The 288,358-nt window shown below is 40.1% G+C and overlaps 3 protein-coding genes and 1 long non-coding RNA gene across 9 annotated transcripts; 1 reads left to right on the top strand and 3 right to left on the bottom strand.

The window, feature by feature from the left end:
- The first annotated feature begins 27,074 nt into the window (after positions 1-27,074).
- On the top strand, positions 27,075-67,471 carry OLFML2B (olfactomedin like 2B). Of its 3 annotated transcripts, none has more exons than XM_003892981.2 (8): positions 27,075-27,742; positions 30,793-31,056; positions 33,031-33,138; positions 44,335-44,511; positions 50,455-50,680; positions 52,430-52,963; positions 65,688-65,864; positions 66,393-67,471. In XM_003892981.2, the coding sequence occupies exons 1-8, from the start codon at positions 27,569-27,571 to the stop codon at positions 66,992-66,994; spliced, it is 2,262 nt and encodes a 753-aa protein (XP_003893030.2). In that variant the 5' UTR covers positions 27,075-27,568; the 3' UTR covers positions 66,995-67,471. The 3 variants fall into 3 exon arrangements, with proteins under 3 accessions (XP_003893030.2, XP_009183950.2, XP_009183940.2); XM_009185686.2 differs by having other exon boundaries at positions 50,452-50,680; XM_009185676.2 differs by having other exon boundaries at positions 50,449-50,680.
- Positions 67,472-86,109: 18,638 nt separating this feature from the next.
- ATF6 (activating transcription factor 6) lies at positions 86,110-286,275 on the bottom strand. Of its 4 annotated transcripts, none has more exons than XM_009185668.4 (16): positions 285,720-285,924; positions 273,624-273,700; positions 269,977-270,064; positions 267,945-268,051; positions 260,241-260,370; positions 259,497-259,700; positions 249,246-249,466; positions 233,528-233,713; positions 232,179-232,270; positions 212,737-212,868; positions 207,613-207,726; positions 206,220-206,319; positions 192,763-192,830; positions 189,438-189,552; positions 139,978-140,062; positions 86,110-91,484 (listed from the first exon to the last, which is right to left on the bottom strand). In XM_009185668.4, exons 3-16 carry the CDS (start codon positions 270,023-270,025, stop codon positions 91,276-91,278), a joined length of 1,812 nt encoding a protein of 603 aa, XP_009183932.1. In that variant the 5' UTR covers positions 270,026-270,064; positions 273,624-273,700; positions 285,720-285,924; the 3' UTR covers positions 86,110-91,275. The 4 variants fall into 4 exon arrangements, with proteins under 4 accessions (XP_009183932.1, XP_021781894.1, XP_017804281.1 ...); XM_021926202.2 differs by lacking the exon at positions 285,720-285,924 and adding an exon at positions 283,360-283,378; XM_003892980.4 differs by lacking the exon at positions 285,720-285,924 and adding an exon at positions 286,084-286,275 and having other exon boundaries at positions 90,868-91,484.
- Positions 158,549-162,814, bottom strand: LOC103877419 (proteasome activator complex subunit 3-like). Its single transcript, XM_017948797.3, has one exon. It carries the CDS (start codon positions 159,192-159,194, stop codon positions 158,634-158,636), a length of 561 nt encoding a protein of 186 aa, XP_017804286.1. The 5' UTR covers positions 159,195-162,814; the 3' UTR covers positions 158,549-158,633.
- On the bottom strand, positions 220,668-224,040 carry LOC110741242. The gene is made up of 2 exons (XR_002517107.2): positions 222,602-224,040; positions 220,668-221,673 (listed from the first exon to the last, which is right to left on the bottom strand). It is a non-coding gene; the product is annotated as an uncharacterized LOC110741242 (long non-coding RNA).
- Positions 286,276-288,358: the final 2,083 nt, after the last annotated feature.

The following is a 288,358-nucleotide window of genomic DNA, read 5'->3' as shown; positions in this document are numbered from 1 at the left end:
CAATTTTACAGAGTGATGAGTTCCTTCTGGAAGCCATCAAGTTCTTGCAACTTGAATAGACAAGAGAAGACCTTTTGCAAAGGCCACTAAACTCCACTATAAAACAAATGTCGTCTGGGGTCACCACCTATCTTGAGGGGAAAAAGTCAAATATGTATTGGGCTGCTCTTAATGTGATTGACCATTTTAGCAGATTTGTTAAATATTCATATGATTCTCTGGTGGGAAAGACATCCTGTATTTACATCAGTGAGTAATTTTTCTTGTTGCTGCAATAGATTATATATGAGAAACAGTCTTACCGATCTTGCAAGTAACTGAGAGCTTATGGAAGAAAGATTAATATTTTACTGAAAAGGATGCAAGCGTTCATTATATGAGAAGCCATGTAACTGATGTATATCATCTCTAACATCAATAATTTACATAATGGAAGGTTCAGTTACTGGAATTTGAAAACATCCATACACTTGCCTTAGTGTACCTTGTATTTTATGTGTCCTAAGATGGATTTTTATGGCACTGTCTATGTTAGCCCTGTCCTATGCAAAAATCTGAGAAAGCAGTTTTGATGTATAATTAATTATATTTTCCAACACACATTTAACTAGAAAACTGTTAAAAATGTTTGCCCACTTATCACTTAAGATTATCAGATATATCACCAGTAGTATGCACATCACCTTGGGAAACACTGATATCATGGAAAAAACACTATAACTGCAGCCAAAATACCTAAATTCAAATTATGATTCTGCTGTTTAGTAGTTATGCCACCTCAAAACATTAGTTCACATTTCTGAGCTTCTGTTTCATTTTTAAAAGGAGGAGCAATAAAAAGCATATTTGGGGATCATCTGGAACACCAACATATAATCAAATATTGCCACATATTTCAAGGTTTGTGTCTGCATTTGCATCTTCATATAAGCCCAGTGGAGTTCAATGAAGTCACAGGGAATAGAGTCTTCTTAGTAGTTCAAACAGAGAAAAATGGGGGCAGAACTGAATCATCCCAAGGCCTCCAATAGCACAGGCGGCTGAATTCAAAATAATCTGCACTTAAGCCATCAACACTATATTCAGGAATTTCCATTCTTAAAAAATTATGAATAATCCATTTATGCCAAGAGAAGACTCAATGATGTTGCAGCATAAATTGTCATTGCAGAAGAAAAGTTTTGTCTTTGAACTATTAAAAGAATTTAACATGACCACGGTAACAGTCATGGGTCAATTGCCATTTTGACATTAGGATATATCAAACTTTATTACCAATACATTAAAAATCAAGCACTGTCACTTAGGGATCACTGGCTGACAATATAATCATAAATGCAAATGTAAATGAACACTTTTAAATCTCACTGAAGTATTCCATATGTTCTAGAACACTTTATATCTGACTTTTAGAATATTTTCAAAATGAAAATATAAGATTAAAAAATTCTGATGGGAAGATTTAAATATCATCAGATTTTTTTTCCTTATTATGACATCAGTACTCTCATAATGTCAGATTTACCCTCATCTTACTCTTATACAATTACCTACATATAAGATGTTTTGTAAGACATTTACATATGAAGATATGTTATTGATACAGTCACTATACCATACAGTTAAGTTGTAGACTAAATCTGTGACCAAGAAAAAGAAAATTAACACAGGCCTGGCACGGTGGCTCTCTGTAATCCCAGCACTTTGGGAGGCTGAGGCAGGTGGATCACGAGGTCAAGAGATCGAGACCATACTGGCCAACATGGTGAAACCCCGTCTCTACTAAAAATACAAAAATTAACCAAGCGTGGTTGTGTGCACCTGTAGTCCCAGCTACTCGGGAGGCTGATGCAGGAGAATCACTTGAACTTGCGAGGCAGAGGTTGCAGTGAGCCGAGATCATGCCACTTCACTCCAGCCTGGCAACAGAGCAAGACTCCATCTCAAATTTAAAAAAGAAAATTAACACAAAAAATTACAACTTACAACTAGATATGAAATCTTTAAGACATCTGTTAAAGGCAGGCAATCTTCATCTTTATGTTGGTAGGAGTTTTCTGGTTCATTCTTGGCCTTCAAAGGATGCATGAGTGTAGTCCTAGAATGGGAAGTATGTCCCATTCATACAGTTGTGATTAATGAAAATTTGGGCGTATTCACCCAGGCCTTGTGTAGACCTACTCCATTGGTTAGAATACTTTTAGCAGCAATAACAGATCATCCTCATTCATTTTGGCTTTCACAAAAAAGGCGTGTATTTTTCCCTATAATAAGATATTTGGAGGTTGAGAATTTCCATGTATCATGCACCAGATCCAGCTCTTCTTCTTTGTGGTTCTCCTGGTAGCAAGATGGCTGCAGCCATTCCAATTCTAAACATGGCACTCAAACACAAAAAATCTCAGAGATAGGAAAGGGATTGCTTCTTCTAGGCATATTTATTATTATTATTATTATTATTATTATTATTATTATTATTTTGAGATGGAGTTTCGCTCTTGCTGCCTAGGCTGGAGTGCAATGGCTTGATCTCAGCTCACTGCAATGTCTGCCTCTCGGGTTCAACAGATTCTCCTGCCTCAGCCCGCTGAGTAGCTGGGATTACAAGCGCCTGCCACCATGTCTGGCTAATTTGTGTGTGCGTGTATTTTTGGTAGAGATGGAGTTTCACCGAGTTGGCCAGGCTGGTCTCGAACTCCTGACCTCGGGTGATCTGCCCACCTCGGCCTCCCAAAGTGCTGGGATTATAGGTGTGAGCCACCACACTGGGCCCCCTAATGTGTATTCCTTAGAGAAAAGAAAAACTTTTCCCAGAAAAATCTCAGTCATGTCCACCACATTTCATTAGCCAATAATTGGCCAAAAATGCTCACCTCTAAATAAGTGACTGGCAAGAAAATGGGACCAACATGAGTAGTTTAAGCTAACTGGGACTTAATTCTGAGCAGGACTTTGGGTTACCATCCAGTGAATCACTTAGACAGAGGTGGATCACTGTGAGCAAGAAAAAAGAAGGAAATGGATAGCAGATGGGCATAAATAAACAAATCATGTCTTCCACTCACCAACTGGGCATTTTAACTAATTAACCAAGTTACAATTGATAGAGATTTAATTATATTGTTTTTCATACCTGAGGAAGTTGTCTACTCTCTAATAATCAACTAATTTATTGAATATTTTTTATGATTCCATGTTTTCTCCACTCTTGGTTAGTTAGCTATATTGGGTTGAATAATGTCCCCTAAAATTCATGTCCACCAGAAGCTCAGAGTGAAACCTTATTTGGAAATAGAGTCTTTGCAGACTCCACTAGTAATTAGTTTAAGATGCAGTCATGCTGAATTCGGATGGATGCTGATCCAATGTCTGGTGTCCTTATAAGAAGTGAAAACAGAGACATAGACACCCAGAAGAATGCCATGTGATGCAGGCAGGAATTGGAGTGAAACATCTACAAATCAAGGAATGTCAAAGGAAGGCCAAAGACTGCTGGCAACCACCAGGAGCTAGAGAGCCAAGAAAGAGCCTTCAATCACTTTGGTTCTGCCGACACCTTGGTTTCAGACTTCTAGGTTTTAGAACAGTGAAAGAATAAATCTCCCTTGTTTCAGGCTGCCCAGTTTATGGTAGTTTGTTATGAAAGACCCAGGAAACTGATACATTAGCTACCTCTTGGCTTTATTTTTTAGGGGATTGCTTAGAGTTTACAATATTTTTAACTCACCACAGTCTACTTTCAAAATATTATACAATTTCAGGTATATTTTAAGAAATGTACAACTGTGTACTTAAAATGTTTCCCTCCCATCTTTTGCACTATTCTTGTATTTTATTTCTACTTGTGTTGTAGACCCCAAAATATATTTTGTTTTTTTAAGCTTTTGCCTTAGCAATTACATTTAAAGAGTTCTTAAAATGAGGGAAAGTCTCATATATTTCCACATATTTACCATTTCTTGATCTCTTAATTCCTTATCTATCTGGCTTTCCATCTGGTATTATTTTCTTCAGTCTGAAGAACTTCCTTTAGCATGTATTTTAATGCAGGTCTGTTGACGACAAATTTTCTCACCTCTGCTTATCTAAAAATGTCTTTATTTTGCCTTCATCTCTGAAGAATATTTTTGCCAGATATAGAATGTTCTGGGTTGATAGGCTCTTTGTTGTTGTTGTTCTTTCAGCACTTTAAATCGGTCATTACATTGTCTCCTGGCTTGCACTGTTTCTGATAATAAGTTCGGGAATTCCGATCATTATATCAATGTATATAATGTGTCTTTTTTTTTCTGGTTACTTTTAAGATTTTCTCTTTACTACTGGTCTTAGTGGCTTAATTATTATGTTCTTTTCTGTGTTTTTTGTGTATGAGTGTGTGTTTATATCACTTAGGGTTCATTTTGCTCCTTAGAGCATTGGATTTGTAGTTTTCATCAAAATTAAAATTTTTTAGTTATCATAGTTTGAAATATTTTTCTTCTCCCACCCTATGACTCCAATTACACATGTTAAGTCCCTTGATATTGCTCCACAGTTCGTGCTGGCACAGTTTGTTATTCTTCTCAGCGTTTTTGTTTTGTTTTGTTTTTTTTTTTTGAAATGGAGTTTTGCTCTTGTCTCCCAGGCTGGAGTGCAATGGTGCGATCTCGGCTCACTGCAACCTCTGCCTCCCGGTTTCAAGCGATTCTCCTGCCTCAGCCTCCTGAGTAGCTGGGGTTACATGCATGTGCCACCATGCCCAGCTAATTTTGTATTTTTAGTAGAAACTGGGTTTCACCATGTTGGCCAGGCTGGTCTCAAACTCCTGATCTCAGGTAATCTGCCTGCCTTGGCCTCCCAAAGTGCTGGGATTACAGACGTGAGCCACCGTGCCTGGCCTACTTTTAATAAAATTAATTTTGCTCTCTGTTGTTCATTTTAAATAATTTCAAAGTTGTCCAGTTTGTTAACCTTTTTTCTTTAGCTTCTATAATAATATGCTGTTCGGTCTATCCAGTGAAATTTTTACTGCAGGTATTGTATTTTTCAGCTCTAGAGATTCCATTTAATTATTTTTTGTCTTTCATTTCTCTTGTCATATTCATATTTTCCATTAAATCTTTTTGAGGCTTGCTTTATTTGTCTATTGTACGGGACAATTTATATTTTTTCCATGAAATATTGCAGAAATTTTACATTGTGGAAAATATTTATAATATCTACTTATGATATTTATATTTATAATATCTATTTTAACATATTGTCTACTAATTCTATCTTGGTTTCTTTCTTTCTTTCTTTTTTTTGAGACAGGGTCTCCCTCTGTTGCCCAGGCTGGACTGGAGTGCAATGGCACAATCATAGCTCACTATGACATCAAACTCCTGGGCTTTAGCAATCCTCCTGCTTCACCCTCCTGAGTAGCTAGGCCCACAGACATTTACTAATATTCCTGGTTAATTTTTTTTTTTTTTTTTTTTTGGTAGAGATGGGGTCTCACTATGTTGCCCAAGCTAGTCCATCTTGGTTTCTTTCTATTGAGTGATTTTTCTTTTGGTGATGAGCCACATTTTTTTTCTTTTATTTTTTATTTTTTTGCTTTTTTATATGTTTAGTTATTTTTTTATCAGATGCTGGACATTTTGAATATTACACTGTTGGTGGTGTTTTAATGTTTTCCTTTAAAGAAAGTTTAATTTTATTTTGAGAGGCAGTTAAGTTACTTGCAGACTAGCTTGATCCTTTTGAGACTTGTTTTAAAGCTTTTCTAGCGTGGACCTTGGGTAGGTTTTACTCAGTGGTATTGAGAGGCTTGTTTCTTCCTGACACCAACCAGTTCTGACACCAATGAGGTGTCCTACAATTCAATTCAATTCTAACACCAACTACCCAGAGTTAGCATCAGACTCCACAGGTTTAAGGGCTCAGTCCACAAGATTGCCCTTACTTCAGATGCTTCCCAATTATTGGGTCCCCAGGTTACCTCTGCTCTGCCCAATTTGAGTGCAAAGTTGGAAGTTCCCACAATCCCTCCCCGTTTCATGTTTGATACTTTTCTAGAATGACTCACAGAACTCAGAAAAGTGCTTTGCTTACTATTACTGATTTATGATAAAGGATACAACTCAGAAACAGCCTATGGAAGAGATGCATAGGGCAGGGCATGAGGGGAGGGGAACTCAGAGCATCCATTCCCTCCCAGTGCCTTGATGTGTTCAACAACCTGGAAGCTCTCCAAACCTTGTCACTGGGGGATTTTTATGGAGGTTCTCTTACTAGGGCATGATTAATTGAATCACTGGCCATTAGTGATTGACTTAATTTCTAGCCCTATTTCTCATCCCCACCCGGACCTTCCACTGCCACACACAACCCCCAGGTTGAGGGGTGGGGTGGAAAATTCCAAGCTTTCTTTCTGATGACCATCCCCCATCCTGAAGTTATCTAGTGGCCTGCCAAGAGTTGCCTTGTTAGAACAAAAGACATTCCTATCACCCTTATCATCCCGAAAATGCCAAGATTTTTAGGAGTGCTGTGTCCCATTGACCAGGGACAATGACTATATATCCTCCTACAATACCTGTGGTATTGTAGCTGATAAGCACTCAACAATCAGCTCTCTGGGGTGGGGGTGGTTGAAACAACTGTAAATTGTAGTATATGCTGATTTACTTGGCGTAAATATTCTATAATAGCTGATTTCCAGCTACCAATGTATGTCACTGAAGTTCAGAGAAGAGATATACATAACTGACTCTCACAAACCAGTGTGAGCCAACTCCAACACACCACTGCCTTTACTCTGGCCTAGTTGAGCCCTAATACTTCATGAAGCATAACCATTTTGGGGTCTCTACTGAGTGCATGACTGTTGAAAGAGGCCTCTCTACTCTGAATGGTCAGAAATTGAACATCTTGTCCATCCTGTGTGAGCTCTGGGAATTGCTTATCGTAGGTCTCTCTGGTAATTTTTCCTCCTCTCATAATTTTATCTGTACACCTGTCATGGAGTTTCATTCTACACATGTACAGCTTAGTGTTCAGTCAAGGATTCAAGACAAAACCTTTTGCCCATTTCTGAACCTATCTCACTCCCTTCTTGCTGGCACTGTACCTTGAATATTCAAGCTGCCTTGGCCTTCCTGAACTCTGATCTCTGTCTCCTTAACTCAGGAAGATGCCACAATCTTCCTGGGTTTCCCATCCCTGCATCACATTCCAGAAAGTTCCTCCAGGCAGAAAACCATGCTAAGTCTTAAGTCTCACCTTGTTTGTTTCCTTTCTCTGAGGGTTCATGGTCCTGGGCTGCCTGTTGTGCAATGTATGAAAATTGTTTAATGTGTTTTGTCTCACTTTCTGGTTGTTTACAGTGGGGTTAAGTCTGCAGGCAGTTACTGCATTGCAGCCAGAAGAGGGAGTCCTCCTTAGTTTCCATTTAAGTAAAGCTGATTCTTTTCTTATAGGAAGATATCCCATTTCTGATTTTATATTTTCCTTTTACAAAGAAGGAACTTACCTTATTTCTGTTTTCATAGAAACCATCAGCTTGCTACTCTTTTACCTACCATGCTACTCCTTCCCTTACTGCTAGTAAATGGATTGCCCACACACCCTGGAAAAAGCCTGGTGGACGCAGCATTCTGAAAGAGCACCGTGCACCCGGCTCACTCTCTCTGAGCAACAGAAGTTTGATTGCTACACTCTGGTGGGGCCCATTGGATCTAGAATGATCCATAACACTATCTGGAGAAGTTTCTCTCCTCAGGAAATTATAAACATGTTATAAGGACTAATTGAAAGTAACTGAATGCACATCAACAAATGAGTCTAAAGTACAATTGGTTATATATAGTTAAGCATAAATAAATACTGAACATTTGATTCTTTTATATTAACTTTAAATCCTCCCTTATAAGGAAAGTGGGAAAAAATCTGTAACTGTGTACGCCTAAGAGGTTGTGTCTGTTCTGGTACAATCTGGATTTCCCTTTTCTTGCATTATTGAGGCTTGGCCGATCCTCTTCTGAATGACCTGTGCTGCTTTTGCTCCATACAGGTCTGTGCTGGAAAGGAGTCATCTATTCATCAGTGACCTTCTTACCTCCCACGTGACCATTTTTTAACCTTTGTCTGAAATCACTTTTATAATTTGAACATCAAGGTCTTTAACAACCAAAATGATAATAAGATTTTTTTCTCTCTTACAATATACTCTGCAAAATGCCTCCTGTCAGTTACTTACTATCAGGGAATGGCTTGTCTTTCTAGTGGTATTATGGTATATTCATTTCTTGTGGCTGCTATAACAAATTACTGCATACTTGGTGGCTTAAAACATCAGAAACTTATTCTCTCACAATCTTGGAGGACAGAAGTGCAAAATCAGTTTCACTGGACCAAAATCAAGGTGTTAATGGGGCTGCAGTCCTTTTAGAGGCTCTAGGGGAAAATCTCTTCCTTGCCTTGGGGACATATTACTCCTGTTTTCAAGGCAAGCATCTTCAAACCTCTCTCTGCTCCTTCTTCACGTTGCTTTCTCTTTTGTATGTATCAAATGTCCCTCTACCTCTCTCCTGTAAGGACATTTGTGATGACAATTAGGGTCCACCTACACAAACCAGAATAAGCTCCTCATTTCAAGATCCTTAATCCCATCTGTAAAAACTCTTTTTCAAAATAAGGTAACATTTACAGGTTCCAGAGATTAGGATTTGGGTGGGGATGGGATGGGGAGGTTGGAGGAAGCAGTCTGCAGCCCACCACATGGGGGTTCTGCTTCATGTCTACGTGCATCTCCTCAACGACTGTTGACTTCTGTGAGACAAGTCTCCTGTTCATGCTGTGGTACTTTGAGGATAGCATCTAAAGAAAGAAAAATCCAGAAAAAATGAACTGGGTAGAAATGTGGGTGGTATGGGGCCCCTGCATAGGCCCCTGTGTAATGCTGTTAAATTACTTACCATTTCTGTCTACAGAAACTTTTCATCCATTTCAGGCCCACTTCAGTCAAGGCGTCCCTATGTCAATAAGAAGCACAGTCACATACTCCAGAGACTGTTCAGACAGCCTTACTATCTCTATTTGTTACCTGATCTTCATTTATTCTAGAACTGTTCTGCACAGTCAGCCTCAAGAGAACCCAGATCAGCAAGGCAGTGCCCACAGCCACCATTAGTCACCTGAGAGTTTCAGTGAGGAGGAAAAAATCGAAAAAGCAAAAAGAGAGATTCTGGGGCACAGACAGATAGTAAGAAATGAAAAAATAATAAAAAAGGAAAAATAAAAGAAATAGCTCCATCTGGAGGGAAACAGTCAACCAATAAATGACTCTACACTTAATGAGCAACTATAATACAATATAATGTACTAGAGCAGAAAGAAAGAAAACAAGTATAAAATCATCCTTGCCATCAGAGAGCCTTTAATGTAGTAAGACAGAAGTATACACATCTAACCATAATACAAGATATATTAATACAAGGATCTTGCAAAAGGGTCAAAATGATGTGGGAACTTATTTTTTTAGAAAGTGGGGTCTTGCTATGTTGCCCAGACTGGACTCAAACTCCTGGGCTCAAGCAGTCCTCCTGCCTCAGCCTCCTGAGTGGCTAGGACAACAGGCATGCACTACCACATCTGGCTGCTGTTGGGAACTTAAAGGAAAGTCCACAACCAGCTTAAGAGATCAGGGAAGGTTTAATAAAGGAGACAGTGTGTGAGTGACACCTAGAATTAGTAGCAGAAGAGACACAAGAACTCACACAACTGTGTGCCTGAGTTCTGTACAAATCCATGGTCTGTAACTTCAGCTGAGCAAGCTTTCAGCACAAGGCATGCTGACTCCAGGTCCTTACAATTCCTCTTTCATTCCCCCAGAGCAACTATTTTAGAATCCCCTCACTCTCCTCAAGCTCTACCCCACCACTTCTTTCTAATTCTCGACAGAAAACTGTTAGCAAGAACATTTTCAACAGCTTTTGTCCATCTGTGAGTCAAACTGCATCATCCACATCCCACCCTACTTCTCCCCTGCTCAGGGAAGAGGTGTTCCTCTTCCCATGTGAGGCGGGTGGATCCCATGCTTGGAATTACTCCTCCTCCCACCTCGTTAGGGACTTTGCTCTGCTTGTCATTCCCTCTTTCTTATACGAAATGGTGAAGAGAGCAGGCTTGAAGTGGAATGGCTTGGTTTCCCATCTTAGTTCTACTTCTCTGTAGCTATTAGACGAATAAATTTTCTCTCTGGGCCTTGGTTTCCCTATCTGTAAAATGGCACCTACTTTGTAAGGTTGTTGAGAGGATCAAATGTGCTATCCGTGTAAAACAGAGTTGCGTCTCTGGCCCATAAAAAGTGTTCAGTGGGTGCCAGTATATATCTTTCACCTCTCATCAGTGGGCCCTTTAATCTCTGCCTCTACTCATGCTCAAATCACATCTGTCTATGGAAATAAAATCCCTCTCTGGATCATCTCCTCTACCATTTGTTCTTCCTCTCCACTTCTCTTTTGGGCTCTTTCTCTCCATTCCTCTTCATAACCAAAACTCTTGAAAGAATGGTCCATGCAGGTGGAAGCTGTAACCTGAGTTTCAAGAAATCCTGGAGCCTGATTGGAGAGCACAGGGATAGCGCAAAGTGGATAGCCCAGGGCCAAGTCATGGGCAAGCTGAGGTGTTGGACTTTATCCAGAAGGCCGTGCGGAGCTGCTGACTTCTGGCAAAGAAGTAGTGTAGTCAGAACTGTACTTTAAGAATATTAACCTGGCAGTAATGTGTAGATAAGAACTCTTAGAAAATAGTTGCACTGGGAAAGATGAACTTAAGAGCTATAAAGTGGTGAAATATATAAAATTAACACGAATCAAGCTGAGAGTCCTTGGCGAGGGATGAGGTATGGGAAAAGAGAGAGAAGAAATCATGATGAGTGTGAGGTTTCCAGCCTGGTGGCTGCCCTCACTCAAACAGGGGAGTAAGAGGGAGGAGGAGAAGCTAGTTTGGGGATGGAAATGATGAGCTCAGATTGGGACTTGCCGAATTTGAAGAATGACACCAGACACCAGGTGTCACCATACTCCCAGTCTGAAAATTGCAAAGCAGCCACTGAGCTACCAAAGAATCTTAAAAAGCTGTGCAGATTGCAGTCTCTTGGCTGGGCTCTTGTCCTGACTTTCTCTCTTCTGCAGGGCTGGCCCAGAAACTCCACATGCATTAGAGACTCTAGGTGTGTTAGAAATCCCACAGTGCTGATGGCTCCCTAGAAGCTCAATGCCCTGAAGAACTACTTCTTCAGGCCTTTAAGGACTTTGACCTTGGGGAAATAAGGTCCTAAGCCAAGAGTCACAAACTCATATACTTTCAGGTAGTTTCCGTAGGTAATATTATCAGGAGAGGGGAAGTCTGTGCAAACTAGAGTGCATGCCCAACCTAAAGACATTCAAATTCACAAATTAAAAACAAACAAATCACTGTGCTGGCCTAACTAAATACATCTGCATCCAACCACTTTGCAATTTATGCCGAACTACTTACTCAAGGAATATGTCGACATCAAAGCCTTAAATGCCTGGGAGATGTAAAAGGAAGGGAGAGATACTAGAAAGAGGATAAATTGAGCCTTGACCAATTAACTCTCCTGAAGACAGTTTGTTTCTCTCCCTGTTTGTATCCCAAATGCCCTAGAGCTAGGACACTGTGCTGGAGGCTCAGGGAGGCCATGGTCCTGCTGTGTCCTGCTGGAACCAGAGAACACTGGAGCATATTATCTGACTCAGTAATCCCCAAACTTTAGGCATTTGTGAATATCCTCACCCTCACCATTTTTGCCTTATCAACTGGACTGACTTTTCTTTAAATAGAGCTTAAATCAATTCCCTTTTATATTTGTGTGCATCCTAAATGTGTGAGTTTGAGTTACATTTTTCTTAACACCTTTTAAAATGAAAAACAGTCATTGAAATTAAAAGTGAATATCTGGACATCACCTAAAATAGTCTCAAGTACCCCCAGAAGTATGCATGTCATATGCTGGAAAGCACTGGTTCAAGTCCCTCACTTCACAGATGAAAAGGTTAAGGGAGCCTGAATATAGTTTGGTGTTCAAAAGCACTGGCCACCAGACTCTGTGGCCTTGTCTAACTGCTTACACTTTATGAGTTTCTGTTTTTTTATCTCTAACATAGAGAAAACTGCACTTGTCTCCCAGCAATGCTTGGAGAATTAGTGAGATTGCATGGAAGGCACTCAAGAAGTGGAGCTGTGGTGAATGTTCTATCACTGCTTAGCTTGTTCCCATCCCAGAGTGAGCCAGGGGCAGGTCTGGAACCAGGACTGTTTCTCCTGCCACCTGGGCCAGGACACGTGCTCCACGGGAAGTGATTCACCACTTCAAACCGGACCAGCCAGATTCTCCTGGCAGTAAGCCCTGGGGCAGCCCTCCTGCTCCCTACTCCTCTCCCACCCACTTTTGAGGTATAGGCTGCCCACAATGGCTATGCAATCACCATGTTATAATTTATGCAAACACAGGATGTATAGGTGTTGAGGAATGTGGCATGAAAAGCACAGAATGTCTATCCTTCTTACACCTCAAATGTTCAACATCTTCTACAGTGACTGATGGCCTTATGAAAACAGACAAAACAGCCATTTTCTGCGGATAGCTACATTTAAGACAGTTGTGTTCTAGAATACACTACAAAGGACCAATAAATCAAGCTGCTTGGCTTTACCCAAGAATTCAGAATTTTAGGGCTAAAAGGGACCACCCTGAAAATCACTCAGTCCAACCAATTGTTTTGGCAAATAGACAGAACTGGGGCTCATGACTTCCTAGAGAGGTCAATTACTTCCCAAGTACACAGAGCTGGTGTGGCAGCTCTGGGACACCTCACTCCGTGACTGCATCTGTGATTGGTTGGTTAAAGCTGTTCGTTCCACTTTGCATGTAAGTGGTTGGAGAGCCTTAAGCATGGAATTCTATAATGAGATAAGGCATGCGGGTGAGGGGCTGAAGTCAGGTTTTAAAAAGGGAAATGTTCCAGGATAGGGTGTGATGGATGGCATGAGCTTGCAATCACACAGACCTGGGACCAAAGCTAGCTTGCTACTTACTAACTGTATATACTTGTCCTTGAGCCAATTAGTCCAGCTGTCTGCTTCCATTTCCTCATCTACAAGCTAAGGGTAAAAACATCTACACTGCAGGATGTTTGTGAGGATGAAATGACATGCTTGTACAGGGCTATACAAGGTACTTGTCTTGGTCCATTTTCTGTTGCTATAACAGAATACCACAGACTATGCAATTTAAAAAGAAAAGGAGTTTATTTGGCTTGCTGTTCTGGAAGTTGGGACATCCAAGAGCATGGCACCGACATCTAGTAATGGTCATCCCATGGTAGAAAGGCAGAAGGTGGAACTCAGTGCAAGAGACAGAGAGAGCGCAGAAAAAGAGAGCCAGAGGAAGCTCACTTTTATAACAGAGCCACTCCTTTGATAATGAACCCACTCCAGCAATAGCTACATTAATCCATTCATGAGGGATTAAGTTTCCACATGAAGTTTTGGGGACTGACATTCGGCCCATAGCAGTGTTCAAATCCTCATTAATCCCAAGGGATACAAATCACATTGTAGGGTTCCCCTAGAGTTATGCAAAAGCCGTGTGGTTCTGGGCATACATTTCTAGGTCAATAAGAAGTGGAACTAAAACATCAAAAAGCTCCCGTGAAGAAATGGAGAGCTTGAATAGCAGGTAGTCTTTCGGGAACCACATATACCACTTCGTGTAACAGAGCCCTAAATTGTTTTTCCTTGAGAGAAGTAAGGAAGAGAGAATAAGAGGAAAGCAGGGTGAAATCAAAGTGTTGAAGGAAGATGAGAGATGAGGGGGGCTCCCAAGATTCATTGGAACACCTTGAGTTGGGTTTTCAAAAGGAAGAAAGTAATTTTTTAGAGAAAGGAGAATAAGAAATGTCAGCAGGAGCTGGAACTGTTGGGCGGCGCCGCCCTCTCTCAATCGTGTTGCTGCTATTTTAGGTGTCTCTTTGGACCGCAGCGTTGGCTCTCAGAGCACATAGCTGGGTTTCCTCCTGTCTAAAGTGAGGTGTCCCTTGGGTCTCTACTCAGAACTCAGCATCAGGCCAGGGATGCCTGTGCCAGCCTCACTCTGCTCACTGCCTTGCGTCAGGCGGTGCTGACTGTCCTCCAGAGAAAGTCCTCCCCACTCTCTGGGTTTCCAGGCAGCAACTCCCTGGGCAGCTGCAGCCACCAGATATGCCTGGCTGCCCTGCCAATAAAAGCAAGGGGCTGGCAGCTGGCTCCACAGACCCATCTCTGAGAACACCTCAGGAATCACTCAGGCTTTAGAAAGTTTTCTGCTTAAAGTTCAGTCCCTGCAACAAAGCAAAATCCCAGAAAGGGTGGGGTGGGAGAAACTCAGCTACTTTAATCATAATCACTAGATGGAAGGAATAGTAAAAATGATAAAGTTTCCTCTTTCAAATAAGGAAACTGAGGTGCAGACAGAGGTCCTAATCAGTTCACCTGGTGAGTCTGAAACAGGCATAATTATAATTATCTCTATCTAATAAATCATTACTATTTTAAAATTCACTCAACATTCAACAGGTATTTGTGAATGGGGCAAGCAATGGGTTGGACATTTTTACATACATCTCTTATCTCCACAACAACCTAGTACTGTTAGAATACTATGGCTTAGAAAAAAACAACTTGCCCAAGATTCCCTACCACATGAGTTGCATCACTGAGATTGGAACCTGGGTCTGTGGTTTGAAGCCCCCACAAAGTTGAGACTAGAATCATCTCTCTTGCTCCCAAGTAAGACTTCACCTTCATAATAGTGTCCAGGTTTCCCCTGGATGCTAAATCTAAGATTTACCCTTTGTTAAGCCTTCTGCGATCTTTACATTCTTTGTTATTTTCAGCCTTCCAATTGAGGGTTGGGGTTTCATTTCTAAAAGGATAAAGAAAGGAACATGTGGTGAACAGTAAGCCCCAGTAAGCAGAGGTGAATATTTTTAGGATCCCCACCTTAGGATTAAGAAACTGAGGCTCACAGAGATGAAATGACTTGCCCAAGAACAGCAGTGGTTATGGCGGAGCCAGGATTCCACAGCCAGTCTGTCTGACCCTACATCCCAGACTCCGCCATGGCTCTAGGCTGCCTGACAAGGCTAAAATTAAGTTATATTCATGTACCCCATAGGATGGAGGGGTGCATGAATGTAATTTAATTTCATATTCAAATATATGAATGTATGGATGAGCAGGTGTGTTGACTAAATATTTTCAGTGATTAATCTACCAAGTGAAATATCTATAGCAAGCTGACGTCTGTGTGTATACAGACCAAGTTAAATTTGCCATTTGGTCTGTTGGCTGTAGGATGATGAGACATCACATCTGGATTAGAACAAGCCAAGCAGCAGTAAGAAAAAATATCACCTGGAGGGACAGGCACACAGAAGACTTGCTTCTGCCATTCCTAGATACTAAGTTGGGCTGTCTCTTATGGGGAGATACTTTTCTTTCCTATAACATGATTAATTTATGTTAAGTACATCTTCAGAAGTAGGAGGAGACAGAGAGCCAGCCAGCAATGGGATAGGAGACAGTGGACATCCATTGATTTGTCTGATGTAGAAGCTCCTCCCTGAAACTGCCCCTCTTTCCACTTTGTTTCTACCAAGTGACCTGTCCGCCTGCCCCCTGCCTTAGTTGATTAGTTCAGGACTGGGCATCTGACTCATATTAGAAAAAGGCATTCCCTGGGCATTTGGAATTGGGTCTGAGAAGGAAAACTAACCACACTCAATATTCAAGTAACTCTGACTGGGCACCTTCAGTCTACTGTGTGGACCACAGATGTCCTAGGTTCAAATGAGCCTCTGATGGCCCCAGGGACATTAGAGCACTTGGGTTTTCTGAGACATTCCTACATCCTTATAATAAAATCTCCTTTACCCCCAACACCTTCTTTCCCTTAATCTATATAAAGTTGCTTGTAACTTACAAGCAGGAATCCTAACTAACATCCTTCCCCTCTCTCACCTCCATATCCAGAAAGTCACTAAGTCCTACTAATTCCACCTCTGTGGTATATCTCATACCCACCCCTTTCTCTTAACCTCCACGGTACTGCCTTTATCAAAGCCTTCCCATCCATGCCTGGATTTCTACAACAGCCTCCAAATAGGTCTCCCTACTTCAGCCTGACCCTCCCGTTCATTCTCTATGCCACTGCCAGGGCCACCTACTAGAGCTCACTCCCTTGCTTACCACAATTCTGGTGTCTCTCTCCTCATAGCCTTTGGCTTGAACTCCAAACTCCACAGCACATACACAAGCCTCATGTGATCTGGCCCTCCACTGTAACTGCTCACTACTTCCCCTCTCTCCCTCTGCTGTGACTCCTGTGTTCCACCTGAGTTTGCATTTCCCAGTAACTCATCACTGTTTTCTAGTCTCTAGACTTCTGCTTGGTACACTCCTCTCCCAGCCTTTCCTCAACCAGCTTCTATTCATCCCTGTTGATCAGGAATAAATGTGAACCCTTAGACCTCAATTCTAAGTCTAAGGGTGGTAATGCATGGGCCAGGTCTTCCTTTTCTCTACTTCTGCCTCTCTGGGGTTGTCCCATAAACATGGCCTTTTAACTTCCCAGTGTCTTCCACTGCTACTTTTCTAGCAAAACCAGCTCTTAGGAAGGGGCCTATTATTTACTCTTTGGTATAGATTTAAGGCAAGGAGTCACCTCTTCCAGGGGTATCTGCATGTGAAGATTCATCACTGAAGGCAGAACTCGTTAGCCCTATTAAAGGGCTATTGGGCTTCTGTGAGAAGGCAGGGAAGGTGTGTGAGTGCCCTGAAAAAGCACACCACACAGACAGCACATCATGTGTAGGAGCTGCCCTGAGCACGGAGGTCTCTTAGAACCAGGAGAGAGGGAGAGAGAGAGAGAGAGATCATGGTGTGTAGAAAGCAATGGGCTCTATGCAATGTTCCTGACCTGTCCCAGGACAGTATTCAGTGGTTGCCAGACATGCCTTGCATGATTCTCAGGGGCCCCATTCACAGGGACTAGGATATGAATGACATCCCCTGGAGTTGTGCCATGTAGCAGCGCTGGAAAATTCTTCGGGAAGGCAAAGAGTCTCTGCCTACCTATCCCTCCCTTAGGCATCACCAATTATAGAGGGCAAGGGAGCTTCCCTTTGAGTCAGAGCAATGACCCACTCAGCACAGGGCTCTGGCTCAGGCAGAGCCATTCCAGGAGGCCAAGTGGTCTGCAGGCAGGGAATTGCAGCCATTGCTCTGCCTTTCTCTCTTCTGTCCACTCTTCACCACCTGAGTCATTCATCTAATCTGCAAGTCCGACAATGGCACTCTCCTGCCCCCAATCCTTCAATGGCCCCTCAGTGCCTGTGAGACATACTCCCAGCTCTCTGGGATGGCACATAAGGGCCTCCACGATTGGGCCTCTCTTTCACCAACCTCATTTCCTCTCACTCTGTCTTGTATTTTACACTCCAGCCTCTACCCACATCACAACGTTCATATCTTGCAATCCCAGTCCTTTTGGTCCCCTTGGCCTGGAATGCCCTTCTCTCCTCCTCCACACCTTCTTTCCCTGACCCCACTTCCCTACTTCCCCTGTCCCTCTGGCACCATTGTCCTTTACTTGGCAAACTCTTGCTCCTTCTGGAAGGTGCCCCAGAGCACCCTGACACCACTCTCCTCCCACAGACAGTTGGATTGGGTGACCACAGACAGTTGGATTGGCCATCCTGTCAGTGGGCCTCCACACTGTCTGGTACTTGTCCATTTATGTGTTTCTCTCAGGAGACTGTGAGATCATTGAAATATTATCTTGAATTGATTATTATTAATGTTTTATTCATTCATGTTTCTTTAGTGTCCAACTCAGGACCTGGCACGTAGATATTATACTCGATACCTGAGTTGATTTCACTTCAATTAGCTTTAACCTTAAATTTTATTATGTAAAGCTTAGTTTAATAAAAAGAAATTACCATGGTTGGTGTATGAGGAAATGCAAATTGTTCTTAAAACTGGGGAAATTCAGAGAAGAGAAAACTTTTTTTCTTTGCTAAAATGTCTTGAGGAAAAACATACTCTTCTGTACCCTTCCCCAGGATCAAACATTTATAATCTTTATAACATGAGCTCCTGAAGGCAAAGGTTTTATCATCTTCATCTTTGTGTATTCAGCAATTCACAGAGTGCCTGGGCTCATAATATATATTCAATAAATGAATTAAACTGAATTAAAGGAGAGAGAGAATGTAGAAGATCAGAGCCAAAATAAGAAGCCAGGAAAACAGCAAAGCAGGGTGACCACGGGAAAAAAGACCCCATTTTCAGTTGTGCTTTCCATCATTCCTTTCCAGCATTTTATGGCAGTTCCCTGGCACAGCTCCCACTCTGCAGCGAGCCAGAGAAAGGAGATGGCAGAATGATGTTGCTCGTGGGACTTTGCCTTGCTCTTTGATTCTGCTGCCGTGGGGCAGGTGCATTTTCTCAATTACACACAAAGGTGGCAGGCCATTTCTAGCCACCTTGGCCCCACCTGGCAAATGAAGTCTTAATTTTCAACAGACAGACATTTCAGAGCAAAGTCAGGAGGCTCCCAGGTAATCGGGAAAACAGATGCTCTTGCCAGATGCAAACTGGCTCATGAGGGATGGTGGTTGTGGTCGCTGAAGGATCCCCAGAATTCAACAACCTGCTAGCCAGCCACAACTGGTGAGGTCCAGGTAGACATCTAAGGTAGACGAGGTGGCACACTTACACCTTTCTGAGACCCAATTCTTGGAACATTTCCACAGTCTGTCCCTCTCTAAACCTGTTTCCTCATTTGTAAGAGGAAATGATACTGACTCAGGGAATTTCTGACCATCAAATGATACCTGGCACATAGGAAGCACTCAGTACAGAGTTGCCATCATACATATCACTGTCTTGGTGCTTCAATGACTTCATCTGTGAAGCAGGGAGAGCAAGACTTATTTTACACCATGATGTGAGGATCCAGTGACGTGGAGTTCATAGGCTCTGAGCAAAAGATGTGGGGATTTTTATGTGAATTTTATGCCAGTTTCCTCTATCCTGTGCTTTACAGCTATGTTTGTTTGTTTGTTTGTTTGTTTGTTTAACACAAGTAAAAACCATTTAACCCAATTTGCTAAAGCCAAACCAAGCTCATTGCAGAATCATGAGATCAGGTTGCCGGACAGGCAGGTAGAAGCAATGCCGTGGACAGTGTATCTTGATTTCCGGAAGACAGTGATAAAAGCTTCTCAAGAAATGCTTGTAGACATGATGAAGACATGTGGACTAGGCACCAACACCCATGACTGCCTGAACAGTCACACAGCAAAACAGTTAACATCAATAAGGAGAGACTTTTCCTATTAAGGAGGCAGAGCTCTAGAATATGGCCCTATCTGAAGGAAGATGGCTTTTTAAAATTAATCATTTGAATTAAGATGGAAACTATGCTTAGTGAATTTGGAAATTATGCAAAACCAGGACAAAAGCAAAAACAACAATATTTCAACAGGATGAAAAAATGGGCCAAAATCATCACACTGTTACAGTAAAAATGTAAACACCTATACTTGGGTTAAAAAAAAAGAACATAGCTGGAAAGCACAGAATGGAGGAAACCAGCAAAAAATTCATATAAAAATAAAGAAAAAACTACACTTAAAAGATAAATCAGTGTGAGTCATTGGTGCAATGTGGCTGCCAAAACTAAGGTGATCTTAGGCTGCATTAATAAAAGAACAGTGCCCAGAAAAAAAAAGAACAAATTGTTTCAATAGGTTCTAATATCTACTCAAACTGGAGTCTTTCTAGAGAGAAAATAACCAAAATAATGAAGAGTTTGGAAGGCCATGTGGTTTGAGAAACAGTTGAATATAATGGAGATAAAGATGAAGAAAGTGGGCTAGTGATGTTGAGAAAGAGGATATTTAGAAGGTACTTAACTTTTTTTTTTTTTTTTTTTTTTTTTGACAGAGTCTTGTGCTGTTGCCCAGGCTGGAGTGCATTGGTGCAATCTCAGCTCACCGCAACCTCTGCCTCCCCAGTTCAAGTGATTCTTCTGCCTTAACTTTCCAAGTAGCTGGAATTACAGGTGTGTGCCACCAGGCCCAATTAATTTTTGTATTTTTAATAGAGACAGGGTTTTGCCATGTTGGCCAGGCTGGTCTTGAACTCCTGACCTCAAGTAATCCACTTGCCTCTGCCTCCCAAAGTGTTGGGATTACAGGCATGAGCCACCATGCCCGGCCAGTACTTAACTATTTATCTTTAAGTGAAAGGAATGAAAAACTCTCTGTGGGAAAGTCTTTAGACATATTCTGTGTAGGACTGTAGGACTGAACATTAAAAGGAGACTTTAAAGGAAATATATTTTATTAGATAAGAGAAAGGACTCATGGTCATAAGATGGCCACAGTTCCTGGTACTTTTGAAACTGCCCCTATAAACTTTATGAAATTAACTAGGGAAGAAGGGAAGGGAAGAAATGAAAATAAACCAAGTTCATAGCACATTCAGCAGTAATCTTGAAGTCTACTTGCTCTCTGACCTGCTTCCTCACAGTTACTCTGTGCCTATTGCCTCAGAATCGCATAGATCCTGTTAAAAGATTATAGTGTCCCCAAAAAACCCTCCAAAAAATCAATGAATCCAGGAGCTGGTTTTTTGAAAAGATCAACAAAATTGATAGACCACTAGTAAGACTAACAAAGAAGAAAATAGAGAAGAATCAAATAGATGCAATAAAAAATGATAAAGGGGATATCACCACCAACCCCACAGAAATACAAACTACCATCAGAGAATACTATAAACACCTCTACGCAAATAAACTAGAAAACCTAGAAGAAATGGATAATTTCCTGGACACTTACACTCTCCCAAGACTAAACCAGGAAGAAGTTGAATCCCTGAATAGACCAATAGCAGGTTCTGAAATTGAGGCAATAATTAATAGCCTGCCAACCAAAAAAAGTCCATGACCAGATGGATTCACAGCCGAATTCTACCAGAGGTACAAGGAGGAGCTGGTACCATTCCTTCTGAAACTATTCCACTCAATAGAAAAAGAGGGAATCCTCCCTAACTCATTTTATGAGGCCAACATCATCCTGATACCAAAGCCTGGCAGAGACACAACAAAAAAAGAGAATTTTAGACCAATATCCCTGATGAACATTGATGCAAAAATCCTCAATAAAATACTGGCAAACCGAATCCAGCAGCACATCAAAAAGCTTATCCATCATGAGCAGGTAGGCTTCATCCCTAGGATGCAAGGCTGGTTCAACATATGCAAATCAATAAACATAATCTAGCATATAAACAGAACCAAAGACAAAAACCATATGATTATCTCAATAGATGCAGAAAATGCCTTTGACAAAACTCAACAGCCCTTCATGCTAAAAACTCTCAATAAATTCGGTATTGATAGAATGTATCTCAAAATAATAAGAGCTATTTATGATAAACCCACAGCCAATATCATACTGAATGGGCAAAAACTGGAAGCATTCCCTTTGAAAACTGGCACAAGACAGGGATGCCCTCTCTCACCACTCCTATTCAACATAGTGTTGGAAGTTCTGGCTAGGGCAATCAGGCAAGAGAAAGAAATCAAGGGTATTCAGTTAGGAAAAGAAGAAGTCAAATTGTCCCTGTTTGCAGATGACATGATTGTATATTTAGAAAACCCCATCATCTTAGCCCAAAATCTCCTTAAGCTGATAAGCAACTTCAGCAAAGTCTCAGGATACAAAATCAATGTGCAAAAATCACAAGCATTCTTATGCACCAGTAACAGACAGAGAGCCAAATCATGAATGAACTCCCATTCACAATAGCTTCAAAGAGAATAAAATACCTAGGAATCCAACTTACAAGGGATGTGAAGGACCTCTTCAAGGAGAACTACAAACCACTGCTCAGTGAAATAAAAGAGGACCCAAACAAATGGAAGAACATACCATGCTCATGGATAGGAAGAATCAATGTTGTGAAAATGGCCATACTGCCCAAGGTAATTTATAGATTCAATGCCATCCCCATTAAACTACCAATGACTTTCTTCACAGAATTGGAAAAACTGCTTTAAAGTTCGTATGGAACCAAAAAAGACCCCACATTGCCAAGACAATCCTTTTTTTTTTTTTTTTTTTTTTTTTGAGACGGAGTCTCGCTCTGCCGCCCAGGCTGGAGTGCAGTGGCCCGATCTCAGCTCACTGCAAGCTCTGCCTCCCGGGTTCACGCCATTCTCCTGCCTCAGCCTCCCAAGTAGTTGGGACTACAGGCGCCCGCCACCGCGCCCGGCTATTTTTTTGTATTTTTTTAGTAGAGACGGGGTTTCACCGTGTTAGCCAGGATGGTCTCGATCTCCTGACCTCGTGATCCACCCATCTCGGCCTCCCAAAGTGCTGGGATTACAGGCTTGAGCCACCGCGCCCGGCCGTGCCAAGACAATCCTAAGCCAAAAGAACAAAGCTGGAGGCATCACGCTACCTGACTTCGAACTATACTACAAGGCTACAGTAACCAAAACAGCATGGTACTGGTACCAAAAGAGAGATGTAGACCAGTGAAACAGAACAGAGCCCTCAGAAATAATACCACACATCTACAGCCATCTGATCTTTGACAAACCTGACAAAAACAAGAAAAGGGGAAAGGATTCCCTATTTAATAAATGGTGCTGAGAAAACTGGCTAGCCATAAGTAGAAAGCTGAAACTGGATTTAATTAAACTAAAGAGCTTCTGTACAGCAAAAGAAACTACCATCAGAGTGAACAGGCAACCTACAGAATGGGAGAAAATTTTTGCAATCTACTCATCTGACAAAGGGCTAATATCCAGAACCTACAAAGAACTCAAACAAATTTATGAGAAAAAAACAACCCCATCAAAAAGTGGGCAAAGGATATGAACAGACACTTCTCAAAAGAAGACATGCATACAGCCAACAGGCACATGAGAAAATGCTCGTCATCACTGACCATCAGAGAAATGCAAATCAAAACCACAGTGAGATACCATCTCACACCAGTTAAAATGGCGATCATTAAAAAGTCAGGAAACAACAGGTGCTGGAGAGGATGTGGAGAAATAGGAACACTTTTACACTGTTGGTGGGATTGTAAACTGGTTCAACCATTGTGGAAAACAGTATGGCGACTCCTCAAGGATCTAGAACTAGAAATACCATATGACCCAGCCATCCCATTACTGGGGATATACCCAAAGGATTATAAATCATGCTGCTATAAAGACACATGCACATGTATGTTTATTGCGGCACTATTCACAATAGCAGAGACTTGGAATCAACCCAAATGTCCATCAGTGACAGACTGGATTAAGAAAATGTGGCACATATACACCATGGAATACTATGCAGCCATAAAAAAGGATGAGTTCATGTCCTTTGTAGGGACATGGATGCAGCTGGAAAGCATCATTCTCAGCAAACTATCGCAAGAACAGAAAACCAAACACCGCATGTTCTCACTCATAGGTGGGAATTGAACAATGAGATCACTTGGACACAGAAAGGGGAACATCACACACCAGGGCCTATTATGGGGAGGGGGGAGGGGGCAGGGATGGCATTGGGAGTTATACCTGATGTAAATGACGAGTTGATGGGTGCTGACAAGTTGATGGGTGCAGCACACCAACATGGCACAAGTATACATATGTAACAAACCTGCACATTGTGCACATGTACCCTAGAACTTAAAGTATATATATAAAAAAAAAGATTATAGTGTCCCTTAACTGTTCTATGGAAAACAATTTGAACATTATGAAACGTTATGTTTTCCCTTTGAGATACTCCTTTGGATCCTGCATGCTGATGAAGCTAATGACTCAGCTGGTTTGAAGGACCCCATGAGATCCTGACTCACCAAAGAAGGCAGTTTCCACATCCTGATGATGGAACTTTGTTCCATCCCCTTGGCCCAACCAATCAATGACCTCAATATTTTAACCCCTCACTCTCCACAATCCCCTTAAAACTCCCAGCCCAGAACTCCCAGAGAGATGGATTCAAGGGTCTCCTCCCATCTTCTGACTTGGTGCCCTGCAATCATCAAATTCTTTCTCTGCTGCAAACCCTGCTGACACAGTGTAAGTGGCCTGTTACTGTGCAGCAGACATAAGAACCTGTTGGTTCTATAACACGTTGACTGTGGTCAAAGACACAATCAAAGACAAGAAGTCGGGGAAGAGTAGCACCAGAAAGGTTCTCTCTTCTATTTGTTTATTTTATGAGGAAGCAAAATATCTTGTCTGGGTGGTTACCCCTAGCTGTAAAGGAGACTGGGAAATTGAATGTCTGGTACAGGAGTAGCTGGAACTTGCTTAAAACAATTATGACTAGGTCAAAAAGCCAATGCTGTAAGAATAATGGAGTGGAAAATGGAAAGGGCTTGGGTCCTCGCTGATATCAATGAGTTGCTGAATTAAATTTTAAACAGCCAACCTTGTCTTCTTAGAGTGGGATAATAAATGTGTATTTGATTGAGACATTCCTAGAAGGATTTTCTATCACTTGCAGTCAAATGCACCCTAATGGATACAGAGATGGTATTTATAAAGGTAACTGAGCCTACACCCAGTTGAACTATTTGTAGTTCCCATTCATTCAACCAATATTTATTTAGTGTCCACTTTGTTCTAGGCACTGGTTAAACTCTGAAGATGTAATGGTGAGCAAAACCAACAAGGTCCTTGCCCTCTCGAATTTATAATCTAGTGGAGAAGACAGGCACCCCCAAAACAACCCACAAAGGAGTATAAATATCCATCTCTCCTGTTTCTATAAAAAAGAGGTATGTGGTATTATGGGAGCATTTAACAGAGAAATTATGCTGGTCGTGGAGTCAAGGAAGGCTGCCCTGAGAAGTGAGCAGCCCTCTGAAATGCGAATATGCACATTCAGGATTATGTCTTTGCCCAGAATGCTCTCTTTCTCTCCCTTGCCACCGACGCCCGACCGCATCATGTTGCCTTATCCACTGCTTTGTTGAAACTTCCCATCATCCCAGTCATCTTCAGTATCATGCTTTCATGAAATCCACACTGACCTTTCCACTAGAAGTGACCTATTCCTTATTTAAACCCCATGAGATATGTTCTTACTCTGCCTCACAATTTCAGTGCTTATTCTGCTTACCTCCTGACTCCCACCCCCACTTTGTAAGACGTGAACTATCTCATCTTCCCATTAAATGTATAGCAACCTAGTTTGTTGTCTTGCACTTGGCCAACATTCAATGTTTACTTTAACTGATTTTTTTTTTTTTTTTTTTGAGACCAAGTATTGCTCTGTAGCCCAGGCTATAGTGCAGTAGCGGATCTCGGCTCACTGTAACCTCTGCTTCCAGGGTTCAAGCGATTCTTCTGCCTCAGCCTCTAGAGTAGCTGGGATTACAGGTGCATGCCACCAGGCTAGGCTAATTTTTGTGTTTTTAGTAGAGATTACAGAGGTGAGCCACCACACTCCGCCCCTTAATTGAATTTTAAAACTACTTTTTATCGGTGGGGCACAGTGGCTCACCCCTGTAATCCCAACACTTTGGGAGGGCAAGGCGGATGGATGGCTTGAGGCCAGGAGTTCGAGACCAGCATGGCGAAACCCCGACTACTAAAAATACAAAAAATTAAGTGGGCATGGTGTCATGCACCTGTAATCCCAGGTACTCTGGAGGCTGAGGCATGAGAATCACTTGAACCCGGGAGGTGGAGGTTGCAGTGAGCCAAGATCATCCCACCACTGCACTCCAGCCTGGGCAGCAGAGCAAGACTCTGTTTCAAACAAACAATCAAATACACTGCATTTTATCAATGTTTATCCCCATATAGCTTCAGAAAAGATTTGATAGCTTACACAGAGGAGAGTGTGCGCATGATGTCCCCACAAACCCAGACACCCAGAGCATTGAATTTTTGTCCATAAGCTGAGTTTTTTAAAGATTAAAATATATTAATAGGGGTTATTATTACACGTACGTCAACTATTACTTATATGCGCTAGTTTCCTTAGTTTGTTACAACCCTTATTCCTCAGCATAAGAAGCAAGGTGCTTGAATTTCCCAAGGGTGCGTAATATCCTTTGAAGGGGCCTGGCTCTGTTCGATATTCCGAGTGACAGTTGTCCAGGATGGTACAGTGCACTTCCTTAAATTCACATATTGCTAATCTTCATTGTAGGTTTATAAAAGGTTGTCCTCAGTAATTGAGGGACATAGTAACATAATTGCACATTATTGAAAGTGGACCCTCTCTCAGAGATAATCTGGTAACAGAGACCAGGAGATTTGTCCCTAACCAGGAAGACAGGAAGAGCTGTTCCCTTTGGTAATCATTTATCAGGCAGCAGCTTTCCCCATGGGGACTCGCGGAGAGTGTCGGAGATGTACAGTCATTCCCCTGACTTTCAATGTTTACACAACTCAGGATACACTCCAGAAAGGAATTCAATGATTCTCCTCTGGGTGGAAGTATTACTAGGTTCTAAAGCCGTGGCAGGCAAGCAGCTACCAACGGCGCTAAGTTCAAAGCTGCCCGAGAACTCGCCCAGAGTTAAGTAAGGGAAAAGAAATGCCTGGGAACAAACGCGCCTTCTTCCTTGCCCCAGGTGTGCAAAAGGAGGATGCCGCAGATCCCCAACTGACTCGGGATTGGATCGAGGGCTGGGTGCCTGCGATGGAAAGTCGCTCTTCTAGGCGAGAATGAGCAAACCCCCAGACTTCAGGGAGGCCGCTCAGGGTAACTTCTCTCCACTCACTTGCGATCAGATGAAAGGAAAGGAAAGCCCTTCCGACGTCACCCCCAGCCGGCGCCCGGCAGCTGAGCCCCAGCGGGGCGGGGTCCGCCGGGTCCCCCTCCGCCCGGGTCCCCCTCCGCCCGGGTCCCCCTCCGCCCGAGTCCCCCTCCGCCCGAGTCCCCCTCCGCCCGAGTCCTGTGCGCTTCCCGGTTCTCCTCCTCCGCGCGGTCACTGGCTGCATCTCCGCCGCCCCGGCACAATAGAGGCTCCGCCCTCCTTCCGCGCGAGCTCTCCGCGGCTCCCTAGCCCAGCAGCCTTCGCAGCCCGCGCCGCCACTGCCTCTGCCCGCCCGGTGCCAGGTCCCTGTGCTCCCCGAGGCTCCCCGCCGACCGTCCCGGCGCGCACCGCGGGCGTCTGTCCGAACGCCTTCCAGCCACCTGAGCCCTCCTGCGGGCGACGCACTCAGCTAGCCCTTGCCCGCCTCCCCTCTTCCCTGCGTCCGACTCTCCACTGGGGCTGCACAGTCGAGGGCTGCTCGCGTCGGGAAGGAGATGCCCAGAGTCTCTGGGGCGCACCCTCCCGTTCCGCTCAGTCGCACCCAGCTTTAGAAGGTGCTCTGAGCAGCCACTTTCGGCCTCTAGCTAGGACACCCTCTCGCAGAAGTCCTTGCCGAGACCCCCCGCCCCAGCCATTCTCTGAAGGGGCTGAGGACCCTCTTATCGCGCCCCTCATGGCCAAGCCTCGGCTGCTAGTTCTCTACTTCGTTCTGATTGTGATTCCGGCCTGGGTGTCCAGCATTGTCCCCACAGGGACTAGCGAGCCCCCAGATGCGCAGACAGTGGCGCCTACGGAGGACGAGACTCTGCAAAACGAGGCGGACAACCAGGAGAACGTTTTATCTCAGGTAGGATGCCGAGTGCCACGACCGCTCTTCTTGCCCTGAATGGTGGTGAGAGCCAGAAGCTGGTCCTTGCTGGAGTGTTTAAGGGCAGCTGTTTTTCCTTCCGTTACTAATGGAAAGGGCATTTGATTTTCATGTATCAGAATATTTTCTTAATGGAAGGATGTAAGTTCTCCTCTCAAAATCATAGGGTCTTTAATCAGGAGAAAGGAGAGATGAAGGAAGGGAAGATGCCGCTCGACTTCTTGAGAAGAAAGAAAAAAAAAGTTGTTTTTGGTTTCAGGGTTGTGAAAAGTTATCTCTTGTCTATGTGGCTGTTTGTCAGAATTGGAATGTGAAAACAGGCGGGTATGTTGACCAGGAGGCAGATGGCATATCCCATAGGGAGATATTTTATGGCAGAGGGTGAGACACCAGGCGGGAGCATGGGGTGAAGTCAGAACAGAAACGTGTGGTGAATGTGAGGTGACCCTCAAACAGAGAGATTGAGAACATGACGGGGTGTATTGGGAGGGGAGGGTGGGAATGCAGATGCAGGCAGCTGGGGCAGACGGTCAGTGGGGGCCCGAGTAACCCATGATAGCAGTGGGCTTTGTAAAGTGTCTGTTTACGAAGTACTTAAACTTGTTTTTTATGACTCAGTCTTCAAAACACCCTAATACCCATCTACAGATAAAGAGATACATGGGTAGGCCGGGAGTGGGTGGCTTACGCCAGTAATCCCAGCACTTTGGGAGGCTGAGGCAGGCGGATCACAAGGTCAGGAGTTCGAGACCAGCCTGGCCAATGTGATGAAACCCTATCTCTACTAAAAATACAAAAATTAGCCAGGCGTGGTGGTGGGCACCTGTAGTCCCAGCTACTTGGGAAGATGAGGCAGGAGAATCGCTTGAACCCGGCGGGAGGCAGAGGTTGCAGTGAGCGGAGATCGGGCCACTGCACTCCAGCCTGAGTGATAGAGTGAGACCCCTCCATATCAAAAAAAAAAAAAAAAGAGATACAAAGGTAGAGCCAGGGCTTCTGACAGTCTTCAGCCCAGATCTCCCAGATCTCTGTAAGGGGTAGTTCTCTCTGGAGTGTTTATTTTGTGCTCTCCAGAGCTGGCATGATGACGTGTGGTGAGTGTCACCAGAATCCTTAGAATGGGGGATGTCTGAGAAAGGATCCTCCAGCGCTGCCTGTACCTTCACTTCCACCAAGCCCTAGGACTGGGCCTTGTCTCCTTCCTGTAGAGAGAATCATCAGCTGCAATTTGGGATTTATCAAACACTAGCCTCTTCACTCTTCCTTTAATAATGATGCTAATATATGCCCTCTGCCCACCTATTACCTCCCACTGACCTCTAAATTGAAAAGACATAAAAATCTCTCACATTGGGGCTCTGGAACACTATCAACAAAAACTTTCCTGAAACCTGAGCCTCCTGAAAGGAAGGAATCCACCCAGGGTTCTCAGAGCAGGGTTATGTAGGAATCTAGGCAGAGTTTCAGAGAGCAGACAGCCACAATTTACTATCAACCCGTAAAGAACAGCGGCTTAAGTCACCCTTAACTACACCACCTTCTTCCACTGATCCATTCTGTATTTGACAACAGCCCTAAAGCAAATATTAGTATTAGAAGAAACTCAACCTTTGCAAGGAAAACATTACAAGTCTTCTTCCCCCCAGACAGCATCCCAAGGAGCATTTCCACTCAAACAAGCTCAATGCTTGCCTACCGGAATCATTAGTCAAATGAAGGGAACCCTTCTGCTTGCCTAGGAAGGGAGCCCTGGCTTTGGAGATGTAGGGCCTTTTGGAGAGGATTGGGAGATAAGAGCCTTTTCCCAGCAAGTGCCCAGGGTTGGGGCTCCAGAAAGCCTACTGCCGCGTGTTTTCCTGCCTGGGGAGGCTGGCAGGGGCATGTGCCCAGAAGGAAATGTTTAGCATTGCAAAAGCAGCAAGTGCTGCCAGTTTGCTCTCCTGGGTTTGGCCTGGGGTTTGGGTTCAGAAGCATAAACTCCTAGACTGAGTAAACCTTACTGACTTCTGGACCTGTCTCTTTCCTCTCAATTCCCTTTCTCCACATCTAACCCATCCTTCAAGGCCCAGATTAAATGCCACTCCTCGAAGAAGTCTTCCCTGGCTTCCAGTTGGAGCCACTCTTAGCTCCCACTGCCCTTTCTCTCTGCCTCCTCAGGGGCACTTATCACTCTCTGTGTGACTGCTATTTATATGCCTCCTGCACTGCAGGCTTCTTGAGAGCAGGTTCTCCGTCTGGCCCATCTCTTTATCCTTCACAGCACCTCAGAGTCCTTAGTAGGCACTCCATAAATGTTGAATAAACGAATGAGAGATGCCAGTAGTCTTCAAACTTGAATACCAACTTTTCAATCTCTCCAATTTCTTCTTTTCCTTTTTACATTTACACCTGGATTCTGACTGGGCACGGTGTCTCATGCCTGTAATCCCAGCACTTTTGGAGGCCAGGGCAGGTGGATCACTTGAGGTCAGGAGTTCAAGACCAGCCTGGCAAACATGGTGAAACTGAAAATACAAAATTAGCTGGGCATGGTAGTATGCGCCTGTAATCCCAGCTACTTGGCAGGCTGAAGTAAGAGAATCACTTGAACCTGGGAGGTGGAGGTTGCAGTGATCTGAGATCACGCCACTGCACTCCAGTCTGGACAACAGAGCGAGGCTCTGTCTCAAAAAAAAAAAAAAAAAAGAAAGGAAAAAAAAGAAAAAGAAAAAAAAGAAAAGAAATAGAAAACAAAGGCTATTGGACAAATGACAGGGCTCATCTGTTTTTTCCTTTAAATAATGAAAAGCTAAGTCCCCATGAGAAAGGCACAGCTTTCCAAGACAAACGAAGAGAGCTGAACTCTGAATGCCTTCAAAGAAATGTCAGTCAGCAAACTGCATCTCGATGACCTATTGGCTCCATGGTTCAGAGTTGTCTGAGGTCTCTGACTAGTGCAGCACGTTTGACTAAGTAAATGGAGAGCCTCCTTCTGGAGGCTGACTGACACCTGTGTTTGCACGCCCCCAACCCATTTTCTGTGTATCTAGTTGCTGGGGGACTATGACAAGGTCAAGGCTATGTCTGAGGGCTCGGACTGTCAGTGCAAGTGTGTGGTGAGACCCCTGGGCCGGGATGCCTGCCAGAGGATCAATGCGGGGGCCTCCAGGAAGGAAGACTTCTACACCGTGGAAACCATCACCTCAGGCTCGTCCTGCAAGTGTGCCTGTGTTGCACCCCCATCTGCCCTCAATCCCTGCGAGGGAGACTTCAGGCTCCAGAAGCTGCGGGAGGTGGACAGCCAGGACTTGAAGGTAGGACCTGGTATGGGGCAATGCCTTGGATGAGAGGGCACTTTTGAGACTCACAAGTCTGACAGGGTCATGGTTGAAGATTGTAAACCCTTTGAAGGTCAGGCCTGGTCCCTAGAGTGCTGTGTGTGGATCAAGGTTGATGTCCTGGCAAACTTGTCCTTTTCAGCTCTGGTGTATAAGGGAGATGCTTCAAGCAAAGTGTGCCTGCCCCTCCTTATGGAGCCAGAGAGGCTGGGCCTGGGAGCAGCTGCCAGGCCCAGCTGGCCAAAAGAACTCAGTGTTCTTCAGGAAAATTGCTGCCACAATTTACTGTCAGCCCAGCACACACCCCAAAGACGCAAAAGAAAAATGCGAGTAAGCCTTTGGTCCTTAGCGCAAGGGCTAGGTTGGCCTAGGGAAGGAGAGGCCTGGGGCCTGCTCTAGATTGGGTCATCAAACTGTGATCCTTTCATGGTCTATAGGGTAGGGAAGCTCAGGCCCCACTTAGGCAGCCCCATGGGTTGGCTGAGGGCTTCTTCTGATCCTGCACCCCCACTTCCCTTGCAGCCTTGGGTAGTGGAACAAGCTGGGTTTTGGAGTCAGACGGATTTGGGTTCAAATCATCACTGTGTGATCCCACTTAAGTTATTTAACGTGTCTGCCCCCAGCTCCTTGAATAACATGTGGGAATAATAACATCTACTTGGTGGGGTTATAAGGATCAATGAGATAACAACTGGGGAGTACTTGGCACAGTACCAGACATTCAGCTAGGCATGACCATGTAAATGAATGAATGGATGACCATGTAAAGTGCTTCTGGCACCTGCGCTCTGCATGCCCTCAGTGCTGCCAGAGCCTCGGCCACCTTCCTCCCAGGGCCTCTGTACTAGCAGGCAGGACGGTATTGATAAAAACTGAGAAGGCTGGGTGTACTATGGCAGCTTGCCATAGAGCAAGAGTCTCAAAGATGAGACACTGAGTCCTCTTTTACCCCAGGGTCAGTTTAGCATTTTGTGCTAAGGAGAACCTGTTGATGTCTTTCAGAGCCTTTAGTAGATAATGAAGTTGAGTGTTTCAGAAGCATATCCTCAAGGTGTTGACATGTAGAGCCACCTTGTTGAGTGTTTATACAATAAAAATACCTGTTATGAGCCAGCTATCTTGGGGAAGCAGAGATGAAGGATACATGGCCACTGCTTGCTTTCTTTTTTTCACTTTTATTTTAGGTTTAGGAGTACACATGCAGGTTTGTTATAGAGGTAAATTCACGTCACGGGAGTTTGTTGTACAGATTATTTTGTCATCCAGCTACTAAGCCTAGTACCTAATAGTTATTTTTTCTGCTCCTCCCCCTCCTCCTACCCTCCACCCTCAAGCAGGCCTTAGTATCTGTTGTTCCCTTCTTTGTGTCTGAGTTCTCATCATTTAGCTCCCACCTATAAGTGAGAACATGTGGTACTTGGTTTTCTGTTCCTGTGTTAGTTTGCTAAGGATAATGGCCTCCAGCTCCATCCATGTTCTCATAAAAGACATAATCTCATGTTTTTCATAGCTGCATATTATTCCATGGTGTATACATACTACATTTTCTTTTTCCAGCCTGTCATTGATGTGCATTTAGGTGGATTCCATGTCTTTGCTATTGAGACACTACTTTTAAGGAGCTCACAGTCTAGTAGGAAAGACAGATGTCAATGCAATTGACAGATTTCGTAAAAGAGGTATAAACAGTTTGTGAAGAGGTCTAGACCTCAGGTTTACTTGTTCTTAGAGGACTCTCCCATTTTCTTACCCAAACATTTCAGAAGGCAGAATGCACATACACCATTGTGCTTGCCTACATCCCTGCCTACACAAATGTGTTTCTCGTGGCAACCTCTCAATTCCTGGCTAGTGACTTTCCTGTCGAGCCCCCAGCATGCAGATCTGAAAGGAAACTGCCCTGTGTCTGTCTGCCCCAGCCCTGCACTAACCCCTTGCCTTGTTTCATAGCTCTCCACAATCATAGACATGTTGGAAGGAGCGTTCTATGGCCTGGATCTCCTGAAGCTACATTCAGTCACCACCAAACTGGTGGGGCGAGTGGATAAACTAGAAGAGGTAAGGAAGATTCTGGTTTCCATATCTTTCTCTTGATCAAGCTCAAAAGTGTACCAAACATCCCACAGTAAATTTTCAGCTAACACATGTGCTGACTAGACTTAACCCATCCTATGCTATGAAAGGGAAAATGCACATAAAAGATTCATCCAAAACTATGCCAAATTGTTGGTGACAAAGAAAATCAGTTAAGTAGAAATGCCAATACTGTACCTTCTTTTTTTCATCTATAAAATCCTCTTAATCATATAATCAATGTCTTTCCATTTTTACCTTGACTTCCAGAGACCTCACAACTCAATGAAATGTAAAGGTACAATAAGTATCTTACCTCCAGTTTTAAGGTGGAGTCATCTCCTTCCTTCGTATATGGTTCCTACTTCTCTAACTGTTCTGGTTCATACTCCTGTATTTATGTGTGTGAATCCATGTGAAATTCATTTTAGAGGAAGAAGACATAAAAATGATTACTAATAAGTAATGTTCCCTACTCAGCATTCAGACTAGTCATGCCCAGGATGAATGGACAAGTCATGCAATTTTCATAGACAAAGACACCATACTATTCTGACTGGGCTCTGGGAGTTGTACAGGTGGTGCTATGGTTTTCATCTAGTGGTGTGTGACATGATGATGGGAGCAGGGAGTTGTTATAGATACTGTATTAATGTTGACAGTCTTTTTGCTGTGATGCCTTAACATACAGATGAGAAATCATTTAGTCACCCAAAAAGTAACTAACGATCATTATTCAATATTACTAGTAAGAAACTTCATGGATACGTTTCATTGACTCGCATCTGGTTCTTGGACTGATACTTGAAACAGTGACTCAAAGAGCTGCTGCTCTGAGTGGAAATCTATTTCTTTAATGTTTACAGCGTTACTGTAAGTGGTAAATTTAATAGCACAATGACTGTAAACATATCAATATTCCTTAAGAAAAAGTGGACCTTTGGGGGAATACCATGAAAGAGCTAAGGTTCTTTGATCTATGATTAGTAGATGTAGTAGTTTGTGGCAGAAAGAGCAGCAGGGTCGGAGTCAGGACAGGATGAGTTCCTTACTCTCTGTTTGAGCTGCCAAGCAGCCATGTCCTACCTTCTCCATCTGGACAGTGAGAATAGTACCCTGCCTACTCCGTATGATTGCTGAGAGGATACAAAGTACACTAATCAGTATGAAAATGCTTTGAAATGGTTAAATTAAACAAGGCTCTGACCAAGGAGAGATTGAGGACAAACATTCCTACATTACTTTGCCAAGAGAGCTGGCAGAAAGATGATGAAACATTGAAGTTACAAGGATCGGTTTCAGCACACTCCTTCCACTCCTAAAAATTTTCCCAGAAAGTGAACACCAGTTCCTTTTCTACCCGCCCTTGGGCTTAGCTCCTCCAATGCTATGATGAGGTGTTTTCTGAATATGGCTGTTGGCTCTGGGAGGGTTGGTAGGTCCTTAATCATATCAGTTATGAGGTCTGATGAGAGGGGTCAGGGTTTTGGATCCTGAAATTTGTAGACAGATCAGGGTGGCAAATAGAACTGCATCAGCCTCCTCCTTGCTGTCTGCCACTCTCTTCAAGGGGTTCTCTCAAAGAACTAGGACCCTGGGCATCTTGAGTATCTCCTTCCTCAATGTTAGCAGCTGGAATGATGACATTGTGGATGGTCAGCACCATCCCACTACCAATGGACTTCATGCAGGCTTCGGACTCTTCCTCCTAGTTAAAACCACTTTCTGGTTCTTTCAGATGCATTCAAAAGGAATTAAACCAAGGTCCCATATTGGGAGGTGCCTGTGTTTTCCTAGGCCCCCAGAACCATCCAAATGTGCAATGCCCCTTTAAGAAAGGGATTGCTCTTCTATAGGGACAGGAGCAACAGCAACCTTTTCTGCTTTCACCTGACCTTGGCAGCCAAACAGTTGCCATTCTGCCTGGAGAACACAGCTTGAGAAAGATAGATTTGGGGGGAGAGTACAGTGCTCTGGAGGCTAAGGTCAGGTGCTCAGTCTCTGAGAAGGCCAGTGGGCTGGGCTTGTCCAAGGATCACAGTCTCATTACAGCCTTGTCCAACAGCTGAGCCCTCCTGCTCAGGAGGGAGTATGGGTGAATTTGATGCAGTACCACTGTCCCAGCAGGGTGGTATCATCTATATAGTCACACAGTGACCTGGTTTTTGCAAAAAACAGTTTTAGTTACATTAGTGAGAGTATCTCCTTGCCAAAACTGTGGTATGTTTAGTAGCAAAGATTGGACCTTAATAATAATAATCCCTTACATTTATATAGCATATTATGTTTTGTAAAGCATTGCATATACATTTAGTCCATTTGTTCCCGGGTAGTGTGAGAATCAAGGAAATTAGATGACTTGGCCAAAATCACAGTGCTAGGAAGTATAGGGCCTTCTGGTTCCTGGTCCAGGGCTCTTTCTAATCAACCCTGTAAGGGTCTTCAAATCATTGCCATCTGCCCTGCAAGCATCAGTTTTTCCTAACAGGAACTTCAAACAATAGCTCTTCCAAGGGAATTTCTAGGCAGAACTGTGACTATATCCCACAGTCCCATTAAACAGGATTAAAGTTGAGTTCGGGAAGGTTTCCCCAACTAGAGAGGCTAAGGTGATAGGGTGCTGAAGTGTGACAGTAGTCTTCAGGTGGATCTGGGCCCCTGTGCCCGAATAGTGGCGCATTGTATTTGCTCGAGTTTGTCTCAAGGCTCATGCCAGCTGACTGTCTGGAGTCTGCAGTAATTGAAAAGGCAGAATGTTGGGTAAATTGAAAAAACACTCCCTCTCCAGCTCGGTTCTGCAGGAGGAATGGAAGTTAAAATCTGCTCCTGGTCCTTGAATATTCTTGAGTCCCAATGAGAGTTCTTTGGAGGTCAGACAAGACAAAAGGGGTCAGATTGGAGAGGCATTTTGCCCAGAGTAAGATCAATGGTTGGCAGTATAAGCAAGCACACATTTATGGGCTACAGCCACAGTTCCACCTTAAGTATATAGGAGGAGGTAGGAATGGAAACTTCATTTGCAGATGAAAGAGGAAGGAAGGAGAGAGAAATGGAATCTGAACTATTTTGAGTTTACCTTTTGGTAAAATCAGCTCTGGGAGCAGCTCTGCTTAGTGGAATGATTTTGGGTAAGCTTTTGCTTTAAACAATGAAAAATGACACATGCATAGAAAAGTGTATAAACAATGAATGTAGTTTAAAAAATTACTGTGAACAAAATGCCTAGTAATCACCAACCAGCTCAAGAAACAGACCAATTTTAACACCCCAAAAGGCCCCCACATGCTCTCTCCTACTCATACCCTTCCCTCAAGGGAACCTTTATCCTTACTTTTAGGTTGAGCATCTTCCTTGTTTTTCTTTATAGTTTCATCATTGAAGGATGCGTCCCTAAATGTAATCATTTTGCCTTTTTTGAATGTTGAATACATAGAATCTTACAGAAGTGTGTGTGTGTGTGTGTGTGTGTGTGTGTTGGGTTTTTTCATTCAATTTTATATTTTTAATATTTATCTATGTTGTTTTTGTGTCTTGTGGTTCATTCATTTTTATTGCTGTGTAGTATTCTATTGTATGAATATACTACAATTTATCTGTTCTCCTGATGATGGATATGTGGATTGTTTCCAGTTTCTGCATTCATAATTGAGAATAGCCCCATGGACATTCCTGTACATGAACATCCCTGTGCATGTACCCTGGTGCATGTGTGCCTGCATTTCTCTGTGGTACATTAGATAAATGGAACTAGAAGGTAAGCATTAGTTATGCTTATCTTCAACTTCACGAGATATTGCCAAACTGTTTTCCAAAGTAGTAGTATAAGTTTACATTCCCTCCAGCAGGGTATAAAAGTTCTATACACACTGGGTGTGGTGGCTCACGCCTGTAATCCCAGCACTTTGGGAGGCTGAGGTGGGTGGATCACGAGTTCAGGAGATGGAGACTATCCTGACTAACACAGTGAAACCCCATCTATACTAAACATACAAAAAATTAGCTGGGCATGGTGGCGGGCACCTGTAGTCCCAACTACTCTGGAGGCTGAGGCAAGAGAATGGCGTGAACCCGGGAGGCAGAGCTTGCAGTGAGCTGAGATCGCACCACTGTACTCCAGCCTGGGCGACAGAGCAAGACTCTGTTTCAAAACAAAAAAAGTTCTACACACATCGTCACCAACACTTGGTATTGTCAGACTTTGCAGATTTTGTCAATTTGGAGGGTATAACTTAGTAGGATCATTTCGCTGTGTTCTAGAAACTTAACTCCAAAAATATCTTTCCAGTTCACTGGGGGAGGTCTGAAACCTCATAAAACAGTTTTAGAACTGCTCCAGGAACAAGAAACACTCAAGGTGGTCAGCAGTCCAGCATAGACCCCAACTGACCTTTCTTTCCTGTGAGTGGCTGGGAAGGGGAAGGGCATGCAGGAAGTGTGGGTATATGTTGGAGTTGAGGGGTGGGTGGGCACAGAACATAAGTATCTGAAGATATAGGAGTTAAAAGTCTATAAAGAAAATCTGTAATTTCCAAAGGCAAAGGCAAGCCCTGTTCATTGCATACAGAGCTGGCAGTGGCACTCACTCAGCTCAAGAAAAGACTTCATCCGAGCTCCGAGTGCACTCAGAGACCCAAAGACTTGTAGGCTGCCCAGGCCTAAAGGTGGATTCTGAAGGCAGCAGGACTAGAGGCATGGTGTTCAACCCCGAGCAGCACATACTGCTTCCAGGGGCAGATTTATTACTAAAGTGGAGAAAAAGACAAACAGAGGGACAGATCATTAAAATAATCTTCAGCATCAAAGCTTTAGTTGGTTTCAGTCATTTCCGTAAAATTTGCAAATTTTATTGAAGAAATGTCCCACCCCCACCTTGCTGCAGGATACCTGTAAGTGTTTATAAGTGCTTGAAATGCTTATGTACACGTGCGCCTTTGTATATGTGTGGGTGCATAGCCCATGCTCTTAAAATAGATGCATGCCTGTAAGCTTTCCATAGTGTGATTTCTGCCTTGTCCCTTCTGGTGTGTGTCTCCTTCCTTTTTCTCCAATCTACCTGCTGGAATTTGCAAACCACACCCATGAGCATAGATGGCACCAGGGAACCTTGTGTCCCAGCTGAAGCCTTTTCTCCTGATAATGTTGCCTCCAAGGAAGATTTAAGTCCACAATGGATTTACCAGACCCAGAGCTGGCCTGTTCCCCAGAATGTACTGGCACAGGCATTGCTGAGGTCTTCTCCCCCACACCTAAAGCACTGGTGGCTTTTGTGTTTCTGGACTGAAAGGCATGATCAAAGAAGCATTCCTGACCCTGGTGGATATATCTTTTCACCGGCTAATAAGAAAACGTAATTTTCATCTGTGCAGACTTGGCTGTGAGTTGGGGGAGCTGTCTCTTTCCAAGCCTCCCCTTTCCTCCCACCCTCCACCCCTGTCGAGACACCCCCAGGGCTCACTCTCTCTCCTGATCAAATCTGCTCTCTCCGAGGGGTTTGCTGTAAGTCATTTCACTCTTCTTCCTCAAGTGAAGGCTGGGAGGGGGGCACTGCTTACCCAGCCTGACTTCAGTGTCCTCATACGTGAAAAGGCAGAGGGTTGAAGTTAATGTTTCTAAGATATATTTCAGCCCTAACGCTATTTAATTCAATTTACATCTTAATATGAGTTAAAGCCAATATATTACCTCTCCTGGGGTTGTATATACTTCAAATCTAATTTGCCATTGTGGGATATAAGGTTTTCTTCTTGGCTAAAGAGACTTACAGTGCGAGTGTCAGCCCTCCATCTGTCTGCCTAGAAACAGTTTAGAGCTGCCAGGATGTGCAGGCGTGCATGGCTCGAGTGGCCCTATTTTAAGGGGTAAGGTTATCCCTAATACAGAAATTCATCACCAGAGGCTTGGGACTTCTTGCTGTTGCCTTGTTTGAATCTCCTGCCAGGCCCTGGACTTCTTAAGGGCAAGTTGGGTCAAGTCATATTTGTTTCCCAGGCCCTGGTCCAGCACCTGATGTAGGACAGATGCTCCACAGCTGTTTGGTTGGATGAGTGTTCAATGGGGCAGCTGGTGGCTCCCTGAACCCAGGCCTGCCTGTCTCTCCCATCAGCTGTGGTCGGAGGGATTAGGCCACGGCCCACCTGTCCTGCCATCAGGAGCGCCGGCTCTTTCCAGCTGTTCTTTTCCCCAGCATTCTTACCAGGGGCTAGGAGACAGCTGTCAGCTGGGGTGGCTGTCCCAGGCCATCTGGTCCTAGCTGTCTCCTGGATGATGCAAAGGGTGAGCATGGTGAGCTGATGGGAACTGCGGGCCCTCCCTCCTTGGGTCCAGTTACCCTCACACTTGCTCAGTTCACTCCCACGAGAAACTATGTCCCATATGCCCTTGGGCTTGCCATCTGGATCTTAGCCCTATGCACATCCAGCTATCTGCCAGGGAATCCTGATGCCCACAGGACCTACCAGGCGGCCTTCTATGCAGCCTCCTTAGATGTGGCTGTGTGCACCTGCTGTGTGACTTGGGGCCAGGGTTTGGCCCACCTGCAGTCTGGCTTCGTCTACTCCCACAGGTGTCTAACGTGTCTCTCTACAGCACACCAGCCTTGGGTACTTACCTTCCTCCCCACGCCAGCCATACCAAACCCTAGCTTCCCTTTCCTTTTCCACCTGCATATCTGCTATGGAGACCCCAAGGGTCCCTTCCACTCCAGCTTCACCCACATGCCTCAAGCCCGATTTCCCAGCACTGTACCACATGCAGCCCCTCATCCATCTCCATGCCAAGCCTGAGTGAGGTAGGTGTTATCATTCCTTCTTTTTCCACCTGGGGCCTAGAGAGGTTTCATCCCTTGCCCTATGTGGTTATATAAGCAGGCCATGACTGTGGTGTGGGTTTACACCTGATCTCCAGAGCCAGACCCTCCCCTACACACACCCCTGTCCCTGGTTCTGGTTGTAAAAGCGAGACCACAGAGAACTGCTAGAGTTCTGCCCCATGGTCATCTTTCCCCTGGTCCCAAGGTTTTGGCTTAAGCCACTACACAGTCTCACCCAGGCACACGCACACGTGTCTAAGAGCTGGACAAGGTCAGGATACAGTCTGTGTCCTTCATACCCATTCCACCAGTCTGCACATCTGGTTGTGCCGGCCCTCCATGGCTTGTCAAAACACCAGCCATACTGACTAGGGCTGACTGATGGCTGCACCCCTAACTCCACCTGCATCCGGTTCCCCTTTGCCAAGGGTCCCTGCCTTGTTTGCACATTCTGTCCCTCTGGTGTGTGTGCATCTGGCTGAAGTCAGCAGTGGACACCTGTTCCATCTGGCAGTGTGGCACCAGTGGACAACTGTTCCCATCAGGCACCCTCCAGTGCCCAACTGCATACCAGTCCTGCACATGGCACTTGTTCTATGAACACCTCTCAGTTCCTTGGCTCTGCCTGGCCCAAGAAATCATGAGGACAGAGTTCCCAAATCTTTCATTGCCACAGTTGGCTGTGTCCAGCTTTCTGTCCCAGCCCTCTATCTATCTGCTCTTTCTCCCTCTTCCCTTCCCTCTTCTTCATTGTGCCAGGATCCTTGGCAGGGGCCATGGGTACACTTGCTTCTGCCAGATAGGTGCAATTCCCGCCTCCTCTGCCACGTTGCCAGCACTGCCCACGAGCCAAGTTGCACACACCATAAATGTCATGGTTGCAGCTGTCCCAGGGGGAAAAGCCTGAGGCATGAGATCATGGGGTTCACCTATCCCCCAGGGCAGAATCGAGGGTACCCTATGCAGGTGGCATCCCCTGCATCTCCTGAGAATTGCCTCACCAAAGGCCTTTGGTGTGAGGAGCGCAGAGTCCCAGGGAGAGGTGGGGAGCTCTTGAGGGTCAGCACCCCCAGGTTAGAGGTGGCTGATTGGGGGTGGCCAAGGAGGGGCAGCTGTGGCTGCTGCCCTGGGGGACACCAGCTGGCTCAGCCCTGCAGGCCAATGGGGTGATGCCACCGCCAGCCTCTTGTTTATTCAGGCGGCTGGCGGGCTTTGCCATTCCCGTGAGGGGAATAAACTGTACTACTCCTCCGGGTTCTCAGGGCAGGCTTGCCTAAAACTCTCCTCTGTGGGAATGCAGAATAACAACTCCTTACTGACACCCGAAAGGGGATGGGAGACTATAAACAAATGTGAAGGGGGGCTCCCTAGGGCCCTAGAAACCCCAAGACCTGGGGGGGCGCCCTTTGCCTCACAGTGAGCGTGCCACACCCACTGATGCACGGTGTTTAGGAATCTAGTGAGATCTTCTGTCAAATAATAAGGATGCTTAGGCCCAGCCAGCCAGTCCACCCAGAGGTATCAGCGCCTTTAGTAGAGTCCTGGGGCCAGTGGTGGGCCGCAGGTGTGGACACTCCTCAGTCCGCTCCTCAGAGAAACCTATCAACCTGACCCAGGAGTCAGTGCCTGCATCTGTCACATCACCCTGGCAGAGTTTCTGCAGAGCACTTTTCACTCGTTGATATTTTCTTGTCTATTTCTTTGTCTATTGCCTATTTACCCCTCGTGGAGGGTGACCTTCACCAGGGCAGGATCCCAGTGGCCTTGCTCACCCTTGAACCATCAGTGCAGCACTGAGCACATGAACGCCTTAATGAAAAGGTAACACATTGAATCCCTGCACTTGCTGGGCTTGGTGATCTGTCTTAGGCTATGAGAGCTACAGGAAAGGCATCCACAGGTGTTGCTCTCAGCAGGTGCTGATGGATTACAGAAATGCTTGAACCCCACTAAGGGGCCAGGAACTTTTCCCATCAGTCCCAGAAGGAACTCAGCTCCTATAAAACAGACCTTCTCACACATTTCTGTCCACTTTTCAAGCAGCTGTGCCCCAAGCTTTCTCCACTTCAGGCGGTGCTTCTCAAACTTTAATGTGTACGCAGAGCGTCTGGGGATCTTGTTAAAATACAGATTCTGATTTGGCAGGTCTGCGCGGGCCTGGGAATCTGCATTTCTGACAAGCTCCTGTGTGATGCTGATGCTGCTGAACTCTGCACCACACTTTGAATAGTGAGGATTTATGAGAGTCCAACATTTCTGTATTTCTCAGCATCTATACATATCCTGTCGTGTATCCTGAACCCAAACTGCAAGTATTCTCTGGCTTTTGGGCATGCTTGGTGCTGCTGAGAGCTGTATGTGTGCCAGGATCCTCTCCTGGTGTTCTTAGTGATCCAACAGGTGAGCTGAAGGAGCAAGGGCTAGGAGACCGGGTGCTGGTTCCACTCTGTCACTTTTTGGTAGTGACCTTGAGCAAGTCACATTCTTGCTCTGGGCCTCAGGTTCCTCTCTGTGAAAGGAAAGGTTAGGCATGAGTTCTTGGGTCCATTCCAGCTGTAACATTCTATGAAAAATAACAGCCACTTAGTCCGGTATGTTTCATGCACATCCATATATATTAACTCACTTAATTCTCCTAACAACCTATAGGAAAAGTGCTAGTACTATCCCCATTTTACAGATGGGAAACTGAAGCAGAGGTGTTTCAGTAATGTGCCTGAGATCTCAGATCTAGCAATAACAGCATGGAGGGGTGAACCGGTTTCCTTCAAAACCCATGCTCTTACCCATTACACTTGACCTCCTGATAGATAACACCTATCAGGAGTGACTGTGCACCCAGGAAGATCACTCATTCTGGGCGTTCTTAAAAAAGACCTCTTTCTCATGGAATTTAGCTCTCACAGTTAATTCTGTGCAATTTAGAGAGGCTGGCTTAGCCTAAGTGCCATGGAACACACTGAGCCCTTCCAGCGCTCGGGATCTGGCATGCAATGAAATGCCATAAGAATGGCATGGCTGATGGTTCGGGAGCCAGGTTCATTTAACAAGCACCTATTGGGCTTCTCTGGGCAGCCCCTGTAGGAGCCCCTGAAGCCGCGGTGTCTGGGTGTCACTGCCTGGATATAGCCACGTCCCCTGGTTCTGCATCACTGGGACTTTCCTCTAGGATGTTAGTAGCATCCCACCAGGCTGCAGAGCTGTGCCTGGCAATGTCAGCTTTTACACTTCTGTGTCTGTTAGGTAAAGAAAGATAGAAAGCAAACACATCCTCTATTTTACGTTGTTGCTTCCTCAACCTCATAAACAGGGGCCCAACGGAGGACATCACATTTAAAAATGTAGCTGCTCATGGAAACTTTAGTATGAGGGCCAAAGTTGGATCTCAATGTAGTCAAATCTCTTTAAAAATAACTAGAGGAGAAGGGACACCTCTAAGGCTGTCGACAACTTTCCTTGATTTAAATCCCATTCAGTGTTCACCTTCTCTAGGAAGCTACCTGGGACGCCTCCACTCTCCTCTTGCTCTGAACTCAGGAACCCTCACATTTGGCATTTACAGAACTTGACATGGTTTGTCCGTCTCTAGTTATAGTTGACATCTCTCCCACCCCACCCAGGTCCAGAACCCCAAGGATACTTAAAGCCTTTCTTTCTGTAGTGCTACACTTAGACACTCAAGAGGTACTCACCAGTGTTGGTTGACTGAAATGTAGCCTTGACCCTCTCTGGTATGAACCAGGTCTGGAGCATGGCTAATTTGCCAAGTGAGGGGTCATTTAGTGAAACTGTTTTTATGGGTAAATAGGAAAGTTTGAAGTGGGCCTATCAAGTTTCTATGTAAGTGATGTTTTTAAAGTACCAGGGAATGGTTTGTGCTCATTAAAAAGGCGGAGTAGTTTTGTTGTTGTTGTTGTTTGTTTGTTTGTTTGGCCACCTCTTCCAAAATTGCTTAGAAAGCCCCTCTTTCATTAACTGAGCTACTGGTTCACATGTATGGGATGCGAGTGAATGGAATTCTTTAATGTTCTTCAACACTGAGTAAAGGTGGACTATATACAAAGGACAGAAAAAGAGCCTGGTGTCCTTGTGGCCCAGAGACTTGGCAATGTTGTTAATAGAAAAGCTATGGGTAGTTTGGGCAGTATTTCCTGCAGTTGGATATCCCAGGGCTGAACTGCCCCGGAAATACTGCCAGGGGACTTGGTACCAGTGCTCAGCCCAAGGCTGGGCACACTCTCTAGCCCCAATCATTTGTTGGATGAATTCTCAGCCTGTCTGTTGTGTCTATGTGCTCTGAGTGAAGATGGCTGCTAGCTGCCTCCTGCTTGTCTTCGGGTGCTTTAATGGATCATCTTTTTTTTCCTTCTCAGGAAGTTTCTAAAAACCTCACCAAGGAAAACGAACAAATCAAAGAGGACATGGAAGAAATTCAAACTGAGATAAATAAGCGAGGCAAAGAAAACTGCTCTGAAAACATCCTAGATAGCATGCCAGACATCCGCTCAGCCCTGCAGAGGGATGCGGCAGCAGCCTACGCCCACCCAGAGGTACAGCCCCAGCCTCCAAGGGCCTCTGATCACAAGCCCTGGAAGCGTGATACCAGCATCTCTCCCTGCATAGAACTTTTCAGGCTTCAGACTTTTAACAGAGATGAGCTCGTTTCATCCATACAATAGTTCTGCAGGTTCTGTAGATTTGATGAGCAGTTGACCCCATTTTACTTCACACTGAAGCCCAGAGAGGTTCAGCAAGTATTGAAGCCAGGACTGAAATCTGAGTCTGAGTCCCAGCCCCTATTTTTTTTCACAATCTTATGTCCCACCTTTGTGAGCATCTCTTGTGTTTGTAAATAGGGAAGATATGCATGCTGGCTTGTCTGGGACCATCCTGGTTTATTCCTGCTGTCATAGCATTTTTTTTTTTTTTTTTTTTTTTTTAGAGACAGGTTCCAGCTCTGTCACCAAGGCTGGAGTGCAGTGTTGTGATCATAGCTCTCTGCAGCCTCAAATTCCTGGGCTCAAGTGATCCTCCTGCCTCAGCCTCCTGATTAGCTAGGACCACAGGCACATGCTACCATGCCTGGTAATAAAAATTCGTTACTTTTTATTTTTTGTAAATATGGGGTCTTGCTATGTAGTTTTTGTAAATATGGCTGGTCTGAAACTCCTGGCCACAAGCAATCCTCCTGCATCAGCCTCCCAAATCACTGCAATGACAGGCGTGAGCCACCGTACCTGGCCCTGGCATGGTTATTAATAGCACCCTCTTTTACTCTCAAAAATGCCCCAGTTTGGAAACAAATTATATTTCCTCCCTCCTCATTTATAGGGGACTTTGTAATTTACTACATATTTTCATCCTTATACCATGTGGCTATCGTCACAGCCCTAGAAAAGCAGGCCGGACAGAGATCAATATCCTCATTTTACAGATAAGGAAACAGATCCAGCTGTGGGCATGGTCTCCCTCTCTCAGTTGGGAAATGGTGGCAAAGGGTCTCAACCCTCTGTTTCTTCTTACCCAGTTGTGTTCCTAGCACAAAGTTACCCATGATTGGAACACTGTCTAATGTGATTTGAGTGATAACGAAAGACCTGCTTGCTTAAAAATGCCTCCCCATTTGGTGCCTGTTTCTTTTGGTTCCAATTACTACTAAGTTATGTTTATGTACTAATGGTTAAATGCTGCCATTTAATGTATTGGGTTATTTACTGAATTGTTGTCCAAGAAATAGGCATTAATTTGGGAGATAGTCCAAAAGGAAGAGGAAACAGGTAAGTTTTGGTGGCAGGACTTGAAGAGTCCTATTAGCAAGGCACACTATTAGCACGATGGGTCTGGATCAGGTATTGTAAAAGGGGTCATTGGGCAGCCAGGGGATGGTAGCATTTAAGAGAGACTTCGCTGATTTTAACTGGTTACTAGGGGTTGATGGTAGATGGCAGAGCTGTGACACACTGGTGTCTGGGGAATGGGTTCCAGGTGGGCCATTGAGGGATCCCCTCAGCTTCGGGGAGTCATTCTGAGTGTGGATTGAGCAGGGCCTGGGACAGCTGGAGCCCCGGAGCTGGTTTCTCTGTATGCTGTGACGTGAAGAACTTTTGGGAAGCATTGCTGTGCAGGACTGTGTTGCCTGGGCCATTAAGGATTTAGATAAGAAAGAAAGGAAGGCTGGGTATGTGGGCTTGAAACTCTTGGGTAGTTCATCAAAGGGTGCCAGGCAGGCAGCAGCTGGGTTTGGGGATCTTAGGCCCACGTGTTCCAAAGGCAGGACTGGAGGCGGATTGGGGCTTTTGAGGCAACAAGCCCTGAAAAGAGTATGGTGCCTCCACCCTCCCCAATATGTAACTCAAAATAAAAATTCCAAACCATAAAATAGATATAAAAAAGGTTGATAATTTTCTAGCTTTGCCTGTGATGACTACTTTGGTGCTTTTTTGGAAATATCATATTTCTTCAAAAATTATTTTGATTCTCATTTTTGGGTGTACCTGACATGCTGGCTACTGAGCAAGTGTTTAGTCTGCTTGGTGGGTCATCTCTGAGTGGGTCTGAGCTCATAAACCAAGGAGCCAGAAAACATTTGGGCTGGAAGGGAACTTGATGGCTCCCACTCATTACAGCTGGGCGCAGTGTCTCTTATCTCAGCCCACCTGGCATCAGCGGCCCAGCTGCCCAACGGAGCCAGACGTCCCTTTCCTGCTCTGGCTTCCAGTTTCCCAGTCGGCTGAGCTTAAGAATGCATCTGTCGTCTTGATGACACATTATGTGGTATGTTCGGGAACTCAGTTCAGAATTCCTGAGGGCAAACAGCAAAAACCAAATCAAACACACCAAACCCTTTTTCTCCTTGCTCAGCAAAGTCCCTTCCCCTCCTCCAGTCCCCATTCATCACGCTGCTGAAGTTAGCACAATCCTTCCCCACAAGGACGGTGGGGCAGAAAGGGGAAGTGGTGCAGGAGGCCCCAAGGCAGGATCTTGCCATCCCTCTGTTTAGTGAACCCCATGCCAAAAAGCGGGTGGAAGGGGCACTGGGTTTGGTTGTTTATTTTTAGGGTTCCTGTAGATTATGTCAGAGCTTTCTTGGAATGGTAAGTGGTAATTTGTTGAGGGCTTCTCTCTAAGATGGTCCTTGCCTGAGGGGTTGGCATGGGGCTCTGGGGGCAGGGTTGGGAATGGAGAGAGCAGGGTGAGAGTGGAGAGAGCAAGGTGGGAGTAGGAACATTCGACTCCAGGAGCTGAAGTCATACAACAGACTCTTGGATTCATAGAGAAAGGAAATCGAAGCTTGGAGGGGGCCGCTGCCACCCAGCGCAGCCTGTCGCCAGTGGATCCGAGGAAATTATATGTTCTCTGGCAAGGGCTGTCCATGGTCTTGCTCCATCTCCTTGGTTGGGAGAAAGCACTGCAGTTCCCACCCTTCCCTGAGAGCCTGGAATTAAAGACAGTTCCTGGGGTTTGTGGCGAAGAAATGACAACCTGCTTTTGCAATGCAGAGGGAGACCAGGGTCCAGTAATTAGATGCCCTTCAGTGTCTGAGTCATGGGCTGTGGCCAGGGTCTCCTGACAGCCTGCCGAGCAGCTCTTCCTAATGGGAAATGAGGGATCTCCCAAGTCTGCTGGGTGGGAGCCAGACCACGACCCAGAGGACTAAGGGAGGCAGGCAAGTTTTTGGATGGCAGGCGAGTTAGTCCTGTGGTCACAGCTGCAGGCAGAGGCTTAATGGAAGGAAGAGGCAGGCTCTGAGGGCAGGCAGCCTGGGGCTGACCTGAGTTGTGTGACTTGAGAACTGCCCTTCTCAGCCACGGAACTGATTGACTTTCAACCAAATTGCTGAACGACTCTGAGCCTCTGTTTCCTCATCTGTAAAATGTGGATGATGGTATCTCCTTTCCCCATTGTTGTAAGGGTTAAAAATAATACAAAGGACATGGCCATAATAAGTATCCATTAAAATATCATCTCCACCAACCAGATACCCGCTACAGCTCAGGTGGAGGTTACATCACCAGCAAGAACAGAGAATTGAGGGAGGGGCAAGGAGCAGGAGTAGGGGCTGCCCCAGGCACAGCCGGGCAAGTTGGCCTGTTTCCTCTGGGCAGACAGGGGAGGCTGGCAGAAGGGTGTCCCCTGCCTTTCAGGAGTCGGTCACCACTGTGTGCTAGGGAGAGAGAGATACACAGCCCCATCGGTTGTGCCATCCAGAACTCTCTTGTCATGAGAAAACAGGCACAGGCTTGGGGGTGTCCTTGGGGGTAATGAGGACTCAGGGCTTTTTCCAGGCCAAATTGTAAAGATCAAAGCAAGAGCTTGGTTTGCTTCTTCCTGTGCAAAAGGAGCACATTGGCCATGGTGGCCGGGTTCCTACAGCCAACACGGAGTGGCTAAAGGCCCTGCCCTGCCTCGGGGCACTGGGCATCTAGGAACACAGGTTTTGTTTCCACATGGGCTCTGCTCTCTGGGTGGCTTCCACCAGGCCTAGAATTACAAGATTAAAGGGAACTCAGTCACCTCCCCCTGGTTGAGAAGGGACCTCATGGTTTAGGGGGCTGCAGGAAGCTGCATCTTCATTATTCAGCCACTGGAGTCCTGGGGAGAGCAGGGCTGGGCCACACTCCTCTCAGGCTTCCACACTTCTCTAATGGAGCCACCAAAGCAGCTGGACCCACCTATGGGGTGGCCCTGACTTTGAGCACAGTCAGTTCACAGGTCGTATGCCCAAGGTCCTTTGCTTTCAAAGGTGGGTGATTATAATCCTGGACAGGGAATCTGACTGGACAGACCGACACAGCACCAGAGATCTTGCCACACTGTGGACACAGGGGCTCCTCCTTGGGCAGCAGCTCTATGGAGGACAGAGTGGTCCATCTACACGATCAGAGCTGTCATGGGGCACTCTCACAGCGCCATCCAGATGCCCAGTCACAGGGCCATGTGAGCATCATTTGTTTTGACAAAATCAAATGCCAAGTAGTTACCAACGTAGACAATTCTTTGGGATTTGTTATGATTCAGAAATTCAATTTAACAAATATTAGGGAGCCTCCATCCAGGGGAATCAAAGATGAACAAGAAATGGTCTTTCTTCTTTCAGATTCCCATAGTCTGCAGAGATAGCAACATCCCTCAATAGTGCCTGTGGAAAGCAGGCTAGGAGAGGCACCACAGCAGAAGCACAGACTTGTATTCTTTAGGACTTGTGTTTGGCTTGGGTAAGAGACCCAAATACAGTGCCTTAAACAATAGAAATATTTGTTGTTCTTTCATGTAAAAGAAACTCTGGAGGCAGGCAGTCCAGGGCTGGCATGATTAGCTCCAAGATGTTGTTAGTGACTTTCATCCTCAAAATCCCCTCATGATCACAAGATGGCTGCTCAGCTCCAGCCATTCTGTCCACATTTCAGTCCAGAGAAATGAGGAAGAGAGCAAAAGACGCCTCCCAGCTGAATCAGCCCCCCTTATACAGAACTTTTCCAAATGCACATCCCATCAACTTCTTCCTATACCCTACTGGCCAGAATTCAGTCCCATGCCCACTCCCATAAAACCAGGTCTTCATTAGTAAGGAACAAGAGGGCAGGGAATTCGGGTAATCAATGAGAAATCTCTGCCATAAAGCACAAAATGAGGCTTGGGGAAGATTGATTAATTCTGAATTAGAAGGTCCAGGAGTATTTCCTTGGGGACCTGAAATTTTAGCTGGGCCTTGAGAAGTAGATATATGGGAGAAGGAGGTATAATGGTTTTCCAGGCAGAGAAAACAGGCTGAACATAGATCCAGTGGCTCAGGAGAGCCAAGAGTTTCAGTAGTCAGCCAAGTGACTGGAGTACCTAAGGCATGGGGTGCAGGGCACGCAACAAGAGAGAAGAATGCTGAGCTAGATCAAGATCAGTTTTACTTTGGACTTTATTCTGTATGCAGGAGGGAGGGTTTGGGGGCTGGGGTGACATGTGTTTTAGGAAGTCCATTCTGATTGCTGTAACAAGCTTCATCCTGACGCAGTGTGCATCCTGGTCCTTGGGCTTCATGTCCCAGCCCAGGCATCCTTCCCCTCACATGGATCTCACCCAAAACAACTTATACCGGATCTAAGTCACCCAGTATCCCTAGGCCAGAGCCAAGAGGAGGACTGAATTCTCTGGGCAGTATGCGTCAAGTATAGAGATGTTGATTCTGGAACCAGACATCCTGGCTTCAATCTGCCTTACCACTTACCTGTTGTGGGACTTTGGGAAATTTATATAACCTCTCTGTGCCTCAGTTTCTTGAAATGTAAATGATCATGATAAAAATAGGTCCTACCTCATGGAACTGATGAGAAGATTAAATTAGTTGACATATGTAAACGTATAAAGCACTTAGAACAGTGCTTGGCTCTTCGGAAGTGTTACTGTTATTAGCACAGCCTTAGCTCCAGCCTTGCCCCCACCTGCCCACTGCCTCTCTGACCAGTGACCTGACCTTCCCTTGTGTCCCCTCTGAGGAGCAGTATGAAGAGCGGTTTCTGCAGGAAGAAACCGTGTCCCAGCAGATCAACTCCATCGAGCTTCTGCAGAAGCAACCCCTGGCTCCGCCTGAGGTGGTGAGGTCACAGCGGCCCCTGCAGAGGCAGGTCCACCTGAGAGGCCGGCCGGCCTCCCAGCCCACCGTCATCCGGGGCATCACCTACTATAAAGCCAAGGTCTCTGAAGAAGAGAATGACATTGAAGAGCAGCGTGAGTTGGGGTCAACAGGGTGGCCCCAGAGGCAGGGCAGGGAGGGAGTCACCATTTGGACCATGGGGGGCTGGACTTCCTGGGAGCCATACGCCCCTCCTGCATTCTGATTATTGCTGTGGCCCTGTTATCCAGCGCTGTCACTGCATTTCCTCACAGCTCGCTGAGTGGCCTTGGGCAAGTCACTTAACTTCTCGGGGCTTGAAGAAGACCATATGGCAGAGCGTGGCTGGGCTGGAAGGGACTTCAATGCCCTCCAGTCCAGTCCTCCCCGTTTGCAGTGAGGAAACTGAGGCTTGGGGGCACTGACTGGCTTAGAGCCACAAGCCACTTTTTCCTCCCTCCGGGGGCCCTGAGGTTCCTGTCTGAGTCTCCAGGACCTCCCCTTCGATCTCTGTCCTTCTTCATTTTTCATGGAAGAGAGACAACCCCTTTTCACATCACCTTTACCTTGGTTCCTTAGGCTTCTTCCTCTTCCTGTGCTCCTCCTCGCCTCTTCCTCCTCCTCTTCTCTTCTTTCTTTTCCTTGCCCAGCACTCCCAGCAGGCCCCAGCTCTTCCCCTCTCCCCTGTGTGTCTGAGCGGGTCCTTCCCCATCAGGGCTGATGCAGCAGCCTCCTGTCTGTCTCCTTGCTTCTGCCTTTGCCTCCACTATGTTTATTCTCCACCCAGTAGCTGGCATCATCATTTTGCCCACGTTTAACTGTGCTTTTTGGTCTTTTTTGTGTGTGTGTTGTTGATTTGTGGGAGTTTTTTACATATTCTGATTACAAGTTCTTTGCCATCATATGTATTGCAAGTATTTTATCCCTACCTATGGCATGCATTTTTAGTTCCTTAATGGTGTTTTTGATGAGCACATGAAGTCTATTTTACCAATTATTTCTTTTGTGGTTAGAGCTCTTTGTGTCCTCTGTAAGAAATGTTTGCCTCTCCATGTTCCATCTCTGTTCAAAATCTTGCAGCCTCCCCCATTTCATTCAGAATAAAAACTGAACTCCACACACAGCCTGTAAGTCATGCATGCCCAGTGCCTGTCCTCGCTCTGACCTCACTTCTGCTTCAGTCACGCTGGCCACCTCGCTGCTCCTGGGCCACTGCACACATGTCCTGCCTCAGGGCCTTTGCTCTGTGGTTAATCACCCCTGGAATCTTTGTGCCTGATGGCTGCTCAACTGACTCCTTCACCTCCTCCAGGCAGCTGCTCATCTCCCTAGCTCAATGAGTCTCATCCTCACCACTTTATTCTTCTCTGCAAGTTTCCCTTCCCTTCTAGCTTTTTTGACCCTCTTTACCCTACTTTTTGTTCCCCATAGCACCTTCAATTGCACAATCCTGTCTATTATTTAGCGTCTCCACCACTAAATAGAAGCTCCATGAGGTCAAGGATCCTTGTTTTGCTCGCTATTGTTATCCATACTCCATAAACATGTGTTGGATGGATGGATTGGATGACTCACTTACTCCCAGCCATTGGGGTTTAGGACCGCGATGCGTCCTGCTAGTGACCCCTGAGTCCTGGGGGGAGCATGGCTGCAGTGAATTCAGAGAAACCTCCTGGAAATTCAACGTCCTTCCACCTGTGCTCCTGTCCACGTTCTTCTGAAATCCCAGCCAGGCCCCCTCTTTAAGTCAGGCCATCGTGTTAAGGAAAGGCACCCTGTAATTCACCTGCCCATTGCCATGTGCTCTTGTCATCTGTAGCTTGTTTCTCTCCCGTGCCACAGTGAACCTTGTGTTTGTTTCACAGAAGATGAGTTTTTCAGTGGTGACAATGGAGTGGATTTGCTGATTGAAGATCAGCTCCTGAGACACAATGACCTGATGACCAGTGCCACCCAGAGGCCCACAGCCACCCCTCAGGGACACAGCACTGCTGTGACAACCGACCTGAATGCTCGGATCGTACCCTGGTCCTCGGCCCTGCCAGAGCCCTCAACCTCAGCTCCTAGCATTGCCAACCGTGCCTCAGTGGAACCACTCTCAGCAACACTCCAAACAACCTCGGTGTCTCCAGATCCCACGAGGGAGTCAGTCCTGCAGCCTTCTCCTCAGGTACCAGCCACCACCGTGGCCCACACAGCCACCCAGCAACCAGCAGCCCCAGCTCCTCCGGCAGCGTCTCCCAGGGAGGCATTGATGGAAGCTGTGCACACAGTCCCAGTGCCTCCCACCACAGTCAGAACAGACTCGCTGGGGAAAGATGCTCCTGCTGGGCAGGGAACAACCCCTGCCAGCCCCACGCTGAGCCCCGAAGAAGAAGATGACATCCGGAATGTCATAGGTAAGTTCATTGTACCTGGCCTTGGTCTCCTGATCAGCTCAGGTAAAAGGCTGAGTCTGGAAATATGTTGAAAGGAGACGGAGGGACCAGATGGTCAAAGTTCTTTATGGCAAATGGAGTGACGCCTTTGACCACCGATTAGCTTTAACATCTAGGGTTTATGTATTGAAACTGCGCCAGTGGCAAGAGTGGGACTCTTTTTCCTAAAATAGATATATAAATTAATGGAGCCAAGATTTGGCTTCAGGAGTCAGTTTTATAAATATTTGTTGAGGGCTTTCCGTACATGAGGCTTTGTGATGGCTATTGGGGTATCCAGTGATTAATAAGTGAATTTTTCTGTGGTAAGTTTACCAAGTCATAAAAGAACAAAGGGTTTTTACTGGGGGAAAAGTCTCAGATTTGTAGCAGAGGGAGAGCCGGGGAATAGCCAGTGCAGTGGGCCTCAGTGCAAAATCATGAACCCCACTCGTGGAGAGCATAGAAACATCATGGCACCATGTGACAAGTGCTGTAGCAGAGGAATGGAGAAACAGAGGAAAGAAAGAAGGAATATTAGCTTGGCCTGGCTGCCAGGAAGGCTGGGGAAACTTATCTAAGGAGGTTTCATTTGAGCTGAGATTCGAAGGATGAATAGGAGTTTTCTTTTTTTTTTGAAACAGAGTCTCGCTCTGTCACCCAGGCTGGAGTACAGTGGTGCGATCTTGGCTCATTGCAAGCTCCGCCTCCTGGGTTCACACCGTTCTCCTGCCTCAGCCTTCTGAGTAGCTGGGACTACAGGCACCTGCCACCATGCCCAGCTAATTTTTTATACTTTTAGTAGAGAAGGGGTTTCACCGTGTTAGCCAGGATGGTCTCGATCTCCTGATCTCATGATCCACCCGCCTCAGCCTCCCAAAGTATTGGGATTATAGGCGTGAGCCACTGCGCCCGGCCTGAAGAGGAGTTTTCTAAGCAGAGAAAGGAAGCCTCCTGACTGTTAGGTCTAAAAGAACAAGGTATGTTCCAGAAGCATGGAGAATGCAGCCCTATTCTGTGCCTGGGAGCTCCATGGCCCAAGAGAACTCAGAGCAGTGAAATAGTAAAGTAGAGAAAAAAGGCAACTACAAAAGGAAAAATGGGAGCTAGTTACAAATGTCTCTTCCAGAAAGAACTAAACCAAACATTCATTAAATCACCACTGATCATGACTGAAAAATAACACTATTGAGTAATAATTTCATCAAATGTTTGTTGAAAAATACACTTGATTTGACAGAGGATATGGCCTGCCTTATACGGATCTTTCCCGTCTCCCATTTTTCTTGCCCTTGCAGTCTCATTCCCAATCCCTCCTCAGCATAAGGTACGAGCTGCTGCCAGAGACAGGGTGGTGAAGGAGCACCTGCCGGGAGTCAGACACTCTGCTCTCTGCCGTTGATTACTGTGTGACTTTGGCCAAGTCTCTGCCTTCTCTGGGTCTCAGTATATGCTATGGTTTTCTGCGGGAAGTTTACCAGGTCATGAAACAGCAATGGATTCTTATTGGGTGGAAGTTTCAGAATAATGGCAGAATGAGAGCAGTGAAATAGCCCATTAAAATGGACCCTGGGAAAAAATCTCATGAACCCTTGCCTGGAGGAAGCTAAGCAAGAAGGCAGTTCTTGGGCCTCAGAGGTGAGGGTGGGAGCAGGAGAGAATGTTTACGTTTCTGAAGCGCGGGTCCTGCTGTATTTCTGCAGACTGCCTTGGGGTCAGAGCAGAGGCTGCCACTTGTGCACCAGCTCTGGACAGCCTGGCCTTTGCGCTCTTGAGAACAGGCCCTGAGCCCAACACTCCATCTCCCCCTCTGCCATAGGAGTGAACTTCCCTGGGCCCCCATACTTCACCATTTCAGCTTCCTGTCACCCTTGAGTGAGTGGGAACATCCCTCCAAATATTTAGAAATCTGGCCCCTGTCACCCGTACCACAGTTTTCCAGAATGCTAACAGTGAAGACAAGCTGCAGGTAGGACCCACACACCTTGCATGCCATCAGGCAATGGTGTTTGCCAACCTGGGAGCCTCTTCCCTCGGTGACTTGCTAGCCAGGAGTGAGGTATCCACTCTCTCCATAACCTACCAAGCTGGGTCCCAGAACCCAGCCTGTCCCCAACTGCCTCCCCAGGGCTTTGCCACCAGCAGGCTTTTCTGCTGTTTTCAGGGACACTTAGAACTCTTTCCCCCTCCAGTAGCTTGACTGAGATGCTGATGCCCAGAGAAGCCCGGTGTCCCAGCAGCCATTTACCTGGTGGTAGGAATGACATTTCCTCTTGTTCAATATTCTGTTTAACTAGAATAGCATCATCATGCTGAGGATGTAAGGTTTGCTTAAAGACTAACCCATGGCATTTTTCGGAGGAGCTGGGGTTCTCACCTCATATGTTGACTGCAGAAGAAATAGACGTGGACACAGATGTAGTGTGTTCTTCAAATGCCAAGGGGTGAGAAGAGGGGGTGGCCCAGAGAAGAAGAAAGGTTTGGCTGTCTAGGCAATGCGGAACTTTGACAAGTTTGTTTCTGGGAATTATTTTCAATAGTTTATCACTGCCAAGTGCCTCCCTCCAGCTGCTGTTGGTGTGGATGGGATTTTCCTACCCTAACATTCTCTGCAGACCCCTGACTTGCCTGTGCCTGGCCAAGGAAGACTGTGATGTGCTGACATCTCCCAGTCATCAGTAAAATAAAAAGCTTTTGGCTGAAATAGACACGGGCCACTGATTTGCTACCTGGGAAAGCTTGTTTGCTGTTTGTTGAATCCAGTAATTTTGATTTTTGAGCTATTTAAGATGTGATTGTAAACAGGGCTAATTTTAAAAGAAAGATTTTATCCCATAGTTTCCAATCCTGATTTTGTGATGTCCTAAAATGTCTACCATTATTCTCAGGATAGTTATAAAATGTTCAAAAAAAATCCAAAAACAAGTAAATCAGAATTTATTTTTGGCTGTGCAAACAAAGCATTTGGCCATAGTATAGCTCTAGGGCAGAGAGAGGAAAAATGTTGTCAGTAATTGGAGCCGGGGTTTGGGTAGAATTGGTACCATCCAAGAAGATGCTTCTGCTCCCGACAGCCCTGGCTTTGGGAATAGCTCAGGCTACTGCAGCGAAATGAAACTGCCACGTGGCCAAGGCTCTGCAGATTCCCAAACTTTTGCAACTACAATTCCTGATGCATTTTGTAGAAGGGGCTGGTTTGGAGTGCGGGGGGTGGCGGTGGGTAGGAGCAGCAGACAAAGAGGACAGTCAGTTTATGACAATACCAGAGAGAGCCTGGCTCCTATTTGAATCTAGGAAATACCATGAACTATGAAGAATGTCTCCCCCACAAAGCAGATGACTGTAACCACCCCAAGGCTTGGCCAGCTGCGCTGACCATGGGGCGTGATGGCCAGTCCTGCCTGTCTCGTGTCAGGGAGGCTGGTCTGGGGTAGCCCAAGGAAGGCGATGCTGACGTGGGCTGGGGCAGCTTCCAGAGCCTCTGCAGAGCCCAGACTCTAAGTCACTAGACAGGCAGCTCCCCCGGCCCCAGCTCCACTGGTCTCAGTCTCTTTGCTGACACTGCTAATCCAACTCCCTCAAACCACTGGGAATCCAGTCATTGTATAACACAGGGGCCTCTGGCCCTAGAAATAAGGATATAAAATGGATAAAATATATCCTTGCAGGTGGTAAAGGATTAAAGTCTAAGCCTCTTGATAAGGATAAAGAGTCAACTAGTATTAATAATCCATCCAGCACTATAGCGTGCTCGGCTGCAAAGATCCAAAGTGAGCAAAAAGTGGTCACTTTCCCAAAGGTTCAGGGAGGCAGCAGTGACTGAAGTGGCTGAGCAGGTGGGAAGTGTGGCCGGCAATGGATGCACGCTGTCCAGGGGCGTCGCATCACTTCTGTGATGGGGCTCCTCTCTGAGGCTGTTCCCCAGCTCACCAGCCTCAGAGGGCAGAGAAGAACTCTCCAGGCAGAGCCAAGAGCATGGGCCGAGGTGGGCAGGGAATGGAAGGCAGCCCAAGTGTGCCAGCACAGATAGGGACACATGAGGGAGAGTGATGGAATTCCAGAGTAGGGAGCCGGGGCCTGATGATGAAGGACGTGAGAAGTAGGGACTCGATGCTAAAAGAGGTAGAGAGGGCTCTAAGCATGGAAACAATACTCGGATTTGGCCCAGTATTAAGTGCTGAGCACTCAGGATGCGTGAGTGCCATGGGTGTCAGGGATGCAAAGACAGATACAGCAGGGGCCCTGTCCTGGAGTTGCACAGCTTGTATGTGAGACTGACACAGACACATGACTTCAACCAGGGTGGTGAGCACTGTAGGGCACAGGCCACAGTGGATCACAGAGGGAGACTGAGGCAGCCCAGGACCCTTTTCCAAAAAGAGGTGCTGGCCTAACTGTCTTGTAGCATGAGGGGAAATTAGCCAGGCAAAGAAGGAAGGGGGCATTGCAATGAGAAGAACCAGAGCCAACAAGAGCACCAGGGCCCAGTGCAAAATGACAACATAGGGCCTGTGTTCAAAAGGCAGGGTAAAAGTGCCATGCAAAGTAGTAAATATAAAGTTCCTCTTCTTCCATTCATTTTGTGTATGTGCCTCTCTCTCTGTCTCTCTCTCTCCTTCGTGGTGTTTTTTATTTGCTATTCCATGCTATTTTAAGTAAAGAAACAGGCGTGCCCCCATCTTATCGTGTTTTGCTTTGTTGTGCTTCACAGAGAGTGCATTTTTTACAGACTGAAGGTTTGTGGCAACCCTGTGTCAAGCCAGTCTACCAGCACCTTTTTCTAACCCTGTGTGCTCACTTTGTGTCTCTGTGTCACATTTTGGTAATTCTCACAATATCTCAAATTTTTTCTTTGTATCTGTTATGATGATCTGTGATCAGTGATCTTTGATATTACTATTGTCGTTGTTTTGGGGCATCACCAACCACACCAATATAAAGCAGTGAACTTAATCCATCAATGTTGTGTGTGTTCTGACTGCTCCCCCAACTGGCATTCCCTGGTTTCTCTCCTGCTTTTTGGAGCTCCCTATTCTGTAATTCCTAATCACAATAATATTGAGATTAGACCAATTAATAACTCTACAATGGTCTCTAGGTGTTTAAGTCAGAGGAAGAATCCCACACTTCTCACTTTAAATCAAAAGCTAGAAATGTCAGAGCTGAGTGAGGATGGCATGTCAAAAGCTGAGATAGGCTGAAAGCCTTCTTGTGCCAAACAGTTAACGAAGTTGTGAATGCAAAGGAAAAGTTCTTGAAGGAAATTAAAAGTGCTACTCCAGTAAACACACGAATGATAAGCAAATGAAACAGGCTTATTGCTGATATGGAGAAAGTTGTAGTGGTCCAGATAGAAAAACAGTACAACCATGACATTCCCTTAAGCAAAAGCTTAATCCAGAGCAAGGCCCTAACTCTTTTCAATTCTGTGGTGGCTGACAGAGGTGAAGAAGCTGCAGAAAAAAGTTTGAAGCTAACAGAGGCTGGTTCATGAGGTTTAGAGAAAGAAGTCATCTCCATAATATAAAAATGCAAGGTGAAAAGCAAGTACTAATGTAGAAGCTGTAGCAAGTTATCTAGAAGATCTAGCTAAGATCATTGATGAAGGTGGCTACACGAAACAACAGATTTTCCGTGTAGGCAGAACAGCCATCCATTGGAAGAAGATGCCATCTAGGACCTTCATAATTAAAGAGGAGAGGTCAGTGCCTGGCTTCAAAGCTTCAAAGGACAAGCTGACTCTTCTGTTAGGGGCTAATGCAGCTGGTGACTTTAAATCAAAGCCAGTGCTCACTTACTATTCTAAAAATCCTAGGGTCTTTAAGAATGATGCTAAATCTACTCTCCCGGTGCTCTATAAATGGAACAACAAAGCTTGGATGATAGCACATCTTTTTACACCATGGTTTACTGAATAATTTAAGCCCTTTGTTGAGACCTACTGCTCAGAAAAAAGAGATTATTATTAATATTATTTGAGATGGAGTCTTGCTGTGTCACTCAGGCTGGAATGCAGTGGCACGATCTCGGCTCACTGCAACCTCTACCTCTTGGGTTCAAGTGATTCTCCTGCCTCAACCTCCTGAGTAGCTGGGATTATAGGCGCATGCCATCATGCCCAGCTAATTTTTTTGTATTTTTAGTAGAGATGGAGTTTCACCACGTTGGCCAGGCTGGTCTCAAACTCCTGACATCACGTGATCTGCCTGCCTCAGCCTCCCAAAGTGCTGGGATTACAGGCGTGAGCCATCACGCCCAGCCAGATTATTTTTAAAATCTGACTGCTCTTTGACAATGCACCTAGTCACCCAAAAGCTCTCATGGAGATGTGCAAGGAGATAAATGCTATCATGCCTGACAACACAGCATTCATTCTGAAGCCCATGAATTAAGGAGTCCTTTTGACTTTCAAGTCTTATTATTTAAGAAATACATTTCATAAGGCTATAGCTGCCATAGATAATGATTCCTCTGATGGATCTGAGCAAAGTAAATTGAAAACCTTCTGGAAAGGATTCATCATTAAGAACATTCATGATTCATGGGAAGAGGTCAAAATATCAACATTAACAGGAGTTTGGAATAAGTTGATTCCAACCCTCATGGATGACCCTGAGGGGTTCAAGTCTTCAGTGGAGGAAGTCACTGCAGATGTGGAAATAGCAAGAGAACTACAATTAGAAGTGGAGCCTGAAGATGGGACTGAATTGCTACAATCCCATGATCAAACTTGAATGAATGAGGAGTTGCTTCTTATTGATGAACAAAGAAAGTGGTTTCTTGATATGGAAACTACTCCTGGTGAAGGCAATGTGATCACTGTTGAAATGGCAACAAATGATTTTGAATATTACATAAACTTAGTTGATAAAGCAGTGGCATGGTTTGAGAGGCTTGACTCCAATTTTGAAAGAAGTTCTACTATGGGGTAAAATGCTATCAAACAGCATCACAAACTACAAAGAAATCTTTCATGAAAGGAAGAGTCAATTGATGCAGCAAACTTCATTGTCTTATTTTAAGAAATTACCACAGCCCCCTAGCCTTCAGCATCCACCCCTCTGATCTGTCAGTAGCCATCAGCATCAAGACCCTCCACCAGCAAAAAGATGATGACTCACTGAAGGCTTCGATGATCATTAGTGTTTTTTAGTAATAAAGTATTTTAAAATTAAAGTATGTACATTTTTTTAGCCATAATGCTATTACACCCTTAATAGACTGCAGTATAGTGTAAACACAACTTTTATACTCACTGGGAAACCAAAAAAGTTATGAAACTCACTTTATTGTGATATTCACGTTATTACAGTGGTCTGGAACCAAACCCACAATATCTTTGAGGCATGCCTGTGTTAAAAATTTAATTTACTAGCATGAATTATACCATTCATCTTTATATTGTGGAATGTCAGTTTTAAATGCAAATATAAGATCTTTCAACTTTTATGCAGAATCCACCAAAATGACTCATTTCGTATTTTGTAGCTCTTACATACATATGGATTTTGTTCTTATTAGAATAGTGGAAACACTGCAGAAAACTAACTCATCTGTTTTTGTTTTACTTGATATATGAACATCTTAACAGCACTCCTTGCCTTCAGCTTATTGAGTGAGGAAGGACTAAAAAGAAAAGGAACTATGAGTTGCCTTATCCTTCCCTCTTCTTCTGTATCAATTTCAGCATAAGTTGTTGCCTAATACAGGGAAATAACACAAGAAAGAATATGATAGGGTTCCTTGACCATTTGTGTTTCTTAGAACACCACTGCCTTCTTTCTGCTTTCGGAGCACAATCTGGTTCAAATGGAAAATGTGGCCTCTGAGGCAACACACCTACCTTGTGCTCACTTTGAATCTCACTGAACTCAGGCATGTAGTGGGTCTACCTGCAATTCTGTGCTCATTAGGCATAGCAAACCCTATATGCAAGTGGGGGACAAAGAAGGTGACCACACATATCTTGCATTCTCCTCTGCTCACATTCAGGCTGCATTGTTAGACTTCACATAAAATACAAGTTCGAGGGTGAAAAAAGATGTTCAAGATGGCGACAGCAGATCATTAAATGAAGGGCAGCCCTTCTGAGCAAGGGTGCTGTGTGATTGCACAGATCATACGCCCATAAGGCCAGCCCTGGGTTTATGGTGAATACCATAGCCCTGGCAACTATGGTGAATACAAGCAGCTAGGTATGGGCAAGAGATCTCAAGCTGACAGCCTGAGGGCCAAATACATCCTAAGATGTGTTTTTATGTTGGGTCTGAATGTCTTCAGGTCAGCTCTTCCAGTTCACCACAGTGTCTTCTGCCACCTTTTGTCTCACACTCAGCCTGACTCATCATTTCAGTTCCTGCCTGACCCGTGTAGGCATCTGAGTTTGAGACCTCTGAATGAAGGCAGATGACAACAAGTAAGAATGGTGATGCAGGAAGGGCTGATGTGCTAGGATGGGGACTCTGGGCTGCACGTGGTGGTTGGAGATGGTGAGTCATTAAGGGTTTAAGAAGATGTGCATCTTGGAAAAGCAGCCAGGGAATACTGGGGAGAATAAGTTAGAAGTGGGCAGAGATGAGCCAGAGAGACCAACTGGAGCAATTGGAGTGATTCAGGCAAGAGGTGATAAGGTCTGAACTATGCCATAGAGGTGGAGGATCAGGGTCAAGATGTTACTCAGTGCTGAGTTGGAGTGTGGGTGAAGGGAAAGGGGATGTCAGGGATGACCTAGGTTTCTGGCTCGGTTGGTGGAAGGCATACCATGGCTTTCTCTGGGACAGTAAATACAGGAGGAGCAAGCCGTGAACTGAAGCAAATGATTTCCATTTTCAGTCCTTTAAGTTTGAGGAGCCAGGAGGACACCCAGAAGGAAAGCGCCTTGTAGGCAGTTGGATGGATTCATGGTGCTCAGAATCAGGACCTGGGCTGAGTTGTCGGCAGGAGCTGAGTCTGCAGGAGGAATGAGGAGAGAGGAGGCTGAAGGTGGAACTCCAGAGGGTGACATTTGAAAGCAGGCAGAAGAGGAAGCACTAGCCAAAGAGCTGGAGAAGGCCAGGCAGGCAGGCGGGACCAGGAGAGAGTGGTAGTGGAAGCCGAGGGAGGAAGGAAACGCCTTCTGAGGTGGGTGGCTGGGTGTCGGCGGGAGCGGAGGGTGGCTACCTCAGTTTCCAAGCAAAAAGCAGAGGCTTGACTAGAATAAGAGGACTGGAGAGCACCCCGAGGGGCAGCAGTCGGGTTGAGGGGCTGAGAGGCATTGCTGACGAGGTTGGTCGGGGAGCAGATGCCCTAAGGACCCTACTGGGGAGGCTTGCCAAGTGAGCACCGGAGCTGAGAGCCGGGGAGGGCCGAGAAGGCTCTTGCTTGCTGATTTATTTCTTTTAGAATGCTGAGATTCGAGGAGGTTTACATGCTGAGGGGAAGGGCCTCTTCTTTTCAGACCCAGGTAACCTTTGAAACAGGGCCAGCTGCCTCCCAGGACTGTTGGTTAAATGACGGAATACATAGAAAGTGCATAGTAAATGTCAGCGTCACCGGCATCCTTGGCAGCCCTACTCTGGGGAAACCTAAGATGCTATGCAGACTGCACTCTCCTCTCTGCAGTTCCTTTGAACTTTCTCCCATCTTTCTGTCATCCCCCTTGAAGAGTTGTCAACATGCAGTGTCTTCTCTCCAAGGCTGACGGTTTACTGCCAAGTGTGGGAGCATCTGAGCTGCCCCAGATTCTCAGAGCACAGTGATGTGTCTGGGTCTCATGGTTTACTGACCTCTTCCCTTGATCCTGTCTTCAGATGCTCTGAAATCGTTTGCATTTGTGCTGTCTGGGCTTGTCCGCAGGGCAGTAGTGTTTACTGTCTCTGAAGGCATGTGAAAATACAGCCTGAGGTTCTAGTACCAGGACAATGAAGCTGCAAGTGGGGACTCCCCTCTTCCTACAGAAATAAGGATGCCCTAACCCAAGAAGCTGACTCCATCTCTATCCATTTCCTATGCCTCCAAATTGCCACAAGCTTAGTAGCTAAAAACAGAAATGAACTCTGTAACAGTTCTGGAGGCCAGAAATTCAAAATGAGTCTTGCAGGGCTAAAATCAAGGTATCAGAAGGGCCGGTTCTTTCCAGAGGCTTGAGGAGAGAATCCGTTTCTTGCCTTTTCCAGCTTCTCGTGGCTGCCAGCATTCTTTGGCTTGTGGCCATATCTCTTCAGTCTTTGCTTTTTTCATCACATTGCTTCCCCTTCTCTTGTGGTCAAATCTCCCTTTGCCTCCATGTTATAAGGATACTTGTGACTGTATTTATTCAATAGGACCACCCAGATACTCCACTATAGTCTCCCCATCTCAGAATTTTTTTATGTAATCAGATTTGCAAAGTCCCCTTTGTTTCCTTTTGTCCCAGTCACAGGCTCCAGGGATTTGTCCCCTCCAGGGGACATTACTCAGCCTACCACATCGCCTTCAGAGGGAACTCTCCATGCACTCTGGTGAAGGAGGCAGGGAATGCATTACAATCATTTTACTTCTGAAGAGATTAAAACTTTTTGACATTATAGTGGCAACACAGACTTCGGAGTTGGTGGCTGGGCCAAAACCAGAGCCAGGCCTCTGGCCCAAGCCTGGGGCACATCTATAGCCCAGCATTGGGGCCCTGCCACTGCAAAGCCTCGGTGTGAGACGGGACCCTGCAGGGATTTTCAGGGCTGCTGGAGCTGCACAGATGAGTCCTGGCTTTCAAGAGTCCATCTGTAATTTCTATGTTTGGTCAGAGAGGTGGTGTGGCCATGGCAATCCCCGGACAGAAAACACCTCACCTCATGTCTATCTGTGGGGCTTAGGGGCATGAGCCAGGGGTGCCTCTGGACAGGGAATTGGTGTCCTTTCTGAGCTTTGCCAGGGCAGAGGATTGCCCGGTGATGGCATGCTAGGGCTCACCTCAGTGCAGAAGGAGCGTGGCGTCCTCACTGGCAGCCAGGGCCCTGCCTAGATCCAGGGAATGAGAGGTTTTCCATCAGATCTCCGCTGCCAGGGCTCAGTCAGAGTTTTCTATTTTATTGTCTTGAACAGATGAGCTCAGCTCTGGGGGATTGAGGCATTGACAGGGAGATTCTTTTGTTTGTCTTATGGAGACTGAATCTCTCCCGCTCCGTCAGATCAGGACCTAATAAACGCCACACTGAGCTGCCTAAACCCTGCCAACTGCACCCAGCTATGGGGCCTGCCTGCAAAACAGTGTTCATGACACTTCCACCCCCAGCTGCCCCAGACCCAGGGCCAAGGACCCAGCTGCTTGCCCCTGTCCTGTCAGCTGCAGGGCTTAGACTCCTTCTTCAGTCCACTTCGTGGGGAGCAGAATAGATGGAACGGATTGGAACAGTTTGGAAATGAGGGTGGCCTAGAATTTAGAGAACTCTGGAATCCAAACTGTAGGGTCTTTGTTACTTTTGTCCCACGCGAGTGTCAAGGACCAATTATTCTCATTACCCATCTGTGTCGTCAGTCTTGATGGCAGGTGGGGCAGGGGTTCTGCTGGCCCCAGCTGCCAGCAGGCGGTAAGGAAGCTGTGTGAGGGTAAGATTCATGTGGCTCTCTCACTGCCCCCTTCCACTGCCCTCTTCCCACCTCCTCCATAATCCACAAGTGTGAAGACAGGAAGAGCACATGCTCTTAGTAGTTACATGTGACTTCACTATCATTCAAGGCTATGTTCAATAATAATACTGCATATGAGCATTGCAGACTGTCAACTTCATCTAGAACCCAGTATAGTTCCAGTGGCCTTTTAGGACCTCTCCTGGGCACCGGGTCCAGAGCCACTCAGAAGGATATTGCTGAGTTCCTGTCCCATCGTGGCCGACTTGATCTCTGAAGGAGGCTTCTATACCCAGAGTCAGCTCCTTATTCAAGAACTTGGTGTCTTGCCCACCAATTCCTCAGCAGGGAGCCCTGGCATCCTGCTCCCAGTAGTGACAAGGGCATAGGCTTGGGGACAGCTCTCTAGGACAGCAGGTGGGCCTCAGGGACATGAATAGCCATTGCTCTGTTAGGGCTGGTCCCACAGCCTGGAGCGGCTCAGCAGCTGGCAGAGCTGAGTTCCTGGTTACACCCAGTAGAGTCCTCTCCTCTGGCCGTACTTCTCATGCTGCATGTTCACCCAGTGATCAGACGTTTGGGTGCCTGCAGCAAGCCAGATACTGTGTTCTGAGCACCAAGAATGTAATAAGGAAAAGCCACATTCCCGCATCCCTTGGTGCCTACACTCCAGTTGGGGGTGGGCGTGGAGGGAGGAGAGAGAAGCACAAGCATTGTGGAGATGCAGGATGACATGCTCTGTAAGAGAGCAGCATTCATGATACCCTGAGAGCTGAATGGAATAAAATAGAATAGGTCCCCAGAGGAGAGGGCATGGTGTCATAAAAGGACTCTGGATCTTAGGTCTTTGAAGGATAGGACTAAGAAGTCAGAACAGGAGCAAAGCATGGTGGTGTGAAGGTGGCCAAAGATGGGCACGGTGAAGGTTCAAGTGTAGGGTCAAGTGTAGGGTGGATCAGGGGAGTAGCAGGAGATGGTATGGAAAAATGTTTGGGGTCAGGTTATACAGAGCTGTTAAATCCTGCCATGGAGTCCAGACTCTAAATAGGAGGAACAGTAAAGGTTTAAGGGGTGAGGCATCACTAGATCAGCCCAAAACCTCCATCTGCCTCTTCTCCACCAGGAAGGTGCAAGGACACTCTCTCCACAATCACGGGGCCAACCACCCAGAACACATACGGGCGGAATGAGGGGGCCTGGATGAAGGACCCCCTGGCCAAGGATGAGCGGATTTACGTAACCAACTATTACTACGGCAACACCCTGGTAGAGTTCCGGAACCTGGAGAACTTCAAACAAGGTGCGTGATAAAGATCCGACCCAGGCGGCTCCTTCCCTTCCCCACGTCCTCTGTTTTTATCACAGCCGGGCCTCTTTGGGTGGTAATGGCAGTTAGGAAGGTGACACTTTCTTCTGATGACTAAAGGACCTTTCCTTGGAGAGCGGTCCCCCTTCCCCACTCCCTCACATTCTCTGCCTCTCAGCTCTTCCCCTCCTCCCGAGCTCCTGGGACATGGAAAACCTGCAGTCCAGGAGACTGCCTCCCTTTCCCATAGCCCTTGACAATTTACGAACCATATTTATGTATATTAGCTTCCTGGATCCTTGAAAGAAAGAGGTAGATGGAAATTGTCACTTCCCTATGACAGATGAGGACGCTGAGGCACAGACAGGTTGAGTGATACGCTACAGGATGCTAGAAAGTGGCAAAGCCAAGACACAAACCTGGGTTTCCAGACCCCTTGTTGATCATCACTCACTTAATCACATGGGCTGCCCACCTTCTGCCATGCCACCCTGAAGCCTCCTGTTTTCTCCCCACCTGCAGGTCGCTGGAGCAATTCCTACAAGCTCCCGTACAGCTGGATCGGCACAGGCCACGTGGTATACAATGGCGCCTTCTACTACAATCGCGCCTTCACCCGCAACATCATCAAGTATGACCTGAAGCAGCGCTACGTGGCTGCCTGGGCCATGCTGCATGATGTGGCCTACGAGGAGGCCACCCCCTGGCGATGGCAGGGACACTCAGACGTGGACTTTGCTGTGGACGAAAATGGCCTATGGCTCATCTACCCGGCCCTGGACGACGAGGGCTTCAGCCAGGAGGTCATTGTCCTGAGTAAGCTCAATGCCGCGGACCTGAGCACACAGAAAGAGACCACATGGCGCACAGGGCTCCGGAGGAATTTCTATGGCAACTGCTTCGTCATCTGCGGGGTGCTGTACGCTGTGGACAGCTACAACCAGCGGAACGCCAACATCTCCTACGCCTTCGACACCCACACCAACACACAGATCGTCCCCAGGCTGCTGTTTGAGAATGAGTATTCCTATACAACCCAGATAGACTACAACCCCAAGGACCGTCTGCTCTATGCCTGGGACAATGGCCACCAGGTCACCTACCACGTCATCTTTGCCTACTGACACCCTTGTCCCCACAAGCAGAAGCACAGAGGGGTCACTAGCACCTTGTGTGTATGTGTGTGTGCGCACGTGTGTGTAGGTGGGTATGTGTTGTTTTAAAAATATATATTATTTTGTATAATATTGCAAATGTAAAATGACAATTTCGGTATATTTTTTTATATGGATTGTAGATCAATCCATACGTGTATGTGCTGGTCTCATCCTCCCCAGTTTATATTTTTGTGCAAGTGAACTTCTCCTTTTGACCAGTAACCACCTTCCTTCAGGCCTTCAGCCCCTCCAGTTCCAAGTCTCAGATCTTGCCCATTGAAAAGGTTTCATCTGGGTCTTGCAGGAGGCAGACAACACTAGGAGCAGAAGTGAAAGAGGCAAGAAAGAAGTGCTGTGTGGCGGGAAAAAAGTTCTAATGTATTGGAGAAGTTTTAAAAACCCAGAAAAATGCTTTTTTTTAAATAAAGAAGAAATTTAAAATCAGCCCCCAGTGCACTTTTGTTTAGCACCGATATGTCTGGCCAGGTGTTGGATCCCGCTCCCGGAAGGAGACGAGGTCTGGTGTTTCTTAGAAATGTTCTCTAACTGAACTGGGCTGCATCCCAGTTCAGTTCCTAAGAGCTCCTCCTCCCCTCCTGATAGGGACTTCCTGGTGGGGGATTTGGAATGAGCTGACCCCCATGTTCTCTTTAATTTTGTGGCATTGATCCCTTCATCTCTCTGTCACACTGGCTTCCTTGCTCTGTTCTGCTACTCCTCTCATCATTTCACCCAAGTTTGGGGAACCTGTTCATTCATTAGCCCTGCTTCTCGAGGGTCGGGTCTTAGGCACTGTTGAAAATACAAAGCTGTGTGAGTGCGACCTTGTTCCCGCACTTCCTTAAGAAGTTCTCAATCAATCCATCTCTCTCCTCCTGTCTCCTTCTCCCCATAACCCTGTCTGCCTTTTCCTGAACTAGCTCATTCAGCCAGGCTTTCTCCTCCCGCCTTCCCTTCCAGGAAAGGGGCCCCTTTCTGAAATGAGTTCCTTGAGGGAAGCGCTTGAGGGATGGGGGAGAACTGCAGCCCCTCCTGGTGCAGGACTGAACCCTGTGCAGTGCCTGCTGTCCGCAAGTGTGATTCTTCCTCCACATTACACAAAACAGGAGATAAAACATCTGAAAAAGCCTCAACAGGCATCTCCTGAGGTTATGAAGGAGGGCAGGACCCAGGGATGCTGCGGGGAGATCAGCACAGCTCTCCTGTTGCAGCTCCCCTCAGCCTCCTCCTGACCCCTCTGTAGGTGGCCTCACTTCCTGACCCCCAGTTAGAGGGTCACACCAGGGAGCACCTCCCTGTGTAGAGAACAAGGTGGGGGGCCACGAGGAACAGCCCTCCAGGGAGGCCGGCTGCAGCTTGTCTGGGTGAATCAATTGGCTTTAGAGCCAAACTGCCCACTCAGGCCAGGTGAGGACACTTCTCAGGTTCCTCCCACATGCCGGAAGGAGGAAGCAGAGGCAGGGGTAACCACAGGCCTGAAGCTGGGTGGTCGGAAATGTTTTCCCTGAGCACAACATCCAGGACTTCTTCAAGCAGCTTTCTTTTGTGGGGTTAAACTTTGGAAATACCAAGACTTAAAACACCAAGATTTAAACAAAGAATGAGTTTCTCCAAAACCTGAAGAGCAGAATCATGACCAGGCTATGCTCCACCTGCTGCCATCTAGGGTGAGACCTGAGACCTGCACCCCGACCCTTCTGGGCCTCTGCCCTCACCTGTAAAATGAGGGGGTATTTCCCAGCCCTCAGACTTGCTGGCTGAGTCTTCAGCTCTGTAACACCTTGTCAAACTTAGAGCATTTTAATTGCTTGATACTGATGGGAAATATATTTATTTTTTTCCTGTTAAAAGACTTCCCAGCAATATATTTCAAAAGTAGAAAAAAAATTCCTAACAATTTATCATTTCATTATTTTTATATTCATTGATTTATATGTACATTTATTCATTCAGTAAATATTTATGGAGCCTTGACTGGGGATGGGAGTAAATAACACAAAGTCCTTGCCCTCATGAAGCTTATATTCTAGAGAGTGAGAGAGAAAAAGAAATACATTATGTGTAATGTGACAGGTGACAATAAAATAAAGCAGGCAAAGATGGGAAGGGAGGGGGTTGAAGTTTGCATGAACAGGTCCGAGAAAGCCATCTGATCAGGTGATATGGAGCAGAAATGGAAGGCAGAGGAGTTGAGCGAATCTCAGACCTGGAGGCTGTGGGCAGGCAGACAGTAGGGAGCTAGAGGCCTGAAGGGGCCCCACAGGCACCCCAAGTGAGGCTGATGGAAGCACCTACAACCAACTGAGCACCCTGGGCAGGAACAAGGTGCATTCTGCTGTCGCTCGGCATCCAACACAGTTGAACACAGTTGGGTGATGGTGCGCAGGCCTTCTTCCTACCTGCCTCCTTCCCCACCGTGGAGATAGGTGTTTGATGGAGAAAACCATCTCCAGGGTCTGGGTCTTAGTCCTGGCTCTCCAACTTGTCTTTTGTGAGACCTTGGATAAGACCTCTCTAAGCCTGTCTGCCATCCGTAAAAAGGACACATTCTGTCTACAAGAAGGGTAGATTCATGAAGATTCAAATAAAGCAAGGCAAGTAAAAGAGTGTAAAACATGCCATTATCACTGTCTAAAGTGAAACTCCTTAACTTGATTTCCCAAACCAGCTCTGCCTTTGGCCTTCTCTGGTAATCTCCCGGTCCCCTGGGATATAAGCTTAGGGGCCCTCTGTTTAATCCCTGCTCCTGGGGTCTCCACAACAACTTAATTACCCAGACCTCAGGTCCTTTCCTCCCACAGAGGCACCGTGGGACACAGTGGCCTCTCATGGCCAAATCCCAGCTCTGCCCAGTCTGGCTTATGATCTTGGACAAGACATCAAACTTCTCTGAGCCTCATTTTCCTCCTCTTTAAAAAGTGAGTAATGAATCTGTTTTACAGGGCTGTTTGGGGACATAATGAAACAACATTATGAAACATGAGGCAAGTAACAGGCATTCAATACTCTTTGTTTTTTAATTGACACGTAATTATATAGCTTTTTATTATGAAAACCTTCAATCATACAAAAAAATAGAGAGGAAAGTGTAATAAACTCCACATTCCTATCACTAAGATATGACAATCATCAAAATTTTATTATATTTGCTTCATCTTTTCTTTCTTTTTTTTTTCTTTTTTTTTTTTTTTTTTTAAGAGACAGTGTCTCACTCTGTTGCCCAGGCTGGAGTGCAGTGGTGCAATCATAGCTCATTGTAGGCTTGAACTTTTGGGCTCAAGTCATCCTCCTGCCTCAGCCTCCTGAGTAGCTAGGACTATAGGCACGTGCCACTAAACACAGCTAACTTTGTTATTGTTTACTTTCTGTAGCAATAGAGGCTCCCTATGTTGCCCAGGCTGGTCTTGAACTCCTGGCCTCAAGTGATCCTACTGCCTTGGCCCTCCCAGTAGCTGAGACTATAGGCATAAACCCCTGTACCCAGCCTTTCATCTTTTACAAATTTTTTTTGTGCAAATATTTTAAATTAAGGACAGCATGACATTTTACCCAAACACTTTAGTAAGTATCTCTTAAGAAAATTTTTAATATAACCTTAACCTAATGAGATTAATTATGATTCCTTAAAATCAATAACATACAACCCAAATTTAATTTCCCCAATGTTCTCAAAAGTGTCTTGTACAGCTGGGACTTTAAACCAGGATCAATCAGTATCCACACATTGAATTATGTTTTTGCATCTGAAATCTCCCTCTATCTCCTCTCCCTTCCTCTCCCCTCCTCTCCTGTAAACTTTTCATTTTGCAATAATTTTAAATTTACAGAAAAGTTGCAAAGTTGGAGAGTTCCTGCACACCCTTCAAGTAGTTCCCCCTAATATTAACATCTTGCATAATCATGGTATTTGTCAAAGCTCAAGAAACCCATGGTAGTGAATTACCGTCAGCTCCAGTTAAGCCTCTTTTCATCTAGAATGGTTCTCCCTGCCCAACCTCTTTCTTTCACGTCACTGATTTGCTGATGAAACTGTGTTGGGTTTTTGGTGACACATCACTTTCTGCATTTATCTGATTACCTCCTTCAGGTGTCACTTAACTTATTCCTCTGTCATGGTCTGAATGTTTGTTCCCCCCACCCCTAAATTCTTATTTTGAAACTTACTCCCCAGTGTGATGGTGTTGGTAGGATTAGGCCAAGTGGGCAGAGCCCTCATGATGGGATTAAAAGAAGCTCCAAGGGCCGGACGTAGTGGCTCATGCCTGTAATCCCAACACTTTGGGAGGCCAAGGCAGGTGGATCACCTGAGGTCAGGAGTTCAAGACTAGCCTAGCCAGCATGGTGAAACTCCATCTCTACCAAAAACACAAAAATTAGCCAGGTGTGATCATGGGCACCTGCAATCCTAGCTACTTGGGAGGCTGAGGCAGGAGAACCGCTTGAACCCAAGAGGTGGAGGTTGCAGAGTGCTGAGATGGCACCACTGCACCCCAGCCTGGGCAACAAGTGAACAAGCGCAAAACTCCGTCTCAAAAAAAAAAAAAAAAAAGAAGCTCCAAGGAGGCCTCTTGCCCCTTCGGCCATGTGAGGGCGCAGCAGCAAGGAATCACGTAGGAAGCAGAGGTGCCCTCATGGGACACTAAACCTGCTGGTGCCTTGATCCTGGAATTCCCAGCCTCCAGAACTGTAAGCTATAAGTTTCTGTTGTTTATAAATTACCCAGTCTGGGGTATTTTTGTTATAGTGATACAGACAGGAGACAGGGAAATACTGGGTAGAAGAGAGCAGTTCCCCAGCAAAGGCCCCACCCTCAAGCCTGAAGACCCACAGCCCTAAATGAGGACAGACATTTCTGTTTTTGAGCCCAAAAAGTTGCCTTTTGGCCCCCCACGCCCGCCCCCCGCATCCTGCCCCCATATAAACCCAACACCTTAGCGGGAACACACAAGCAGCTTGGCCGTTCCCCAGCAGGGGACATTGGGACTAGCAGAGCAGCAATGGCGGACCAATGCGGCAGAGAAAGACAGAAGAGGAGGGACGCCTGGACGCCGAGGGGAGTTCATCCGGGGGCGGTCGGAGAGGAGTCTAGCCACTGGGCAGCCCGACTCCAGGGGAAGACCACCTTCCCACTACATCCCCGACTTCTGGCTCCCCATCCATCTCCCCGAGAGCCACCTCCATCACTCAATAAAACCCTGCACTCATCCTTCGAGTCTGCGTGTGATCCGATTCTTTCGGGACACTGGGCAACAGCTGGGGATACAGAAGGCAGAGGGTCCATTGAGCTGATTAACACACAAGCCGTCTGCAGACAGTAAATCTGAAAGAGCCTTGTGACACACGTCTACTTGGGCTTTGGGAGTCGCAGACACCCGGCCCTAGAAGCTGCTGCGGAACCAGAGCCCAAAAGCGGATGCGCCGGCTTCTGCACGTGTCTCTAGGGGTTTGAGCGGTGGGGCGACTGAGCAGGCGAACCATACCCCTGTCTCGCTTGCTGCGAGGGGAATCAAGGAACTCTCCCTTTTCAGTAGCAGTCTGAAAGTCCTAAGACATCCTCTTTCCAGCTTTTGCCTTAAAGTGGAGGTTAGATCTAAAAGCTTGATTAGATTTAGGAGAGACATTTTTGACAAAAGACTTCATTGTGACGCTGTGAACTTGGTGCTTCCTATTTTCCATATTTGTCCTACTCTTTTCAGTGTCTTTTGTCAGCCTCACCACCCTAGGATGATGCATTGCAAACACCCCATACATGTTCTGCCTGCCTTCTTGGTCCCCTCCCACCCCCACACATCTGTAGTTCCCATGCGGACAGATGGATCTTGCTTTGGTCCTGTCCCTGTAACCACTGTCAGGTTAAACAAGAGTGCCTCCTGGGCAGTAGTCCTCAAGCAGGTTTGGTTTTTCCCTGTCAATATCCCCATGAATGTATTTGGTGGGCTTAGTTCTTTTCCTACTCCTGGATGAAAACTTGGACAGACACCTTGATTTCTCTGGCAACTCTCAGGTAATAAAAAGTCCTGTGGTCACTTTAAATTAAAACAAGAACAACACAGATTCCGCTGGGTAATTGAAACAGCCAGTCCATTTTAATCATCAGAACGTTGAACTTGACTTCAGGATGCTGCTCCCAGCGTTGTCCTTGCTGAGGCCACTGGTGAGGGTTTATCCACTTCCCCCATGGCTAACTTTGGTGTCTGCCCTTTCAGAGTTGAGCAGAAGAAAGAGGGGAGGACAAAGAGGGCAGGAAAGGTGTTACTCTGCTGGTAAAGTCATAGGGTCTAGCACTCCTAAGAGGTGCTTAAAGTCTCCTGAGCACTTTTGTGGGTTCTTTGAAGAACTCCCCCTTTTTGCTAGGGATGCCTTGTCACTTCTCTTCACATGGACTAAAGCTTCTCTGTTCTGGCTGGTTGTCCTCCCCTTCTCCAGCCCTTAGAAATCTAGGGATACCTCTGACTGATTCTACTGGTATCTCTGCCCCTCTAAATGGTCCACTTGGATAGGACTTAAGATGACCCCATACATGGCCACATCTAGTGCACAGAAAATTCCCATACATTATGTATACTGATAAAGCTGGAGTCCAGGTTGGTCCTCAGTTAAGTCATCTTTGCTGAAGAGTAGCTAGCCAGCCCACCTTCTCTCATTAGGTCTCCCAAATAGGAGTGCATCACTGGTCCACTGTTACCCACAAACTGCAAAGAACGTGGACTGAGTGCCCCAAGAAGTCCACTTAAAACTCTCTTCCCTTAGCCTTACGATAAGGGGCAGGCACATCCCACCCCAGAGTGGAAGGGGTGTGATTTCACAAAGCTCTCTCCAGAGGAATCCTCTTCTAACATCCTCTTTTAAAAAGTTTCCAACTCAATTCTTTTACATTCTTAATGTGGTTGAAGAGTTTTAAAGTCTCTAATCGGTTTCTGGACACCTTCTTGGTGAATGTTGCCTGCGGTCTGGCCCATCCTTTGGAATGTGAGATCTGGCATCTCCTGAGGCCTTGGCTGAAAACTCCCACTCTTACACCCCATAATGCTTTGGCAGTTCCCTCCTCCTAGGATGCCTTCTCAGTCACCCTGCCCTTCTTGACACCTTAGACTGTCCTCAAGGTCCAGCTCCAGTAAAGTCTTGTCCGATTCCCTAGCTGGAGCAACAGTAGCCCTTACTACCATGCATGGCACCAACTACATGTGTCTTTTTTTGCATGTATTTGTGAACAAATCTAATCAGTTCAGTGAAGTTTCTCTCTCTGGAAAAGCAGAGGCTGTTCCTTATTCACCCGGGACTCTCCGCAGCACTTAGCACAGAGCCTGACTCACAATACCTGCTCATTAGGGATCTGTTAAATGAATAAATGAATGAACAAGGACTTCATTTTGGCCATACAAAATTCAAGGTCACATCAGTGCCTTCCCAAACAGGAACCTGACCAAAGTCACAGGCCCTCCTGCGGTCTGTATTTGGGGAGCCATTCTCAAACAGTGCTTTTCTCAAGGGTACCTCCCCACAGACTTGTAGTGCAATGCCCACAGACCAGGTGGATCTGCTTCCTGGAACTCAGGAAGTTGAAGCTTGAGAAGTACAGGCCATTCTTAAGATAGAATCACTGCAGAGGCTAACAGTCTCTACGCCATGGTCATCTGTGAGCCCAGGACATGTTCTGTTCATCTTGTATCGCCAAGGTCTCAGTGAGGATAATGGGCTGTTTCCCCACTTGAAAGCAAGAGACACAGAATTATGCCCAGTTTCTCAACCCGTTATACAATTAACAGGAAATATGACCACTTGAGGTTTTTACTGAGCACAGACGAGCAATATTCAGTGTCTGAGGCCTTGATCCTGGGTGGGTTGGTGGGTGACCTCAGCCCTCCTGACCAGGGAGCTTTGTGTGGCTGCCCATGAACCCTCAACAGCCGGGTCGTCTCCCCCCATCCTCCATCAACACTTGACTTTCTCAGTCTGTCCCCAACTGCCATGAAATCACAAATGGGCACCAAGAAAAGGTCTTGGACTATGACTTTCCAAAAAGACAACACAGAAGGAACATTTGCTTTTTGAGAGCATTCTAATATTCCTTATGAACTTATTAGCATCATACCTTTAGGAGTCCTTGGTTGTAAGCAATAGAAATAGAGTTTTTCTAGCTTAGGCAAAGAGGAATTTATTAGAAGGATACTTGGAAGTTCACAGACTCAAAGAAAAACCTGGAAAATCAGGCCATGGGAAGGCAAAGAACTGGGCTGGCTCTGGGCAGCAGGACATTCTATTTGAAGATACCTTCATGGGAGCTTCTGTTTCAGCCATGCATAGCCCCCAGTTGTCTCCATTCAAGACACAAATTTTTAGGAGAGAGTCTGGTTGGTGAGCTTGTGTCCAAAGACCACCTTGTCACCAGGGTTGGATTCTGTGGTTGACAGCTCTGCCCTAATCACACTAAGTCGGGAAGGGCCAGTTCCCCCAGTGAAGGGCTGCTGAGCAGACAGAAACAAACAAAAACCAAAAAACAAAACCAGATGTCCACTAAAAACATTTCCACTAATATATTTGAAATATGACTCAATTTTCCAAAGTTCAGTTTATATACAACTCTTTGTTTAACTGAATTTCTCTTTTCCTCCTACCTGCTGGAAAGTTTAAGGTTCATAGCAAGCATGTAGGATGTCGATGGTGTCCATGTTGCCTTTGCCTCTCTCCTGGTTCTATTTTATGTTTTTTGTTTTGTTTTGTTTTGTTTTAATGTTCCTTTATCTCTAGTTTGCTGCCTTGGTGTATGCTGTGACTTTTCTTTTTTTTTTTTTCTGGAATAAGGCAGAATATAAATGAGCAGATTATCTGTGACTATTCAGAAATGCCTTATGGTGTAAAGCAAGGTTTGTCTGTGCTGCGAGTTTTCCCACTGGAAGGGCTTGCAGTCTGGAAGCCAACAGTGACAAAGATGTCGTCGTGGCACGGAATCCCTGGAGTTCTCTACTTTTAAAGCTTTCCCAGAGTGATTAGATGCAGACAAATTGCATCAAACTTTTACTGCATAGTATTCCTATGGTTAGGGGAATGCAATTTGACCCATGGTAAGACAAGCCAGTTGAGAGAGAGAGAGAGAGAGAGAGAGAGAGAATGAACAAGAACAAAGGGAGGTTGGCTGAGGAAGCCTGGGGCTGGGCCCTGCTCTGGGGTTATTTTCCATGTGACCTCAGCTGAGCTCTCTTTCTGGAGGATCCTGCCTGGTTCTGGAGCACCAAGGAAAATTCGGCAGTGCCTGAGGGAGTTAAAGTGCGGCCAACAGCAGCAGGTGCCAGGAAAGGGCTGGAAAACGCTGGTGAACTTCCCAGAGTCACACAGCAACTTCAGTTATGGTTTGGAGAGGAAAGTCTGGGGTTGGAAAGGAAAGTCTGGGGTTGGAGAGAAAAGCGGGAGGTCTGCCAGCTGCCCTCAGAAGAACCCCAGCTCCACCCACCAACCTCTGTGATAAGCTGGCTTTCCCCCCTGAGCCCAGAGGCTAGGAGACGCCCAAGGGCTGTGCGCTTATCAAGGATGTCTTGGTTGTGGAGATCGGAAACCCACTCAGCCTGGTTCAAAAAGAAGCTAGCTGTAAGAGTGCCCCAGGCAGTCCCACAGATACTCAGTGAGGCTTCACGCTCCTCTCAGGGACTGGGACAGGAAATTCAGGAACCCTGTCAGTCCTCCCAAAGTGCTCAGGGCCCTCAAAGCACTCTCTCACTCCTGCTTAGCAGCAGCACAAGGAGCCTCCCCAAGCTGCCCCAGCTCAAGCATCCACGACTTACTGTCCCCCTCAGACTCCCTGAGGGGCTCAGCTCATCTGTCCATGCTGAGCATGTGGACTGACCATATCCACCCCTCGTCCAGCCAGCTGTGTAGGAGGAACAGGCTGTGTAGACCCCTAGGCTCATAGGAGGGCTCAATACATGTGGATCCCATTGGGAAGTGTCAACGCTGGTTCTTCCTCTAGTTGAAGGGCCACTGAGAGGACCTACAAGAGCTTCAGGGTCCAGATGGACTCCTGTCGAGAGCACGGTGGGAGGGATTCCTGCACCCCAGGGCCACTGGGCTCAAGGACTCTGAGGACACGAGGTGTGTTTTGGTCACTGAAGAAGAGCAATGCTCTATGACTTCCAAAGAAACAGACTCACTTTGCAGGCTGACACCCACGTAGCTCCTCCTAGGGACCTCCTCCAGCATGACTCTCTTGAGACAGAACTAACCAAGTTCAAGGAACCATGTGAGCCCTCAGAGGGTTATTTGACACCGATTTCACATTGAAGTGGTACTTGAACGCAGAAAGTTGTCTACCCACCAGCTTTACTCCCACCGGGGCCCAAGAGGCCTTTGCCAGGAGGCTGCGCTGGCTCCTGTCTCTTCCCTGCCTGTGCTCAAGCTGTTCTCACCCCTGCCATGACTGGACAGGCATCCTTTCCCAGTCACCACCTGATTGACCTCTCCCCCTCCCTTAGGCCTTAACCAAAGCCCACCTCCCGCAGGAAGGCCCCAGTCCCATCCTCTCCTCCCCCTTCTTGTCCCTTGGGCCTCCGCACCTGTGTCTTAGCCTGCTTGACATCTGGCCGCCTCCCAGCTACTCACGCCTGTGTGTGCTTTCCTCCCTAGCCTGGTTGCTGGAGGACATCTCTGTGCCCTGTCACAGCACGGCCAGGAGAGCAGAGGGGCTAAGGGCTGATGTGGGCTGCCACCAGAGAGCTCCACTTCTGGTCACACAGAAGGACTTCTGACCCTTCAACAGCCCCTGGAACCCACCAGGGCCCAGTGGCCCCTAGGTCACCCTGCCCCTCTCTTCCAGCAGTGGAATTCCCCTCCACCCCCGAAAGACCCTGGCCCTGCGCTGACTCCCTCACCTCACAATGGCCACTTCTGTTATGGAGCGGCCATACCCTGCTGTGGCGCATTTTCAGAACAGAAAGGGCCTTCACTGGTACGCCCTTGGGGTTACGGCATTCCTGCAGAACGCACTGGCCTATTCTCCGCAGCTCTGCAGGAGACAGGACCCTGGATACCCAGGGTGAGCCCCGCCCTAACTTCTCTCCTCTCTCTTGAAAGAGAAGGGCCAGTAGCTGGTGCTGACCCCAGGCTCTGTCGCCTTTCTCACTCTGAGGAAGCCAGTCCATATTTTGCTCCTCTGTGAGGCCATGCCATTGGTCAGGATGGACATGAAGCAGCGCAGAGAGAAGGGAGTTCAGTCAGGCAGTGAGGAGCGGAGGCCCCAGGCCGCTCTTCCGCAGGAAACTGCTGTCTGGAGGCATGCAAGGCGGCTCTCTGCTGTGGGGCGCAAAGCATTGTCCTGCGAATCCCCAGAGCACCTGAAACCTAGCTGGCAGGACAGCCTGGGGAGATGACAGTCAGGGAGAGAGGACAGTCTGGGGGGAGAGGACAGTCTGAGGGACAGGACAGTCTGAGGGAGAGGACAGTCCAGGGGAAGAGGACAGTCAAGGAGGAGAGGACAGGATAGTCTGAGGGAGAGGACAGTCTGAGGGAGAGGACAGTCTTGGGGGAGAGGACAGTCCAGTGTAGGAGGACAGTCCAGGGGGAGAGGAAAGTTCATGGGGAGAGGACAGTCTGAGGGACAAGCCCTCTCCCCAACAGGGAAGAAGACAGTCCGGGCGAAGAGGACAGTCTGGAAGGAGAGGACAGGACAGTCTGAGGGAGAGGACAGTCCAGTGTAGGAGGACAGTCCAGGGGGAGAGGAAAGTCCATGGGGAGAGGACAGTCTCGGGGAGAGACTGTCTGACGGAGAGGACGGTCTGAAGGAGAGGACACTCCGGGGTAAGAGGACAATCTGAGGGAGAGGACAGTCCTTGGAGAGAGGACAGTTCAGGGGAAAGGACAGTTTGGGGAGGGAGGGTAGTCATGGGGGGAGGACAGTCCAGGGGGAGAGGGCAGTCCAGGGGAGGGGACAGGACAGTCTGAGGGAGGGGACATTCTGCGTGGGAGGGCAGTCGTGGGGGGAGAGGACAGCCTCAGCCCAGGTGTCGAGGGGCCTGCCATGCCGCAGAAGAGTGAAACTGGCTGGTAGATACACTCAGCATCGTGAAGCACTTGATGTTGACGTTAGCTTTGAGTAAGTCCAAAAGGTTCACCTATCTTGACACTGTCAGGAAAACAGTTCCGCTGGTGGGGAGCACTGATCGCAGGCTGGGCTGGTGAGGGTCTTCATACCTGCTGCACCCTTTGCTGTCCCACTAGCGAAGATGGGACCTGCCTGCCCACTCCCAGGGCACACTGGGAAGCAGAGGGGCCATATCACGGGCTGGTATTTTGACTTTGCTGATGGCTTGTCATAGCAGGTGGGTTATAATCACACCCCCTTGTGAGCCGTCTCCTGATTTTGTACAAAGTTGGAGTCAAATCTTTCCTCTAGGAATTTAAGAACCTGTATAATTTTTCTTGGTTTTGTCTTCAAAGCTTTTTGTGTTCCCTCTGTGACTCAATATTTGGATGTCTCTCCCTGAGAGAAGCCATCAGAGTGAGATCTAAGATTCAGGCTGGTGCCAGCCTTAGAGACGGGGGAGCCGCCTCCACCCCAACAGTCACGGAGCCAGAGGCCTGCAACCACAACTCACCTGCCTGTCCCTGGGGCACTGCCCCTCAGCTGCCATGGCAGCACAAGCCCAACAGGGAGATTTCAAAGAGGGAGGGTCTGGCTTTCCAGCCACAGACCCAGAGCTCCTTTCTCTAGGAACTCTGCAAAGTCTGGAGGGGAGAGAACCTTCAGGACGCAAGGGAATGAACACATAGGCAAACTGCAGTGTCTTTTCCCTTGCCTGGGGGCTGTTGTAAGAAGGGGTGCACTCCGCCTCCCACTGGCCCAAGAGCCTGAAGTGCGGTGGCTTTGGCTGGCCCGCTGTTTGTGTGCTATTCTCTCCCTCCTGATTTACCGTTTCTTCTGTTGCTTCAGGCTTCTGCTGGGTCAGCAGTTATCCTCTTCCCCCATTCCTCACCCAACCCAAACCTTCTCTCCTTTCCTTTGCAGTTCTTTTCACGTCTTTCTGTCTCTGTTTTTGTTTTTCCAGTTCCCTGAGGTCTGGGAGCAGACTCTCCCTCTTGTTCTCTCTGCGCCAGGGCCTCCCCCCACCACTCCTCTCCTCTCTCTCTCTTCTCCTTCTCCCCCTCTGTCCCTCTTCTCCCGGCTCCCTCTCCTTCCAAGAATATGCCATTTCCCAAAAAGTTCCATTTTCACAGCCATGGTTATTTTCATGCATTTCCCCGTTCTAACATCGCAGAGGAATGTCTGACATCATCTCCACAAGTGAATCCAGCACTTTCCAGCCCCCACCCCTACCTCTCTCCCCTCCTTTCTTTCCCAGCTGTTTGCTAGGTTTGGACTTTCATTATCTAAACGCATTTTCTTTTTCTTGTTCCAGGGACCCTACTCCACCCTCAACCTCTAGGATGATGTCGCTCCATAAACATCAGAACTAGGCCGCGAAAGACAGCGTTCATTGGTTCCCGAGCTTTTCTGCACATTAGAATCACCTGGGGAAATGTTCACACTCCTATGCCCAGGTCACAGCCTGTACCAATTCAGTGAGAATGTCGGGGTGGGAGCCAGGCACCAGTATTTTTTAAAGGTCCCCAGGTGGTTTCAAAGTGTAGCAAAGTTTGAGAACCACCAAGCTAGGACTGAAGTGAAGGGGGTTCCAGCCTTTAGCCAACTCTGCCGTGGAGCCTGGGGCACACACCTTGTCTTCAGAGCTGTGAAGGAGGGTCCAGGAGCATTCTCTCTGGGGTGCCCCTGCCCAGCGCTGGGCGTTCTCCCAGCCACCCAGTGAAGACCTGCTCCAGGTCCCACAGCAAAGGGTGCTGGTTCAAAGCAGGGGCTCCCAGGAGTTCAGTGCCCAGGAGAGCCGTGGACTTGTGGGGGAGCAAGCAGCCGGTTCTGCCTCTCGTCCTGGATGTAGCCCCCGAGCCTGGATGGTGGCTGACTCGACTGAGTGCATGCATCTGATTCCTTAATCAATTCTTTTTTTCTTTTTCTTTTTGCATAGGGCGCAGTAGCTAGTGCAGTGTGACAAATACCAGTCTATCATGCACATTCCTGGAAGGGCAGTGTATATTTGTGGCTTTCTAAATGCTCAATAATTCAATGAAATCCTGATTTAGCCTAAAATGCCCAAACCACCATGTCCCAAGCACACTATATCCACAGGCCTGATTCAGGCCCTTCAGCTGGGAGTGCAGCTACCCAGGGCAGCAGCAGCAGCAGGAATGGAGGCTGTGGATACTGAAGATGTAACTCCTGTGGACTTCCAAAAAGGCAGGACACACACACAATTTTTTTTTCTTTTAACGGAGACAGAGTCTAGCTAGCTCTGTCGCACAGGCTGGAGTGCAGTGGCATGATCTCGGCTCACTGAAACCTCTGCCTCCCAGGCTCACGCAATTCTCCTGCCTCAGCCTCCCAAGTAGTGGGAATTACAGGTGCGCACCACCAAGCCCGGCTAATTTTTGTATTTTAGTAGAGACGGGGTTTCACCATGTTGGCCAGCCTGGTCTCGAACTCCTGACTTCAGGTGATCCTGATATTCCCACCCACCCCAACAATAGCAGCCGGGGGAAGACTCCTCTCTGGCCAGAGTCTGGATCTTCCCATCCTCCAGCCTTGCTGACAGGGAACTACACGGGTGTTTCTCAGGCCCCTCTCAGAGTCCTCTGGGGGGCTTGCTGAAACACAGGGTACTAGGCCCAGCCTCGGAGTCTGACTCAATGGGTCTGGGATGGGGCCAGGAAAGTTGCATTTCTAACAAGTTTTGAGGTGCTGCTGCAGTCTCAGGGCCCCACTTGCAGACTTGCTGGTTTACATCCTCTTTCCAGGCCCATTTCTAATATGCCACAGACTGAAGTCAGAGGAAAAAGCAATAGGATGAAATGCAAATGGGAAGAGGAAAACTAATGATGCCTTGTCTTTTAAGGGAAGGCAGGGATCTCTGCTGTTTCCCTTGCAGTCCTGCCTCAGCATTGGGCATCGCACATCCTGCAACTTCTGTGCCCTGTGAATATCCACAAAGGGTGCGGTAGCTAGTGCAATGTGACAAATGCCAGTCTATCATACACACTCCTGAAAGGACAGTGTGTATTTGTGGCTTTCTAAATGCTCAATAATTCAACGAAATCCTGATTTAGTCTAAAATGCCCAAACCACCATGTCCCAAGCACACTATATCCACAGCACTACTGGAGAAAAAAATCAAATTCAAGACATAATAAGTAGGGTTCCTGCTCTTCTGGAGCTCACTGTCCCACAGGGATGATAAATGTTTAACCGGTAATTGCAAAGGCGATGAGAGTTAGGAAAGGAGAAGTATGAGATGCTGCTATGGCGACAAAAATAATCTTTCTATGAGTGGCCTTTTCCTTCTTTGGACTGTTCGTGCCCTGCTGACTTGTGCCAGATGATAAATCCTGCCTGGGAAGACGGAATCAGCCCCAACCGTGCTGCTACTTGCAATGTGCTTCTAGTTGTGCTCCCTTAAGTGGTGACCTGTAGAGCCATTTAAAACAAGAGATTAAGTGTTTCAGCATCTTTCCTGCTCATATTGTCTAAATTAAGATGAATTTCCAGCTCCCCCAAGCTGGCGATTTGATGGAAACAGCCTAGCTGGATGTGTGGCTTTCTAAATGTTGAATTGTAATTGTTGCTGTAATTCTGTCTTCCTAAAGGCTGCCAGGCTGAAAGGGGCAACGTGTTGATCTGATGTGAACGAGTGGCTTAGCAGAAGAGAATTCCAGCAGCACCAGGAAACCAGAGACAATATGGCGAAATGGATTGTTTGATGTCCTGGGGCCAGCAGCCAAGTGAGTGGGTGAGATCTTGGCTCATGACAAATATGCTGGCCATGAACTTCCCACCCCCAAACTCTCCTGAGAGCAGCTTGTGTCCAACTGAACTTTCTTTTTCAGGCTGACCAGAAATCTTACCCTCGCCTGGAAATGGTCTTTACTCTTCTGTGGGGACAGAAGGGTGACCACCGAGTCCCATGGAAGAGACATCACTCATGTTTCTAGACATGTGAAGGACATGTCAAGGATGTTGTCTAGTTCATCATCTACATGGTTTCCCACAGCTCCATGATAGATGTCGGAACTTCACACAACACTTAGAACTGGTGGCAAAGGTTTAAATTCCAGGGCCATTGCCTCTAGCCCACTATGAAGAAATGCAGCCCAAGAATCGAAGCTCCATGAGGTGCTCAGGCAATGGAGATAACCTCGGAGGCTTCAGAAGTCAAGCAGGACACCTAGGGAAGGAGCATCTGAGATGGCTTTTGAGGCTCTCAGTTCTTCCTTTGTACCCAGTTGATGTTTGCAGAAATATGGGCCATACTGTAAATAATTGGCAACAGTATTTTCTGTTAGCCTGGCAAGGTCCCCCTTCTAAATGGATACAGCTTTTAGGACTGACACTGCTGCACTCAGTCTTACAAGATGATCCATTTATTAATATGGTGTGTTGTATTTATTTTAAAGATATGTCCTTCACTTCTGAAACAAACCATTTCAATTTTGAGTCTGCAGATTACTGATCTCTTACATAAGCATCTCTATTTCATAGTCCAGCATCCACATCAGCAGTTACATCTGCAACGGAAACTTTCTATAGAAGTAGAACTTGTAATCACAAGGCAGACGGTGGATACATCCTGGGATGGAGCTGGATGCCACACTTGGGTGGGCTCTTGGGTATGAGTAGAGTAGGAGAGTTGGGAGAACCTAGGATCTTCAATTATGGAGGAACCAGCTTGTATCCACTCCACTGGGTAACTCATCCAAGATGGAGACAAGGACTGAGGTCTAGAAGAATTGGTGCAGCAGCCCAGCATGGGCTATGCATGCAGCCAGCATTGAGTTACGCCTTCTGAGTCACTCACAGAAAACCCTTGGGTACTGCTGGACCTTGCCTCTTAGCGACTCTCCCTCTTTCCTGAACATGCCTCAACACCCTGGTTGCCCATGTTGTGTGGCTTGATTTCTTCCTCGCTCATTTGTCTCTTTATGACTTCAACGGATGAACCACAATGTAGCATAGTAGAAAGAATGTGGCTTTAAAATCATGACAGACTTAATTTCAAATCTCAACTCTGCTATGTATTAGTTGTGAGATCCTGGGCAAGTTATTTAATCTCTTGTGACTATTTCTTCATCTGTAATTCACAGACATGGGTATTAATATTATTATGTCGATGATGAAGGCTTGCTGCAAAGCTCAAATGAGCTAATGCTTGTAAAGTCTTAGCATGATGCCTGGAAGGTTAAGTCTTCAATAAGCATCAGCTCCTACTATGAACTGAACGAAGAGCAGGTTCTCTTTAGGCATTTGTACAGATCACGCTGAATGAATGTGATGGAGTGAAATATGCTATAGGTTTCCTATGGTGAACAAAACATTGGAAGGGATTTAAATCTCTACCAAAATTGGACCAGTTAGGTAAATTACAGGGTAAATGCTAAAGAAACCCTCCCTTTGTGATACCATGTATTATATAAACCAAATGTCATTTGTGGTTACCCTTTGAGATTCAAAAATTGACTTGAACCATATCCCACATAGAGTGAGAAGTCCCAGGGGGACAATGCCATAAAGATTGAGGGTGGGGGGTGGGGGTTGAAGCAGTTTTTATTGCCCTGTTTCACCTGACATCCACTGACACTTCAGTGTATGAATTATCTTGCTGTGCTGTCTTTTTCTTCACTAGTTACACCACATTGAGTCCCACCCTCAGTCTCTCACTCCCAAGGCAACATTGATACAAAACTGTGTATCTGCTTTTACTGAAGAGTTGGGGCAATGAAGAGGATTTGCATTTCAGCATCACAGTTTGTAAAAGTCCTTTGCCCTCCCGCCTCCAGGGGGGCTTTTCACGACACTCCCCTCAGGGTCTTTAGTCTCCAGCCCTATTGCTTGGTCCCATTCCTTTTTTCTGCTGTCAACTCTCTACCCTCCAATCTCTGCTAACTTTCTTTGCAGAAGAGGTGATTTGAGGTTGGTCTCCTTCTAGATGGTGGGGCGGGGGTGGGGGGTAGGTCTCATTTTCTAAATAAGTCCATTAAAGTATCTTCTGAAACAAATGTAGTTTTGCCTCTCAGAGAACCCTGATGTTATTGTCATTTTGTAATTTATGTATATGGCTCCATGGGCTGACTGTGAGCTCTTTTAGGGCATGAACTTATGCCAGATCTATGTATCAGGAGGTGGAATAATATAGTGGTGAATAATTCACATAATTGGCTGGGCCCAAATATTGGGTCCACTATTTTTTATTTTTATTTTGAGACAGGGTCTCACTCTGTCACCCAGGCGGGAGTGCAGTGGTGTGATCTCAGTTCATTGCAACCTCCACCTCCTGGGTTCAAGTGATCCTCCCACTTTAGCTCCCCATGTAGCTTGTAGCTGGGATTACAGGCATCCGCCACCATGCCTGGCTAATTTTTGTATTTTTTGTAGAGACAAGGTTTCACCATTTTGCTCGGCTGGTCTCAAACTCCTGAGCTCAGGTGATCCACCTGCCTTGGCCTCCCAGAGTGCTAGGATTACAGGCGTGAGTCACTGCACCTGGCCAGCTCCATTACTTATTAATAACCATCTTACAAAATAGGATGTAGAGAAGATTGAAATAATATAGTTAAACCAGTGTCGGAGGCATTCATTGGGTGTTCAGCAAATGCCTGCATTAATTACTCCTGGACGGATCCCTTGCTGTCAGTCTGCAGTGACTAGTTTCAAGTGTGGTGGCATTTGCCATTGCAAGCTGGGAAGGGGCCTTTGGTGAGGACAAAATGCGTGACTGAGTAACCCAGTTCCCTGAAGACATAGAAAGATAAAATATGGGTTTTTAGATTTTTTTTCCTTGGTAAGATTGTAGTTTAAATATCTGGACACTTAAATAAAGGAAATTTTTACTTAATTAGGCTTGGGAGAAGAGTGGAAAATAGTTCAACAGTTTCATCTTAACAGTAACACAAGCCACAAAGCCTTTTCAGGCTTCCTTTCTCATAACTAATCCCCCAACACTGAAGATTCATTTGGGGGCTTTTTTCTCTCTTTCTACAAACAGAATAAAACAAGGTAAGTTTAAAAATTCTTTATTTGAATTTTAGAGAAATAACAGGTATTATATTATAAAGACTTGCTTGAAAGTATGAAATAGTCTGTTGTTATTATTTCTTTAGGTTTTGCAAACCAACATCATTATTAAGGGAGAGAATGGTACATCTCTCCTCCTCATCTTTAACACGTTCTTCAGTTGGCATGGGTACAACCTGAGCAAAAAGATCCTGGTGAAATGGTATCTCTGACATTCCCTCCTCAGTTCTAATGGCTCCATGGATGAAGCCCTACTGGACTTAGATCAGCCATACTTGCCAAAGTGGTAACAGGAAACCAGTGCCTCAAAGGCTAGTAGTGCATAGTAGTTTTCATCTAAAGCTCTGTTTCCCCATCATCTCCTCTGTCCTGGTGACTGGCCTGGAAATTATGGCAAGTATGAGTTAAAATGGACCAATACACAATTGCTGTGAAAGTCAACCTGCTAATCTCTAGCTGGGATTAACATAAAGGGGATATGCCAAGCCTCCTGGTTTATTCAACTTCATTGAGAGCAAACAGCACAACAGTGTTGTTTGTTGGCCTTGGCAAATGATAAACTATGATTTATTTACTCCTTAGGTACCAAGCCTAATATAATTAAAAGTATTTTAGTGTGCTAAATCCCTAATGCTTAAAGTTAGTAAACCAATATGTTGAGAATGGCACCCACTGTGTGACAGTGGCTGGCCATGACATGGATTCATACGTAAGATCAAATTTCCTAATCAGATACCTTTGTGATTCTTCTTTGCATAAATTCGATTGCATCTAATAACACAGATATTAGAACAAACTGCCGAAAGTTCTAGTCTTACCCAAAATAAACTGTTTTAAGCTTAGTCATTAAAAAGATAAGAACAGAACACACTTTACTTTCTTTTTTTTTAGGTAGGAGAAAACTGCTTTTCTTTTACAAGCATAGTTCCTTTTGGATTCTGGCAATATCTTTTTGGATAGTCCAGTATTATTTCCTAGAAAATTAAAAATCAATCCCAGTCCCTGTGGGTGGAAGGAAATGGGAATATTCATTTCCAAATGTTATTAGGGGTGGGAATGAACATTTCTTATATTTCATTCTCTATCTTTTAGGCTTTATTCTTGTTTTTAAAAGTTATAATTGGTATTCATATTAGCAGCAACAATCCTAATTTCTGTAAGTTAAAACGACTCAGGACTGATGAAAATAACATTTTTGGTAAGGAATATGGAGTCCACAGGTGGTAATAAGTGTCTATCAATTTTGGCAATTAACAATCTTATTTAAGAGGTTAATTGGTATGAAATAGCCAATAGTTAATTGGTATGAAATAGCAAATAGCCAATGAAAAGATCTCAGTTGGCTGAAGGAAGCTGAGTCAGCCCATTAGTATGCCGTGGAAAGAGGGCTTTCATGGCTGGAAAATTTCCCATGACTTCAGAGTGAAAGGGGGCATCGCATCAGGCTCTAGCTCTTCAGGCTGTGAAAGCAAAAGTGGTTACTTCTAATATGTTGTTGAAAGTGAAAGTCACTTTGAAACTTTGCAATGTGTTAGAAAGTCAAATACAATTACAAGTTTTTCCTGTAATACATTTCTGTCAAGTTTCACAACCTGAGCTTAGTAAAATGGCAAGAATCAAAAAATAGTAGGAAAGTGGCAAAGAGCTTGAGAGTTTTCCAGTTTTAACGATGCTAAATGCTGCCATGGCAGTCTCACCAGCCTCTTGCTGCGGTGACTACCGGGGAACACACACTGGGGAGGAAGGTTCAGGCCAAGAGGATTTAATCAGGATGATGTCTCTTTAAAAAATGATTTGAAAAATCAATTTGAATCCCAAGTTCCTTGTCTGTTTCTAAATTTGCTTGGAACACTTAAGAATGACTCACATAACATTGCTTTCAAATACCTCCATGTCTACTTCTTACTGGCAAGAAATGGCAAAGAAATGCCAGTTTTGTGCTGGAACTTGTAGTCATTTTTTTTTTTTTTAATTAGATGATGCTCTGAGTTTTATAATTATGGTCTGAGTTTTATATTTATGGGGGATTTTTTACTTGTGAAAACACAAATCCCACCCAAAACTCAATGTGAAATTTCTGTACAAGCATGGCAAACAACAGATTTGTTTCAAGGTTGATCCTTTCACATTAACTCCTAACTTTGGAGTTAGTTTACACTAACACTCTAACGAAGCTGTGTCCCTGTACTGCTGGACATAAGTCAACCCCAAAGGGACAAGCTCCTAACATCTGACTCAGTAGTTAACATGAGGAAACATCCACTTACTTCCATTAAGCCTTAAAAATTTGGGACTTGCAGAAAGACTGTTCCTATCAGCCTCCACCATTACTTCTCGAGACTGCATTATTGTTAGCCCAAAGAGTACAAAATCATCTAATAACAGGAGGACCTGCCTCCTCCATGAGTTTATCTAATTGTCTCATAAGCTTGCAAAATCCCATTTAAAATTTAATAAATAAAAAATACACATATTACCCATAATTTCTGGCTGCAACCCCCAAAAGGCAATCCCACCCAAAAAAAAAAAAAAATTAATCTGGCATGGCAACTTCTCATTTCCTAAAGGGCCTTGTGCATACAAACATTAAAATAAAAACTACAATTGTGCCTAGGGATTCATTATAGCTTTGCCAGCAATTTAAAAAGTAGATTGCTTCTTTGCATTTGTCAATTTCCTTTCACTCATTTCCTAAAACTCTACCCTTAGGAGAATCCTGTTCCCTCATCTCAAAGATCCATTCAAGAATAGGCAATGACAAAGAGCGGAAGGGCTAGTGAGACAGAAAAGAAGGCAAAGCTCCCAGGCTGCTCTGGGCGGCACCTCACAGGCACCCCTAGTTCTGTGGCAGGGCTGCCGGCCTGCTACCACCTTCCTGCTCTTCGGTGGAGACTCCCTCCCAACCGCTACCCACCTTTTCACCTGGAAGACAGGGACTAACGTTGGTGAATATGACATAACCAAAATCTTCCATCTGAGGAGTTGGTAAAATGATCACAGAAAAAGCTGGGAATCGAGAGATGAAGTAAAAGTGAAGCGCTAAGAAGAAGGCCATGAGATAGGTCCTTCTCCTGTGATTCTACGTCATGGAGAGGAGGGAAACTCTATTTATAATCACCCCACACAAACCAGGTTTACACTGACCATGATACCGTATGACAGTTCCAGCAGATGAGCAGCTTGGGGATGACTACCTTGCCACTGTCTACTAGCCATGGTCACAGCCTCTGGTGTGGCTAATTCATATTACAGTAATGGGAAGGGGCAGGGTCAGGAGAAATATCCCACGATAAGACTGCCCAGTTACCTGAAGGTCTTCTGGGCATTTGCCTTATATTCCTTGGCACCCATTAGAAGAATGGTCCCCAGGGAAAATGGTTCTTGTCTGAAAATCACCCAGGATAGCCAAATCTAAGGGAAGTGCTGCACTGACTTAAAAATGTTTGTAATGTGCAAAAAGAGGAAGGTTAATTAGCACTTTTCAAACTCCAGAATCCCAGGTAATACAACAATAAAGCCCTTCTTTTCCCCGCTCACAAAAGTTGAACTGATTTCCTTGGAAAGCATTTAACTAGCTTGGACAAAGAGGCACCAGTACAGAGAGTTAGAAGTGCTGATGGTTCTTTAAAATTATTTAGGAGCCAGGCCTAATTTCACAGGCAGAAAACTAACTAGCTATGTATAATCCTTGAGAGGTTGCTATAATTTCTCTTTCCCTTTCTTGCAAGCAAGAAGAGAAATTGATTGCTATAGTGTGGAACAAGAATAAATCTGACAAAGGCAAGTCAATGGGGGTAAGAAACAGTGTTTGTAGATGAGTTACATCCAAAAATGGAAAAGTTTTGTAGGAGAGGGAGGAAGACTCACTTTAGAAACTGAAGGCAGAACATTAGAGAGGACATCACTGTCTCAGATCCATTTCTATGAATTTATCAAATGAAACATAATTGTCTACTATGGTGAAAAAAGAGGCATAGTACAGTAAAAATGAACACAACTTTTTTTTTTTTTTTTTTAACCATGGGAGGACAAAAGATTTAATTCCTTCACTGTCTTTTCATTCGAGAAAGTGAAAATCATTGCCATATTATGGGATACACTCCCTCAGCAGGAATCCACATTCAGTAATCAGGATTGTTTTAAGGAGCAAATACTTGTCAATTCTCCAGTGAAAAAGCTTTTGTCTTGTTTAAGTCTAAAGTTACTTCCATGTTCCTCAGCTGATTTTGGTATAATTTCAATAGAAGAATGAATGAAAATGAAAGCTTTGTCCTGTGGTCCATGAGGACCTATACCAGATTAGTAAAGAGAAAATATAAGTATGTGTGCTAATACTTAGTGGCCTAGAGTCCTCAAAATAAACAATAGCTGTGGCTTTAATCTCATACTGCAATCACATCAAACTTTCTATCTTTTAAACATGTGTATTAATAGAGCTATCTCCTCTCTTCGAACCCCACCACTGGCCCTTCCCTTACCCTTCTATTTTCTCAAATTTGTACACACTCCCTGACCCCCTTTGTTTAGGTGTGAGCCACAAATCCTAAGTAAAGATAAACTTTACCAACTGGGAGTTTTTCCTTTAGAAAGCTCCCAATTGTTTTGACTGTTTTTGGAGTGTTTTTGGCTGTTTTGGTTTTGAAATGTGTTTTCTCAAATAAGCACAATATCCAGAATGAGTTTGCATTAAATGAATGAAAAATTGAATCAGTGGAAACCATTTGAACATGCATGTGCGGCATAGCTTTAAATAAAATTCACTTTATGAATCAATAAGTGAAATGGCAAAAAGGAGAGGTGGATATTATTTGAAAGAAGATGACTGTTTAAACACAAAACCAACACAGAGGGAAGAGAGGTTTAGAAAGGTACAGAAAAAAAAATCTACACCAGGTAACACCAGAGGATGCAGGGTTACATTTGTCACTGAAGAAACATTGTTCTCTTGTGTCTGAATTCCAGTGCTTTCCAAATAGATGGGAAGACGATGAAAAATGGAGCAGCTTCTTTTATTTCTTCTTCTTTCCTCCTTGAATTCTAGTACGAGACAGTTCTCTGCCTGCCACCAAGGCAGAAAGCAGCACTTAGCTCACCTGCTCTTCAGCCTGGCAGGGTCCCACGCTCAGTTTTCCAGCATAGCTGCAGGGTGCTATTGTAATGACTCAGGGATGGTGCTGACAGCGTGGGCTGCCTCTGTGGCTGCGGGAGGGGAGCCAAAGAAGGTGTTGGTTTGATTCCTCTGCTGATCTCGGAGGTAGGGAGGAACTGATGAGCTTTTGATGTGGAGGATCCTGGTGTCCATCACCTGACAGTCAATCTGCATCATCACTTCGTAGTCCTGCCCATTGATCACATTCTCTGCAGGCAGGAATACACACAAAGAATAAATATTCAATAGAATGTGCATCTCTGCCATAAGCTTTAGCCCCAGAAAGACAGAAATGTGTTTTAAGCCTGTGAACTGTCAATAAACTTTCAAGGGTACAGAGGGACTCTCAGTCACTAAGCAGAGCTACAGGTGGGCAGGGTGCCAGGATGGCCTGTCCTCTCCCAATTCTAGCTCCCAAACAACCTCCATTGACTAAGCAAGGGCTAAAGCAACTGCCAGGGTTAATAACGCCACAGAGCATCTGTCCACAGACATCGTATATCTTGCATGCTTTCCGTGCAGTGTATTACTCTGGTTACAGCAACTGGAACAGAAGGGGTTTTTAGTGGGGAATACAGAGAATTCCTAAGTCCTCTTTCCTGCCTTCAACAATGGAAAGAAACAACTGTCAAAAGGACCAGCATTCCATGGGAATGGTAAGGAGACACTGGCCAAGTGTGCTTAGCTCCTATTCATCAGTAATATTTCTGACTTCATTAAGACACTTCCAACTACGAATGTAAAGGTTTGCCATTAGGAGCGCGAGGTACAGTGAACACTGATAAGTTATAGACATCCAACAATTATGCTCTTTTCCAGAGATCACTTCTCTTCCATATTGAGGAGATCTTTATTTCCAGAGTTCCTGATTCCAGGCACAAAGTGTCAAGTACAATTCCAACATGGAATTAAAGGGAGTCTATAGAACTGGCAGGTAAGCTAGAGAGCGTGTGCAGAGGGAACGGGAAAACCATGCGGAGCCATGCTTTCTACATAAGGGGCAACTCATTATCATGAGTTTAAATACACAGACAGACTATATTCCACTCCTACTTCCTACGAGGATAAAAGCTCTTGATTTTAGGGAGAGGACCAAATTACTCCCTGATTTGTAATTCTGGGTGGTCATTTTCCAACTTGTAGTCAATGAAACTTAGACATAAAACTGATGAGAAAATTATAAATAGATAATATTTTTCAAGCCCAGCTGAATAATCACAGCAATACAGTAAAAAGATGTGTGAACATGGAAGAATTCTGAGTAGGTAACAAGGCATCTGAGTTTGGCATTTTCATCTATGAATCCAGAGCAGGGTGTGGGGCTGGGGAAGAACTGCTGGCGACAGCCTAGTTCTGTACTGCCTTTCTACGAAGATGACACACAGCCAACCAATGATTTTTAAAATTAAACGTTTGGCTTTTTCAAGAGAAAGAATTGAATTTAAATGTAGAATTATTTCTATTCTACTTTTTTTAAAAAAAAATTTTAACTTTGACACTGAGCATGCCAAGCATTACAAATCTGGAGGAAGAAAATCCAAAGTCTGATATTTGATCTTCAGATTCCATTGTTACGTATAGGACAACTACGCTGTGGAGCTTGTCACTTAGGGAGCTAAAACAGGACTTTGGAGATCATCTAGTCCAGGGTGTCCTAAATCTGGGTCTAATTTATAGACTTCAGGGAGTCTGTAAGTTCCCTGAAATCATATGCAAAGTTTTGTGTGTGCATGTTTTTGGAGAGAGGGGCCATCAGATTCTGAATGGGGTCTGTGGCCCCCAAAAGTTAAAAATTACTAGACAGTTCTAATCTACCAATTCTAAGTGCCTTGAGCAGATGATATATTCTATTTTAAATCCAACAGAATACATAATTCCTCCACTTCTGTTGGTCACTCATTTGTTCCAATGTTTAAAATAGTCTTCATTGATGATAAATTTCCCATTACCAGTCTTGAAAATCTCTTCCATTATAGTTGAAGTTAATTTCCTTCTTTCCCAGCCTCAGCAGGGATGAAGAACAGCTGGTTGCTGCTATGTATTAACTAACCCTACCTATTCTTTAAGACCACTGTTACGGAAGCTTAACTCCAATTTCACAAGTACGGCTGCTTTGCAATCGCTATTACTTATCTTTACAGAAATAAATTTGAAAGTCTATAAGTTAGCCAATGTTTCTTATCACAGTGTTTTCCAAAAAGTAGGAGATGAAAAAAAGAAATCTTGTTAATGTGCTTGGAGTCATTTCATTTAGGACACGTGACTAAGTTCAGATTTCAAGGCGCCACACCAGTCATTTCCTTTTGGAACCATAGTCGCTCTCTCCCCATTTTAGAAAAACTGAAGGGCTGTGTGTGTGTGTGTGTGGGTGTGTGTGTGTGTGTGTGTACGCGCATGCACTGTGGAAGACCAAATAATGGAAAACACATGTATCAGAGACATGCAATACACATTACTAATTTTTACTGGTTTCCTGGATTAACTCAGAATCCAGATGACAGTTTAAGATCAAGACCAAGTTCTCTAATACAGCCCAAACCACCTGCAGAAGTCATTAGAGCCCATGTGCCTGTTATAGTTTAAACTGATAACTGGGGTTTTTAAAAGCTTTAAATATGAAGAAGAGATGGAAAACCTGGGAATATAAGCTCAGATGCTTTGAGGAACATGTAAAGCTGTGATCTGATTCCAAGACTCAGGAGTTCCTAGCCATGGTTGGAATGGCAATGTCATCTTAAGCCCAACCAGAAGGAGACTCAGGCTAGGTTTGGTCTAGGTGGCTTTAAAATGGGATCTCTTCCTCACACTCTTCTTCTGAAGGTAACAAATTCTGGACCAAGGAAACTATCAGCATTGCTAGAAGACGACTCTACCAGATAGCATGTGAATGCCTGAAGCTGAAGTCAGGAAGCTCCTTGACAAGTTGGATAGTTCAGCGTTTGGGGTAACATGCCATTAGGAGTCCCAACATAGCCACACCTCTATAAAGGATAAAGGAGTCACAGCAACATTCTCTGGTCTACTCTATGAGACATTATAAAAAAGTTCTTTGGGTGGCTTAGTACTAACACCCTTGGACAGTTAGTGAGGCAATCTCATCATTACTGATGAGGCTTTAATGATTTTAATTAAAGGAGGACACAATTTTAACAAAATTAAAGGAGGGCCACCAGCTTGTGGTAACTCACGGTCTTCGCAGGTCCCTCCCCTGGGTGGCTGGGCATCTGTTTATACAGTACGCACCCAGGAGCAGCAGAGAGCCCCCAAAACTCCTCTTAATCGTGGCAGATGAAGCTCCTGCTACCCTTTACTTTAAGGCTTTGAGTTCCGGCCACCCCTGGGAAGAAAGGCACCTTCAATCATTGCCTACAATTTGTCCGTCAGTGTGAATAAAAATTATCAGATCAAGTTTTAACTGTGGAAACAGAGAAGACTCTGGCTTAGATGGGAAGGAAAGGAAGGTCTCCTGAAGGAAAACACAGGCAGAGATGTGAAACACTGAGGATGGACCACACCCTTTCATTAAGGACCAGGTCTTCACTGCTAATATGCAGGGCTCTAGTAAAGAGAAAGCAGTAAAATCATGGGTTTTATGACAAAACAGAACATGGTCAACATTAGATCAGCGAGTTGTGAGAGCTGAGTTATGTGCAAAGACTGATGAACCATTTTTGTAAATGTAAATTTAATGAAAAAAGACCATGACTTATTTAGGAAAAATAGAACCAAATGGAATAGTACTGGAGTGAAAACGTGAAAGGTTCACTCTTCCATCAGCACACATTTGGGCACTGCACAAATGGTTCAAATCTTATGTTCTGGGCTTTCTGAGTAAACAAGAATGAGATAAACACTGAACTGAGTCAGGAAAAGGGTATAAAATATGATTAATTCAAATTCAAAATTAATCAGGCAAATAAAAAGGAAAGAGCTAAATGGCTTCAAACATGAGCAGTAAACTATGATTCTGAATGCCCAGAAGGGTTGGAGAAGCCAGAAAAAGTGTCTGGACATTGGAGGTGGAAAAACTCTAGGCAATGTGGAATTTCAAACAACCTGTTAACATGCAATAACTGAATTAAGCATGGCCTGCCAAGAGACTGTTAGCTGGGAGATGACTAACACACAAGCCAGAACCTTGACCATAAACAATTAAATATCTAAAAATTTCACACAAAGTTTAATATTAAAAAGTGGTAAGACTTCACCAGTACTTTGCAAAGAAGCATAAATAATGAGATTTCTATTCAGAATCAAACACTAATCCTAAAAAGAGGCAGCTTTCTCTGTGTAAAGTAGGCTGGTGACAGGTAGTGCTGCTGAATATGTGCCTGAATCCCCTGGGGTGTGGGATACGCATGTGTGGGGCATGGAAGGTAAATAAATATCCACTCACACATGGACCATGACAGACACCTTCAAAAAAAAAGAAAGAAAGAAAGAAAGAAAGGAAAAACAAGGGAGGTGGGAATACAATGAACAAGGAAATGGCAGAATGCCATGTTTTTACTGTGGTTTCTAAGAACTTCCCTAAGTTAACTCTACTATGCCATTCTTTTTTTTTTTTTTTTTGAGACGGAGTCTCATTGTCTCCCAGGCTGGAGTGCAGTGGCACGATTTCGGCTCACTGCAAGCTTCGCCTCCCGGGTTCACGCCATTCTCCTGCCTCAGCCTCCCAAGTAGCTGGGACTACAGGCGCCCGCCACCATGTCTGGCTAATTTTTTGTATTTTTAGTAGAGACAGGGTTTCACCATGTTAGCCAGGATGGTCTCGATCTCCTGACCTCGTGATCCACCCACCTCGGCCTCCCAAAGTGCTAGGATTACAGGCGTGAGCCACCGCGCCCAGCCAGCCATTCTTACCTCTAATTTTCATTCTGAGTCCTGGTTTTGACCATCCCTACACACCATGCACTGCATTTCTGTTAGTATTTTTTTCCTCTGCTTGGCAAACAAACAAACCCCCTCCTTTCCTGCTCTTTTCTGCCCAGTCTAGTTTTCTACTTAGTTCAATTCTGTTAATTCTCTGAGGCCCACTTCTTCTTAGAAACCTTCTATGGGAACTCCAGTATTGATCTTTTCCCTTATAACCAATTTATAAATGTTCCACTTAATTGAATAATGTTAAAATACCTTTAGAAATGAGGTTTGGCTCCCTTAAGAAGTGGCTGGCAAAAATTGAGATGGGGTGAAATTGAAGCTGGTAGGGGAGGGTGGTAAAACTAGAGCCCCTCACTCATAAGTGGGAAGAACGCTGAGTGAGTAACAGTCAAACTGCAGATGGGGTAAGTGCTTTCAAACTGAAGAATCTTTCTGGAGGCTTAAGGGAAAACACATGCATGGGGCAAAGAGCTTCTAGCCACCACTATGTATTCCTTTTGCTGAAATAAATTAAAAACAGTTCCTCTGACAGGAGAGATGTAGGATGGGAAGTGTCCAAAGGCAGGGAGGGGAAAAAAGAGAGAGCACGAGTTTGACTGTGACAGAGCAGAATTTGTTCACTGTGATAAGGGTATTGTGGACATTGGGCAATGAGGATTCAGATAAGGAGAGCTTGTCTAGTTAGATGATCTATAATGATGTCACAGAACAAATGTATGGGCCTCACTAGAACAGTGTATGTAAAAACCACCAACTTTCCAGGGCACTCTAAGTGGTCATGATGATTGAAGGGTATTACTAAAATTTAGTGAGCAGGGGCCAGGGCTGCTGGCTGTTCTGTGACACACAGGGATAGTCCCATATGACAACTGTTCTGTCTCTCATATAATTCATGCAGGTTAAAAAGAAATTTGATTATTACTAAATTAGTCTAGAAGCTCACTGTTTTACAATTAAATATAAAGTACTTTTACATGGGTTTAATATACCCTAAATTTCCAGGAATGAAACTACTGAATAATAATTTACTTAAGAAACACTTCGTGTTTCTGTGTGCTAAACACTGCTCATCTAATTCTTGTAACAAGCTCCTAAATGAGGAAGAATTATTATTATTCCTATTTTGTAGATGAGGAAATGAAACATGGAGACATCATGTGACTAGCCTCTCAGCTGGCAAACGGCCGGAGAGATTCAAACCTAAGCAGTATGGCTTCAGAATCCATTCTCACCACCATTCCACTTTCCTGGGAGTATTGTTTTTGTCTGAATTCAATCAAGAATTGTGTATCATTTCAGAAAATCACATCACCTATGGTCAAAGATGCTCTTGATATCTGGGTCACCATCAAGAACACCTGGATCAGTCCATATTTGTTACATTCACAGTGACAGTGCAGATCAGTGTAAGCATCTGACTTGTTCACTGTCTCCTAATGCAATAGAAGCATTATGATATATTATATATATGTATATATATAATGCCTGAACATGAAATATTCAATTAATTCAACAAACATTTAGTGAATTCCTACCACATGACAGGCACTGGGGGACACAGTAGTGAACAAAACAGAAAAAAAAATCCTGTCCTCATGGAGCTTAATTCTTATAAAAAAAAGAGAGTGAGAGGGTGGATATAGAAAATAAAGAAAATCAGTTAAGTGTAGAGAATGATGAATAAGTGTTATGGGGGAAAAAAACATGGAAGGTGATTAGGGAGTGAGTGTGGAGAGTAGCTTGCAGTTTTAAGTGCGGGGACCACGGGAGGACCCTCTGAGAAGGTGACCTCTAAAGACCCAAGGAGGCAAAGGGAGAAGAGTTGCACACACAGGTCTGAGTTTCCAGGAGGACATTTTAGTGGAGAGGACTGGCAAGCAGTAAGAAATTGGGGTGAGGACTGATACTCTGCAGAGAAAACAGGGCTAGAACCTGTAGGTTTGGGAGTTATCTGTAGAAAAGAGATAGATGGAACCCTGGGGCCACAGGGTATCACTCTTGGGGAGAGAATGCTGGGAACACTTGTGTTAAGAAGGAGGGGTATAATGGGAAAAGAGAAGGTTTGTGGTTCCATCAGATAATTGGGAGAGCACTTCTAACTGAGAAACCACACTCAATTTGTAACCTTCACTAATTCATTCAACAATTATATGAGCACTGATTATAGACTGGTAATGGCCAGGTACTGTTACAGGCTCATAAAGATTTAGATTTTGAATCCAAATTAGACAGAGGGAGGATTGCCTAAAGGAAAATGGACACCACAAAATGGATCCACAAAACCGTAGTCAACATTTGCTGAGTGGCTTAAGAAATTGGGAGGAATTACAGAAGATGAGTTTTTTTCCCTTGTGCAGCTTACTAAAGTTCTGTGAAAGCAGAAATTACATCTAAAATACTGGTAAACCATCAAGCAAATGCATTTCCTTATGTCTTCTCTTATGACCAAAACTCTAGTAGCACCCCCAAATCATATCTGCTCTTTTCCTTCATAGTGTCTTTTACAAAGTGCAATTAAACTTTGGCTTATTTGCTTATTTAATAATGTGTGTCACCCCCACTAGATTATCCACTCCACAAATTCAGGGAGAACATCTGTTTTGTTCACCACTACATACCCAAAGCTAGCACAGTGCCTGGCACCCAGCAGATGATGAAAATATAGAACACAACCTTCAGTACTGAGAAGGCTGTCCTCTAATACTTGCTAGTCAAGTCATCAAGAAATCCTTTGCTTTCTGAGAATTCAACCATTCTTGGCTCCAACTTGAGAAAGTGCCATCCCAGAATAGTTCCAGAAATGGTGGTTTTCTGGATTTCTAATATCCTCAAATACAAATTTAGACAATACTTTGTTAAGACTTTGTCCCTAAAACACAAAGTCACTTCTCTTCAACCTCAAGCTTATCTTTTGAATTCATAACCATCAACAATGACTCTTTGAAAGGTGACCCGATGACATTTCTCCCCTGGGAAATTTAGCAGCCTATGCTACAGAGGTCTAAGCTATACATGATCAAGTTCCTATAATATTTTCAATCAAGTTTAGCCCCCTAGGGCTTTTGATAGTCTTCTAGGACTATTTCAGGAAATCTGGCTAATTCCATTAAAGTTCAAAGACTAATGGTACTAGATTTGCTTTTCACTGGACCTGGCTACTCTTTTCAAAAAATGCTGCCCACAACTGTGGGAGGCTTCTTCGTTAGATCACATAAAAGAGTACCCTTTCATCGATCTCAAACACTTCCTGAAACACCATTAAAAAGAATATGACTCACAAAATTATTATTCATTTTCTTCAAATTGAGTTTCTAGACTACCAAACTGACATCTGATTACGTAGTTACAATTAGTGCCTCAAAAACAGAAAACAAGTGAACTTCAGGTATGTGTACAAAGGGGCCCATGAGAAGACCGGGTTGGGGTAAAAAATCATTTTGAAGGCTGAGTGAACTAGCCCTGGAACCTGATTTACTGTCCTAAACACAGCTTGGAGGTTTAGCCTGGGGTCGTCAGCCAACATGAGGAATGGCCTATTACTTTCTGGCTTCTAATAATTAAATCACTGGTACCACGTACTAGAAAACTGTTTTATGTCACAATCTGAAATTCAAGACCCATAAAAACTAAACCAATGTTCAGAAGCACGTCCCTATAACATCTAGTAACCACGAAATAACTACCCTAAAGACAGATTAAGGACCAAACCTCTGCAATTACTACCCGTTAGGCCAAAGAGTACTCTTTCTTCTGAAAAACTATGGCTCTTTAATTGCATTTAAAATCAAGGGATGGGAATTACATGTTCTTCTCAGAGTATCAAAATGGCATTCTCTGCAATATCTCTGCCCATTGTGTTGGGCAGGCTCAGCTTCTACAAGGAATCACTGAATTCAAATTCTAGAGCATGAAGGGACTTTAAAGGATAAGAGGACTGATACTACCAAATTACTCTCTGCCTATTAAAAAGTCTGGCACATGTTTTACTGATAAAATGGAATCTTAAAATATTTTCGATAGTTGTCACACAACGCTATGAATATTCAGGGGAAAAATGTATTCAAAGGCTAGAATAACTGCCTTAAGTTAAAATGATTGAGATCTGACATGACATTATAATTTTAGACCAAATTATAAACAGAATTCTCTTATATGCAGTCAGAAAGCAGTCTGTATAACATTGAAGACAACTGTTCTTCAAATTTGTGTTTTCATAGGAGGGAGTGTCTCTTCCTGCTATGATTTGGATATTTGTCCCTCCAAATCTCATGTTGAAATTTGATCTCTAATGTTGGAGGTGGGGCTTAAGGGGAGGTATTTGGGTCATGGGACTGATCTCTCATGAAGAGGTTAATGTCCTCCCTCAGGGGTGAGCGAGTTCTTGATTTATTAGTTCCCATGGGAGCTGGTTGTTAAAAAAAGTCGGGTATCTTCCCTCTTTCTCTTGCTGCTTCTCTTATCATGTGATTTCTGTACACACAGGCTCCCCTTCACGTTCTGGCCATGAATAGAGGCAGCCTGAGGCCCTCACCAGAAACAGATGCTGGCACTATGCTTCTTGTACAGCCTGCAGAACTGTGAGCTAAATAAACCTCTTTTCTTTATCTATTACCCAGCCTCAGGTATTCCTTTAAAGGAACACAAAACAGACTTACTACCATACCCACACAGGTAATAAAGCCTGTTGGAGGACAAAGAAACAGGTTGGACACCCCCATTACCAAACTCCTGAGGCCTCTCAGACACATCTACTTCTGTGCCTCAATTCAACTCAGACACACTCCTAGCAGTAATCACACTAGAATATCAGTTCCTGATGGGCAGGCATTTTTATCTCTTTATTCACCACTGAATCCCTAGTCCTTGACACACAGAAGGCACTCAATAAATATGTTTTGGAATACATGAATGAATGAGGCCTTTGTTGTGTAGAAATGGTCCCATAGGAGGCTGATTTAAAGAGGGTGTGGGTGACAGTGATCTCCTCTGCTAAACTCAAGAAACTGAGCTTAGCATAAGTCAGCTGCCGCAGGAGAGACAGGTTGTCCCATAGATTCAGTTTTTAACTAGATAATTCCTTTCCCCTCCAAAACAGGGTGAGAGTGGGGTTGAATACAGGGTGGAGACCAGGCTTACAAGTCAATGTATGAAACATTATTTGCCATGCTGGGTCTCATTTTCTCCACTGTCAGCAGTTCTCAGTCTGCATTGAACTTGGCTGCTTTTTAATCATATAATGTGCAGCAAAGCCTAGACGTTTGAGTACATTCAAGTGTTTACTTCCTTCAGTTCCTTACAACTGATCATTTTGTAGGCCTACATAAGTGAAACCAAGGAAACATCTTCATAAGTGTCTGGATTTATAAATAGTTTTATTGCTCCATTTAAGTTCTGCAACATGCAGCCCTACATGCCGGCAAGTTTCATTAACAATAGGTAAGGCCAAATATATGTTGAGAACCTGAGATCGCGAATTCAATCTCATCCTTAGACGGAAATCTAATCGCCTGTTGAGTCATTTAAAATTTTACTTTAAAAAAATTTTTAAAAATGTAAATTTTAAGTTTATCTTTTGAAAATAAAGGTGGGGACAACAGGATTCTTTAAAATCTTGCTTAAAAGACTAATACAGATACTACTCTCAGCAATACAATCATGGGAAAAAAGTAATTGATGACTGCCTTCTTTAAACAATTCTTATAAATGACTGAAGCTCACTTCGGTATTTTCAATATTCACTTTACTCCTGCAAATGAAGTGACCAGAAAAGATTAATTCTGGAAAAGATGGGTTAAAGGATTTTCTCTTTTGCTGCTATTGGAAACTGATCTAGAAAAGTTGTCTAACAAAGTACGAAGAAAGGATCTCCATATTATTCAGATAAAAAGTACTGGAGGATTCATGATTGAACAGCTAGTAGGGTTCACGACCAAGTACAATTAAGGCACTGCTCTGCCATGAACTGATAATCCAAACCAAAAACATTAGGAACGTACCCTTTCTTCAGAGTCTCAAAAGGAATGGCTTAAGGTACTTTGGGAGGCTGAGGGGGGTGGATCACTTGATGTCAGGAGTTCGAGACCAGCCTGACCAACATGGCGAAGCCCCCACCTCTACTAAAAATACAAAATTAGCCAGATGTGGTGGTGCACGCCTATAATCACAGCTACTAGGGAGGCTGAGGCAGGAGAATCGCTTGAACCCGGGAGGCAGAGGTGGTAGTGAGCCGAGATCATGCAATTGCACTCCAGCCTGGGCAAGAAGAGCAAAACTCTGCCTCAAAAAAAAAAGACATGGCTTAAGGACTATGGAATATTTTTGATTTCCATAATATGAAATAATTTGGAAAATACTATCCTGTACATTAAATAATTGTTCCATTCTGTTAATTCTGATATACTACTACTTAAGCATATAAATAGCAACATTTATGACTCTGATAAATGCTTCTTTTTTTAGAAATTATCAAGATTTCTGAATTATTATAAAATGGATATAGACAAGTCATCTCTTGCTATGATTACACTATTATTCTGAGCCATAAAAACGAATTCTTCTTTTTAGCAGGTGACAAAGACTCTCCTTAAACTAACTCTAATCAGACTTCCCTAAGCCCCCTGCTCAAATGGGCCTGACCTTGGGCTTCCCTCTCGGTCCTTATAGAATGCAGTTTGAGCAAGAATCCGGCTAAAGTTTAACAAAAATCCTCCACCCTTGGTATCTGATTACCCTCGACATCTAATCACCCTGGCCTGCCTTCAGCAAGAATTCTGCTGAGTCGGTCTAGCAAGAATCTCCCTTACCTTTGACGTTTCCACTTAGTAATTTTCCATCTACTGACCCCCACACCCTGCTCCTTGGCTATAAATCCCTACTTGTCCTTGTCGGAGTTAGACTCCAGTCCAATCTCTCTCCCACACTGGAAGACTCCACTGCAGTAATCCTTGTATTGTTTACATAGCCTCCCTTGAATAAAGTCCTCTCTATTGTCTTCAACAGTGTCATGAATAATTTTTCTTTAACTCAAGGAAATCACTGCTCTTAGTCCTATTTCTATTTCTTTCAGAAAATGGGAGCAGTAATTCTTACACATATACTGAGTGAATTCTGGTATTACAGCTCTGTAGGTAAGAAACCAAATGGTATTTTAGAAAATTGAAAAGTGAATTAACCATAAAATGCTCTGATCAATAAATGTTGTATCTTATTTACTTAGGAAAGAGTAAGAATACAGAGTGAAGGATAACAGCCAGGGATGGAGTTCAGGGGTGAGAAGTTTCTTGCTCTCATTTGTTTTAGAAACTAAATTCACAAAATTAGAGATTTTTTGTTGGTTTTTTAGAAGACCTGCCACATTAAAAATTATAAATACTGAATGAAAAATGAGCAAAATTGAGTAAATATCACATTCCAGTGTTCCATTTGACTGTGAAGATAACAAACACTGCTGAAAACCGAAAACTAGGCCTGCTCCATCCCCCAAGGGCCTTGCAGAATGTATGCAACACATGCTCTGAGAATAGCTTGGAGACCAAATTCCCAGAGATTCCTGGTTGTAACTATGGAACTCAAACCATAAAGAGATTTTTTAGCAAGGATGTCATTTTGACTTTTTGAACTCCAGAGAGTTTCTCATGCTCTCTTATGGAACAATTCCTAATAGGTGGCACTGATACAGCAAAAACATAGTCTTCCTGGAGGATCCATAGTTGTATCGCTGGAGTGTTAACACCAGGGTTAAAATCAAAGAGAATTCTTCCCCAGTCTCCTCCTGTTTGATAAAGACTCTGCAGGGGCCAGGTCTAGTGGCTCACGCCTGTAATCCCAGCACTTTGGGAGGCCAAAGCAGGCAGATTGCTTGAGCCCAGGAGGTCGAGAGCAACCGGGGCAACATGGAGTAATCCTGTCTCTATGAAAAATGCAAAAATTCGCTGGGCATGATGGTTTGTGTCTGTAGTCCCAGCTACTCAGGAGGCTAACACCTGAGCCTGGGAGATTGAGGCTGCAGAAAGCTGAGGTCTAGCCACTGCACTCCAGCCTGGGTGACAGACTGAGACCCTGTCTCAAAAAACAAATAAACCAACAAAGTCAGGTACTCAGTAGCATCTTATGTAAGTACTTAAGTGAGAGACACAGACATGTGCTCATCAAAGCAAGTGGCCAAGGGATGAATGTTCCAGGGTAGTATCAGGGCAGGGACTGTTCAGATGAGATGTCTAACCAAATTCCCAATTATTTGTGATCATTCATTGAGCTAGCATGCGTGAAATGCTTATACAACACAGTTTCTATCTTTAAGCAGTTTACAATCAAGTTGGTAGGTAAAATACATATGGAAGAAAAATACTAGTAACAGTTCACAAGACCAGATATGAAACATTACAGGAAAATATAACAGTATGCCTATAACTAACACAAATTAACAAACAGTAAACTTGTTATTAGGATCCCATTTGTAGTTATATTGTAAAAGATAATTATAGTATCTCACAGTGAAAAGTCATTCAAGAATAAACACAGTAAGGATGGGATGGTGTTTTGGAAACTGCAAGACTTATCTGTGAAGTCCAAACATACCGGACTGGCATAGTGACAGCAGTAATGATTATAGTAAATTAAGGAAATTTCTGTCCAAACAAAGAAATTGATAGAACTGCCTTTAACCAAAGTGCAGATATATAAAAGTGCTTAAGGGTAAGGAGAAATAAATCCTTCTGGAGCAAATGGGAATGGAATAAGAAGAAGGTGACTGAGGGCATTGGTGTTTTGTTTTATTTTGTTTTCAAATAAATGCTTTGGTTTAAATTACTGACAGGATCCCAACTTCTGTAATTAACTTGCCGTTCTTACTTCTGCAGACTTGTTCTATCTTGCCATCATTTGCAGGTTCACTTTATCATAAGCCATGTGCAGCATATAATAGAAATGAGAATTATAAATCTTACTCAAGTTGTGTATTTAAGAGCTAGTATGTGTAAAGGAGCTTGGGGCGGTGCCTCCTATTCTTAAGGATATGGACACCACCTCAAGATAACTGTATTTTACTCTTTACAGAGGGAATTTTTAATGAAGAAATGAACCAGGCTGAGATACAATGCCAAACACTGCATTTAACCTTCTTTACCAAAACTTGTACAGAGCTAGATAACCAGTGGCCTGACTTATTGGTGCACTTCTTTTAGGTCTGATTACCACATGCAGATTTAATTCAGAGTGGCAAAGAGTGCTAGGCCATGTTGTACAAACACTTCCTTTCCTGATCCCCAGACACCATTATTGCTTATTTAGTTCCCCGGCCTTAAGTGGTCCTGCCTTCCGGTTTATTTGCCCACTGGATAACTCTGAGGAGGCAGTGGTGAGCGCTTCCTTGCAGCAGAGGCTGCATGAGATCAGATCCTCGACATGCTTGCTGATCCTGCAATATAACACAGTGAGATGACAAGCCTATGTTTTGCACAAATGTAGGGGAAAGAATCAAACAGATGGTAATGATGATAAAAGGAGAGTTACAGAAATACTCATGTGTAGTTTATCTACAGAACAAACTGCATACCTTGTATGCATAGAACTGAACAAATTACAAAGAAAACCAGGCATTTCATTCATCCATGAGATGGATTCAAGATTAGAGCTGTGAAGAGCTCTGAAATGACATAGTCCCTTCATTGTGGACATTAAGAATCTGAGGTCCAGAAACACCTGGGTTTATTTTAAGTTCTGTAACTTATTCTCATTATTCCTCTGCTTGGAGACAGTCCAAGGGAAGGACTGCTCTTCATCCTCTATGATATAATGAAAAAACTATTATCCTCTATGATACTGATGAAAAAATTGATGAAAAAATTATTTTAAAAGTGCAAATTACATAAAAGTACCTTATTTAGCTGAGTTTTATTTCAGAACATTACTTACTTTTTCTGATTCTGGCCTAACTGGGCTCCAAACTGCATGTGGATCAGAAGACCAGTCTTGGTTTTAGCTCTGATGCTACTACACCGTATCATTTTGGGGAAACTCACTTAGCTTCTTTGCCTTTCTATCTTCTAATCTGTTTTCATTCATCAAATATTTATTGAGTGCCTGCTATGTGCCTAGCATGTTACAGGTGCTGGAGTGGAGAAGTGAACAACAAAACAGATGAAAGCCCTACCCTCCCAGCATTCACATTCTAGTGAGCAGACAGTAAGCAAGAGAAGTAAGTAAATATACAGTATGTTTGAAAATGATAAAGACTAAGGATAAAACTAAAGCATGGAAGGTGGATATGAAATGTTAGGGCTAGACTGGAATATTGGAAAGAGTGGTCTGGGAAGTCCTGACCAGCAAGATGGCTTTTGTGTGTGTGTGAAAAGGTGATTTTTTGTTCAAGACCTGGCAGAACTGAGGGAGCTAGTCAAGCAGGTGTCTGGGGAGAGGGCATTACAGATAGGGGAAACAGCAGGTATAGAGGCCCTGAGGCAGGAGCGTCCCCTGAGTATCTGAGGAATAGTAAGAGGACCAGTGTGACTGAAGCAGAGAGAATCAAGGGAGGAGTAGGAGGCAATGAGGCTGGAGAAGAAACCAGCGGACCTTACAGGTTGTATTAGTCCGTTCTCACACTGTTATGAAGAAATACCTGAGACTGGGTCATTTATAAAGGAAAGATGTTTAATTGACTCAAAGTTCCACATTGCTGGGGAGGCCTCAGGAAACTTAGAATCATGGCAGAAGGCAAAGTAGAAGCAGGCACCCTTTTCACAAGGGGGCAGGACTGAGTGAGTACAAGCAGAAGAAATGTCAGACGCTTATAAAACCATCAGATCTCGTGAGACTCACTATCATGAGAACTGCATGGGGGAAACCGCCCCCATGATCCAGTTACCTCCACCTTGGTCCCAACCTTGACATGTGGGAATTATAATTGAAGATGAGGTCTTGGGGCTGGGCGCGATGGCTCATGCCTGTAATTCCAGCACTTTGGGAGGCTCAAGCGGGCGGATCATGAGGTCAGGAAATCGTGACCAGCATGGCCAACATGGTGAAACCCCACCTCTATTAAAAATACAAAAATTAGCTGGGTGTCATGGTGTGTGCCTGTAATCCCAGCTACTTGGGAGACTGAGGCTGGAGAATCGCTTGAACCCTGGAGGCGGAGGTTGCAGTGACCTGAGATCGTGCCATGGCACTCCAGCCTGGGCGACAGAGTGAGGCTCTGTCTCAAAAAAAAACAATGATGTTTTGGTTGGGGACACAGCCAAATCATATCACAGGTCACACAGATTTGGGCCTTTATCCTAGATAGATGTGACACAGTTGGAAGGTTTGAGCAGTCGCATCATGAATGGACTTAAATTTTAATAAGATCACTTTGATTAGTGACTTGCTTATTTCAAAGTATGTGATAATCATTCATATTTCCAAAGTTCTTAAGGATTAAATATGACGACGTTTGTGAAGGACTTTCAGGATGTCAAGTGATATAAAATGGGAGTAATTGTTATTGTGTGGAGTCAGTGTGTGTGGCACAGTGGAGAGACATCAGGCTTTGGAATTACAGACTTCATCTATAACATGGGGATGTTAATACCTAACTCATAGGGTGGCTGCAAGAGTTAATAATGTCAAGTACTGTCCCTATCACATGCGCACACACCTCTGAATACAGCAAGAACTGAAAGGTGTCACTGCATTCTGGATCACAGGAAAGAGCCCTAGGAATCAGCCATCCTGGGGTCTAGCCCTTACCTTCCACTGCCTCACAGTCTTACGGAGAAGAAATAAACTGCATTCTTCATAGTTTGCTCATTTTCTTCATCTCCCCAATGGATGGGGGTTAACAATGGCTGCTGTTTTCCTGTGGTGGTGTGAGGGCTGAGGAGTTAATGCTTGTAACACCACTGTATGAAATGAGATACTGCAGAGTGTTTCTACTGTTAATACAAGTGTGACTAAGACTTATATTAAGGAGGAAGTGAAAGAACCCAGAGAAAGCTGTTGTATTGGAAACAATGTAGCTTTATTTTGAAAACATTACCCAGAGTCATTTCAGTTCTATGACTTAGTGGAAAAAAAAAAAAAAAAAAAGATAAAGAAGAGGAAGAGGAGGAGGACATGACCGAAGAAGACAAAGAAGACAGTGGATGAGAATGATGACAAGCTCGTAGCGGCAGATCTCTATCACACAGTGGGAACGGTTCCAAAGGGGAAAATTTGGCAAGGACTAAACTTTCTTTAAGTCATCATTTAGTGCTAAGAAAGCACTAAAAATTTGGCAAGTTTCTCATCCCTTTTTCATTTTTAAGACAAGTTATCCTAACCTGCTTCTTACAACAGCACTTCTCACCAGAATCCTTGACATCTCTTCTTTCTGCGCTTCTTAATAAAAACCCTGGGGCTCCTCCTGACTAAAAACAACTAGAACTGCCATGCAGTTCATATGGGTCACCATTCTTCTCTAAGGGAGCCCGGCTAAAGAACTGAAAACTGGGAAAACTGGGTTGGTTTATGATAGCAAATGCAGGCCATAAACTTTCTTAAAAGAACCTACCTTTCTTGGGATTTTTTAAAAACCAAGATTTTAAAGCAGAGAAGGCAAGTCTAAGTCCACACAACTTCTTCCACAGACCAACAGTGACTTGTTACTTTTACACTACACAAAGCTACCTAGACTACAGCTGGGCCTCAAAAACCCCAGACAACTGTAAAGTTCAGTCAACACTCATATTTTTGCACTATCAGGCATTGTGTAATCCTAACAGAGCAATGAATATGTTCAATTTAACCTTTATTTTTTAAGCAGGGACTAAAAATACACAATTTATATATAGCACAGCAGATTCAGTTGATAGGGTACAATAAACAAGGCCTTTTCTCAGATATGTAAGGCAGAGGTGATGCTCTCCTAATGGGAGTTTGTTCCTATGATCAATATGATTCAATTACATAAATATTTACTTAGCAGCTATTATGTGTTGGGCACTGAGAGATGAGTAAGACCTTGCCCCCGACCAAGGCGCTTGCCATCTAGGAAAAGAGGCAGCTATGTAAACTGACATCATCCAGGATAGGTGTGATACAGGTATGCATATCGTTCAACGAGAATAAAGAGGAAGGTGCCTACTTAGCCTGGGGATGTGGAGAGGTGACAAAGAAGACTTTCTGGCCAGGCACGGTGGCTCATGCCTATAATCCCAGCACTTTGGGAGGCCAAGGAGGGCGGATCACAAGGTCAAGAGATCAAGGCCATCCTGGCCAACATGGTGAAAGCCCATCTCTACTAAAATATATACAAAAATTAGCTGGGCATGGTGGCACACGCCTGCACTCCCAGCTACTCGGGAGGCTGAGGCAGAAGAATTGCTTGAACCCGGGAGGCTGAGGCAGAAGAACTGCTTGAACCCGGAAGGCAGAGGTTGCAGTGAGCCAAGATTGCACCACTGCACTCCAGCCTGGGCAACAGAGGGAGACTCTGTCTCAAAAAAAAAAAAAAAACCTGAAGGAGGTGACACTTGAGACTAAAGGATTCTTCAGCCAGGTCTGAGGTGGGGGAAATTCTAGAGAGGGATAAGCATTAGTAAATACATCAAGTCATGAGGTATGTTGTGCCAGGCAGTACTGAAATACAAAATATGAGTGGAAAGTGGGAAAATGAGGCTGGAGAGATAGAAAGAGGTGGTTCACATAGAGTTTAGAATTTATCCCAAAGGCAATGAGGAGACAGAGGAAGGTTTTAAGGAAGTGAGAAACAGGATGGGATATGTATTTTATTAAAATATGTCACTGGTGGTAATGTGGAAGATAGATCTGAAGAGAAGTGGTTGGACTTGGAATCCATTTTGAAGCTAAAGTTAATAGGATTGGCAGATGGATCAGAGGTGGATGAAAGAGAAGGTGAGGAATCAAGATTGTTCTAAGTTTCTGGCATGAGCACCTGGGAGACCTAAGATGGGTAGGAGTTTGCGAAGAAAAGTGAAGAGTTCAATTTTGAACATGCAGGTGTTCAAGAATGTTAGGGAGGCAGCTGAGGAAAGAGTCCTGAACTCAGGAAATAGCTACAAATCTGGGAGAAATTAGCTCACAGATAATATTTAAAGCCATGTGTGGCAGAAACTGCTCCCTGTCCTCCACACTCCATCACTCTCTTTTTCCTCTAGCAAAAGAACTGCTCCATTTTAGCTGGAAGCCATAGCTACCTACCTAAAGACTACGTTTGCTAAATTGTCTTCAACAAGTTATCATCATGTGACTCAGTTCTGGCCAAGCAGATGAAACATGAAACTTCTGAGTCCTAAAGGGAAGGGATATGTTCTTCACTTCCTATTTTCTTCTTCCTGCTGGTTAGAATACTGACAGGATGCAGGGGCTGGAGTAGCCACCTGGGACCAGGAGATGGAGGCAGCATGTTGAGAACAGCAGAGTGCAGGAAAGAAAGAGCGTGGGTCTCCAGTACTAACAAGCTATCCTATCAGTCTTGGACCACCTCCCACACTTTTACAGGAAAAAGAAATCAACTTTCATCTTGTTTAGGCACCTGCATTCTGGGGCCTCTGTCATAGTAGCCTAAACTATATTGTAATTTATATACCATGTGATTGAATAAGACCACCTAATGTAAATGACGAGTTAATGGGTGCAGCAAACGTAAATGACGAGTTAATGGGTGCAGCAAACCAACACGGCACATGTATACATATGTAACAAACCTGCACGTTGCACACATGTACCCAAGAACTTAAAGTATAATAATAATTAAAAAAAAAAAGATCACCTAGGCAAAAGACTAGAGGGTCTAGGCCTTGGGATATTTCAATGTATAGGGTTTGGAAGAAGAGACAGAGTTAAATGAGACTGAGAAGCAGCAGCTAATGAAATAAGATGAAAAACAAAACTAGACAAGTGGTCTCAGTAGAAATCAAGTAAATAAAGTGTTCCAAGGTGATGTCAAATGTTGCTGGGAATAAGATGAGGATGCAGAAGATAATAATAGCATGATGGTGATGGAAACTTTGGTAAGTAGTTTCAGTGGAGTGATGAGATGAAAGCCTATTTGGAGTGGGTTAAAGAGAGAACAGCAGGACAGAAGGAGGGAACAGCAAGTCTAGATGAGTCTTTCAAGGAGTTGTGCTAAATAGGGTCCCAGAAAAGTGAGCTGGTGACTGGAGGGGAAACTAAAATTTAGGGAATTTTTTTAAAGTGAGCACTATTACTATCAAACCCACTGCCACGAAAAGTTTTACTAAAAAGCAAGACTTCTGAAATACAGTGAAGTAGTTACATTTTTATAAAGGAGTAATTCTCTCTTTAAAAAGATAATTGAAACTCACCTTCTTAAAGGAATGGCAGCTTCCCTCATAATAAGCTGTTAAACTTGAGATCTCTAAGGTTAGTATCACAACCTATTGCTACACTACAAATGGAAATAGTGGTGGTTTACGGAACTCATTTGGAAATCAGTGCCTACAACTTAAAAAAAAATATTTGTTACAGTGTGACAACTTTCTTCTACTAACTGCTTGCCTGCCTTACATTTTTGGCACCAATGGGTAAAATCTTTCGTGAACTTTTCTCATCTGAAAAATATGACCATTTCCTTGAAAATCTTTATGCTTTTATGTTTCTCTGATATTCAAAGGGATATCTCTGATACTATGAAAATCACTAACATTTAGTAGGAAAGGAGATGGGGGAGGACTCTTAACTCTTCACACACAATACTCCATTTATAGGCAATTATTTCTTTAGATGTAATTCTAACATATTCGGTTATGTGAGTCCAAAAGGCAAATCTATACTTGACACTAGCCAAAAGAGCCCTGTAATTTCTATTAGTAGCACAGTCTCATATAATACCTTAAACAAAAATGAGAGCAGAAGGTTTCATGTGAAAGATTCACAGACAGGGAATGGGATGAAGAAAGTGCACTCCAGGCAGGTGAACAGTAGATGCAAAGGCCCTGAGGTGGGAGTGTGCCTGGCACGTTCAGGGGACAGCAAAGAGGACTCTGCATGCAGAGGAGGAAGCAAGGGTAGAAGGCTAGAAAATGAGGTCAGAAAAGCAAGTGTGTTTGTGTACATGTGTGGGAAAGGGAGGCAGAACCATGTAGAGTTGTGCAGGCAATTGTCAGGGCTTTAGCTTTGACTCTGAGTGAGATGGAAAGCTACTGGTAAGTTTTCAACAGAGGAGTGACATTATTTTATTATTATTATTATGCTTTAAGTTCTGGGATACATGTGCAGAACGTGTAGGTTTATTACCTAGGTACACATGTGCCATGGTGGTTTGCTGCACCCATCAACCTGTCATCTACATTAGGTATTTCTCCTAACGCTCTCCCTCACCTTGTCCCCCACCCCTCAACAGGCCCCGATGTGTGATGTTCCCCTCTCTGTGTCCATGTGTTCTCATTGTTCAACTCTCACTTATGAGTGAGAACATGCAGTGTTTGGTTTTCTGTTCCTGTGTTAGTTTGCTGAGAATGATGGTTTCCAGCTTCATCCATGTCCCTGCAAAGTCCTTTGTCTTCTTATAAGAGCAGTAATTCTATTCGTGAGGGCTCTGCCTTCATGACCTAATAACCCCCCGAAAGGCTGATTTTCATATCATTACATTAGTGAAGAGATTTCAACATATGAATTTTAACAGGATACAAGTATTCCAACAGAGATGAATTATTTATGGTAATTATGGTGCTGAAGTAACCAGAGATAAAAGGCATTAAAGTGATTTTTTTTTTTTTTAAATTGAGGGAGTCTCACTCTGTTGCCCAGGCTGGAGTGCAGTGGCACAATCTCTGCTTAATGCAACCTCTGCCTCCCGGGTTCATGTGATTCTCCCACCTCAGCATCCCGAGTAGCTGGGACTGACTAAAGACGTGCCTCACCACACCTGGCCAATTTTTGTATTTTTAGTAGGAGTGACATGATTTAAGTCTTAACAGGATCACTCTAACATCAATGTTTTAGAAAGACTAAAGAATGCAAGGGTAAATACAGAAAATGTTAGGAATCTATTTCTGATGGTTTGGTTCAAAGTGGTAGTGCAAGAAGGTAAGAAGTAAGAGAGGTATGACTCAGGATGCATTTTAGAGTAAAGCCAGTAGAGTTTGCTGAGGGATTAGATACGGGATGTGGGAGGAAACAAAAGGGGTCAAGGATGACTGCAAGGAAAGTTTTTGGCTGTGCAAAGTGAAGGATGGATATGCTTTACTGTGACCAGGAAGAGAAGACTACAGGAGAAGGTTGAGGGTGGAAATCAGTTTGGTTAAGTGTGAACTGACAGGAATCATGGGTGAAGATATTTAACAGGCAGTTGGTTACATGCGGAGTTCAGGGATTAGAGTGGGTTTGGAGGTATACATTTTCCTTCCTGTTAAATATTTATAAAAATTTGAGTGTGGATATTAAACACACGCTGATTAAGTGCACAGCCAAGTCACTTACTGTCATAATTAGGTTCCCAAAACAGCTTGATAGTTAAGAAGAAAATGAGCACACTCCAACAAGATGAAATTTAATATGTCAAAATGTAAAATCCCATACAAATATATGATGAGAGAGATAGGGTAGAACAGAGACATGTTTGAAAAACATCTGTAACATTTTAAAGTAACTTAAAGAGTATAATAATTGGATTGTTTGCAACTCAATGGATAAATCCTTGAAGGGATGGATACCCCATTCTTCATGATGTAATTATTTCATGTTGCATACCTGTATCAAAACATGTCACATACCCCATAAATATATACATCTACCATGTACCCACAAAAATTAAAAATTAAAAAAATTAAAAAAGAAAAACATCTGTAGGTTTTAGTCAAGTGTAAGTTTGACAAGTCAAAGGTGAAATATAACTCTTCCTCAAATTCATGCCAACTAAGGTTGTGTTAAGAACACAACAAAAAAGGTGATAGTTCCATTCTCCACCTGCTAATTAACACACAAGTAGTAGTGCTGCGTTCCATTCTGGGTTGCTTTGAACCTAGACCATAAGGGAGCAGATGAAGAAACTGTATTTCTACGAGCAGATGTGGAGAAGATGTGGCATACAAAATGGCCATCTTCAAAGACCTGGTAGCCTACCACATGAGGACGGCATTAAGGCTTTTTCTCTGAGCCCTAAAAATACTGAATTAGAACCAATAATTGAAAAGCACCGATTCTGGAGCAGTAATAGAAATAAATTTCTAACATTTATAAAGGAAATTTAAAGCATTAAAACATTATTTCCTACAATCTCATATGAGAAAATTACAACAGAGAAAAGTGCCATTAAAATGGCACAACAGCAATTACTTTTGCACCGACCTAATAATACAGCTAAGGAAGAGATGGGATTACACTTGTCTCTGTCTGTTCAGGTTTCTGTGACAAACTGTATACACAGGATGGCTTATAAAAACCAGAAATTTATTCCTCACAGTCTGGAGGCTGGGAAAAACCAGATCAAAGCACTGGCAGATTTAATGTCTGGTGAGGGTCCGCTTCCTGGTTCACAGATATTCATCTTCTTACTGTGTCTTCAAATGGCAGAAGGTGTGAGGAAGCTCTCCAGGGCCTATTTTATAAGAGTACCCCCATGCATGAGGGCTCTGTCCTCATGACCTAATCACCTACCAAAGGCTCCATATCACAGTATGGTAGGGATTTCAACATATAAATTTTGGGGGGCTACAAACACTTAGTTTACAGGAACATCTATACCTACCTATCTCAAAAGTCCATGATTATATACAAGTCTAACTCTCTGTCTGTCTCTCTCTGCACTCCCTGGATATTTTCAAGTGTGTAAAGAGGATTAGGGCATTCTTATTAACAAACGGAATAAAAAATATTCCACCTAGTTTATAAGTACTTGCTAATCTAAAGAGCTTTGTGACAATGTTGTACCAATTACTGAAACCCATTTGCATCTGTCTTTCTTTACAACTGAGTGCAGTACCTACTAGATTTCTCTATAAAACCAGATTATCTGTAATGAAAGGTCACTTGGATCAAGGGTAGGGAGAGAAGTAATTCTGCTTTGGGGAGGAAACTTCTTGGGAGTGGTTATCACAATGGGTGATGCCCCTAGAACAAAGCAGAGAATGTGAAAGTTGGTCATGACTCTTCCCCTGTTTCTAGGAAAACATGGGTTACCTTAGGAACATGGATTTAACGCTCTCAGTGGTAGAATGATCTTACTCCATGGAAAACAATGCATTTATAACATGCTAAGTGCCATGAAAACATATCTGTTCTTTCCATAAGCATGTGTAAAATACAGGGGGAAAAAATCACTAGCTTAAAAACAAGAGGAAAAACAATTAGAAGGGAGTTTAGAAGAAGCAGAAACACTCAAATGGTATCTACTATGGAAGAAACTTAGTTGAACCCAGGATTCTGAGAACTATGGGACTTTACACAGAGGGAGTTGGCCATACACTTTCTTTAAAAGGGCATTGGGAAAGAACGTGGTATAGCCAACAGAAGCTTTGCCAACACCACTAGGAAATATCTAGGATTGGAAGGAGTCTCAGGCACAATAGCACACAGCTGCTATGTCACTTTGAAGCACTCACTCCTTCCTCTTGCAGAGCCCCTACTGCATCGTGGTTTCTAGTCCTAAAACCTAAGCATTTCCTGGTACTTCTTTGGTGCTTCTTATTTTTTTTTCAAACTTTTCTTTAAAAAGTTTTGGTTCTGAAATGGCTCTTCTGTTAGAGGAGGATGGAGGAAGGTGGCAACAATCTACCAGCATTACAAATCCGAGGGAAGATCTGGTTTTGGGAGAACGTTTATGTAGCTTTACTCATGCCCAACCAGATAATGATTATAACCAGATCATTATCAATGCACACCTGAATGAATGTGGAAGTTCCTAATTGTGGCCCCTGATCATCCATGTCTAATCCAGCCTCTGTTTACATACAAGTTATCTTGTACACTGTCATGAGATTAATCTTTTCAACTATCATTTTTATTGTGTCTCTTGCTTTTTGATGGTCCCTGCTGTATTGTGAAGAGTGGTGGTGGGATGCTTCTTTATGGTAGTGATGCTGGAGCAGAGAAGTAAATGAAGTGAAGTGAGCCATGTAACCATCTGGGTAAGAGGTTTTTAGAAAGATGGAAAAGCCCTGAGGCATGCAGAAGCGTCAACATGGGGAAGGGCAAGAAAAACTGTGCTGGAGTGGAAGGTTAAGGGAGATGGCAATAGGAAATGAAATTGGAAAGATAGATAGAGATCCATTGAGTTATGGGAGACCAAAATTAGGAGTGCAGACTTTTATTATGAGTGTAACTCATGATGAGTTAGAAGAATAACTCAATAAGCAAATGAATTAAACAAATGAATTAAAGTCCATTCAGGATCTCTTATTTTGTTACATTAGGGTTGAATTCTAAAGTATGATTTAAGAAGAAAAAATATTCTTTTGTATGTTGTACATGTTTAAATTAAAATCATCTTTACATTGGCCAAAGTTTTCCAATACTAAAATTCAACAGCAATCTTTATAAGTCAAGGGGAAAACATAAAGTTACACATAAAATTTTCTATTCTAATTGTGTCTTATAACTTTAATGCTATCTCTTGATAAAATGGATTAATAAGTAGCAAATGAATATGCAGACTAAAGATACTTTAAAAATAATACATATACACATACACATATTTTAGGATGGAGACTTCTTTATATATCTTCAGATAAAATTATCACTTGTTTGCAGGATGGAATTTTATATATCAATGTTCTATATAAAAACACCATGACTTTTGCATTCTCCATGATTAAACAATAGATTCACTGAGTGTGATAGGCAGCCTCTAAGATAGCCCTCAGTAAGCCCCATATCTTGGTGTTCATACCCTTGGTATTTCCCTTCTATAGAGAGCGGGCTGAATATAACAGTTTGCTTCTAATGAGTAGAATATGGTAAAAGTGATGATATATCAACTCTGAGATTAGGTTACAAAGATACTATGGCTTCCATCTTGGACACTCTCTTGTGTTGCTATTGCGACAGAAGCCAGAGGACATGTCATGTGCTGTCTCATAGAGAGGCACGTATGGCAAGGAACTGAGGGAGAACTCTGGCCAACAGCCAGTGCGGAATTGCAGGTCTCAGTCCAAAAGCTCACAAGGAACTGAATCCTCCCAACAACCATACGAGTGAGCTTGCACATGATCCTACCCAAAAATGAGACCACAGCACCAGCCAACAGCCTGACTTCAACCTCATGAGAGACCCAGAGCAGAACCACATTGCTAAACTCTTGGATTCCTAAACCAAAGAAACCGTGAAATAAAAAATGCTGCTTTAAGCCATTAACGTTTTGGGGTAATTCGTTACATAGCAATATATAATTATTCATTGAGCTAATATAACATTTTAATGAAGTAGATCAGCTAAATTCTTAACAGTGGCTAATCAAAAAGACATTTAAAATGATCTGCAATATACATTTAATCATTTTAATAGCAAGTTTACCTTTATAATTTTTTTAGCTTTGAAAATTGTTATAATTTGTTTAAAAAGGGTCAATTTGGAAGGGACGGTCAAAAAATAGAAAGGTTATAGAAATCAATCAAATTCCCTAGTTCAGAAACCAAGAAATTCCAGTTTTACAGAGACAGAAGTGAATGATTAGGTTCCAATATGCCTGAAAAAATCTAGGGATTGTAGTGGATGGAAAATGAGGCTGTAAAATAATATTGTCTTAAAAAGTACAATAGTGGAATACAAACATCCCATATAAAATGTGAAAGTTAGTAAAAAAGATAACTTGCATTGTCATTCCAATTGACCATTTATTAGCACGTTTTGATTTTGTGCAACTTACTTAACTTCTTCAAGCCTCTGTTTCTTCATCTATATAACAGGAGTAATAACCCTATATTTTAGCGTTGCAAAGCACTCAGCACAATGCTTGGCATAGGGTAAACAACCAAAAAAAAAATGTTAGTTCCTATAGCAATTACTATTTTCTATTATAGACTTAAATTAGAGTTTAGTTCCACTTTCAAAAAATAAAGTATTCATTTCAGGTTACTCCACAACTGGAGACCTTTAGAAAATTTAGCAGAATGTTCAGAAAACCAAAATTTAACCAGAGTTAAGAATAAGGTTTGCTCAAGATAAGGTTTGCTCAACAAAGTGAAAAGACAAACCCACTGAATGAGTAAAAATATTTGCAAGTCATATATCTCATAAGTGACTTGTACCTAGAAGATACAATTTTTATAATTCAATAAAAGATAAATTATCCAATAAAAATGGGCAAATGTTTTGAACAGACAGTTCTCCAAAGAAGATATATAAGTGGCCAGTAACACATAAAAAGATGCTCAGCATTACTTGGGTGGGGAAAGGGGTGAATGAGGAGTAGTGAACCCAATGCTAATGGGCATGGGTTTCTTTTGGGGTGATATGTTCTAAAATTGTACTAAAAACCACTGAGTTATAGATTTTAAATGGGTGAAATGTATGGTATATGAATTATAACTCAATAAAGCTGTTCCAGAAAAAAGAAGTATAAAAAAGGATAAGGCTTGCAAGGTTTAAGTGTATATTATTTAGTCTGAAAAAGACAGTAGAAGGCAATTCGATACTGATATTTAATATATAAAAACATGCAGTCATAGGGATGTTAGCTAGTTTTTCTCTATTTCCTCAAATACTTAAGTAACAATATCAGATTATGTTAACTATAAGAATTTTTTAACAGTAGTGTTTATCAGTAAAGGACCATAGTTTAGAGGTAAGTTGTTTAATAATTTTTCTCCTTAAAAACAGAACAAACATTAGAATTTCTTGGAACCGGCCAGGTACTGTGGCTCACGCCTGTAATCCGAACACTTTGAGAGGCTGAGGTGAGTGGATCACTTGAGGTCAGGAGTTTGAGACCAGCCTGGCCAACATGGTGAAACTCCCATCTGTACTAATACAAAAATTAGCCAGGCATGGTGGCGTGCACCTGTAATCCCAGCTATTCAGGAGGGATTGAACCTGGGAGGCGAAGGTTGCAGTGAGAAATTCTAGGAACCTGTTATTGGAGCCTACATTATAGGAATATGTTTTAGATGGGGCAGTTTGTATAATAAATTCCTTCAGGTCATTCCAGAAATAAATTCTCTTGTGTTATGTCTTGTAGTCTAAGATGGTCCTATTAAAATAAATATGGTGTAATTTTTATTTTTCTGACCTGGTTTACATATGGCCATTCTTGAAGGCATGGAGATAAAATTCTCATCTCCAAATGGCTACTTCAATCTCTATCTCTGCATAAAGTTATTTCTTCAGTTTACTTTAAATGTACAATTTGCTACCATTTTCCATCACTGAATCAAAACAGTAACTGACCATTGGATACAGAATGTCTCAAAAATTTTCTTTATAATAAATGTGAAGAATCTTGCGTTTCATATTGAGATAAAGCTATTTTTGAAAGAAACATAAGATTCTAATTCATTATGACAAATGCAATTTAATGCTCAAATGTTAAAATACGCTGTAGCTTAAAATCTAAAACATAGCTCATTGAAACTAGAAAACTAAAATGGCTCTCATAAAGATAGAAGCCAAAAATAATGATGACAAATTCAATGAGTATTTCCCCTGCTGCAACTTGACTGCTTAAACTGTACTGTGTGGGAAAATAAAATTGTTTTTAAAAACCCAAAACAACTAAACTAAGTGGGAGGTGGAGATTTAATTCTTTTGGGTTTATGAAAATGTACTGTCATCAAAAAATAAGCTCATAATTTATTTGCCTTCTAAAACATACAATCAACTTGAGTAAAAATATTAGTTGTCACTGGCCTATCATGTACAAAGTATAGAATTTTAGAGCCAAGAGGGAACTTTAAAGATCACCTACCTCAACCTTCTCATTTTATAGACGAGGATACTAACTGAACTCCTTGCTTACAGGTCACACATCTGGTTAAGGGCTGCGCAGGGTAAGAACAAAAGGCTTTGACTCCAAATGTAGGTTGCTTTCCCAAACATCATACTGACCCTTTATAGAGAGAGAGGATGTTGCCTGTACCTGGACAGACAAAATGGGTCTCAAGTAGAGGCTACATTCTTTAGGACTTTATAACTTCTGAGAATATAAGCTATCACCTAGCCTTTCACTAACTGTGGGTTTGTACACTGGTTTAGGAACACATTGTTTTTTCATCTTTTTGTGATATTAAGGCCAAACTCACCATATTTCTTTTTTGGTTGTTGTTTCCTGGTTCTCATCTCCTGTGTTGAATCTTCTCTGATTATTCAAAATGCTGCTGATACAAGTTTTGGGCCACTTAGTGCTTGACTGCATACCTAGGTTTACAGAAGCTCCAATCTTGTGAGAGAGAGCTGACCTCCCACTAGTTAAGTGTTTAAAGTACCAGATAATTTATTTCCCAGACTTCCTTGTAACTAGGGTACGGGCATATGGCCTAGGCTCTGCCGTACAGACGCACCAGCTCCAGAATGCAAAGAAGACTCTTCTGGAAAGAAGGGTGGCCCTAGAAGGAGTGGCATCTAGTTGCAAGGGCCAGCCATGGTTTTGGTTCTGGAAATACAGTTCAAGATCAGCGATATCACTGATGCAAGCTATGGTCTATGTCCAGCTCTGTGGTGTAATTTAGGACTTTGTTTTTGTTTACCATACCACCAAGTTAGATTCATTGGCCCTCCTAGAAATTCTACTTAAGTTACCAAGAGTTAGTTTCTGTCATCTGAAACTAAGAAAACTGATTGATACACAGCACCTATAAAGTAGCTAACAAATGTTCTTCCATATTGTAGTTTATCTGGGGCAGGAACTTTTATATAGTTTTCATATTTGTACCTCTTGGTTCATAAGGCAATGCCTAGCACCCATCAGGTTCTTAATAATTGTGGAATTGCACTGACTGTTTTCAAAGGTGTATGTGTATGCCTAACTATATGCCAAATGAGGCTCTCTGGAGTAAAAGGGAGAACAGAATGGCACATTGCTAGAATGTATGAGAGCAGCAAAACTAACCAAACACAGAATAGGGGGTGGGAGATTTCTCATGTTTACAGCCCACTTTGTCTAAATGGATCTTAGTAGCTATCTTAGTTTGAGTTCAAGCCAGTTTTCCTGGGAAAACACATGGCCACATCTATAGAAATGTAGACAGTAAATTCATTAGTGAGAACACAGACTGTTTATTTTTACTATTAAATGGTATGTTTTGTTTTGAAAGTAGAACTGGTCTGTTGGTCTAGGACAGGCTAGTTTAAGAAAGTGACTGACATTTACCTACTAAAAAATGCTTTTTTTTTTTTTAAAGGCTTCTGTATATTTAAATGCCATGGAAAAAGTAAGCAAACTTTGCAATAGACGGTTGCTAAATTTGGATGGAATGAATTTATTTTAAAGTGCTTTAATTAGGTAAACTTAAGATGACTAGAAAGCTATAGCTTACCATCTCCTAATTTATTTCTCCATATTTTAACATACCAGTGGGGGGAAAAAAAGTCTTTCTGGTTTATCATGGAAACTCCAGGATCGACATCTTTTTGCTGCCATCAAGCCAAATTATGTGCTCAATATTAAATATTTATGTAATAGATGACCAGAACACAAAACAGTAGCCATTAGTCTGAAATTATGGTAACATAAACTCATATTTAGTTCTGCTGTCTTGACTTAGTCATACGCTGTTGCTTGAGGGAAAGGCTGAAGACACTATTAAAAGTTAGCACTTGCTTTTCAGAAAAATGACCTCAAAGGACCATGCAGAAAGTTCAGTTGTGGTTCTCTTAATTTCTCAGTCATCTCAGCTGTAAAATGGGGAAAATGTTTATCTCACAGAGGCTTTATGAGGACCAAATGCAATTATATCTGTTAAAGAACCCAGTAATAGACTTAACATAAATGGTGGGTACTCAAAAAAGGGAAGCTGAACCTGAATGTACAACTTAAAACTATTTAGTAATATAGGCAATGAACATTTAAAAAGCATTTTGTTTTTCAAAAAGGAAAAAAAACTCCAAAATACTTTAAACCTTGTAAATACTTAATTTTACTTATTTCTACTCTTACCATTCCAACAGTATAGTTCAGACATTTTTTACCATTAGTAGTAATAGTATTCCTATTACTATCTCATAATTTACCCCATAATTCTTTCTTCATTGGACACTGAATATTATCTATTTTAAATGGGAAAATTAATATAAAGATCTCACTGTCAATTAGGGTGGTCCTTGCTTTAAAAGTGGCATTGCTCATTATTTTCTTCTGTATTTATTAATGTGTTATAATTTAGCTCAAAGTCACACAGTAATCAGTGACAGGATGAGCTGATCTTCCAAGAGAAGACAGAAATGTCTTCTAACACATTTATGTCTTGCCTTTCCCCATATCAAATACTAAGTCATTCTGCTTTCAAATAGAAAAATGATTTAAGTCCTCAGAGAATGTTCTTGGCCTAGTGTGGTGGCTCACGTTTGTAATCCCAGCACTTTAAGAGGCTGAGGCAGGAGGATTGCTTGAGCCCAGGAGTTTGAGACCAGCCTGGGCAACACAGTGAGACCCTGTCTCTATAAATGTTTTTTATATTATATTTAAAAAAGAATATTCTTGGTATTGTAAACAAATTACATTTTATATTTAAATAAAATGCTTGCCTACAGATCTAAAGGTCTGAGATCTGGTCTCAGCTCTGTCAGTAGCTGGGTTGGATCAGTCATTCACCTCCCTCGACCTGTTTTCTTAGCTGTTTCATGAGGCTGTTGTGTTAAACTCCCCTAAGTTTTCTCCTGGGTCTAAGATTCTCTATGATCTATGTATGCCCTGCTTTCCAGTAAAATTATTAACTCTCTGAAGGCATGTATTACATTTTAGTCTTCTTTTGAAACCTGTACATTACTTGGCATAGTGCTATGGGGCTGAATACAAAGCTGAACAGCAATCACATTATACTAAAAAAAACAAACATGTAACCAAATTATCATAATTTATAGTATAAAACTAAGCAATGACTGCAAAGTAACCATTACTTGACATTTATAATGGTGGTCCTAACTCTCTTACCTTTCAGTCAAGCAAATGACTTTATTTACCTGCTCTATGTAATAGGATAGTTTCTATGTGGAGTGTTCTGTCCTCTTATCTCTATAAGCCATCAAAATATTAGGGACTTGTAGACTTACTCTTTACATTCTGTGACAAGCAGCATGGAAGGCAGCCTCTAGGATGCCCCCAAATGATCCCCACTTCCTGGTATTCATACCCTTGTACATCCCACTCCTACAATGTACCAGGGTTGGTCTAAGTAACCAACAGCATGCAGCAGAAGTGATGGTATGATACTTCCAAGATTAAGTTTAAAAGTCAGTGGCTTCCATCTTGGGAGTGCTCTTACTCACTTGCTTTCTCACTCTTATGGAGCAGTTGCTTTGGGGAAGCCATGTGGTGAGCAGCCCCAGAAAGAGGCCACCTGCTGCATGAGTGAACATGGAGGCACATCCCTGAGACCCAGTCAAGTCTTCAGCCCCAGCCAACAAGTTGACTCCAACCTCAAGAGAGATCTGGAAGCAGAATCACCCTGCTAAGCTGTCCCTAGATTCCTGACCCTCAGAAACTGTCTGAGATAATGTTTGTTTTCCTTCAATTGCTAGGTTTTGGAGTAACTTGTTACACACAATAGATAATATACATAAAGAATCCTTTTTTAAATATGAAGTACCCATCATCTATTGCCTAGATGATAACTTTCTAACTGTTGTCCCTACAAAAGCATCATCCCCTGCAATCTATCTTTTATGTTGCTGCTAGGGAAATCTTTTGAAATGTAACTCTGTTTATGCCTCTTCCCTGCTCAAAATATTTTAATAGTTCCCCATTGCTCAGAGGCTTAGGTCAAACTCTGTATCATGTCCTACAAGGCCATGATGAACTGGCTTCTGCTTGCCTCTACAGCTTCATCTGTACCTTGATCCATGTGCACTTTAGTCCAACTTTAATTCCCCAAATGGACTAAGTACTTTTCTTTCTCTGATATTCCTACTTATACTGTTCCCTATGCTCAGAATGCCTCATTCACTTGGCCAGTATTGAAGATTCAGTTCAAATTTCACTGTGTGTTCATTTAATTAATTACATTTTTTCTTGGATACAATGGATAGTTCCTGGCTTATATAGATACTTCATATATTCAATTCAGCAAACATTTTTGAGCAGCTACCATATATTAAGCACTTACTCTTCTCAGGCAGTAGGAATTACAAAGAATATTGAATAAACAAGGTCCTAACCTTAAGGAGCCTCCAACTTAGCAGGGAAGTTAGATGATAACTACTGATTACAAGTAAGATGAATGTTACAAAAATAAGAGAGTTCAGAGTATTCTGGGTACAAAAAGTGGGGAAGGGATCCTAACCTATTCCATGGACTCAGGGAAGCCTTCTCTGAATGTTTATTGAGTAAGGGACTTAATGAAAAACTGTATCTATTCAGGATAAAAACACAGTCCTAAACTTCAGGTCAAAAATCCAAATCAGCAAATAAAATAAAAAGGCTTGGTAGTAACATACATGAAAAAGCTAAAGACTATATTTGACAGAAGGTGCAATGTATAATGTAACTAGAAAAAAACACCTTGGTTTCACCGATAGAAATACACTATATAGAATTAGGAGATACTCCACTATGCTCAGCATTCATCGGTCCTCTTTAAGAGATGTGGAAAAACCAGAGTCCATTCAGAAGAGAATCACCAGAATCGAGGCACCATGAACCCAGGTCATAAGAATAGCTTCCAAAAACTGGAAGATCTTGAGATGTGAAGACTCAGAGGGTATATGGTATACACACAACTGAAGGTTTGTCACGTGGAAGAAATACTATATTTATATATAATCCTGTGGACTTAAGAGACAGAAAAGGAACAATTTACAAATTGCCAGAGCTATTTAAAGCAGGCAGTCTCTATAAATGGAGGTAGTTATATCTAAACTGGTTGGCCACGGAGCAACATGTTGCAGAAAGGAATCCAATCCCTGGAAGGCAGTTACCATGGATAACTTTGTACTAAAGCCTTTTTAACCATGATATTTTATGGCATGAATACAGGAATATTAATGCATCTTTCTTTGTCCTAATCCATACCGTAATGATGCCAAGTAGATCACATTTCCCACAAGGTTCTGTCCTATATAATAGTTACAGCAAAAAAAAGAGATAGGTCCTAGGTATCTTCAAAGAAACTGCTTATATGGCCTTCCTAGCAATTCCTTTCCTAGCAATAAACTATTGTGCAGTTTACATTTGTCTCATTATTTAATCTAAATATTATATTTAAGACAGGCATTTGTTTCTGTAAAATTAATAATACATATACAGGCAAATATCTCTATGAATACTTGGTTGAGTTCAAAGGCACTCAAGATCCCCAAAGCAAGAACGCTTTCTCAACACAGGAACATACAACTAACAATCTGCATTTATATTTTCAATGTCAACATTCTAGATTCTTTTAAAAATATGGATTTCTTGGAACTCTCTTTTATTTGCAAAAGCTCAAGAGAAGGAATATTTCCCAATGTGAATGAAAACTACCATGTCATGGCATGTACATCTGTGAAATGACACTGGCCATCCTCAGCTTGCAGATGTCTTAAATAACAAAGAAAGTATCATGTAAGTGCTGACACACCTATATAACACTTCACAGAAAGTTATGATCCCCAGTGTTTCCAGTTGGTGTAACTGCAAAAGAGAGAACGCAGAGAAGTTGAACCTGTGCTTACTAAGCAATTCTTCTAAAACATAGAAACTTGCGATTATGTGAAGTGGCTCATCTTCTGACAAAGCGCAAGGTTCTTGATTTCCCCGCACAAAGATAAATCCATTATGAGGAGTTTAGTATTAAAAAATAAAAAAACACACAGACTTTGGAGAGTTAGTGGGAGGCTCAAACGAACTCTGTTGGCTTAAATAGATGCTGATCTCTAGTTTTTATTTGTTAAAAGCTAAACCATCTGTTTGAGTAGAAACAGATTTTTGCCACAAGGCAGAAAGAGTGAATGTGATCTCACTGAAAGCTAACAAGATTCTGAAGGTCACTTAGGTACAGGGGGCTCAGCAACTGGTTCCTTTGGGTCAAGGAAGTAACTATTCTAGAGAGTTCAATGCAAGCTGATTGAATCTAAACCTCTGGGGTCTTGTGAAGGTTCCTATAAACTAAATAATTAATTAGTAAATCAAATCAAATAAAGACAAACTATTCATGGAAAAATTACCCATGCAACTGCCAATAAATCATCAACACAATAAGCATTATTAGCAAAGTAATAACATTCCAAGTACATAAAGGCAGCTCTATCATTAACCTTATTTTTTCCACTTAAGAAATCTATTTCTACCTCACAGTAGAGAGTTGAGAAGAGGCTCTGCTAAGTGGGAGAAAATCTAATGGTTTGGGAAGAGTTAAAAATGGATACACTAATGACTTCAAGAAATAAGAGGGAAGTAAGGCCAACCAGAGGAAATGAGGGAGGCAAGATATAGCTATAGAACAGCTATTTTATGTGAATCATAAAAAAGCAAAAATTTCCCAACACCAAGTATATATTAAAAATTAAGTATCAGAGCATTTATTTAGGCATGGGATGAAGAGAAGACACACAGATAAATAAAAAAAATACAACACCTTCAAGGTAATTATCTTTGAGTGGTGTGAGATAAAGCCATAAATGAGAGGTGGTTACATTAAGGATGTTTAGTGGAGGAAAGACTATTTATTCTAGGACCTACAGAAGTATTCTAGTGGTCCAGAGAAGTAAAGCAAAAGTTTTGCGGAGGTGGTAGGATTTCAGCTGGATCTTGAAGGATGGGTAGGAGATAGCCTGGAGAGAAGAGGGTAGGCAATACAAGATATGGACACCACATGTGCAAAAACAGTCAGAGTGATCTCTTTACACGTACATCAGATCAAGTCGCTTCACACCTCAAACTCCTTAGCACCTTCCCACTATATTGATAAATCACAACTCTTCACCGCGGCCTACAATTCCCTGTCTGATGTGGCCCCTATTTACCTTGCTGACCTGATCTCGTATCATTCCCACCTGTTGCTACTGGATCCTACTCTAGCCTTACTGGTCTTCTGACAAATCCTAAAACTAACACATTCTTTCCGGCCTCAGGGCTTCTGCTCTCTTGTTGCTCCCTCTGCTTGGAGTCTTCTGCCCCTTGGCTCTTCACAGTTGATTCTTCTCATCCTTCAGATCTTGGTTTAACTGTTATCCTCTCACTATCCAATCAAAAAGGTCTTCTCTACCCCTGACTCCCACCATCATATTTCATCAAGGGACCATATTTATTTCTTTCTCCCAAATTGTCATAATCTGCAATTGTTTTGTTTGGATTGTTAATTTTTTTTTGTTTCCTTCCATCTCTTCCACTTAGAGGCTACAGAAAAGTACAAATCATGGGTACCTTATTCAATGTTGGTACCTCCAGCTTTCGGCATAAAGGAGAATCAGTGAATGAGTATTTTTAAATGAACTAATGAATATAGATTCAAGGAACTGTTAGTAGAACAGTTTGGTTAGAATTGAGTTGAAAAGGTAATGTGGGGACAGACTGTCCTGGGCCTTTGATGCCAGGCTAAAGCATTTGGATTTCATCTGCTAGGCACTGAAAATCTACTGCTGGCTCTTGAGAAGGATAATGATATAACAAAAGCAGTATGTAAGGATGACTCATCTTGGCAGCAGTATGCAGGGTGAATTGTAGGAATTAAGAAGGAAAAATAATAAATTAGTGTGACCAGTTAAAATACTACTGCAACAATATAGACAAGAGGAACAATCTCAGTAATCCCAATCATGCCCAAGGCAAAACAAAGCAAAAAAAAAAAAAAAAAAAAAAAAAAACCAGGGAAAACAAGCAAAGAAAGAGGGCTCATCTTTCTTTTCTCTGCAGATCCCCACTCTATATTTCTTGCTGCCCCATGCCTATCTCCATAAGCTTTGTATCTTATAAAAGCATCAAGGTGGTGAATGAGAAGAAGTCTAAGGCAATACAACAGACGGAAAGGGACACTAACTTGCAAGGGGGCTGGTAGTATCTAACAAAATGGAAAGAAAAGGAAATTCAGCAGTCAGGAATTACTTGGTGGTATTCTGTTAGAAGAGATACACAAAAATATCCACCAATGCCATCTCTAATTCAAGATGTGCAAATCTCACACTGTGCCTCCCATTTTATCCATTTCTTTGAATGGCAGTACTAGTCTCTCAGTGTTCTGGTCTCAAAATCATGGAATCAGCTTTTCCTTCTCTCTCCTTTGTAAATCATCAGCTGCCAAATGCTATAGATTTTTCCTTTGGAATTTCTTTGGAAATTTTTCCTTTCTTCCCATTCCAAGCTTTGAATCACCTCATCTTGAGATTGTTTCAAAGTATCGATCCTAGCTCGTCTCCTCTCATTTTTTTCTACATACAATTCTCAGCCAGATTAATAATCTCTTAATAGAGTCTTCACTATGTTATTCTTATGTTTGATAGTTTAAAATTACTTCCTTAATTCATTAATGACCTAAATCATCTGGCTGCATCCCATGCAATAAATAAATATTTATTTCTCTTTTTAACATGAATCCTCTCTGTACTGTCTCTTCCCAGACACTTTGCTCAATTCCAGTTTAGCACATGATGGAATGCTGCATCAAGCCGCTGCTGCTTGGCCTTAGCCACTCTTAAGTTGTTGACTCAACACAGCAACTGGCTCATCACTGTGATTCTTTTCTGTGGACTTCTCAATATACTAAAACAAACAAACAAAAAACAACCGATGGCCAGGCACGATGTAATCCCAGCACCTTGGGAGGCCGAGGGCGGACCTCTTAAGGCCAGGAGTTCAAGAGCAGCCTGGCCAACATGGGAAACCCAGTCTCTCCTAAAAATACAAAACTTAGCTGGGCATGCTGATGGGTGCCTACAGTCCCAGCTACTCAGGAGACTCACTTGAACCCAGGAGGCAGAGGTTGCAGTGAGCCAAGATCACACCACTGCACTCCAACCTGGGTGACAGATTGAGACTCTGAAAAAGGAAAGGAAAGGGAAAGGGAAAGGGAAAGGAAAAAGGAAAGGAAAGGGAAGGGAGGGAAAGGAAAGGGAAGGGAAATGGAAAGGGTAAGGGAAAGGGAAAGGAAAGGGAAGGAAAAGGAAAGGGAAAGAGTAAGGGAAAGGGTAAGGGAAAGGGAAGCGGAAGGGGAAGGGGAAGCGGAAGGGGAAGGGAAGGAAAGGGAAAGGAAAGGGAAAGGAAAGGGAAGCGGAAGGGGAAGGGAAGGAAAGGGAAAGGGAAGGAAAGGGAAAGGGAAAGGAAAAAGAAATGAAACGAAACCAGCTTATTTAAGCCAAATCTTAGGTTTGTGCAACTTACAGCTAGATGCCTTACACAAATACCTTACACTCTCTTTATCCTTTTATTCTAAATATCCTTGATAGCCCAGTTCAATTTTTATCTCCCAAGGTACCAACTGATGCTAGTGGTCAATATTCTAGTATGTATCACGTTCTTCTAATTTTTGATTCTATACCATAGACATTGGGAATTTATATTACTTGGTACCTAACAGATCTCTTAAAAATTAATCAGCATATTGTTTCTGGTTTAGAATTGATCTAAATCATCGTTGTTGGTCCAGGCCTAACTGGTATCTTAGCATCAGTGTGGGGAAGTGAGCTAAAAAGGGATCTAAGGAATTCAGTCAAATTCCACCAAATTCTAAAGATAATTTGATTCATACTCTGCCTCTGTAGGTGATTGCCTTCTCTGTAGAAAACTGCCGAATCAGTTCAGGCCTCAGGTCTCTACAAAGGTAGTACCTATTGAAGTTAGTAGAGTAAATGTGAACTCTCATCTTTTACTTGCCAGTTGCACATAATTAGTGGATCTGTATATACATTTTGAGAGAAAAAAATTATTTTTTCAGGTGAATAGTGTGATGTTTCTCCTTTCCTCAGTAGAAATTCTTAGTATGGGAATTTTACTACTAGTTTTAGTAATGAGCCAAAAGTCAGAGAACTAAAGCTGGGCGCAGTGGCACATGCCTACAGTCCCAGCTACTTAGAGGGCTGAGGTGGGAGGATCACTTGAGTCCAGGAGCTCCGGTTTAGCCTGGGGAATATGACAAGATCCTGTCTCTTAAAAAAAAAGAAAAGAAAAAAAAGGCCGGGTGCAGCGGCCCATGCCTGTAATCCCAGCACTTTGGGAGGCTGAGGCAGGCGGATCACGAGGTCAGGAGATCGAGACCATCCTGGCTAACACGGTGAAACCCCATCTCTACTAAAAATATAAAAAATTAGCCAGGCGTGGTGACGGGTGCCTGTAGTCCCAGCTTCTTGGGATGCTGAGGCAGGAGAATGGCGTGAACCTGGGAGGCAGAGGTTTCAGTGAGCTGAGACCGCGCCACTGTACTCCAGCCTGGGCAACAGAGTGAGACTCTGTCTCAAAAAATAAAAAAAATAAAAAAAATAAGACAGAGAGAGAAACAGAACTATGATTATGTATTTTTTTAAAATTAAAACATAGTTTTAAGAGAACACTCAACTGTCTGGATGCAATTATATGAAATTGAAATGAAATGAATTACAATGAAAATGCAAGGTAGATAATACTTTTTTTTTTTTTAATAGACAACCTGCAGGCCTTTAAGGAGAAATAAATTGAGAAGAGTAAAAGGAAAAACTCTCAACCTGCTTAGGCAACCAGGCTGCTTGAGCAGAATTAATAGGACAGTTTCCAAATATATTTGCCTTGGGATAGCCGTGTCCAGAAAACTGTGATCATCAAAAGCAGTTATATGAACATTCTTTTATTTTTAAAACCATCACATTTATTTGGTTGGTTTGCATCCTGCCCTTCTGCTACGACCTCTCCAACTAAAAATGTGTGGCGTGTGCTGGCACTAGCATTTGCCACCATTGTTATTCAGCTGTTCTAGATTTTCTTCATATGTATGGAAATTACTTTGAGATTAAATACAATTACAGTTTAGCCTGGTAGTCATTTGTTCATCTACGTGGGCCCTTAATTCAAGTAATGGGTATAAACAGTTATTTTTATTACACATGTACCACAAGAACAGGTACAAGGCACACAGAAGGGAACGGAAACAGTAAAAACAAATCAAGGAACATGTTGGTCAAATTACGAAACATATCTGCTGATGGCTTGTTCATAGAATTCATTCCCTTTTGAAAGACATCTACACAATTTATCTACCATTAAAAAAACAAATATATCTATCACTAAAAAAATCAAACCAAAAAACCCCTCTTCTATGCTCTATCTTGTTCAATTACTTATCACGAGTGCAGAAAGGAAATGAGTAGTTTTACTACAACATAAGTAGAAATAATTTAAAAGCAGGAAATGTTAGCTTACAGTAACTACTAGTAGAACTTCCAAAATCCTTTAAAAAAAAAATCAGTAGCTTTTAATCCATCATCCACTGTTCCACCAACCATGCAATCATTTTTTAAAAATGCCTTTTCAAAAGCATACCTAGCATTGTATTTTTATTTCAATAATCTCCTGTGTGACAACTTCCTCAGACAAAGAAAGACTTTTTCTTGCAGCTTCACTAACCTGTTTTCAACTGTCTTATGAAACAAAGGAATTTAAATAATAAACAGAATGCAAAGTAAAAAACAACAAATTACAAAAATAAAACTGATATGGAGAACACAGATGATGTGACTGGTGATTTCTAAATGGCATTAATTTCACACCCATATCCTACTCTCTTTAGCGATTTCTGAAACTTTTTTCCATGGCTCAAAACCACAAAGTATAATCATAATACATTACAGTTTAAGAACAGACATTGACCTGGAAACGTACTTTACCGTGCTCAAATTGGAAAATCAAATTCATCTTACAAATATCCCCATCCAGCGTATTACATAAACCAGTTGCTCAATAAAATCTGAATTTCTGTCTTCACTTTCTGTCCTTTCCCACCCTCTCCAAAATTTTACAAGCTCCACTTGAGTCAGTGAGAGGGATCATCCACAACTCATTTTTGTTTCCAAGTTATATGTAACTTTTACACTCAGAAATGACAGAAAATGTATTTTATTCAACTTTCTCAAACCCTTATATGCTCAGAATGAACAACTCTCTTATTAGGGATATCCTCACAATGTCTCTGCTCTTTCAATAAATAGGTATTCAAACTTTTTGTGCCTATATAACTTAAACTCTTCAGATTATACATTATATAATTATAATATAATTTGTCAAATCCATAAGTTTAATAAGCCAAAGAAATTTATCTCTGGGTCTTGAAGAATCCTATAGAATTATAGTTTCCTATAGGACAACTTTTTGCACAGTTTTATTTATAGAACGATTGCTGAAAAGGCGGCTAATAATTTCAGTTCACTCTGAACTCCAAATCTCAATGTGGTAGAAAGGTAGCCTAGGATATGTTTTAATTACGCTTGCAAAGATTAGACTAATCTGTGCTTGCCAACTATTATTAATCACATAAAATATTATTAAACTAGTAAAATATTTTCAAGTGGTCACAAAGTAATCACCAAATAACATTTACCTTACTTAAATTCTTTTATTCAACAAACATACCTATCAAATTCAAATGACTTTATTATGTTATACTGTTCCCAATGAATCTGTACAACCTTATAGTGTAGGAATGAAGTGGTATAAAACCTATTTTAAATTTTAGAGTCCCAAATATTTTCAATCCTTGCACATCTGTCTTTAATATTGAATTAACAATTTAATTAATTGGAAGATATTTTATACAATGTATGTAAATCTTGGCTCTGCTATATAGTGGTTGTGTAAATGGTATGAATTACTTTCTTGAGGCATTATCTACAAAAAAATAAAGAGAATAAAAGTTGAGTATCCCTAATCCAAAAATCTGAAATGCAAATTCCTCCAAAATCTAAAACCTTTTGAGTGTTGACCTGATGATGCAAGTGGAAAATCCACACCTGACACCTTTATTTTCTGATGGTTCAATGTATATTAACTTTGTTTCATGAGCAAAATTGTTAAAAATTGTGTATAAAGGCTGGACGCGGTGGCTCACACCTGTAATGCCAGCATTTTGGGAGGCCAAGGCGGGCGGATCACAAGGTCTGGAGATCTAAACCATCCTGGCTAACATGGTGAAATCCCGTCTCTACTAAAAATACAAAAATTAGCTGGACATGGTGGCGGGCACCTCTAGTCCCAGCTACTCGGGAGGCTGAGGCAGGAGAATGGCGTGAACTTGGGAGGCGGAGCTTGTAGTGAGCCAAGATCGTGCCACTGCACTCCAACCTGGGCAACACAGCAAGACTCTGTCTCAAAAAAATAAAAATAAAAATAAAAACAAAAACAATATCCCTGATGAACATCAATGCAAAAATCCTCCATAAAATACTGGCAAACCGACTCCAGCAGCACATCCAAAAGCTTATTCACCATGATCAAGTGGGCTTCATCCCTGGGATGCATGGCTGGTTCAACATATGCAAATCAATAAACATAATCCAGCATATAAGCAGAACCAAAGACAAAAACCACATGATTATCTCAAAAGCTGCAGAAAAGGCCTTTGACAAAATTCAACACCCCTTCATGCTAAAAGCTCTCAATAAATTAGGTACTGATGGGACATATTTCAAAATAATAAGAGCTATTTATGACAAACCCACAGCCAATATCATACTGAATGGGCAAAAACTGGAAGCATTCCCCTTAAAAACTGGCACAAGACAGGGATGCCCTCTCTCACCACTCCTATTCAACATACTGTTGAAAGTTCTGGCCAGGGCAATCCGGCAAGAGAAAGAAATAAAGGGTATTCAATTAGGAAAAGAGGAAGTCAAATTGTCCCTGTTTGCAGATGACATGATCATATATTTAGAAAACTCCATTGTCTCAGCCCAAAATCTCCTTGAGCTGATAAGCAACTTCAGCAAATTCTCAGGACACAAAATCAATGTGCAAAAATCACAAGCATTCCTATACACCAATAACAGACAGAGAGCCAAATCATGAGTGAACTCCCATTCACAATTGCTTCAAAGAAAATAAAATACCTAGGAATCCAACTTACAAGGGATGTGAAGGACCTCTTCAAGAAGAACTATAAACCACTGCTCAACGAAATAAAAGAGGACACAAACAAATGGAAGAACATTCCATGCCCATGGATAGGAAAAATCAATATTGTGAAAATGGCCATACTGCCCAAGGTAATTTATAGATTCAATGCCATCCCCATCAACTACCAATGACTTTCTTCACAGAATTAGAAAAAACTACTTTAAAGTTCATATGGAACCAAAAAAGAGCCTGCATTGCCAAGTCAACCCTAAGCCAAAAGAACAAAGCTGGAGGCATCACACTACCTGACTTCAAACTACTACAAGGCTACAGTAACCAAAACAGCATGGTACTGGTGCCAAAACAGAGATAGTGACCAATGCAACAGAACAGAGTCCTCAGAAATGATACCACATATCTATATCCAACTGATCTTTGACAAACCTGACAAAAACAAGAAATGGGGAAAGGATTCCCTATTTAATAAATGGTGCTGGGAAAGCTGGCTAGCCCTACGTAGAAAGCTGAAACTGGATCCCTTCCTTACACCTTATACAAAAATTAATTCAAGGTGGATTAGAGACTTAAATGTTAGACCTAAAACCATAAAAACCCTAAAAGAAAACCTAGGCAATACCACTCAGGACACAGGCATGGGCAAGGACTTCATGTGTAAAACACCAAAAGCAATGGCAACAAAAGCCAAAATTGACAAATGGGATCTAATTAAACTAAAGAGCTTCTGCACAGCAAAAGAAACTACCATCAGAGTGAACAGGCAACCTACAGAACGGGAGAAATTTTTTACAATCTACCCATCTGACAAAGGGATAATATCCAGAATCTACAAAGAACTTAAATAAATTTACAAGAAAAAATCAACTCCATCAAAAAGTGGGCATAGGATATGAACAGACACTTCTCAAAAGAAGACATTTACGCAGCCAACAGACACATGACAAAATGCTCATCATCACTCGCCATCAGAGAAATGCAAATCAAAACCACAATGAGAGACCATCTCACACCAGTTAGAATGGCGATCATTAAAAAGTCAGGAAACAACAGGTGCTGGAGAGGATGTGGAGAAACAGGAACACTTTTACACTGTTGGGACTGTAAACTAGTTCAACCATTGTGGAAGATAGTGTGGCAATTCCTCAAGGATCTAGAACTAGAAATACCATTTGACCCAGCCATCCCATTACTGGGTATATACCCAAAGGATTATAAATTGTGCTGCTATAAAATCACATGCACATATATGTTTATTGCAGCACTATTCACAATAGCAAAGACTTGGAACCAACCCAAATGTCCATCAATGACAGACTGCATTAAAAAAATGTGGCACATATATACGATGGAATACTATGCAGCCATAAAAAAGGATGAGTTCATGTCCTTTGCAGGGACATGGATGCAGCTGGAAACCATCATTCTCAGCAAACTATTGCAAGAACAGAAAAGCAAACACCGCATGTTCTCACTCATAGGCGGGAATTGAACAATGAGAACACTTGGACACAGGAAGGGGAATATCACACACTGGGGCTTGTCGTGGGATGGGAGGAGGGGAAGGGATAGCATTAGGAGATATACCTAATGTAAATGATGAGTTAATGGGTACAGCACACCAACATGGTACATGCATACATATGTAACAAACCTGCACGTTGTGCACATATACCCTAGAACTTAAAGTATAATAATAAAAAAAAGAAAAAAAAATAAGAATTGGGTGGACTAAAAAAAAGAGGGAATAGTTAGCTGTGTAAAATACTAACAGTATTTTACCTACAACCATCTGATCTTTGACAAACCTGACAAAAACAAGAAATGGGGAAAGGATTCCCTATATAAATACTAATGGTATTTTACGCAGCTAACTATTAGCTATGTAAGAGGTCAAGTAAGATGACAACAGAGACATGACCTTTGACTTGGCGAGATATTTGTCATTGACTTCCCTTTGCAAGAGCATTTCAGTGGAGTGGAAGGGCAATGGCATTTTATGGAGTGAAATGGCAAAAGCTTGGTAAGGGTGAAAAGAAGACAAAATCGGAGGTAAGGAAGTAGAAGCAGTGAGTGTGAGTGAGTCTTTTGATAGTTCTGCTCTAAAGGGTAACAGAGAAATACAATGTGAAGTCAAAGAAGTCTCCCTATACCAGAGGTAACAGTAATATTAAGACATTTTGGGCTGCGTGCAGTGGCTCATGTCTGTAATCCTAGCACCTTGGGAGGCTGAGGCAGGAGGATCACTTGACTCTAGGAGTTCAAGACCAGCCTGGGCAACACAGGGAGACTCTGTCTCTACAAATAATTTAAAAATTAGCTGGGAGTGGAATGTGCTTGTGTTCAGGAGCTACTCGGGAGGCTGAGGTGGGACAATTGCTTGAGTCCAGGAGGTGGAGGCTGGAGTGAGCCATGGGTCATGCTGCTGTACCTCAGCCTGGGAAACAGAGGGAGTCCCTCCCTTGAGGAAAAAAAAAAAGGACATTTGTATGCTGATGGGAATGACCCAGTAGAGAAGAAGGAACTGTATAAAAGAGGAATGGTATAAATGCAGAGTAAAGTCTTTGAGTATTGTGAGAGGTGCTAGGAGTCAGGGTCCAAAAGGAAGAAATTACCTTAGAAGTTGGCGATGATGTTTTAAGGACAATGGCAATGATGATTATTGCAGTAAAACAGCAGCTAACCCTAAAATAGGCACTATTTAAAGCTTTTTTATTCATTTCACATCAACTCTTAGAAGAAGGTATTACTAATATCTTATTTTACAGATGAGGAAGCTGAGGTACAGAAAAGTTAATTAACTTGCCCAATGATACATATCTAGCAAGTAGCAAAGCAGGGATTTAGAACCCAATGGAAGAGACTTTTCTTTCAGTGCAACAAGAGGGAAGGCAGAGTTTGTGGGTGTAGATGCAGCTGGGCCGGTGGTAGTGGAAACATGACGTAGCTCTTGCATGATGACATCTGTTTTCTCAGTGTAGTATTTGGTGAGTTCATCAGCTGATGGGGTGGGGAGAGAGGATGTTGGAGTTTCGACAACAGGAGGTGAGAAATTCTTTTTTTCAGAGAGGGAAAGTGAATTTACTAGCAATGACTGGCAATATTAAATATCCTTTTGAAATTAATGGTCATAAATTTGAAGTGAATCTACTTGTTCTCACTGAACGATACTTTCTAGCAATTTTCAGCTGCTTGAGACCAGGCATAGAGAGGAGAGCCGGGTTTACCTAGAGAGCAGTTTTTCCAAGAAAGTGGAACCTAAGAAGAAAGGAGCCAGGAAGTAAGGGGTGTTCACAAGAGAGTGGTGACAGTACAGGACCATGGAATTTAAGCTGGGTAAGGAGGAATGTATGGCCATTAAGGATGTGATGGGCACAGAAAAGAAGTGGCAGGGTCAAAGGACTTTAGACTTGTGAGGTAAGAGAGTAGTTGGAGTGTGAGTTTTAAAGTAAGAGAGTAAGTAACAGTCAAGAGTGGGATGCCTGAAAAGGAGATTTCAAAGGGAGTGCTGCTATTGACGATGATAAGGTCTAGATTATGACCATGTGGATGGGAGGCTGAGGTGGCGCAGAATAAAAGATGACTGGATCCAAAAAGGCTAGAGTACTAATGACTCCTCTATGCGGATGCTGAAGTTAGACAGCAGGATGACAGAGGCAGTGGAAGAGTCGTCAGTGGAGTAGATGACAGCAACAAATAAGGGTAAGAGGAGTAAAGTGTGATGTGACAGATTTGCAAGATGTTAAGGGGACTGAAGGAGAAAGAAGGAGAAATAATTTGAAAGTTGTAGTGGGAAGCAAGGATACCATCGACCCTGCTGCAGACTTTGAGGTACATGAGGAAGGGGAAAAAATCAGGCTCTAATTTAAGAAGTAAAGAGACTGTTCAGAGAAAAGGCTGAGGATGTAGCAAAGTACTTGAAACATGGTATATATTCAATCAATATTTCCTGAATTTGAATCTTAATTTTTTAATAGGAGCTTATCCTAAAAAGGGAAGTTTTTTTTAAAAAAGACTATTTACAAGGAGTCTGAAACAGATTAAAAAGACAATGTTCCTCAAATGACTAGATTTTCCAAATCCATGAAAGGCTCCTCTTCAAAAATCAGTCACCTTGCCAAGATAAACATAGTCAAACAGCATCTTGTTGGTTTTGGCTTAATATAAATAGATAGCTCACTGTTATAAAATAAGACCAGGAATTCTCTTGCATAAGAACCCAATATCAGAAGAACAAAATTCAGTGAATTCTGCCTTGATAAAACTCAGAAAACAGCCTTTCTGAGCATAAGCTGACCCTTTAGTCTATTATAGTTTAGGCAGAGAAACTTAGGTACCTACAGGTTGAGAATAAGTGAGACTTCCTAAATACATTCTTTGGAATGTAATAAAATGCATTTTGGAATATATTCTTCTTCAGGTAGTAATACAATTATTCCATGAGTAACTTGAGAGGTATGTCTTTATTGAAGAAAGAGATGTTCTTCTCAATGTTATCATTTTTCTTAAACTTGTTCTGAATGTCTTTGTAGGGCTAAGTAAATATTGTAATTTTTTATGCTTTAACAAAAAACCCATTTATGTTTATGTCTATAAAGTTACTTCCTAAGCATTTCTAATAAGCTGTCTATATACAGCTCATGAAATTCTATAGTCCTCTATGGTCTTAAAATGTACGATGAATATTACTTTTCCCCTAAAGACTAAATTTTATTGAAACTTATCTGGAATCTCCCCAAAATTCTAGTGTTTTGTTTTATAATTGTATTTGAAGGTTTAATTATTATTTATCAATCAAAATGGGAACTGGTTCAACTGCAGGTTAGCTCAAAGGGCTTTTCGTTTTCGTCTTCTTCATATACTATGAGGTTTTTGCTACCAGACAGAAAACGTACTAGTACCTCCATTATGTGAGATACACGAACTTGAAAAAGATGGCCAACTCTCTGATTTTTAATATGATGTGTCAGAGAAAGCAATGAGTCAATAACACACACTGTGCTCATTTATAATCCATAGCTGGTAATGGGAGTGAGTTATTTCTCTTCTCCATGAAGAATCAAGCTGGAAGTAATATCTGCTTCACTAGATTTCTTAGTACCTCACATATTACTTATGTGACTTTCTCTTTGGAGTACAGTGATTTTTGGGCTTGTCTTTTTTTCCTTCTAAACTATAAGCTGGTACACTATGCCTTAACATCTGTGCATTATATTATTATTTGTATTTTGCTTAATGTCCAGTGCTAGTAATAGAACAAAATACAACAGTAATACTATCAATATCAAACTCGTCAGTATTATCAACTAAACATAAATAAGCCAGGCTTCTGTGGCAAGGTCTAGGATGATATCAACATTTAGGTAACACAGGAAACTGCTTTGAGTTCCAAAAATCTGATTTACAAATTCACTGTCAGAACACAGCAGTGGCTTCTTACACTACATTTATGACTAGAAAGGTCCCAGATGCAAGTCTGTAGAGGAGTCAAGATGCTAGCTTTTCCAATTCTGTAAGTAAAAGAGAGATACTTTTTCTTTTAGGGATGTAGTAATTTTTAAAAAAAGAATAATGGATTTTAAAAATAATATTTTTGTGAAAACAGTGGAGAAATGTTTCAGAAATAATGTATGGATATATACTCATTTAACTGAACATTTTAAATGTCTTTGAACTAATGAAGAGAATCTTGGTTAAACAAAGAAATCTCATGTTGTTCATAAACCAGAATTTCAACTTACCATTTATGTTTATTGCTGGTAACACAATTGACATTTTTGGTCTTGTGGTCTTGTTATGGGTGGTAGCTGGTAACAGCAGGTGATCCTAAAATTAACAAAGAACAATCTGTTATATATAACAACTGGCTTAGTCCTAGAACAGGTCAAATTCAGGGTTTCCAAGAGGCCAATATTTCATTGAGATGATGAAAAATTATAGTTTTTATTTGAAGTTGGCTTAGACATAATTACACACCATCTTAGAATCATTCATTCATTAATGTAATACACATTTACAGAGTGTCTACCATTGTCAGGCACTATGCAGTGATCTTGGAAAACTCTTAGGTTTCTATAACACATATGCTGTAGCATACTATAAAGAATACTGATCAAGCAGTCAAGACAAGGGATTTTAATTCTAATTCTGCCACTAAATAGCTGTATCATCTGGACAAGACTATCTATCCTTTCTGTGTTTCAGTTTCCAGTCCTGCAAAATGATGGGGGCTAGACTAGATAATGTCACAAGATACTGAAAGTATCTATCCACTAAACAACATTTTCAAACTTTTTTTTTAAAGGCAATAAACTGTTTTTCCCATCAAAATTCTTATCCCGGGAATTTTCTACTTGTAGAAGGAAGGAACTATCAACATGTAGAAGAAAGATTCTGACTGAAGCAGGGCCAAGCCCTAGAGCCTTGCCTGCTTAGCCTCCTCTTCTCCCTTTGAAGTGACCAGAGCATTTGACATTTATTTGCAAGTGACAGGTGCATGCTAAAGAAGATGTACAGTTTTTGCCCTTAAAAAGCATAGTGGCTGGGTGCGGTGGCTCACCCCTGTAATCCCAGCACTTTGGGAGGCCAAGGCGGGCAGAACAAAGAGTTAAAAAATTACAAATACATGCCTAGCACAATTGTATAGTCCTACATTGTGTAGGGCATCTGAGGTTTCTAATTTCCAGCACACAAGTACTAAAAGTAAGAATGAGCCAAGAGAAGTTTGGCTTCAGAAAAGGCAGAGTATAAGTGTTTCGAAAATGTATATACATCTGTAGGCATTCTAAGGCTGATTATAGATGGCTTATGACTTTGATATTAACTACTGTTTTCTTTTTTTTTTTTTTTTTTTTTGAGGCGGAGTCTCGCTCTGTCGCCCAGGCTGGAGTGCAGTGGCGCGATCTCGGCTCACTGCAAGCTCCGCCTCCCGGGTTTACGCCATTCTCCTGCCTCAGCCTCCCGAGTAGCTGGGACTACAGGCGCCGCCACCACGCCCGGCTAATTTATTAACTACTGTTTTCAATAACTCCTCTTCTTTCTAGTAAAAACATATGAACTGTCACAGAAAAAAGAAAAAAAAGCATATTAGCATTTCCATTTAAGGGAGCATGGTTAAACTGGAGATAAAACTCAACCTAAGTTTGACCCATTTTGCTTTCTTTTCTTGTTCCTGTGTTCACTGTTTCACCATTCATGCAACAAACTTACTATATGAAATAACTTATCAAAAGTAGGATCTGATACAGCTGAGAGCAATAAAAATTCAACAGAACTTCAAAGTTCAAAGTTGATATGATTATGAAGTGCGATTATCAGCAAAATTAAGAAAAAAATCTAAAAAGTGAAAAACAAATTGAAATTGATATACATGAAGAGAACTGTGTAGAAAACATTTCCAGTAACTGCCTGTATTTTGTGTAATTCAAGGCAACGTTTCCAAGAGAACATGTTTTTAAAAATCGGGGAGGAGAGAGAAGATGAGTAAAGTTCTGTTAGAATTCCAGCATTGCAGCAAGGGAATTTTTTGTTTTGTTTTTTTTTAAGTGCATTGTTAGACACAAAGATCACACATTTCTGGGTAAGATAACATTATAACCAAGAAAAAACAGAATTTGCTGATCTTCAAGCCATGAAAGTTATACATAGCTTAATTCCTATCATTAAAATACTGCTTCAGGGTCTCTAAATTGAATGTGAAAACAAACCAAAAAACTTGCAAGCCCCAAATTAAGGCTATTGTAAAAATAAACACACTTAGATTCCACTGGTCATGGGTTAAGGTCGGGCTCAGACTTAATTCTGAGTTTCCTGCTAAGATATAGATGCCATACTAATTGTTGTTTTTAAACACGATCTTCTGAACACAATGTCTCCTACTTTCTCTTTTCACTAACTTTTTAACAAACTAGTTACTTTTGCAGCAGAAAGCTAAAAACCATGTATGATTTAAGAAAAAGAAGAATCACATCTTGCATGCATACAAATAATTAAAGTCAACCTGCCTTGTCTCTAATTATTAAAGGTTTGCAAACTGGAGTAACAGTTTTAAGTACTTGTTTACCAAGAGGCCCAAAAATTAGACTGCAGGGAACCAAAGCTGGTATACTACCAACTCTAACAGTACGTATCTTGTAATAAAAATAAGTGTCTATATATCATATATCACATATATTTTATCTATCTTATCTATGTATCTGGGACAATGTAGTTACTTCATTGAATATTTACCTCCACTTCCTCAAAATAAATGTTTCTTGAACCTCACAACAATGAATCCTGAATCATTAGTTTCTCTGTGTTCATCTTACTCTTTTTTAGATCATTAATACTGTGAGCCACATTTTCAGAAACAAAGGAGCTGTAATCACTCAATAAATATTTACTGGCTTCTTACTGTTCATTTAAAAAAATTACTCAGCACAGTACCCTGTCATGTATTCAGCATTGTGCCACAGAGGATATTTTCTTTTAAAGAATATAAATCCAAGTTTTTATTTTGTTGGGAACACTGAATTGTGGCAGAAACAGCCATTTTTTTAAACTCAATATATGCTCTCCTTCTATAATATTAAAATAGCAACAGGACTTGTGATATTCAGTTGGGCACAATGCCACCCAGAATAAAGACTGTATTTCCTAGCCTCCTTTGCAACCAAATAAGGCTACACAGTCTGGTCAACGGACCGTAAGAAGAAATGGCAACTTCTTCAAGGTGGTAATGGTGGAAGGCTTTCCTCCTCCTTCCCTTTCTCCTTCTTGCTAGCTAGAAGGCAGATATGACTGCTAGAGCTGGAGTAGCCATCTTTGTTCCATGGGACAGAAGCTGCAAGTTGAGAATTATGGAGCAAGAAGACAGAAGGAGACAGGGATCCTGATGATTAAGTAGCTATCATTAGATCTCTGAAACGTATACATGAAAGAGAAATAAACTTCTAATTTATCTAAGACACTATTATTTTGTATTTTCTGTCACTCAAACCTAAACTTAAACCAAATTACTAGTTAAATTACAAATTTGTGAAACAGTTCTAAAGGAATTTGGTCAAGAGGAATCTCCATAATAGTTAATCAAGAACAGCATTGTTATTTTTTAACAGCATAGAAACCATATTTATAATTTAGTCTTCTTGATATCACACCCCCTTTTACTTAAATACTTATTAAGGAACTAGTGAAGGAAATTCAATCCCGGAGGTACAATTTGATAAATCTGTACTTCTTTCCCTTCAATTAAATCGTTTAAAATAACCCAACTGTGACAAAAATGAAACTACTTAAAAATAAAAAGAATAGTAGAAAAAGAATGTTGCCATAGAAAGAAATATATTTTGGCACTGTCACTCAAAACTATGTCACTAATTTTAAGACATCTTCGAATGGACTCCTGAAATGTCTTTATCAACCTTTCCGTAGGGCTTAGATACCATAGGATTTCCTCTGGAATGAAATCATGTGGACAAATATTATGATCAATGTATTGTTACTCTTATTCCCAGAAAAAGTTAGAGAAACATGGAGGGGAGGGGGCAGGGAGAAACACCAAAACATTTCCCCATGAAAATAAAGCATCAGTTTTCTAATGTTATGCAATAGTGTACATGAGAAAATATACTACTTTCATACAGTTCTCCCAATTCCCTCTTCCAAGCAATTTGTTAGAAACCAACAAAATATGAGTGCATAACACAGCATTCAAAGTTACATTTCTTCTCTTTTTAAGAAAACAAAAGCATTGGAGACTGGCTTATCAAAAGAAAAGGATCACATTTTGCTCTGCTGAAGTTAATTATGGTAACTCACAATAGAATTCAGGCCCTATTGAGAGTTATCAAATGTTGATTCTACATAGCCATGTAGAATACAAACTGATTAAATGACCCTTCCCATTCCCCCTATAAAACTCACTGACTAGTGCCCCTAGCACAGGGAAACATCCACAACTATTGAGTTGTATCTTTTTTCAAGACTATTTTCATTAATTGTATTAGTCAGTATAATTGTGTAATAAAATATTACATAAACTAATAGTGTGAAAAGAGAGCAAAAAGATAAAAATAAGTTTTAAAATGTTCTGTCCTTGCAAAGCCACCATAAAAATCGTAATAGTCTGCCCTCAGATTGCTTAACAAGTACCTTTAAGTTCTTATTCCAATTTAAAGTAACTGTAACCAATACTGGAAATTATAGTTGCTGAATTGTGCGTACGGTTTATGCAAGAAAGGCAACATGCAACTCTGAAGAGTGGATCTGGACTCAAAGAAAAGAAAATTGGCCCTGCATACAAAACTAGCCAATGAGTGCATATTAACATAATCAAATGAAATAAAGATATGTATCTTTTTAAAAACTAATTTTAACCAGTACTGTTTATTAACAGACCATCTACTAGTCCCCATTATATAGATAAGATGGCTTCTACTGTATTAGAAAACTCTGGCTCAAGGTTGCAGCCCTTTATCTTTAATAGAAAGGAATGCATTTCTATCATAATTTCCCCTAGAAATGAAGGAAACTCAGGCTGCACTTGTGACACTGAGCAGCTTTTACACGGATCAACACAGACCTCTATTAGGGAAAAAGTTTTGCATAGCAGACCAATAGTAACAACAGCCTCTTAACATTTTATATTTGGCCCATATCCACTGGCTTCCAGAGATGGGATTGGTTTTCCAAGATACGAAACTGTTAGAAGCAGATCAAAAATAAAAATAGCACCTAGCCTTATTTCAAAAATTGTATTAAATTTTCTCTAACCTATGTCCCTGTCCTAGAGAGCTTTTGTTTTCTTCTATCACTCTATTTGGTATCTTTCAAGCTGTCAAAGAAGTTGAAGAGCATGTTAACCCTCAAAAATTAGAGCCAGAGCATCAACTAGAAGTAGGCCTTTCAGAGTTATTTATCTAAATTTACATTTTGCACTAGTGTTGTTTTCTAGCAGTTATAGTAATTCCTGATCAAAAAGCAAATGTGTTCATTCATTAAAGCAATGGAATTTGAAATCATGAAAATATACAGACACACATTGTGACATATCCTGAAAATAAAAATTGCAAAAAACAAAATTAGGGGTGGTAAAATTAAGTAGAAAGTAATCACTTAAAGTCTATTAAAATGTCTACTACACAGGGCTTCTCAGCATAGTAAAAACATAAGCAAGGTATATTACTCACCCGAAAACTAGAATTAATATAAATAGCTAACATGAATGCTGTATTTGTGCCATTAATGTATGCAATAAAACTACAGACCAATAAAAGGAAACGTAGAGCTTGCATCTGCACCATTAGTATGCATGTCAGCCAGAAGAATAAATCAAAACTATTAGTGTACAACAGATGGCCCAAGAATGAGCCAAGGTTTATGCTTTGACAAGAGGAAACTTTTGACACTTAATACAAATCTGATAATGCTGGCAAGGTCACCGAGGAAAAATGAGCTTGAAATCCTAATAAGTACAAATTCAAGTTTTGATTTAAGATACACTTTTCATGTCAAACTCTGGAGGATGTCCACTGCAAACTGCCCAATTAACTGTGCCTCCCCTTTTATTCACACCAAAAAGTATTAGGTTGGACCATAAAAAATTGTCATTTTTGTGAGTCAAATATCAGTAATTTCATAAGGTTCAATCTAAGAGTGATATATGCCTCTCTTTTTAAAAACCAGAATTAATTTTGAGTTTCTTGGTCAAAATGGTTTCTTGTAAATACTTTCCTAAGGACAGGATAGTAGCATCCAAAATCATTCTTCTCTTTTGATGAGAGTTTCAGGAAAAATGTTTCTAAACCAGGTCAGGATTGATCTCCCTAGGGAAACCTCTTAGACAAAATGTTGGTTACATGCTCTGGACAGGTATAGGACCAGGAAGTCTTCAACCATGTGCTTCATATTACTTCATTCAATAACTTGGAGTTGGCTGGGTGCGGTGGCTCACGCCTGTAATCCCAGCACTTTGGGAGGCCGAGGCAGGTGGATCACGAGGTCAGGAGATCAAGACCACCCTGGCTAACATGGTGAAACCCCTTCTCTAATAAAAATATTTAAAAATTAGCTGGGCGTGGTGACAGGCACCTGTAGTCCCACCTACTTGGGATGCTGAGGCAGGAGAATGGCACGAACCCAGGAGGCGGAGCTTGCAGTGAGCAGAGATCGCGCCACTGCACTCCAGCCTGGGCAACAGAGCGAAACTCCGTCTCAAAAAAACAAAAACAAAAACAAACAAACAAAAAAACACTTGAGTTAATCAAAGTTCAAAACTTTGTTAGGTATAATAGAGGGCCTTTTCAAAAACTGGGAAGTACGTGATTTAGGAAAATAAGTTAGGGCCTCTGAAACTTGTTAGCAATTGTAATTTATTGAGTGCCAACAGGGCAGCAATCCAAAAAAAAGTCTTCTCAAGGAAAAAGATCAAACACCAAATGCATAAAGAGTTTAACCATTTGGGAGTTTGTCATATATAACGTTTACAAGATACTTCATTTTAGAAAATTCACTTTACTCAGGACTACTGGTAGGAAGTGAATTTCCTGAAGATTACGTTGCCTCCTACAGGTGTGCTACCAAAGAGACCACAAGGGGTCAGGTAGGAGGGTCTATGGCTACAGCAAATTGAGTCAACAAGTTTTCTGAGAAAAGTTATTAGGAAACACTTCAAGCAAAAAGTTAAAGTTACCTCAAATGCCACTTGTGTTTGTGTAGATAGCACAGCAGGGTGGGAAGGGAACACAAAGAAATACACTGGCCAACTCATGATTTCATATCAATGATTCTACAACTTTCTGGAAGGGGAGAAAAAAAGGGGTTTCATGTAACTTATATTTCTAAAGTTATCTCTCTCCTTGCATGAGCCTCCAACCTTCACTCCAGATCTTGATCCTTTTCAAAGCAATTTTGATGTTGGCTTCACATAAAGAAATACGGAGGACTGTAAAATGCCCCTAAAGCACATTTTAGGAAAGACTAGTCTTAACAAGGCAAACTACAAAGTGGAATAAAAAATTTTAACCATAATATGCTTTATGTACTTGAGTGAACAAATTTTCTCTCAGAATCTTGGGTTAACAAAATAGCCAAACTCAACACTTGCTCGCATTAGAAGCTGAGCTTTATTGCCAGCTGCAATCCTAGTTAAAGATGGAGGTATGATACTATATAAAGCTGTTCCACAATCTAGAAGAGTTCACTTTTCATATCACATAGGGTGTACTTTATAAAGCCTAGTAGTTTTCTTTAATCATAAATAGAATAGCAAGTTATCAGTTTCCATTCAGTTTGTGTGCGTGTGTGTGTGTGTGTGTGTGTGTGTGTGTGTGTGTGTGTGTTTCATTTTGCTTCGTTTTTTTATACAGTCTCATTCTGTCGCCCAGGCTGGAGTGTAGTAGCGCAATCTCGGCTCACTGCAAACTCCACCTCTTGGGTTCAAGTGATTCTCCTGCCTCAGCCTCCTGAGTAGCTGGGATTACATGCACCCGCCACCACGCCCAGCTAATTTTTGTATTTTTAGTAGAGACAGAGTTTCACTATGTTGGCCAGGCTGGTCTCAAACTCCTGACCTCAGGTGATCCACCTGCCTCAGCCTCCCAAAGTGCTGGGATTACAGGTGTGAGTCACCACACCTCACCTCCATTCAGTTTTAAAGTGCATTTTTAAGGTATAATGCATTTGTAGGAAATACAATTTTTAAATTGTTTAGTCAAATATTGTGCTAAAAAGAATTTCATTTAAATTTCAGGTGGTAACAACTTAAAAGTGAAACTGGGGTATAATAGTATAGAATAGTATAATAGTATTAAGTTCTGTACTAACTATGTATCTTTCAGAAAGCATTTAATCACAGAAAGCTGGGATCAGAAGCACACACAGTGCCAGTCGTAGGTCCTTCTAAAACAGAAGCTCTTACCAAAGGATACATATCGGAATCACCTGCAGGATTTTATAATATAAATACCGACATTCCTCAACTCTTGGAAAACAATTTATTACATGGCAAATCTTGAGGTGGGCCAGAATTTTTCACTTTTAACAGTATCCCTGGTGATTCTGATGCAGATAGTTCCAGGACTCTGCATTCACAAACAGTGGCCAGAGTGGCACAGACAGAGATTAAGAGGACGGACTCTGGAGCTAGACTGCCTGGGTTTGTCTGGCAGTTAGACAAGCTAGAAATTCTGCTTCCATCACCTAATTTCTAGCTGTAGGATATACAGCAAGTTCCTTAATCTTTCTGTGTCCTCATTTTCTCATTAGTAAAATAGTGACAGTAACAATACCTATTGCACCGATTGTTTATAAAGATTAGACAAGTTAGTATTTCAACACTTATAAGTGTTCAATAATTTTTTTTTTTTAAAGGGACCAAAAAGTTTGAGGACAGTGAAGTCTTTGAGGAAATGCAACAGTTAAATGCAACTGATACAGGAAATTTAGATTTGTTGTTTAAGTTTATTCCCTCAACCACATAGTTGAGAGCCACTGTTCCACTGCTGAATAAAATAAAGGATGACAGGCACACATGACCAATTCAAACTCTTTAGTCTAGAAATGAAATCTCTTTATAATTTGTTCCCTACTGATTTGGTCTCTCTCCATCATGATCTCACTTGTGTTTATTCCTTTTTATAAACATTAGCACTAACTGCCATAGATATTCTCTACCAGTTCAACCAGGAAAAGAAGACATCCCTATTTTTTATTTCCTTTAATATAAAAGATGACAGGGGAAAAATAACTGAAGCAAAAGTATTCAAAGCCTCCACTCTATCCCTGTACCTTTTGTAAAGGGGTGAGTTTTTGTTTTTGTAAGTGCTGTGTATGTGCTAGGGGTAAGGAAGTGGTGGAGAGCAGAGTTGGAAGAAACTAAATTGGTTTAAACTTTAAAAGGTATGAGTTATCAGCAGGAAAAAAAGGTCTGGAAGTTGGAAGGATGAAAAGAGATGGATAAAGAAGGGCAGCCTCAGCTGTGGCCTTTGTAGAGGCACACACCTTTACCTGCCCCCACTTCAGCTCTTCATTCAAATGTCAATTTCTCAGTGAGGTCTTTCCGGGCCACCTTAGTTAAATTGTACACACGCATTCCCACCAAACACACTCACCTTGTTTCCTTTCTCTGCTTTACTTTTCTCTCTAATCCCTATTATATATCTTTACCCTTTATAAATGAGCTCCATAACAGCAGACATTTTCATCTGCTTTGTTCATTGCTGAATCCCCAGGATCTACTACAACCTTTCATATAGTAGGTATCCACAAATGATTTATAATGTAAACTAGCTACAGGAGGACTATTATAACAGCTTTTTAACTAGTTTTTTCCCCTAAGGAGGCAAGAATCTCTAAGACTCTTTCAGGTCAAACTATTTTCAAGCCTTTTTGCACTTTGTTGAAATTTACTCTGTTGGTGAAAAAGCAAAGCCAAACTGCTAAGCCTTAGCATAAATCTATGTAGTGGCACCAAACTGGTCTAGTAGTCACTGTATTCTTCACTGCCACATACAGTAACGATGAATCAACCAACAAATGAGTAAACAAATAAAATATTTTAAAGCCAATTTCAATTTAGAACATCCTTGTTGAAGCAGTAAAAATTATTAACATTCTCTGTGATGAAATGGCAAGAACATAAAAAACTGTTTTGCTGCCTACTGAAGCATAATGGCTATCTCAAGAAAAAGCACTTGGGTGAATGATTTGCAAGCTGAACAACCCACTTGTTTCAATATCACTTTTACTTGAAATAATGGCCAATAATATTGTTATTCAGGCATGGGTAACCCATTAAGCACTTTTTAAAAATGAAGTAAGCCTGATATTTCAAAGAAAACACTTGACAGTATTTGCAAATGATAAAATTTGGGATTTTGAGTGAAAATTCGAATTTTGGAAACCACGTATCTACTACCATGAGTATGACTTTTTTCTTCATGTGATTCATGGTAATACTAATGAATGTTATTCTTTGATATTATATAATGAAATATGTTCTTATTTGGAAGATCTGCCTCTTAGTGAACTAATATCTTCCAAATGAGCAGTGAATGATGTTACAAAATCACGCATGGGGACAAGTTCCATTCAAACTGCAAGACAGATGAATGGATTTTTAATGTTACACAGGATAAAAGTGTCACTGATATGGCTTTAGATTCTATAGTGCAATTAATCTTTTAAGAAATTACCACTTGCTGAGTTTTCATGTATTATCAAAACAGAATAATTCACAATTATTTGAAAAGGCTATTAAAATACTCCTTCCCTTTGCAACTACTTACCTGCATGAGGGTAGATTTTCTTCATATATTTCAACTAAAACAATACATTGCAACAGACTGAATACAGAGACATATATAAGACTCATGTTATCTTCCATTAAATCACATATTAAAAACCTGCAAAAGTGTAAAACAATGCTACTCTTCTCACTAATTTTTTTGGGGGAGATATCACTATTTTCCATTAAAAATGTTACTTAAAATTTTAATTGATTTATTCTTTTCAAATAAAACATTAAATATTTTAAACATTTCTTAATTTTTATTTCTACTAATGGCTAATGATATTGAGCATTTTTATATGCTACTCGCCATTTGTATATCTTCCTTTGGAGCAATGTCTACTCAAGGGTTGAAAAACTAACTGGTTGGGTACTATGCTCATTACTGGGTGATGGGATCATTCATACCCCAAACCTCAGGATCATACAATATGCCAATGTAACAAACCTGCACATCTACCCCGAATCTAAAATAAAAGTTAAAATTATGAAAAAAAGACTAGCCTTAAAGGTTACTTCCAATAAATACATACAAATATTTCATATGTATTACATATTTCATATGCATGACAGACAGAAATATCTGTAAGAATAATGTTTGTTGCTTAATAGGACAGAAGAATGTGTAAGTGGGCAACATAGTGGTCAAACATCATAATGATGTTACTAAGATTATACCCAAAAAAGTATTCTTATATATATGTACTATCCTATACTAGAAAATACTTTTTTTATCAAAGTTTTCATTTTTCAGTTTCACACAGCATTGCTTAATTATCTATTTCAAACGTAAAATTTTTAAATGTTCTTGTATAACTGAAGATCATCAGTTTTGTACAAAACTTACAGAATGAACATGTCTCAGCTAATGCATAAATGTATGTTACTATGAGTACATATGCAAAGCAAATAATTAGCATATACTATAACATTAAGGAGATACTTTTAATAAACTAATCAAGCTATTCTGACTTCATTTGTTGTCAATACTTTTAATCCTCTTTCTGAAAGTATAAGCAGAAATTATATTCATAACACTTTATTCTTCCTACCATATTGTTTGGTCTTTAGACTTCTAGTAATATAATATAATGATGGGGAGTTTAAATGCAAAAGATTATATTTGATTGAATGGCTTCTTATTGAAAATGTTAACCCCCAGCTCAATAGGCTCGTAAAAATTGCTTCCTAAGAGGTCTCTTTTCATGTCATCTGTTAATTATTTATAAGCAAAAGTTGAGTACCATTCCTCACGTTGTTCATAAATTCTTTAAGTGAAATGACATAAAGGAAACCAGTTTTACGATAGCCTAATTGATATAAACAAGAGTTGTGTTCCTACAGCATATTTCTGGCTACAAAAACATCACCAAACTTCTAAATAAAGACCCCGAGCACTTCTAATATTAAATATTGAAATAAATGTGAGCTATACATACATTTAATAAAGACCAATAAAAACAAGTAAGATAATTTATGCAATTTTGGGACAATCAGTAAGTGATGGCGGTCGTAGTGATGGTAGGTTAAGTCAATAAATGTTTGTGAAGCAAAAGTTACAAGGATGTGGAAGGAAACTGGAGAAAACCTGTGCAGACACGTGGGGAAACCATGAAAACTCCACACAGACAGTAGCCCCAGCTGGGTACTGATTTTTTTTCTCATTAATGTTATATTGAAATGAAGCTAAACAAAATGACATTCTTTGAGAACCTGCTGTGATCTGAGATGTTTCTTCAACTCTGGACAGGTGCCTAATAGAAGGATTGAAGTAAGCTGTGGAATATGTAGGTCACAGGTTCAATAATTCTGTGCTTATCCCACAACATAACATGTAAAAAAATAGCAGAGAAAAATTTCCACCAATAAATATGCAAGACCCAGAGGAATAAGGCAGTGGAGTTTTGAGTTGACTACACTTACTCTATTTAAACTGTTTAAAATGTATGAAATAATTTTTACCTGGAATGTTTTGTCTTTTATATTTACTACCAAATAAGACTTAATAAACTTAAGGGAAATTCTTTTTAAGCATTTATCAAATGATCTAACTTTTACATATTTAAGAAACTAACTTTTTAAGTACCAAAATCTGGAAGGGTAAATAAAAACATTATGTTCGTGACCACAGAGAATCAGTTTTGAAAAGCAATTTTCAGGATTCTTCATTCTGATACACTAGACTTATTTCTCCCCAACTCTTGGTTAGAAAAGTAATAGAGAATTACTGAAGCTGTTAATGGGGTGACAGAGTTGATTTCAAATGGGCTTGTAGAGTGTAAAGATTCAGTATAGATGTTTGGAATAACTTGCAGCTGTTGCAGGGTAACTAGGCTTAATGACATCACTGGGAATACTGAAGGAGAACTGCCTGGAGTACTTTAAAATATTTATATTATTGTGATATGAAAAAAGTGTTTAATTAGAAGCCAGAAAACACATTGGCCTTTGTTTAATTCTGAATCAGATTTCTAGATATCTCAGCATTCTTACATATTCCTGGGTACACTTATCCACATATATCCTCTGTTGTAACAAAGTGCCTCCTCTAATAAGAAAGGGGAGAAACGATTTTCTTTAGTTTCATCCAGGTTTGGTTTAGCTCAATTTAATTCAGAATACTTTAGAATTTTGCCATATGCAAAACACCATAATGGAAAAAAGGTGAATAAAAAATCCTTCACTATTCTCAAGAAACTTATTTAGTGAGGATGTACATAAAAATACAGAATACAGGACGGGCACAGTGGTTCACGCCTGTAATCCCAGCACCTTGGGAGGCCGAGGCGGGAGGATCACCTGAGGTCAGGAGTTCAAGAACGGCCTGGCCAATGTGGTGAAGCCCTGTCTCTACTAAAAATACAAAAATTAGCCAGGCGTGGTGGTGTGTGCCTATAGTCCCAGCTACTTGGGAAGCTGAAGCAGGAGAACTGCTTGATCCTGGGAGGCAGAGGTTGCAGTGAGCTGAGATTGCACCACTGCACTCCAGCCTGGGTGACAGAGTGAGACTCAGTCTCAAAAAAAAAAAAAAAAAACAGAATACGATGAGTACTATACAACTGTATTATGGGAATTCAATGAAATCATGGGGATTTAGTTGAGTGTTCATAATATTGCTCCTTGAGAAAAAGCCTAACTGCCTATAGGTACTCTCAAGGCACCCAGAGGTACATTATTCTTTCATCCAGATAAAAACACTGGGTAAATGTCTCAATATTCATGTTAAATCTACCTCTATTCGGTTTATAAAACATATGGAGCAGCCCTGAATTAGCAATACAGAATATTAGTACTCTAGTCTCTCACCAAAAGCCTGGACATGATATTTAGAAGGCATACGTAAAGCACATGCTAGCCATCCATTCCTGTAAGCATTCTAAGTTCCAAGACCAAGTTGCACTGTAAGAAGGTTTGGCTTGCAATGTTTAGCCTCTCTCTGAATGGCTTTTACTGAATTGTACATTATGAACCAGATGACAAATCAATAAAAATTTACTAGGAGTCAAAAAAATCTATACTTAATGGAAACCCACATCTCCAAAATATACCACAATAGCAGGTTTTGGCTCAACTCTAAGTATCATCTCAGTTACCTCAGAAATCTTAGTTCCAGAGCAGCGTTGTTTAATAGAAATATACTGTGAGATATATAAGCAAGCCACACATGTAACTTTAAAATTTCAGGCACACAAAATAAAAAACTAAAAGGAAACATGTAAATTTAATTTTAATAATCTACTTTATTTAATGTATCCAAACTATTATCACTCAACATGTAAGCAACATAAATGTTATTGAAATATTTTACTTTTTCTTCACCGTAAGTCTTCAAAATCTAGTGTGCACTTTACACTTACACCACATCTCAGTTAGGACTAGTTACATTTCAACACTAGTGGCTACTGTACTGACCAGTCCAGCTCTAAAAGATAAACTTCTTTTGGGAAATGACCCTTTCAGGCTTCCTCCCTAACATAAAACTACAGCTCTTCTCCTTTCCCCCTTTTATTCTGTAGGTTTTTTAGGAGCAGTAGCCATGACAAATCCACTTAGCAGTTCTTCAGTGCTGAAGGTTAGAAGGTAGGGGAGGAGTTGGCCAGTAGGATACTTTTATTTATTTTATTTTTTGAGACAGGGTCTCCCTCTGTTTCCCAGGCTGGAGTGCAATGGCGCCTTGGTTCACTGAAACCTCTGTTTCCCCAGGCTCAAGTGATCCACCCGCCCCCACCTCAGCCTGCGACTAGCTGGGACTACAGGTACATGCCACCACGGCCGGCTAATTTTTTGTATTGTAGTAGAGACGGGGTTTCACCGTGTTGCCCAGGCTGATCTTGAACTCCTGAGCTCAGGCAATCCACCCGCCTCAGCCTCCCAAAGTGCTAGGATTACAGGCATGAGCCACCGTGCCTGGCTCTTTACATAATATTTAATTAAGTAAAAATATTATAGTCCATTCTGAGTTGGAAACACTTCAACTTCTCTTACATTTTGCAGAAAAAAACAACACACAACTTGAAAGGGATGTTAATTTGTTGAAATTTTACTGGTTTGCATATTTCTGAAAGAACTCTCTTCTAATGTAATTTTATTTACTGATTAGAACACAGTAAAGTGCAGTGAAAAGTGCACTAGCCTGAAATGGAAGATGATTTGACTTCTAGACCTTGCTTTGTCACAAATGAGTTGTGTGCTGCATATAACTCTCTGGGTCTAAATTTCTTCATCTATAAAATAAGGAGCTAAAAGTACACCTCTAAATCTCAAACATCTAAAGTGGAAACTATATATTTATTCAAGAAATTCTAAATACTTCACACTTTCAAAGCAATATTATTTTTCCAATATAATATCGCAAAACCTTGTAAAAATGAGATTAAATAATAAAGCTAAAAGAAATGGCCAAATTGTAAAACGAATCTAATTTTACTGATAATAGGTTCAATTCCTGTTCATCTGCACCAGCTAGGTTTTCACCAATAAGTAAAAATAACACAACATTGTCTATCAAAGAGAATTCGTTAAATTCAGTTTACTAGTGAAACATTTTAAATTTCAGTAACTGGGATTACTAAACTTCACTAATAAAATTCTGCTACTGACTTGAAGACTACAAGGCTACAGTAACCAAAACAGCATGGTACTGGTACCAAAACAGAGATATAGACCAATGGAACAGAACAGAGTCCTCAGAAATAATACCACACATCTACAGCCATCTGATCTTTGACAAACCTGACAAAAACAAGAAATGGGGAAAGGATTCCCTATTTAATAAATGGTGCTGGGAAAATTGGCTAGCCATAAGTAGAAAGCTGAAACTGGATCCCTTCCTTACTCCTTATACGAAAATTAATTCAAGATGGATTAGAGACTTAAATGTTAGACCTAATACCATAAAAACCCTAGAAGAAAACCTACATAGTACCATTCAGGACATAGGCATGGGCAAAGACTTCATGTCTAAAACACCAAAAGCAACAGCAGCAAAAGCCAAAATTGACAAATGGGATCTCATTAAACTAAAGAGCTTCTGCACAGCAAAAGAAACTACCATCAGAGTGAACAGGCAACCTACAGAACGGGAGAAAATTTTTGCAATCTACTCATCTGACAAAGGGCTAATATCCAGAACCTACAAATAACTCAAACAAATTTACAAGAAAAAAACAAACAACCCCATCAAAAAGTGGGCAAAGGATATGAACAGACATTTCTCAAAAGAAGACATTCATACAGCCAACAGACACATGAAAAAATGCTCATCATCGCTGGCCATCAGAGAAATGCAAATCAAAACCACAATGAGATACCATCTCACACCAGTTAGAATGGCAATCATTAAAAAGTCAGGAAACAACAGGTGCTGGAGAGGATGTGGAGAAATAGGAACACTTTTACACTGTTGGTAGGATTGTAAACTAGTTCAACCATTATGGAAAACAGTATGGCGATTCCTCAAGGATCTAGAACTAGATGTACCACATGACCCAGCCATCCCATTACTGGGGATATACCCAAAGGATTATAAATCATGCTGCTATAAAGACACATGCACACATATGTTTATTGTGGCACTATTCACAATAGCAAAGACTTGGAATCAATCCAAATGTCCATTAGTGGCAGACTGGATTAAGAAAATGTGGCACATATACACCATGGAATACTATGCAGCCATAAAAAAGGATGAGTTTGTGTCCTTTGTAGGGACACGGATGCAGCTGGAAACCATCATTCTTAGCAAACTATCACAAGGACACAAAACCAAACACCACATGTTCTCACTCATAGGTGGGAACTGAACAATGAGAACACTTGGACTTGGGAAGGGGAACATCACACACCGGGGCCTATCATGGGGAAGGGCGGGGGAGGGATTGCATTGGGAGTTATACCTGATGTAAATGACGAGTTGATGGGTGCTGACGAGTTGATGGGTGCAGCACACCAACATGGCACAAGTATACATATGTAACAAACCTGCACGTTATGCACATGTACCCTAAAACTTAAAGTATAATAATAAAAAAAATTTAAAAAATTTAAAAAAATAAACAACTAAAGAGTAAAAAAAAAAAAAAAAAACTCATCAAAATAAAGCAAGCAAAGAAAAACATATACAAATGTACAATCATCCAATATGGAGGCTGGGCACGGTGGCTCACGCCTGTAATTTCAGCACTTTGGGAGGCTGAGGCGGGCAGATCACTTGAGGTCAGGAGTTCAAGACCAGCTTGGCCAATGTGATGAAACCTGTTTCTATCAAAATTACAAAAGTTAGCTGAGCGTGGTGGCACACACCTGTAGTCCCAGCTACGCGGCAGGCTGAGGTGGGAGAATCACTTGAAACTGGGAGGTAGAGGTTGCAGTGAGCCGAGATCGCACCACTGCACTCCAGCCTGGGTGACAGAATGAGACAAATACATCTATCTATCGATCAATTGACAGATGGATGTATTCGGCTTCCCATGGATAACTTCAGTTCAAGGTGAGCAGATATTTCTATGTGTTAGCAGTACAGTTTTCTAATGCAGAGAACAGGGATGGTCCAGCACCTATTTCTGTAACTCACTGGGTCCTTTACTTTTTCTCAAAGATCAGTAATTTTTTAAAAATGCCTGATGTCAATGCACTACAGCATTTTCCAGAAATGTTTAAGTGCTGACAGAGGAAATAGAATTCCCTCCTACTCAAATCACAAAAGCTGAAACAGTTCATCTAATCAGTATAAGACATGAATGCTTTCTTGTATATATTTTTAGAGGTAATTAAATGCTCTAGGGGCAGGGAAAAAGCACTGAGTAACAAAATGATCAGATATGTTGCTAAAGCTATTATGAAGCCCCAACCTAAAAGCAGAGTAAAATCCTATTCTAAATATGTAGACATTCTCACAGTCATATAGGCACATTTCCTCCCAGCTACTTGATCTCTATGTTCCATACTCTAATCACAATTCCTGCCTCAGACAAATATCATTTTCACAATTAGGAAACAGAGCCTTAAGAATATTTGGGGGAATGGATGTATCTGTTATCTGAATCAGGGGATATCTGTCAAATGAAATTAAAATATTAGATTGAATTTAAATGCAAATATTTATCCTCTATGAAAGTATGCATATACTATATTGCAACAATGTAAAAACATATATGCATCCTTTAAAATAAGTAAAACACACACAAATAGTAACGATTTTGTTAGGCTAGTAAACTGTAGGTGATTTCTCCTTTTATATTTTTCAAATTTCTGAACATTGAGATAGTACTTTTGAAATTAAAAAGCTTTATTTATTTATTTATTTATTTATTTATTTATTTATCTATTTATTTTTGAGACAGGTTCTCACTCTGTCAGCCAAGCTGGAGGGCAGTGGCATGATCTCAGTTCACTACAACTTCCGCCTCCTGGGTTCAAGCAATTCTCCCACCTCAGCCTCCAAAGCAGCTGGGACTACAGGCACACACCACCACGCCCAGCTAACTTTGGTAATTTTTGCTTGAGACAGGGTTTCACCATGTTGGCCAGGCTGTTCTTGAACTGACTTCAAGTGATCTGCCCATCTGCTCACCTTGGCCTCCCAAAGTGCTGGGATTACAGGTATGAGCCACCGCATCTGGCCTGAAATTAAAAATCACTTAAATTGATCACACAGTTATTTATTAATGGTTGAGACCGTGCAGATAGGAGGCCGCTGTGCTCTCCACAGTCCACAGCTGGTCCACAGTGTCTTTCTGGATATCCAGACACCCTGCAGTGGTTGCCGTCCTCCACCTTCGGGATAAGCAGGTGCACCCACATCCGCACTGTGTTGCATTTTTCTTTCAGCAGCTCAGTCTCAGGTTTTACCTGATCAATCAGATCCATTACATGCTGGTTGCTCCGCAGGCGCTGTCCCCCGCTGCCAAGCAGTGCTGGGACCTCGATGGAGAACTGAGTCTGCAGAGGTGGCAGATTTGGGTTGGGCCCATCTCCCACGGTGCCTGGGGTGGCCAGGGGCTCCGGGGTTGGCACCGAATGGATTCTGGACAGGTCTTGCAGCCGGAGCTCCTGAACTCGGCTATTCAGCTCCAAGACCTCCTGAGGGAAGAAGGCGGACACGAGATCCTCGGCCTCCTGGGCGATACAGGCCCGAAATAAATCTACTTTCCCCTGCATGTCCGGCTCTAGCTTCAGCGGAAAAGCCATGGCTTCTAGAGGACTCGAGCTTTGGGGTGGACACGACCTGGGTTATGCATCCCCCTTGGGCGGCTGTGCTCGGGCCTCGCCGCCGCCACAAAACAGACCATTCCAGAAATTATGTCATAGGGTCCCAGAAGCCCGCGTGGCTGGAAAGGAAGTGGTGCAGCAGGAAGTCGCGCCCCTGCCCAACTCCTCCTGACGCCTTCGTCAGGCTGACCTGCGTCCCCGGCCCTATCAAAGCTCTGTGTGATGAGGTTCGAGGCCCAGCCGGTTAGAGGATCGAAGACCACGTTGTTAGGGAAGGCCCAGCCGGATCTAGTTCCTGAGGTTGCCCTTCTACCTACCTGACCGCCTGGGTGGCGGGGCGCCTGACTATGAAAGACAGTTCCAAAGAATGTCGTTTAAGCATTGTGAAGACCTGTTAATGGCAAGGCGGCATACTTACATGGGAGTTCAACAAATCGACAATCCCTGGGTCAAAAATATACAATCTCTTGAAAAGAACCTCACCAAATGGGCTCTCCAGAGCAACGTTCACTTCTGGGAGCCCTAAGTCACAGCTTTACAGGTAACCTGGACCTAATCCTTGCTTTCTCCATAGAAAATCAGAAGTGGTTCATTTCACTGTGGTATTTAAATCAGGTTAGCAAACTTCCGAGATCTTCTATGATTTTTCATATGATTTTTAATTTACATTACAAATGTTAAGTTGTATGACTCTTCCTAAACTCATCTTTTTTGGGACAATTCATAAAATCTGAATCTGGGCTCTAGATTAAAGATCAAGGTCAAATTACCTGAATCTGACAACTGCATTGTGGTTACAGAGGTGAATACCCTTGTTTCTAGGAAATACTACATTTTTAAGGTATAAAGTGATATAATGTAGTATTTAACCTATTCTCAGATAGTTCACAAAAATAAATTGTATGCGTGTAAAGAAACAGAATGAAGGAAAACGTTAAAAACTGATATATCTGAATAAAGGGTATATGGGAGTTCAGTATTCATGTGACTTTTCTGTAAGTTTGAAATTATTTCAAAACAAGTGAAAAAATTAACTTTTCCCTGAAGGCTTTCAGAATTATAAAGACAAACTCTGTGCTCTTCTAAAATTTCATTCAACTTACTTATATTCGTATTCCTTCCCCTGAAATGTTTTCCTTTTGTGTTTTGTAACACCACAAAATCCATGCTTTTGACTGTTATACTAAAATTATTGATGTTTAAATCAAAAAGATTCTCAAGATGCTATAGTACAATTAGTTCCATATGTAACTGTCACCTCAGACTGTAAACTCCACGACAGGGGCCAAGTCTTGATTTGTTTCCATTGTATCTGGCACAATGCCTGGCATGGAGCAGGTGCTCAATACATGTCTGATGAAATGATCTTCAATTAGTAAGATTTTTGGATAACCATAACTTCCCATGATTTAGAACTCATAAGAGAGTGTCACCAAGATAAACATGTTGTTATAGCTTGGGTTCCCCAGCAAGCTGACTCTGAGAGTGTGCTCACAGGAAGTTTATTAGCGATTGTTCTTGTGATAAACACCTGTTGAAGGGAAGCTACAGCAGAGGGGGAAGTTAATTTCAGTTCAATCTCAAAGCCTCAGTGGACCCCATGGAAAACTGGGAAAGGTCCTTCAGGGTTGTCTTGAGTTGGGGACAAGGTAATTCCAGAAGAAGTCTGTCTGGCAGCAGGACTTCCAGCTGTTGGGAAATAACCCTTTAGTCCTGAAGTGGAACTTGGGGAATGCGTTATAGCTTCAACTATATACATGTGCCATATTAGGATACCTATACTAACAAGGCAGCAATCTCTGTTCAAGACAAGTATGTTCGGCCCCAATTAGGAGTCGAATTAAAGATGGTATCTATGTTCAGATTGCTTCAAGGCTTGTAGGAATGTGATAAAGCATGAGATGGAGAGAATTATACATGGGTGGTACATGAGGGAGGGGATAAGGATGTATATATATGTGGTTGTATATGCGGTGGAGGTATTGGGGAACTACTGGCAAGCTGGATCTCAAGGTATAAGGGAAAGTGTCAGGAAATGAGGCAGGAGAAGTATGGACCAGCTCGTGGAAGCTGGCCCCTGTTTGCCATGCTTAAGGAACTTGGATTTAATAGAAGCCAACCAAGGAATTTAGACAGGGAAAAATACATGATGGATGATATGAAGGATGGAGGTGGATTTGAAGGAGAGACTAAAGGAAGAGAGACTGCTGCCATAATCCAAATGAGGAAGTATGCCTCATTTAAAGCAGTGGTGATGAGGTTGAAGAGACACATCAAGAGAGCTTTATAAAGTAAAATTAACAGTACTTGGTGATAGGTTTGGATGTAGAGAAATGAGAAAAGGTAGAATTCAACTATGTAACTTTTTTTTTACCTGGGGAAAGAATTTTTATTTATATTTACGTTAAACCTCCCCCAAGAGGTAAATTAGATATACATTTTTACACACTCATTAGGGCAATTTAGATAAGGCTAATCAAATCTTGACCACAATTTTCCCATATTCTGATCATCTTCATAACTTTGGCTATAAAAGATTACTATGTAATTATTATGGAAATTCCCTTTTATACCCAAAACATCCTCAATGGTATATATGGCTTAACAAATGGTTACTCTATTTTCAAAAAGTAAATATTTCTAGTTGCTCTTTTAAAAAAGCAGGGAAGTTTCTTTCAATGATTAATGCAGCCATTTATATGGAATTATTTTCTTTAGTTGTCTGATGATAGAATATGAAATCCTTTAGGGGATTCAGCTGTTTTTTCTGGTATGATGTAAGAGTTTTATTTATTCATAATGTTTCCTGTTCTTGTTAATGAGAGTAATGGCTGATAGGAAAATAACAGCCCCTAATTTTTCTTCCCTCACAGACCCTCAGCAATCAGCAGTTGTTTTTTAAAAAGTTATTTAATGCACTTGCATGCCTTGATTTGATCCATGAAATTAATACTGAATGCTAACAGGTGTGGAATGTCAGGGACAGCTGTGTAGAGTATAGTGCTGTTCAGGTCAGTTTCTCCTTTCTCCACAGCCCAGCAGGATTCATCATGTACTGGTGCCAATAACTGACACACCACTCTTTTTTTAGGAATACTTACAGATTTATGGGTTGATTTATCCTTTTATATGTCCACCAACTCTGAAACCCTGTGAAGAAGTGATTCTATGGTCCTATGTGTGAATTCCATTTATAGAACTACTCTAAGCAACATATTATATCACAACTATTAGACATAAAGGTAGCCTTGAGCTACGGATTGGGATTTAATCCTTAGAAATACATATTTTTCACTGATTTCTCTGTCTATAAAAGTTAGGAGAAATATAATTAGTGGGACTACATGTAGATCATCTTAAAACTCTGATGGGTGATAACAATTATCCCCTTTATAAAGTTCTTCATCTCCGGGTTGCAATGGATCTTACATTATCTAGCCCAAGGGCTTTATTTACTACCTATGAACACCTTGTAGCAAGCATGATAAAATGCTTCAGGCCGAGCGCAGTGGCTCAAGCCTGTAATCCCAGCACTTTGGAAGGCCAAGGCAGGTGGATCAGTTGAGGTCAGGGGTTTGAGACCAGCCTGGCCAACATGGTAAAACCCCGTCTCTACTAAAAAAAAAAAAAAAAAAAAAAAAACCACACACACACAAAAATTAGCCAGGTGTGGTGGCATATGCCTGTAATTCCAGCCACTCGGGAGGCTGAGGCAGAAGAATAGACTGAACCCAGGAGGTGGAGGTTGCAGTGAGCTGAGATCACACCACTGCACTCCAGTATGGGTGACAGAGCGAGACTCCCTCTCAAAAAAAAAAAAAAAAAAAAAAAAAAAAAGCTTCATTTTACAATGCAGTCAGGTTGACAAATGTATCACTTCCCTTCCTTCATTCTTTCTCCTAGACTGCTGCAACTTAAGAGTACAGAAACAAACAATGCAGAGGTACTTGCTGCAATGTCTCTTTGTCGACTGTAGTTGCCAATTTAGTGTCTCTAGAACTGTCTCCAAACCTAATTTGTGCACGCATGCCTTTAAATGAAGAGGAGTGGCAATACAGGACTGTGGTTAAGTCCATGAAGTTGGCCTAACATGTGGAATCCTGACTTTGCTACTTATTAGCTGTGTGTGACACTGGCTAAGTTATGTAACCTCTCTGTGCTTCATTTTATAGTTGTAAAACTGTAAGTACCCTTATGCACCACATAATGATGGGTCTGTCAACAATGGACTGCATGAACTACGGTGGTCCCATAAGATTATAATGGAACATATATAGAAATCTGATACATCACACTTAATGTTGGTGTTGCAGATCAAGTAGGGGAAATGACTGACATTCAGTAATGTGGCTAAGAAATTTGGTTTTCCATATGAAAAAATAAATACAAATAAAGATACACATCTAGGTTTGTGTAAGTATACTCTATGCCATTTGTACAACGAAGAAATTACCTGACAATGCATTTCCTAGAATATATCCCCATTGTTAAGTGACACATAACTGTATAAGATGTTTCTAGAATTTAGTTTTTATATGTACTTAATAAGCGTAAGTCAATGCTGGAGAAAATTTCTTCCTTTAACAGGAATTGCAAACAATTACAGAGTTACCTTCCTGAAATGCAAGTCCGATCATATTTCTGTCTTCTACAGGTTAAGAATCAAACTCCTTAAGCATGGCCCACAAATTCCTTCATGATCTGGATCCTGCCATTGTTTATTTCCTAGAACTGACTACATTCCAACAATTCCCTCACTCATCCTGTGTGCTTACATATTCACCTCTCTGAAATGCCACACTGCCTCATCTTCCTCCCACTCTCTAACCTACTCATCCTTCTATAACCAACTCTATTGTCTTCTGAAAAATTTGATACTACCTCCTCCTTCCTTGATGAATTTAGTGCTCTTGGCACAAATAAAATAGTGTAATAATATCTACCTCATAAAGCTGCTAAAAGGATTAAATGAAATAACTTCTATAAAACAGCTAGGACAGTAAATGCTTCAAACATAGTAGTTTTATTTATAATCTCAGTATTCTGCAGGATGTCTCTTTCATAGTTCCTATCTTAGTATGAAATTTTGGATTTACCAGTCACTTTCCTCTATAATAATAAATTCCTTGAGAACAAGGATTTTAGCTTATTTGTCTTTATACAGTCTATGGTAGTAGCACAATGCCTGGTAACAGTAAGTGTTCAATGAACATTTACTGAATGAATAAACAATGAAGCAAAACAGAATAAAATTTTATCAGACGGAAGCTGACTAGCAAAAGAGATGGGACTTACAAGCAACTTATCTTTTTCTTTTTTCCCCTGAAAAAAATGTTGGATTACATGATAGAAAAACCCATTTTGGAAATCTAACAGGAATCTTCTGGGCTGAACTCTTTAGGGCTTTATACAGGAAAGGTAGGAAATATATTTCTTTTTTCCTCCCATCAATAGCATACAGCTTCACATTCTGCTTTTGACTCTGGTAACATGCCAGAATTCTACTAGTTACAGTATTACTTAGTTCTAAAAAACAGGCCTCACTTAAATAACTGGAGTTCATCTGTAGAACAGTAGTTACGCAGTACTACATGTTTGTGCAAAAGGAACATACTGGGGAGTACCAGAGAGGTACACACAAGGAATAAGGGTGATGCTGGCTCTGACTCATGCTCCTACTGTTTATTTATAGCTTCTTATTAATATGGGATTTGTTTTATTTGGCAAAAATACAAGATTTCAACTGACTGAGAGAGGAAGATGTAAGAAAATGCCTAAGCATAAAACTTCTACAGCCGAATAATAATCTGTAGCTCAGTGCTGTATCAACAGGCTCCCCAGGGGATAGTGCAAACTGAAACCACTCCAGAATTACAAATTTCATGAGCTGCAGACTTTACTGCTAAAAGTAAAGTAGTGGTTAACCAAAGATTTTATTCCTCTATAGACACCTCCATTTATAAATGCTAAATTCACTAGTTGGAGTTAGATATTTAGAGTAGTGTAACAAATATTTATGATGAGTTCCTAATTACTTTAAATAATTTTCACCAGCAACAAACAGTAAAAAGCAAATTTAAAAAGGAAAGCCAAAGAATTTATATGCTTCAAATAGAAACATTTCTCAATGTTAATTTAAAATGACTCCCTGCCTTCTTACTCTGATGTTGCTTTTCAACACTTAAACCAAATTTTATTATATATTTATCTGTGTATTTCTTTAGCATCTGTCTCTAGAATGTGGGCTCTGGAAAAGCAAGGGCTTGTTTGCTTTGCTCATTGCTGGAGTCCTTGTAGTGATAACAGCCGGGAACATAATGGTTATTCAGTAAATATCTCGTTGGACTAATGACAGAAAATTATTAAATTTCTTAATCCAATTCTTTGAGGATAATTGCAGTTAGAAGAGCTTTTTCTTTAAAAAAAAAAAAAACTATAAAAGTGAGGTAATTATTCAGATAGTCACACTTAGTATGAATAAAGTTGTTTTGGATAATAAAATCAACTCCTAAAAGTTTTGAGGAAGAAAACTCTAAAGTTATTTCACATTTATGTTTTCTCTTAAAGATCAACAAATGCTATTCATTTAAAAAATGTTAGTGTTTTTGTATTTATCACTGCCATTCATATTCTTAAAGCAGAGGTGTCTGTTTCAAAATGAAAGTAAGATTCACATTTTGGTAGATGGAAAATATGCCTTCCCAGCTTTGTATTTTAAAATCAGGTCAACTGCACAAAACTGCAGTAAAATAAAAATAAAACCAATTTAATCTGGACCTTTTTGGTTCTAGTAAGTATTTTACCTAAGGAGACACTATATTCTCCCTAATCTAAGCTGAAAACAAAATTGGTCAAATAATCCTAGGGGGAGAATGGCTTTCAAATAACCAGCAACCACATATGCACAGAAATTCTGTTGACCATTTCTCTTTGCATGATAGAGTATTATACATACATATTTTAATGAAAAATAAGATAAACTTTTAAAAGCTGACCCAAAAGCCTCAGATCTAAGTGAAGTTGCTTCGTCAGAATAGACCTGAACTATTTTATAACGTGAATTCAAATTATCTTAGTTTCCTTATGTTTTTAACAACCTGTGGATTCCTATTATATATAAAAATGTCACATGACAGGCTTCAACTGAAAATGAGAAACAATGAATAGCGACCTTATACAATTACATCTATTAACAATTACAGAACTTACGCTGATATAATTTTTTAATCTATATATGTTTTATATATATGTGTGTGTGTGTTTTAATGCTTCTAAAAAAACAATAAAGACTGCTTTTATGCTACACGTGAAAATAATGTTTATTACATCTTGTGAATGAACCCATGACATAGTCATGTGGCTCCTATGTAATATCAATATGAAAACGTCAGATTAAAGGCTACTTTCTTTACAGTTATCAACTGATGTCACTAAATCCATCCAAATGAATGAGATGTAGTCAATGTGAATAAACCCTAAAAGTAGCTGAAAACCTGGTGTCTGCTGTTACTCAGTTTTCTGACTGTAATCTAAGTCTCTAGTTCTATAGACATCACATGAAATGGGCATTGAATTAGAATCAATACAGGAAATATTTAAAAGAACTCAAAAGTCACTTTTGCTAAAGATTATTAGAGGAGATTATATATACTATTGAGAGAAACTCTAGCTATCTTTCTGTTTGGAAGAGCTCTTCTTTTCAAGTTTCTGATTCTCTTTCTCCACAAAATGGAAAAAGGGTAAGTCTAAATTATCTAAGTCTAACCTTCATAAATAAACCCGGTTAGATAATGAATGGTAATGTAATGATACCGTGCAACACTCTTGCAGTTTTAACACTCTTTTGAAACATGCCAATTTTCTGTCTGTTTATGGGTGATAAGGAAAATAATAGCATTAAAATGAATCTTTCTGGGGAGCTGGGGGAAAGAATGATTTTGCTAAATCTAATGAAAACAAACTCCTCTCCCCTTGTCATATCCATTTATGGGTACTGTGCCAGTACTGAACTTATTACTTCATTTAAAACTCTCAACAACCCAGGAAGAGATAACTATTAATATTACTATATTAGAGATAAGGACACTGAAAATTAAAACTGAGACTTGTCTGACTCCAAAGCCTGATTTTCTACAAAAAAAAAAAAAAAAAAGGAAAGAAAAAAGCTGTATCAACCCCCACTAAAACTTAATTTCTCCACTAAACTAAAAAGTATGGGTGATTCCACTCACAGCTAAGTGGAAAAACTTTTTTTCTTATTTCTAAATAAGACTGCACAACACTACAGCATAAACTATTCCTGTGCTGTTTTTATATTCTTTAAGCCAATGCATAGAGTATGTATATGTGTATACATGCATAATATATATAATTTTAAAAGATTTACTCTAGAGTCTAATTCTGAAGCTCTTCTTTACCAAATTAAGGAAAACAAACTACTAATAGATTAGCCCAGAAGTAGTAGCTTTTCTTATAAGAGGCTTATTTTTAGTTCTTTGTTCATTTTTCAGTGTATTTCCTATCATTGTGACTATATAGGCACATATTATGTGTTTGTCTCATCTGGTCTCCAGAATTTTGGTTTGGCAATATCTTCTGCTACCCATTACACTTTTGCTATAATTATCTACAGTATATGTTATGTTTCCAAAGAGTATATAAATAACATTTCATTGGTTAAGTATAAAGACTGGAAATTTGAGGTTGAAGTCCAATCATAGGATACTGTTTTAAGAAGTTCCAGCAAAATGTGCAACCTAACAGAGTCAAGCATAACGCAAAGAAAACTGACAGTCTGGTATAACCTATTTAACTTGGCTTTGCTTTAATTCTTCCTTTAAAAGCTATCAGATGAAAACACAGCATTGAATATCATACAATACTGGATATCCACACACACAAAATGAACTCTGATATACACCTTGTACATATACAGAAATTAATTCAAAATGGATCATACTCCTAAATGTAAAACCTAAAATTGTAAGACTTTTAGAAAAAAAAAATGAGAAAATATTTGTGACCTTTAGTTAGGCAAATATTTCTTAAAACCACAAAAACACAGTCCATAAAATAAAAAGCTGACATACTGGACTTAATCAAAATTAAGAATTTCTGCCCTTTGAAGAACACTAAAAAGGAAATTTAAATACAAGCAAAAAACTGGGAGAAAATATTTACAAGTCATGTATTTGGTAAGGGACTTGTATGTAGAATACATAAAGAACTCGCAAAGCTTCCAGATTGCTGAACATGAGGAGGTGCCTGGTACTTGGAGAGGCTATGGAAGCTCCACACCCCTTACACATAGCTTGCCCTATGCATCTCTTCCATTGGGCTATTCATCTGTATCCTTTGTTAATCATAATAAGCCAGTAAACATAAACGCTCACTTTCATGAAGCAAGTTGCCATGTTGTGAGCTGCCGTATTAAGAGGCCCATGTGGCAGGAACTGAGGGGAATCTCCAATTGAGCAAATAACAGAGACCCTCAGTCCGGCATCCCACAAGGAGCTGAATTCTACCAACAATCATGTGAACTTATGAGTGGAACATTCCCCAGTAAAACCTTGAGATGCGACTGCAGCCCTAGCCAAGACTGTGGTTGTTACTTTCAGATGAAACCCTGGAATAGAAGACCCAGCAAATCTATGCCTGGACTCCTGACCCATAGAAACTGTGAGATAATAAATGTGTGTGTTTTAAGCTGCTAAACAAAACAAAACAACACACACACAAAATCCTCAAAATGACATCTCAATCATTAGAAAATAACCCAATAAAAAATGGGGAAAGATTTGAACAGACCCTTCACCAAAGATAATTTATGGATGGCAAATAAGCACATAAAAAGATGGTCAAAATTAATAGTCATTAGTGAAACGCAAATTAAAATCACAATGAGATACCACTACATACCTCTATTAGAATGGCTAAAAATAAAAAGATAGGCTATATCAAGTGTTGCCAAGGATGTGGAGGCACTGCAACTCTTATTCCCACTGGTGGGAATGTAAAATGGTACAACCACTTGTACCAAAGTAGTTCGGTAGTTTCTTAAAAAGCTAAACATATGCCTACTATATAACCCAGCCATCCCACTCCTAGGTATTTACACAAGAGAAGTGAGTGCATATGTCCCTACAAAGACATGTACACAAATAGTCATGGTCTCTTTGCTTGTAGTAGCGAACAGTAGAAGGTGAATGTATTAGTAAATTGTGCTATGTCCCTACACCAGAATATTAGCAGTAAAGAAATGAACTACTGATACAAGCAACCCATGGATTAATCTCAAAATAATTCTGCTGGAAGGAAAATATATATAAATTAAGATCCCTTTATATACAATTTTTAAAACTATAAACTAATTTGTAGTAACAGAAAGATCAGTTGCCTGGTGAGAGGGCAGGGAAAAATTACAAAGGGGCATGAGAAACAAAACTTTTGGGACTGATGGGGATGCTGATGATTTTGAGGATGGTGATGATTTCACCTATATAAGTATATACATATATATACACACACACACATACATATCAAACATAAAATGTGGAGTTAAATATGTGCAGTTTATCATATGTCAATTATACCTCAATAAAGCTATTAAAAAATGAATCTTCACCTTAAAAGAACACACATGACATTGCATAGCACATAAAATTTCACTATCAATTTTAATTTTGAAACTATGTTAAATAATAAATCTTTGTTTCATATAACAGAAAATTAGATTCAAACCAGCCACTCAAGACAGAAATCTGAACACAAGGATTTTATTCCTGTATACAGACAATTAGTCTTCCAAGTGGTATAGTTCCCTGATGGCTATAAAGGGCAGCTCCTCAGAAAGTAGTAAGGTCAGATACCCAAGATAAGCACTAAATGTTCAAATATTCCTGAATGTAGCAGCACAAAATTGAAGTTTATTTATTTTAAAAATGATAAATGACATGCCAAATAAAAACAAAATGGTATTATTAAGTTGCATCTACAAATTCTTATAAAATTTCTAGCTACCAATAGCTAGAACTGAAGAAAGGTGTTAGGGAAGAGAAGAGGGTGAGGAAAGAGAGGGATGATACTTTTCTTCACAGCATTTCAAAGTGTTAAAAAAAAAAAAAAGAAATTTCAAAGATGCCTGATGATGTCAGCAGAAATAAAAGCTGCTGCATAAAGATATAATAATACAGTGTGACTATCATACCTTCTAAGATATTTTTATCCCCTGGAGCTATTATGCAATAGCTTTAAGTAAGGTATTTGCAGAGCAGGCAGGTCTTAGCTTAGCTGTTAGGTCTCCATGAAGACCTCCTTGCATAGGACAGCCCCTCCAAGATTGGTTAATGTGTGCTCTTTCGACACCCTATACTTACCTTGTTCATCACAACCATCATACCATATTGTAATTAACTATATGTCTTTCATTCTTTAGATTACAAACTCCCTGAGTACAAGGGCTGTGTCTTTATTAATCAACTGTAACTCTACACCTGGCATTTCATTGCACAGATTTGACTTTAAAGCATGCTGCACATTGACACCCCACCAAGGCCTCACAATCCAAATGTCTCTGGTAGGCTCACTATCCCATTGACCAAGACAACTACTTCATACTTGTGCCTCTCTGCTTAAATCTCCTGTACCTCCTCCAATATCCTTACTTTCAGCTGATGACATCAGTTGAGATGTCCTTCACCGGGAAAACAGAAACTGTTAGAAGTGTCTTCTCTTTATCTTCCTGGAACCTAAGGTCCTATCTATGAACTCATCATGCCTCTACCATGATGTCCTGCCTTACTAGCAAAGGGCCATCCTTCCACCTGTTATGTGAATTCCACCCTTTTGCCCCTTCTCAAGGACTTCACTTCTCTTTTAACATTGCTTTCTTCCTATCTATGGTTTCACTCCTTTAAAATATATAATTGATATCTAGAGTTTGAAAATAAGACAAAACCCTACCTTTTCTCTATTTTCTTTTATAGGCAAACATTTTTAAATAGCTATGCTGTTCTCACATCCTTACTATTTAATCCATCTTTAACTTTCATGTCATCACTAAAAGGCTCTTGTCAAGTATATCAGTGACTTTCATGTTGACATATCCAGTGCAAACTAATCCTTCATCTTATCTAATGTCTCACCAGTATTCAAGAATAAACCACTCCTTCCCTCTTCAGAAGTCTCTTCTCTTGGTTTTCTCCCTATTTGCTGACTGCTCTTATTTAGTCTCCTTTGCTGCTCTCATCCTTCTCCAATTCAAAATCTAATTTGGTCCTGAACCCTCCTCTTTCTATATATTCTCTTCCTTGATGATTCCATTATTCCCATGTAAATCCATGAGATAATGTATATAAGCTGACCAGGCGTGGTGGCTCATGCCTGTAATCACAACACTCTGGGAGGGGAGGCAGAGGTGGGTGGATCACTTAAGGTTGGGAGTTCGAGACCAGCCTGGCCAACATAGTGAAACCCTATCTCTACTAAAAAATACAAAACTTAGTCAGGTGTTGTAATCCCAGCTTCTCAGGAGGCTGAGGCAGGAGGATCATTTGAACCCAGGAGGCAGAGGTTGCAGTGGGCTGAGATCACACCATTGCACTCCAGCCTGGGAGACGGAATGAGACTCTACTTCTAAATAAATAAATAAATGTGTATAAGCTAACAACTCTTAATTCCTCCTCTTAGCTCAGATCTATCCTCTCTTGAGTCCCAGATTCACAGAGTCAATTGCACACATTCCTTTGAATGTCTCACAGATATTTCAAATTTAAATGTATCCAAAAATAACTCTCCGCATTTATACCAAACATATTACCTTGCCCTCCAAATATTTTTATCTTAGTAAATGGTAGTCCTTTCTACCTAGTAATTCAAGACAGAAATCTGAACACATCTAATATATCTCCAATTCTCACTAAATCTATCCACAAAATGTATTTAGAATCCATTAATCACTTCGCTGCCATCATTTTGCCAGAGCTACTGAAAAAGCCTTCTAATTGGTATCTCTGCTCTCTCTGCTTCTACTATTAATATATCTCGCTCAAATGCATTGTCCATGTAGCAGTGAACATCTTCTACGAACTAAATCATTCATGTTATTCTGCTGCTTAAATCCCTTCGCTGGCCCTCAGAATAAAACTGAAACTACTTACTATAGCTCATAAGGCTTTGTAGATCTAGCCCCTTCCAATCTCCCAAACCTCGTTTTCATTATTCATCCCGCATCCCATTCACTAGTCTTCTGTCACATTGGTTTTCTTTCAGTGCCTCCTTCCTGCCTTACTTAACTGCCTTTATATGCCCTTTCCTCTGCCTGGAATCCTTGAATTCCCCCTGTGTTTGAGATATCAGCTAAATGTCACTGTCTCAGGAGAGCATCCTTGTTATTCTCTGAGTCCATTGTGTGTTTTCATGATAATACTTATTATACCTGTCAATTATTTTGCTACTTTATCTGGTTAGCAACAACTAAACCATTAAGTTCCCTGAGCACAGAGACTATGTATTATTTATCACTGGAATCCATGCTCCTTGCATATCCTCAGAATACTCAGTACATACTTTCTGAAAAAGTATTTTCTGAGTGCATGAAAAACTAAACCTTAAGAGAAACAAGCCTCCTATGATCTAGTAGTAGAATAATGGAGAAAGTTATGAAACACATTATTATGGAGCTCAGTTATATGGACTCCACTACTAAAACTTCTATCTAAATACAACAAAGAGGAATGAATACTTTGTTTTGTTCTATAATATTATTTTTTAAAGGTTTTTGAAAAGTTTTCTAAATTTTTAATCTAAAACTTCTTAAATTTTAATATTTCATATAAAAATCTATTACATACTTTTCTTATATTTAAGAATGAATTGTTGGCTTAAAAGATGGGAGATTAGAAAACTTGCCTCCTTCAAGACAGGAATGCCCTCTCTCACCACTCCTGTTCAACATAGTGTTGAAAGTTTTGGCCAGGGCAATCAGGCAGGAGAAAGAAATAAAGGGTATTCAATTAGGAAAAGAGGAAGTCAAATTGTCCTTGTTTGCAGATGACATGATTGTATCATGTCATCTGAAAACCCCGTCGTCTCAGCCCAAAATCGCCCTAAGCTGATAAGCAACTTCAGCAAAGTCTCGGGATACAAAATCAACGTGCAAAAATCACAAGCATTCCTATACACCAATAACAAACAGAGAGCCAAATCATGAGTGAACTCCTATTCACAATTGCTTCAAAGAGAATAAAATACCTAGGAATCCAACTTACAAGGGATGTAAAGGACCTCTTCAAGGAGAACTACAAACCACTGCTCAATGAAATAAAAGAAGACACAAACAAATGGAAGAACATTCCATGCCCATGGATAGGAAGAATCAATATTGTAAAAATGGCCATACTGCCCAAGGTAATTTGTAGATTCAATGCCATCCCCATCAAGCTACCAATGACTTTCTTCACAGAATTGGAAAAAACTACTTTAAAGTTCATATGGAACCAAAAAAGAGCCTGCATTGCCAAGTCAATCCTAAGCCAAAAGAACAAAGCTGGAGGCATCACACTACCTGACTTCAAACTATACTACAAGGCTACAGTAACCAAAACAGCATGGTACTGGTACCAAAACAGAGATAGTGACCAATGGAACAGAACAGAGCCCTCAGAAATAATACCACATATCTACAACCGTCTGATCTTTGACAAACCTGACAAAAACAAGAAATGGGGAAAGGATTCCCTATTTAATAAATGGTGCTGGGAAAACTGGCTAGCCATATGTAGAAAGCTGAAACTGGATCCCTTCCTTACACCTTATACAAAAATTAATTCAAGATGGATTAGAGACTTAAATGTTAGACTTAAAACCATAAAAACCCTAAAAGAAAACCTAGGCAATACCATTCAGGACACAGGCATGGGCAATGACTTCATGTGTAAAACCCCAAAAGCAATGGCAACAAAAGCCAAAATTGACAAATAGGATCTAATTAAACTAAAGAGCTTCTGCACAGCAAAAGAAACTACCATCAGAGTGAACAGGCAACCTACAGAATGGGAGAAATTTTTTACAATCTACCCATCTAACAAAGGGATAATATCCAGAATCTACAAAGAACTTAAACAAATTTACAAGAAAAAATCAACCCCATCAAAAAGTGGGCATAGGATATGAACAGACACTTCTCAAAAGAAGACATTTATGCAGCCAACAGACACAAGAAAAAATGCTCATCATCACTCGCCATCAGAGAAATGCAAATCAAAACCACAACGAGATACCATCTCACACCAGTTAGAATGGCGATCAGTAAAGAGTCGGGAAACAACAGGTGCTGGAGAGGATGTGGAGAAATAGGAACACGTTTACACTGTTGGGACTGTAAACTAGCTCAACCACTGTGGAAGACAGTGTCGCAATTCCTCAAGGATCTAGCACTAGAAATACCATTTGACCCAGCCATCCCATTACTGGGTATATACCCAAAGGATTATAAATCATGCTGCTATAAAGACACATGCACACATATGTTTATTGTGGCACTATTCACAACAGCAAAGACTTGGAACCAACCCAAATGTCCATCAATGACAGACTGGATTAAGAAAATGTGGCACATATACACCATAGAATACTATGCAGCCATAAAAAAGGATAAGTTCGTGTCCTTTGTAGGGACACAGATGAAGCTGGAAACCATCATTCTCAGCAAACTATCGCAAGAACAGAAAACCAAACACCACGTGTTCTCACTTATAGGCGGGAACTGAACAATGAGAACACTTGGACACAGGAAGGGGAACATCACACACCCAGGCCTGTTGTGGGGTGGGAGGAACGGGGAGGGATAGCATTAGGAGATATACCTAAGGTAAATGACGAATTAATGGGTGCAGCACACCAACATGGCACATGTATACATATGTAACAAACCTGCACGTTGTGCACATGTACCCTAGAACTTAAAGTATAATAAAAAAGAAAAAAGAAAAAGAAAACTTGCCTCCTTAACCCACAACTATAATGTCTACATATAAGATACAGAAAAAGACAAAACTGATATATTTGAGAATTTTATGACTCATGGAAAGGTGGAATCTAGCAAAGAAACTAGTTGAAATTGTTAATGAAAAATGACCATATGTTGAAAGTCATCTTTCTCTTGTTTCAGAGGTATGAATAATCTATCTTCTTATCTCTTATGCAACAAAATCTTTCAAATACTATAATGGTGCCAATTAAGTTGTGATGTCATTCTGAGACCAATCATGTAGACAAAGAAAAAGGAACTGGATATTTTAAACACACATGTGATGAATCCTCTAAAAAAAAATTGTTACAGCTTTTCATACTGGAAATGAAAAGACCATGGAAGTATCCTACAATGTAAGTTATTAATATAGCTTAATGACTGAAAAAGTACATATAATAGCTGAGAGACTAATAAAATTATGGATAATCAACCTTGCTCAATGTCTGCTGAAAAGTCAGTATAAGATACCATGGCACTTTCCAACCATATGTTAATTCATCAAATTACACTTAGCTGCAAACATGAAGGCTGAGTTAGTATCTCAACTACAGAATTGTGCTTTTGTTTTACAAGTGGAAGAATCTATAGACTTTATGTTTTGCTTATATTTATTCAGTATGAGCCCCAAGTAATCAACAACAACGACCTTTTATAGGAATGCTTGGCAACAAACACTAACAGTACTGAAATATTCGGTGTTGAATAACTTTCCTAAATCTCATCATTTATTTTGAAACAACTGTGTTGATACCAATGACGCAAAAGCAATGATGGTGTCCTAGCATGAATTAAGACAGCAGCACCAAACTATATTATACAGTTCATCGTATTACTGCCCTATGGTCATATACATGCACATACCATACACAGTCAATTTCATTGAAGGAAGTCTTTGATGAAGCAAGTTAATCTTGACCCTTAAGTAGATGTCTTTTAATATTCTGTATGACAAAATGGGAAATACACACAAAACATTTCTGCCGCATATCAAAGTACAATTGTTGTCTAGAGGAAAACCACTTGTGTAACTGAGTTGTGAGCTGCACTAGCTACTTTCTTCATGGAACACCACTTTTACTTGAAAGACTGACTGATAAACTATAGTTGTTTAGCCTTGTGTATCTGATAGATATGTCTTGAAAATAAATTAAGTGAATCTACCACTTCAAGGAAAACTGACATATTTTTTAACAATGATAAAATTTGAACCTTTGAGTGAAAACTAGAATTTTGGAACACTTGTATCTGCCACCATGAACTGCTCATAATACTTAATGACTTTTCTGATAAGATTTGTGATAGTATTAAAGAATGTGACATTTTAATATATAATAAAATGTGTCAACATTTGGAAGACCTGCATAACTCAGTGAACCAGTATCTTCAAATGACCAATGTATAATGTAACAAAACCTTGCATAGGTAAAAGATTCATTCAAAGTGCAAGATCAAACCCAATGGATTTTAATTTCAGATTACTAAAAGTTCATAGATTTGGCTTCCATGTTGCAACTAACCTTTAAGAAACTACCTCTTGTTGCATTTTGGTGTAGCATCAAAGAATACCCACAATTATTTGAAAGGCTTTCAAAACAGTCCTTCCTTTCCAACTATATCTCTGTGTGAGGCTGGATTTTCTTCATATATTTTGACCAAAAAGAACAGATATAAGAATCTAGCTGGTTTCTACCAAGCCAATCATTAAAGAGGTTTTTCTTTTTTTTTTTTTTTTTTTTTTTTTTGAGGCGGAGTCTCGCTCTGTCGCCTGGGCTGGAGTGCAGTGGCCGGATCTCAGCTCACTGCACGCTCCGCCTCCCAGGTTCACGCCATTCTCCTGCCTCAGCCTCCCGAGTAGCTGAGACTACAGGCGCCCGCCACCTCGCCCGGCTAGTTTTTTGTATTTTTAAAGTAGAGACGGGGTTTCACCGTGTTAGCCAGGATGGTCTCGATCTCCTGAACTCGTGATCCGCCCGTCTCGGCCTCCCAAAGTGCTGGGATTACAGGCTTGAGCCACCGCGCCCGGCCTAAAGAGGTTTTTCTTAATGTTAAAAAAAAAAAAAATGCTACTCTTCTCATTTTCTTTGAAAACATAAAGGAATTTGGAAACCAAAAAGTGTGAGAACCACTGATTTAAGGATCTCCACTCTCTTATCGCTCCGTTTGGTTTTGCACCTGATGGCCAAATAGAAGCCTGAAAGGTTAGGGTCAAATATATAGAAAACAAGGGAATGGATAGATAGACGGATAAGCAAACATACCTACATACATCAGAAAATGTCTGCCTACATGGCTGTGGCTTAGATTATCCTCATTCCAAAGTCAAAGAAAAATTATTATTTTTACTGTATATCATTCTCTCTAGTTCACATTGCTCATACCTCTACTAGAATAGATATTCAAAAGCTGCTAATTCAAAGCACATTTTGGGGGGAGAATTCAACTAACCTCTTTAAGGAACTTCAAAGTAAGTATGTGACACTGACCCTCTCCAAGACAGACTCATTTGTAACACAATAAAAGTTATTGAACTTCTATTCAATAAAAAATGGAATCAGAAAAGAAATAGCTGTAAAATGTAAACTGAGTAACAGTTTACATGTAACTCTTAACTATTACATGTAAACTGTTTATTCTGTATGATATATTTTAGTTTAATTTTTCAAGATTTTAAGGCAAATTATAATCAGACAGAGATGACTCCAAATAAATTATTCAAAAGATAGTTTATGTCAGATTTAGCAATTTGACAAGCTTATCTTAAATTCACTCCATACATGAAATAAGCACTCTGCAGGGGACAGTCTCATCCTTCTAGGACATCACAGACACATTATAGACAGGCATGTTATACATAAGGAGCTTATTCAGTCTGGGGCTTATTCATTCCAGAGGTTAAAATGATAGCACAATCTGTTTAGCACCCTAATGAAAAATAATCCTTTCTGTCCATGTATTACCAAGATCAGTATTTCAACTTTGAAACACAGAGAAATTCTTACTGGGTATATAATTTCCCTCACGCAAAATGGCACTTAGACTTTTAAAAATGCATTTGAATTCACTCATTTTCAAAGACTGATTTCTAGACTTAAACATGAGACACAGATGGTCCTGATAGTAATATTCAGTAAACTGGACTATCACGATTTCTTTATCACATTACAGTGACTATATAAACTAATTGAAAATATAGTATCAAACTGATGGATTTGGTATCTAATTAATTTGTTCATTTATTCATTCAATATTTATTGAATACCTGCTACATGCCTGATATGCCATGTCCTGGGAACAGAGTCATGACTAAGACACACAGGGTTCTTGCCCTCAGGGTACTTATAGCCTGGCAGGGGAAACAGACATTAAACAATCGCATAATTATTATTTAGTTAGATACTATACTCCTATTCTCAGCCAATCATCCATCTTGCAGGCTTCCAGTGTGATGCCCATATTATGAATTGGATGTCTCCTGAAAGCCTACCCATAATAAGATCTTTATAGAAGATTAGCAGCAATGTGTTGAAATAAATATCACACAATTATCAGTCTTAAGATTTTTCAGGAAAACACTGTCAGTGTTTAGATTGGTGTCAAAAGTTAAAATATTAAGAGTCCAAAATGAACAAATCACTGTATATAGGAGAGGGGAGGAAATGACATGAGTGTTTCAGACCTTGGTCCTGAGTTAGATCATAAGTCATCAATTTTTCCTAATTATAATAATTGCTTCCTCCATAGTTAAGTTTTATGACATCATCAGAAAGGTTATACCAAATTTTATGTAGGCTACTTTGCTAGTTTTCTAATTTAATACGAGAAAAAATTATAAAACCATTTACATATAAGTTAAATGAGAAACAGTCCTATCAACTTTAACATTTTGAAAACTCTTTACCATTATTAAAAACCAGCTTCGTATTTAAGATTTAAAAGACTTTTGATATCTCAAGGAGTACTTTAAATATGATTTTATTCTTCAAAAATCTGCTTTCAATTCCATACACTCTTTTATTTCTTTTCTGTAGTCCTACTGCAAATAAACAAAAACTGCTCAACTTTCTCCAGGCTTTTACTTTAAACAGAAAACAATACAGAGGAGGAACAAACAATGACTTGTTTATTTTCCTTTAGAACATCTGTCAAGCATAAAACATAAACTCTATTCTTATATGTATATAAACTAACTACAATAGTCCCTATTTACCTTATATCCTATCTTTATATCTCTCCTGTCCTTAACACAAACACATACACACACACTCTTAGTTCTCTTCTCCTTATCTATATCTAGGATATCTCCACCTCCTTCCAGTGTCAAATTTAACAGACCATTGTTTTTCTTTCCCATTCTCTTCTATCTCTACTCTGGATTCTGTTCTGATTACTCTACAATAAACGTAATCTCAAGTTACCAATGATTTTTATGTTTACACAAGACAAATGAGTTTCTTTCATTTCTCATTCTCAGGGAGCTCTATAACATCTGATACCACTGACAGCCAGCCTCCTTTTCTGAACTCTTCTTCCTTGACTTCCATGTTTTAAAATAACATAAACAAGTTGATTTATTTTCCTTCATCTGTACTCTTCCAATTATCCTATATTTCTAATAATTTCCTCTGTGTTTCCCTGCTGGCTCTTGTTCCTCCCACACTATTACTTTGAGTAACCTGTGGCTTGGTTTTCCACAGGGCTTTATCTTGGTCTCTGGAAAATGATCCTGAAACAACTCAAAATATGTTTTGAAAAGAGAGATCAATGGAATTAAACTCCAAGTTGACTACCTTCAAAGATATGATATTTGGATATCTTAAATAGCCAATAGAGGGAAATGATCAAGAACATAGACTCTGGAGCCAGACTTTCTTGGTTAAATTCTGACTCTACCATTTCTAAACTATGTCACAATGGATAAATTTGTTTTTTCATTTCTACAGCTGACTTTTTCTTCCTTTTTTTAAATCTTTCTTATTGGAGTTCACAATGGACACAATTGCCTCAGGTTCTTCAACTATAAAATGATGATAACTGCACCTATCTCAAGAATATTATAAACATTAAAGGTTGTCGTATTGTGTACTGTGTAAGTGTTATTAAATAAATTACAAAACTGCCAGCTATTCAAAAACAAACTAATTTATAGCCCCACCTTGTAACTTCACATTTTGTTGTTTTTGTTATGGTTGTTTTTCAAAACTGTTAAAATATACTGACTCCACTAGATTGAATCACTTAGTAACTTCAAAGAGTTTAAAGCAATACTACAGCTTTCTAATAGGAAAGTGTGCACATACACAAACACACAGAAGAAAACTATAGATTTCTGAAGCCAGAAAGAAAAAAGCAAATCTACACTAACTTTATCACTTAACATATAAGGAAACTGAAGATGAGAGGTACTAAGTGATTTCTCTAAAGTCACATAGCAGATGTCACTGAGTGGCAAAATTGGGGCTAGAATGCAGGTCCCTAGGGTCTGTACCTATGAGTTGTTTAAAATGTATTTTTTTTCCTCACATATTCATGATGTGAAGAAATGTTCTTCCTGGGAAAGCAGTTCTGCTTTGGGGAAATATTTTCTTCCCTCATCACAAAAAATTTGATGAGAACTTTAAGCTATCAATCATTAAATCCTACCTTTTTTTTTTCCTTTTTTTAACTTTTATTTTAAGTTCAAACAAACATGTGCAGGTTTGTTTTATAGGTAAACTCATGTCACAGGGGTTTGTTGTACAGATTATTTTGTCACCCAGATAGTAAGCCTAGTTACTCAATAGTTATTTTTTCTGCTCCTCTCCCACCTCCCACCCTTTTTTCAATGTAACTTTAGAAGTCTTTCAGGAATTATTCTATTCCAAAGCTAAAAGTCCACCCACACCAAAGCTGACTATATATTCTTAAAATTTTCATTGCTATCCAAGTCACTGAAGTAATTTTAAACATTCATTGAGAAAAATGTCCTCCTTTGTTTCTGCAAACCCCACCTCTAGTAATCTTTTGAAGAGTAGGACATAAAAAATAAGGGTAAACGGCACAAATATACAGTTAGTGGTCTGAGTAGTCAACATTTATTTAGGACTTACTCTGCACAGCCTGCAATGCATTGCAATACATCTTGTAAAAGACAAAACAGAATGAATAGACTTTATCCCTGCCCAGAGAAAGCATACAACCTAAAAGGGGGAGATTAAACAAATGCATATGAAAAACACATTTTACAATAATAAGACTACCAAATAGCGCAAGCAAATAAGAACAGTTGAAAAGTTACCAAGACTCGGATGGATCTGCCCACCATTCTGAGAATTTTGAAGACTTCATATTATTCTTGAGTTACAAGTTCTCTGTTTGTGGCTATATACAAGTCTAGTTACAGACTATTGAACAATCATTTCTCAAACATAAAGCAAGTTACTTTAGACTTTGTGTTTGAAAAGTGTAAGAAAAAAAAATTTTTTATGTTAGCTAGCAATGTTATAGAGACAAAGAACAAATAGTTAAATTCTCTAAAACCACACAACAGTAATTCACATTTAACAAGGAGTTTGAGATCAAATGCTTCTGTTCTCAAAGACCTAGCATGCCACGTACAGAAAACATAATAAAATGTATTTACACACACAAAAATCCCACTCTTTTCAATGAGAAGCTCTAGAATATCAATAATTAAAACAGCTTCTATTTTTGCTAAACTACTTCCTTTTTAAGACAAAGCAAAGACACTTCTTTTCCACCATGTTGGAAATTTCAGATACTGTTTTAAAAAGAAACCAAAAACTTTCAAGGCCTATTTATTCTATTTCCTGACTTGAAATCTGAAGCTATATTATAATATTTCAAACCATTATATTATTCTCCAGCATTATGAAAGCATAATCTAATAAAGTACTTAATCTATAATCAGGTAATTAACAAACAAAAACTTTTTGAAGTTGTGTAATGAATCTGCCAAAACTGTCCAGCAGATTTGTCAATGAAATTTCTTGCTTTTGGAGAGTTAGATTAATTTGTTATTTACATACGCTGTAATATATCTAGAAGTACCAGATATAAAGAAAAAAGTACCACAATGTAAAGAAAAAAAAATCACTGTATTAAATTAGAATCCATTAATTATTGCCCTAGTTCTAATGCTTACCATTTTTGTATCCTTAGATAAGCTACTTAACCTCTCTTTGCTTCAGCTTTTTCAGCCATAAAATTGGACTAAGAATACTTATGTGATTATATGTAAGGAATTTCTAAGATTATGCATGTGAAAGAGGTTTGTAAACTACAAAGGTAGTTTACATTAAAGTGTTAATATTTGTATATAATAAAGTGAAACAGAAAATGGACATATAAAAAGAACATTATTGGTATAATGATTAAATAAATCTAGGTTAAGTTTATTAACCTAGGGTACTCAGTCAACTCTGCTCTATTTTTGTATAATGTGTTTTAGACCTGAATGAGAATATATTTTAAAGTTAAAAATTAATTTTAAAAAGCCTTCTAAAAGATTTTTTAAAACATCTCTCTTCTGAGATAAGACCCTTTTCTAAAATGCAAGTATCTTTCCAAACTCATCTATTCACACTGTTTTCCAGCTAGAATTTGGCTGAAAGGCCATGAAAGTGGAGATAAGAAAATGGCCAAACTCCAAGATCCATGTGTACGCTCAAGTTTTGAGGTCTTAGGAACAAAAGAAGGAGCTGTACCCTTTTGAAGTAGACTTTATAAACTAATTTCCTTTGATACTAAAGAAATTCCTCCTGCCTCTGAAGATTTTATATATACACATATAATTGTACATAGAATTTTTATATATGCATATAAACTAAACATAAATTTCTAAGAAATAACAGGCATTAAGAAAATATGCCATTCTTCATGTTTTAGGTATTAATCTGGGAACGAAGGTATAAAATATCATTGCTATTTTTGAAATTCGTTTTTACGCCCATCCGTGGGACTAAACCTCTGGCAAACATTTTGAACAAATAACATCACCAGTCAACCTTTTTTTTGCAATAATTACAGTATTTCCTACAATGTTTCCAAAGTTTCAAGTTTCTGGCTCCTACTGCTTGACTCTGTACAAATAGTAGAATCCATCCCTTCTCCAAAAAAAGAAATCAGTTAGGTCTAACAAAAATCTACTCCAAATTGCTCCCAACAAATAATTTTAAATAAAGATGCAAGTACCTCAAAGTTCTACTTACTGACATAGAAAGCTACACCCAGGTGAGTTATTTAGCTTTACAGCTTAGATTCAGAGACAATAATAAGCTGATCATATCTGGCTAGTGCAAACTATAAATGGACAAAACAGAGATCATCTCTAACTAAACTTTCTACTGGAGTTCAGCACAGCTTATATTACTTCTCAGATCAGTAAAATAGATTCCAATTTCTTTAAGCAAAACAATGTAAAAAAAAATACCTTTTAAATGATTATGAAAAACAACAAACTTCCATCACTGTGACTTCTCTCAATGGATCACGTCTAAAAGCATTCTGCTCAGTAAGCACTCAGTGGTAGGCATCGCTGAGTGTCGGGGGTGGTCACAGAAGCATACGATATTTCCTGCCTTCAAAAGGCTTATCATATAGATGAGAAGATGGGCCTTTTAGATCAAACAATTAGGAAGCAATACAAGAAAGAATTTAATGCACACTTACTAAAAATGGGGGGAAAATAATAATAATAAAAAAAACAGGTTTGTGGTATAATAGTGTATGAAGCTCCCAGCACCTGCCACAATCATTTCCTCAGAAGAGCAGCCCCACGTTCTTCCTTCTGCATAAAGCTGTTGGCTTACAAAGCAAGAGAATACATTTAATGAAGCCAACCCTATTTCACTTGTCACAAATGAATAACTATGGATCATAAGCCAAAGCTGCCATAGTAATTCTCTGCATAAGAGAACAGAACTACCCAATCAGATCTTTGTGTTTGAGGAGTATGAATCAGTAATGTGTAAAAAAGACTAACGTGGAATCACTGGAGCTGCTGTCAAATCAGAAATGACAATAAACCTATTCCAATTCTCCATGAAGACTAGTATATATTCCACCCTAGGAAGCACAAGCACAGAGGGATTATTTGGATTCTGAGCCAGTTTCTTGTGCTTCTTTAATCTCACATATCTTACAACAAGTCCCTATTACTTAAGGTTACCCTTATAATCCATGCCATATATATGATAGTGTTAATAATTTTTATAAGGGATCAGTAAGGGGTAAATACCCAAATATGGTACTATTGCTAGAATATATAAAATACCTGGAAAGAGAAGAGAAAGAGACACCTCTCAGGCAGTCATATGGCTATAGCTCAGGTTCTTCTGTAATATTATGTATGTATTTGAAACTGATGAAAAGACACTTTACGTGTTTACTTACAATTTGAGACAGGTACTGAAAACAGAAAATGTAATAGAAATAAAAAATGTTCCCAAAGTAGGCATCCATCTCATTTGTAAAAGAAAAAATATTAAACAAGTAGAGATAATACGGCAAACTGACATTCATAGTCATCTGATTCAAAGAGAACCTGTTTTTAAGGAAAAACTGCCCCAGGAAGAAATGCTTTTCCTATATATTAGTGGATGAGACAGCAACATGTAAGGATGGTATTTAAATGTGTATTGAAATAATAAATTAATATCATTTCCCCACCTTTCTTCTCAATGTTTCTTTTCTGCCCTTTTAAAATCATCTTCTTATTAACTTTACTTGAGCTTTCCTGAGTATTTGTTTCTGTCTTAGCTCTTGAATTCATTTTGTTATATTATTTAATCAACCTCCTCCCTCCCTCCCTAAATAGTCTATCATACAAAAGCATTTTTAAAAGAAGCATTATTGAGCCCAGGAGTTCAAGACCAGCCTGGGCAACAAAGTGAGACCCCATCTCTACAAAAAATAAATAAAAATTAGCTGGGTGTGGTGGCGCTCTCCTGTAGTCCCAGATACTCTGGAGGCTGACGCAGGAGAACTGTTTGAGCTCAGGAATTGGAGACTGAAGTGAACTATGATTGTACCACTGTACTCCATCCTGGGCAAGTGAGACCTTGTCTCTTTAAAAAAACCAAAAAAACAAACAAACAAAAAAAACAAACAAACAAACAAAAAGAGCATTAAACTTAATTGGATTTTTTCTTATTAATGTATCAGTTATTCTACACTCAAAGTGACTTGGAAGTTTGAGAAAAAGTTATTCCTCAACCTCCCTCTCCAAATCACACTAAAACAAACAAATCAAAGAGAGGAGGAAAAGGCAAAGTATTTACAGGAAAATAAGCTACAAATAACTAGAACTAAGCAAAGAAAGCAGAATAGGTTACTATGTTGGTGGTAAAAAACTCTTTAAGGAAAGTCAAAAGAACAGAAGCAGTTTGGGCCTTTGTCTGAACTACTGGGATCATAAGCATTTTTTCTTGCTGAGCTATAACAGGAACTCAGTAGTTACCCAAGAGTGTGTCTGCTTTAGAGAAAATAATTTCAACAGCTCAACTGTAAAGAGATTAAAAGGTACAGGAATGCAGGGTGTGAGGGAGTGTCAATTTGGGAGAGAGTGGCTTAAATAACAGTACTAAACAGTCAATGGCTACTTCTACATTTATAGATATTAAAGTATTTTGTTAAATACATGTCCATTCATAAAATAAAATAACATGGCTTGCTTATTGGCTTCATTATAAATGTGTGGTTCATGCTAAGCCGAAACCTGGGGCTCTGGAATCTTCTTCTGAATTTCCAATGTAGTATCAACTACAGTAATTTCTGCCAATAAAATTAAGAACCTAAGTGGGACAAAAAGTCTACATCCTTCTGCACAAGAAATGATGCCACTCACCTTTTTAATGAAACTGTGAGAATATTTTATATTGAAAGATGAAAGAGAAGACCAAGTATGAGGTAATTTGTTATTTCATTTTCATTTCAGCAAGAGTAAAAAGAACAATCCAGGCATTTAAGAACTAAATTCCTGTCCCATAACATAGTTTACAGTCATCAACATAAAATTAACTTCCTTTTCCCTACTACTGAACCAAAACAAGAAAAAATAGAAAAGGATGTTGTCTAACTACTATTATCTAATTCAGTTCAGGTTTATCTTTACTCTCCCTTGATAGAAAACACCAAAATGTGATAAATCAGTAATTTGAAAATGAAAAATCCAAACAGAATGTTAGACATACTCCTAATAGTATTTGTGTGAGAAACAGTCCTAACAGTCTTCCTGAACATCAAGGGGTTGCCGGGGGAGTGGAATTCAATAATTTTCTAACAGCACTTTTATAGCAAACTAATGAGAAATCACTTTTTACAAATGCAAAAAAATGCAATGCATATATATTTTTTAAACCACCATTCATTGTCTTTTATAAAAATACAGTCCCTTTAAAGCTAGGATTGGTTGGGCACGGTGGCTCACACCTGTAATCCCAACACTCTGGGAGGCCGAGGCGGGTGGATCATGAGGTCAGAAGATCAAGACCATCCTGGCCAACATGGTGAAATCCCGTCTCTAGTAAAAATACAAAAATTAGCCAGGTGTGGTGGCATGCGGCTATAGTCTCAGCTACTCAGGAGGCTGAGGCAAGAGAATTGCTTGAACCTGGGAAGTGGAGGTTGTAGTGAGCCAAGATGGCGCCACTGCACTCCAGCCTGGGCAACAGAGAGAGACTCCATCTCAAAAGAAAAAAAAAAAAAGCTAGGATTGTTTTCTCTATAAAAAATACTTGTTTTCTTCCCTTAGAAAAACTGCACTAACCATGACATCAATCCATGGCTTGACAAGTGTTATTTCTAATATCTGTTATACTGTTTTGATCAAATAATACAGTAGTTACCCTGAACCTCAGAAAAACTGTCTATTGAGCATGAAAAACATTCTTCTACAGTAACTTCCATAAAATACACTTCAACACAATCATTTTGGCCGGGCGCGGTGGCTCAAGCCTGTAATCCCAGCACTTTGGGAGGCCGAGACGGGTGGATCACGAGGTCAGAAGATCGAGACCATCCTGGCTAACACGGTGAAACCCCGTCTCTACTAAAAAATACAAAAAACTAGCCGGGCGAGATGGCGGGCGCCTGTAGTCCCAGTTACTTGGGAGGCTGAGGCAGGAGAATGGCGTAAACCCGGGAGGCAGAGCTTGCAGTGAGCTGAGATCCGGCCACTGCACTCCAGCCCGGGCGACAGAGCGAGACTCCGTCTCAAAAAAAAAAAAAAAAAAAAAAAAAAACCACAATCATTTTAACACCCAGCAGGTTTCTTCTTCACAGTGCTGAATCTTATTCTTAAAAGTTTACTTTTTTTCTCCTACTTTGAACATAATTATGTCAATAGTAAAGGAAATACTTTGTTTTCATAGACCAGTATAGTTGGAGCCTTGAGGGAAACACTGTTCTTAGCTGCCCCCTTGCTGCTGAAAAGAAACTTTGAGGCTTGTGCTGTATAGAAATATACCAGTTACATCTGAGAGAGTAAGGTGAACACAGGGAATTTTGTGAAAAGGCAGTGATCATGAGACGCTATGGCTAAAGTGTTCCAAATCTCTTAGCATTTTTGATTAATAACTGAAAATATATAAGATGTTTGATCTCCGGCCGGGCGCGGTGGCTCAAGCCTGTAATCCTAGCACTTTGGGAGGCCGAGACGGGCGGATCACGAGGTCAGGAGATCGAGACCATCCTGGCTAACACGGTGAAACCCCGTCTCTACTAAAAATACAAAAAATTAGCCGGGTGAGGTGGCGGGCGCCTGTAGTCCCAGCTACACGGGAGGCTGAGGCAGGAGAATGGCGTAAACCCGGGAGGCGGAGCTTGCAGTGAGCTGAGATCCGGCCACTGCACTCCAGCCCGGGCGACAGAGCGAGACTCCGTCTCAACAACAACAACAACAACAACAACAACAACAACAACAACAAAAAAGATGTTTGATCTCCCTAGTTTTCAAGTATCAAAGTTCTCTGGTCCTAAAAACCTGAGCTGTCAGATATTTATACCTTAGGAAAAGAATTAACTAGTTAACTGAGAATTTCAATGATAGTAAGTGGTAATAATCAGAGAATGAATTTGCTCATTCTACTGTTAGTATAGACACTCGTCCCTCTGTTTATGTAGGACTGGTTACAGAGCCGCCTGTGTATCCCCAAATCTGCACACACTCAAGTCCCACAGTTAGCCCTGTGGAATCTACATGTGTGAAAAGTTGGCCCTGCATATAAGTGAGTTTGGCATCCTGCTAAGGTTGAGGAAAATCCACATATAAATAGACCTGCTTCATTCAAACTTGTGTTGTTCAAGGGTCAACTGTCCACACCCAGTGTATTCTTAAAAAAAAAAAAAAAAAAAAAAAAAGTCAGCTACTCAGTATCACTTGAGCCCAGGGGTTTGAGTCCAGCCTGGGCAACATAGTGAGATCCCTTCTTTTGTTTAAAAAAAGAGAGAAAGAAAAAACAGCTTGGGATAGAAACCACCACTGAGGAATTCTAATTCATTCATGTGCTCCTGGGTTAACATACAGCACTCTAACAGAGATATTCACATGGCAACTCTATGAAGAAACTATTTTCATTTTATAGAAAAAGTAGATGAAATATAAATAGCTATGCATTTTTTCCATTTAGCCTAATATTCATAACATTCAAAAGTGCTAGTATAAACATTTACTTTTACATAAGCTAACTGATTATCTAATGCACTCTTCACCAACCAAATGTTTAATTAAGTAGAGATAAAAGAGGAATAGAGAGTCTTAGGAACACAGATCCAAACATTCCACAATTAATAATTAGCCTATAATCCATCTCAAATCTACATTTCAGAAGTCTATTTCTCAATAATCAAATGGGAATTGGTTTAAAAGCCTAAATAGGAAAAGCCTAAATAGAATATTTTTATGTTTTTACTTTTTCTTTCATTATAAACAGTATGGCTATCAGGATTACAAACAGTAAAAATCAACAAGTAGTTTATATTTCCTAAATATAAACTCATAGTCTGACACCAATTCCACGTTCATCTTTATAATACTCAACAGCTCAAAGTAAAGCATGTATTACAGTACCTAGACTGTTCCACTCACATAATTTATTTTATATTGCTTCCTATTTCTCATATCTTTGTATTTTCCACAATATTCAGCCCAATGTCTTATGTACGGCAAGCACTCAATTCTTTCAAGATGAACTTACCCTTCGAAATGACACAACATAAAATGTGTCTCCCCTTCTGCGGATGGCTTCAAAAAAGTCTTGATAACTTCTGGGTGAAGCATAATACACTTGTAGCTCACTCCCTGAGTTCCTGCTAAAGTAAGAAAAATATAAGGTATTACTAAAATAAAAAGTTTCATGTCTTCCCAAAATACTTCCCATTCTAAGGCTGTGTCTGAATTCTAAGAATCTCTCTCAACCAAAATATTAGTTGCACTTTGGCAGTAATTTTTATAACAACATTTTGTAAAGCCCAAGGACCAGGATATTTTATAAGAACCCATTCACTAATGCTAAAATTCTGATTTCTGAATCAAGGCTCTAAAATGTACTAGATGGTCAAACACATTGCAAAGCATGTAAAAATAATGAAAGTATCAGAAAATAGAGAGATTTCTACATAGGTTTGAAGGATTTTTAATTTTTTTAGTAATACAAATTAAATCTGAGGAAAAGTCATTTTTTGTCACTCTGTCGAATATATGAAGATGTGCTTGCCTACGAGGCTGTGTGAAAGGTGGAAAAAGCTGAGAATTTGAAAACAGACTTGGTTTAGAATTCCTGCTTCACTTCTCAAGTGGGCACTCTTGGGGAAATCACCCTCCATGAGCAAACTGTTTCCTCATCAATAAAAAGAGGATGCCGGGCGCGGTGGCTCAAGCCTGTAATCCCAGCACTTTGGGAGGCCGAGACGGGCGGATCACGAGGTCAGGAGATCGAGACCATCCTGGCTAACATGGCAAAATCCCGTCTCTACTGAAAAAATACAAAAAACTAGCCGGGCGTGATGGCGGGCGCCTGTAGTCCCAGCTCCTCGGGAGGCTGAGGCAGGAGAATGGCGTGAACCCGGGAGGCGGAGCTTGCAGTGAGCTGAGATCCGGCCACTGCACTCCAGCCTGGGCGACAGAGCGAGACTCCGTCTCAAAAAAAAAAAAATAAAAAGAGGATAACTACACAAACCTTGCAGGACTGTTATTGGAGATATTATATATGTAAAGTGCCAAGCATGGATCCTGTCCCATAGGATTCACTCAACAACTCCTAGTCATTGATATTAAAAGTACCATGTGTGTGCCTTACTAAAATTAAAAACTAAAATGATAATACCTCAAACCACATCATGCCCCAAAAGATACAGTCAAATGATTCTAATAGAGTTCTTAATGTGTTCAAGATCTTCTAGTGTTTAGGACCAATATCTGGAAGAGTTAAAGGGATCCTGTAATGCTTCGTTTTTCCTCAAAGAGAAAACTTGTATGTATCAATCAAATATTATTAACTTAAGAGTAGAAAAAGACTGACCTAAATGGAAGTAATAAATGAGTTATAAGAACTTCCTTTGAAATAACTCCATTTGTTCACTAGGCCATTTCTGATTACAATATTTTGAATATATAGTCGCTTCTTGCATTTTGTGATAGTTATGTTCTAAAAAGTCACTGCCATCAATGAATTAGTGAATCCTAAACCATTCTCCTAGGGGAAATACAGGGTTCGGTTCCTGCAAGCCTCTGGTTACAATATTTCTGTCAAGTGATCAATATATAACCTTATTTATGTGTTTCTGTTTAAAGACACCTTCTTTAACATATTCATTCACTAACTTGAACTCACAGCCAACAGCACTATAAATCATGCCTGAATGAAACTTATCTAACACATGTAGTTTCTCCACACAGCACACCACAGCCCATTTGGGCTTAGCAACACTACACAGCAATTCAGCAATATGCCTCAGGCCATTTCAAACAACAAAATTACCAATAAAAAGCACAAAAATATGAAAAATGTGGACTGTGAAAAGGATCTTGTTTATACAGCTGAAACTAGAAGGCAGAACACTGCCTTGTTCAACCTCACCAGGGAGCATCTACGCATATTTGTGAATGATGACAAAAGCACTGCTAATATTAGGGGTTACAAATACCTTTTAGCAGATTTTAGTAGGTGAATTAGCAAATACGGAATCCACAAAAAATGAAAATTGGCTGTAATTCACTAAAACATTTTAACTAATGAAGAAATACCACGCCATCATAACCATGCATCTAAAAATTGATATATTTTTAAAATAAATGTATTGTAATTGAAGGATATATTCTGCTTAGCAGATAATTATTAGTTTCTATTTAAATATATTTGAATTATCAATTTCAGCAGGATAATACAATCTCAGGATTTTAACCATTCATGATTGCTGATATGCTGCTCACTGCCATTTAATAGGAATTCTCAGTTATTAGTATAATGAATAAAATAGCTTTCGACTTACATTTTTACTATCTATCTATATGTATTTTTTTCTCAGTGCCTACAACACTGGCACACAGTATATTCTAAATAAATGTTAAATTCATGTAAGTGAACTACAAGTGTGTGGTAAAGCTACAGATGGAAGCTGAGATTCTCAACTTTCACTTCAGTGATACTGTTGTCAATAACATCACATCATTATCATTTACCATTGTCATTTACGTACCATGCTAAGTGCTCTAAATATATTATCTAATTTAACCATTATATCATCTCTGTGCAGCCAGCATTTTGTAGATGAGGAAACCTCAATTGCATGTAATCTGTTTGAGCCCACAAAGTAAGAGGCAGAGTTACAATTTGAACTCTGCCCAACAGGGCAAATAAAGCTAGCACCTTAACCATGATACCATATTGCTTCCCATATTATCTTTCCCTTTGAAGACATTTAAACTTCTAGATACAACATTCTCTTTGAAATCTTTCAAAATCTTAAGTAGTATTATGTAGTGAAAAATGCATTGTCAGTAAAACAGCTAGGATCCGAATGCTGAGTCTGCCACTAGGTCTTATGACTCTGAAAATTACAAAAAAAAAAAAAAATGAGTTGAGCAGTTTTTCTATATATAAAATATACTTTTAGTTTTTATATAGATTTAAAGATAAAATGCATGTAAAGCACTCAGGAAGACACCTGGCACAGAGGACTCAAAAAATAATATTCCTTTCCCCTAAGTTCATGAAACAGATGCAAATCAAGGGCAAGAGAGCTATGGGTATTCAAGATTTTCATCAAAATTATGATGGAACAGCATTCTGACTAAATTTGTATGTAAGGGATTTGGGAGAGTTGAACTTTTGAAATTATCTGGCTTTATTCCAACTGCTCAGTAGTATATGTTTTTTATATATATATATATATATCTCTGAGTATATGACTAAAACTCATAGATGAGAACAAATTTAAGGTGAGAGGGAAGTGTGAATTTCAACTTTCTTAAAATACCAGCTATTTTAAATTCCCTGGCCAAGAGCTTCTGCACTGTCTTACCTGATACTAGTGGTTTCTGTGTATTGAACAGCCATCAGCTGAGAATTTGAGCCCTGTTCCAGAGCACCCTGGAATATTAAAAAAAAAGTTTAATACTGTATCATGAAATTATATGAAATCTTCCTATACTGGCTCATTCTATACTTAAATTGTTAAACTTCCATTGCTAAGATTTCTGACATATTCAGTTCAAATAATTAAACACTAACAGATATTAGAACTCTTTAGGTCCATTCTGATCTGGGAGAAGTGTCTTAAGGAGATTAAGGCATTTAAGGCACTTCCCATTAAGTTTAAAGAAAGAGCCCAAAAGCTTAGTACAAGCACCACTTTTATGACCAAGCCATATAAGTGTTACCGAACATATAACAATGTATGCTTGTCTAAAATAATTATCTTCCCAATGACAAGTTCCTAAGAAGTATGAAAAGTCCATTATGAAACTAGATCCTATTGTTTACTGAGTTAAACAGAGATATTCATGCCAAAATACATCTATGAACTAAGCCATCATTAAAGAGTTCTCACTGATGACTCTTGGCAAGAGAACAGTTCTATCTACACCCATTAGTGGCCCACATATGCTACACTGGACACCTGTCTTTCACATAGCATTTGCTTTGCACTATGCCTTTTTATTCTCCCTGGTAGTTTTGTGAGCTGATTTTCAGAAGAGGTTTGTCAGGGTATCAGAATTCAAGGGCATATTACCAAGTTCTATTACATTAGAAAGTAATCTTACCCTGTCAAACAACGGTTTAAATAATTTTTTAATCATTTGTTCATTACTGTGTCCATATATCCGTCTTTCAGTAATCAAAGCACCTACATGCGCCCAAGCTACAAAATTAAATATTTGACTTCTGCCTTTAAAAAGCTTGCAGTTTAACTGGGAAGACAGATATAGGAAAACAATACGATGTGGTAAGTGCTAAAACAGAAGCAAGTACAGAAGTTTAAGGGAGAAAAGAAGAGGAAACAATTTTGTTCGGTGGATGGAACCAATATGCAGGGATGAATATAGGGGTCCCCACTTCTGGCTCTGTAATAAGTCAAGGATCTTATTTTATAAAAATCTAATGTGGGTCTTGTATATTGTAGCTATTCGATAAATGTCTTGTTTAACAACAAATGAAAAAAATCACCAACAAAATGAAAAGAAAAACACAGTAAAAAAATAAAATACTATACTTACTGGCATAGTTATCCAGTAAGTAGTAAATAAAACCAAAATTAAATTATAGCTAGTTGATAAAGATAAGGTTTAAAATGAACAGATTAAATAGCTGGTGAATTTTAAATGATTTGTGCTACTTTGGTCCATATGAAATGAGCAAAGAAGTCTGAAAGAAGTCAGACTTCTTTCCCTAGTCTCAGAAAGGAATGGGTAGGCCTTAGGGAAAGCCAAGTTACAGATATATCAGGCAAACAGAAAATAGATATTCCGTTTACCTATCCAAGATTTGTATCAATTAACTAAGGAACCTCTGAAAAACTGGTCATGAGTTTTTGCATTTTCAGCTGTGTGGGTTTAGCAAAAGATCATAATTGGCAAAAATGTGAGAGGCATTTACAAAGAAATGAGAGGATGTTAAAATCTCCAATTATGCTGTAGATCTTTTTCTCAATTTGTCACTTTTTGCTTTGCGTAGGTTGAAGCTTTGTTATTAGGGGTCTATACATTTAGAATTGTTTTATCTTATTTGTATGCTCCTTTTACCAATAAAAAATTTCTTTTGTTGTGTCTTAGAATGACCTTTGTTTGGAAGTCTACTTTTTCTGATTAATATAGCGATGCCAGCTTTTTAATGCTTCACGTTTGCATGGCATACATACTTTTTCACCTTTATTTTCCATCTGTCAGTGTCTTCATATTTAAAATGCTGTTTCTTATAAACAACATATAGTTGGATCTTTCCTTTTAAAAAAAATCTAGTTTGAAAATCTCTTCCTTTTAATTGATGTGTTTAGCCCACTGAATTTAACTACTATATGATTGGATTTAAGTCTACCACCTTGGTATGCATTTTTAATTTATTCAATTAGTTCTTTATGTGTTTCTCTTTTCCTGTCTTCTTTTCATTGAACTGCATATTTTTTAGTATTCCATTTTTATTTCTTACATTGTCTTTTTAGCTATACTTTTTCTTTTCTTTTTAAGACACAGGGTCTTGCTCTGTTGCCCAGGCAGGAGAGCAATGATGAAATCATAGCTCACCGCAGCTTCTCAAACTCCTGGACTCAAGTAATCTTCTGCCACAGCCTCCCTAGTAGCTGAGATTACAGGCACAAGCCACCGTGCCTGGCTCTAGCTGTACTTCTTTATGTTAGCTTTTAGTAGTTGCTCTAGAGATTATACTTTGATCTAAGTTACCACAGTCGATCTTGAAATATTATTTGAGCAACATAAAAACTTTATTAATAGTATAATTCCATTTATCCCTCCCTCCCTTTGTGTTTTTATTGTCTTATATTTTACTTCTATATAAGCTATAAACCCCACAATAAATTGCTATTATTATTGCTTTAAAAACACAATAGTTGGGGGGCGGAGCAAGATGGCCGAATAGGAACAGCTCCAGTCTCCAACTCCCAGCGCGAAAGACACATTTTCAACTGAGGTACTGGGTTCATCTCACTAGGGAGTGCCAGACAATCGGTGCTGGTCAGCTGCTGCAGCCCGACCAGCCAGAGCTGAAGCAGGGCGAGGCATCGCCTCACCTGGGAAGCACAAGGGGGAAGGGAATCCCTTTTCCTAGCCAGGAGAACTGAGACACACAACACCTGGAAAATCGGGTAACTCCCACCCCAATACTGCGCTTTAAGCAAACAGGCACACCAGGAGATTATATCCCACACCTGGCCGGCAGGATCCCACACCCACGGAGCCTCCCTCACTGCTAGCACAGCAGTCTGCGATCTAACCACAAGGCAGCAGCAAGGCTGGGGGGGGGGAGGGGCGCCCACCATTGCTGAGGCTTAAGTAGGTAAACAAAGCCGCTGGGAAGCTCCAACTGGGTGGAGCTCACAGCAACTCAAGGAAACCTGCCTGTCTCGGTAGACTCCACCTCTGGGGACAGGGCACAGCTAAACAACAACAACAACAACAACAAAGCAGCAGAAACCTCTGCAGACGCAAACGACTCTGTCTGACAGCTTTGAAGAGAGCAGTGGATCTCCCAACACGGAGGTTGAGATCTGAGAAGGGACAGACTGCCTGCTCAAGTGGATCCCTGACCCCTGAGTAGCCTAACTGGGAGACATCCCCCACTAGGGGCAGTCTGACACCCCACACCTCACACGGTGGACTACACTCCTGAGAAGAAGCTTCCAAAGTAAGAATCAGACAGGTACACTCACTGTTCAGAAATATTCTATCTTCTGCAGCCTCTGCTGCTGATACCCAGGCAAACAGGGTCTGGAGTGGACCTCAAGCAATCTCCAACAGACCTACAGCTGAGGGTCCTGACTGTTAGAAGGAAAACTATCAAACAGGAAGGACACCTACACCAAAACCCCATCAGTACGTCACCATCATCAAAGACCAGAGGCAGATAAAACCACAAAGATGGGGAAAAAGCAGGGCAGAAAAGCTGGAAATTCAAAAAATAAGAGCGCATCTCCCCCGGCAAAGGAGCGCAGCTCATCGCCAGCAACAGATCAAAGCTGGACGGAGAATGACTTTGACAAGATGAGAGAAGAAGGCTTCAGTCCATCAAACTTCTCAGAGCTAAAGGAGGAATTACGTACCCAGCGCAAAGAAACTAAAAATCTTGAAAAAAGAGTGGAAGAATTGATAGCTAGAGTAATTAATGCAGAGAAGGTCATAAACAAAATGACAGAGATGAAAACGAAATGACAAATGCACAAGCTTCAGTAACTGACTCGATCAACTGGAAGAAAGAGTATCAGCGATTGAGGATGAAATGAATGAAATGAAGCGAGAAGAGAAACCAAAAGAAAAAAGAAGAAAAAGAAATGAACAAAGCCTGCAAGAAGTATGGGATTATGTAAAAAGACCAAATCTACGTCTGATTGGGGTGCCTGAATGTGAGGGGGAAAATGGAACTAAGTTGGAAAACACTCTTCAGGATATCATCCAGGAGAACTTCCCCAACCTAGTAGGGCAGGCCAACATTCAAATCCAGGAAATACAGAGAACGCCACAAAGATACTCCTCGAGAAGAGCAACTCCAAGACACATAAATGCCAGATTCACCAAAGTTCAAAAGAAGGAAAAAATCTTAAGGGCAGCCAGAGAGAAAGGTCGGGTTACCCACAAAGGGAAGCCCATCAGACTAACAGCAGATCTCTCGGCAGAAACTCTACAAGCCAGAAGAGAGTGGGGGCCAATATTCAACATTCTTAAAGAAAAGAATTTTCAACCCAGAATTTCATATCCAGCCAAACTAAGTTTCATAAGTGAAGGAGAAATAAAATCCTTTACAGATAAGCAAATGCTTAGAGATTTTGTCACCACCAGGCCTGCCTTAGAAGAGACCCTGAAGGAAGCACTCAACATGGAAAGGAACAACCAGTACCAGCCATCGCAAAAACATGCCAAAATGTAAAGACCATCGAGGCTAGGAAGAAACTGCATCAACTAACGAGCAAAATAACCAGTTAATATCATAATGGCAGCATCAAGTTCACACATAACAATATTAACCTTAAATGTAAATGGACTAAATGCTCCAATTAAAAGACACAGACTGGCAAACTGGATAAAGAGTCAAGACCCATCAGTCTGCTGTATTCAGGAGACCCATTTCACATGCAGAGACATACATAGGCTCAAAATAAAGGGATGGAGGAAGATCTACCAAGCAAATGGAGAACAAAAAAAAGCAGGGTTTGCAATACTAGTCTCTGATAAAACAGACTTTAAACCATCAAAGATCAAAAGAGACAAAGAAGGCCATTACATAATGGTAAAGGGATCAATTCAACAGGAAGAGCTAACTCTCCTAAATATATATGCACCCAATACAGGAGCACCCAGATTCATAAAGCAAGTCCTTAGAGACTTACAAACAGACTTAGACTCCCATACAATAATAATGGGAGACTTCAACACTCCACTATCAACATTAGACAGATCAACAAGACAGAAAGTTAACAAGGATATCCAGGATTTGAACTCATCTCTGCAGCAAGCAGACCTAATAGACATCTATAGAACTCTCCACCCCAAATCAACAGAATATACATTCTTCTCAGCACCACATCGCACTTATTCCAAAATTGACCACATAATTGGAAGTAAAGCACTCCTCAGCAAATGTACAAGAACAGAAATTATAACAAACTGTCTCTCAGACCACAGTGCAATCTAACTAGAACTCAGGACTAAGAAACTCAATCAAAACCGCTCAACTACATGGAAACTGAACAACCTGCTCCTGAATGACTACTGGGTATATAACGAACTGAAGGCAGAAATAAAGATGTTCTTTGAAACCAATGAGAACAAAGATACAACATACCAGAATCTCTGGGACACATTTAAAGCAGTGTGTAGAAGGAAATTTATAGCACTAAATGCCCACAAAAGAAAGCTGGAGAGATCTAAAATTGGCACTCTAACATCACAATTAAAAGAACTAGAGAAGCAAGAGCAAACACATTCCAAAGCTAGCAGAAGGCAAGAAATAACTAAGATCAGAGCAGAACTGAAGGAGATAGAGACACAAAAAACCCTCCAAAAAATCAATGAATCCAGGAGTTGGTTTTTTGAAAAGATCAACAAAATTGACAGACCGCTAGCAAGACTAATAAAGAAGAAAAGAGAGAAGAATCAAATAGATGCAATAAAAAATGATAAAGGGGATATCACCACCGACCCCACAGAAATACAAACTACCATCAGAGAATACTATAAACACCCCTATGCAAATAAACTAGAAAATCTAGAAGAAATGGATAATTTCCTGGACACTTAACACTCTTCCAAGACTAAACCAGGAAGAAGTTGAATCCCTGAATAGACCAATAGCAGGCTCTGAAATTGAAGCAATAATTAATAGCCTACCAACCAAAAAAAGTCCAGGACCAGATGGATTCACAGCTGAATTCTACCAGAGGTACAAGGAGGAGCTGGTACCATTCCTTCTGAAACTATTCCAATCAATAGAAAAAGAGGGAATCCTCCCTAACTCATTTTATGAGGCCAACATCATCCTGATACCAAAGCCTGGCAGAGACACAACAACAAAAAAAGAGAATTTTAGACCAATATCCCTGAAACATCGATACAAAAATCCTCAATAAAATACTGGCAAACCGGATTCAGCAGCACATCAAAAAGCTTATCCACTATGATCAAGTGGGCTTCATCCCTGGGATGCAAGGCTGGTTCAACATTCGCAAATCAATAAACGTAATCCAGCATATAAACAGAACCAAAGACAAGAACCACATGATTATCTCAATAGATGCAGAAAAGGCTTTTGACAAAATTCAACAGCCCTTCATGCTAAAAATGCTCAATAAATTCGGTATTGATGGAACATATCTCAAAATAATAAGAGCTATTCATGACAAACCCACAGCCAATATCATACTGAATGGGCAAAAACTGGAAGCATTCCCTTTGAAAACTGGCACAAGACAGGGATGCCCTCTCTCACCACTCCTATTCAACATAGTGTTGGAGTTCTGGCTAGGGCAATCAGGCAAGAGAAAGAAATCAAGGGTATTCAGTTAGGAAAAGAAGAAGTCAAATTGTCCCTGTTTGCAGATGATATGATTGTATATTTAGAAAACCCCATTGTCTCAGCCCAAAATGTCCTTAAGCTGATCAGCAACTTCAGCAAAGTCTCAGGATACAAAATTAATGTGCAAAAATCACAAGCATTCTTATACACCAGTAACAGACAGACAGAGAGCCAAATCATGAATCAACTTCCATTCACAATTGCTTCAAAGAGAATAAAATACCTAGGAATCCAACTTACAAGGGATGTAAAGGACCTCTTCAAGGAGAACTACAAACCACTGCTCAGTGAAATAAAAGAGGACACAAACAAATGGAAGAACATACCATGCTCATGGATAGGAAGAATCAATATCGTGAAAATGGCCATACTGCCCAAGGTAATTTGTAGATTCAATGCCATCCCCATCAAGCTACCAATTACTTTCTTCACAGAATTGGAAAAAACTGCTTTAAAGTTCATATGGAACCAAAAAAGAGCCCGCATCTCCAAGACAGTCCTAAGTCAAAAGAACAAAGCTGGAGGCATCACGCTACCTGACTTCAAACTATACTACAAGGCTACAGTAACCAAAACAGCATGGTACTGGTACCAAAACAGAGATATAGACCAATGGAACAGAACAGAGTCCTCAGAAATAAGACCACACATCTACAGCCATCTGATCTTTGACAAACCTGACAAAAACAAGAAATGGGGAAAGGATTCCCTATTTAATAAATGGTGCTGGGAAAATTGGCTAGCCATAAGTAGAAAGCTGAAACTGGATCCTTTCCTTACTCCTTATACGAAAATTAATTCAAGATGGATTAGAGACTTAAATGTTAGACCTAATACCATAAAAACCCTAGAAGAAAACCTACATAGTACCATTCAGGACATAGGCATGGGCAAAGACTTCATGTCTAAAACACCAAAAGCAACGGCAGCAAAAGCCAAAATTGACAAATGGGATCTCATTAAACTAAAGAGCTTCTGCACAGCAAAAGAAACTACCATCAGAGTGAACAGGCAACCTACAGAACGGGAGAAAATTTTTGCAATCTACTCATCTGACAAAGGGCTAATATCCAGAACCTACAAATAACTCAAACAAATTTACAAGAAAAAAACAAACAACCCCATCAAAAAGTGGGCAAAGGATATGAACAGACATTTCTCAAAAGAAGACATTCATACAGCCAACAGACACATGAAAAAATGCTCATCATCGCTGGCCATCAGAGAAATGCAAATCAAAACCACAATGAGGTACCATCTCACACCAGTTAGAATGGCGATCATTAAAAAGTCAGAAAACAACAGGTGCTGGAGAGGATGTGGAGAAATAGGAACACTTTTACACTGTTGGTGGAATTGTAAACTAGTTCAACCATTATGGAAAACAGTATGGCGATTCCTCAAGGATCTAGAACTAGATGTACCATATGACCCAGCCATCCCATTACTGGGGATATACCCAAAGGATTATAAATCATGCTGCTATAAAGACACATGCACACGTATGTTTATTGCGGCACTATTCACAATAGCAAAGACTTGGAATCAACCCAAATGTCCATCAGTGGCAGATTGGATTAAGCAAATGTAGCACATATACACCATGGAATACTATGCAGCCATAAAAAAGGATGAGTTTGTGTCCTTTGTAGGGACATGGATGCAGCTGGAAACCATCATTCTTAGCAAACTATCACAAGAACACAAAACCAAACACCGCATGTTCTCACTCATAGGTGGGAACTGAACAATGAGATCACTTGACTCGAAGGAACATCACACAATCGGGCCTATCATGGGGAGGGGAGGGGGAGGGATTGCACTGGGATATAACTGATGTAAATGACGAGTTGATGGGTGCTGACGAAGTTGATGGGTGCAGCACACCAACATGGCACAAGTATACATATGTAACAAACCCGCACGCTATGCAATGGATAAATCAGAGAACTTAAAGTATACAATTAAAAAAAAAAGTCAAGGTATTCGCCTGTAATCCCAGCACTTGGGAGGCCGTGGTGACGGCTGATCACGAGGTCAGGAGATCGAGACCATCCTGGCTAACACGGTGAAACCCTGGGCTTCTACTAAAAAATACAAAAACTAGTCAAGGAAGTGGCGACTTCGTGGTCCCAGCTACTCGGGAGGCTGAGGTGCAGGAGAATGGCGTGAACCTGGGAGGGCGGAGCTTGCAGTGAGCTGAGATCCCAAGACGACTCCAGCCTGGGCTTATAGAGCCAGACCTGTCTCAAAAAAAAAAAAAAACCACAATAGTCTTCTAAAGACATTTAAGTACACACACACAAGATAAAGATAGTTTAAAAAAAAAAAAAAAAAAGGTCTGGTCTTTTTACCCAAATATTTGCCCATTCTGATGCTCTTCCTTCCTGTTAATCTGGGGGTCTATCTGGTATCATTTACCCAAGTCTTTTAAAAAAACATCTTTAGCATTTCTTACAGCACAGGTCTTCTGGAGACAAATTCCCTTGGTTTTCTCTATGTGAAAATGTCCTTATTTTGCCTTCATTTTGAGAGATGTTTCATTAATTTTCCCCTTTACCTTTTTTAAAAACTCAAAGTCTAGGAAGAGGATAGAACTATGAAATAGGACAAATCAAATCAAAGACATAATGCTTAGATACAACGGGTATTTCAAAGAAATGTCAGTTCACTAAAATTACAGAATATTTTATAAGACTTAATGTCAGTTCACTAAAATTACAGAATATTTTATAAGACATAATGCTCAGATACAACAGATATTTCAAAGAAATGTCAGTTCACTAAAATTACAGAATATTTTATAAGAGTTTTGGATACTCTTAGCAACTGAAAGATGTAAACTAGAAGAAAAAAAAGGTTGAAATGAGAAAAGAAAAAGGACAGCAGTTATAGGCTCTTTACACTAAGAAACAGAATTTTTTTTTAAATCTTAATATGCTTGGCATTGACAACAGCATAAAAGCAGAATAATTCTTCTCCTTCCTCTAACCAGGAACTTCTTTACTATTGACAAATATAGATTCTTCCCCATCATTCCCTTCTATAGTAGCTAAGATTCTCACATTTCCAAGCATATCTAAGCTCCCTACAGAAAGATATGTACCCAAAATAGCACAGAATGAAATAAGACTTTAAACTACACATCTCCTTCAAATGAACAAAGACAGTAAAATTAAAACAAAATTCTTTTTCTTACATTAGAATTCCTTTAAGATCAAACAATACCAAGCACCCGTTCCACAGTAAATGCTCTATTGATTTATCTAACGAACAGGAAAGAAAAACATGACAAATTACATGTAATGGTAAAGCCAAAAAAAAAAACATTTAGGGTAAGAATTGTAATCTAATTTTTCATTAAGTTCATTATACTAGCTGTGTGGGATTACCTACTGGCAATGATCTATTCCTGACTCCTGTGCTCTTCTTCTGTATAGTAAAGGACGGACGCCTGAAACCTATATCACTCAAACTATTTTGCCACCAGAGCTCTGGATATAATTTAGATTCTGCCAATAAGATACACTTGCTTCAGATGTGGAAAGCAGAAGAGAGACAAGGTCCATTTTTCCTCTGACCATGGTAGCAGCTGATGTGTTCGCTTTGGCAGACATGAATTTTTGAAGTACTAGACTCCACATTCCAATGCCAATAAGCAGCTTTGGGACTTTGGGGTATATGTGATATTGTGAATGACTACCTGCAGCCTCTATTAGTATTAACAACTAATAAAGTTGCCTACTATATTAGGTGAAAAAAGTTGTTGGAGAGGCCAAGGGAAGCACACAGTAGATTATTACAGAATTTCAGAATGTCAGAGTTTGAGCTCACCTGGACTAGCCCTCATTTTATGTATGAAAACAGTTCCATAATGGTTAAAAACCCACGTTTCTTATTATCCTTTTAATGTACTTTAGAACATAACACATACTGCTTCCAATTAGTCATGAAATAATCAGTTTAAGATGTTTCCATTAGCATGTAAACATGTAAACCTGGTGAAGTATTTCCCATCCAAAAATAAAACTCTTCTCTGACTCCTGTAGCTACTCCATTTCTCTATTCCCATGTATAGGGATCACCCTGAAATAATTTTCTTCACTTCCTCTATTATTACTTCCCTGAATCCACTTTAGTTGACTTTTGCCATTACCACTCCAATGAAAGAACTTTCACGAAGATCACTAACAAGTTCTCATGGTCAATTCCAAGGTAATTCCTCACTCTTTATCTTAATCATCATCTCTTAGCTCTCTTGGTCCCTGTAATTAACTGTTACATCCCCTTCTTTAATAACTTTCTTTGCTTGAATTTTGGAACACCACTATTTTACATTTTCTCCTATTTTACTGGCCAGTTACTCTTCTTCCTTTTCAAGTACTGGTTCCTCTTTCTCTTTCAGCCTGTAATGTTGGAGATGGCCCAGAACTTGGTACCTCACTCTGTTTTCTTTCCTCTGTGTTTCTCTCTAGGTAGTAGCACCACAAATTAAACTTCCAGTTTCAACCTCTCTCCTAAACTCCAGACCCAGATATTTGATTGTCCACTTGACTTCTCCACTTGAATGCCTAATAGCCATATCAAACTTAACACATCTAAAATTCTTGACTTCCACCTCTAACTACTCCTTCCCCAGGACTGGTCTCAGTAAATGGTATCACCAATCATCCAATACCTAAGCATAGGATTTATCATTATTTCAACAATTTCTATCAGCTTTACTTTCAAAATATATTTGGCATCCAAGTACTTTCTGCCACCTTCATGACTACCACACTAGTATGGACCACAAACAATCTCTCTCATCTAGCTCACTAAAATGGCTTCTTAACTTGTCTCCCTACTTCCAGTCATACTCCCCATCATGGTCCACGTCATGGAGTAACTACTAATTTTTTTAAATATAAATCATATCAAGTCACTCCCATACTCAAACCTTTCAATGGCATCCCCTCAAACCCAGGATGAAATCCAAAGTTCTCACCAAAGCCTATGAAGTTTTCTTTGAGCTTACATCTGCTGCCTCTCCAATCTCATCTACCACTCTCCCCTCAGCTCCTGCATTCCAGTTGTACTCAGCTTCTTCATGTTCCTTAAATATACAAACTGTTCCTTCCTGAGGGTCTTTACATTTGCTGTTCCCTCTGTCTAGAAGCTCTTTCTCCAGATTTTCCCCTAAATCTATTTTTTTTCTTTTTTAGACGGAGTCTCACTCTGTCGCCCAGGCTAGACTGTGTGATCTCGGCTCACTGCAAGCTCCACCTCCCAGGTTCACGCCATTCTCCTGCCTCAGCCTCCTGAGTAGCTGGGACTACAGGCACCCGCCACCATGCCTGGCTAATTTTTTGTACTTTTTAGTAGAGATGGGGTTTCACCGTGTTAACCAGGATGGTCTCGATCTCCTGACCTCATGATCCACCCGCCTCAGCCTCCCAAAGTGCTGGGATTACAGGCATGAGCCACTGCGCCCGACCCCCCTAAATCTTTACATTGTTATTTCAGTGATTTTTCTGCCTATGGCAAAAGCAATGTTCTCACCAAACCCTTGTCTTCTTCTTGAGCACACAGAAGATACATGATCCCAGTCTCTCTTACAGTAGGCTGGGCAAAGTGACAGAGTTTTAGCCCACTAAACGTTGGCTAAAAGCCAGGCCTGATTCTTAAAACATTTTGCACAATACACCAAACTCTTTCTTCCCTAATATCCCAAGCAAGAAGCAAAGAATTTCAAGTTGTTGGGACTACACAATAGAAGGAACCTGGATCCCTCACTCCCTGCTTGGAGAAACGCAATCCTAGAAAGTGAAGTCAAATTTTGTGCAAGTGAAAAAATTTTATTCCATTAAGCTACTGAGATTTTGGGGCTGTTAAAACAGCTAGCATTAATTACCTTGACGATGTTGTCTTAAAGTGGAACTTCTTCAGAGAAGCCTTCCCTGACCACTGAGTCTAGTCACTCATTTCTCGATTCAATTTCTAACCTCCTATGCTGCTTTGTGTTTCTTTAGAGAACTCAGCTCTAATTTTTAGTGTATTTATTTACTTGCTTATTGTTTAGCTCTGCACTAGAGTGTAAGATCCATTAAGGTAGGGACTATATCATACCCATTACTTTATTTCAGGTTCAAGAACAGTCCTTGGTTCATTATTGGGAACTTGCAGATGCCAGTTGCTGGTCTGAGTTCTACCAACAAATATTTGATGAATGATGGAATGACTTAATGGTGTTTTGTGGCAAACAGCATTGAGATAGAACACACATGTAACAGATTCTAAGTAAGACCTGTCATTAACCCAGAGTAGGACATGTCTAAGTTCAGAAATGCCCTACATGGATATGTCTTCATTTCCAAACTGCCCCATGTCTCAACATTCTCTTTTTGAAAAGCTCTAAGAAGAGAGGAGATAAGCAGTATTATTTATTATACCATTGTGCCAAAGACATTTGATATAGATATCCATGCATAGGAACTCCTGGCGTGAAAGTAAATTTGAAGATGAGAGCAAGAAATAGCATGATGCCTGATCAGGGAACTACTAATACTATAAAACCTAAACTAGTGCTATAAAACCTGGGAGGAGGACTTCAGTGGCAATGACAGCTGCATCAGAAGCAGCAGGAGACAGTGAGAAGTGTCTGAAGTTTAAGCTTACCAAATTTTCCAGGGAACAGAGCAAGCTGGGAGAAGCCTTCCAACAAATATGCCAACTATTGTTCAAAGACAAGCAGAAACAAACCTGAAGAATACGGGTTTTCTGTTGATTATTTGTCATTCTTCTTGACTTGGTCCTTTCCACTTCATGTCTATGAACCCATCCTCGAAGTTCATGATTTAACCTATAAAATATAGTTTAATTGATTAAACATAGAAATTAACTAAACACAGAAATGAATGTTTCACCCTGTGGTTGGAAATGAATCTAATCATTTGTAGGTTCTAAAGTGCATTCCAAGTGCCTGATGACTCAATATTGCTTTTTGATTTGAAAAAGTTGACACCTAATGTTATTTTTAATAAGACACGCATTTTCACATGGTAAACCTGTCAACCACGCATTCAAAATTCAAAGAAAACTACAGCTAAATACCTCCCAAATATAAACACTGGATGTTAAGGTTTTTCAACCAAAAAAAGTATTTCCTTGCCGGGCACGGTGGCTCACACCTGTAATTCTAGCACTTTGGGAGGCTGGGTGGGAAGACTGCTTGAGTCCAGGAGTTTGAGATTAGCCTGGGCAACACAGTGAGACCCTGTCTCTACAGAAAATTTTTTTTTAAAATTAGCTGGGCGTGGTGGCATGTGCCTGTAGTCCCAGCTACTCAGGAGGCAGAGGCAGGAGGATCACTTGAGCCTGGGAGTTTGGGAAAGCAGTGAGCTATGATCAAGCCACTGCACAGAGTGAGACCCTGTCTAAAAATAAAATAAAAGTCATAGGACCCCTAACAACAAATAGATGTATTAAAACCTCTTGAAAATCCTGCTTTTTTGGGAGAAGAAAAAGAATGAACTCAATTGCTGGGGGTAAAAAAAAATGCAAATTTTTCAACACAGGAAATAAAAGTGTAGCTCACATATAACTTCCTTTATTTTGCTTACTTTTTACAGCAGCTGTGAAGATGTTAAACTATGTTTATTTAACTGTAGTTCATTACTGCCTATCACAAAAAACCTGAGGTAGCTTTTGAGGTTTTAAGGATAAGGTCCAAAATCACAGGAAAAAAAATTAAGGGAAAAGCTGATAAAGAAGTGTGTACTAACGGTAAAGTATCTCCAGAATCACATATCCACAAATTATTATCTTCCTAATTAGAAGAAAAAGGTACTTTCTGCTATGAATGTTACCAACTATAAGCCTAACACCCTGAAATTGTAATATTAATTTCATTCTGTAGTTTTCAAAGAAGACATATTTAAGTAAGCAACCATCACATAAAATAGACCCATCACCGTATCTATCAGGTTGGTGGAGAAACTGGACGACTAATATGCCTACAGTTACCCAACAAACAATTCAGAGATTCTCTCAGTCACTTAGTGAACCCGACCAATTACTTGCCTAGGTTCCAAAGCGAAACATGGGAACCAACTCAGATGTTCTGAGTTGTTCTGCAATAATCTACAACACTCACCTGAGAGACTCTGTGGTGTTAATTAGGGGCTGACAAGGAGGTGGAGGAATATAAAGCAATGGTTCTTCAGTTAGCACCATCAGGGCTTTGTCATTTGAAACAGAATGATCATATCTGAAACATGGATGCACAAAGTTTGTTTCCTTATATCTTAAATTCCTAAGAAGTTTGCTATAAGAAAATCATCATTAGTGTTAACTTTTCATGGAAATATAGTAAACAGAACATACTGCAAGATAAAGTATAAAATATAAAAACTTATTTTACATGAAATGTCATTTTCTGATTTTCTACAGAGACAGGATGGTAATTCACATTTGTCTAGTCACCATTTATTAAGCAATTAATTTGGAATACGGGATACAATAACACATGGTTCATCATGTCTTCAGCAAGCTTAAGACATGCACAATGCTGCTGGTACAGAGGTGGTAACACAGTAATGGGGTAATTGAGGGGAAAATCAACCGGTATTATGTGACCAGACTAAAGTTTTGGGGTTATTCACAGTTCTACGATAATAAAACTGGATAGTACCCATAAAACAGGTAGAAGTGTGTGTGTGTGTGTGTGTGTGTGTGTGTGTGTGTGTGTGTTAGGGATAGGGTAAGACATAAAATGCTTGGCAGAAGAAAAGTGAAAGAGTTGAAAAGCCGAATATATACTATGGGATCATGGAAGAATCTGAACCACTAGTAAAACAACAGGGTGACTGACATTAACTAGTTACTCTATTTGCTTCAAAAATACATAGTTTGCTAGCCGTCACACTGATATAGATCATGTGAATTCATATCCAAGGTGTGATGTAGGAAGCAAAACTGGAGTTGAAAGTTAGAATTTGAGATTTACTGCTATTTGTGCTCTTCAGTCTGCAATCTTAATCTCTCCCACTAAGAAAACTTGCACCTCTCCTGAATTTCTTTATATAGGATGATCTGGATTTAGAAAACTAGATATGCTAATATCTCAAAAGAAAACATGTAAACATATAAAACTGAATATAGTGAGATTCACACTTTTCATTTATTCATTCAACAAAAAATTGCTGAATACCAACTGTGTGCCAGGTATTGTGCTAGGTGCTGAGAATCCAGTAGGGAATAAGAGAATCAAACTTTCTGTCCCCAAAGACCTTAATGGGGAAGATGGACCAAATAGAAGAAAATAAATGGATAAAATAAATCCAAACCCTGGTAAGTGCTATGAGAGAAACAAGCAAATGGTTGAAATGGAAAAGCAATGGTAGTATATACTTTAGATAAAATGGTCCGAGAAGGAGATGGTAGTTACATCAAGGCCTAAATGATGAGAAGAAGCCGCCTCTATAGAAACTGGGGTAAGAGCGTTCTAGGCGTAAAAGAGGCAGATGGGGGAAAGGTGGGCTCAAAGAACTTTAAAAAGACCACTGGCTGAAGAGTTGCAAGCAAGCGGGGAGGTAGAGGGGGAACAGGATGAGGTTGGAAAGACAGAGACCAGGTCATAATAAGGAATTACTAAATGTAATAAGAAGTCACAAAAATGTTTCAAATAAAGAAGTGATACATTTCAATTTACATTTATACCTTGCCATGGTACCAAAAATGGACTCAATGGATGCAAAAGGGGAAGCTAAGACACCAATTCGGAAAGAGCTATGGCAATCCTGGCAAGAACTGATAATGGCATGGACTAGGTTTGCGGCAGCAGAGACAGAGAGGGGTGGACCAATTCAAGACAATTTTTGGGAAGAATATCAACAACACTTGTTGAAAGACAGGAATCAGGATTTCTAGCTTAAGCAATGGAAAGGAAAAAACATAGCTGTAGAAAATCGGTTGGAAGTAAAAGAGGGAAAAGAACTGAGTTCCACAGTGCACGTGTTAAGTTTGAAATGTTAAAACAGAGATGTCAAAGAGACTATTGGATATGTGAGTTTGGAGACTCAGAAAAGAAGTCTGGACTGAAAATATAAATTTGAGAGTCATCAGGATATACAGATATGGAGTGTGCATGAAATTATGGATGAGTCGCCTAGGCAGAAAGAAAATTTTAAAAGTTCACAGTTCCAAACCTCGAGATTTGGGTAAAAAAGGAGCCCACAAAGATTACTGTGAAGGAGCAGCCAATAAAAAAAGGAAACTAAAAAAACGTAGCAATACAAAAGGAAAGTCTTTCAAGGAGCAAAAGACCCACATAGCCAAATGCTGAGGAAAGGGCAAGTAAGATGGCAGAAAGCACTGGCCCCTTAACAGAAATAATTTTGGCAAAGTGGAAGGTTAACTTCAAGTTAAAAGTTAGAGATATCTATTTATGCCCCATAAGAGAGAAAAGAAACAACAGCAGAGGATATATAGAACATTCTTCCCTGCAACTTGCACCAGGAATATTCTCAATGTCCTCTCTTGCGGCTGTAAGGGTTAAGCAGGTTTAAGTTGTTTGGAATAAAAAAGACATGTTGGTGCACAGGTAATGACTGCAAACACAAAAGGATCAGCCTAAAATGAAGCACTGAGTGAGAAGGAAAAAAAAAAATCTGCCTTGTGTTTGATAAATCTGAATGCCTGTAAGAAAAGGCTGCTTAGCACCTCTTCTTATAAATCTATGACATACGCATTATTTTAAAAATCATGCCTGCATACTTAGAAAAATACAAACACTGTAGTCCATGAGAAAAGTCCAAAACTGCCTTTGAAAATGTATTTCTGATCTGAACTCTAGTAACAATTTCTGCACATCTGTGCTAACTGGCTTTGTTCTATCAGCCAAAAATATTCTTCAGAAAAGAAAAGAAAAAAAAAAAAGTCTGATAGGGGAAATACCAGGACAAGGATTGGGTGGAGTTAAAGGAGAGAGAAAATCAGCCAACATGCAATCTGGAGACAATTAGACCAACATTACATTAGCCCAGAAACAGTCAGAGTTCGAGTCTGCTTGCAAACATTTTATGCCAAGAGAAAAAAAATCAGCAAATAAATCACTGAAGTAAAGGACAGTGCTAGGGAGCTAGAGTTAATGAGAATTCTTGGAGTAAAGATCAGTTCTGGGTGACATCTTATATATATAGGGTGACCATCCTTTCCCATTTATCCAAGACAGCAGTACTGATGTTCTCATGTAATTATTACTAGCAGTACCTTTCCTTCTTAAAAGTGTCCCAGTTTGATAGAACATTATATGGTCATACTATTTATATGCCACACATTTCTATGACTGAAAAAATATATGCAGTTAATTACTAAATGATATGCTAATACAATATTATAAACTATGGGATTAGAATCTACTTTTTTATTGGAACCATATCTCATAGCTCTCCTTAGAAAAAGAAACATAAAGTAAGCTGCATTAAAAAATGTATCGGTATCATGGCTGAAAATAGATAAAACATCTAAAATTCAGTTCAGAACACAGAACAAAGTAATATTAGGTGCTTTCAAATGTTTCACAAACATTTTTTGGTATCTTTTATTCAGTATTTATACTGATAAAAGCAAGAACATCAAATTAATGGACTGGCATTTTTTTAAATGTCTCAGGTTGCTGAATAATATTTCAAGAGACCTGCATGTAATCAAGAATCCATAATCTTTCCTGGGTTGTTTTTTTTTCCCAAGACCAGTAACCCAGATCATTCACTCGATGGTGACTTTGGAGTAGGGAGAGAGAAAATAGTTTGCATTCCATGTACTACTTTGAAAGCTGATAAATTTCAGCCAGAAAGTCATTCAGACTTCTAGGCTGAACTAGTATGATCAGACTACCATGCTTTCTGGGAGCCACCATGTTATCTTATGCTAATGTGAACAAAAAAGTGAAGGCTTCTATTTGCTGTAGTTAGTGCAGAAGAAATAATATTCTTGTAAAGCTTATCTGAACTGTAATTTCAAGAATTCAATCCATAACTTGTTCTATTCTTTAGCAAGAAGTCATCTCGACTCTTGTAAATCCAAAGGCTATTAGGTTTAAATTTAATTTTTGATGGATCTTATGTGGACACTAACAGAATTCAAAATTATAGAACATGTAGGGCAAACCTGGACAAATTATTTAGTAAAATTAAAGATACTATTAAACTCTACCAATACTCAAGGGCACTGTTAAGAGATCATCAAGGTCAATATTTAAGAAGTATGATGAATTTTGGCATGTAAAAACACAGGAAATGTTATGTTTTCCAACATTATGACATCTACCACTGCTATGCTGCATTGCAGCTACTGCCATAAAATCCTTTGGGTCCTCCACTGACTTAGCATACTGCATTCCACAAAAATAACAGTTTTTTCAGGAAGGCTAAGTGGAGACAAGCCTGCAGGATTGTGGTGATCATCTTTCAACAGTATGGATGTAACAGTAAAAATCAGAAAGAATGATTGCCCTATAAATCCTTAAAGAGATAAAAGTAAACAAATGTGTAATAATTTTCAAGCATTATATTTTGCAAGGGTTACCATACTGTGACCTCTCTTTGCCTTGTTAGTTAGTAAAGGAGCTGGCCCCATTTGGCTCTAATACAAATTCTAAATAACACAGGGAAATGTTTATCAAAAAGTATACAACTATAAAAATGTCCACTATACCTTCTTCTAGTTAACCTAATATGGAAATTCCATTTTTATGCAATTAAAGCCTTTTGCTATTGACAAGCAATATGGAAATTTATCAAGTCATTATTAAATTGCAACAAGGGAGGGATTCAACAAAGATCACAATAAATGAGTATAAATGATTTTACCTAATGACTGCAAATAGGTTCAATCATATTATTCCACCATATCATATCCATCCACAGATGAGACAGTAACAAATATTAGATGTGTTATATGTATAAACACATGATAGATAAAATAACTATTAAAGACATTGTATATAATATGTATATATTTCAATATGTATATTAATGCATACAAACTGAGATTTTAACATTACATCTATAGGAATTTTAAAACTACAAAAGGTTTCAAAGTAAATTTAGTTTTAGAATATTAAAAGTAAAATTTATTAATGGTTTCAGTAATTTATGTGTTCTGCTACTCAAAATGATACATGAACAATTTAGATGCAATGTTATACTACAGATAATTCTCTTGTTTCAGCTTCATTAAATCACTTAGGCCAAAAGATAGATGCATGCCATCTAACCTGTAGCTGTTTTTCTGGATGACACCATCTGATGTGTCCTGTGCCTCTTTAGCAGAAAATCCTAGAAGGTGCCTCCTCTGATTTGCAGGGCTCACACTAGGGTTCATTCTCCTGGAATCCTGTTCCAGCATGCTGAAAATTAAAAAACAGGAAATAATAGCTGAAATAAAAATACATCACACATATGCCTGCTACATGCAGCTCTGAAACAAACTACCATTTCTTTGTAGATCCATGCATGTAACAAAAATGCTAGGCATAGAAGCAAGTACAAACAGTGTACTGATGTGTTCAAATCTGTAGCATGGTAACCTGCACATATCAAAAACAATTTTTATAAGTATAAAAGTACCTTATTTATAAACTGTTTAAACAATAGTGTTCTATATGCTTTAAAAACTCTATAATTACATGCATATATGAAGTAGAAATAAATATAACACACCTAAAAACAAATTTTAAACTCAGATAATAACTGAAGTAAAAAGGCCTTCTGGATGGTGCAAACTGGTGTTTTCAATGAGGGAATACTTCAAATGAAGTGGGAATTATTCTCTTTCTCAATAGTCAAATTCATTATTAGCCTTTCACAATTCCAGAAGGCAGGGTATCAATTAAGCTAAGAAAAAATTATTTTTAAAATACTTCTATTTGTATTTATATGTAAAAACTTCTATTCTTTCTCCCTACCCTCCCTAATATATTCATTCATCAATGTATATCCTCTTCAGAGGCATAAGGATTTGGGGAAAACAACAAAATATATACATACAAGCAAATACTCCCTACTTACTTAACACTTTTTTTTTTTCCACAGGGTCTCACTCTGTCACCCAGGCTGGAGTACAATGGCGCAATCACAGCTCACTGAAGCCTTGACCTCCGGGACTCAAGCAATCCTCCCACCTCAGCCCCTCTGAGTAGCTGAGACTATAGGCATGTGGCACCACACCTGGCTAATTCTTTTTGTTGTTTAATTTTAGTAGAAATGAGATCTCGCTATGTTGCCCAGGCTAGTCTCAAACTCCTGAGCTCAAGCTATCCTCCCGCCTTGGCCTCCCAAAGTGCTGGGATTACAGACATAAGACACTGCGCCCAGCCTTAATTAACACTTTCAACTTATTAATAGTGCTTAGGAACTTGACTCATCAGTAAGATTTTGTGTGTGTTCACACTTTGTTTTATGATGCAACCCACATAATTTACACTACTCATAATCTTAAAATTCAACACAAAGGGAATCTCCCTAGAGAAGCACAAAAGATTGTATTTGGAGGGATAAAATGCAAGAGGAAAGTAAGGCTAATGAAAAAGGGTATAGTTAAGGAGCCTGTGGTTCTAAAGGAAAAGCCGTTCTTTGAGATGTAGTAGTTTGCCTCCAAATTTGGGGAAATCAGTGTTGGGGGAAAACAGGGAACAGACACGTCTCTCTAGAATCTTTTTCTGATCCCTTAATATATTTTCCATTCTCCTCGATTCTTCACCCCCAGAAATCACTGCTACCCAGTGATTCTCATATGGTATGCTGTAGCACCTGGGCATACTGCAAACTCTTCAAAGGTATACCACCAATTAAAGCCATTGTGCAAAATTTAGTTTTGCTACAACTGAGGCTATATTTCATTACAGTTGTATCTTTCAAACTAAATGTTTACCAAACCTTGCCACAAATGAGGTAAGAGGCCTAGTGGAACGTCTAACTAAACTTAAGAAAACTCACCCTGATGAGTATTTAAGAAAACATGAGAGAAGCAGAAAACAATAGCAATTTGGGAGGGAAGTCAAACGAAGAGTTGATGATAACTAAGAAATTTTATTTCTTCTTTTGGAAACTAACTTTGAAAAAAAGTGTTTACTTTTTCTTTCAAGCATGGTGCCAAAAATTCTACTTATGAAAGTAAGCTATGAATAAAATCAAAGTTAAGAACTTTCCCCTAAGTTAGAGAATCTCAATTCAACCCCTACCGACCCTGCTATTGTATTAGTGAAATATCCACATACTAATGTTCCTGTTTGGTGGAACACTTACTCCCTGACCCCTCCAGTAACTCTACCACCCTAATTATTAAGAGTTTCCCCTTGTTTTAACTAGAAATGTGCTTCCTTTTTAAAACACAAAAAAACAAACAAACTTCTACCTTTTGATACTAGTTCTGGATTCTGTGACTATCCAGAACAGTCTAAGTAAGCCTTCTTCTAATGTCCAAAGACATCTAACATCCCCCTTACCCCAGGCTTTCTTTTTCAAGGTTATAGTTTCTTGATTATTTCACCTGCCCCTCTTTATAGCATAGTCTGAAGTTCCTTTAGCATATTTGGTCACTCTCCTATCAATATGCTTCTCAGAGGTGATGTCCAGAATTGGCCACAGTACTTCTTAGGTAGCATGACCACTACGGAATGGAAAAGGATGATTCCTTCACTTGTTCTAGACACTGTTGTTCTACTGATGCAGTCTAACATCGCATAAGCTTTTCTGGCAGTTATATTACACTCTATTTATATTGAGCCCAGTGTAATTAAAACCCTAAGTCCTTTCACACAAACCGATTTTGAACCATTACTTTCGCTTCTTCCTATCCCACCTCAACTCTGAATTGATGTAACTGAGTTTTAGGATCCAGCTGAATAATTTATATCAACTCCTTTAAAAATATTTGCCTACTAATCAATCAAGAACTTTTAGGCTCCTCGTTAGCAAAAGAAATTCTTCCAAAGAAATTCTTCCAAGAAAGTATCAGCATGCTATCAATATCCTGTACTGAGTTGTTATTAAAATAAAAAGCTCCTTCTGTAAAATCTGTAAAAATGTAGGTTTATCTACTTATGAATTAACTGAAATATCACCTAGATCAAAATTTCCCATCTTGACCATAAAGATATCACAAGAATGTTAAATGTTCTTCTAAGATGCAAATACAGCATATTTTAACAGTAGCTACCACTTTTAAGTACCTACTATGTACTAAGGAATGCAGGCTCAAAGGAAGTTGAGGCTCAAAGAGTTTAAACAGTTTGCCCAAAGTTATGCTCTAAATAACTAATAAAGTCAGGATTTGGATTCAGGATTGGAATTCCATCACTGCACTGACCACATTTCCCAGGAATGAATGATACATCCATTCATTTATTCATGTATGTAGTAAATACCTATTACGTTCTAAGAACTATATTTGGTGCGAATGACTCAAAGATGAAAGGTTAAAAAAAAATCAGAATACAGCAAGTCTTCAAATAATGCTGGTTCATGCAATGTCATTTTGTGATAACACTGATGACAAGAAAAAAGTCAATTCCCAGCCAAGGTCACTGTCGGTGTGGAGTTTGCATACTCTCCCAAAGTCTGCATGATTTTTCCTGTGGGTACTCCAGTTTCCTCCCACATCTCAAAGATGTGCATGTTAACTGGCACGTCTAAATGGCCCCAGTCTGAATGAGTGTGGGGACCATGTGTGAGTGCACCCTTCAAAGGGATGGCACACTGTCTGGGGTTAATTCCTTACTTGTGTGTCGAGCTGCCAGGATAGGCTCCAGCCATCTACCACCCTGAACTGCAATAAACACATTGGAAAATGACCACAAATCATTGTAAAATAAAAATGTGTACAGTATACAATAATCATACAAGTGCATGACAATAAATGATGAATGAAAGCTCTCAGCAAGCCTGCCATATTTGTGACTGTTTTTGAACTGTGTGGTGGGAGGTGCTCCTTTCACTTTGCAACATTTATTCCTTGATTTAAACCACCACTACTATAACCATGTCACTTCACTGTTTTACCAAAAACTGGATTAATAATTATCTTGTTTTTTTAAATTTTTTATTTCCACAGGTTTTTGGGGAACAGGTGGCACTTGGTTAGATGAATAAGTTGTTTAGTTGTGATCTGTGAGATTCTGGTGTACCTATATCCCAAGTTTAGCTCCCACTTATGAGAGAGAACATAACAATGTTTGGTTTTCCATTCCTGAGTTAGTTAACTTAGAATAGTCTCCAATCCCATCCAGGTTGCTGTGAATGCTATTAATTCATTCCTTTTTATGACTGAGAGGTATTCCATCATATACATATACCACAGTTTCTTTATCCACTCGTTGACTGATGGGCATTTGGGTTGGTTCCACATTTTTGCATTGCAAATTTTGCTGCTATAAACATGCATAAGCAAATATCTTTTTTGTATAATGACTTCTTTTCTTCTGGGTAGATACCCCATAGTGGAACTGCTGGATCAAATGATAGTTCTACTTTTAGTTCTTTAAGGAATCTCCACACTGTTTTCCACAGTGGTTGTATTAGTCTAGGTGACTTTACCAATGTTTGAGAACCATTATTGTAAACTAACCCTGCTTTTCACAACATCTTTCCCATCTCAGTTCCCCAAAAGGTACACATTTTTACAATGAATTCAACAGAAGTGGATAGTTTAGAAAGAGGGACTGGGGGAGTTTGGAGGGGCATGAAAGGGTACAAACAAAGTGGCTATTTGTATGACTTATGGATAATTTATAAATTGAATTAATTAATTCAGAACTATTGATACTTTAAAGTTTGTAAACAACTCTTCTACTAATCATTGTTCTTTTAATGATTTTACTAACACTATGAAAACTGGCATTCAAATTCACAATTCAAGGCTGTTAACAGGCAAATGCTTTGAGCTTAACTATCAGTGTAGTCTATCCCATCTGTATCCAGGCTGTCCTATAATCACTTAGCAACTGTACTTACTGGAAATCAGTTTTAATGTTGATTGGTTTGGCTCATAAGTGGTCGCTATTTTTCCCACTGCCCACTTGGTAATGATTATCACATTGTAAAGACAATATACCCTTAAACATAGCTATTTCAGTTAACTTTTAGCCTTTTTTGAGCCAAGGAGCTCAGATGCATTCAATGAGCTTCACGAAAATTATCTTATTTACATTATACAGAGTCAATAAAGTATTTCCAACAAGGGAGTCATGATGAAGCAAAATTTAGGATCCAAATAGTCTGTGGATTTCAATTTTACTATCTCTCCATTGGCTACAATATATTTTGAAGAGGTAATATATTAATAAATTCTGCTAAGAATCTTTTAAAGTTTTTCACTTGTTTGTTTTTGGTTATTATTTTTTGGCCTCCATTTCCTGTAGTTTTTTTGGTCTTAAAATGGAATTTCTCTTAAGCTAAATTACAGACAAGCTGATTGTCCAATTCAGCTAAAAAAACAAAATGTAAATACTTAAACTGTATGAAATGACCCACAGAAACTAATTTTAACCATCTGAATAACTACAGGTTTGTATTTCCCTTATTTTTATTAATATCTGAAAGACAGGTAAGAACTTCATTTTGCTGCCAGAATTCAAGATTGTTTTAGTATGACTGTGATACCACAAATACTAAGAGAAGAATTTGACAGTTCTTGTAATGGTCAAATGTACAAACGAGTATGAGAAAATTATTGTTTATATGAACTTTTAGATTCTTGACACGAGTGTTTTTGCATCATTCAAATGTCCCTCTTTTGTTAATTTTAGAAAAATAAAATTTCCAAGAACTCGAAGAAATGACTCAGTCATAGTAAGGATTAGTATAATGATTGTGCATTTGGTGACTGTTTCTAGCTCATAATATTAATAAAGCAATCTAACCAAACTTTGTATAATTAGCTTAAATCAGGTTCTATTCAGTACGTTTAAAACAAGCTATAAATATTAAGAAAACAGAAGAAGTCTCTATGTCTCTATGATCAGAAACATGCTAGTCCACAGAGTCACAGTAGTTTTAAGCCACAAAATGATCATTACACCAATAAACCTTGCTCATATTGTGGGCCACTGGTCCTGAAAAGCATGGATTAATAAAGCACAAATGATTTCAATTTCTCCGAAAGTCTGGAAAAAGTATTATAAGAATTGTTACCTTACTTTTTCATTTATTAAATTCTAAAAGCCAACAAGTGTTTTAGATTATTTATGAAGCCACTTAATCCTTACAATGTGATTTCACATACTCAGTCTTCATACCAAGTAGCTGAACAAAAAAATGGCATATCTCCAAGTCTATTCTACTCCTTGCAAACCTGCTTCCTTATGGTACAAGTAGGTCAATTTCGAATTCAATCCATCTCAGCAGGTAAGAATCATACTGCTTCTTATCCTCAAAAGAAATTGCATGCTGCTGCTGCTCTGTGACTCAAAGAGCCACACACGAAAAGCTGAAATTACTTTAAGATGAAAAGAGCATGGAGATCTTCAGGTTTTACTGTGAAATAGTGGAATGAGCACAAAATTTGGAGACAGGAGATCTGGGTTCAAGATTACTCTGAGACTCCTCACTTGAGTATATCTGGGATACTTGGTCAACTTCGCTAAGCCTCCAATACCTCACATGTAAAACATGAAAAATAACAAATATTTCACAAGGTTTTCCGGAGATTCAAATGAGGCAATAGACGGGAACATGGTTTATAAAGCCCAAAGATGACACAGAGCAGGACACTTGTCTTCCTGCCTACCAGGTTCAGGCTAGTGGCAACATAGTAACTAAAGTGATCTTTTAAAATCTAGGTCAGATTATTATGTCACCTCTGCTCAAAACCTTCTGATGGCTTCCCATTTCTATCATGGTAAAAGCCCAAATCTTTAAAATGACAGAAGTCTTACCTCAATTGACCCCTCCCTGTATCTTACCTCTCTGACATCATCTCCTACTACTCTCGTTTTAGCAAAGCCACACTGACCACCTTGCTTTTCCTTGAACATGCAAGACACACTTCCACCCCAGGATCCCTGCAATGGCTGTTTCCTCTCACAGGAATGCTCTTCTTCCCCAGATATCCATATGGCTAACCCTTTCCTCTCCTTTAAGCCTCGGCTCAAACACCTGCCTTACAGTGATCACCATTTAAAACTACAGTCCTGGGAGGGAACAGTGACTCACACCTGTAATCCCAGCACTTTGTGAGGCCAAGGTGGGCAGACTGCTTCAGCCCAGGAGTTTGAGACCAGCCTGGGCAACACGGTGAAACCTCATCTCTACAATAATAATAATAACAATAATAATAATATAATTAGCTGAGTGTGGAGGAGTGTGCTTGTGGTCCCAGCTCCTCAGGAGGCTGAGGTGGGACAATCGCTTGAGCTCAGGAGGTCAAGGCTGAGAGAGCCGTGATTGCATTGCTGCACTTCAGCCTGGGGAACAGGGCAAGACCTTGTCTCAAAAAAATTAAAAATAAGTAAATAAAACTACAGTCCCAACAACCACCCTTCCACATGTAAAACCATTTACCCTACTATACTTTAACCCTTTGTTCAAAAAATTTATAATTTTCTCATTTTACTTATGTTTATTGTCTCTCTTCTCGCTAGAATCTAAGCTAAGGGGTGTTCCAGCTCCTCGTTCATAGGAGGTATTCCTTTTTCAAAAAATAAACAAAGAAACTTTATGCACCATCTGCCTCTTGTCAAGATCTACATTTTAGGGAAACTAACCCACAACTCAAGAATGGCAGGTGGTGAAGTCACTATTACACCATTTCCAGATCCAGGAACGGAACATTGTTAATTATCAATGCAACTGAGGCTAAAAGGAGAAAAAATGGGGAGTTTTCAAGGTAGTTTCCAAATTTTAAAAAGGTTTTCTTATCTCTGTTTATTGAATGGTTCAGAGATGATTTTTGCAGCCTAGTAGTAACTGGGGGTAATTTATTAGAAACATAAATGTGGTTAAATGAAGAAATAGACCTTCAAGTCAAGATAAAAGAACCCTCTAAATAGCAGTTCTCAGAGCCAGGGATTACCGTGCTCTGGGAAGAAATCTGCACTTTACAGTGGCTATTTGCCAAATGGGCCAACATGAGCAAGAAAACAACCTGAGATTCTTTCATTCATTCAGTAAGCAATTACAAAGCAAGCACTATTCTAATAGATGATGCTTATTCTTGGAACCGAGCCACTAAACAGTGAGGAAACCCAAGCAGCTGTGGAGAGGTCCAAATGAAGAAAAACCAAGAACCCTGGCCCACATCCCAGGCTCAGGTCCCAGCTGAAAGCCGTCACCAACTTACTGGCCATGTGAATGAGCCAATCTGAAAGTGGGTCCTCCAACCTAAGCCACCCCAGTTAACACTCCATGGAGGCAAAGAACTGTCTGTCCTGAATGCTGCCCAATTTGCAGATTTTTTAACCAAAATAATAACTGTTGTTGTCTTAAGCTTTTAGGTTCTGGGATGGTTTGTTCCACAGTATTAGATAACTGATACTCTACAGGAATTAGATTGCTGACATCACCGAGTCAGTGTTTAATATAAAAGGTGTGTGTGTGAACAACTATTTGTATATTTCTCACTACAGAAAGGTATCCTCTGATTATTCTAAATGTCAAAAAATATGGCTGCAAATTTGAATACAATCTCTCTTTTCTGTTATACTTACATCAATCCAGTCAACTCATAAACTACTTTCCCCTATCACAGCCAATCCTAAGCTTTAAGGGAATGGGCAGAGTTACTAGAGTCCTAACTCCTCTAACTGTAAATGCCAACTTCTTTTTCTCTGCCTGAGTGGCTGTTGCTCTGTCAGTGATTAAGCCAAGGCTCCACAGGCAGATTGTGATTCTGATCTCTGCCACATATTAGCTGTGTCTTCGGTTTCCTCATCTGTAAAGTGGGGATAGTAATACCTTCCTCATGACATCAAGAGAAACAAATGAATTAATCCACATATCAAATAGAATACTTGGATTAGTATTTAGTGCATAAAAAGTAATTAGTGTTTGACAAATAATGGCTTAATACAACACGCAGAGAAAACTAGCTACCTTTACTACTCAAGCACACATGGTATCAACATACAGCCAACCTAGCTTATTCCAAAACTAAGAATCTTCACCTGTTTTCATCCTCTTTTCTTCCAGCTGCCTTATTTCCATTGGTCTCTTATTGTCTAATTTACCAAAAAAAAAAAAAAAAGGGAGAAAGGAAAAATAAAAGCAAGTAATTGAGAAATCTGCTTTATTGAGAATTCCGGGAAAGGGCTGAGACAGAAAATAATATAAGGTATATAGATCATCTGTACATTCCCTAATTCTGGCTCCTCAGAGGCCATGGATTGTAATAAACTGACTGTGTGCATAACATACTAATGCCAATTTATGTTCAGAACACACAGACACCAAAAAGTCCAAAGGCACGGCACACACCTACAGTTCATACTGACATTAGTCATAAATCAATTAAGAACCATTTGTAGAATGACACTTAAAATGTATGTTTCAAATGCTTACTGAAGTGACAAAACAGCTCAATCTGGACACAAAAAGAGAAATGAATGGCAAACTGCCTAGAAATCTAAGCAATATATAATAATTACATATGTACTTCTGTACATTCAAAAGTTTCAAAGGTATCCTATACTACCTTAATATTAGCCTAGACCTTCACTTATTACAAAATTAAGGTGTTTATTTCCTTTATTATTTATGTTCTGCAGTGCTTACACAGCATGATTCCACCTGGCTATATTAAGTACTGAAAATGGTGCTTGAGAAGGCTATTTCAACAAACTATCCACTAGTCCTTGTTTTATGTTAACTAAGATGTATGGTCTGAAGAACATATCGAAGTACTCAACTTAAACTCTGAGAGTAGTTTTCTAACCCGGCCTAGTTTCTCACTGACCTCTTCTCACTAGGTAGAAAGCAGAAGTTACCACTTTATCTCCTTTTCTCTCTTAAGTTGGCAAGGGATTTAAGTTTCTGGTTTCAACTGCCTTTCCCTTCACTATAACAAGGAAGCGTGGGGAAAAAGTAGCCAAGTGATACATGATAAAGCCACTGGGATGCTCCTTATAAGCCTCCCTATGTACAACTCACATGAAAGCCAAAACTAGAGAAAAGCATCAGCAGAATTTTCCATGCCCTCAAAACCCAGCTCCGCACTTGATAGGCTCTAAGACATCTTTTTCAACAAAGGAAGAAATCTACAGAGAAAAGAGAACCAATTACTTTGTGCAGACACATTTTTGACAAACATGAATATGTTAGACTATTTGGGGAAAGGACTGCCTTTGGCTCTGTTACCCTCCTGCAATTCCAGATTCAATAGCACCTGGTCCTTAGATACATTGTATTTCTTCAGTTCATGTGTCACTTTGATAAATGTGGAAAGTATTTTTAGCCAAAAACTCAAATTAGATTTCATTTAAAAATCTGGCTGAACAAAACCGTGTATACTCGGTGGTTTGAATTCTGATGTTTAAGTTACACAGTAACTTTTAACCTATAGCCAATAGTGATATCATATGGCGAAATGTGCTCAACAACAACAACAAAAATTGGAACCAGATTTGGGGACAAGCTCATCTCAGGATAAGAAGCTAGAATTCTTCCTATAAAATAATGAAAAGCTGACAAACTGAGAGAAAGATGGAATAGAAACATTTTACTTCTAACCAGTTCCAGATGACTCAAACTCAATGCCATATGCTCCATGGTTACCTTTTCCGTAAAGCGCAGTCTCATAAGAAAACCACAGAGTAACTAGCCCTCTAGTAGCATGATTTACCCTTCCTCATCCAAGTCTGATGTCTCAAACTATAAAGATTCCAGACCTAGTGAGGGCACAGCACTAACCCAGTACAAAAACAGGGTAAAAGCACTGTCAATTCCAAACATTTGTTAATTTTTTAAGACCTAACTAAAACATATTTAAAACCTCCTTAGTATGTTCATTTATGATTTGCAGTAAAGGAGGATGACTATCGTGACCTTTAAAATAGAAAGGGGAAAACATAACAAAAGAATCTATAATCTGCAATCCTATGTGCCAGGAAGAAGTTCCCCTCACAGATTATGCTGTGGCTCCTACTCTGTCCAAAACAGAGGTCCACAAATTTCCTCAAGTATATAAGACAAACCTATCTATACAGAGGTGTCTGTCTAGAGACATTTTAATAAAAACTTCCCTTATATACATTATCCTACAATCTAATGAATAAGTGCTTTTACAATTTCCATAGTGGCTAATGTATAGGAAGAAAGCAATCAAAACTATACACAACAATGTATAGGAAGAAAGAAATACAAAACTATACACAACAGTTTTCAACCCTAGACATACTTCAGAATCACCTGGGAAAAATGTTTTGTTTACAAACAAATGCCTTTGACCTATCCTATCAGACTCCATAGGTCTTGGGTAGGGCTCAGTTAGCAATATTTTTAAGATTCCAGAGAAGAGCTGGGCACGCTGGCTCACATCTGTAATCCCAACACTTAGGGAGGCTGAGGCAGGAGCATCACTTGAGCCCAGAAATTTGAGACCAGCCTGGGCAACATAGCAAGATGTCATCTCTTCAAAAAAATGTTTTAAAATGAGCCAGGTGTGGTGGCGTGTACCCAGAGTACTAACTACTCAGGAGGCTTGAGCCCAGGAGTTCAAGACTGCAGTGAGCTATGATCATGCTGCTGCACTCCAGCCTGGGAAACAGAGCAAGATCCTGTCTCTAAAAATAAAAATAAAAAATAAAATTAAAGACAATTCAGGTTATACATTTTTAGGGACAAGAATATCATAGAAGTGATACTGTGCCCTTCTCAGTGCATCCCATCAGGAGCTGCAGATGTCAATATGTCTCATGACTGGGAATGTTACTTTATTACTTACGTATGGTGGCATAACCTCTCGTCCAATATCTCTCACACTTTCTACCTCTCTGTCTCCCTGTGTTACATTCTATATAATTTCTTCAGATCCATCATCCCATTCACTATTTCTTTCTTCAAGTATACCTATTTTGCTGTCTTAACCTCGTCATTGTTTTTATAATTTTAACTTAAATTATTTCCAGATTTTTTTTTCAAAATGTTCTGGCCAATTCTGGTAGTCTTTTGTTCCTTTACCAAACTTTAATTCCCTCTTTTATTTAATATATTCTATATTCTCTATCTGATAATTCAAATATCTATAGTCTTTCAGAGTGTGATTCTGTAGTTTATTTTTTCTAACTCTTACTCATGGTGGCATGGTTTCCTGGTGTGTTGAATGACTTTTGAGGGGAAGAAGCAGACGTGTGGTCATGTTTAACTGGCTCTCTATCTGTGGAAATGTTTCTAGGATGGACACTTTCTTTTTTAAAGTGTCTCTTCTGAGAAGACTCTGCATTCGATTCCTTCAGGTGCCTACAGGTACCACCAACATAAGCCCAACTAAACTGCATTTTTGGCTTGATTTTGGGGGGATCACACTACTAGTATAAATTTAGGCTCTAACCTGATTAGTTAGGGGCTTAAACAATTATCAGGAAAGACTTTTCATTTGTTTCCATACTAACTAAAGCCAAAACCAATATAGGTACTTAACAACAGTCTCCCTGTGGGGTATGGCAACTTTTGTTCCCCTCTTTTGGCAACCAAGAGTGTCATTCTTTGGAAGTTCTGGCTTTATTTGGGTAGAGGAAAAGGGGGCCTCAGTTGTAACTTCCCACCTCACTTGGGTCCAGAGCTTTCTTTCCCATCCCCAGACACTAGGCCACAAGGATCAGGAACTATATCCAGAACAAGCACCACTTCCAATGCTAGCTTACCATTATAGATTCATCTTATCTTTTATTATTTCTGGCCTCTGAGAAGCCCTTACTTTGTCTCCAGTTGAGCCAGTAAATAAAAGTTTTGATTTATTTTTTAATCCATCATTTTCTAGTGTGCTAAACTGCAATGAGTTTCTCTGTATCTTTAGCCCACCATATTGCCAAAACAAAAGGTTAAGGTTCCTTAACCTTAAGGTAGGAAACAAAAAAAAAAAAAAAAAAAAAGCTGGGTTAAATTTTAGGTTTTTCAACAATAAAATATGATGAAAAATCATAGAATTAACCCCAATGAGTAATCAGAAGTGGGTTTTCTTTTTAACCAATTCACATTTGTCCTGCTTAGCCATTCCCTGCTGCCTAGAGTTACTATTTTTATAGACCACCCAGAGTAGGCCAGCTCCTTGAATCCTATGCCAGAAACAGCTAGATGGCTTCTCTACCATCCACAAAATATCAATAAGGTCAGAAAAATTAACCCTCATAAGTCCATTTAGTTTATTTTCTTTTTCTGTGTGATGCCTATTCAGTAACCCAAACCTCTTCAAACTAGTCAGCTTTGCTGCACATTACCTTTGACAAAACTCTCTTACTTTATATGTAAAGATATATTTATATTTCATCACCAAATGCCTTCAGGAAATGTTTAAGGCATACCAATATTTGGCAAACTTGTGTTTTACATTTTTTTCATTTGGCCCATACCAATAAGGCACAAACATTCAATTCTACATTGAACATCTAAAACCACATTAATCACTTTACTTGGTAATGTGATCTGTTCTAAAAGAGTTTAGGTTCCTAAATTTAAAACACTTCAGGAATCTGATTCAAATGTCTATTTGTCTGACAAACTTAATTTTGTGGTACTTAAGAAAAGTTCAGATACAGCTCACAATCTGTTTTCTTTTTAAGCCTATGCAGTTTCCAGTTAAAACATAATAACGCATGCTTAAGGTTTCTAGATACACCAGACTATAGATGTGACACTTGTTCAATAGATATCTTCCAGGTAGTAACAAGGTTCAAGTGAGAAGTTCCTGCTCCTCTGGCAGACTCCCAGACCAGAGAAGATCACGGTCTTGCAGTAAAAAGACTGAAAACAAAGAGGCCAATCAAGAAATGCTTTTGAATAACACAAATAATGAAACATCTCAATTCCCAACATTGGATTCAGGGACAAGTTTCAGTCTTTCAAATCACTGTTGCTCTCTGGGCTTTAATATTTCACTGTTCATGCCAAATTTTGTCTATAAGAAATAGTTCTTGGTTTTTATGAATTTCACAGCCATTTTCCTCCCTATTTCCTTGTTGGTGTCTAAAGATATTCTGACTTGTTAAGATACTTTTCTATATTTCCTCATTTCTTCCAGCTTTTTTCCTTGATGTTTTTCTTCAACTTAAGCCTTTTTACATGTTTTTTTAACTTCAATAGTTCCTAATATTCCCATTACTTCTTGGCTGGCTGTTCCTAAAGTCTCACACAGAGAAAGATACAGATCTTAACTGATTGATCCTCGAGATTTTCAAATATTTAAACTTTCTCCAATTTTGTATCCCCCTTTTCTACTGTCTAATTCCTTTTTGAACACAAACCACTTCTTGATAAAATAGGGGCCATCATCTCTTCCTTTCATCATCAATCAACCTACCATAGAAATGAAATCCATCCCCACCTGCCCCCTTTACTTCAGCAGCTGTGAAGATCATTAATTCATTTAAAAAAATTTTTTGTCTGGTGGGCACGGGCACTCAAAAAAATTTTTTTGTTCCAGTCCTTCCTTTCCTAAAATTCTATTGATTCATGAGGGCTTCTACAATGAGATGTCCCCACAACCCCACTGTCACTTCCTGTAGCATAATCTAATACTCTTTATTTCTTCATTGAGTACTATGGCATAAAGCCTCCCATGATTGCCACTAGCAGCGTTACTGGTTACTTCTATATTCCCTCAAGAATATGCCTGTGAATTTGTGATATAATAAGAAATAATACATTTGGTTTTTATTCTGGTTCCTGTCACAGAGCTTCTAAAACCCTTGGAATTTCCTGAGTGATGGGGGTAAGAAGAGTATCTTTTGTTATCCATAATAAGCCCCTTCCAGCTGGACCTGAGTTTATGCTAATGAGGTGACTCTTGGATGATGGAGGCTGACTGCCAGAGAAACCAACCACATAATTAGTGGGTTGGGATTTTCAGCTCCATCCCTCAACCTCCGAGTATGAATGGCCAATGGTTTAATCAATCACGCCTACCTAATGAAGCTCCATAAAAACCCCTAAACAATGGGATTTGGAGAGCTTCCAGGTTAGCAAACACAAGGAGGTACTAGGAGGGTGGTGCACCTGGAGATGTCATGAAAGCGCTGCACTCCTCCCCTATGCCTTACCCTATGAGTCTCTCCCATTTAGCTTGCCCCATATATCCTTTATAATAAACCAGTAATAGTAAATAAGAGAGTTTTCCTGAGTTCTGTGAGCTATTCTAGAAAATTATCAAACCTCAAGAGGGGATTGTGGGAACCCTCAACTTACAGCCATTTGGTCAGAAGTTACAGGTCACAACCTGGGACTTGCAACTGGGGACTGAAGTCGGGGGCAGTCTTTAGGGACTAAGCCCTTAAACTGGAGGAGCCTGTGCTAACTCCAGGTAGTTAGTGTCAGAATTGAGTTAAATTCGCCAGACATAATGGCTCACACCTGTAATATCAGCACTTTGGAAGCCAAGGAAGGAGAATCATTTGAACTTAGGAGTTCGAGACCAGCCTGAGCAACTTTGTCAGGTGTGGTGAGGTGCATCTGTAGTCCCAGCTACTTAGGAGGCTGAGGTTGGGGGGATTGCTTAAGCCTGGAAGATGGAGGCTGCAGTGAGCTACGATCACACCACTGCACTCCAGCCCAGGCAACAGAGCAAGACCTTGTCTCCATAAAAAATATTTTAAAATTAAAATTTAAAAAAGAATTTAGTTAAATTGTAGGACATCCAGTTGGTGTCCAGAGAATTGGAGAATTGCTCAGTGTAGAAAATCCACATATCTGGTCTCAGAAGTGTATAAACAAAAAGTTTTTCCTTTTATTCATGCCTATATATTCATATGACATCCATATAATTCTTTCTCGCACAATTGTTTACATATCTGATTCTCTTACTAGACTGTACTTTTATTCATATTTGCATCCTTGATTCCTTGCTCAGTACCTGGCAAACGTTAAGTGCTCTATAAATATTTGCTGTATGTCTGACTAAATAAACAAGTACCACATATGGCCTCAGATAAGAAATGAGGAACTAAAAGAACACACAGTTTTTTTGAGAAATAGTTTATGAACATATATAATTCCTACTAATTGGGTGAGGGAGATATTCATTCATTCATACTATAGGTATTTATTGAGTAACTACTATGTGCCAGGCACTGTTCTAAGCACTGGAAAACAAAAGAGATAAAAATACCTGCAGGGAAAGAAAGAAAATAAAATAAATAAGTTACATAGCATACTTGAAGGTCAGAGGTGCTATGTAGAAAAGTAAAGAAAGAAAGAGGATTGGGAATGCAATGGCAGGAGCTGGGATGGACATTTAGAAAAGGTAGTCCAAGAAAGCCTCACTGGGATGGCATTTGAGCTTTTTTTTTTTTTTTGACCAAAAAAAATTAATGTTTTTTAATCATTTTTTTTTAACTTTTAAGTTCGGGGGTACATGGTATTTGAGCTTAACACCTGACAGAAAGAATCTCTGAGGGAAGGGCATTGCCGGCAGTGGGAATAAAAGTGAAGACCATGAAGTGCTAGCAGGCTTAGAGTGTTTGAGGAAGAGCACACAGGCCAATGTGACAGGCTAACAATAACATTTTTGATCCACAAGATAGGCAAATATTTTAAAAACACAATATCCAATGTTAGGAAACATGAGAAAATGGATACTCCTCTCTCCTGCTAGTGGGAATGTAAACAGATACAGTCTTTTTGGAAGGCAGTTTGGCAAAATCTATCACAATTTCAGATAATCGTAACCTCTAGTTCTAGTCTAGATTCTATCATACACATACAGACACATAGATATATGGAAATACATTTTATGCACACATATCAATAAATAACTGGAAATACCCTAGCTGCCTATCAACAGATGGTTAAATAAATTACAGCAGCAGTTGTGCAAATGTGCACTGGGGTTTTAAGCAGTCCAAGGAACTCTGGGCATCCTAAAAGTCTTTCAAAGTCAGCAAAGTTCTCCCTTTTCCAACTACATACCTATGTGAGTCTAAATTTTCTTCATTTATTTCAACCCAACAATATAACAGATTACATGAAAAAACAGGTAAGAAAATCCTGCCAGATTCTGTTAAGTCGGACATCAAAGATTTTTACGAAACTATTGATTTGACCTAAAGAAGCAACAATAGGTCTCAAGTATCCCCATGTATTTTAGAAACCTGAAGTCAGTGAGATAAAATCCAACATTAAGAATTTAAAGGAAAGTAACCTGTGGGGAAAGAATGTAAAGAAAATACTGGGTAGTCTGGCTAGAGCATAATAATAATTAATTTGGTTTTCTGGTTTTCAAAATTTTGGATTGTAATAAGAGGAGATTTCAATATGCTATTTCAATTTTTAGTAGCAAATAAACGTGTATTTAGAGAAAAACTAAAACTGATGTATTTGAGTTCCCTCCCCCCCAGAAAAAAGAATTTTACAAAACTATAAAGTACTACCACTCTTCTGTATCTCACTAAATTTCTGGAGGTTTGGGAGATATAATTATTCTTCATTAACATGTTATTTATGTTAACACGTAAAGTAATGGTTTATGGTTCATTATTTTTAAACGAAAAATTTTCTAATTTTATTTTTAAAGTTTTAATTTCTCACATAATAAATGCCAGTATACATAAACCACAAAATCAAAAATTATTTGGGATCCTTGGTAATTTTTAAAGCTACAAAGGGCTTCCCAAGACCTAAAGTTTGAGAACTGCTAAATAATGGCACATTCACACTACAAAAAAACTATGTAGTATTAAAAGAGAATAACGTATTCACATATTTTAAAGAAAGCACAATTTGTATATAATTCTTTCACGTAAAACCAAAATTTTTAAACTAAATACAAATAAACACAAAGACACAACACGAATGTGGGTATAGATGTTTATATATTCTATATGAAATGTTCTTCCTGTATCTTACCTAAATAATTCCTAATCTTCTTTTAGATCTTAAGTCAATCACTTCTTTCTCAGAGAAACCTTGCCTTACTTCCCTAACTAGGTCAAGTGACCCTATTATATGGGCTTATGATATCATGTACCTTTCCTTCATGGCACCTAATGTTACAATTTTGCATTTATTTGTGTAATCATTTTGATTAGTATATGTCACCTATATTAGATTATAAATGTCATGAGAGCAGGGGGTTGATTATATTATTTTCTCAAATTTCCTGTATATTTGAAAATCTTCATAACAAAATGTTTTTTTAAAAAAAGATTATTCAACTTTAACTCCTTTCAATTCTCAACCAATTTTAATATAGACTTCTTCATGCCTAATCCTACTAAATCTGCTTTCCAAGATTACAAGTGATCTGATAATTGCCAAATTCAGCTTTCTGTGTCTCCCCAGCTCTCAGCAGCATGTGATACCACTGCCCAAGACCTGCTTGAAACTCTTTTTACTGTGGCTTCAAAAAGCTACTTTCTTTCAGTTCTTCCCCTAATTTGCTCTGATTCCCTAATTTCTTTTCCCAAGGCTATCTACTATTCATACTGGTGTCCCGCAGATTCTTCTTACTTTCCTTCCTCTACTTGTTCTCCTTGGATAATCCCATCTACTCCACTAACATTATCTGTCTGTCAGTCTATCTACCTATTTATAATGTTAATTCTCAATATCTAGTCAGTGCCGCAAACTTACTATACTTAAAAACTATTGTCTTTCTTCATAAAACTGTCTGTCTGTCTATGTTTGCTTCCTCAGATGACAGCACCACCATTCAGTCCCTCAAGATAGAAATTTTTGAATTATCCTTAACTTCCCTCTTTTCTTCCTCATGTCCCACATTATACCAGTTAACAAATCCCACAAAATCTACATAAGAGAGGTACCCTAAGATTGCCCATCCTTTTTATAACCATAGTATAAGTTCAGACTCTCATTTATTACCTGAAATACCTCAATAGTCTTCTAATGCTTTCTCTGCCAATAGTCTCTCCTCACTCCAGTCTATACTCAATATAACCCTCAAAATCCTCTTCCTAATATGCAAAGCTGATTATGTTACCCTCCACCTAAAATCTAGGGGTGCCTCATTGTACACAGCAGCACCTATACCTCTAGTCATACATCTAGCCTCATGCAGACTCCCCACATATACAAGATACACTGAACTTTTTACTTTTTTATGATCATGTCATACCATTTCATAACTGTGCCTTTAAACATGCTGTTCCCTTTGCCTGGCATGCCCTTATCATACTTTGCACATGGCAAACTGATATCACAGTTCAATGTTCAGCTTCCTTCGTAGGTATCTCCCTTATAACTCAGTCACTCAACAAAAAACGTATCGAGTACCCATCAATACGACAAGAACCTTCACCTCAAGGAACTCGTACTCTGTATTATGTTAGGACTCATTAACCCTGCTATTATTACGTTCATCACATTATACCATAGTCATCCTTCTACTTGTCTCTCCTCCCAGCTGGATCATGAGATCTTTGAAGGCATGGCTCCTGTCTCATTACTCTTTACACATCTTGAAAAACAAATCATTTTTTCTCTAGTTTATGATGAAAGCTAAAGAATAATGAGAATTTAAGTTTTTAGCATTAGTATCCAAAACAAGTATCTATTCACTTACCTCATAGGTCCATAGTTCAGTATTATAAATGCCAATACTATCATCACACAGACAGCTCTTCGCTTTGGACTAGGGACTTTAAGCCTCTGGTTCTAAAGGAAATGACCACATTAAATACAATTAAACTACACATCAATTTCAGAAAAAGCAACACTTAAGATTAGAATTTTCCTCTTTACCAGTTACGTAAATACCTTGTCTTATAAATACCTTGTCTTATTTTTTTAAAAAAACATCAAAGGTGTGTAAATAATACTTTTCAAGACTAGAGCAGAGACTTCCAAGTTCCCCTTTCTAGCAGGGAGAGAAAAGGAGAGAAGCAGAAGAGAAAAAAAACACAGCAGCCATTCCATTGCAGTTGCCTCTTCACCCAAGAGGAAAGAATTCAATATATATCTGTATATATATTTTTTTGAGATGGAGTGTCACTTTGTCGCCAGGCTGGAGTGCAGTGGCGCCATCTCGGCTCCCGGCGATCTCCGCCTCCAGGGTTCCAGCGATTCTGCTTCCTCAGCCTCCCAAGTAGCTGGGATTACAGGTGTGCGCTACCACACCCAGCTAACTTTTGTATTTTTAGTAGAGATGGTGTTTCACCATGTTGGCCAGGATGGCCTTGATCTCCTGACCTCGTGATATGCCCGCCTCAGCATCCCAAAGTGCTGGAATTACAGACGTGAGCCACCACGCCCGGCCAGAATCAACATTTTTATATTTTTATGGATCCCCAAAGAATTTTGAGACACTTCTATAGTTTGCCTCCCTAACCTTTTAAATCATTGTTTTCAGTAAAATACAGGAGTATACCCATGTACTCAGGGCCAAGAGAAAAAGAACAGTGTAAGAAGTCCCATTCGATAGGCATCTGTATGGTTCAGCACTGCAGTGAGAAATTCTGAAAACAGTAAATTTCCCGAATAGAACTGAGGAGATTAACCCTCTTGGAGTCAGCATAGTAACAGAACGCAAAAATCACATTAGTTGTTAGGTGGACTGAGAAAAAATAAAAACACTTTTATTTTATATTGCTTTCTTTTTTAAAAGGAACAATATGGCAGGGCTATTTAGAAGCCTCAATGTGATTCATTTAGTCAGAAAAGAGGGTGTTAAGGCAATGAGTGAAGAGAAACCCAGGAAAAGGAGACAACTTTTCTATGTAGACTGGAGAGTGCAATTCAAAGGGTCCTCTTCAAAGGCTTTATCCTTACTGCAAATGTTTTAGGACTGATTGTACCCTTCTTTTCCTAGCACAATTGTTTACACAATTTAATTTAAAATGTAAAAGTTTATCTATTTATTTATCCAGGGGATACTTTAGCCCATCTCGACCCAGCCCTATTACTAACACTTACCTCTGACACAACCTCATCCAGCTGCCGCTTCAGTGTTCCATTTTCTTTCTTCAGTTGCTCGTTCTCTGAAAGGGCAGCCTTTAATCTCGCCTCTAACCCTAGCATATATTCTTTCTTCTTCTTGCGAGACTGACAAGCAGATTCTCGATTTTTTATCATACGTTGTTGTCTCCTTAGCACAGCAATCTAGAAAAAGTTACAATGAATCAGAATATCCTGGTTTTAGAATCAGATGAAATAGATCAGAATATACTAATTTTTACAATTATTTTTAACTGTTTTTTCAAAGCACAGGTTACTAGTTGTTTCAAAACAGGTTTGAAAAAACACTGCTCAAACTAAATATGTTAAAAATCAAATGGTTAAATAAGGCCTTCTAAAACCCAAATGTTAAATAATTTCCTCTGATGTTTTCTAAGGCTCATGTATTAATCTTCTAATTTTCCCCTTAGAAACTCCCTCAGAAAGTATCTTTAAATATATACGCATATATACATACATCTTAAATCTACATCTCTGGCCCTGAAATGGCTATGCCCCAGAACCATATATTCAATTAATTATAAGACCACTTCTACTTACACAGTTATTACCACTTCAAATCCATTATGTGCAAACTGAACTCACCATCTCCCTTTAACTAGATTTTTAAAAAATCTATCCATCTCTATCAATAGTAACTTCTATCAATAATATTATTTTTCTTTATTCACTATATTCAGTCCTTCTCAATCCCTCATTCACTCATTGAATATGTTAAAAGTATATACTAATGACCAAGTTTACTCCAGTGAAAATGTGTCTCAGTTATTCCTTTCTCTCTATTCCCTCTTCCATTCTCCTAATACAGGCACTCATTAACTCATCCCTGCACTACTGCAACAGACTCCTATTTCAATTGTTTTCCATCTCATCCTGTCTACCATTTCTTAGATAACTTCTCCCAAGAAGATATTTTTATCTTACTACTCAATTGCAAAAACAAGCTAGTCATATATCCCTGCTACCCATCTTTTCTTTTAAGGTCTTCCATATTGTGACCTCCCACTGCCTAACCAGACCTTCTGCCCTAAATCTACAGCTATTCAAGCCACATTCCTCCAATCTTATCATTTAAGGCTACTCCATAATCTCCATACATGTCTAACTTGTTTCGTTATTCACATAGTTTATTTCCACTTGGAATGCTATCTCCTCCACTAATCTAATTCCAAGGCCCATTCAAATTCAATTATTCTAACCCACCCTTATTTTTTATTTTCTCTGAACATCTTATACCCTTAGAATTTGGAGGATACACTGGAACACTCTAATGCTCTCAATTGTTTCAAGAATGTTAACTCTCTCTCTCTTTCCCCACCTGAATTTTATAGGTTGAAAGCCAAACCACATCTGATCCTACTTTTTTGTAGGATATACCAACAATATCTACTACAATAGAAACTTCCTGAGCGAAATTATTTTTGTTATATCTTCTAAATTAAGTTATGAAGCCTATTATTACACATTAGTCTAATTTCTTTGGGGAAGTGAGAGAGGTAGCAAAATTAAGTCCATAAAAAGCACCAACCTACATTAAATTGATTAGTATGAGTATACGGATGGCTGCATTACTAATTTCTATATATTTTGCAATAGACTTTAAAAAGTAACACTCTAGAGTGTTCAATAACTCTTACTGAGACCAGTAAATAAAGTTAAAGAACGTAATCTATTTCTTTTAAAACAACAACACAATTCCCACCCTGATACTACATTTCCTAGAAAGAAAAGTATGCCAAAGTCAACCAAGTGAACTCCCAACACCAAATATTTTCAACAACCTTTAAATCAGAACCCACAAGGAAAAGAAATGTTACATGAAATGTCAAAAAGGGTGTTTTTTATTTAAACTACAAAAATCCTGATTTTTATGAAACCATCATCTGTAAAAATTTCCCTGCATAATAACTATCTCACTTGTAAGTAATGCTAAACACACACACACGCACACACACACACTCACACACTCACACACGCACATACAAAGAGCAATGGCAAAGCCATGATGGATTGATTATTCACCAAATGCAAACTATTCTCTGGACAATGCCACTTTGTTCAGTCTACTTTTATTTTTAGTGATCTTCATTGTTACTTAGAATGCCAGTGTCCGTAATTAATACTAGAGGGCTGAAGTACACAGAACACTGAACAGGGACATAAAAGTGAAAGTCCCCAGATGGAAGAGTTTATACTAAAAGTTAGACAAAAGGCAACCTTACTTTAAAGGCTAATTAATCTGTGGAATTTAGAGGGGCTTACAGACGGCATACCATTTAATAAATTTCAAACAAGGATTAGGCATTTCTATAAACAATAAAAGCACCTGCATATTACACAGCATTCAAGTTTCAAAGGCTGTCAATCCACGTGCCTCATACTAAAAAAATGAAAACCATCTGTGGTCAAATATTCACGTCCTCCCATAGAAAAAGATACATTATAATAGTTCTGAAAATAAATATTCAACACTACCAATAAATACAGAGGGTAAAGACAGTAAAAATAAATGAAACCCACAGCAATCACCAAACACAGGGCTCCAATGTTTTATCTCAGCAAGCCATCTTCAGCTATCTGAATATAAAATATTTAAATTATTCTATACTTCCTAGGCAAAAAAAAAATATGATCTTAGGCTAAATACACATACACATTGTGGTGTCTGGTATTTCTTTAAGCAGGGGGGAAGTGGGTATTTTCCTATATAAGAAAAAAACGATTACACTGTATGTAATTCTGTTTGGTAAACTGCCTTTGCACATACAATGTATCACAATGACTTCTGACATGCAATAATGGCAGCACAGATTTTCAATTATCTTGATGTTTCATAATACATTCAATTAATCTCCTCTTGTTGAAATTACTATAGTTTTCGAGATTCTTTAAAATAAGCCTCATCATTTAATGCACTGTTAAGAGAGTAGAAGAGCCAAGGCTAGAACTTAGGTCAGTTGACTCCAAGTCCAGTGATACTTACACGACAGCTTCAAACTGCTTTTAAATACCAAATAGAGAGGCTTCATCACAGCATGGAACTCTAACCTCAGAGAACTGTGTGGTTACTTTAATTATGCGCCTGTCTGAAAACAGAGACTTGCGGAACTGCTTGCATCTGGAAGCCTAATCTCTCTGTTAGCAATCTGAAAACATAAAATCAATACTCTGGCCCATTAACCAATTGACACATCTCCCTTATGGGCATATCAGATGATATAATACAGACTGAAATAAGCAGATAGCTGGCCAGTTCCTGCTTCTGATCATTCTGCCTCCAGACAACTCTCCCACCAGGCATCTTGCCTTGGAAAAAGTAAAAAGAACAAAAGAAAAAAACTCCACGGCTGCAAAATAGTTTCCTTTTAGTGCCACTGCACTATAAAATGTAGTGTTTCATTTATTAAACACTTATTTGACTGTACAAAAGACTTATATAAAAGGAAAACTTTCACAAACGGACAAGTTCCTTTGAAGGCTGCATCAATGTAAGAGTCAAAGTTTCAAGTACGTCCACATTTTGTTTTTAATTTAATTTTTTGAGACAGAATCTCACTCTGCCACCCAGGCTGGAGTGCAGTGGCACAATTACGGCTTACTGCAGCCTCAACCTCACAGGTTCAACAGCTCCTCCAGCCTCAGGCTCCCCAGTAGCTGGGATGCATGCTACTGTGCCTGGCTAGTTTATATTTTTGTACAGATAGGATCTCTCTATGTTGTCCAGGCTGGTCTTGAACTCCTGGGCTCAAGCAATCCTCCTCCTGCTTCAGCTTCTCAAAGTGCTGGCCCAGCTTGTTTTAATCTAATTATCAATTTAATTTAAGGTTTTAATTTTTAAAACCTTATTGATTGATAAACACTGAAAGCTATGATAGTCTCTTTTTATTAACAAAATTCACTAAAGCCTTGTTTCTGTGATGTCGCTAAGAGATAAGCTCAATTACTATAAATCAAATTAGATATAATATTAGATAGGAGTCAGGAGTGGTGGCTCACACCTGTAATCCCAACACTTTGGTAGGCTGAGGCAGGAGGATCACTTGAGGCCAGGAGTTTGAGAACAGCCTGGGAAACATAGGAAGACCTTGTCTCTATAAAAATAAAAAATTAGCTGGGCATCATGGTGCACAATTGTAGTCCTAGCTACCCTGGAGGCTGAGGCAGGAGAATCACTTGAGCCCAGGAGGTTGAGGTTGCAGTGAGCCATGATCGCACCACTGTACTCCAGCCTGGGTGACAGAGTAAGAGTCTAGCTCCGAAAAAAAAATTAAAATGGGATTTTTATGCTAAGAAATACATTCGAATATTTCACGTAAATTCAAGTCAGATCAAGTATCGATAACCTATGGATGAATCACACAGTAATCACTGACTTGCTGCATATCTTTCTAACAGTTCTTAATCTCATTTGGCTGAATCTTGCCCTCTAAACTGATAGATAAAGTGGAAGCCATTACTGATTAACCTCTTCACTGTATCTGATCAAAAATAAAAATACAATCTTTCAATTAAATAAAAATTACATAACATACATTATTGCATATGTATTGCAGTAAACATATTTATAGATACATTATTAAAAAACACATATAGTTAAAATCATTGACAAATTTAATTTGTGGCAATCCTTAAATATTCAAATACATTTAAAAATTTAATTTGATTTTTGTTAAGAATCTTACGTACACTTCTTTTTTCTCATTAAATTGTTTAAAGCCGAAAAAAACAGAAAATTTAGACTTCCACTTTCTCTACTCTTCTCAGTCTCATGACAGTCAAAATTTTATTTTACTCTTTCTATTAAGTTTTGTGTGTATGTATGCATATAACCAGTTCCCATTTGCCAAAAATTAAAGAAGCTTCATACTGACAACCTGAACCATTTATTTGGCAGATTATCAAGGAGATAATCTTCATCCTGCAAACTATTTCCTTCTAATTTTTTAAATGAAGAATGCCTTCTGATATGTAGTATAATTTCCAGGATGAGAACAGATAACAGACAAAGTCCCTGCTAGATTGTAGGATGGGGCTACCCTACCAATCTCATCTTCTGAATGAAGGTAAAGAACAACCAAAAGAGAGGTAAAAGCAGGAGTATGCACCACATGCTCTTAGGAAAGCCACACCATGGGCACAGCCTCTTGAAGAATGGAGGGACTCAAGTCCTGTACACAGGGATCTTCAAAGGAGCCGCAAAATGGTTTCCTGTTATTTCAGTTAATGACTCCACTTGATGTAACTATAAAAAAGTAATACTTGATGTAACTAAACAAAAGAAATACTTGATGTAACTAATAAAAGTAATAGTAATTTAAGTCATTAAATGAAAATACAAAATTGGAAGTTAGGTGTCCTTAATTCCTGACCCAGCATTGCAATGACTTAATTGGACAATAAAAAAAAAAAAAGGAAAGTCACGTCGCCTTGTAGGGTCTATTTACATATTAGTAAAAAGAGAAAGTTAAGCCAGAATAGTGCTTTTGACATTATTATAACCCAATATCAGGTTTATCACTTTAGTAAATCACTACAGCCTTTAAAAACAATTTGACAGAAAAGCACAGGACAGAATAAAAGAAAAAGGGTGCTTTATATGTAGTAAGAGTTGTTTCATGAGATTGTGTGTAAGAGAGAAAGAGAAGTTAAATACATTTCTTACTGTGGATTGTGAATAAAGAAGTTTAAAGCCACTTCATTAGTCCTCTAAAGGTCTCATCCAATCCGAAAACAAAATAATTCTAGAGCTGCTGCTAAATAGATACCCTTAATTTAATTGGCACAACGACGTAGCACAATAATGACTACTATATAATAAAATATGGATCTTATTAGTTTTGCTAAAGGTTTCATTTGATACCACCAAATTATTCAAATAAGGTCAATCTTTCTAAAACTTTGTCCCTCATGACTTAAAACTATCTGCTACTTTAATTTTTAAAAATTAAATCTTAAAACTATCTTAATTTTTGAAAATTAAATCTTAAAACTATCTTACTTTTTATGAATTAAGAAAAAACATTTGTAAGGGGAGAAAAAAGGTAGCACCAAGTTTCAAGATTTGCGTAATTTGTTCTTTTTATTTTTCTTTTCTTTTTTGTTTTCCCATAAAGTTGTAAGCAAAGGACTTGGGTAATTTAAAGTCTGAGCTGCATCAGCACTACCTTGAAAGTAAAGCCTCTATTAATGGAGCACAGAGTAATGACGACAGCACTAGATTAGGAGAAGACCAGTTATAATTGAGCTAGGCTTGAATCCTAACTCAATTATAAGTGGTCAAATGATCTCACCTCAAATGGGGTGAGAATCAAATGGGTAATAGACATGAAAGTTCTCTGTAAGCTATAATATACCATACAAATACGACTTTCAGGAAAATTATGTAACACACACACACACACACAGAGAGAGAGAGAGAGAGAGAGAGAGAGGAGGCAAAATTATTACTTCCATCAAGAATGTAACTCACAGCTGCTCTGATATACCATGCAACTAAAGCAATATTGAAAATACCTGCTCCTTTTCCAGCTCCCATTTTTCAGATTTTAAGTTTTAAAATTAAAACACACACACACACAAAAGCAAGAAATCTTATTTAGTCACTACAGAAGCAGAAAAAGTGCCTAAAACTTAACATTCCCCTGGGCACTCTGTCTGTTCCTTACTCTGTATTCCTCAGGATCCTGATTCATTTCAAAGAGCTGTTATAAGATTTAAAGACAGTATTTACAAGTTATGCACTTAGAAAAGTGACTGGCACATAGTACTTTATTAACATTAGCCATCTTAGCAATACGACATTTGTTGAATCACTTAGCTAGTTGATTCCTTCAGTAGTAAAATGGGAATAAATGCCCCCTTCACAAGGACTTTGTGAAAACCCAGTAAATATTGGGTCGACTGACAGAATTGTAATATTGACAGGTGACTGAACTATTTTATTAATGTAAATTATTGAAGTTGATAAAAGGATGTACCTATTCTTAGAAAATGCACACTGAAAAAATTAGGGGTAAAATACTGTGAGGTATGTAACTTACCCTAAAATAGTTCAGGAAAAAAATTGTGTGTATAGGGATGGATGGATGGTTAGATGGTGGATGGATGGATGGATGGATGGATGCTGGATGGTTAGATGGTGGATGGATGGTTAGATGGTGGATGGATGGATGGATGGATGCTAGGTAGGTAGATAAAGAATAAGCCAGCAAATTGGGTAAAAGGTTAACAACAAGTGAATCTGGCTGAAGAATACCTGAGTGTTCTCTGTACTATTTTTGTTTTTGTACTTTTTGAAATTTAAAATTATAACCAAATACAAAGTTTAACATGTGCACCCATATAATAACCAAAGTTTAACATGTGGGAGCACACACACACAGCTGCAGTGTATACACACTGGGAAGTTATAAGAAGCCATAAGATACTTTCCTTTAGAACTCATACTCAAGGGAGATAAGAGCCACAGAAAAGTCTAACCATAACACTTCAAATTCTTGAATATCATTCTCGAACTACCTGTAAGCAGCCACAAGATCTCTCCTGCTAACAATTAATATTCTTTCATATGGTTATAAAACAGTAATCGTTCAGAGGGAATACCTCTTCAAGAATACACAGCCATCGACACTTTCATTTTTAAAATTTACCATTCTTCTTTGTGAATTATCTATTTGTATATATTGTCCACTGATTGTTGAATTTGCATTTTTCTCACTGATTTATACCTTTATATATTAAAAATGGTTCTTAAAAGACTGTGAAAATATACACGAGTGTTCAAAGTAGCATTATTCATAACAGACAAAAAGCGGAGACAACCCAAATGTCTACCAACTGATGAATGGATTATCAAAAATGTGGTATATCCATACAACAGAATATTATTCAGCCATAAAAAAGAATAAACACTGATACATGCTTCAACATGGCTGAAGCTTGAAAAACATATGGTAAGTGAAAGAAGCCATACACAAAAGGGCACGTAGTATATGATTCCACTCATATGAAATGTCTGGGACAGACAACTCCACACAGACAGAAAACAGATTAAATGGCTACCAGGGGCTACAGGAAGGGAGGAATGAGGAAAGACTATGGCTAATGGATCATGGGGTTTTCTTTTTAAGGTGACAAAAATATTCTGGAATTAGACAGCAGTGATGGTACCACTAAATTGTACAGTTCAAAAGGGTGACCCTTATGGAATGTGCATTTTATCTCAATGAAGCTGTAAAAAAAAAAAAAAAAAAAAGACAACAAAAGAGGTTATAGACTCCCCAGACAAATGCACATGCACATTGCTAACAACTATATGAGGGATGGGGTGAGGTGGGGTAAAGGGGTGTGATATGATCTGGATTTGTGTCTCTACCCAAATCTCATGTTGAATTGTAATCCCCAATGTTGGAGGAAGGGCCTGGTGAAAGGTGATTAGATCATGGAGGCAGATTTCTGCCTTGCTATTCTCATGATTGTAAGTTCTCATAAGATCTGGTTGTTTAAAAGTGTGTAGCACTTTCCCCTTCTCTGTCTTTCTCCTGCTGTAGCCATGATGTGCCAGCTTCCCCCTCACCCACAGCCATGATTGCAAATTTCCGGAGGCTTCCCCAGTCATGCCTCCTGTACAGCCTGCAGAACCATGAGACGATTAAACCTCTTTTCTGTATAAATCATCCAGTTTCAGGTATTTCTTTATAGAAGTGTGAGAACTGACTAATACAGCATGCTGATTATGGAAACACTGAAACCCATGCAAGGACTCCATTAAGCCCTGTGACCTCTCAATTAGAAATATCTCCATGGAGGACCATTTGGTAAAACCTATCAAAATTGAACAAGTACCTACCTTCTGGCCCAGCAAATCCAATTCTAAAAATTTCTCCCATAGATATATTTGTATATGAACAAAATGAAATAAGTACCAAATTATTCAATGTAGAAATGTTTATAAAGAAAAAGACTGCAAAATTTTACAGTAATTATGGCACCCCTATGAAGTAGGTTACTATGTAGCTATTAAAATGCAGCTATTAAAAGAATAAGAAAAAGGCCAGGCACGGTGGCTTATGCCTGTAATCTCAGCACTTTGGGAGGCCACTGCAGGAGGATCATTTGAGACCAGGAGTTCAAGACCACCCTGCGCAATATAACAAGACCCCCATCTCTACAAAAAAAAAAAAAAAAATCAAAATTTAGCCAGGTGGCACATATCTAGCTACTCAGGAACCTGAGGCAGGAGGATTGCTTAAGCCCAGGTATTCAAGGCAATAGTGAGCTATGATCGTGCCACTGCACACGACTGCAACAGAGCGGCAGACAGTCTTTTAAAAAAAAAAAAAAAGAACAAGAAGGAAACTTTTTATGCACTGATATGAAAAGATCTCTAAGGTATAAGTGAGAAAAGCAAGCTGCAAGATGACATGTACAGTATACTACCTTTTCTATAAAATAGGTCAATAAATAAAACTATAAGTACTTATATATTAAAGAACTGTCTCCGGAAGAATGCACACAAAACTAGTAAGAATGACTACCAGACAGGAAAAATGATTTGCAAGAAAGCCTCTGGGGCATAAAAGGACTGTCTCCCTAGAATGAGTCCCCACAAGGTTTTGAGAATGGAAATTAGAGAAAGGAGAGAGAAGTATTTCATTATTTATTAAGATAAAAATCAGAATCCTTAAAAATAATTATTTATTATTCTTACAAAGATGCCAAACTGCTGGGCGCAGTGGCTCATGCCTGTAATCCCAGCACTTTGCGAGGCTGAGGCAGGTGGATCACTTGAGGCCAGGGGTTCGAGAACAGCTTGGCCAACCTGGTGAAACCCCGTCTCTACTAAAAGTACAAAAATTAGCTGGGCAAGGTGGTGCACAGCTGCAGTCCCAGCTACTCAGGAGGCTGAGGCAGGAGAATCGCTTGAACCTGGGAGGCGGAGGTTGCAGTAAGCCAAGAGCGTGCCATTATACTCCAGCCTGGGCAACAGAGCGAGACTTTGTCTCAAAAAAGAAAAAAAAATGCCAAACTAAAAAGTACAAATAGTACAGAATAGAGAATGCTAAGGTTGCCATAACATAAATTTATCCTAATGCAATGCATCAGGAAGGGAAAATAAACAAACAAAAAAAACCTGCTCACTTCCCCTTCCAAAACTACTATAGCCTCAAATGAAACTGAACTACCAAAATCTTTATTCAAGATAAATGTTTAGAAGCTCCAAACCTACATTTAAAGAGATATTGCAATATTTTAACAAAGCATATTTTCTTTTATTTGCAGAGTTCCTGGTAGCAGCAAAGCCATAATGGAGTCAGCACAGAAGTAATTTTTTTTTACTAAACTCTGGATAACTCCAGCTCTCAAAATCCTTCCTATTGGATTTGTTCTGACAGATTCCTCTACTTTGCAGCCTAAAGAAATATCATGATCTCAACTTCTTGGTTGTTAGAAGTTATTAAAAAGTGCCTATTCGTTATTTATCTTCTGATATCTAAGCTAGCCACATAATTTAAGGAGATTCAGCTCACATTTTGACCTAACCAGAGTCCTATTCTTGGGTGTTACAGATAAAACAAGCAACTTAAATGCCCATTGAAGTTTTGCTTTTTTCCTGAAATAAAACATAGGCACTCTCTGTTTTTCTGAGTTGCTATGCATTGCAAATAGATTATTATAGACATATTTTCTTGAGAAACACACCTCCAGGGAGTCTCTTATGAGTTTTGCTCCTACACGTCTTATTGGGTATGCAAAGAATGCAAGGCCCGGATCACTCTTTTCTCAGGCCATTCTCAAGGTTCAGTTACCAACAAGCAACCTTGAAGGATGAGATAAAATCTCCCTCTGGACAATGAGGAGGCTTGCTTTCTGCTTGCTATAAGCATGATAGATTCTCCAAGCTCACGTTCCTCCACTGCAAGAGAGGAACACTGCGTGCAGGGCACCCATCTAGGCCCATATCACATCACTTCCATAGAACAATACTAAAAATACCTGAAATCCCTAAATTAACTGTACACCAATTCTAGAGAAAGGATATACAAAGTTCTAATTTGGTATGACAGGAGAATCCCCTTCATGCCATTTCTAATACCTGCAAACCAGTAGAAAAGGATTCCCCCCAGCACCTACCTTCTCATGATGGTTCTAGGAACCCAAGGCAGGGACTCCCAAAAGGTAGTCATTTTGGGATGGAGGGGATCAAGTTTCCTAACTATAGGATTTAGAAACAGGGTGAAAGGTGATGAAGAGTTTGGAAGGTATTCAGTGGGGTGACTGAGCCGGAAGGAAGGAGGCTCCTAACAGTAGTTTGTATTCCGTCATCAACCTCACATCTGAGGTTATTTCTAGTTCTGTATTAGTTCTGGAAACTTTTCTTTCCATTATTCCCACTTGGTGATATCCACTAAAAGTATTTGCTCCAATGTGGCCCACTGTGGAAAATGTAGAATTTTACCACTTTTTTTTCTGGTCTTTTGTGCCAATAACTAAAACAATGTAATTCCTATAACCTTAAAACCAGGGCAGTAATGTTTCATAAACTTCATGGGATTATGATGGGTAGGTGGAAGTAGTGAGTGCAATGCAGATTTAAACAGACTGCTTGTTGTTAAGCCCTTGGTTTGACGTGTGGCAACATTAAATAGCCCTTTAAAGAAAGATAAGCATGCTCTCCTATAAAGTTAACTTTGTAGTTCCAAGATTGCCATTATTAAGAAACTGCACAGAGAACTTCTACACTGAAATGAGAGATCATGTTCATTTTTTCCATCAGGATCACAGTCAAAAACAAACCATATTTCTTGAAAACTTAGGTGAGGTCTCCAAGAGTTAAACAAAACAGATTTGCCAGCAAAAGGCAGGAAGAGTAAGATTATAATTTGAACCAGGCAAACTGTTTCATAACAGAAAATGTGGCATTTAATGCAGTTTGCAGAATATGGTATGCTAAAAACGCTACTTATGGCAGTAGCAGGCCTCTAGAGAGTGAAATCAGCCAAACAAAAGAACTAAAAAAGGTAGAAAAAGAAGCCATGTCAGCATTACAAAGCCACAAAAAACTGATATGATTTTTTTCTTGGTGATTTATAATTTTTTTACCATACTTTTGGTTTAAAAGTACAAAAAGTATACGATAAAAACATTTTCTTTTTGACCATTTTAAATTAGGAATTTATATTAATTCAAATTTATCCTAATTTAACAGGACTAGTGTTTTAACAGACACATGTAATACTGAGGTCAACAAAGTTACTAATGCAGAAGACTATACAAGCTGATCAAAGTTCTGCTCTGCGACACCTTCTGGAACAGATTTACTTTGGGTTCCTGAGTGGGTTGGTCTGCTGCTAGGATAGACTAATGTTTCTTTACTTGAAATAAACATTCAGTCAAAATTTCTACCAAAAAAAAACCTCATATTGAAAGGCTTGGCTCATGTCTCAATGTGCTGGCCAAGTAAAAATAAGCACAAAAACCGCAATGCAGGTTGACTAGAAAATTATTCTAATTGTCCTTACGTCTCTTTGCATTAAACATAAAGTACTTGAATCTTTCTTTCTTTTATAATCCTGTCAATTCTAAACTTTGAAAAGTCTGTGTCTATTCGGCTTTTGTACTCTTAAGGGGGCTCTGTAAATTTAAAGTATTTTTAATGAAATATTTTAGACACAAAAAAAGATAAAGACTAGAACCTTAAAAATACACAGGTCAATGGTATATCACTGTTAAAAAATTAACAATCTAAATGCACATTCATACAATAAATGTACACACTCATACATTTTACATTCATACATTGAGACTTTGCTGACAAAGTCTCAATTAACATGGAAGAACTGGGGGATGTGTGAGATAGGAAAACATAGAACTAATAAGTATTAGCTTTTGTTTCTAGCAGTATTTATTGGTTCTATATTTTCTCATATTTTTAACAGTGATATACTGTTGACCTATACATTTTTAAAGTTCTAATTAATCTTTATCTTTTTTCAGGTCTAAAATAGTTCATTAAAAATACTTTAAATTTACAGAGCCCCCTTAAGAGTACAAAAGCTGAACAGACACGGTTTTTCACACCAGAGAACTAATAAAGGATGTCTGGGTAATAGACCAACATATAATTAATTGGACTATGTTTAGAGAGTATAAAATGGGTCAATGGCATACAGTGATGATTGCCAACATTAAGATGCTCTTTATTCAGACAGTAAGCCTAAAAGTGGGGGAAAAAAAGGCGGGGGGTGCTCTTCTGGTTTTTAAATACAATGACTGTATCCAAAAACCTCATGTTTAGAAGAAACCTTTCTATATCTTTCCTGCGCCTGTTCCAGATAACTCTTCTGGAACAAGCCAAACAATTCTATTTTCCACATAACAACCCTCCTTTCCTGGAAGATGACTCCCAGGTCTACTTTCCATCCTCTCTTCTTCAGTTTACTGAATCATTCCAACCCTTAACCCACTCCTCTACCTATGACATGGTTTCTAGATATTCTCTCCATCCTAGCTATGCTTCTCTGGACTTTTCCATGTTTGGGATGACTTAAATTAATATTGTTAATATTTTTTAACAACAGTGATATACTGTTGACCTATGTATTTTTAAAGTTCTATTAGTCTTTATCTTTTTTTCATGTCTAAAATATTTCATAAAAATATTTTAGCCGGGCGCGGTGGCTCAAGCCTGTAATCCCAGCACTTTGGGAGGCCGAGGCGGGCGGATCACGAGGTCAGGAGATTGAGACCATCCTGGCTAACACGGTGAAACCCCGTCTCTACTAAAAAATACAAAAAACTAGCCGGGCGAGGTGGCGGGCGCCTGTAGTCCCAGCTACTCGGGAGGCTGAGGCAGGCTGGGAATGGTGTAAACCCGGGAGGCGGAGCTTGCAGTGAGCTGAGATCTGGCCACTGCACTCCAGCCTGGGCGGCAGCACGACACTCTGTCTCAAAAAAACAAAAAACAAAACAACAAAAAAAAATTTTTAATGTACTAACATATTACATAAAGGCAACTTTGGATATTTTCTGTTGCAAGTTTCATTTGGTATTATATAAGAAACATTCAAGTTCATAATTTAAAGAGTATTAAAAACAAATTTCAAAGGATTATTTTAAAAAATCCTTTTTCATCATTCTTAACCTGGTTGGTCTCCCATGAAAACCATACTCTTTTCTTATTGGTCACACAACTTTTTAATTGAAAATATCACAGAAAGCTTTTGGATTTTTGTTGTTGTCATTTTTTTTTTTTACATATTGTAGAAATTTTTCCATGCACCAAAAGGATAGAAAAATAAACACCCAGCTTCCATGATTATCAACATTTTGCCAATCCAGTTGCCTCTATCCTGTGCTCACCACCTTCCCATCCCAGCAACATATTGTTTCATCTTCAACTGAAACACACACTATGTATTAGAGCCTATTACACCATAAGCATTGTGCTTACCTCTTCTAGTCCTCAAAACAAACCAACATAACAGTCAAGCCTAATCCTGTACTGTCCACGATCTCTAGTCTCATAGCAACACTAATTTTCCTATTCCATGTCTTGACATGCATTGTTTTCAATACCTATACAAACGATGGGACTCTTATTCTAGAAATTGGATGCTCTACTTTCACTAGACAATATTCCTTTGTTACGAATTCTTACAATATTGCTGGCTGAGATTACTGTTCATGCAACTGTGGAGCAATTTTATAATTAAATGGGTCACTGACATGCCGGTTAATAAATTCTGGTAGACAGATCAGACAGTAGTCTGATAAACAACCTTGCATAACCAACAGGATTTTAAAATTACTTTTCAAATGCATTCTACCTAAAAAAAGGATGAGGAAGTAATATTAACAACTGGTAGTATCCATTTTTATTTTAAAGAAAACATACACACTTTGCTTTCCCAATCATAACTTTAGAGAATCCACTGTTTCACTATATAACATTCATTAAATTTTAGGACCAAAATGTTCAATTACTGTTTAATACATAACATGAGTTATTTCCAATCATTTTGAAAGAAAGCAAGAGTTAGTTCACAAGTGCGGTCACTGGCTTTAGAGAGTGACAGGTCTTAGGAACTACCAACTGATTTATAAATCATAAGAAATCCCTACAACATGCTAGAAAATTTAAAGGTTTGCAAAAATGGGAAAGTACCAAATAATCAAGAAGAGACAGAATTCCTAGGAGTAGCAAGTCATCATTATGAAGTGGTGAAAACCCTTCAAAAGGGCAAGGAAGAAAGCTAAATATAAAACCCACCTAAAAAGTAGTCTATAGACTCTTATCTGAAGAGTTGCTAAAACATTTCAATCAGGAAACTTTGAATCTATAAAATATTAATGGATGATTGGGTTGAGGGTGTAAGGGCTTGAAAAGAGTAATAAGAGGGTTGGTTCTAAAGAAGAAGTAAAGAAGAGGGAGGTATGCATACTTCGCTTTTCATCAAACCACTTGACTTTCAAAAACCTTTTCACTTAGATTCTAACATAGTAAGCCTTACCCTAATTTTCCTCCAAAGACTAGATGTGCAATTCAGCACACTCTTTTATTTGATGCAATATAAGAAACTCTAAAAAAAAAAAAAAAAAGGCAACAAAAGCAAAAGGTGTTTTTTGTTGGTTTTTAAATCAGGCATTAAGAGAAGCACTAAGTTTCAAAACTTACATCTGAACCCACATTTGTCATGGTACTTTGTAGGACAGGTTTAGTCACAGAAAGTTTTCCATTCACTGGGCTATTCGCCGAAGGGGCTGGTACCACATTCACCACGTGATTAGGTAGCTGTGTGACTCCCCCAGCAACAGCAAGGACTGGCTGAGCAGAGGGCAGAACTCCAGGTGCTTGAAGTTGTACCACAGTAGGCTGAGACAGCAAAACCGTCTGACCTGCATTAGAAAAAAGAAAAGCAATCAGAGGGTACACAACTGTTGTGGCAGGGGAAGCAGCTTATAATTAGGTCTCTTCTGCAGACGTAATGGGTAACATCAACACCAAGGGATTTGACACCATCAGTTAAAACATTGGATCAATAGCAGCACACACTTACGGTGACTTTGTTATGTTTTTAATGGGACCAACTAAATTCATCTCTTTGAACTATCATTAACAATATACTTTCTTATTTATCTTTATCAACTAAATAGCTATCAAATTTGCTGTAATCCCTGGATTTCTAAGAATTAACCGCTGAAATTTGTTAGTGCTAAAAGGATTTGTCTTATTATAAATAACAAATCTTTTACACTGAACATGGAGAGTCATGTATTCTAAATTAATAGGATTTACAAATGCACACAACACCAAAAATATCTGAACATAAATGTAGTAATAGTAACTCAGTATTAGAAGAAGAAGGAGCTACAGGCCAGGCACTGTGGCTCACACCTTTAATCCCAGTGCTTTGGGAGGCCAGGAGTTTGAGACCAGGCAAGGCAACATAGTGATACGTCTCTATCACAACATAGTGATATGTCTCTACAAAAAAAAAATGTAAAAATTAGCCGGGTATGGTATGGTGGTATGTACCTCGAGTCTTAGCTACTTGGGAGGCTGAGGCAGGCAGATCCCTAAAAAGGACAAAAAAAAAAAAAGGACTACAAATACCAAAAAACTTAAAACCATGTGAGATTAAATCTTAGCTAACAATCACGGTAAACATAAATCTGTGATTCAAAATAGTCTGTAGATGACACCAGCCCTTTCCCTCTTCCCCCAAAAATGGCCTTCAATTCTTTTCAGAGTCTTTGGATGTATCACTATTTTAAATTTATGCTAATTTGAGGAGAATTAGTAGAGGTTGAACATCCTTAATCCAAAAACCCAAAATCCAAAATGCTCCAAAATCCAAAACTTTTTGAGTGCTGACACAACTCCACAAGTGGAAAACTCCACACTTCTGGTCCCAAGTATTTTGGATAAGGGATACTCAATCTGTAAAAATGACAATGAAGATGGTGTTGTTAACTCAGCAGAAAAAGTGCCTATAGATGGCATGGTAAAAATGTGTGATGGGCCTAGTGAATGACTAAAGCAGCATACAGTCATAACAGAAAAAGAAATCATGTCAGTTTATAAAATCAGAAAGAGACTTCTAAGACAAAAACTTGTTAATGAGGCAGATGACTCCATAGAAAACATTTCTAGAAGTCATCCAACAGAATGCCTCCTCATCCCTAGAGGACCCACTTCCAGTCCCTCAACTGCTTCTGACGTTTCTTCTCACCTGAAGACACAAAATAGAGGGTACAGTAGGCTTTTAATGAAAACATAGCATCAAAAACAGAGACTGAAAGCTGCCATTTTTTGTTGTTGCTGTCGTGCAGTAGCTGACACTTCTATTCTGGTGATTCTACTGTCCTGTCTAGTTACCCTGTACACATTATTTTTCCACTGTATTAATGGTATGTCATAATTTTTGTTAAGTTCTTACGTGTGAATTTGTGAATAAGTGTAACAACATGATTGCTTGTCAGTAGCATATGAATTTAGAGCCAGGAATGATGGTGGTGCCAAACAACTACAGATTGTCCACATGAGATAGTGACAACTGTGCTTTCTGATGGTTCAATGTATGCAAACTTTGTTTCATACACAAACTTATTTAAAATATTATATAAAAATTACCTTCAGGCTATGTGTTTAAGATATACATGAAACATAAATGAATTTCATGTTAGACTTGGGTTCTGTCCCCAAGATATCTCATTATATATATGCAAATATTCTAAAATCCAAAAGTACCCAAAATCTGAAACACTTCTGGTTGCAAGCATTTCATTTAAGGGGTACTAAACCTGTACCATTAACCTAAAGACTTATACAACTCATAACACTAATCTATTAAAAATTTTACTTGCCTGCTAAGTGCTTCCTTTCAGATCTGGCAGATTTTTACAAGGTGTTGAAAGCCTTGCCTAACATCCACAGCTGCTTGAGCCTATCTAACAAAATGAAGGTACTAAAATAACTGGCAACTATAATCCCATGTAAATTTATAATTTAAGAAAAAAAAAAAGCATTATGCTTTCAAACAGGTTGACACATGTAAAACGCAGCTCAGTATTTCAAAGGATCGGGGAAAACTAAAAATCAAAATAAAGATTCAGAACACCTGTTTGTCAAGAACATCTGTCTTAGCTAAAAAAGATAACTTATAAAAGCAAAGCCCTTATTTCAGATGGCCTCAAAAAACACACTGAAAGTAGCAGAATACAATAAGCAGCATTTTATCCCAGATAAGAAGATCTAAAAATAATTTCATGGATTTGGAGTAGAGAATACGTATTAATACTTGGGCATAAATGATCGTTAAACATTTTTACCTTCTTATTTTCCCTTGGACTCAGTTTTTCTTTCCCCCACCTTTTACTTTAGGTTCAGGGGGTACACATGCAGATTTGTTACATGGATAAATTGCATGTCACAGGTGTTTGGCACTCAGATTATTTCATCACTCAGGTGATGAGCACAGTACCCAACAGGTAATTTTTTGATCCTCACCCTCCTTGTATCCTCCACCCTCAAAAGTAGCCCCTGTTGGACGGGCGCGGTGGCTCAAGCCTGTAATCCCAGCATTTTGGGAGGCCGAGACGGGCGGATCACGAGGTCAGGAGATCGAGACCATCCTGGCTAACACGGTGAAACCCCATCTCTACTAAAAAATACAAAAAACTAGCCAGGCGAGGTGGCAGGCGCCTGTAGTCCCAGCTACTTGGGAGGCTGAGGCAGGAGAATGGTGTAAACCCCGGAGGCGGAGCTTGCAGTGAGCTGAGAACGGGCCACTGTACTCCAGCCAGGGAGACAGAGCGAGACTCCGTCTCAAAAAAAAAAAAAGTAGCCCCTGTTGTCTATTGTTCCCTTTTTATATCTATGTGTACTCAATGTATAGCTCCCACTTACAAAAGAGAGCATGCGGCATTTGGTTTTCCGTGCCTGCGTTAATTATCTTAGGACAATGGCCTCCAGCTCCATCCATGTTGGTGCAAAGACCATGATTTCATTCTTTTTTATGGCTGTGTCGTATTGAATGGTGTATATGTACATTTTCTTTAGTTCACCACTGAGCGGCATCTAGGTTGATTCCATGTCTTTACCATTGCAAACAGTTCTATGATGAACATATGTGTGCATATGTCTTTATATTCCCTGGGGGGTATATACCCAGTAATGGGACTGCTGGGTCAAATGGTAGTTCTGCTTTAAGTTATTTGAGAAATCTACAAACTGCATTCAGTGGATGAACCAATTTACATTCCCAAAAGCAATGTATATGCAATCACTTTTCTCTGCAATCTCACCAGCATCGGATATTTTTCAACTTTTTGATAGTAGCCATTCTGACTGATGTGAGATGGTATCTCAATGTGGTTTTGATTTGCATTTCTCTAATGACTACTGATGTTGAGCATTTTTTCATACGCTTGTTGGCCATGTCTATGTGTTCTTTTGACAAGTGTCTGTTCATGTCCTTTGCCCACTTTTTAATGCAGTTGGTTGTTTTTTGCTTGTTAATTTAAGTTTCTTACAGATTCTGGAGATTAGACCTTTGTTGGATACACTGTTTGCAAATATTCTCTCCCATTCTGTAGGCTGTCCTATTACTCTGTTGATAGTTTCTTTTGCTGTGCAGAAGCTCTTTAATTGATTTTTATTTATTTATTTTTGAGCTCTGTCGCCCAGGCTAGAGTGCACTGGCACAATCTCAGCTCACTGCACCTGTGGCCTCCTGGGTTCAAGCAATTCTCCTGCCTCAGCCTCCCAAGTAACTGGGATTACAAGCATGCACCACCATGCCTGGCTAATTTATGTATTTTTAGTAGAGATGGGGTTTCACCATATTGGCCAGGCTGGTCTTGAACTCCTGATCTCAAGCGATCCACCCTTGAGCCTCCCAAAGTGCTCGGATTACAGGTGTGAACCACCACGCCCAACCTCTTTAGTTTAATTAGGTCCCATTTGTCGATTTTTGTTTTTGTTGCAATTGCTTTTGGAGTCTTCATCATGAAATCTTTGACAGGGCGTATGTCCAGAACCGTATTTCCTAGATTTTCTTCTAGGGTTTTTATAATTTGGGCATGTACATTTAAGTCTTTCATCCGTCTTGAGTTGGGTTTTGTATACACTTAAAGGAAAGGATCCACTTTCAATCTTCTGCATATGGCTAGCCAGTTATCTTATCACCATTTATTGAATAGGGCATCCTTTCCCCCAGTCTGTTTTTGTTAAAGACCAGATGGTTGCAGGGGTGCAGCTTTACTTCTGGGTTCTCTAACCTAATCCATCGGTCTATGTGTCTGTTTTTGTACCAGTATCATGCTGTTTTGGTTACTGTAGCCTTGTAGTACAGTTTGAAATCAGGTAGTGTGATGCCTCTCGCTTTGTTCTTTTTGCTTAGGACTGTTTTGGCTACTTAGGCTCTTTTTCAGTTCCACGTGAACTTTAGAATAGTTTTTTCTAATTGTGTAAAAAATGTTATTGACAGTTTGATAGGAATAGCATTAAATCTGTAAATTGCTTTGAGCAGTATGGCCATTTTAACACTATCGATTCTTCCTATCCATGAGCATGGAATGTTTTTCCATTTGTTTGTGTCATCTCTGATTTCTTTCAGCAGTGCTTTGTAATATTCATTGTAGAGATCTTTCACCTCCCCAGCTTGCTGTATTCCCAGGTACTTTATATTCTTTTTTTGGCTATCGTGAATGAAATTGCATTCTTGATTTGGCTCTCAGCTTGAACATTACTGGGGTATAGAAATGCTGCTGACTTTTGTACATTGATTTTGTATCCTAAAACTTTGCTGAAGTTGTGTATCAGATCTAGGAGACTTGGGCAGAGACTGTGGGTTTTCTAGGTATAGAATCGTATCGTCTGTGAAGAGAGATGGTTTGATTTCCTCTCTTCCTATTTGGATGCCTTTTATTTCTTTCTCTTGCCTGACTGCTATGGCTACAACTTCCGGCACTATGTTGAATATGAGCGGTGAGAGGGACATCCTTGTCTTGTTCTGGTTCTCAAAGGGAATGCGCTTCCAGCTGTCATACATTCGTTATGATGCTGGCTGTGGACTTGCTATAGATGGTTCTTATTATTTTGAGGTATGTTCCTTTGATGCCTAATTTGTTTTGAGGTAGACTCCATTCTTTTATGAAGTAAAAACATATAAAATGGAGAAATTACTCATAAGCAGACATAAATATGTTTACGCCAAATACGCAAATAAAAATTAGTAACACATAAAGTAAACAGCATATGACCAAGTGTTAGGTTTTAGTAACAATAAGAAATTACAGTCATTCTGGCACTATGAAAATACATATTCATCATATTGTAGAGAAAAAAAAAAAAAACAAGAATTCCCAAGTGCTTGAGTCGCAGCCAGAGCAATCAGGCAAAACAAAGAAATAAAAGGCATCCAAATATGAAGAGAGGAAGTCAAACTACCTCTCACACAGATGATATAATTCTACACCTAGAAAACCCATAGTCTCTCCCCAAAGGCTCCTGAATATAAGAGCTCTCTTTTAATATAAAATAATATCATGGTCACCCAAAATCATCAAGGTTGTCCTTTTAGTTTCTGTGGATTGAGAAAATACATGATGGAAAAAGGCTGCTAAGAATTTAGTGAAGATTTAAAATGAACTTGGAGTTTATTAGTCAGAAGTATAGCTATACAAATTTGAAGAGCTGTACAAAGATATATGAAACAAATTATTTATTTGGTCTACAGAAAATGCTTGCTTCAAGTATGGATTTACAGATACTCTGCAAAATGCCATAAGGCTACTACCCCCATCACCCACACCCCAGGGTCCACAATACACAGATTGAGAACCACTGACTTAAACCAATACTTTGAGAAGAGTATTACAGGAAGCCATGTTCTACATCATCTGAGTTTTAAAATTATGATTAAAAGACACCCCCCCCAAAATTAAACACTGTTCAGGGAAATTTGGGACTATTTTAAAGAACAGAAGAGGTGTAAACATAATGAATTAGGTAACTTATAAGAAAGAATCCTATTTCTAGCTACAGTTACAGATTTAAAGCCCTGGCAGATAACTTGTACAGAAGGCTTTGTAATATTTCTTAAACTAATTAAGAAAAATAAGCCAAATCTGTACTGCCAATTGTGTAATTATCACTGTCTCCTTGCTGAGAGTGCTGAGCATCACACAAAGAAGGAGATGTGTGTGTACCCAAGGCAAGGCGTCTGCACCAAATGTAGCTTGAGTCCTACCAAGCCACTGCTGCCTCCTTTTTTTCCCATATAGTACATCAAGCTTTTTCATTCCAGAGTACCCAAGTATCCTCAAATTACCCAGCATCTAAATCAGGGATACCCTAAATATTCTAGGCATGTTTGGGTTCAACACAGAATGAGGGGAAACAACTAAATTTCTATGACAATATGTTCAAGTGAAAGAACAAAAAACTCTCATGGTGACTTGGTAAATGCTGACCAGGCCACAAATTACAACGCAAAGAATTGTCTGGGGCCTTAAATAGCAGCTGAACATAGTTACTACTCTTCCTAGTGTGGAAACAGTTAAAAAGGACATTCCAAAGGCTGTTTATCCATTTCAGCATGCTCAAAATCCTCTCTGGCATTACATGCATAACCTCCTTAATGGAACATGGCTGGATTCAATGCCATACTTTTTTGACTATGTGTAACTCACTGATTTTGATAGTTCTTTCTTTTAAACTTTCTTCAAAGATTTTAAACTATGTATCAAACATTACTGAATGCCTACTTTGTCTGAAATAGCATAGCTGTGTGACTTTAGGCAAATAATCTGTGCTTAGTGTTCTCATCTATAAAATGGAGATATCAGAACCCATCACCATAGAGTTGACATAAGGATTAAATAAGATAATGCACTTAAGCACTTAGAAGAGTGTCTGGCACATAGTAAGAACTTAAATGCAATTATTATTATTATTAATCTCCTTTTCTATATAATAATAGCTTCCATATGGGCACTGCATGAGTTATTAATGTATTAGTTATCACAGTGACTGTTATTTAACTGTTTGTGTGAATTTAATTCCCCAATTAAAGTGTAGAATTCTTGAGAGCAAGGAATACATCTGTCATTTTTTTTAAGGCAATACAGTATAGTGATTATTTACATAGATTCCAAGCCAGACCACCTGGGCTCAAGTTCTGGCTCTACTTCTTATTACAGAGTGATCTGGGCAACGTATTTTACCTCTGTCTCCCATTTCAATAATTTTCGCCATCATCTACCCAAAAAGCCCCAAGATAGAAAAATGGAAGTCATCCTAGATATCTTTCTCTCTATCCTTCAGCCTCCTTCTACATGATCCAATTACCAATCTCTATGATTCTACACTTTTAACATCTCTACTCTTCATCCTGGTTCTCCACTTTTACTGATATTCCAGGTTTTCATTATCTCTCATCTACACTACTCAAAACAGTCTTAAAGGACATGGAGGACTGAGAAGTAGAAGTAGGCATAAGTTGTTGCTGGTTGGTAGAAAATGGTGAGCCAAAAAACTAGGAAAAACAAGAGAATTCAAAGAACAATGCCAGATTAGTTGAGCTAGAAGAAGGGATTTATAGTAAAGAGTAATATTATAAAGTTCGAAAACTAAACTAGAACTCCAGGCATGGTGGCTCATGCCTTAACCCCAGAGCTTTGGGAGATCGAGGTGGGTAGATCCCTTGAGCCCAGGAGTTCGAGACCAGACTGAGCAATATAGTGAGACCCTCTATTAAAAAAAAACTAAAAACTAAACTAGAGCCAAATTGTGAAGAGTTTTATATTCCAAGCTAGAGAATCTGAGTCTTAAACCTGTGGAAATTATCTCTTCTTTTTCAACAGTAAAATACTTACTACTAGTATTAACATGATTAACCGCATAATGCCTTGCCTATACTTCCCTTCTTCCTCCCTCTTCACTCTCAAATGAATGAAAAACATACCTTAAATCTGTATGTTATTACAATAATACCACCTATTTAGATTGTACTATAAAAACAGACAAGGCGCCAGGCGCGGTGGCTCACACCTGTAATCCCAGCACTTGGGAGGCCGAGGCGGGCAATCACGAGATCAAGAGATCAAGATCATCCTGGCCAACATGGTGAAACCCCCACCTCTACTAAAAATATAAAAATTAGCTGGGCATGGTGGCACGTGCCTGTAGTCCCAGCTACTCTGCAGGCTGAGGCAGGAGAACCACTTGAACCAGGAAGCAGGAGTTGCAGTGAGCCGAGATCACACCACTGCACTCCAGCCTGGCAACAAAGACAGACTCCGTCTCAAAAAAAAGAAAAAAAAAAAAAACAGACAAGGTGCAGTTCCTCATATTAGCACATGCTCACAAAAAAATAAGTATAGTCTTCATATCACAGGAAAGCACTGAAGTTTCAAATAACTTGTAATTCAGGTTTCTGGAACTGATAAACTGCTCAGAAAAGAACAGTTTGTCTTCTTACTATAGGTAAGATCTTCCATCACTCAAACATAGTCAATGATCTGCTAAGGGCAAATTCTTAGGAAGACCCCTGCTTTATACACTAGTCATATTAATGTCAGACTTTCTGTATAGACGTATTTTAATAGCTTATGGGAACTAAATGAGTTTCTTCATTAGTTTAAATTCTTAGCCTCTGGGAAGGCACAGATCCTTATGAGATCCTAATGAAAGTTTTGAAGACTATCCCTAGAATAATCCAAATATGAACATATATTAAATCCTGCATTTTATTTCAAGGAGTTCATAAACCCTTAATACACACTTATAAATCACAAGAATACCTATTCTATAGGATTGCTATTTTTCATATGGAAAAAGCAGCAGTTTTGACTTTGTACTGAGAGGACAGGAATTTCAAACTGGTTTTTGTTTGTTTGTCTGTTTATTTTTGGTGGGACTGATTGATGAATTTCCACTGATCCATCCATTTTCTCATCTAGGTCTTCTTTTTATCAATGTCATATTGTCTATGACCATGTAATAGAACAAAGCTAAAAGAGTATCTGGAAATTAAATTTATCAAATTTACCCTCATTAAAACTATGCTCCAAAAAACGAGCTAACTATTTACAATTGGAGATGAGATACAGTCATAAAAGCAAATGTAACAGTGGTATTTATTTACAACCCATACCCCATTATCGCCTAGTCACATCTGGTGCCAACAAACTAAATCCAGAGAAAAGAATGTTGCACAAGTTTTCTTGAACTCAATGTACACAGACATCAGTATGAGTACAATGATGACTAACCTACCTATGAGATCTCCATACGCAAATGACTCCTATATCTGAATAGTACCAAATCCTCAGACTTGAACTTCTTTCAATTATGACCTAAACCTCTTGTAGAATCACAAGTATATGAGGCCATCTGGTGGATAAAATATGAAACACACAAATTCTTAGCTAGTTGAAAACAGAGTTCATATCTGCTCATAGTGACCAGGTCAATATACTGTTTACTAAACCATGCACCCTCCTCAGAGATTAAGGGCTTGATTCTATTGCTATCACACACCTGAAATGGACCCTATTATTTTAAATACTCCTTAAAAACAAAAAAAGTTCACAGCCACAAAAATCTGGCTGACCTGAACTCTGCATTCAACTAGCTAAAAATTTGTGTTTCTGTATTTAATCCACCAGATTAAAATGGCACCAAGAAAATGTCCCAGATTTTCAAAATAGCCATCGGATGTAACTGGTCTGGAGAGCTATATCCCTTGTTATGACAGGAACCATACATTAGTCATCTCTGCAATGTTCTCATAACCAAATACATTCCTGACAAACAGCACGTGCTCAGAAATTATAACCTGAATTAAAACAAATCATATGACACGACCCTTACTGCCCTCCAAATAAACATACACAGCCTTAAATTCTGCTCAGGTACCTTTAGTGGGTGCAGGTTGTAAACTGATAATTGGTGGCTGCTTTGCCAATGGCATAAGTGTTGGTACTGTCTGAATAATGATGGTTTTTGCTGGAACGCTGGAGTTTGTTTGAGTCTTGGGTGCTGCTGGAAGCAATAAAGGCTTGGGTTGAATTGAAGGTTTTGAATTCACCTGAATTTTTTTCTTTGGAGTCAGTCCATTTTCTGGAGAAAAAACAGACAAACCACAAGTCAATGTGAAAGCAATTAAGCAAGCCCTAAAAAACAGATTCTATCACACACCTTGCTACAATACATATACCTGAATGAACTGAAGAAAAGTACTTCAACTGTTACCTTCTGTTCTAGCCAAGCTACAGTTTTGGGAATGGGACACACTAACTGGTAAAGGAGAAGAGCTAAAATCGCGGAATAACACCCAGAGATTAACAGGTAACAAACGTCATGGTTGAATGGCCCTCCATTCAGTTATCTTTAACAGAAACTTTGAAATCTCTCCTGAAGATGGTGGGGTCTGAGTCTATTTTAAAGTATCTTTCACCTAATAAGACAGAGACAACCAAAGATTATTTCTCCCCTTTCCTCTCCACAGTAATCACTCACAACAAACAATATAGGTCCACCAATTAAAAAACAGCAAGCCAGCCTAATAAACATAAACTTAATCCAGCATTTTCCTTTAAGAAATGGAACTTAAGCTCAATCTGAAACAGAAATAACAGAAGTTAGGAGATAGAGTAATACCAGTCTTGTTCCTAGGACCAGTGACAGGCTTATCTTCCTTCAGTGGCTCTGCTGAAGAGGGACTATTAGAGCTTTCACCATATAAGGAAAGAGGAGACATCTGAGAACTAGAAGACAAATCCAACTCCTCCTGTAGCAAAATAAAAACAAAGATTAATGAGTATAATCCTTAAGCAGCAAATTGCATAGAAAAGGAGGAGACCCATATATAAACAGAAAAACACTTCAAGGTAACTTCAAGGGAAAGGTATATTAGAAACTGTATCTATATATTAAGTAATAAGTGACTATCAGCATGATCCATCTATATCAAAGGAAAAAAAATCAAAATGCTGAGTAAGTCTATGCCATCCTGTTATATTAAATATATGAGTCATTGATCTGTTTCTACATTTCTTCCTACAAACTACAAACACACACACACACACACACACAAACATAAAACTTGATTGCTAGTCATACAAACATCCAGTATCAGTATAAGGTTGCAGTTAAAATGCCAATATCCTTTCTCCATAATCTCTCTTATTCAGTCTTAAAAGAATATCAAAAGCAAAATAATTTTATTTTTATCCTTTTCTATTTTCTATTTTGTAATACTGCCTTTCTTCCAAATGTAAAAGAAAGATACATGAATGGAGCAGTGCTATTTTCTTTTTTTTGAGGCAGAGTCTCACTCTGTTGCCCAAGCTGGAGTGCAGTGACGCAATCTCAGCTCACTGCAACCTCTGCCTCCCAGGTTCAAGCAATTCTCCTGCCTTAGCTTCCCGAGTAGCTACGACCACAGATGTGTGCCACCATGCCTTGCTAAGTTTTTCTATTTTTGGTAGAGAGGGGTTTCACCATGTTGGCTGGGCTGCTCTAGAACTCCTGACCTCATATGATCCACCTGCCTCGGCCTCCCAAAGTGCTGGGATTACAGGCGTGAACCACCCCACCCAGCCAGCAGTGCTATTTTCTTTAATTTAGTAGGTGATTCATAATGACTGAGATACATAAAGATAACATTCGCATTGTCCCAAAGTCTTTTAATATTCAGTGAATCTGTCTCAGTTTGTTAGAATAAAGAAACAACATAGAAGTAGCAATTCAATTCAGACAGAAAAGATGGCATGTATGATCACGCAATAGACATAATCTCTACTTCATACCATCTTCAAAATAATCTATAAGAATATAAAAACAAAATTTAAGAGAATACTTGTTTATTCTCAGGATGTTGCAGACCCTCTTAAGTCTGAACACCCAGAAGCCACAAAGGAAGAAGAAATAGATTTGAACAAATAATAAGTAAAATATTTAACAATAAAAACTAGACCATAAACAAAGTTAAAAGATATATATTGATAGAAAATATTTACGAAACATAGACAAAGGGCAGGAACAGTCATTTCACTGAAAAGGAAATGCAAATGGTAGCCAAAGGCAAATGTAAACTTTAATCACAAAAAAATTAAAATGACCTGGAGAGGATATGGGAGAAAGAGATGCTCTCAGTCTCACTGGTGAGAGTGACAATTGCATCTTCATTCATCCTTAACACCTACTCAGCATGTAAGCTGAGCAAAATGTAGAGTGTATTAAAATATATTTCCAAGAAACCAAAGAGTACAAGGTAACACGGGAGGAGACTATTATCTTCATGGCCTTCGATGCTTAAAAAGTATTTGATAAAATTCAACAAGTATTCCTCAATAAAATCCTAGAAAACAAGGATTTGAGGAATACTTTCTTAACATTAAAAAGTTATAAGTAATTATACAGCCAAAGCCAATGCTGAATGCATTACAATTAAAGTCAGGATAAAAAATAGCTACCTGCTTTTTCCGTAATTCCAGTATAATTACACTAAAAGAAGAAATTAAAAAAATATTAAAACAAAAGAGACAGCGTGCCTTTTAGCAAGGTAATATGCTATACACTTGAAGCACATGTAACCATTCACTGGCAAAAAAATTTGACCTTGAAAATATTATATTAATACTCACTTAGAAAACATAATAAAAAATAAATATTTCAAGTCAGGCACGGAAAGACAAACATCACATGTTCTCACTTATTTGTGGGATCAAAAAACCAAAACAACTGAAATCATGAACGTAGAGTAGAAAGATGGTTACCAGAGGCTGGGAAGGGTACTGAGAAGCTGATAGTGAGACGGGGATTGTTAACGGATTAAAAAAAAAAAAGGGGAGAAGGAATAAGACGTATTATTTAATAGCACAGCAGGGTGACTATACTCAATAAGAGCTTAGTTGTACATTTTAAAATAACAAAAAGACTGTAACTGGATTGTTTATAACACAAAGGATAAATGCTTGAGGGAATGGATGCCCCATTTTCCATGATCTAATTATTTCACATTGCATGCCTGGATCAAAACATCTCACGTACCCCACGAATATATATGCCTACTATGTACCCAGAAAAATTAAAAATAAAAAAGATTTAAATAAAACAAATAAATATTTCACTCACAATAGCAATAACAATTACAAAATACCTAGAAATTTTCTAAGGAATGTGCAGGACCCATATGAAGAAAACTACACAACTGAACTAAGAGGCATAAAAGATTTGAGTTAACAGAGAAATATACAATACTGTTGAACAGAGTGATTACAAACGATTACAAAGATAATACAGTTAGGAAAACTGATTCATTTCTATAGAGAAAATTAAAACTAGATCCCTACCTACTGCTGGATCCCTACATAATAGCACATATTAAAGTGGAGTCTAAGAGTATTAAGAACCCTAAATGTGAAAGGTAAACCATATGGGTAATAGAAGAAAATGCAGGAGAATATCTCTGTGACCTAAAAGCATGGAAGGACTTCTGAAATAAGCCATAAAGGAAAAGAAAAAAAAAAGATAAGCCTGAATAATTCAAAATTAACTATTTATACTTAATAAAGACTACAAAGTTAATAGATAATAGAGAAAAGATATAAGCAATTTGAATGTCTAAATCCAACAAGAGTTTACTATTTCAAATATATGAGGAATTTCTACAGATAAACAAGAAGACAACAAATAAGTAGAAAAACTGGCAAAGGACAAGAATAAACAATGTATAAAAGAAAAAAGTCCAAAAAGCTCATAAGAATATAAATAAATGTTGGCCGGGCGCGGTGGCTCAAGCCTGTAATCCCAGCACTTTGGGAGGCCGAGATGGGCGGATCACGAGGTCAGGAGATCGAGACCATCCTGGCGAACACAGTGAAACCCCGTCTCTACTAAGAAATACAAAAAATAGCCGGGCGAGATGGCGGGCGCCTGTAGTCCCAGCTACTCGGGAGGCTGAGGCAGGAGAATGGCGTGAACCCGGGAGGCGGAGCTTGCAGTGAGCTGAGATCCGGCCACTGCACTCCAGCCTGGGCTACAGAGCGAGACTCCGTCTCAAAAAAAAAAAAAAAAAAAAAGAATATAAATAAATGTTGAAAACAATAACCAAAGAAATACAAAGTAAAACAAAATAAAAGCAAACAATAACAAAACACATTGTGCCATGGGGTAAACATTAAAAAGGCAGATAATGCCAAGCATCAGGAGAAGTCACAGGGACCCTCGAGCACTGCTGCCAGCCCACAGAGTACTGTGATGATCCTGGAGAGCAATATGGAAGCACTTGTCAAATTAAATCCCTGCACATTCTATCACCCAGCAATCCTAGGCATATATCCTAAAGGATTTCTCACATGGGTCCATAAGGGAACATTTTTAAAAATATTCATTATGGTGTAGGTAAAAATGTAGTGAATGCATACTTGAATGTTGTACAGAGTTAGATTCAACAGATTTGATTACACAGAGCAATAGGAATTGATCTTAAAAACACTGTGCTGATTTTTAAAAGTAAATAATGTAAAGATATATACTATAATACCATTACATAAATTTAAAATACATGCATATAATTGAAATCAGATGAACTTTTTAATAAATGGTACTAGAATAATCCTTTTGGTAGTCATTTGGAAAAACATAAAATTGTATTTGTATCTCATATCATACACAAGGGTAATTTCAAATGGATCAGAGATCTAAACGCTAAAAATAATATCTCATGATAAATATTTATTCATAGTCACTTAGAAAATATTCCTTCCTGAATAATTTTATCCTAAGCCACTAGATGGGGCAAAGCAAGACCACCATCCATGCAGAGAAGCAGCCTGGTGGAATGTCAGGGTCCAAGAACGGTAGAGAGGGCACTGACATGGCAGGCAGCCTGGCATGAGGAGTCACAGCAGAGTGATGAGGGCATCCACAAGGGAGACAGCCTGGTGTAAGGACATCAGAGCCCAAAGGAGACATGTTAAAAGAACATAAGAGCTGGTGGGAAGGGACCCCCACTGACGAAATCCAGGACAATGTAAGAATCAGAACAAATAATTACAATAATGGATTATAATCTGTTGCATAAAATAAGAAATGATGAGTCTATATTGATATTAACAAATAAGTGAACAAATATAAAGTTTGATGAAGAACAGGATATTTTTACACAGTCTTAAAGTATCTTCCTCACAAAATATGTATGGCAAAGAAAGAAAAAGCAACTTCACAATGGAATAGGTTGGCAGATAACATCTATGAAGTGATCAAAGTGAACATAATCAGTATTAGAAAAAATCAAAATTGAGTCATCAAAAGTAAATGAGATAGACACAGACATCACTTTCCTACCACAGATATAAAACCTGAATATGATCCTAAAGAAACATTAGACAAACCCAACCGAGAAACACTCTTCAAAATAACTAACCCCTAATCCCCAAAAGTGACAAGGTGAAGAAAGTCAAGGCTTAATGAAGAACTGTTTCATACTGAACAAGATTAAAAAGACAAGACAACCATATGCAATGCTTGATTCTGAACTGGGTTCTTTTGATAGTCTAAAGGACACCTCTGGGATATCTGGCACAATTTAAACGAGAGCTGAAGGTTAGATTATAGTAACATATCAATGTTTATTTCCCGATTTTGTGCTTGTATTATGGCTATCTAAGAAATATCTGTGCTTGTAGGAAGTAGACACTAAAGTATTGCAGTGATAGGGCATCGGACTGGTAACTTACTCTCAAATGCACAAGGAAAAAACAAGTTATTTGCAATGTACTAACAACACTTCTGTGAATTTGAGATTGTTCCAAACAAAAAATTAACTTAAAAAAAGTAAGAATAAAAATATGAGTGAATTATTTTATAACCTCTGAGTGGTGAAAACCTTCCTTTGAGTGACCAAAAAAGCAATTAAAGAAAAGATCAATAATTTGGCTACAGAAAACAGTATACCCAGGGAAAATAAACACCAGAAATAAAGCAAAGAGACAAAAGAAAAACTGGGGAAAAAATATTTGCAGCTTATTTCACAAACTAAGGACTAATAACCCCAATATATAATAAAGCTAAAATATTAAAAAGACCAATACAATTCAATTAAAAAATGAATGGCCGGGCACCGTGGCTCATGCCTGTAATCCCAGCACTTTGGGAGGCCGAGGCAGGCAGATCACCTGAGGTCAGGAGTTCGAAACCAGCCTAGACAACATGGTGAAACCCTGTCTCTACTAAAAATACAAAAATTAGCCGGGCGTGGTGGCAGGCGCCTGTAATCCCAGGTATTCAGGAGGCTGAGGCAGGAGAATTGCTTGAAGCCAGGAGGCGGAGGTGGTAGTGAGCCGAGATCTGCCATTGCACTCCAGCCTGGTGGACAAGAACGAGACTTCATCTCAAAAAAAAGAACAAAAATTTGAACAGTTCATTTTTTAAACAGAAATGCAAATAGGCCTTAAACATATAAAACATATGAATAGATATTTAACCATACTTATAATAAAAGATATAAAATAAAACCTATTGTGGAGTGATGATGGGAAAACGGGCCCTCTTACATACTGCTGATGAGGATGTAACATTTTACAACCCCTATAGAGAGAAATTTGGCAATATCTAGCAAAATTCAAGTGTATTTATCCTGGTTTCAGCAATCCCACCTCTTGGAATATATCCCAAAAATATCCTGGCAAAAATATAAAGTGACTTATGTACCAGGTTATTTACTATAGGTTATTTGAGTCTGGAAAAGACTTATGTACAGGTTATTTGGGTCTGGAAAAGACTAAAAACACCACAAATATTCATCAACAAGGAAATCACTGAATTAAGCATGATAAGGTTATGCAATGAAACATTATGTAGCATAATGGGAAAATTATATACTCTGAAATTAGAGTTATCCTGCTAAGCTAAAAAAGCAAGGTACAGGACAGGGTATATAGTATGCTACCTTTTGTGTAAAAAAGGATGGAAATGACATGGATAGAAACCAGGCTTTTCTGAATATATCTTATTATATAATTTTGACTTCAAAAATAAATTATTAATTTTTTTAAAAAATTATATCATTTGGAGAAATTGTGGGACCTCAGAGAGCTACCAATAGTAGCAATCAGAGAAAAGCTTCATAAAGGAAGTAATTTTTGAACTGGTACTTGAAGGATGAGTTTTCCAAGACAAGAAAAAAAAATGGGGCTATTCTAGGCAGAAGAAAGAGGATGTGCAAAAACCTAGAACTGTAAGAGCAGCGATCTCACTGCTGTTGTTCACTGCCAGCATCTGGAACAGTGCCTGGCACAGCGGTTGAATGAGTGGAGTGCGTAGGAGCTCTCAGACAGGAACTCTCACAGGTCTCAAGTTAAGGGGAATGTGGAAGTAGGAGGGGATAGCAAGAAAGGAGACTGGAAAGGTAAATGCAGACCAGATCATGGAGGGCCTAGTACTCTGGGAATTTAAATTTCATCCTTGTAAGGACTGGGAAGTTACTAAAGTTTTAAGCAAATTACTGATACAGTAAAGCTTGTGACACTGAAAGATTTCTCTTTGAAGATTCCATGCTAAAAAAGGTTTGAGGAGTTGGAAGGCTGACCAGTTAAAATCTTATTGACTTAATTCAGGCGAGATGGTGATGGCCTGACAGGGGCAGAAAAGATAAATCCTTGAATTAATATGTGCATACAACCACCAGGATTTAGTAACTAAATGTAGAGCCTGCAGGAACAAAGATACCACAATTTATAGCACATGTAATATACTAAAATATTATTTGATTTTTTTATTTTTCTACATTCCCTTTCCCCACTCTAAAAAGTACCTAAATCAGGTACTTCCTTTTCCTGGCCTCAGGGCTTTTGTTTGGACACAGAGCAGAAGCATTCTTAAAAGAGCTACCGGACTTCTATAAAAATGTCAGCCACTTCAAAAGGTAGCACTAGGCATTCCCAAACTAAGGCAATCATTCTGGATGCTGTGGCTAAAGAGTTATAAAAACTGACCATCTTACATTCTTCTATGTCCATATATAAAGAATGTATATCCTAATAGGGAGGAGAAAGAAAGGGAAGGAGAAAAGACAGTAAGCCAAAAAACAAATACTGGATACTGTTAAAATGCAACGAAACAAATGAAACAATGAAATTATGGAGGCATGAACAGAGGGGAAAGAGGGCAAAACCAAAGGCACTAACAACTTTCTAGCTCCCATAAGGCCCTTTCTAAAGTCTCAGTTCCCTCATTAAATGAGACAATATAACTCACAGTAGTATTCAATAAATGTTAACTGTCTCCCCCATATACATATTTTCCAGATAGCATATTATAGCCAAAATCATTGTAAAAAACTGGCTACTCGCTACTCACAGGAACATGCTGAGTTGAAGAATAAGAGTCCACTGACTGAGGAGACGAGACTGAATAACTTGAGGAGGCTGGAGAAAGTGGCTGAGGTTCTGCCTTAATATCTTTAACTGGAAAACACGGAGGAAAGGTTTTACCCACTGGACAATAAAAACTTAGAATAAAATGAACAAGAAAGAAGGTAAAATTTACTTTTAAAATTCAATCGGATATGGAAGCCAAGGTCACCAAAATATAACAAGTGAAAATGCAAGATGCAGAAAACAATATATCTAGTAAGCTTCCACTTGTATAACAAATTATATATGTGGGGAGGGGGGCTGTATATATATGTATGTCTGTGTGTGTGTGTGCATATATGTGTACACTTGCATCTGCACTAATTCTCTGGAAGTGTAAACAGAAGAAACTGGTAACAGAACTGGAAAGCACAACTTGTCGGCTAAGGAATAAAAGCAGGAGACATTTTTCTACTATACAGATTTTTGTACCTTTTGAATACTATACCATATGCAAAATATTATAGATTCCCAAAAACTTACTTAAAAAAAATAAGGAACAGGAAATAATTATTTTGGAAAGCATTTTTGACAATACAATTAAAACTCATAAAAAATGTTCATATATTTTAAGCTATTAATTTATCCTATAAATGTACTGAGCAACTATGGCCCAGGCAGTATCCCTTGGTGTCAAAGACAGAATAGGGTGGAGATAGCAGATTGTGTTTTCCAAAGTTAGCCATGCAGTATCTACCATCCCTCATGATCTTCCCTCATGATCTTCTACAATGTGATCTTGCCACTTTCCCATCAAGAAGTAGAGTTGATTTCTCCTCCCCGTGAATTTAGGTGGGCTTGACTCCTTCAATCAAGAGAGGATAGAAGTAATGCTATGTGAATTCTGAGGCTGGAAATGCAGCCTCTGCTTTGTGTCCTGGAACACTCATACTTGGAGCTTTTGAAGTCTGACTACCCTGAGACCACCATGATTTGAGAACATTACACCACATAGAGAAGCCCTATGCAGGCACCCCAGTTGGTAGTCCTAGTCTTCAAGTGTCACGCATATGAGTAAAGAAACCTCAAGATGATTCTAGCCCCCAAATGTCAAGCTACTACAATCTTCAAATCTCCCCAGTTGTGGTCTGGACATCATGGAGCAGAGACAAGCCATCCTTGGAGCACCCAGTCAAAATTCGTGACCCACAGATTCTAGCAATCTAATAAAATGGTTGTTGCTTTAAGCAACTAAGATTTAGAGTAGTTTGTCAAACAATAAAACCAGAACACTGACTTTGTGTATCCCACATTCTATGAAGACAGACAGGCATGAAGCAATATAAGTAAATACATAAAATGAAGAGAAATGGGTAGTGCAGGGGAGAGAGGAATTTAGATAGGAGAATGTGCTGGTTATTTACTCACTGTCTCTCAGCACTAAGTCCACTTTCTATAATCAGTGATACAAATTATTCCCAGTTGGCATCCTTTTAGGTCCTGTCAATAGGGGATACTAGAAGCTAGAAGGGAGAAGGGATTTTCTTCATTCTACCATCAGCTGTACCCCAGCATTGGCAATTTGCTCCAGGTTCTGGCTTCTTTCAGTATACTCAACCCCGACCTCATCAGGCCCCCTTAAAGATACTGGCATCACAAGGTGCTGCCCCTTCTCAGAAATACATGTATAAAATGCATGGGACTCCTCCACCAAGTTCCTAGGTTCTGGTAAGCCCTGTCTGGTTCTCAGGTTAATCTTATATAGGGACATTATTCATAATTCAAAATAACTGTTTCTATTTCTGATACAAACTATTCATTCATTACACTACTGAAACGTAACTATGAAACTCCTCATATCCATTTTTGGCAAGAAATTTGTTTACACAATTGCCATACCAGAAGTAGAATGCATAGCACCAGGAATCTTTTAACCTACCAGTATAGCCCAATAACCCCACCTAATTTTGAGTATGACCAAACTACAAAATAAAATTGATCTTTTTAAAACTTTTACCAGTGAAATGCATAATTACCTGTACAGATTTGGTTGTTAATGTCCCAAATGTCTGACTCCCAAGGCATCAAATCCAAATCAAAATCAAGATGATCAAAATTGTTTTCCTGTAGGTTTCAAATCAGCAAAAGAATATTAAAAGAATAAAACATACACATCTTAAAATCAAACTGTCAAGACACAATTTGGCACAAATAATATAACTGCCACTAGCCAACCTAGTAAAAAGAATACTCTAAGTCAGTCTTGTATGAGAATACATCTTGGATAGCCTAGAGATAAAATCAATTCAGTTACTTGAAGCACAGCAGCAACAACTAGGAAAGAGGTAAGGGATTCAGTATTTAAAAAATTCAGTTGGCTTCATTCTTTTCTATGAGAATGACCATTACAGGAATCAAAAATGTGTCTTTTATCTTAAGGGAAATCCAGCAAAATACATTTTCCCATTGCCATTAAGAAAAACAAGACAAAGCAAATGCTATTCATAATATATTCTCTATATACAATAGAAAGAATATAGATATACCCAAAAGACAGGCAAGAATCATAAAGAGGTAGTTACCACTGAGTAATTTTCTTTCTTTTCTACTGTTCTATACTTCCTAAATTTCTAAAACTTTTATGAATCCAAAAAAAAAAAAAAAAAACACTTTTTAATCCTATAAAATAAAAATACGTTTCTCAAACAGAAATCAGCAAACTTCTTAAAGGCTCCAGTAAGTTCTTTTCGTTTAGGTGGTTTTTCTAACTGAAATATAAGCATATTCTGGGTCATCCAGATAACCACCTTATACTATATACATGAATAAAGAAGTGTCACATAATTTCAGAGCCCTCATGTAAGTCTGAGATCAAGTTAGTACCAAACAGTACTTTTTTAAATTAAGTGTCTGGAGTCACAGAGACAAGAAGAGAAGTAAACTTAATACATAAATAATGCAATAAAGTCAAAAGGCAGTAAATATTAACTTAATGTCACAGATGATAAAACAGCAACAATAGGATTGCTTGAGTCCAGGGGTTCAAGATCAGCCTGGGCAACATGGCAAGACCCATCTCTACCAAAAAAAATACAAACACTAGCTGGGCATAGTGGCGTGCACCTATGGTCCCAGCTACTCTGGAGGCTGGGGTGGGAAGATGGCTTGAGCCCAAAAGATAGAGGCTGCAGTGAGCCAAGATCATGCCACTGCACTCCAGCCTGGGAGACAGAGCCAGACCCTGTCAAAAAACAAAACAAAAACAAACAAACAAACAAAACAGCAACAATAAAATACACCTCAGGCAAAAAAAAAAAAAAAAAGTAAAAATGTATCTAGTAATTGGTAACAACCATTTGTTAATAATTTCTAGAAGAATATTATCATTTCAAAATGACTATTACATGGTTCATTTTTATTGAGAATATAACAGAAATACAGAAGGGACACTATTTTCTTATGATGCCCACAACTGAATAAATATTAGTACAAGGTACATAGAGAGTATATGTGAAAGTGCACATGAAAAAAAAAACTATCATAAAAAAACCATTTTAAAAAAAATCAATCTCCTTCACTTTTTTCTCTTATTTGGATCTTCACACCAAAAAATTAAGCAGCTTTGGCCAGGCGTGGTGGCTCATGCCTGTAATCCCAGCACTCTGGGAGGCCGAGGTGGGCAGACCACTAGAGCTCAGGAGTTCAAGACCAGCCTGGCCAATGTAGTGAAACTCCGTCTCTACTAAAAATACAAAAATTAGCCAGGTGTGGCAGCATGTACCTGTAGTCCCAGCTATTCAGGAGGCTGAGACATGAAAATCGCTTGAACCCAGGAGGCAGAGGTTGCAGTGAGCCGAGATCACACCACTGCACTCCAGCCTGGGCAACAGAGTGAGGCTCTGTCCTTTTAAAAAAAAAAAAAAAAAAGGCCGGGTGCGGTGGCTCACGCCTGTAATCCTAGCACTTTGGGAGGCCAACATGAGAGTATCACAAGGTCAGGAGATGGAGACCATCCTGGTTAACACGGTGAAACCCCATCTCTACTAGAAATACAAAAAATTAGCCGGGCATGGTGGTGGGCGCCTGTAGTCCCAGCTACTCAGGAGGCTCAGGCAAGAGAATGGTGTGAACCCAGGAGGTGGAGCTTGCAGTGAGCCAAGGTCGCGCCACTGCACTCCAGCCTGGGTGAAAGTGCGAGACTCCGTCTTAAAAAAAAAAAAAAAAAATTCAGCAGCCTTATACTTTCAGCAACCAAAAAATCCTTAAACTTTCTTAATCTAAGTAAAGTTACCAATGTTGCTTGCCTGACTGCCAGCAATACTTTTAAATAAGGGCATGACCTACTTCAGGAAACTTCTGACTCAATCTTCAGCCAAATAAGTCAAATACCTTCTACAGCATAAAGATTTTATCTCGTCAGAAATTTAACAGGCCCAGTTTATGCAAAATGAAACATACTGGCGCTTATATACTCTAGCTCTTCAGTGATTTAGCATGGGAAATTCTACTGCCACTTGGAAGAAGAATGACATAAGGGCTCTCAGAGATTCAATCCCTTCATGTCATACTAGAAAAACTAAGGAACTGAAAGACTGAGTGATTTTCATAAAATAATAGAATGTTAGTTGTAAAATCAGGAATATATTTCCCTTAATCTTTCCAATTGAGCACAGTTTCTTGACACAGTTTAAAAGAAACACTTTCTTTTAGGATTCTAGATGTTACGAAATATGAGTATCAGTTGCTTATTCAAATAGTCAATATTAAAAGGCAATTTAATCAACGGGCCACATTCTAAAGTATCCCATGGAGAAATGAAACCATTAAAATCCATGTACTGAGTTTTTAAAATATATCATGTGCTTCATTCTCTTCTGTCGATTCATGGTAAAACAACTGCTAAATCATTGTTTAAGAAATATCTGAAATTCACTAAGCAATTTTTACATACTTTGTACTTAAGTTAATAAGAGCTTAAAATGATGTGATATTCAACCTGATTGATGAAGTACTCTGCTCACTTGAATTAATTCTTAAGTGAAATAGCACTTCATCCATTAAAGAATAAGACAAAATCAAAATTCTATACGGCAAAGAGCTTTATATGTACTAATCAAGAAAAGAAAATCTAAGATACTCTTGGGGACTCAGAGTGTTATAATAGTTTTTACACAGACCTCCAACCAAATGTAAGGATATACCTACTTTTCAGAGCTTTCTACATGAATATACAACTTTTAAAAAGGAAGTTGGTAAATTCTGCTTGACTTACCAACTTAGTCAAGCAGAACTTACCAACTTCCTTTTTAAAAGCAAAGAATCTGTAAAAACCAAGAAGTAGGCAGGTTAGCAACTTTTCCAAAGTCACCTGCCAATTCCCTTATGTAGCAAACTATCTGTAAAAACCAAGTAGGCAGATTAGTGACTTTTCCAAAGTCACCCACCCCTAGAGCCAAAGGTGGGCCTAGAATACAAGTCTCACACCAAGACCAATGCAATTTCTACTGTCTTACATTTACTGACTACAAAATGGCTATTAACTTTCATACTTAATGGTAGAAGCTATTTACCCATTAAGTATGTAGCTTAAATTGTTAGCCTGAACCTGCTGTCCTGAAACTTTCTTGCAATAATTAGGGTTAAAGACTAAATATCACATTATTCAATCTTAGTAAATACTTACATACGTCTCATTTGCTGCTTCCAATTGCAGCTCATCAGTGTCTGTGAAATAACCGAGTTCAGCAAACAGGCCAGAATCTTTGGACAAAGGAAAAGAATAGAAATGAACTACCAATTCAATTATTTGACAAAGAAACAAGTACTGTATCCCTATGTCACCTCTATTAAGGTTTCTCATTAGCCACTACTATTATTGATAAACTCCAGGAATGTGAATAAGTAATTCAAAGCTCATTTCTAATTTATGTGTTGTTTTCTGCATAATTTTTATCTTGTGAACTGAATTGTTACACCAGGGATCAAAAAAGGTTTTATGTCATATGTCATGTAAGACTAATTGGTAGTGGCTTTATGGAACATTACTAACAAGAATTCTGATGCTACATCTGGGTTCAGCATGAAAAGTTAATGTGGTTCATAAGTAATAGGAGACGACTGTGGAAAGCAGACATGGTTCATGAGCAATAGGAGAGGGCTGTGGAAAGTATATATGCACTGCGTATTTGTCATCCATGCCTTAAGCTAAGGGCACAACCAATTTTCTATCTAGACAATAAAGGATTCACTTATCTAAACCATCAAATTCATTTCAGCAAATCTAACTATATTCCAATTTCCTAATGAGGTTTCATTATAAACCAAGAAATATGTGGATACAGAAAACATTCTTCAATACACTATACTGAAAACTTTTTGTAGAGAAAGCTCAAGGTGTTGACCAAGGCCCAAGAAGGCTGCTTACCATAGAATCTATGAAGCTCCTATTTTCTCTGACACTTTCAAAACTTTAAGCACTCTGAAAAGTTTTTCAAAACTAGGTCTTCCTTTGTATTCTCTACCTATTTTATGCCACTGAAACTGATCTGATGATTTCCTCAGAGCACAAGTGTAGGAACTAGTCAGTTATTAACTTGACCAATTACAGTAACATTTCACCATCCTAAGACCAAATAGTATTTAGCAAAAAAATGTATACATAGTAATAACAAAAGGTTACTCACATGACTCTCAGAAAAGACTACTCAGGTGCAGAGCCAATAAACATGTAAGCAGAGTACTGTGGCTTATATATAGGCTGAAACTCCTTTAAAGAGTTCTCTGGCTCTCTCATTTCTTTCTTCCCATTCGTTCTGAACCTGCTCCAATCAAGCTCCCCCTTCCACATACACATATTATTAATGTCCCCAGTGACTTCCATATTGCTAAACTCAGTGGTAAACTCATAGTCCTCATCTTACTTGACCTATCAACAGCATTAACATAGTTGATCCTTTCATTTTAACTGAAGGATTTTCTTCACTTGACTTCCAAAATATCACACTTACCTGGTTTTCCTCCCACCTCACTGGTTGACCTCACCTTGCTGGTTCTTCCTCATCTCCCTAACACGAAATTGTCCCTGGGCTCAGCATAAACGTTTCTATCTATCTTACTTCCTTGGTAATCTCAGCTGAGCTCACGGCTTTAAATAAAATCTATATGCCAAGGATTTCCAAATATAATCTCCAACCCACACTTCATGATGCATGTACAGTGAGTACTGACATCTCCTCTTACATGTTTAAAAGGCACGTCAAACCTAACATATCCAAAATGAGCTCCTCATCAACCCCACCATACCTCATACTGCTTTGTCCTCATCTCAGTTAATGCTTACCACATGCTCAGGCCAAAAACCTTGGGATCATCATTACTTCATTATCTACTTCTCTTCCTCACTCTCCATATTCAATCTACCAGAAAATTCTGTCAGCTCTGTCCTCAAAATATATATCTGCAATGTGACTTTCTACCTTTCCTCCTATTCTTCCTTCCCTTCCCAACCTTCTTTTTCTTCCCTACCCCTCCCAACACAGAGACGTCAGCTTCCGAGGAAGCAAGGCAACAAAGGTGATGGGGTTTTGTGCACAGTCATCTCCAGCAATGTGCCCCATATCCAAGGAAACAGGATGGTGTGGGAGAGACTATTGCCCAGCGAAGGTGCCAGCATGCCCCAGCCCAGTGGGAGGGGGAATGGAGTAGCAGATGGAAAAGGCAGCCTGAGTGGTTAGGAGAGTGGTCATACTGAACAAATATGTTAGGTGATTGTGCAAATGGTTGAATATATCTAAAATAATTAGAATGTTCTGGTTTCTCTTCAGAATGAATAAATCTTTTGCCTTTTACTAAAATAATTGGAGTTAGATTTCTCACAGTTGGAGAAAGGATTTAAAAGCATGGAGAGAGGCCAGATGCGGTGGCTCACACCTGTAATCCCAGCACTTTGGGAGGCTGAGGCAGGCAGATCACAAGGTCAGGAGATCAAGACCATCCTGGCTAACACAGTGAAACCCCATCTCTACTAAAAACTACAAAAAATTAGCCGGGCGTGGTGGCGGGTGCCTGTAGTCCCAGCTACTCAGGAGGCTGAGGCAGAAGAATGGTGTGAACCTGGGAGGCGGAGCTTGCAGTGAGCTGAGATTGCACCACTGTAATCCAGCCTGGGTGACAGAGTCAGACTCCATCTCAAAAAAAAAAAAAAAAAGAGCATGGAAAGAGTCGGGAGACTAAAAGAATCCTAAGATGCTGGATTAGAACTAGAAGTATTAGTAAATAAACTCATTTAAAATATAACACATACAGATAGCTATAGAAATATATATATGTACACACATATACCGATGTTTGTATTATACATATATACATATATACACACACACATATACATATATACATGTATATATATATTTCCTAGTTCTGTCTGCTAAGAGGTCCTAGAAGCAATGACATCCGAGTAGCAATGAAAATACTAGGTGAGCAGATCTTGGATACTAAATACCATCTTCCACCAAACAGAAGTCCACTAAGGGGTTCCTTGGAGAAATAACCAATTAAAGGGCTGCAGCAGGGAAAGTGCCAAAATAAGCCTGCAAATCTTGCTGTGCCAGAAATTCTCAGCAAATGATAGGAACATGTCAAAAAGAACAAAGGCCCCAATATGAAAGAATTCTCAGTGGTCAAATCTGGGAAAATCTAAGAATCAGAATAAAATGAGAGTAGTGGTTTACCAACCACCAAATAAAAAAGAAATCAATAAGTTCATCACAGAAGGAAAGAAGGAAGGAAGGAAGGAAGGAAGGAAGGAAGGAAGGAAGGAAGGAAGGAAGGAAGGAAGGAAGGAAGGGAAGGAATTCTTATAGTCCAATGTCAATTAACAATGATAGAACAATAGAGTTAGATAGTTACCATTTGGCAACCATTAGAGTGGTAACTGATATAGAGTGGTGTTATTAATGAGGCTAGCTAGGGCTCATGGTTAGAGGTTTAATAAGAAACGGATATTGGTGTCATGTCAGATTATCTCCCCCAAAATAGCAATAAAATACAAAATGGGAAGCAGTAGCTTTACGGTGGTGAAACCTGGAAGATAACAACTTGACCAAGTGATCATGTGAATATATCACAGGATGATATGATGGCATAGGAACATCACATAGTATTTACACTACAATGTATACCCTCATTTTATTCTGATGCTCAAATTTTCCCAGATTTGACCACTGGGAGTTCATTCATATTGGGGCCTTTGTTCTTTTTAACAGGTTCATTTGCTGAGAATTTCTGGCACAAGATTTTCTGGGCTGATTTTGCACTTTCCCTGCAATTTCCCAGCCCTAGAATTGGTCATTTCTCCAAGGAACCCCTTAGTGGTTTAGGATCATCTTGTAGAATAAAAGACTTGTACTCTTTAAGACTGTCAAGGACATTAGAGACAGGAAAAGACTAAAGAACTGTTCCAGATTAAAGGACACTGATGAGACATAAGAAGTAAAAGCAATGAATGTTTGCAAGTAAAATCCTAGACTAGAAAAACAAATCATTATTGAAACAGATGGCAAACTTTGAATGGTGTCTTTGAATTGAATGATAGCGTTGTATCAATGTTTATCTCCTGACTGGAAGAAATATAGGGTAGTAATACAGGAATGTGGCCTTGTTTTGGGGGGTAGAAGGATAGAGAATATACACTATAGTATTTAAAGGTGATGGGTCAACACATCTCTCTCTCTTGAAAGGCAGAAAGAGAGAAATAGAGTAAATGCGGCAAAATTTAACAACTGAGGACCTGGTAAAGGGCATGCAAGAGTTCTTTGCACTGTTCTTACAACTTTTCTATAGGTTTCAAACTATTTCAAAATTTTCAAATGCATGTATATATACATGTGTATATGCGTGTGTGTGTGTACATATCCATAATCCAACTACTTCTCATTACTCCACTGCTACTATTGTAACTCATGGGGATTGCTATAGTAGCTTCCAAAATGTCTCCCTACTTCTGCCCTTGCCCCTCTTTCAGTCTATTTCCAACAGAGCTGCTAAAGTGAGCCTATAAAAACAAAGGATGTTTTTTTTTTTTTCTTTTTTTTTTTGAGACGGACTCTCGCTGTGCCGCCCAGCCTGGAGTGCAGTGGCGTGATCTCGGCTCACTGCAAGCTCCGCCTCCCGGGTTCACGCCATTTTCCCGCCTCAGCCTCCGAGTAGCTGGGACTACAGGCGCCCGCCACCACGCCCGGCTAGTTTTTTTGTATTTTTAGTAGAGACAGGGTTTCACCATGTCAGCCAGGATAGTCTCGATCTCCTGACCTCGTGATCCACCTGCCTCGGCCTCCCAAAGTGCTGGGATTACAGGCTTGAGCCACCGCGCCCGGCAACAAAGGATGTTATTGGGAGTCAGGATTCTCATAGTGGCCGAAGAGAAATACAAGCATATAGTGCGAGAAGGTGAAAAATAACCCTGCGATGTTACCTTTGAAGTGTAAATATATCAAAATGAATTGATGCTTTTTAAAAATAAATATTTCCTCATTCTTAGGAAATACATGGTGAAGTGTTTAGGAGTTTCATATTATCTGCAGCCCACTTTTAGATGTGAAAGAGGAGGAAAGTGGGTAATATTAAGAGATAAAGTGAATGTGGCAGGATGTTAACAGTTGGTAAATCTAGATAAGGAAAATGCAGGTTTATCAATGTACTTATCTTTCGACTTTTCTGTGCTTACAAAAATAACTGAAGGTGGGTTGATAAATATACTTGTATATTTATAGAACATTCTGAAAGAATCCATGAGAAACTGTTAGCATTAGTTACCCCGAAGTATCTCTAAAACCTATTGCCTATTTCTATATCCTTTGCACTAGTCCCACACTATTAGATTTCCCTCAACAGTAGTAAACGATGGTAGTTATTATTTTTAGTGTACTCAGCAAGCTTTCCCACCTCACCTCCATCTTGCCCATTTATTTATTCATTTACTCCTTGTAAGTTTAAGAAGATGAGACACAGTCACTGGGTTTAGCAATGTGGAAAACAGTAGTGCCCTTAAAAACAGCAGTTTCAGGCCAGGCATGATGGCTCATGCCTGTAATCCCAGCACTTTGGGAGGCCGAGGCGGGTAGATCACCTGAGGTCGGGAGTTTGAGACCAGCCTGACCAGCATGGTGAAACCCCGTCTCTACTAAAAATACGAAATTTAGTAGCTCACACCTGTAATCCCAGCACTTTGGGACACCGCGGTGGGTGGGCGGATCATGAGGTCAGGAGATCGAGACTATCCCGGCTAACACAGTGAAACCCCATCTCTACTAAAAATGCAAAAAAAAAAAAAAAAAAAAAAATTAGCCAGGCGAGGTGGCAGGCGCCTGCAGTCCCAGCTACTCGGAAGGCTGAGGCAGAAAAATGGCGTGAACCTGGGAAGTGGAGCTTGCAGTGAGCCCAGTGAGTCACTGCACTCCAGCCTGGGTGACAGAGAGAGACTCTGTCTCAAAAAAAAAAAAAAAAAAATTAGCCAGGCATGGTGGCAGGCACCTGTAATCCCCCAGCTACTGGGGAAGCTGAGGCAGCAGAATCGCTTGAATCCGGGAGGCGGAAGTTGCAGTGAGCCAAGATCGTGCCACTGTACTCTAGCCTGGGCAACAGAGCAAGACTCAAAAAAAAAAAAAAAAAATTAAAAAAAAAATTTTTTTTTTAAACAGCAGTTTCTGTGGAGCAGTGGCACCTGACTGGACTGGGTTCAAGTGACAATGAGAAATAAAAAACTAGAGTCAGCAGTGAACATGGAGATTTTTTAAAAGGAATTCTGCCGTAACATACAGTAGAGAAATTCAGTAACAGCAAGAGAGGAAGTAACATTGAAGAGAGTTTTGAGTTTGTTGGTTTTGTTTTGGTTTTTTTTACTCTAGAGTACTATCTAGATATAGAAACAGTACTTCTAGGAGAAATAACATGTTCATTTACTGACAGAGATGATCTAGTAGAGAGGGGAAATGCTGACGCAGGAAACAGGAGGAAGAATAGCTTGAGCAATATTCTTGAAGAAAAGAGGAAGGATCTAAAGCACATATGGAAGGAGTGGCTCTAGCTAGAGCAAGAAGCCACTCACTCTCAGCAACAAAAGAGAAAGGAAACATGTTGGTAGGTGGGTAAATGAGGTAGTGGGAGGCTGTAGAAACTCTCTTCTGATTCAAAGGATGGGAGAGATGTTGGAGGTTTGAAGATAGAAGAAACTTTATAATGCAATCATCAGAGTGGGACAGTAAAAGGACCAGGGAAATATGATTGGTCTGGCAACACTTAAAGTGAGACCAGTCAGGATAGTTGAAGTGTTTTTTTCAGCCACATTCAGCTATAGTAAGGCAGGTGTGAAGTGGGCAAAACTGAATTTAACTAATAGGTTTATCCAAGAGAAACCCACAAAACAAGAGACAGACAAAGATATGAAAGGTGAAAGGAAGGAAATGGTGACAATGATTGTTCATGGTATTTAAACTGGGTAAGGGGGACGTGATGAACTGAAGGGAATGAGAGACACTGGAAACATGGCAAAATCTCAGAAGGACTGAACAACTATTGAAACTGGAATACTAAAGGGAGTAAGCTGGTAAAACAGGTGAAGGTAGAGCAGGATGTTTGAAAGTGAGATGTTATTGGTAGTGACAAGACTTAGGCTTATGATCAGGAAAGCAAATGGTCGAGACTGGGTAAAAGGTGCAATCAGTGATAAAGACAAGGTCCAGAAAATGAGAGGTCAGTGTATCTGAAGGATCTTCTCTAAGGATACTGAAATCATCCAAGAATCATGATGCAAGTAATGGTGAAGAAAGTAACAGTAAGCTAGAGGCAAAATTTTTTCAAAAAGTCAAGGAGAAGCCAGGCATGGTGGTATTTGTCTGTAGTCCCAGCTACTTGGGAGGCTGAGGCAGGAGGATCCCTTAACCCCAGAAGTCTGAAGATGCAGTGAGCTGTGATTGCTCCACCGCATATTCCAGCTCCAACCCAGGCAAAAGAATAAGACCCCATCTCTAAAAGAAAAAAAAAAGTGAAAGAGAGTGATCCAGGAATCAGGAGAGGTAGAGGATGGGATATTGTGACAAAATGAGATTCAAACTTAGATATTTTTAGGGAGGAGGAAAGGAGAATAGTAGTGAAGGACAATGGAGACATCTATCCCACCATCAGAGGCCCTATGGTGAAAAGGTTTTGAGAATAAAATTAGCAACCATTCACCGGGGCATTAAGGGAAGTTGTGTCATCCGGGAGCACCAGATTTTGGTTTAGTGCTAGAAAGCCAAGAGAACCTTCATAGAAGAGACTGAAGACATAAAAGAAACCACAGTGGCAGACGGAAGCTTATCATCTTGATACACATATCTTAAGTACAGCTGACAGAAGGAAAAAGGAGAAAGAAGAAAGGAGGAGGAGGAGGGAAGAAAGAAGAAAGCAGAAAAAGTATCTTTTGCACAAATTCAAGCAAGAGTAAAAGAGAAGAGAGAAGGAGAGAGGAGGGTAAAACATACAGATGGCAAATAAGCATATGAAAAGATGCTCAACATCATATGTCATCAGGAAACTGCAAATTAAAACAAGATACCACTACACACCTATTAGAATGACTAAAATCCAAAGTACTGGCAACACCAAATGTTAGCAAGGATGTGGAGCATCAGAAATGCTCATTCACTGCTAGTGGGAATGCAAAATCATATAGCCACTTTGGAAGACAGTTTGGCAATTTCTTACAAAACAAACAAAAAACATGTTCTTACCATACAATCCAGCAATTGTACTCCTTGATATTTACCCAAACAATTTGAAAATGCATGTCCACACAAAAACCTGCACACAAATGTTTTCAGCAGTTTTATATGTAATTGCCAAAAGTTGGAAGCAACCAGGATGTGCTTCAATAGGCAAGTAGATAAGCAAACTGTGAATTTATGGACTAAACTGTGTCCTCTAAAATTCTTATGTTGAAGCCCTAACCCCAAATACGACTATATCGAGAGATACAGTCTTTAGGAGGTAATTAAGGTTAAATGAGGTTATAAAAGTGGGGCGCTAATCTGATAGGACTGTGGCCTTATAAGAAGAAGAAGATTCTCTCTCTCAATGCCATGTAGGGATACAAGAAGGCAGCCATGTGCAAGCCAGGAAGAGGGCCCTAACTAGAACCTGAACATGGTGCCATCTTGATCTTGAACTCTAACCTCCAGAACTGTGAGAAAATAAATTTCTGTTGCTTAAACCACTCAGTGTGTGGTGTTGTCTTATGGCAGCCTAGGCAGACTAATAGGCTATGGAACATCCATACAATATAATACTATTTAGTGCTAAGAAGAAATGAGCTATCAAGCCATGAAAAGACATGGAGAGACCTTAAGTGCATATTGCTAAGTGAAAGAAGCCAATTCAAAAATGCTACATACTGTATGATTCCAACTATATGACATTCTGAAAAAGGCAAAACTATGGAGACAGTGAAAATATCAGTGGTTACCTGACCAGAGACAGGGAAAAGGAGGGAGGAAAAAATAGGTAGAGCACAGGGCTTTTTTAGGGCAGTGAAACTATTCTGTATGATACTGTAATTATGGACACATGTCATTATACATTTGTCAAAACCCATACAGCAGGTTGGGAACCAGGCCACGCAGCGGGAGGTGAGCAGCAGGTGGGTGAGTGAGTGAAGCTTCATCTGGATTTACAGCCATTCCCCATCACTTGCATTACCACCTGAACTCCACGACCTATCAGATCAGCAGCAGCATTAGATTCTCATAGGAGTGCGAACCCTATTGTGAACTGCACATGAGGGATCTAGATTGCATGTTCCTTATGAGAATCTAATGCCTGATGATCTAATCACTGTCTCCCATCGCCCCCAGATGAGACTGTCTAGTTGCAGGAAAACAAGCTCCGGGGTCCCACTAATTCTATATTATGTTGAGTTGTATAATTATTTCATTATATATTACAGTGTAATAACAATACAAATAAAGTGCACAGTAAATGTAATGCACTTGAATCATCCCGAAAACATCTCCTGTGCCTCCCCGTCCCCACCCCCTGTGGAAAAATTGTCTTTCATGAAACCAGTCCCTGGTGCCAAAAGGCGGGGGACCCCTGCCATAGAATGTACAACAGAGCGAACTTTAAACTATGGGCTTATAATAATAAGTTCATAATAATGTATCAATACTGGCTTATCAATTGCAACCAATGTACCACACTAATGCAAAATGTTACCAATAGGGGAAGCTGGGGATTGAGGGGAAGTACATGGAACTCTTTGTACTATATGCTCAATTATTGTGTAAATCTATAATTATACTTAAAAAGTAGGCCTATTATTTAAAATAATTATGTGAAATTCAAATTTCAGTGTCTATAAAGCTTTATAGAAACACAGCCATGCTCACTTGTTTATGTTGTCTCTGGCTGCTTCTGCACTATCACAGCAGACTCGAGTAGTTGCAGCAGTGACCATGTAATCACAAAGCCTAAAATATTTACCATCTGGACCTTTACAGAAAATGTTTGAAGACCCTTGTTCTAAATTTCATTACCTAAGTTAAAAAGAAAAAGGAAAGCACATCCCTCACAGGCTCTTCTGAGTTAATCACTTTATTTAAATTGTTTAGAGTTGTTAAAATCACGAGACATACTAACTACATAATCTGATTTTAAAATTTTAACTAGATAGTATCTAATATTAAAAAAAAAAAAATTCAAGGCTAGGCACGGTGGCTTGAGCCTGTAATCCCAGCACCTGGGAAGTTGAGGCAGGATGACTGCTTGAGGCCAGTTGGAGACCAGCCTGGGCAACACAGCAAGACCCCTGTCTCTACCAAAAAGTCAAAAATTAAGAATTAACCAGGCATGGTGGTGGCGTGCACCTGTAGTGCTAGTGACTCAGGAGGCTGAGATGCAAGGATCACTTGAGCCCAGGAGTTTCAGGTCACAGTAAACTATGATTGCATCACTGCACTCCAGCCCGGGCGACAGAGCAAGACCCTGTCTCTAAAAGAAAAAAAAAAAAAAAAACAAGTAAATCAGTGAAGTACTTGAACATCCAAAACAGCAACTGTCACAGAATGAAACACTAGCAGACAATAGTGTTTCACTCTATTGCTAACAAAATCTATCCTACTTACTGAACACCTAAGGAATTAAAGTGTTCAAAGAAGAGAAGACTGTTAACAGTTTGAAAAGGGAAACCTGGAAAACAATGGAAATGGGCACATTCAGGGAGGGGCAGGGCAGGATACCTGATAGAAGTGAGTCAGTGAACTGACTACAAAGAACAGAATGCTCTGTTAGAGGACATTAAGTCAAGTGATCAGATAAGTCAAGAAAATGCAGCCTGGGTATCAGAAGACAACATAAAATAATGCCATGAGGAAGTGTCCCATAGTTATAGTTTAAGAAATGTTGCTGGCCAGGCACAGTGGCTCACACCTGTAATCCCAGCACTTTGGGAGGCCGAGGTGGGCGGATCACCTGAGGTGGGGAGTTCCAGACCAGCCTGACCAACATGGAGAAACCCCGTCTCTACTAAAAATACAAAATTAGCTGGGCCTGGTGGTGCATGCTTGTAATCCCAGTTACTCGGGAGGCTGAGGCAGGAGAATCGCTTGAACCCGGGAGGTGGAGGTTGCGGTGAGCCGAGATCGTGCCATTACACTCCAGCCTGGGCAACAAAAGCAAAACTCCATCTCAAAAGGAAAAAGAAAAATCATGAAAATGTAACAGCTGACTAGCTGACAAAAACAAATCATAACTACCCAATATATTCAAGTAGTCTTATTAATAACCAGGGATCTTAGGAAGAATAAACTCTGCAGACACGAGTTAGGAAAGCATTATAGAATAGATACTAGAGGTACAGACTTTGGAGGTCGAAAAACCCGGTCTGATCCTTCTTCTGCCATTAACTAGCTTCAAGAATCTGAGCACAAATTCTGTTAGCCTCAGTTTCCTCATCTCTAAAATAAACAGTACCTCACTGGACTGTTGGTAGGATTAAACAAAATACTGCATGTCGAGAGTTTAGCAGGGTGCCTGACACAAAGAAAGTGCTAAATAAATGGTTACTGTTACTAATGTACTTGGCTTAGGAAAATGGGAATAGAAGTCTTAAGTTTTCCAGCAACTCTTAGAAAATCTACCCAAGGATTGAAATAAATCTCCAATAGAATATAGTTTTAGAGAACATCTGCCCTTGAAAAAATTAAATGACTTTGTTCAATAAATAGTTGAGATTCCTTCCACTCATGCTATTGAGAATGCTGATCCAAGGGAGAAAGATAAACTGGGTTCCCCTCAATTCCGAGGCTGATGAGTGGTGTAGGCTCACTAGGGGGCCCATTTGGGAACCTACACAATCCCAAATTCATATTGGAACCTAAGAACAATATTACTATTATATCTTGCAATCAAGAGAAGAATAAAAGTCTCCTCTAAATACTTAGATAACAAAGCTTCTCCATTCTCATTTCCACCTCATTCCATTCCACTCTTCCTGACTACCAAAACCAAACAAAATATCCATTAGCAAGAAAATTAAGAGCTGTATCTGGAAAGCAGTCAGGATTCTACCATGAGTATTAGGTCTAGCTAAGCAGGGACCCGAGGTCAGGTGCTTGGGTGTTTTGCTTTTCTGCCAAGATGGACATCAGGCTTAAACCAATAGTAAAAGCTGTAAGATTAGGATTTCTTGTATATGACCACATTCTCTCATGCACATCAAGCACACAAAAACCCACTCCATTGTGCTCACCGCCCACATTTCACACTCAGGAAATAGCTTGCAGCCTTTTTGGCGGTCCCAGCCATCTTGCCCTAAACCTCCTAACGACGTCCAGTGTTAGCCACACAAAAAGATCATCCAGTACTTCCCCAACGGGAACAGTGAAAAATGGTAGTTAACTCCAGTTAGACAATATTCTACTCTCCCTGTGGCCAGGACAGAAGCCGAACGATCCTCCCAGACTCTCACAGGGGCACGAACGAGAGTGACGAGTGGCCTCACTAACCAGGCAGGGTTGGTCCACACCTGTCACCACGACTGGGCGGAAGTAGGGAGGAAGAAACCTGTAGATGCGAAGCCGAGCCAACCTGGTGCATTATCAGATCCCACTCACCCCAATCTTCATCCAGCCTGTGAGAGAGTCCCGGGCTAAAAGGTGACTCCATGGTGCCGGCAACACCTCCCGACTCCCCCATATCACAAGTTCCTCTTCCCTGGAACTCCGTGATTAATATCTGGGACGGCGGCGGCAGGCGGACAAAATACTCCGTAACGCTGACGAGACGGTGGCCGAGTAAAGACAAACTGCTTCTGCCGCACGAGGGAATTAGTACGACACAGGAGAACGTCAGAGACTAAGCAAATTTAAACAGACCTCCGAGTAAATATTTCCCTTTTGGAGTTTTCAGGACTTTCTGTCCCGCTGTTTTATGGGGGAGGCGGGGTAGAACACGCAGACATCGCTTCGACTGAACAAAATTTATCAACATTACAAATAAAAAGTAAAGCCCCTTTCTGAACATTCTGGCTTATTCCTTGATTATCCTTCTTAATACCACACCGTGGCTATCTCAGAACAAAATCAGAGACTAATAGTAAATTTAGTTTAATTTTTACAAATAATTCTCTATTAGTGTAAAAATTCTTCATATACGCATGTATGAAAGAAAAACACTACTATTTTTCCACATTCGTGAAAACTGCTTAACTGGCACAGTATCCGAGGTAAGTGGTACTATAAAACATACTTCTAGAAAGCCTACTTTTATTTAAATAAATTGAAACAAAGCAAATATAAAAGATAACCCCCCCAAATTTATCTCCTAAAGATAAGTTTCTAAAGCATAGTACCAGTCAAAGTCCAAGCGAGCCTCCCCTAAGACCTACAGTAATCGAAGTTCCCAATATCTGTATTACTAAAACATTCGGGGTTTATTGAAAGGAAATTCACACACATCACGAACTCCAACTGAAAATATGAACTGAGTTTGATAAAGCAGTTTCAAGAACGCTACTTAAGAGAATTTCTTTTTCATCCATTTTAAATTTCAGCGGCCAGTGAATATTTAAAATACCGTAACATAAGAACACGTATGCCTCTAGGACCACGTGGAATCTTTCCCATGGGTAGTAAGCAAAACAAATGTGCTTCCCGGAACCCTCCAAACTGCTCTTGGCTGTATATTACTACAGATTACATAATGCAGGAGCGTTCCGGGAGGCAAGCTCAGAAAAAGACCATGAAATCTCCTTACGTCAGATGTGACTACTTTTGTCATCAGAAAACTAATAAGTTTTCATTAAGGTGAAATTTTTAACACTTTTATTCTCACCCAATTACAAATTCAAAAATTGCCATAAAAACTAAAATAAGACCAGGCGCGGTGGCTCAAGCCTGTAATCCCAGGACTTTGGAAAGCAGAGGCGGGCGGATCACGAGGTTAGGAGTTCGAGACCAGCCTGGCCAGCATAGTGAAACCCAGTCTCCACTGAAAATACAAAAAATTAGCCGGGCGTGGTGGCGGGCGCCTGTAATCCCAGCTACTCGGGAGGCTGAGGCAGGAAAATCGCATGAACCCGGGAGGCGGAGGTTGCAGCGAGCCAAGATCGCGCCACTGCACCCCAGCCCGGTCGACATTGCGAGACATCGTCTCAAAAAAAAAAAAATTAATAAGTAAACTAAAATAAAATCAGCAAGTCTTCTGTATCCCACTAGACACCTTAGTCTTTTAAGAAAATCACCATGACAAATCGCCAATTTTTTTAATTTCCAAAAGATTTTATTTTTTATTCAAAAAGTGCAAGTAGCCGGGCACGGTGGCTCAAGCCTGTAATCCCAGCACTTTGGGAGGCCGAGACGGGCGGATCACGAGGTCAGGAGATCGGACCATACTGGCTAACACGGTGAAACCCCGTCTCCACTAAAAAATACAAAAAACTAGCCGGGCGCGGTGGCAGGCGCCTGTAGTCCCAGCTACTCGGGAGGCTGAGGCAGGAGAATGGCGTGAACCCGGGAGAGGGAGCTTGCAGTGAGCTGAGATCTGGCCACTGCACTCTAGCCCGGGCGACAGAGCAAGACTCCGTCTCAAAAAGAAAAAATAAAAAAGTGCAAGTAATTATGAAACAAATATTTTTGGCCTATCACTGAGAATTTTAAAATTTAACATTTTTCATTTTTGTCCCAGATTTTTCATAAGAAATTAAATATGACAGAATTCAATTCCTCTTTCCTCCCTGCTTCATTTTCCTCTCTTGCCATAGGCCACTTCTACCATGAATTTTATGGGTATAAAATTCTATTTTATAAAAATAAAAGTGTAATTCTAGTCCACTTTTATTTTACTTTTACGATGCTTAAACATGTTTATAGACACATGCATTTAGTGTCA

Source organism: Papio anubis, chromosome 1, assembly GCF_008728515.1.
Source record: "Papio anubis isolate 15944 chromosome 1, Panubis1.0, whole genome shotgun sequence".
Lineage (NCBI taxonomy): Eukaryota > Metazoa > Chordata > Mammalia > Primates > Cercopithecidae > Papio > Papio anubis.
The sequence above is the reverse complement of the archived record's forward strand: the minus strand, read 5'-3'. Positions and strand labels throughout refer to the sequence as shown.

Excerpts from the sequence above, each read along its gene's own strand:
- LOC103877419 (XM_017948797.3), bottom strand. The coding sequence starts at position 159,194 with ATGGCTTTTCCGCTGAAGCTAGAGCCGGACATGCAGGGGAAAGTAGAT.
- OLFML2B (XM_009185676.2), top strand. The coding sequence starts at position 27,569 with ATGGCCAAGCCTCGGCTGCTAGTTCTCTACTTCGTTCTGATTGTGATT. Across the intron at positions 27,743-30,792 it reads AGGAGAACGTTTTATCTCAG|TTGCTGGGGGACTATGACAA; the intron begins GTAGGATGCCGA and ends CTGTGTATCTAG. Across the intron at positions 50,681-52,429 it reads GAATGACATTGAAGAGCAGC|AAGATGAGTTTTTCAGTGGT; the intron begins GTGAGTTGGGGT and ends TTTGTTTCACAG.
- ATF6 (XM_003892980.4), bottom strand. The coding sequence starts at position 286,165 with ATGGGGGAGTCGGGAGGTGTTGCCGGCACCATGGAGTCACCTTTTAGC. Across the intron at positions 233,714-249,245 it reads TGACAAATGTGGGTTCAGAT|ATTGCTGTGCTAAGGAGACA; the intron begins GTAAGTTTTGAA and ends AACTTTTTCTAG. Across the intron at positions 207,727-212,736 it reads ATCCAGAAAAACAGCTACAG|ATATGATCATTCTGTTTCAA; the intron begins GTTAGATGGCAT and ends TCCATGTTTCAG.